This window comes from Poecile atricapillus, chromosome 18 (assembly GCF_030490865.1).
Source record: "Poecile atricapillus isolate bPoeAtr1 chromosome 18, bPoeAtr1.hap1, whole genome shotgun sequence".
Lineage (NCBI taxonomy): Eukaryota > Metazoa > Chordata > Aves > Passeriformes > Paridae > Poecile > Poecile atricapillus.
Genome location: NC_081266.1, coordinates 4,231,924 through 4,520,281, shown reverse-complemented (window position 1 = coordinate 4,520,281; position 288,358 = coordinate 4,231,924). Strand labels below are relative to the sequence as shown.

General features: G+C 41.0%; 2 protein-coding genes across 4 annotated transcripts; one reads left to right on the top strand and one right to left on the bottom strand.

Moving 5' to 3' along the window:
* Positions 1-1,375: 1,375 nt before the first annotated feature.
* On the bottom strand, positions 1,376-98,921 carry RERG (RAS like estrogen regulated growth inhibitor). Its single transcript, XM_058852887.1, has 5 exons — positions 98,696-98,921; positions 96,880-97,054; positions 19,669-19,725; positions 5,859-5,932; positions 1,376-5,263 (listed from the first exon to the last, which is right to left on the bottom strand). The coding sequence occupies exons 2-5, from the start codon at positions 96,938-96,940 to the stop codon at positions 4,856-4,858; spliced, it is 600 nt and encodes a 199-aa protein (XP_058708870.1). The 5' UTR covers positions 96,941-97,054; positions 98,696-98,921; the 3' UTR covers positions 1,376-4,855.
* Positions 98,922-139,102: 40,181 nt separating this feature from the next.
* On the top strand, positions 139,103-285,529 carry PTPRO (protein tyrosine phosphatase receptor type O). 3 transcript variants are annotated; one of them, XM_058852879.1, is made up of 27 exons: positions 139,103-139,340; positions 218,693-218,966; positions 227,443-227,601; positions 229,483-229,635; positions 231,834-232,280; positions 232,683-232,844; positions 235,503-235,702; positions 237,969-238,089; positions 239,995-240,188; positions 242,661-242,772; positions 248,579-248,730; positions 251,165-251,285; positions 254,733-254,872; positions 258,094-258,226; positions 259,974-260,094; positions 262,253-262,321; positions 265,968-266,051; positions 269,058-269,093; positions 270,129-270,210; positions 271,174-271,264; positions 271,769-271,845; positions 274,532-274,666; positions 276,296-276,418; positions 278,279-278,433; positions 280,039-280,174; positions 282,021-282,141; positions 283,353-285,529. In XM_058852879.1, exons 1-26 carry the CDS (start codon positions 139,131-139,133, stop codon positions 282,123-282,125), a joined length of 3,792 nt encoding a protein of 1,263 aa, XP_058708862.1. In that variant the 5' UTR covers positions 139,103-139,130; the 3' UTR covers positions 282,126-282,141; positions 283,353-285,529. The 3 variants fall into 3 exon arrangements, with proteins under 3 accessions (XP_058708862.1, XP_058708860.1, XP_058708861.1); XM_058852877.1 differs by lacking the exon at positions 265,968-266,051; XM_058852878.1 differs by lacking the exons at positions 139,103-139,340; positions 218,693-218,966; positions 227,443-227,601; positions 229,483-229,635; positions 265,968-266,051 and having other exon boundaries at positions 232,109-232,280; positions 232,685-232,844.
* The last annotated feature ends 2,829 nt before the right edge of the window (positions 285,530-288,358 follow it).

The window sequence follows — 288,358 nt, the reverse complement described above, 5'->3', positions numbered from 1 at the left end:
CAGGCTGAGCTGGCCTCCCCATGGTTATCACCTCCTAGAAACCTCCTAGAAACCCAGCCTCTGCCTCATATTTCCATGGCCTGAGGTAATTAGTGCCTGGCATCTGCAGAGGAAATAAAATGTCTAACAGCAGAGTTTCTAAGATGACACTGTTTTCGTTGTGGGTTTGATTTTGTAAAGGGCGTAAAGGCAGATACATCAAAATGCCAAGGAGCCTCTTTTAATTAAAGCCTCTTTTCCTTTTTCTTCTTAAGATTTGCATATGTATTGAGCCATTAAGGAAAAAGATAAAAGGAGCCCCAAACACTGTTTGTACATAGCCTTTATGACTGCAGCTACTTACTTTGCAGGAGACATTATTTTGACTGGAGCAAGTTATAGCGTGGCTTGACAGAACCCGAGGCTGCTTTGTAGTGCTCCAGAGGCAGGCAGTGACTGCAGTTGGGAGGTTTCATGCATCTGCAGCCAGATTTCATGCAGTGCTCTGCCACATGTGGCATTCTTACACCCCCACTCCTGTTCACCTTGCTTTGGGTTACTTGGTTGGCCCATTTTGGGGCCAGAAGAGTGGATTACATCTCCCCACTCCTGTTCACCCTGCTTTGGGTTACTTGGTTGGCCCATTTTGGGGCAAGAAGAGTGGATTACAGCTCCCCACTCCTGTTCACCTTGCTTTGGGTTACTTGGTTAGCCCATTTTGGGGCAAGAAGAGTGGATTACAGCTCCCCACTCCTGTTCACCTTGCTTTGGGTTACTTGGTTAGCCCATTTTGGGGCAAGAAGAGTGGATTACAGCTCCCCTCTTCAGTGCTGGAGCTTCCTCTGCTTAATACCCTTGCTCTGTTTGATTATTTACTATTCACATGATGCACCTTTCATAAGGTACATTTTCTGCACCTCCTCTTCACCTTAGCAGAGCATTATCCTTGGAACACGGGCGTAGCTGGCAGCAGGTGAAAAGTTGCCTCTGTCCAAATCACCAGCATAAATCTCCCAGATTCCTTAGCCCAGGATTTCACCTCAGAGGTCTGGGATGGAGATCTGTGTTGTTGAGTTGGCAGGACATCATTTGGTGGGTTTCACTGAGGTTAGTTAACAAGCCTGTAACTTCCTTCATTGGCCTTGAAATAGTTAGCAAGGACATTTGGAGCTGTGCCTCACTCTGGATTCTGTTTGACTTCTCTGTTCCAGGACTAACAGCTAAATAATTTCAAATAAAATGATCCCAAATTTACAGTGCTTATTCTGGTAAAATTCACTGTTTGCTTTCCTTTGATAAAGATTAAATAAAAACCAAAAAAGGCCTTTTGGAACTGGCCCCTTTAATAGCAGGAAGGAACACCGGAGACATCTAATGGAAGATCAATATGAGAGAGTTCAGTACAGAAAACACTGTATTTTCATTTTCTTTTTTATTTTGTTTTCCTTATATATTATCTACAAGCACAAGCTTTCATATTTTTAATGTAAAAATGCATACAGATCATTATATATATAAAAATCAACTAGCCTTGTAGCAAACTGCCAGATCCAACTATCCCCAGGCTGGGGACAACCTGTCTGGATCCAGGTGCAAACCCAGTGGCTGATCCTCTCTTCCATCTGTAGTTGCACCAAACCCCCAGATAATGAAGATTCTCAAAGTTCTAGGGAAGTTTTGGGTCCTGATCCAGGTCTTGCAGCACGGGCATGACTAACTCTTCATCAATTGAAGATAAATATTTTAAAAAACTTCATAAGTGACAATCAACTTGTTGCAGGTAACAAGTATCCCTTTCACCTTTACTCCCAGTTTTTTGTTTCGCATCCTTCCCATCCTCTCTCCGCAGGAATGGTCGCAGGCAGAGGAGAGAAATTTAATGTTAGTGTCACATACACACATTTAGCAGCAGGAGAAACAGAATTTAATCTGTTGGTGTCTGCTGCAGAAAGGCTACTGAATGTGGTTTCATGCTGCACTCAGCCTTTTCAATGCTTGGGCAATTTTGGGCTCAATTTGCACATTGTGGAAATAGGACAGATTTAAAATATATCCAGTAATTGCAACATTGTGAGCAGCAGGAAATCAAGTTGCATTTCACGCTATGTAATGCATATCAACAGGTTAAAATGCAGCACAGTAGAACTGGCTTTGAGGGAAGAAAATTAATGAGCAATTAAGTGAAGAAGTTTGTGTTTGTTTTAGAGGAAAGGTGACAAAATGGCAGCCTCCTTTTTGACCAAGTGTTTATCTTGTTTGGCAGTTTTCAAATTCAGTCCTTGAAAAGGAATGTTACTATTTTTATTGTAGGTTCTTTATGTAACAAGAGATGTTTGCACAGTGGAACGTTTTATTTTCACCAGCATTTTATAATTTGTCCACACAGACTTTATAAAAGAAGATATAATTTGCTGCAAATCTTTTGGAAAGTATGAGGGTCATAACTCAGCCTCTCTTTCCTTTCAACTCTTCTAGCATGAATATGATTAATTAGTTTGTCTTATCATTCATTTATAACCTTTTTGTATTTTAAATGCAGCTCCAACCTGAGCCCCAAGAAAGGTTTTTCAGATAAAAGAACTGCTGAAGTTTTCTAAGAGGGATGAATGAATTGCTTTGCATACCAGAGTAAAGACTTGGCTACGTTGCCTTGGGATTGCAGGTAAGGATTTTCTTTACTTCAGATACCAGCACTGATTTGAAAGATAACAGAACTTTAATGCTTCAACTTGCAAATGCTCACTCTGGCTCCTAATGTAACTGAATTGTTTGCAAGTTCAGTCCCTAAAGCTAAAGAAATCTGGTTTGTGAACAGGCACTAGCTCGCTCTTTTACACTTGGATTGATTCTACATTTCTAATAGGACTAAAAATGGAAAATCCTCTATTTTTCTTTTTTTCTTTTTTTTTTTTTTTTTTTTTTTGTATTTTTTTTCTTTTTAAAAAAAGTTGATGATAAGATGAGTAGTTTGGGAACAAGTGTGTCACAGAGGCCTGTTGCAAGGACCCCCTGCCCAGAATTACACTGTGAAATTTCCCCTGCAGTGTGTCCAGCTGATGTACAGCATCACATGTGAACATGAGGGACAAAATATAGACACTAATTCCAGGACAGTGAAATGACTTTTTTTACCACCCAGGATACAGAAGCAGAGAAAACAAACAACAGCCCAAATAAAATATACATCTGAATGTGATGTTCTTTGCTGGCTGGGTAAAAGTGAAAGTTTTAAAAACAAGTTACTTTGGTAAAATATCCTTAAGTAAATTATTTTAATAGAAGTCCTAATTTGGAACTTTTTTCTGTTCACAGGGATATACAGATCTGCCTCTTCAGCCTGTTCCACCACCTATATGGCTACCTATAACTCAACAGAGTGATGGCCAGTTAGATTTATTCACTTTACTCACTTTCCTTTTTCTGTGGCAAACATTTGACAGCTTTTGGGAGTTACCTCCTCCCAAATAACCATGTGAAGTACAAAGCAGTGGAGGATAAAGTTGTAAGTAAATGCTGCAAAGGTCCTGTTCCTCAAAGGAGAGCACTGTTAATTTGTCATCCCAGCCCCTGGCTGTGCTTCTGAAGGGATGCAGCACCACTGCTGGGAGACCAGCACAATCTGAATGAAAAGATTCCACTCTTGGTTCTTGCATCTTTTAGCAGTTAACAAACTGGACAGGAGGTAAAACTTGGCAGCTGGTTTATGAGGGAGAAGGAAAAAACTGGACACCTTTTATCCCAGACACCAAAATCTGATAAAATGGGTTTCCAGATAAAAGTCACAAAAACCCTGCACTGCTTTAAGCCCCAGAGTGCTCCAAGCAGCATCTGGAAGTTTAAACAGCTGGAAATTATGGTCTTTTGGTATGGTAGAGGCCATTCATATCTGATTTACATTTGGGCTTAGACTTCAAATACTTGCCTTCCCAAGGATTCAGGTCTTTTGTATAAGATAGACTATGAGGAACTACTTGAATTGAAAAAAAAGACCCTCCCCCTCTCCCAAAAAAAAAAAAAGCTAAAACTACTCATAGCTAAATCAATAGTAATATGATTATTTTTTTGTTCTTTTTCAGTTTGATCTCCCAACACGTCTTCTCCCACTTCCCCAAGCACAGTACTGCACTTTGAGGGAGAAATGCTGAAATGCTGCTGGACTAGCTGATTATTTCTGGAGAATTCTGCAGTTTCAGAGCAGCTGGAACTCCAGCTCTCTTGAAATGTGTGTCTAGCTGACTAAACACTCCAGGAAATCGACCTTTCCTGTATTTTCTGCATACCTTGCTGAGAACACTCATGGATTTGACAAAAATAACAAGGAAGGAGTGAAAGCATACAATGAGCCAACAACTTAGAGCTGGTGAAGGTGTCAGGTGAACTTTCTGATTCAGCACAGCAGCCTCTACACATATTCAGTCCTGGAGAACAGCAGTTGTGATGGTTATTGATGGACTGAGGGCTGAATCTTACTTTCCAATGGCTACTGAGCAGCTGGCTGGCTGGAAATGATGTTTAGGCACTACTGACTTGCAGGGGATTGGAGCTAGCCACGTAGAAGCAGAAGATTCTCTCTTGGTTGCCAATCCCCACAATTGTCTGGTCCTTTGGAGTTCATTTGGTGTTTGGTTCTTTTTTTTTTCCCTTGGTGTTTTTATTTTCCCCCACATTAGTCAGAAGCAGTGTGGCTAAATACATTTCAAAACAGGAAAATAGTATGTGTTACTCAAAAAAAGTGGTGGCCTTTGTCTTTTTGGTGCTTTTTTATTTCCTCATTGCAAAGATTTGACCATTTCTCACTAAACGCGCTCTGCTTGCCCCATCCCTACTCCAAGCTAATACTCTCTAAAATGCTCCTCTGCCTCAGGACAGCTCCTTTTTAGCTGCTGATTTTGGTGAGCATCTTATTAATGGCCTGCTTGACGTGGGTGGTGGAGCTTCTCCTCCGAGTCTTGCCCTGGACCATCTTGCGGCGCCGCACCTCCCGGCAGAGCTCGTAGAAAGCCTCCATGATGTTCCCCTCTCCTGTGCAAGCAGAGCACTCGTAAAAAGCACAAGCAAGTTCTGTGGCCAGCTTTTCACCTTCCTCCGTGCTGACTTGCCTGGAGTGATCCAAGTCTGCTTTGTTCCCCACCAGGATCAGGGTGACGTTTTTGGGCTTTTTAACCTCATCCAGCAAGTTCTTAAGCGGCAGCATTTCCTCGAAGCTGCCTCTGTCCGTGATGTCGTAAACCAGCACGAAGCCCTCGCCCCATCGCACGTGTCCTTCCTTCTGAATGGCATCCTCCTGTTGGGAAAGATGGAAGAATGCCTCAGGAATTTGGTTTTTGAAGAAGACAGCAGACCTTCAGAGAGGTGCTGGTCCTCCAAAGCCTACAAAGCTGTGTGTGTCTGCTTTACTTTGCACACACAAAAAAAGGTTCTGACCTTTTTTGTCGCGTGGCGCGTTCCACCCAGTGCCACGACCTGCCTGTGCAGCTGTGTTTTAAAAGGGACACCTGACTGTGACAAATCTGCTCTTCACTTCAGTGGGAATCACTGACTGAAGTTGTCAAGCCTCATCACTTGACTGTAGAAACAGACTGATTTTTTGTGCATACTTGGGCTGGCCACGATTAAAAAGGCATGACAACAAAATAATTTACCCCAGAGTAAAAAACCCCTTGATCTGATGGTTCTGTCCAAGCAGGATCCCTTGCAGAAGGGTGAGGATCCAGCACGGGGTGAGGAGAGAGGGGGGTTCTGTTCTGCCCAGAAGCAAATGAGTGTCCCCAGAGTAGGGCACACCTGCCACCCACTGCCACCACCACCACCACCACAATTTCCTCCCCTGCTGCCTACCCAAGGCAAGGAGCTGGGTAGCAGCACACGCACCCACGCACCTGGCCAGCTGTGTCTAGTATCTCCATGGAAACCACTTCATCATCAATGGTAGCTTGGTGACGGTATGTCGACTCTAAAATAAGAACACATGTTGTGAAACGTATTAAAAGGACGTAGTTTTATGTTTATTTTTGTTTCTTTGAGTTTTTTTTATGTTGTTTTGTTTTTGTTGTTTTGTTTTTGTTGGTTTTTTTTAAATCTTCCTCACAGACCTCCCAGCACAAGAGAGGAGATGTGACGGGCAGTTTGATTAAATTCTCTTTGCTGGAGCTCTTCCAGCCATCCTGGAGCACGCTCAAGCCCTCTTTCCTAAAACAGCAACACTTTTACCTCTCTCCAAAGGGCACAACCTTTTCTTTCCCACGTGTCAGAGCAGCAGAAGCCTGGTGGATGCTGCAGTCTGCACCCAACAAAGGACATTTTGCTATGGCAGAGAGCTCTGCAGTGCTGGGTCCCATTTTTCGTGTTTGCTCCCAGAAAAGGCCGCTACCTTTGGAAGACAATATCACAACTCTCAAAGTATCCAGCTCAACAGGCTGGCACTGCACAGCTTGTTGATCAAAACCAGTATGGTTGCAGATTAAGGAACCTAACCACTAAGCTCAGGCCTTATACTGTGAAAAAATTACAGACCAGTTAGGTATTTTAGGAATGTGTGTTTTAAACATGCTGAAATCATCACATTCACCTCTTCTAGAAAGGGATCAAGCAGTGATTTCCCTGTTTATGATTTATAAAGGATAACCAGTGGGCATTAAGCATTTGCACTATGGAAAAAAGCCCCAACCAAACAACAACCCTATTTACTGTCCCAGGTTCTGGAAACCAAGCAACTAATCAGAAAGCTAATGAAAAAGGAGCTTGTTTTATCTTAATAAGCTGATAAGCTAAATTTGATAGCATTTGACCTAAATGGTGGAAAACTAACTGTGCTAACATTCAGATTTATTACTGCTGCTGGCTCACAGATGTCCTGTATCAAAAGGCAAATATGTAAGCTGTAAAAGTCTGGCCAGTGACTATGGATGCTTTGCATTGTCAGAAACACAATTCTTTCATTTGGTGCAAATCTCTTCCATAGGAACAAAGGATATCTTTTTAGGGAACTCATTTATTTAACTTGAACTTCTGGAAGTGCTCGTGCTTTGTGAACACCCGTTTTCATTATTCACTTTAGAGTGTCACCTCCTCACAATCAGGAATGTTTGGATGCTGTCAGTGCTGCAGTCTCTTCCCAAACCAAAGATGTCACTCCCTCCCTGTGCCACTTTAATTGCTGTAATATCCCAGCTGTCTCTAACAGGGACAAATGGTCAATTTACTTGGGCAGATGGCAAGCAAGCTTGGTTTCAAGCCATGAACACTGGGTTTTTCTTCAAGGCTGTAAATGCCTCTTCTGGATAGTATTTCCAGGCTGTTGAAGGAGTTGGAGTTTCCCTTTGTGATCCTGAGTGAGGTATATCAAAGTCCCTTGGTGCTGTGTTTTATCTGTGCCTCCCACACCCCCTCTGAGCTGCAGCAATTCCCTCAGGGAATGCAGAAAAAGCAGGAAACTCCAGTTTGGTGTTAGAGCTGCACCTTCAGTGAGTTATTTCTCAGTGCTAGGGATTCCCTGCGTGGCACTCCAAGCTTGAGGTTATTTAGGAACTTCTGCTGTGTTTCTTTGCTTACTCAGATGGCTCTCTGAGGAAGAAATGTGATTTCAGCTCCTTGTTTTGCAGTGCTCATATCAAGCCTTCTACCATCTGGCTTGACAAGTGGCTGCTGAGAATTTTCCACAGAACCTGAGAAAGTTCTCACCCAGCCATGTGCAGGATATCTGTGAAATGTCCTCAGGAAGCAGGATGGGGTAGGCCATACAGATATTCCCTAAGAAATGGGAGAATAAATCTCAAGGAATAGACTTTTGCTCACTGTGAGGTTTAAATGATAACTTGACTTCTCAAAATAGGAGTCTGGTGGTGCTTTGTGTTGCAAGTTTAACTTTGGCTTTGGCTGCTCACCTTGGAAAGGAATTTGATCCTGGATGAGTAGCACTGATTTAAGTCAGATTTGTGTAAATAAATCTTACTAAATGTGTGTCTGTTCCTGTGCTTTGGAATGTGTGGTAGCTGCCTGAATTTTAATGAGGAGTGTAAAACAGCTGGACTTTAAAAGCATTTTTGGTGTAATCACAGACATGGCTTCTCCTTCAAGGGAACAGAAAAATCTGAAGAATCTGGTTGTCTTGTAAATTATGAGCCCTGAAGATGTGAGTTCCAGTCTGCTCACACTGGTTGTACATCACAAAAACATTGCCTTGCTTGGGGATTTATCAGGATCATTTTCCTTGTGGCACTGCTTTCTTTTTCTTTTTCTTTTTCTTTTTCTTTTTCTTTTTCTTTTTCTTTTTCTTTTTCTTTTTCTTTTTCTTTTTCTTTTTCTTTTTCTTTTTCTTTTTCTTTTTCTTTTTCTTTTTCTTTTTCTTTTTCTTTTTCTTTTCCTTTTCCTTTTCCTTTTCCTTTTCCTTTTCCTTTTCCTTTTTCTTTTCCTTTTTCTTTTTCTTTTCCTTTTCCTTTTCCTTTTTCTTTTCCTTTTTCTTTTTCCCTTTTTCCCTTTTTCCCTTTTTCTTTTTCCCTTTTTCTTTTTCCCTTTTTCTTTTCCCTTTTTTTTTGGAGACATGCAAGCAGAGAGCAATTACAGGGCTTGAGATCCTGCTGGACCCCTGACTGAAACAAACCACTGACAGCACAGGTGCACATCTGAGCCCCTTGACTCCGATTAGAGCTCATGAAATAAAATAGGTGCTGGTGGATATGGCTTGTCTGGGCTCTCTGCTGGAATAATCTGCACCTCAAAATCACTTGGAAGTCCAAAATTGATCAGCTGAATGCAGGATCTATTCTTATCCTTCATCATCACGGTTAAGCAAATAAAGCAAGGTGTAACACTCTACCAGTGGCTCCCAAGATGGTTTTATGCAATTTCCTGCACTTCAGACTGTGATTTTCCAGCTGTTGCCCATATATTCTTCCTTCCTTGTGTGTCTGAACCCTCAGAGATGGAACAGGCACCCCAGAGCTGCGCTTTGCTCACCACAAACTTGGAGCAGCCTGAGCCATGGCCTGGCTCCATCTGACAGAGCCGCGGAAATAAATTGATTTATTTGCTCTGCTTCACTATAAATAAGTAAATCTGACCTGTTCTTGCTGGTCTGGGGCTGTGCTGTGCTTCCAGTCGTATTCCCAGTGAGAATCAAAGGTGCTGATGAGTGTGGCTTTGAAGGCTGATGCCAGATTTCAGAGTGGCTCCTGGTCATAAAGATGAAATCCCCCAGCACTCCTGCTGTGCAAAGCACTTTTGGTTCTCATGGTCCCATTGTTTGAAAATTTAAGGTTTATTTCAAATATATTTGGAGCTGTCAAAAGGCCTGAGAAGCACGTTGGAAAGTGGCAGCAGTTGATTGGGTTTTGAGCCACAGTAATTCATTAATTAATGAATTAATCAAAATTATTTTGCTAAAAAAAATAAAAACCCAAAACTTCCCTGGGGTCTCTTGGTGTTGATAAGCATCTTACAAATATCTCTATTCCTCTGAGCAGTATGATTTTAAAAAAAAACAACAACAAAAGGAAAAAAATAATACTTATATAAGGAAAACTTTGAAGCCCATGATCCACAGACTGTCTGTGGATAAAATAATCAGTCACAGCTTCATCCCATCATCACATCCTTGCACTGTGCTCACTGTGACATTTTTAACAGAGTTTTGGCCTATAAGACTTGGCTGCTCATCTCTCAAAACTTTGTTTTATCCTGTTTTTCTGAGTGTATTTCTTCCAGAATGTTGTATTTTGTAGAAAAAAAACTATTATCTGAGAATGAATTTCTAGGTTTTAGGTCATATTTGCAGTGATGTAAAAAGCTGGTTTTTAATACTTGTTTATTTTGGACCAGCAGTATATATTGGGATATGACAGCTCTAGAAGATAATATTTGCAGGGAGGTGTTTCTTGGTTTTAGGAGTAGGTAAATCAGCTGAGCAGGAGCAATAATATTTTACAGGAAAACTTAAGTCAGCCTGGTCTCTTGGTTATTTTTAAATACAGAGAGACAAAATCTCTCTTTCCATACAGGATTTTAGTTGATTTTTTTTTTTTTTTGTCAAGAAAGGTTACTAAAACAAGGACATATAAAAATGCTTTAAGAAACTTTGGTCTAATGATGGTTTTCACCAGGTGGATCCAAGAAATGCAAGAGATCTGGAGAAAGACTTTTTGTGTGCTGATTACAGGTGAGTTTTCAGACCAAGAACCTCAGCTAATAGACATTAAATTTTAAGTCATGGTTAGAATCCCGTTGGATGGCAATGTCTAAAAGACTGAAGCTCCCCATAATTAATTCAGTTAACAGAATAAAAGTTCTTGTTTCTTGTTTGGGGTGGTTTTGTTGGTACCTCACCACTCATTTAGACTCCTGCAACCTTTGACACCATCAGGTGCACCTGCCTGTCACATTTGAGAACAGTGACTTTGACAGCCCAGTGGGGAAACAAAAAATATTTTTATTGTTAATTCTGATGTTCTCCCAACTCTTCCTTGACCCAGCTCTGGTGAGGTCTGGTCCCTTCTGCATTTTTTTGCTGCTTCAGGAACTTTTCACATTTTAGAAAGCCCCTGTAAGCTGAGTGTATCCTCCTGACTCAGAAAGCCTCTCCTGCCTTCTCCATTCCTCAAAGCACAGCAGAATTTATTTTTCTTGCTTGCCTCTGGCTGTTTCGTGTTCCCTCTGTTATTTACCTTACAGAAGGGTTTTTATTTTGCCACCACCAGTGGTTTTACTGTTTTAAGCACAGTACCAAAGTATAACACAGTACTTTGTGTATCTAGAACATATTTCTAATGTTAATGTAGTGTAATCTCATGAGTCACTTTATTCATAAATACCACAGACCCACAAATGAATATAATAATAAATAATATAATAAATAAATATTATATATGAATTATATAATTTTTATCAATAAACTAATATATATTTATATATTTATATATTTATATATAAATATATAAATATTGTGTCATTTATTACATATTACATGATATTAATATCATTAACTATATTATTTATATTATATTAATTATATTATATTAATTATATTATATTATTTATATAATATTAATTATATTATATTATATTATATTATATTATATTATATTATATTATATTATATTATATTATATTATATTATATTATATTATATTATATTAGATCATATTATATTAGATCATATTATATCATATTATATTATATATTTATTATAGAATATTAACTATGAATATATAATAAATATATCTTTACATGTATTATATATTTATATTTATATTTACTTTATATTTATAAATAATCTATTTTATATGTTATATATTTATTAATATATATTATATATAATTATATCTATAATCTATATTATACATATAGATTAAATATATATAATTACTATATATATATATTATAGAATTTCCTCTTTTTAGGTAGAACACGTGGGTAATACAAACCTAGTCTAGAGATAATAAATTTTTCTTGATGTGTTGACATTTTCAAGAAATAATACTTTGGCCTCCAAACAGAAACTGTAGAATAGTTTTCTTGAAGAGGATTCTAAAAACAGTGAAAAATGTCTTTGTTTGTTACCTCCTGCTGCATGCAAGTGTGATTTTTCTGCTGCATGTGAACAATGGGTTTCTTTTGAGAAGTGATGTTGCTTTTCCTTTCCTTTAGGTTCTGTCCTCACTCAGCTTTTACTGGGATAGGCAAAGAAAATGTGGGCAGGTACCTGGGAACTGAATTCATCAAGGCATGCTAAAACCAAACCAACAAAACCAGATCAGGGAGTAAGCTCAAAGGTTTAAACAGCTGTTGGTTGTTTTGGTTTGTTGTTTTTTTGTTTTGCATTTAATTTTCTTGCCAACACTTGGAAGGGATGCTGGTTCTTAGTAGGAATGACACCCCTGATAAATTTAAACCTAAATAAATCATATTTTGCTAGGACTTTTTGTCTGATTGCAGCAAGAAGTCTTTGCTGGTGAAGCTGAGTTTCACCTTCTGACAATACAAATGAAAACCAACCAGTGAGACTTTTCTCACCCCCAAAACAAGTCTCTCCTGAAGGTGCAGAGGCAAGCACTGGAAAATTCTGCTCATCTGGGAAACATTGAAACATCTGGGAAACGATGAGCAGCAAAAGTAGAGGCAAAATATTTTGCAGCTGTAGTTACAGCAAGAACAGCCACTGCCATTCCTGAGTTTTGCTGTCTGTTGAGCTACTGTAAAAATGCAGTATTTTTATTGCTGGCATCAGGAATATCTTCATCTTGAGGCTCACATGAAAGAAAACAAACCACATTTTCAGATAACTGCTTCCCATGTTATTGTAAGCATCTTCTGCTGCTGCTCTCAATTACAATTTCATCGTTTCAAGTCTTTGTTGGGAATTTTAGAAGCCACAGTTGGTGTTTTAAGGTGCTTTAGGCCATATGAGCCCATTTCCTCAGAAACACCTCAGAGAAACTGGGAATATTTTCATGGCTCATTGCTATAATACATTCAGCATAAATTCCTCCTGCTGAAGAGCACAGTAAAAATGATGCAACATATTAAATGTAAATCAAGTTAAATAATGTTTCTACTGTTTTGATGTAGGAAAAGAATGATCACAGGAAGGTGCCTAGGAAGGCACAACCTCCACTGCTGAGGACTGAATCCCTTAAGCACCGAGGCGGAAGAAATGAGTAATTTTGTCAATAAAAATTGAGGATGGGAATAGCTGGAGTCTGGCTGGAGAATAAGGCGGTTTCCTGGTGATTTATGAAGCGCCTACACGTTTGTCATGGCAGTCCCTGAGGCACAGGCTGGCAACCATTCCTCCCAGCCCCAAATTTTTGGTTACCATCACAGCCCACCCTGGCTGAGATCCTGCTCGTGGCCGCGTGTGTCGCTCCCGGGTGATCTGGAGTTGTCAACACGGCGGCTCAGATGAAATATGCAGGAGGCAAAGCTCTGCAAGATGAGGGCAGAAACTCTCTGCTCTTCTGCTCACTATAGAAAATGGTGATTTTCCAGCTCCTTGGAGACTTCAGTGTCCTGTAGTGCAGCTGGAAGAGGAGAGGGCTGGCAGGGGAGGCTGCCTTCCTTCCTTCCTTCCTTCCTTCCAGGGCTGTCTACATTTACACACAAGGGCTGGGGGGCCATCAGTTAATGATTTATAAACACCTATTTGACTGTGGGCTGCTCTGGTCAAAGCTCTGTTTGCTGTCTGGGCAGTTTCTCCCTCAGCTGAGGGATTTTCCTGCTGGAGACAAGGCAGTTAAACCTTCAGGAGTCTTAAGGCAAACTTGCTGAGTAAGCCACAAGTCAAGAAAAGTAAAAACCCACAATGCACAAAGGCAATGTTTCTTTAACTTGGGATCTGCAGCGGGGATGGCAATCCCAGGGATCAGCAGTTTGTGTTCACATGGTATTCCAGCTGTCCAGACAATGTGTTAGCTGAATAAACCAGACAGCAAAGACAATTCTGGAGAGCTGTATTTGGACCTGAGCTCTTTATCTTGGCTTCAGTGGCACAGAGTTATCCCCAAAAGACAGTTCTTGTATCTTCTCTTGCTAGGATGAATTATAATATATAATAAATGATACTAAATGCTTCGACTCTTTACTGAGGTCTTGATTCCCACAGCAAAGCTGTTTCTGGTTCTCAATCATTTTGATGAAAGCCATTTTGGATAGATTCCTGATATATTCCTGATATATTCCTTTGTTGTTTATGTTCTTCATGCAGGCCTGTATTTATCCAGTTCAGAAAACAAATTCAGGCCAGCATTATTGGCCTTATTTATTACTTATTTATTTACTTATTTATTTACTTATTTATTACTTATTTATTACTTATGTTGGTATTTATATCATGTATGGGACCTCCAAACTTTCCTTGTGATTTCTGAATTCTACTGTTTTGCTAACAGAACCCCCCTCCCAGCTATAGATGTAGGCAAAACTGCCCTTCTAATGGAAAAATAATCATCCTTGCAAGAAGTTTTCCAGTGGGAAAAGCTTTCTAGCCAGCGTAAATACCTTCACAAAGTCATTTCTGCTGTTCTTGCCACAGTGGTGTAATTTGCAAGTCTTGAGCTCATCTGTAGGAGATTTAGTTTTCTGCTGTGGGAGAATTCAGGGCTCTAAAAGAGGTTTCTGTCTCCTTCTTTCAAGCAATTTTCACAACTTTGTCTCCTGCCTTTCTTGCTTTCCTGATGCCTACACATTTTACCCATGTTTGAGGGTCTCTTATGGGCTCTCTGTATATTGCATTAGATGGGACCTCACAGGAACACTGCTCAACTTTTTTATTCTGCCAGGAGGAAAAAGAGTGAACAAAAACCTGTAAGGAAATTGTGACCTAATAGGAATAAAGACTCTTAAAAAAATATCACTATTAATCTAGTAGTCCTGGCAAAAATCATGATTTTTCCTAAGACTCCTATTTCTTTTGGTTACCTCTACTCCTTTAAAGTAGTGAAGAGTATTCTTTCTATCCCATTCAAATTAAATAAACTTTTGCTTTCTGTCTTTGCCTTCATGCACAGGGCAGTCTGTCATGTCCTGTTCTACTGATTATCTGCTAAGAGAGAATTTTCAGAGGATTGGCAAAGTCACATGAAATGTGTGAACAGCTAGAGAAAGACATCTAGGGGCAGTGTGAGAAAGCCAAGACACTTTTAGAAAGGTCAACAGAAATATCAAGGTCAACAAAAACATCATCTCCTTGTTTGCTGATATAAGTAGATTTTTGTTTCAAATCCAGCCTTTGCTTGGTGTTCCTGTGGGCCTTTGATGGGTATCTTAAATCTGAGTATCAGTTACTCTAAGTTTTTACAATCTTTCTGTAAAATGAAGGATTTTATAGGTGAGACACAGAGGCAGAGGGGCTGCAGACAAAAAAATCAGTTACAGAAATAAGAAAAGAGCTGAGGAGCCTGTCTGCTGCATTTACCTGGGGTTTCATTTGTTTGGGTTTTTTTCCTATGTAGCAAAAATTGATGTTTAAGTCCTTGAGCCTCGGGAACCCTGTGATTCTCCCAGCTGTATATAAAAATGCTATCCCAAAACAAATAACAAAACACAGTTCATAATTCCTCCCCTTTTTGGTTTTTTAGGGTTTTCTTGTTTGTTTCTGTTGTTTTTTTTAAAAAAAAAAATTCTTGGATACCCCAGCTCTGTTTCTAGTAAAGCAAATTGCTCAAGTTTTAGAACAACAAATGTGTTCCCAGAGAAATGCTGCAAAAATGATTTTTAAAAGCGCTCAGCCATAGCAATGATGAATTTTTCTTCTTTCATCATTTGATCCAGGAGATTCTCCCTGCATGTCTTGGCTTATGGAGGCAGGAAATTTGCTGCTACCCATGAAGTTCTCTGCTGCCCCTCTGTCTGCTGCTGTGACAGCTCTTTGGGCCTTCTCCTCCTTTTTTTGCCTCCCAGGAAAAAAAAATAAAAATAAATTTATCAGTTCCCTTGATTACTCTGATTCAGCATCTCCAGTTTTAAAATCAATTAAATATCAAAGTGAACCACAAAATCTCTCCATCTTTGAGCTCAAACAAAGGCAGCCTAAACTGTGGGCACTGCCAGGAGCTCCTGGGGGGAATTGCTGAGATGCAGACTGTTATTGCAATTTCCTGGGACTGGGGAGAGCAGCTACTCCCTGCTGAATTCCCTGAAAATTGTGGTGTCAAGCCCTGGGGTCACTGAGGAGCTCCACATTCATGATAAGAGTGTGACTTCACTGGTGCCCAACCCAGCCAAGCATTTTGAGGTCTTCTAACATCACACCCAGCTTGCTTACATGTTTTTTTTTTCAGGTTGTGTTCTATTTAAGAGCATGTGGACATTAATGAATATTGGTGAAATCCAACAGTTCAAAATTATTGAATTTTCAACTATTTTCACTATTCAAAAATAGTGAATTTGGTGGGAAGCCAATCCCCTTTCTCAGTGTGTATTTAACTATTTTGAGAAGACTACTTTAATGCTGAATTCTTTATGTATTTAATGTTTTAGAAAACGACTGCATGTATTTTTTAACGTGAGCAGTTCCAGCCCATTTCTACATGGAGCTCTTTCATCTAATTCTGCTGGAAATGTGAGGTAGCTGCAATTTACTGTAAATGAAGATGGATGTGGAAACCCATTCACCTTGAAAATGCCAGGTAGGAATTTACCTGGAGGAATTCAGCACCTTCTGGAAAAGCAAACAACAACCCTGTGCCAAGATGGTGACAATGACTTGCCAGTTAAACAGAAATATTGGACAAGTGCAGGCTGAGGGTTAACACTCCCCAGAAAATGACCTTTGCTGTGGTTTTTGCCCTCTGGCTGAGAAATGTTAAATAAAAAGCAGAGTGAGAAGTACTTTAGTGAAGATGCAGCTGTCCTGCCAGTGTTTGCACAGATCCAACATCTGCAGAAAAGTGGCAGAGCTGCAAAGCCCTGACTTCAGCAGCAGCTCTGTTTTCCAAAGCTTGCAGGGATCAAAAAAAAATCTTATTTTGTGGTTGGTAATTTGGCTCCTGGTGGTACAACATTCTATCCAGGTGCTGCTAAAAATAGGGCCCTTCATTTTCTTCTGGCAGGTTAGAATAGTAAGGAATATTTATAAGGTGTGTTTTTTCCTTCCCAGTTAAAATGTGCCTCCCTTGAATAAAAAGAGGAAGGGGTTTGGGTTGGTTTTTTTTTTTTCATATGATGCTTAGTTTAGATTAATGTTAAATTTCCTTCAGAGCTTGAACAGCTTGGTGAAAGCTTTCCTAAAAATAGGAATTATCTGGGGATTGGTTGCATCAGAGGGCTAATGGGTGGTTGAAAACTTGACATAAGAAATAAACCATACATTTGACATTTTTGTCACAGCCCCAGTGATTTTTGGCAAAACCTCCAGTTGCTTAGTAGCTGGATGGTTTTCATCTGTTTTACTCCTGTCCTTTTAGAATAACTTGACAAAGCTGCTCATTTCTCCCTGTAGAGGAAATGATTCTCGCTGACACAACCTTAATTTTTTATATTGATTGAGCATGTAGATATTCCACAGAACTGCTGGGCAGAAATGAATCTGTTCTGCTAAAACTTCTCAGTGAATTCAGATGTTTACAGGTAACTGGACACCAAATCACTGCAGGATGACGATGCTAAAAGACAGAAATGCATTTTTTTCAGGCACTGGTTTTCAAAGCTTTTCAAGGCACAGTTTCTTCCTGATTGATCTCTGAAGGCCGAAATAATGGCTACAATTTCAAGATAATTTTTCATCTCTAACACTCCAGCACCTTTTTTTGAATCCCATTGTGATCTGTAGCTTGACAAAATAATACTTTACAAAACAATCTCTTGGTGAGCAGCTTCTACCAGAGATTACTGTGATTAAGAAATAACTCCTTGACAATAGTTTATTAGTTTTTGAATTTCTCAAACCTTTTCTTCAGAGCAACTCAGAGCTCTGAGCATCACAATGACTGTAATACATAATTTAAGATATTATTCTCTAAACTGAATGGGGATGTAGAATTCAGTAAATCAAGAGAGACTTAATTTTTAAGTTTATTGAGATAACACTATTGCCTGCACAGAAGCTTTCTGTGCTGCAAAGAGAAGGCAATTAGATTCCTGAGGGGCACGGTAATTTGCAATTGTATTCATTTGTAAAGCAGAAATAAATGTCAAGCCTTGTACAGCAAAAAGAGCATGGGGCCTTCATAATGGGGGGAAAAAAAATAATAAGCTTTGTAGCTTGCTAACAGCTTCATTTGTGTGCTTAAACAAGGCAAAAAAGATGATTTTGCATGCAGTGGCCCTGCAAGAAATTGATGAACTTGGACTAAACTGGTAGAGAAGACTTTATACACCTCTTGTCAGGTTCTAAGAATGCTGTAGTGGTGAGAGAAATGTGAAGTTCTGACACCAGCAGTACTAAAGGAACATTTCATTGAACATTCCACTGTGCAGCATAAGGCAGGTGACACATAGTTAATTCATTGAGGGATATATTGATAGCAGCAGATAAAAGAATGTGTTTGAGTTCAGGTTGTGCTGAGATTTATTTTCCCAAGATGGGAGTTTTGATATCTGTCATGTCTCCATTTTTGCCTATCAAAAATACTTAGTAGGATCCTGTATATTTGCTTTTTACAAAGGGCTGCCTGGGTTCTGGGGTGGAATTTATTAAACTTCATTTCTGCTGTGCAATTTTATGGCATTTTCTATTTCCTTAATGAGACTTAAGGAAAGAACATTAATAAAAAAATTGATATTTAACTGCATGACCTGTGTTGAAGCCTGCAAAGAAATGTTAGGAAGGAGAGAGGAACACATTTTTGGAGAAAAGAGGATTTTCCAGCCCTTTACTTTGCATGTGAATTGCTTAGTCCTGAGGTACTGAAGGCACCTTCTAAGATCTGAATGCCTTGTCTTGGACTTCTTGGTCTGGATTTGCAGAGCATTTATATATGCTAACTGAGAATTTAAATATATGGTAATTTAAGAAATACTGAGAAAATTGACCTTGGCACAGATTTTAAGTGAAGCCTCTAATTCAGGGCAACTGCTCAACAAGATTTTTGAGATATCTGAGCCAGCTTCTTGAAAATGCCAGACTCAACAGGGCTAAAAGGGAGCAGTGGAAGGGACAGGTGGATGACCTTTTGGTGATTGGTTCCCCTCTCTGGTCACTCAAAAATGAGAGGGAATATATGTTTGGAAAATGAGGTAAAAAAATATTACCTCAGTCTAGGTAGGCTGTTGGAGTCAGAGGCACAGAGAGTGTGCCCTTATCTCTGATACCTGGCTCTGACATCCAAGAAAACACTGAATTTCATATAACACTATGGAAACAACTGTTAAAGTTAAATAGAAAAACTGAAAATGTGTGTAAATTAGAGAGTTTTCTTAGGTCACTGGGTGAGAAAGTTGAAGTCTAAGGTTTAGGCTAGTTGAGAAAATAAGAGGCAAGATGGGAGATTTAGGGTGTTGTCTCTTCTTCCTTCTTCATCTTCTTCTTCCAGAGGTTTTTGGGTAGTAATGAGTGATTGGATAGAAAATGCCACAGTGCAGCTCACAGATGTTGGGTTATTGGGTCATTAAGAAAAAATAATTTACTTGGCATTTGTTAATTGGATAAATGGACATATAAAAAACCTTGAAGAAGATCTTTGTTGGCCATTTTGCACCTTTCAAAGTGCATGTAGCTCCTTGTGCCTTGTATATATGTAATATAGATTAGAGAAGAATAAACAACAAGAGAAAACTGCCTCTCTCTCATCAAACTCAGTCCAAGGGGGAAAAGAACCCAGCCACAAGTGTCCCATCAGGACAGAAAGCTGACTGTCAAAACCTGCCTTTTTTTGACCATGAATTTTTAATATGAATTTGTTCCAGAATACAGATCTGAATCCCAGTCTTCTTATTCTCAAGCAGAACACATTTGGGCTATTCAAAAGCAGAAAACTGATCTCACACTAAATGATTTGAAGAGCAAAATACTGAAGCAACTTATTTCAATGGCAGAATTCCCGTGGATTTCTGAGTGGGCAGAAAAGTGCCCCATAGAGTAACTCTGCCTTTGTCTGGGTGTTACTGCTTCTCTATTCTGCCATCATAGGTAACAATTTGTTCCAGCTTCAAATGACCTCAGAGAAGCTTTTTGCAGCAAATTTAGGCTTGGAATTTTAACTCTGTGATTTCTATTGTTTCAGCCATGCCGTTCCATGCCACCCTTCCACCATAACCTACCTAGCGTTGGGTCGTACTCCCAGATGAACCTCTTGGTCAGGAAGCGCACCACGAGAGCTGGAGGGACAAAGAGATTTCGGGTGAGAAGGACAAGACATCAACTCCACAGATTTTTTAAAGCTCTCCCAGCAAGGTTTTCCATGTGAGTTCACAGGCAGCAGCTCCCCTGAACTGGGAGCAGGAGCCAGCGTTGCTGATTGGGGCACTCGAGAACTTGTCACTGTTTGTGGCCCTCTTCACGCTTTTGGATGGGGACAACGAAACAAAAACCCCAAAATATTTTTGCAGCATTAAAGCCACTACTTTGGATGCTTCAGGTATCCTATAACCAGTGGAAAAAGTGTTGGTGGTTTTGGAACCAGCTTTGACACTTTAAAGTGAGGGGTTGATCGAAATGATTTTATTCTTGAAAACTTGCCTTTGGATTGTAAATCTCATAAGGCAGAAATAATTGGCTAAATAGCTTCCCTCTCTATTTTGGCATGCCTTCCTTGTAACAGTTTAACTTCCATGTTTTGCCTGCTTGAAGAAAACAGATTAAATATTTCAAACCAATGGTCAACACATGCTATTAATCAATTTGCAGAAATAGAAAAAAAAGTTTAGATTTTGGAGCACTGTAGAGGTAGCTCTTCATTTCAGCTTACAGGCTAAGATCTTGCTACTTATGTGCTTGTATTTAGTTTTTTCCATCCCTCCATACCCTTTAAAAACAACTGATTCAGACTTTGATTATTCTTGAATTTAAAACTAAGCAGTGCTTTGAATTTCTAGTGATGTAAATGAATCATTTACCGTGGCACACCATCCAAAAGCCTTTCTGCAAACGAAGGCAGAGATCTCACTGCACTACCTGTGAGTGCAGCAATTACAGCTACAGGAAAACTTTCCCTTGCCATCAGACCCATCTGATTTTTCCATTCTTACAGGTGGACAGTAAAACCCAGCTCTGATTCTTTTCAAAACTGAAGCCAGGGGAATGCCCTTCAACCCAGACTTCTATGCCCAACATCAGGATAAGGCAGGAGTCTGCAGAAGAAACCTAATTAATTAAGATTTGCTTAATCAGACAATCAGAATATTAGTTTCAAGGAGATTAGCTATGCCTTATACTCGGAGGGGAAATAAGAAGCTGATCCCAAGGAAATGAGATCACCACACAAGAAGCAATTTGAGGTTGGTGTTATTTTAAGTTTCTATTTTTCCTTAGGAAATTCTGCTTTGATTTTTTTTGCTTGGGTTTTGCTGAAATGCTGTCATTGTTCCTCAGAGCAGATGTGGCAATTCTCAGTCAAAGTAACTTTTTGAGTCATGGTCCTTAACCTGAATGTGATAGCAAAAGAAGATGACCTCTTTATAGCTGATTTCCCATCCATGGTGATGTTGCACCAAGACTTTTTTTCTGCATCTTTTATCATTGCTGGAATAGTTCAAGCACCTTGTTGTTTTGAAAGTTTGGTCATGATTCTTCTCTAATGGCTAGTAATAGATTGTCTCTTACTATCTTTGTCAAGGACATTTAAAAACAGATTAAAACAAAAATTAAACAAATTTTAAATTATTTAAAACAGATTTTTTTTAAAAAATCACACAGATTTTAAAAATTTATTCTTTGACAGCCATACTCTGAAGGAGAAGCTAATGAAGAGAGAGAAAAGGCAGAAGAACCTGTCCAAATATTTAATACTTAAACATGGTCTACCTATTTATGATGTGCTTCTACTTGTAGATGGAAATTGCTGCAGAGGAGAGTAGAAATGATGGAGAGGACTGGAAGTCTGTCAAGCATGAGTAAGACAAGGTCATGGAGAGCAGCAGCTCTGAAGGGAAAGAGGGAGAAGAGCTGATTTTGGATGTGAAATATAAGAAAAGTAAAAGTACAGAAGTATATAAATAGAAGTATAAAAGTATAGAAAGTGACAAGCCATAAGAAGTAGGAGTAGAACTGGACTGGAGTGGCTGAGAAGAGGCTGGGAGGAGAAACCCCCAGTTTTGTACACAGGATGAGATTGTGCAGGTGTGCAGAGCTGAGGAATTCGAGATCACAGGTGTGAGCTCTGCTGAGAACGGGGAAGCCAGGCTGTATTTATCTGCAGCACATGCAGATACAGAAATAATGAGATGTTTAGGAAGGAGCTGAACTAAAGGAAGAAGGGTGGGAGGTGGCTGCCATGCAGAGTCAGATGGCAATTAGACCTCAGTGTGAGCACAGAAAGCACAGTGAGCCACTCTCCAGGCACTGCTGCCAATGAAGGATTTTTTTAAGTACTTTTCTTTTCTCTGGGCCTAGTGAAGGGAAGAAAACCCAACCCCAGTGTGTGGGGAACCATCAGCTGCAGAGCCACGTGCTCTGTGTCAGTTTTGGGGCACACACCTTGGGGCTGGGCAGGACTGCTGCTCCTCCAGGGCTGGCTCTGCTCAGCCTCCCTTCTTCTGACCCAGTCAATTCCTTCAAAACACTTCTGCTCTCTTTCATGGCAGTGGTCACAGCACATCCCATAAAGCTTTTCACTTCCACACGTCTTTGTGAGGCCGAAGATTAGCAGCATTTCAGATGGGGAATGTGAGAAGCTCTTGATCCAGAGTCTGTTCTGTTTATAAGTGCTGCAGACTATGTTGGATGGGAAATGTCCTCACTTTGGCCCCATTAGGGGTGCTTAGCAGATGGGCCTCTGACATCCAGTGGAGTATTAAAACAAATGTATGGGACTTTGCTGCCTGATTTGACTGAAAATAGACGATGAGGGAAGAGCTGGGAAGGGCATCCAAGTGCTTGGGCTGTCAGTCTGGAGACCAATTTGCTGGCTCGTGCCCCAGCAATGATCCTCTGGAGCAGGGGTATCGCTGTGGAGCCACACTGTTTATGTTGAGCTCACCCACTGCCAGATTACATCACTTTTCTGTAAAATAACTCTGCCAGCAGAGGAATCAGGAGTGAGGACATTAGCAATTCACCAGACTTAGAGCTGGAGCAGTCAGATTCCTGCTGCTGGCTTAAACTGATGCTTTGGGTAAAGCAATAAAATCCCCCCATGTCCTCAGCAATGTTGCATAAAAGATGAGATGGGCATTACTTCCCTCTCACCTGAGCAAAACTGTTTGACCAGTCAGTTTTATTTAGGCATGTTTAATGCTAATAATGAGCCCAAAACGAGCCCAACAGGTTGAAGAAAACCAATCCAAATGCTGGGTTTCGATTCAAAATGACACTGAGACTGAGACTGCCCAAAACACATTATTTTCTGATTGAATTGACTAATTCCAATATTCATATTAAAATGGCCATTTCCAGTGCTGTTCCTCAAACTCATTTTGAAGCAGCCAAGCTTCAGCCTGGTGCAGTTGTTAATAGGAGTGCATTTCATGGCCCTCCACTGAGATGAATCCAGGCTCTTCCCTGAACACTTCCAGCTTGTGAAACACAAGAACTTGCAGGCTTGGAAGGAAAGAATCTCCAACAAACGGTTGTGGATTCCCGCTGTGCTTTTAGAGACATGACCATCACCAGAGGGAATTGATGTAACGTCCCAGCAAAGGAAGAACAGACTCATGTCTCTTTCTGCCTTTCCTGACACCCTCACTTCCAAGTCAGCTGTTCTGTGCAGGGCATAAATTAGGGTAGAACTTGGCACAGGATTTCCATTCACTCATGTTTAAAAGTTCTGCCTTAGAAGTTATTCTTGGAGAAGAATCATGACTATCTGTCAAATACATTTGCAGTGCAACTCCACTGAAGACAATGGAGTTATACCAGGATTGAACTTGGCATATAAACCAAGATTATCAACCACATAATTAATCAATTTCTTTCGAACTTGTGTGGCTGAGTCCCTTACTCAGCTTTAAAAATCCCAATACATATATTCTGAAACTTTTATTTTTTGTGTGTGTGTGGGATATTTTGCATCTTGCTTTAGATCTTTGTTTGGATTTAGTACCATATAAAATGCTCTAGCTAAATTTACAATCTGTCTGAATACATATCTTTGTGGATTTGGTATCGTTCCAGCTAATACAAGCTGAGTTTTTTGGGGAAGAAAGGAAGCAGGGTTCTACTTGAAAAACAACCCCCGTCCCAAAAAGTTACAGAGTTCAAAGTTATTCTAAGAAAAATAACAGTTTTCCACAGTGAAATAACTGTATGATGACTCTTTTATGCCATGAGAATTTTCAGCTATAAAAATGGTCTGAAAGTAGTCCCATTATTTAACTTATCAACAAGTCCATTCCTGGTGCCACGATGATGTGTCATCAGTAAACCACACTTGGCAGGAGACACCACCAGAGCGGTTAAAACCAAAGGTTATAATGATCAAAAGCCACTTTCAGAATTGAAGCATTTCACTTTTCCTTAAAATATGTATTTTGTTAGAGAGTTCATCCCCCATTCACCTTCTCAGGGGCTCTTTATGTGCTGGAATTTCAGTGTCCCTGGAAGATGGGGTGAGTTTCATCCTACAGCCCTGTGTCCACCTTTGGGAAATAATGGTTTGTCTTAAAGACAAAACCATGAGAATGGTTTTCCATTCCCTTGGAACCTCTCTTCCTTTGCTCACTGTGGCCACTTCTGATGTTGGGATCTGATGCAGCAAACGAGACTTTTCCTACAGTAAATCTAATGGAGCAAAGCAAGGTCAATAAGAAAGAAAAATAAGGAGAGAAAAATAAGAAAGAAAAATAAGGGGGAACTTGAAGTACAAAAATATTTCGTTTTACACTGCCTTGCTGTTTCAAACTCTGCACGTTTTAGGCATATTTAAGTCACTGTCTTAAGCAGTAAGCTGTTCAGAAAAAAATTCTGTTTATTATATTTTTTCTTTAACAGCACAGGGAGGTCCTCCACTGACTGCCAATATAAGTTAAAAAGTATGTATACTTTAATATATAAAGATCAGTTAAATATAAATACCAAATGTATATATTCTTATATGTACCACATAGCAATTTATATACAATTTATATAGACAATGTGTGTCTATATACAGGTGTACATGTGCAATTGTAAATACAGACCAGGATTGGACAGCTGTGTGATGAAATGTGCTGCTTTTGACTTTCAGGAGGCAAAATGTGTCATGCAAGCCCTTTTCTTCAGTGCTAATGGTAAGGGATTCAAATCTGAGCACCAAGAATGGTTCAAATGTCTTTTTTTTCTGGTGGAATATAAAGGGACTGGAATACCAGTGTCAAATATCTGTCTCAATTCCAACAGCAGGATCATGGCTGAAACCACCATTCTATGTTCAAGTATTTCAAAACCACTAATAAGCTTTCAAATGTACAGTATTACGTGCTGTACATTGGATTTATCTTTACAGTGAATAATATTTTACATGCAGAACATGAACGCAGTAGGACTCCAAAGGCTGTTTCAGATAATAATTCAGTACGTTGTTTTTCAATTACATGTCAACAACTGACCTGCTTTTTCTCAAGTTGTTTGGAAAGAGTATCCTACTGTGGACCAGACAAAGACCACAGTCCTGCTCAGCTCTGGTTTTTAGCAGTCTCCATCAGGTTATTCATATTCCAGCCTGACTAAATGTCAGTGTATTTCATGTCACTTTCCAATTTCTGCTACAAGGCTTTGGGGAATATTTCTTAGTGGAAATTTCTGTCTATATCAGATGTAATTGCATTTTGCTTCGGTGGGAAATATGTGATTTTAGGAACTTCTGAGTGGAAAGAGCCTGGGGAAAAGTAACCTGTTTTAAGGAGCTCATCTGAAATTCAGCTCAGCTGAAATTCTGGAAGTCCATGGCACAGTGTATTTAAATATTCATCTCAACTGCCTTAATAGGAGCCTGGATTTCTTTATATGCTCCTCTGGATAGTCCTCCCTGATTTTTTTTATTGATTGGTGGTCATTCATCTCATCCCTACTGAACAGGAGGATTTTGTAGTAATGTTCTCCCCACCACTTTCAGTACCCAAAGCATTTCTTTACACAGGTTGCTGCTTATGGAACTCAAGCAAGATGCTTAATTTATGTTACATTACCACATTCCATAACATATAATTTCAGTATAAGGTTATTTATTCCACAGGTCGCCTCTCATGTGAAATATAAATGATCAGACTGGTGTGTCTAATGGCTTTGATCATTTTAGGGTAATATCCACACTTCTCTCTCCTGCCTTCATTGTGTAACTTGTTCTGTCACTCCTTTTGGGAAGCCTAAACTTTCTGGTGTGCTATTTCTAACACATCTGCTTTTCCAAAACACAGTTAGTGGTAGCACCTCCAGATGTTTGTGTGTCTGAGACAGAATATATTTGTGATGGTGTTGTAGGGAAAATTTTAGGGATGAAATCATACACAAATAACTTTTTGGCTTTTCTGGATAACTGACAGAGATAAGGGTTTGGATCTCCATGCTCTTTTGAAAGACACTAGGCAAAGGAGAACAGGGTTCTCAATACAAAACTTTGACATTGACCCAACCCTCCATCTCAAGATAAAAGTTTAAAAAGTTAGATTTATCTGAGAGGAAAAAAAAAATAATAATAAAGAAGTGGTGGAAAGCTTTTTTCTTTAAAAACCCAACACTTCAATAAGACAGTGGCAAGAGGTCAAAATTTTCATGGCTGGAACTTTTTTGTGTTTTCTTTTCCTCACATTTCTTCCGGTGTTGAATTTAGAAAACGTCTCATTCTCTTTTTATGGTCAAATTAGTTTGCCATCTTTAAGAAGGAAAAAGAGGGAATTCTATAATGCTTTCAATGGCAGGATGATCTAGTTATTGTCAAAGCATTTTTACATGAATGAATTTTTGTTGGCAAATGTATTTTGAACAGAAAGGCCATTTTTTGCAAGGAAGTTAAGTTTTTGGATTTTCAAAAGGAACTACTCACCACCTCACTGTCTGTCTTCAAAGAACTTGCAACTTATGAATTGCATATTTGAAACAAACAAACCCAGCTTTACCAGCCTCTGATTATTCTTTTATTCACTGCTGTTTTGTATCACACTGGAGAAATCTGGGGGATGAATTGGATCCTTTTATCCAGGTGTCACTCTTACAGGGGGAAGGCAAAGGCACATTCTCTTTGCTGTAGCCTGCACCAGCTCCTTGGCTTCTGCTGATTCCCATGTGCCAAAAGGGTTCAAACTTGATTTACTCTGTCAGAGCTGAGCCTGAAAAGAGGTGTAGGCAATGTGAATGACACTCCTGAAGGAAAAAGTCATTTTGGATATTTTGGAGATGCCTTGAGCTGCTCCTAGGATGGTGTGGAGCTGCAGGTTCAAAGGAACACACATGAGCACCAGAAAGAGTAGCCATAAAATCATGGCCAGTGCTGAAGGGGGGGATTTTTGATTTGTTGTGATTTTTTTGGTATTTGGTGGTGATATGATATTGCTGTTGGGTTTTTTTTTTTGGGTTGTTGTTGTTTTGTGGGAAAGTGGGGTTTTTGGGGTTTTTTTAGGTTCTCCTCCAGATTTTGGTCTGATCCCTGCTCCCTTCCCTCTCCCACGCTTAGGAGGCAAGAGATGAACAACAAGAAGTGGAAGAAAGGAGAGAGAAGTGAAGCTGGATGTCCCCACATCCTTATTAGTCCCCACTTTCCCAGGGAGTATGAAGATGTAGGACGAAGGGAGTAGGAGATGTAGGATGAAGAAACTTTTCCAAGCAAGTTTGAAGAGAGTTGTGTGTCAGCCCTTGGCCAGGGTAGGGACTGATGCTCTGTGAGAACTGCCAGCAGCAACCTGGCCACAAATCCCAGCCCTGCCTGGGGGGGAGGATGTTCCTAAGCAACTCAAGGAACCAATCTGCCTCCTGTTGGACTTGATAGTTCTGAGAGCTGCTGCTTCAACACCTTCCTGACTGCTGCTCTGGCCAGCAGCAAAAGGCTTTTTTTTTTGACATGGTGACAAAGCCATGCTGGAAAGGCACAACTTAAGGCTGAAGGCTTAGAGTAACCCAGAATGCTTAAAAATATGGTTTTATCAGGCTCTAGTGAGTCAGCTTGAATGAGAGGGCAGTCAGCACACTGAGTGAGTAAAGGCATTAATGCTGGAGCACTGCCTGTGCTTGCAACCTTCTCAGCAGAAAAAGTACCTTCGTCAGAGTGCCTTGCTCTGCCCCTGTTTCACTGAGTATGGATCAGCACAAATGGTGACTAGAAATGGCAGAAAGGGAGGCAGGGCCCTGTATTTGATATATTATTTTATATATATATATATATATATGTTGGTAGACAGCACTGGGTGTTTCTGAGTGGTCAGAGCCTGAACAGATTAGCTGTCACTCCCTTCTCCTCAGCCTGACTATAATAATTTTCTTGTCTTGCTTTTAGTGATGTAAACTATATCAAATGAGACTACAGCTTGCATCAAATTAAAAACAAGCTGTTCCCTGGATTTTTTTTCTGTGATAAACTTCATTTTTTTTGCACACACACCTTGGCTTTCTGGGTTTGGCTCCATGGAAACCTCAGACAACCTGGAAAGGTTTTGCACTGCGATTGCAATCTAGCTAGAGTAGGATATTAAGGAAGATCCTGAAAGATCGTGTCTCCTGTGCAATTTCCACCTTTCTTTGGCAAAGGAGCTTAGGTGAACACCAGAAGATTGTACCAGCCCTATTGATGGATGATTGATGATTGAATCTGTTGAAGGATGCATGGAAGGTGCCTGTGTCCCAGGAAGATGAGGAATTAAGGCAAGAAAATGCACTGAAAACTGACTCATGGGTTCTTAATGATCCTCTTTTTTTTTCATCAGCCTGATGACATAAGCCTTGAGAAATGTTACAGCATTTTAACACAGTGCACAATACTTATGTGGACCCACCTTTTTCAAAATAAGCTTTTCTCATATTTTAGCTATGCTTATTTTTCCCCCCCTCTCCTTTTCTCTGTGTTGTGAAGACACCTGCTTCTGTTATTTGTTGCCACCTGGAATCTTGAACTTTTGTTTGTACCAGCAATTTTTATTTTTTTTTTAAGGAAAAACAGCTTTTCCATTACACCTGGAGAATGAAGAGACACAGCAGGAGCAGCAGAGAAGCTCTTTAAGAGGTATTTCCACAGTAGAGTTTGCAATGCTGCAGAATGATAAAAGTGGATGATAGAAATGCTACAAGCAAAAAGTGAAGTGAAATAAGCACTATGGGCCACATCTTTCTCAGGGTAGAAATAATTATGTTTCAAAGTGTAGAAATGATTAGCTGAAGATAAAAGCTCGGTCTGAACAAAGGTTTCCTAACCTGCTGTAGAGATGATCATTCGTGGAGGCAGACAAGTGACCCTACAGGAGATGGAATTGATATCTCAGAGTATCACCCCAGCATCACTTTTCTTTGTGGAGCAGGTTGGAGGAACAGGTGTGGGTGGAGAGCCAAGTCATAAATCACCAGTGACCAAAGGCTGCTCATGTCTGAAGCCCAGCTGGTGATCTGGGCTCACACCACTGCTCATCCCATACAAACCCTGTCAGGAGGAGGATTAATTAATCTCAGATCCTGGAAGCTGTGATTTCCTACAAGACTGTAATGGGCAAAGATAAATACTGCTAAGTGGTCCAGTCAGTAGACCACAGAGTGCTGTGCTTGGTTCCCAGTGCTAGTGACAGGGCTAAATGAATTTAAACTAATTCATTGTTTTGATAAACAACGATCATCTCCTATCTCTGACTGCAACCACAGTTTTATCAGCACCCATTTGGTGCCTATAATAATGTAGGGGTTATTATTAGACTTTCTGCTTGGAATCTGGACACACAATCCTGGGAACTGTTCAGAGTAAACTTTAAAATTATGTGGGTGTGTGACAGGGGGGAAGCATGATCTAAATTTAAATGGTCAATTTCTGCTTTCATTTTCAATGCTGAAGGGCATTCAGCTAATAAACATCTCATGTCTTCAAACAAAATAAAAGAGACAGTAGTAGATAATGGATGCTGTAAAACCTCTGACTTATCTCCAGTCTGAAATTTGGAGGATTAAAATAACTTAGTTTATGATGTTGATCACAGCTGCCAGGAGACCTGGCCCTGCCTCCCCAGAGTGCAAAGAGCTACAGGGAGTGCTGTTCTGCTCTCAGCTGAGTAATTAGCTGTACTTAGTTAAAAGTCTGCATTAAGAGGGAGATTTTCTGCATTTATCCATGCTGAATAATGAGTTATGCCCCAAAAGTCTGAGGTGCTATCTGTGTAAGATTCTCTTGCCCATAGAAATTACACAGATAAGAAATACAACAGGTCACATCTTCAGGGCTCTTCCAGTCATTATCTCGGTCAGTGCTTGGTTTATCCACTTTGAAGTGACCTTAGTGATGGGATTTTCTTCATTCCTTTTACATGAGGCTGAAAACACCAAGTTCCTGTTTGTTCCAGGGGGACTTTAAAGATCCCAGGGCAGTTTTGCAAGGGGATTGTGTCATCTTTCCCTTCCAGGATCCTCCCCTCCATCCTGAAGCTTGGTAGGTACATACCACCACAGTGGATAACAGTGGCAGGGGCTCAAAGATCATTCAGCTCTAAGGAAGTTTGCAATTATGATGATATTAGATCCTATTATTATTATTAATTAGATCCTATTATTTTCTGGGTGTGATAAACCTCTCATGGTTAAGTTTTCCTTCTAAAGCTTTGTTTTAATAACATTTCCTCAGTTTCACCCCATGCTCTTTTCAGAGTGAGCAGAGAGCATGTAAACAATTCCACTTTCTCTGACAGCAGTTGAATGGAGCAGTATACATTTATTTATATAAATATAAATATAATATTACATATTTATGGTACTGACTGCAGTAATCTGCATTTGCTCAACTGCTCACGATGACATCTTAGGAGACATGAAGCAACACAGCCCTGGGACTCTGCAATTTAACAAGTTAAAAACCTTCCAATTGTTCATAATGAAAGCTGATGCAGTGAGGAACCAGTCCAAGAGGTGGTTTACATTCCTTGCTTTACGTTTTGCTTTGCCCAGAGGAATGGGTGATTACTTTTTTTGTGGCTGGCAGAGCAGAGAGGTAGCCAGCATGATGCCCAGTACTATTTAAAGGGTGTTTTAAGGGTGTTTAAAGGGTATTTAAAGGGTATTTAAAGGGTGTTGGATGCCCTTTCCCAGTGTAATCCCATCCATTCCTGCCCACCAAGTCTCTTGTCACTCCCCAGTCTGCAGCTCTCCAAGGGCACCCGCCCAGCCAAAATGATTCACTTGTGTGTGAGGGAGGACTCTATGTGGAATTAATTAAATTCTCCTGATTCAAAAGGTGATCTTTCCCCAAAACTGGTCTGTTGTGGGTTTTTACTTGCTTGGTTCTTGTTTGTTCTCATTGGTTTTGTTGTTATTTGGTTTGTTGTTGCTACACCTGGAGAACTCTCTTACACTAGGGCATTTCTAGAAATTCTTTTGCAGACTGTCTTCCTCCTTCAGTCTCCAAACAACTGTTTAAAATTTTGGTTTTTAGTTTCCCTGGCCAATCCTCAGCTTCATCTGGAACTTGTGTGTCAGGCTATTGCTGATGGGATAGATGTTTTATCACTGCAGATAACATGATAGATGTTTTAACACTGACAGAGCAGGAGAGTTTTGGAAATAAAAATAGCACTTGGATGCAAACAATGTTTTCACAAATGTACCTTTAGAAGCTGTTTACAGACTGCAAGGATAGTCAATAACTCTTGGGTCTCTACTGCTTTTAAAAGAAGAGGCAAATTTAGATGGCATTTTTAACTTTCCTGATGCATCCTATCCTCCCCAGGAGATAAAGATGAGCCTTGTGGTCTCACAAAATATCTCTGCTGTGGGGTGAACTCTTCAGCTCCAGCTGAGCTCAGCCAAAGCTGAAGGCTTGGCTGGCCTTTTTTACAGGAGCAAGGGTTATTTTTCAAAGTAGTCTGAAATACCTTCTTTACTGTTTTGGTTTCATACAGAAGAGATATAGTCTTTAAACTCTACTTGCCCTGGAGGCTTTTTTCTTTGGATAGAAGAGCACCTGGGAGGGCTGAGGCACCTCTTGCTCATCCCCCCAGGGCAGATGTGATGAAGCCTCAGTGACTGGAGCCCTATGGGGGGACAGTAAAACCCAGCAATCCCCTCCTGTGCCCCCCAGCAGCATTCCTCCATCGTGATCCTGGGGAAAGAGCACTCAAGGCAGCAGCTCCTGCTCTCACCATCCTCATCCAGATCACAGCTCAAGCAGGGATTTTGGTATTCCACCCCATTCTCTGAATTCCCTTCCCTCCCAGGTTTAGCCTGAGAAAAGTGGCAAGAGGAGCTGAATAATTCAGTGCTCTAAAGCAACGAGCATGGTCTGGCCAGGAATGGGGCAAACAGCACACTCTCATTTTAACTAGATAAAGTAGAACACACTAAGATATGTCATGCATTGCTAGAGCAGATAAGAGCAGGACTGTGAGTTTGGGAAAGCAGAGAAGCAGCAGGCCCAATGCAAGCTATCATGGGATAAACCACTGAGACAGAGAGCACTGGCTGGAAAATAAGAAAAACATTCCTGGAAATCAAGCTGACGATGAAAGGGAAGAAAACTCACATGCCAGTGAAATTATTTCTAGAGAAACACGCATCAGGAGGCTATTTTGGATTGGGCTGGTAAGCTGTCCAGCAGCTGGGAAGTGCCCTGCCATTGCTCAGTGCAGCTGGGTGTATTTCTGGGATGACTTTTGCGCTGAATTCTTCTTTCCTTTAATGCAGCCTTGAGGCACAACCTACTGGAGTCATCAAAGCTTTTCTTTGGGTAGGTTGAAGCTCCTGCCCTGGGGAGCTGTTTAGGTGCAATAAGAGAAGTGATCTTCTCAAATTGATACGGGCAGCAGACCCAAGCATGCAAGAAAGAAGTTAAGACTGAAATCCCTGTGCCTGCAATAGCTAAAAACAAGGAGGTTTAGCTTAAGCTCCTGAATTGTAGAGTGGTCTCCTAAAGAGAGAGCTTCTCATCTCCCCAGTGTCTCCTGTGTCAGGGATCTTGCAAATATTTCAGGAATATTTCAAGTTCTTCCTATGCCATTCACAGTCTTTCTCTTGAGCAGCCTGGCTAAACTACAACACTTCAAAAATCAGTGGGAAAAGGACTGCTAGGCCAAATTTTTGACTTTTTGGGTGGAGAACTCCTCAAAAACTGTTGGGCTACTTTTCCTCCCTAATCTTTAATTGCTCTCCTGCATGCCTGGCCCTTCCACAGCTGTCTGGGTGGTGCTGGTGGGGAGAATCCCAGTCACCACCAGTAACCCACCAGTACTGCTCACCAGTGACTGCAGGAGGCTCCAGGCACGTGCTGTGGATCGTGCTGGCTGATCCCTTGGAAGCAGACACTTTACAAGTGTCCAGTTTTGGTCCAAGGCATCACTCCAAGTGCTTACCTGCCTCTCTGTGCCATTCTCACTGAGCCAAAGCCCTCATCTATTCATTCCTGAAGATTTTGGAGCTAATTACCAAAAACAGCCTCCAAGAGAGGAGTACAACAACATCCCACAGACATCCACAACCACATGGAAACACGGACAAGGACTGCTGGCCAGGAGTAGATTCAGCTGCTTTTTTGCCTCACCAGACTGAATTTCACTTGCCACAGGCCATGACCAGATTGCCTTAGGAGTGGCAGATGGGCGTGCTGTAAATCACAACAGGCAGTTAATGAATTAATCCACAGTGGTGGCACCCAGGAGTCTGTGCCAAATGACTCATGGTGGAAACACTGGTTTAGTGAAATCACAGGTGGGGGACAAGGGGACAAGGCAAGGTGGTTGAAATTCCATAAGGGAAGTAGAAAAAGTATGCCAAAAAAATGAAGTTTTTTACCATTATTGCATATTTTGCATACATATATTGCCCTTGGCAGTAGGAATTTGATTGGAACATTTTTCATGGAAATGTTGCCATTTTAGGCTATTCCCCTCTCAGTGACCCCTCCCATTTTGTGAAAGAAAACCTGAAATATTTCAAATTTACATAAAATTTCATGGCAAGCTTCCCCTTTATTCTGCTTGATCTATATTTTTTCTGCCCTTCTTTTTCCACTAGGCAAAAAAAAACAAACCAAAAACACATTTCTGCTAACTAAGTTTTGAGCTAGATCTTAGTAATAATGTCCTCACATCCTTTCTTTCCCTTTCCTCATCCAAATAGTCTTGGCCATATTTCCCATAGGTCTTTAGATTTCTGTATCCAAGTCTTGATTCTCCAGCACAGGCAAGGAAGATAGGGCTAAGACTTATGTCAAATTAAATTTACTTTCATTCCATTTGAAAAGATAAGGTAGTAGGTAAACTCTCCTATGTTTCTCTCCAGTAGGACTTGAACTGATGCAATTTTGGTTTGGTTTTACTCAGAGGTAATCATGCAAACAATGCTTTTCTGCAAGTGAAAATTCAGCTGCAAATTCTACTGGCAGTACCCAAAAAAAGACAAATAAGAGAGGCACTCCTTAGGCTTAGATTGGAAATCATTATGAAGTTTCAAATGATTTTGAACCAGGTTTTTCATCCTAAATAAATTGGTGCCCAAGCTTTGCACCCATCTTATTTAACAGGCATGAAACTTGTCTTTGGCCACCTGCACAATCAGCTAAATGCAAGAAAACTGGGAATCCTAGGCTGATATCTAAGATGTGTTAGGGATCTCTTTGCTATTTTGGCCTCATAAAGCTAATTTCTCCAAGATTTTTTGGGCTACTTGATACATTAGATTCCTGCATTGGATTATAATCTGGAGGACCCCCACTCTGTGCCTGGGGTAAAGAATTGCAAGGAGCTCATGTCCACATTTAAGAATATATTCAGCTTTCACAAATGCTAAGGATATTTGAGAAGGCAGGGTAATTTTGGCATGCTGTAGGAAGGTTAGGGACAGCCCAAGGAGTCAATAAAGTTCTTTCACAGGCAATTGTTCAGAAAACTTTGCTTCTCTGAGTAAGAGATGAGAGAAATGAGGGGCCAAAAGAATCAGCAACCACCAGCTTTGACTTGTGCTGCAGAGTGAATAGTTTACCAGCCTAAATAAGAGCCAAATTTAAGCCTTCCCTATTTAATGTAAGTAAAAAGCAGTTCATTTTAAATCTGAGCTTTTTTATTTGTTAACAGAAAATGCCTGTGTGGAACCAGAGGCAATTTACTGTGACCAGGAGACAGAGAAAGAAGCGAGAAAGGTCAGTAGGACCCCAGTGGAAAGGACAGCAAACACTGACACAGACAAACGCAGCCAGCCCACAATCCCAGCCATCTGACACACCAGAAAAAGCAAAAAACTCCAACAGAGGCGCAAGGTTCCCCTTTCTGCAGGGTTCCTATTGTGCTGTTTAAGTCCATATCTAAAGTAGATGGGACAGGGAGAGAGAGGAGCGACCATTTCTCTGTGGCCAGAGGATCTTGACATATGGCAAAGAAGCAGGGGGTCACACTTGAGGAGCTGACTCCTCTGACCTTCAGGGCTATTTCTGACATGCAGGTACAGCAGAGCAGTCTCACACAGAGGGTGAAGGCAATCCCCTCCCCACACCCCCTTTTCTTCCATTCTGCAAGTGTTTTAACGCATTAATTTTGACAAGGTGAGTTAGGACAGAGGCCTTCAGAGCCTGAGCAGTGATGGATCCCCATTTCCCTGGATTTTCCCTTCCTTTTGCCAGCTCTGTGAGAAACTAGTGCCAGCAAACCCCTCAGAAATGGCTGTGACACATAAGTGGGCAAAGCCCAGGGGTTCTGTCATTCTTGCAGGGTCTCTCTGCCTTGCACTCAGTTGTAGCAGCCCTGTGAGCAGATCTGCTGCTGTTTAATTGGGGTGTCTGGGTGCACCTCCTGTCCTCCTGGAATGACATTAGTCAGAAGGGAGCTGTCTGCTTCCTGCCTCTCCCAGGCCAGAGCTGGCCACATTGGTTAATTGCACCGCTGACTTTTAAAGGTCAGCTCTTACAGAATCTAATAACACTCAGAACACTTTCCAGCGTAAGGTAGATTGGAAAGAAGAGCCTGGATTCCTCCCAGGAGAGGAATTCCTTGTTGAGCTGTGGGACAAAGCCAGCATCCCCCAGCAGAGCAGCTGGCCAGCCCCACCAGAGGGGCCATGGCCGCGTGGAAAAGGGGCAGCAGCTCCTGGGGATGTGCACCTCAGGAGAGAGGACACAACAAGGGACACGTGTATCTGATACCCAGAGAGGCTCCCTGGACAGAGATAAAGGAATAAAGTGGATATTTATTTATTAAAAACCCTTCAAAGGATGCACCTTGGGCAGTGCAAGAGCCTGGCTGTGGCTCCACCCAAGATGGACCCTGGGTCAGGAGTTTTCACACTTTTATAAGTTTTGGGCCATTTCCATATTGGGGTTAATTGTCCAATTACAGCTTCAGGTGATGAAATTCCATGTTCCCAGATTGCTCCCCTCAATTCACTGTTTATAATTTTTGGGCCCAAAACTGCAACAGTGTCCTTGGTTCTCAGGCTGGAAAAAGATTGTTTTGTCTGCCTACCCTGTGAGGAGAACTTGCTGACCCTTTATTTGAAGTTCAGAGTTATACACCACTTCAATACAGAATCTGGATAATATGAAAGCTAAAACTTTAAGCATCATATCTGAAAAGAAGTGGTAAAAACAAGTTACTCAGCTGCTTCGTCCTTTTATAAGGTACCACATGGTATCCTAGAAATTCTCCATCCTTGGAGTATCCAAATAGGAAAGCTGAATGGTTTCTTGAGCAATATCTGCTGGGTAGAAACACTTAGAAACCTGAAAACTGGCTAGGGAACAATCCAAATATTTCAGTAAAGGATGGATGTCCTCAGTTTCATGCATGCTCTAACTGTCCCAGAGGGAAAAGCAGATGTGCTGCTGGGGATACCTGACTACAATCTACAGTTCACATGGTTTATTCATCAAAGATAATAACCTCTGTATTTGAAAAGCAGATTCTCTTCTGTTTTACCCTCCTTCACAGGAGTGAGGCCAGCAATGGGTGCTGTAAACCCTCTATTGTATTCTGTATTCTCTATTCTACAGGAGATGAGATGGAAATTGTTGTCCTTTTTCCCTCCCTGAGTTCCCTGGCAGGCGGGGAAGGAGATCCTCGTCTGGGACACTCCTTCTTTCCTCAAATAGATCCTTTCCCCCTTCAAGCAAACACCTGAATGAAACAGCTGCAAGCCCTAAAAACCTCCAGTCCCCTCACTGTTCCAAATTCAGCCTGCCTTGAGCCAGGTGGTCTCCACTGGAAGATCTCAGAAAAGGGGAAGTTTTCAGAGACATCAAAGAGGAGCTTTGGCTCTGCTGCTTCCAGAGGAAGAGTAGTCAGTATATTTAATTACAGCTGGGACTTCCACTTCTCTTCTTGGCAGACAGTCTTGTTTAAAATCTTTCATTATCAATTCACAACTGAATTTATACAAGATGAGTAGCTTTTTTGTGTGTGTGTGTGTCTTTCTCTGGTTGACAGTTTTCTAACATTGTTTAGCGAGAAGAAGTTTGAACAATTGCTTTTCCTTGATTTTCTTCATCTTTTTTCATCCCTTCTTTTTGCTTTTTTGAGGGCTTTTTCCTTTGAATTTTGGCCTGTTTCTGCATGTGCTTATTTTAAACTGATTTGCATGCAGATGATCAACTGGAAATGCAGTTTGGGTAAGATGTTTACAAACTGATATTAAATCACTCTGCTTGTTTGCACAAAACAGTAATTGAATAAACACTGGTTATTAGTTTACTTGCATATTTGCTTTGCATTCTTTCACTTGGTTTCCACAAACAAAACAGGGATGTTTGTTCTATAGTTAATAGCATTTAGAATAGTCTAAAGAAAGTAAATAAATAAATAAAATTCTTGCTGCGTTCCCTTTATAAAAGGAGGGTTTTGTAAGAGTAAAACTTAGAGAGTAGCTTTAGCTTTTCTTAGTATTGCTGTTTTTCTGATTATTCATATTCTTTAATTTCTTTTTTTTGTTACATATTCACTCACTGAGCCTATCTTCTTTTTTGTTTATTGCCATCTTTCTCCCACTATACCCATTTTGCCTACAGCAAACCAAGAGAGTAATGAAAGAAAGCCTGGAATAAATGCATTTACATTTTAAGTACTGAAACAACATTTATGCTTCATATTCACGCTACATTCTTTCTATATCCATGTAAACTTCCATTCATATAAACCCAGGTGCATGCTGCTGTGTTTTACAATCATATAATTTTACAACTTTTCAATTTGATTTTCTGAGTTTCATACCTAGGGTCTGTGTTTCCCTCCTGCTGTCACCTTGATTTTATAGAAGCTAAATTTTGTGTTCCTGAATCCTGCAAGACCTCCCAAAATGTTTTGCCAATTTATTGATGATAAGTGACTGATCTTTCCTGCTTTCCAGTTAATTGCATGTAGCTTTTCTCCATGGGATGTTTCCAGCTATATAAGCAAGCTGATATAAATATTTGATATGAGCTGTTAGATAATTTTGTTTGCACCCACAGTTCTGTAAGATGATTTATTAACCAGAATATATTTTACCATGTATGATGAACATGGGTTGTGTGGACATGGCATAACTTGCTGAAAGCCACCCTGCAGAGGTGACATAAAAATAAATCCCCAGTGCTGGGCTCCATCAGGTAACGTGACATTTTACTGCATAGGCTAAATTTTTTAGTGAAGTTAAGATTTTACTGCCTGCTTTTTTTTTTTTTTTTTTAACAAAATATGAAGTATACTGCATTCACTAATTATAGTTCTATGAGGAAAAAGAGCACTCAGAGTAGTTTTGAATGCCATTCTGATTTCATTCAAACTAATCTATCTTTAACTTGAAGCTTCTCTGTAAGCTGAAATTGCTCAGCACATCTTTTGAAGTCGGAAAGTTCCGCTCGCTTACTTTTCCCTTGACTCTTTCCCATGCTTCTGGTCTGGCTGGTTTTGGGTGGGATGAGGATAAAAACCACTGAATTTCCTCCCAGCAGGTTCTCCTGGGGTTCTGCTGTTACCTGAGCAAGCAGAGATGGGTTGCAGCAAAGCAGCCGGGTGTTTCTGCATGGGCAGCTGCCCTGTGCAAGCACTGCAAGCCCTCCTCACAGCACAGGAGTTCAAAGCAAGAACAGATTCGATTAAATGCTCCTTCAATTTGCCATCAAATCACTCTTTTCCAGCAACAGCATTCACTTAAAGCAACAAGCAGTGCAAGGTGCACGACAGTGAGGGCATGCCAAAAACTCAGAGGGCAGGTGCGGTAAAAGTAGTGGGCTCATGAGATTGTGCCTGCAGTGATCTCTCTAAATGTTGCAAGAATCTTTTCCTATAGTTGTACCTTACCTTAAAATCTACTTATGAATTTCTGATATACTATATATATATATATATATATAATATTTATATACATTTTAGTTATGTTATATTTATATATATATCTTTATATATAATATATACACATTTTTATGATGTGATGTTCTCGGATTGTAACTTTAGAGAAACACGAAGAAGTGACTAGATTTCACCTTTCCCTTCACAATTGCATGTTCCCTTATTTCCCATTCATAATGAATATTTATCCTGCACTCTAGAGTCTGGTGTGAGCTCTGATTTCCTCTAGTGTCCCACTCTGATTTTTTTAAAGCTCAGTTTTGAGTTCAGTAGGAATTATGATGAGAATAAATTATTGTGTCACACTAACACTAGACAGCATTTGCCCTGGAAACAAAACACTGTGGCAAAAGTGCCAATTTCTTTTCCAGTATAGGAAGGTTTGAGGGGGATGAACTCTTTGCCCATCCAGCTTGATGTTGCTTCTCCTGCTTCGGGCTTCAGCTCTCATTAAATTTTATACTCCAGTTAGAAACTGAAGCTTGAAAAGCTGCTGCACTGCAGCAGGGGAGAAGTCTCATCACAGGGACTCTCATCACAGAGAGAAGCTGTGCTGTGCTGCTGCCTGGGGGAGTGGAAGACTGGCAGCTCCAAAATAGAGAACTGTGTTTTCTTGAGCAGCAGAGCTTGAGGTTTTGCTGGAATTTTACACCTCTTGCACCCTCTGGATGCCACCAGGGTTTGCACACAACTAATGGAGTCTTTCAGGCTGAGAGCTTTTGCTTCTGAATACTGATCCTATCCAACGGGGCAAGGGAAGAGCAAACACTGAAAGGAGACATCCCTGTCAAAGCTGTAGCTGCTAGAAAACCAGTGCCACCGATGAAGCTTGACATTTTAATTGTCTTGCTTGCAGAACTAAATTTGGTAATGAAGAATGCTGTTCAGTGGCTGTGATTAAAGGTTTGAAATGCGCCACGTGTGCTCTGATGTGTACCAGAGTGAGAGCGCTCTCAAAGTGCGAGGTTTGAAGTGGATGCTGGCAAAAAGGGGGGTGAGGAAACAAGTGAGCTTGTCAAAACCAAATTAAAATGCTTTTCCTCCTCCAGACTGTCCCCTGAAGAGCTATTGTGTTAGAATTTGGTTTCCAAAGCTACCATTAATCTGTGAACTAGCAGGATTTTTTATGTTGCAGTTGTCAACATACCTGTACTGCTGGAGTCTCTAGTGGTACTCTGTAAAGGTATCTCTAGGCTGTATTTGACTTGCATCACAGCAGTGAGTAGTTTAGGTGGAAATTAAATGAGTGCAAAGAAGCATCCATGTGTTCTTGAGCTCTTTCTAGCTCTGCTAGGGCTAAGATCACTGAATTTCATTTGCTAAGGAAAAAATCTCCAGCATGATGCATCCCTCCACCTGAAAGGTTCCTGGTACTTTTCCCCATTTAAATTCATTTTTCCCTGCCAGGAAAGAGCACGTTACACCCAGGTAATCTTAAGCACAGATAAAAAGACAAATATTCTTACAGTGCAAAAATCTCCCTTTGGTTTTATTGCCTCCTTGGAATACAGTTGCTGTAGAAGTGTATATGGGAAACTGTGCTAAAAATGCCCCTTTAAATGCACTAATTAGACTCTGTCAAGCATATTTTGACTGGAAGCATTTTGTGACAAAATGAACATATTTTTTGCCTTCAAAGGATACCGAGAAATGAACAACAACCAAGTTTTACACTCATTAAATATTTTTGTTATGAAAGCCAGACAGCCTAATTCTCACTGGGGACCACTCTTGGTGGACTACACGATCCACCTTGGAACACAAAACTCTACAGAACAGCAGAGCTTTTAATTCCTTAATATTCCAGGTTGCAAGCTGGGGTTGTTTCAGGCCTGAGCGTTTAGTACCCAGAGATGTCAGCGAACGTAGCCTTCTGTTGAGTGAATAAATGCCTGATATTTATGGTCCCACACTGCTCTAGGATGAATGAGTCACATATTTACTTGCAGGATTAGGCACCAGGGACCTGCTGCACAGCAAACATCCACGCCTGCAGGTTCTGAAGCACTTGGGGGCTGTAAAGCATGAGAATAATGATGCTGCTCCTCCTGAGTAATGTCAAAAATGTCTTTGCTATTCAAATGCAGCCTCCAATGATATCTACGAGAACATCTGAGGAAGATAAAGGGAAGCAAGGACAGGAATTGACAGGCAAGTAGGTTGGCTGGTTGTCACAGTTCAGCATTTCAGGATATCAAATTGTTTTCTAGACCTTGAGCCGGACTTGCTCTCCCCACAGAGAACTTCAAAATTTTCCTGTTTTCCCAGTGTCAGAGAAGGCCTAAAAGTTTAAAAAAACAGGAAAGGAGGAGGGCACAGAGATGCCCTGTTCCCACTCTACTTCAGGTCAATTGCAGGGAGGAAATTACTTTCTGCCAGACAAATTTCTGCCTTGGAAAGCAGAAGAAGTGCCTTAGTGAAGAGAAGCTGTGCTGTTGGCTCAGTTCTTTGGTAGCCAGTGCCATTTGCCTCCTGGGCTGTGCTCACTGCTCTGACTGCACAAGGAGCAGATTTGGACGCTTGGTTCTCTCTCTCTGGTACAAAGTGGCGCTAGAAAGTCCCTGCCCTGCCTTAAGTGGCTCCAGCAGCCACTTGGAGAGCACTGACAGGTCCTGTCCTGTTGGAGTCCGAAATACAGACTGTGTGCCCTTGTTTTTAATGTTTAGTTCTGAGATCCAAGAAAACACTGAATTTCATATAATATGAAATTCATGATCATGTTTTCATAGTGATACATGAAAACAAATGCTAAAGTTAGATAAGAAAGTGTAAGTGTGTAGATTAGAAAGTTTCTTAAATCACTGGGTGAAAAAGTAGTTTAGAGAACAGGAGACAAGATGGAGGATTTAGGGTGTTGCCTCTTGTCCTCCTTCTTTCTTCTTCATGTTCCTCTCCTAGAGGTTTTTGGGTAGTAGTCAGTGATTGGATAGAAAATGCTGCAGTGCATCACAGAGGTGATGGGTCATTGGGTCATTAAGAAAAATAATATACGTGTCTATTGTTAATTGGGTAAAAATAGGTATAAAGATAAAAGAGCTGTGTAGTTCAGGGCCATTTTGTGTCTCAGACATGAAGTGTGCCACAAGGCCTTCTTTGTACCATCAGAAGAAAGAAATGTACCAAATTGCAAATATTAACCTTGTAACCAGCCTAGAGAGACCTGTTAAGTTTTGTAAAGATCCTTCAATAAACACGAGAAACAAGATTCTAACGAGCTCGAGAGTTTACTTCGAATAATAAAGAACTGAGATAAGTGGAACTCCCCACGAGGGAGGATCCCAGAAGAATTCAGCCCAGAGAAGGCTGGGAAACTATAGAAGAGCTGTATCTACAGAAAATTCAGCCCAGAGAAGGCTGGGAGACTAGAGAAAAATTATATTCATAGAGAATTCAGCCCAAAGAAGGCTGAGAGACTAGAGAAAAGTTATATTCATAGAGAATTGAGCCCAAAGGAAGCAAAGAAAAGAGAGACAGAGGTAACACTGTCCCACAGCTGCCAGCCTCCTGTGGGTGTCCCAGGTGGCACCAGGTGACTCTTCCAGCAGCTTCAGAGAGCCCTGCAGGGGGTGGGGACTGTGCAGCCCTCATTCCCTGGACATGCAGGTGTGCTGCACTTTGGGTTTTGAAACCAAACCCTAGGCTTAGTCTCCCTCAATGTCTCCTCCACAGGAGACTTTTTATGGGATTTGACACCTAAATTTGCATTCACAGGGTGTCCCACAGCCTTGGAGTAACTTTGGCTCTATAATAATGCTCAGCTGCTCCTATGAGGATGATGATGTAATCTCGAAATATTGGGATTTCTACTTTTTTTCCTGTTTCTTGCAGATGAATATGAGTTGTTTCCTACTAATACCTTTGATTTGCATCTCTAAGGATTTTCCTCCTTCCAAGAATGCAGATGGCAAGTGAGTCAGAGCCCATTTAGGAGAATACCCACCTGTGACAGTGGCAATGGCACAGATTGACAATCCTGCCGGGTGACCCGAAACGAAACCATTCCTGTGGATATTGCCACGGGAAAGTTCACAGACCACCAGAACAAGGTCAGAACATCAGCTTGGGATGACCTTTGAGAGGCCAATACCCACAGTTTATCTCATCTTAAATTGCTCCCACAGGCAAAACATTTGTCTTGCCTTTTAAACAAGCGGTGGGAAAGCAACGCTGTTGTGAAAAATGAAGATGCACTGTTTTGTCAAAGGCAATTGTTTCCTCTGACTGGGAGAGAAATGACATTTATGTTCAGAACAAGATTACTCTGTCCCAGAATTATCTGAGAATTAAGAAATGAGAAGGTAAAAGTTTATTTCATAAATATTTTACAGGCAGTGGATGGGAAAATTAGATGTCATTGACCTCTGCTTCGGCAAAATACCTTTTTTTCCCCGAAGAAAACATAAAAAGCCAAACTCTAAATAGCTTCTGTCTTACAGGAAATATAGGAATTGCTAAATCTTACTCTGCACATACAACTTCCCCCTTCTCCCTGCCCAGGTACAATCCTGCTTTGTGCAAAACAAATGAATCAAGTGACTGGAAAGGCCCTGATGAAAATAACACACGTGCTCTTACCCTGGCGAGATCAAACAGAAACCTTCACTGCATGAGATCAATATCAGCATTTGTGACACTACATAAACCACGGCACAGAAAGACAAATCCTACCCCTTCCAGCAGACACTGACATAAAGCAGAGCAGGTCAGGCAGGGAACAGGAAAAACTGTACAAATACTTCGGGGTTTTCCCTACCATCAGTTGATTCTAGTGCTACCCATTCATGCTTGCTCATTAACATTAGCTGGGTGGAAGAGGGGGAAAAGTTAAGTTTATGGTGTAAAATCTTCAGTGTTTTGTAATTGATTTACAATTTAATTTCATTTTGGATTGTGTGCTGTGTAAGGATTGGAGACCTTCACCTCTGTTGCTGTCCAAATCAAGGAGTTAGTTTTTGTCACCCCTGAAGTAGGACTTAGAGTGTTGTTACTTACTCTACAGCTCTTTATCTTGGAAAAACAGACTTAAAAGTTTGCACTGATTCAAGACATATTACTTGCTTTTGTTTGGAACAAGAACAAAAAAAAATATTTCTGGATTCTGAGAAATTCCTGCGCACCATGGACAAATAAAGCACTGTGATTTATTTCCACAATTCTCATAAATTTTCCTTCTCACCCTATGGTGTAAGCTTGCTTTCATTGCCTAAGGTAGGAGTGACTGAGGAAGTCAAGTATTCAGTCATTTCATGCTCGCTGCTATGAGACTGCATCTCTTTTGCCTTAATTTTCGTTGGAGCTCTTTTTTCTAAGGATGCTACTGTGCTGTGGATTGGGAAACACGTCATGCTTTTAGTCTCTACACACTCACACTGCTAAGGGTGTGCTACTTCAAAGCATAGCCTGTAATTACCTGAGCAGGTAATTAGCTACTTTATAGAGCACCAGTCTGCTGCTGTACTCAGACCTGTGATTTGCACACACTGGTCTTTGGTCTGAGGCACCTTTCAAAGCCCAGGTTTCCTTCTACCTTGCAACTTTAAGTTTTAAAAATTATTTTAACTTTAGTCCTCGCCTTCCCAGTGTGTACTCAGGCTTAGGGGCTGAAAGGGGAAGCTCTTTTTAACCAGTGTTCCTAAACACAGACCTTAAATTGCAGGAAGACAGACCTTTGAAAAGGTTAGGAAAACATTTCATAGGTACAATTAACAGGATTTCAGAACCATGCTCCAAAATAGTGAAATACTTTATTTGTATCCCTTGCAGTCACTCGTGACCTTTTTATTATGAATGACGTTTTTGCAACCAGTCTAGCAGTGACACTTGTCCTCCTTTCAGAAATATGTTGTGATCCTTATCATGTAGCTGCTGTTTGTGATAGCAAAATGGCCTAGAGCAAATATCCAGCTCGTGTAATTTGGCATAACTCCATGGAAATCACAGAGGCTATGAATGCTTCCCCAGGGACAGGATCAAACTCAGAGTATTTGTGTATCTTTTTTTTTAGGAACATGGGTTCATTTTTGAATATTTCAAGCACACAGTTGTGATTCAAACATTATTTTGACTTTTCTTGTCTCCCCAAGAGCTTGAAAGGCACTTGCCATTCGGTTGGAAAAGAATTCCTGACCAATTTCACTCTCAAAGATTATTTTATTTATAAGCCGTGAAGAACCAGAAATAGTTGTGTAGGTAGAGGAGAATGGCTCTTTTATCCAAGCCCTGCATTTGACAGTTGTGATTTCATGAGCTGTGGTTGAAACCAGGAAATGGGCAGATCAAATTTCCCATGCTGTTAGCGCAGTTATATTACCTCAGGGAAGTAATTATTGCCTCAGAGTTTGTTATAACACGGCGAACACAAACAATTCAAAATCGCCGTGTACTGCATCTTCTTCTGACTCTCACAAACCACCAGGGGACCTTTCCCTGCCTGCAGGTGCTGGTAGAGATGAGATGTGTTCCCAAGGACATGAGGTGCCTGCAGGTGCTGGTAGAGATGAGATGTGTTCCCAAGGACACGAGGTGCCTGCAGGTGCTGGTAGAGATGAGATGTGTTCCCAAGGACATGAGGTGCCTGCAGGTGCTGGTAGAGATGTGTTCCCAAGGACACGAGGTGCCTGCAGGTGCTGGTAGAGATGAGATGTGTTCCCAAGGACATGAGGTACCTGCAGGTGATGGTAGAGATGTGTTCCCAAGGACATGAGGTACCTGCAGGTGCTGGTAGAGATGAGATGTGTTCCCAAGGACATGAGGTGCCTGCAGGTGATGGTAGAGATGAGATGTGTTCCCAAGGACATGAGGTGCCTGCAGGTGCTGGTAGAGATGAGATGTGTTCCCAAGGACATGAGGTGCCTGCAGGTGCTGGTAGAGATGAGATGTGTTCCCAAGGACATGAGGTGCCTGCAGGTGATGGTAGAGATGTGCTCCCAAGGACATGAGGTGCCACACACAGCCCAGCTTCACAACAGGCTGAGCACCAGCAGAGTGGTGGCTTCATCTCCACCCACAGGATCTTTTCAAGAACTCAGGTGAGGTTTCAGGCTGGAAAATAAAGGCTGGGCTGGAGCTGGGACACAGAGACAGCTCTGCTGGACATGGTCTCAGGGACAGTTCCACTGCTGGAGGTGTGTTTGCCTAAACACCCTCAGCAAACTGGAGAGGATGAGCAGCACAAAGCCCAGTTAGATCCAGTCAGGATGTGATGCAGGCAGCCACAAGCTGCAATGACTCTCCAGTATCCTGGCTTATCTCCAGATGCCTTTGGATGGGAAAAGGCTTTTGACCAACAGCCATGTGGGATAGATCTGAACCGAGGAGGAAAAGCAGCATAATCTTTGCTGCTGCTTTCCCACATGCCATTTGTTGGCTCCTAGCATGAAATTTTCAGCTCACTTTTAGCTAAAAGCTAGTCATTGCCACTGGAAATGCTGAGCCCAGGGAGTTGGAAATGCACTTAGTAGCTTTTCTTTATGAGCATCTTCTTGATTTCCCAGCCATCAACAGAATACTCCAAAGATCAATTTCACTCTGTTCTATGCAGACAAAATACATAAGCAGCTCCCAAGGGTATAATGAGATAGACAGTGGAGATGGATTTTTAAGAAAAATTATTTTCCATATTTTCAGGTTTCATGAAGCTACTTTAGGTTACTTCAGTTCTACAATAGTGTATCCCCACTTTGATATTTTTTTTCCTTTTTCTAAGTGATTTTTTTCCTTTTTTTTTTTTTTTTTTTTAATCCTGCAATCCTACAAGGTGAAGATATGTTTCACTTTTATTCTGCATTGTTACCAAGCACTTATTATGCAGAATGAGGATGGAATCTGGCTTATGGGGTTTGCCACTGTTCAGCAAGCTCCCCTCACAATTTTTAATTCACTTCAGCCAAGCCCATTCATTGTTCTGCTCTATTTTGTGTCGGAATATGAAATCATTTGTGCCTGAGGAACGTTTTCCATATGGAGGAATTCCTCCCAGTGTGGAAGGCAGCACTCAGGCAGCATGTACAAGTTAAAACACACTCTATTCTCACTGATCACAGTGTCTTAAATGGTTTCTCCATGCCAGGGTGATCATTACTCCTGAAGATCTTTACAGATTTTAAAGGTTTTGCCATCACTGGTGTGCAGTAAAATACAAATGAAAAACATATTTGAATTTGTGTTACTACAGCCTCCACTATCAGCCATATTTGGAATATGGAATGGATAAATATTTACAAATAGCACAATCTAAAGAGGGAATGAGTGGCCTCTGGCGTGAAGAACGTTTTATCTTCGCCTCGAAACAGAGTGGGAGGGGACCATGGTGTCTCTGTCTGTGTCTTCATTTCCTCATTTGCAAAATGCAAGATGTTACAAGATTCTTATTACATAAATTTATTATATAAATGTGGCAAAGCATTTGCAAAACTTTAGGCCTTGTGAGCTGCATGCAGGGCTCCATATGGTCTTTGAACAGCTCCTGGAAATGTGGCCAGGAGCAGAATTTGGCTCAATGAGGCTTCCCAGATCATCAAGTGGGAGCGGGTTCTTCTGCCCCAGCTAAATGTCATGGAAGGGGTGATATATCTTGAAACTTCTAAAATGTTCAGGGAGAAGATGACTCTCTGCCTTCTGTGGTATTTATTATTATATAATTACTCCTCCTTTCACTCAGTGCCTCATTTGTCTTCCATGGCTTCATTTTTTTAGGAAAACCTTCCAAACTCAGAGAAGATGGAATTTGTCCTTTATTTTTTTTTAAGCCATGACAGACTCTGACCCATAGAATTGGTTTTTCCCCTATCTTTTAATGCCGTATATTATTTACAACCTTTTGTTTAAGAAAAATAATGGACTTGGAAGTTGTGCAGAACCTTTACAAGAATGAGAGCTAGCTCAGAAATAAATGAAACATGCTGCTTTTACTACAAATATAGTGGGATAAAGATGAGTTTCTGAGCCAGTCCAATGCTCTGTTTAAGCTGAGAATAGATTTGTGTGTCAGGATGTGCCCAAGGAAAGGTGACAGAGCTGGTGAAGGGTCTGGAGCACAGATCTCACGAGGAGCAGCTGTTTTTTTGTTTTTTAACCTGTTTTCATTGCTCTCTACAAGGAGGGTGTATCCAGGTGAGGGTTGGGCTCTTCCCCTGAGCAGATAGAAAAAGAGGAAATAAATTACTTCAAGCTTCACCACGGAGTTTTAGCTTGGATATAAATAAAAATGCTTTGCAGAAAGGGCTGCTGAGCACTGCAGCACCTGCCCAGGGCAGTGCTTGTGTCACCATCCCTGGAGGCATTTAAAAGATGTGCATGGCTGTGGCACTTGGGTGATATTTGCTGGTGTTGTTTTTACAAATAACATGGAAATAGGGTTAATCATATGATCTTTCACTTGGGGACCTGGTTTAGTGGTAGCTTTGGCTGTGTTGGGGTAATGGTTGGATTTAACAATCTTAAAGGTCTTTCCCAGCTTAAATGATCTGATGATTTTTGTTTCTGTACCAGCACAGAGGAAACCCACAGGCCTGCTGGTTTTCAGTCACTCTTCTTTCACTGACAATTTTAACTAGATTTCAGAGTACTCTAAACTCTTTCCTGACAGCAGCATAGTCCTTTTCCATTATAAAGTGAAATATTTTCGTTTTCCATTACTAACCACCAAAAAATAATTAAAAAACAGCAAAAATATTAAAAATATGAAGTCCCGTATTTTCTGACATTTTCCCCAAGACCAAATTATTATTTTCTTAAACACCCTCTATTAACAATACCCTCTAAGATCTCTTGAAATCTTCCCAGTTTCAATAGGATAAGCTACTGCTTTTGGCAATATTATTTCCTATTTCTTTCACACAAGCACTCACATAAAGCATATCAGCCTGTTCTAAAATCTCACTGATTTATCCTTTCATGCTCAGCCAAATTAGGATAAAATTGCAGTTAAGAGCCTTGTTTTCCCCTGATGTGTGATCATTGCTCATTTTATTGTTGTTAATAAACACTGATGAATGCATTAATTGTCATTACAAATTAACTGCTTTATTTTTGAGAGCCCTGTGTGCTCTTGGTTCTGTGCACAGCCACAAGGTGCAGCTTGTCTCTTCAACATCTGCACCTCTGATGGAGACAAAAGGTTTCTGAAATGACCCCCAGTGACCTGTAACCACTGAAGCAATGCTTTATTGCTGGATGTGATAAGTGTGCATGCTCACACTTAGTCTCCCAAAAAGTTAAGTTTTATTGTACTTGGCACAGTGATGTGAAGAGAGACCGAAATGAACAGGCAGCAAAATACAGCTTAAAGAAAAACTGCACAAATTCATAGTACAGCCCCAGTTTAATTACTGATCAGGCTGAGAAACAGCTTATTAAAATAGCTAAATGTAATTATCTCATCTCTATTCCAGACAGGTCTGGCTGTCCTTGTACAAAAGCCAGCATGTCAGCTCCTCTTTGGTATCTGTAATCATAAGCTTTATCCAATCTGCCCAGCAAGCCTTTTAGTGTGTAGAAACAGAGTCTGCCTACTTCTTTCAGTTTATCAGTAGAAATAACTGATGCCATAAAATTCTGCTGCAATTTCCTTGCTTGAGCACTCTGATGCTTTCTGGACTCCTCAGCCCATGGTATCAATCAGCCTCATAAGAAGAGTTGTTTATTTTTAACAGCAGTTTTGCACAGCCCAGTTTGGGTGCCTCTGCACGACACGGCATTCCCTAGAGAACTGCCCAGACTTGTGTTTTAGGGTGGGTCAAACCCCCTCAAAACAGCTTTAACCCCTCTCAGAACCAACAAGAGCCCCCAGCCCTTGGTCCTGATGTCCTACAGACCCCAAGGCTGCTTTCTTTCTCCCAGTTTTTCACACAGAGGTGCCTGGGTGCTCCTGTGGGCTGTGACAGCTCAGAAGAGCGGTGGTTCCCTAGCCCAGGAGTGTGGGTGATCACTGCATGCCATGGGAGAGGAATGGGAAGGTGCTGAGGGCTCTTTGAGAGTGCAGGGATGATGGGGAGGTGCTTTGCCCTTCATCCCTCTGCTACAGGAACAGTCCAGAGGAAACTCCCTGAATCCCACTTGGAGGGCAGGGGGAGAATTTGGTTGCTTTAATCCATCCCATGCAGACAGCTAAAGGAGCAGATGTGGGAGCAGAGTGTGCAGATTAAGTGATTTGACAGGGTGGAGAGACTCTGAACAGTTCTTGGGGTGCTTTTGGACCTTATGGATACAAATATGATGGGGATTCCCATCTGCTCGACTCAGTCTTTTTTCCACTTGTGCTAGGCAAGTGCTTCATTTTATTTGTCCAAAATTCAGCAGCTTTGTAGCTTCAGAACCAAACCCAGAAAATTTGAGCTTTTTATTGACTTTTCCCCTTACTTAACCTAAAACTGGCTATTTATTTTACATCTCCTAATTTGCTTCTAATATCCAAATATTCAGTGCTGTCTTCACCACCTCCACCTCTTTAGCTGGAAGGTGACTCAGATATTACATTCTATTATACAGAATGTCATACATTCCTCCCAGGGATATTTAGAGAGATGCTTCAGCTACAAAGATTGTAACCAGATCTCAGTCTGTCTGAAAGGCTGCTCATGTTTGGATCCAATTGTTCTGGTTTATATCCATCCCTAGGAATGTTTAGCTATCCTTTAACTGTAAATGATGCTATTCAAATGTGTATTTGTATTTGTAATTTCTTCTGCTATAAGTGACATTTCAAGTTCTGGTCTCAAGGAATTAGCGTAGAAATCCCCAAAGCACTTAAATTATTTGAGTTGTTTACTCAAATAAAAAAATACTGAAACATTTCAGCTATTGCAGGCTGTGGATGTTAGCCTTTGCCATCGTGCTGATAATGCCACTTACAAAAGCCTTGTGGCAAATCCCTAAACTCACAACAACTTAATAAAAACTCAGGACAGCATCACCTTCCCATTCTCAAAATTTCAGCAAACCACAAACTTTGACTACAGGGGCAGGAAATGTGAGTCCACAAGTTGTAGCTTCCTTGGAAAAGGCTACTCTTAATTGTAATACCTCCTTTTAAGAGAATTTCTGATCTGAATTCTGTTATTAAATGACAGCAAGCTGGCTGTGGAGTATTCTACTGCTTCCATTCAAGGGGAGCCTGGAGCAGCTTCATCCAAGGATTTTCTTCCCAAGGGAGAATCCAGCATGACTTAGGAAATATCTGTTAGCCAGAACTGAAAAACTAAAAGAGACAATCTACACTTAAATATAAGTGCTCTCTAAACTTACATTTATACCTTATCAACTCCAGGTGGAATTGTTGCTTAGGTTTGCTGATACAGCATACATGAAAAAGAAAATTCTTCTGACAACAGCTTCAGGTGCATTGAAAATAATATTTAATTAAAACCATGTAAGTAAATGTCAGCAGTAGCTTCCAAAGCTTTGACATTAAAAAAATACATGCAGTTTAAAAAAAAAAAAAAAATCTCTACAATTGCCTCTTCAGTGAAGGATGGTGAATTAATCTACTACTGTCTGAAAGGTTTAATGTAATAGTTGTATTATTCAGGAAAATGGGCAGGTTTGACCACTCCACGTATTTGGGAGGAGATCAAATGTAGATGAAAGCTCCCACTCCAACCTTATTGATGTTTAATGAGACAATTTTACAGAGCTGCTGTTCCTTCTCTTATCAGCAGCCTCCTAAATCTCCTGGATTGTTAATGGCTTCTGTGAAGCAAATCAGATCAGCATCTGGTGTCTTGTAAAAACCAGTGCAGCAACATGTGCTGATGCCTGAACAAAATCTGATTTTGAGGTCTGAATGACACAGAAATTTCTTATTTGAACAGCTGCAGCTATTTTGTCTCCCTTTTTTACCTTTACTCCCCTCATCCCTTCATCTGGAACCCACAGCTCTCAGAAAACTGAGCTTTCTGCTATCTTGCTCTCACATTTTGCTTAAGGAGCAGCCTGGAGTGAGAATGTCCTGGGATGTGGCTGCTGCCCTGGGAGGATCCCAGCAGTTCCCTCCACCCAGCTCTTCTCATTCAAAGCCCAAAGAGACCGTGATGGATGTGACCCCAGCATAGCCAGGAGGGCCTGGGGACCCACCCTAGCATTCCTCTCCAGCCACCTGCCTCAGAGGAAGATTCCCATCTTCCATCATCGTCCATCCTCATGCTCTGCAGGCTTGCAGATGAAAATTGTTGAGCCCAGGGTGTTTTTCCCGTGGGTCAGGGCACAGGAAGGAGCTGTGTGCATCCTCTGAGCACTGCAGATGTGAGGACAAGCTGCTGAGGGCAGCCTGTGGTGCTGCAATGCCCTGGGAGCATCATGGGGTTGCAGCCTGCAGTGAGGGATGGATTGCTGTGGCCATCCTGGGAACCCAGCAGGGATCAGAAAAACCTCCCTTAATCAACAGGGAAATAAATATTCCTATTTAGGATTTACGGTACAGGTTGGAGGGGGAAGGGCAGGAAGCCTCTTCTCACCTATCCTAACAACTCTGAAGACAGCACTGAATATTTGGATATCAGAGGCACCTTAGGAGCTCTAAAAGAAATAGCCAGTTTTAGGTTAAGTAAGGGAAAAAGTCAATAAAAAGCTCAGATTTTCTGGGTTTGGTTCTGAAGCTACAAAGCTGCTGAATTTTGGACAAATAAAATGAAGCACTTGCCTAGCACAAGTGGAAAAAGAGACTGAGTCAACCAGATGGGAATTCCCATCATATTTGTATCCATAAGGTCCAAAAACACCACAAAAACTGTTCAGAGTCTCTCCACCCTGTCAAATCACTTCATCTGCACGCTCTGATCCCAGGTTTTGTTTGGAATGGACTTTGGGGATTTCATGGAGCTGAGCAACTCCCCACTGCTGGATGGGGATGGACTGGATGAAGCAATTTGCTGCAGTATCAGCCCAGGGACAGGAGAGGAGGTAGAAACTGAAGGAGGTTTGTAAACAAAATAGCAATAAAAGGAAAATTCAGCTTTAGGGAGGCTGAAACCATTTGTCAAGCCAGCAAGCAGTCTGCTCTGAAAGAAAGGAGAAAATTGTTTCTGAAAAGCAAGAGAAAATCCCAGAGGTTCTGGCAGTTGTGAGTCACCCCCAAACTGATGTGTTTTGGATGAAGAGTATTGTAAATAACTATATTATAACTAAAATAGATAATATATATATATATAATATAAAATATAATATATAATATACAATATACAATATATAGTTTATAATATCTAATATCATATAATGTATAATGTATAATGTATATAATATAATATATAATATATGATATATAAAATAGAATATGGAATATAGAATATAGAATTAATATATTAAATATTAAATATTATATATTATTGTATATTATATCTTATATCTTATATCTTATATCTTATATCTTATATCTTATATATTATATATTATATATTATATATTATATATTATATATTATATCTTATATATTATATAATAAAGAATATAGAATATAGAAAATAGAATATAGAATATAGAATAACTACATTATAACTAAATTACCCCACCCAATTCTGGGCTGTGGGGCTGGTTGGGAATATGGATTTGCAGAGCTGACATGAATATGCACATGGAGCAGGGACTTAGGTGCACATCATTCAGCATCTGAATAATTATCCTGGTGGAGAATTAACCTCCAGAACTGTGCTACAGAGCTATTTACTCTGCAGCTGCAAGAACTACTCGACGAAGTGGCAGCCATGAGCAGAACTGTCTGCTTCCTCTGACAGCATTAATTGCAGTTCACATCATCCAGCAACCCCTGTGATACAGCAAGCTCAGGAATTTGCCTCCCAGGTCATCAGAAGAGCACTTGAGTCAATCTAAATATCAGGTGCATTGGTAACATCCCCCTGGTTTGCAGCTGACATTTCTGGAAAGAGAGTAACTTTTTTTGAATTACAAATAGAAGAGCTAATCGGTTAGAGGAAATTGGGGTTAGAATGGGCATTTCAGGCACTCAGGTATGGATGGATGTCACAGCATATTTAGATTATCTGCTTGCCAGCCTCGTGAGGGTGAATGTGCTGTGGCAACTCCTTGAACTCCTCAAAGTTCAGTTCATTGATATTTTTAAAAGAAACCACTAAAACCTAAATATTATTTTTAAAGAATATTTACAATGCGGAGTAAATAATGGTGTAGATCCCATCTGAAGCTGTTGTGAAGTCCTATAGTTAAAGTCAAAACTCTTTATTTACTGCTATTGTCAATTCCTTTTGACAATTCAACTTTGTGAATCCTTGGCATTTACATGATGGCCATATCCTCACATGCTTTCATCCATTCTTTTCCAGGCAGAGCACCCCTGAAAACCCACAAGAACATCACTGTCTATCCAGCAAGGCTGAGACAAAGAGAGAATATTTGTCTGCAAGGTCAGCTTGATTCAGGTGTCCAAGGTATGACAACACTCCTAAAATACCTTGTTCTTTATTTAATATACACTGTTATACCTTAAAAATGCTATGACTCACATGGGAAGAGTTGAAGCAGTCTTTGTTTTTCTTTTTAGCTTAAACCAGGGAATAATTTTTGACTGAAGAAGCAGTTTTGGCACTTCCTGATGTTTTTCATGGTCCTAATCTCTTTTATTTTCACTCTGTCAAAGCAATCTGCTATTGATTTCTGCAGTGCAACGCCTTCTTGAAATATATATTCGTTAATCTAAAATAGGAAACAACTTATGGATGAGGCAATTTTGCTTTTAATATAAATAGAAGGCAATCACCTGCTAGGGCACTAAGGACATGAAATATTAGGCTCTATGCCCAACCAAGATTTCTAACTCTCTGTGCCTATATCTCCACACCTTTTGCATATAAAAGCTTTATTTACATGAGAGATAATGTGAATAATATTATTAATTATTAATAATTGCAATAATTATTATAATTATAATAATTATCAATTATTAATGTGCATACAATTAATGGAACTACCATTTTTTAATATTAGTTGTAATAGACACCCAATTAATTTTCTTTGTTACTGATATGTTACTTGTGTTACTAATATGCTTTCTTTGTTCCTGATTGACTAACTAAAGTTGGTCAGAAAACAAGCTCTAAGTATTTAGCATTCAGGTTGTTCATTATATCTTAATTTAATTACTTTGAGTCTATCATGTAGTCTTTAGGCTCATGACCATGCATTATTTTTCCAAGACCCCAGTGCTTTTCTGTACTGTATGGAGGGTGGAGAGCAGATTCTTGATTATGAATAAGTTTCTGTATATCAGAGATGGGTTTCATTGGTTGCAGAAGGTGGAGACCATGCCATTTAGCTCTGGATCTGATTCTGGGAAGCTCCACCTGAGAAAAATGGCCTTAATACCTTTGATACTATGGCAGTGAATATGTTTAGTAAAAGGAAGGTCTTTACTTCCCACCTGAGAATTCCATTTTGTTATGGGTTACAGCTGGTTATAAATTTGTCATCAAAAGCAGCCTTTACCTATAAATTGACTTTTGATTAGCCATTTGTGTCAAATATTTGTATCAAATATTCCTGTGCATAACCAAGTTTCACATGGTGAGAGAAAATGATAGAGTAAAACAGCCTTTCAGCATCTTCATCTGAGAGAATGAGCTCTCAACTCCCACTGCAGCCATGCCCACAACATTCACAGGTATGAACACACCCAATTTTTAGTTTTGCTCTATTCCACTTCATCTAATGAGCTTCCAAGTGAAACACTTCAATATTCATACCCAATGTTTCATTAAAAAAACCCAACAAAATTAAACGCAGCACCCCCAAAACAGAGTATAATTGCAAAACTCATCCAAATACCACATTATGTGCATGTTTAGTATTACATCATGAAGGTGATTTTGGTGACTTAATTATGCAGCAATTTTGCAGGCCTGATTAACATTGGGATCTTTGCCTTCAAGCTGTACTGGATAAATTGTGCTAATAGATGCTTTAAACTGGGCATTGATTTAAACTCAGGACCAAATTATGATTCCCATCCTTACTGGAATAGCAATTTTTTTTCCAGTTTATCCCTTCAAAGTGGAAAACAAGACATTTTCAGAAGTTTTAGCAAGTCAGATAAAACTCCCAGCTAAGATTCTACTGAGTACCTTTTCTGGCTTGAATAAATAATTCACCAAAATGTTGTGATTTCTCTTTAAAAGATATAAAAGACTAAATTAAGTTTCCAGAAAAAAAGATGAAACCAAAGATATAAGTATTTTCTTCCTAAGCTTTTGAGGGATGGAACTGTGATTTCCTTCATATTTTTATACAGCAAAGAACTGTTCATGAACAGCAAAGAGTTTTGAGCTCTTTATAGCATGAACAAAATAATGGTGACAATGCATAATGATTAGAAAGGGAGAAAGAATCACTCTAGATTTTATAGAATAAAATGCCCAAAGCAAACACAAAAAAGAATTTGCATTAAAAACAGAAAAAAAAAATTATTCCTGCTAAACAGAAGAAAGCATTCCAAAGAAAGAAGAAAGGTTCTATATAGGAAAGGCAATAATAAATAATAAATAGCAGAAGAGATGCTGTTCTCCTCATTGAGAGTGAAATTCCTTTCCATGCCTGTTTGTTTCTTTGCTGTGCTGGGATGCTCCAAGAGGTAAAATTTAATTGGAACTGATGATACATGTACTTGGACTCTGATATTTCCTATTTTAAGTGTGCTCATTTAATACTTAATGGATGAAATTCTGCTTTCAGTTACATAGAAACCTGCCCATGACTTTTATTGATTTCTTTGAAACCACTTTGACCTTGTTTCAACTGGAGGCTGGCCTAACATTTTTGTGCTAACTGGGTGGAAATGTGAAGGGATGATAAAAATGTACAATTTTTCTTTGTGGTGTGTTCCAGTTTTGAGATCTGTGTTTCTGGGATGGAATATATTCATAAGCTAAGCACTAAAATGATTCCTTTATTAAAACCAGCATATTTTTGATACTATTAAAGCAGATTGGAGGTTGTTTGGGGTGTTGTTTTTGTTTGTTCCTCTCGACACAGGCAGGATTGTATCTCTGATTTTTCTGCACAAAAACTGCTGTCTTCCTTCAGGCTGTATAACCACTCTGAGGTCGATTTCCTCCTGGTGGAGCACTCCAGGACAAGGGAAAGGCACCATTTTTGTTGTGCAATACACTGTGCAATTAGTGCCTAGGAAGTAAATGAAAACCTGCCCAGCAGATAAATGTTTGTTATGACAAGGCCTCCAAAAGTGGAGGTCATGCTCAGACCCTCCCTCTGACGTTCATTTTTCAAAGGATGATTTAAATAACCCTATGTGTATCAAAAGGATCTAGATTTTTAGCAAAAGGAATTCAGAGCAGGCAATGGTAATTTATTTTGAGCAATTAGTCACCACCCCGTCAATGCCAGCAGAGTTCAGCAGGAGTTTCATGGGTACAAAATTCACCTTCATCTTATTTAAGCCCAAAGGATTGCTAACAGTAGTGAGAACTACAGTTCCACTCTAATCATTTCATTTCAAGTGTGCTCAGATTTTCTAAACTGAGCCTTACTCTCTGCTCTACTGCGTCAGATTTACAGTGAGATGAGGCAGTAAAACCTTAACTGGCACAAAAATGCTGTGGCAGAGTAGAGAATCTGGTCAGAGACCACCTCTCGTCATCTCACTGCCATTTGCTCCTTCACAGTGACACAAAGAGCCAGCCTCCAGCTCCAAAAGTGATGAAAGTTTGTGCAGTAAGGGCTTTTACCACTTTCAAGGTTTCCCAGCCACATATTTAACCAGGGTACGTCACAAACTCGGGGCTGACTCAAACCCAGCTATTCCCAAAGTTGTCCCATACCATTCCAGATTTTGAAATGTTGTGCTGCAGCTGAGATATAAATCTCTGTGAGCATTCCATAGCATTCATTTTCCATGGAAGTCATTGGGACTGGAAAATAGGAAGGATCAGACTTTCTCACAAGATTTCACATTCTCCTTGGCTCCTGCCAACTCCAAGCTGACATGGGAGCAGTCTCTCCCGAGGAATTCTGCTGCCTCTGGTTCTGGTTGACATCAAGAAGTGTTGAGGTATGTGTAAAAAGTTAACATTTCCCCCCTCTGAATCTCAAATAGCACAGAAAGTTCAAATACAGTCACAACCAGACGTCAGTTGTAAGTTCTCCATGTCCCTGCTACAGATATTTCATTTCTAAAAGCAGCCTGTTAATGTCAAACATTTCCATTCTAGCATTCAGAGATTATGAGTTTATTGCAGAAGCTGTAATCTTCCTGTATTTCAAGGGAAATATATTAGGAGACATTTTAAATGCATTTTACTCTATTAACATAAATCTTGGCATCTTGTGCAATAAAGTCAAATAACAGGGCATAAATTACACCAAAAGTCCTGAAACAATTAAAAAGTCCTCAAGGAAAAATAAAATTAAATTCAGATTTCAGGTTTAAAATTTTGTGTGGGAATGTAATTCCTCATAAGCAGGCAGTCCTTCTGTCACCAGCACACAAAAGCTGAGGTGCTACTAATGGGGCACAAAGCTTTTCACCAGAAGGCTTTAATCCCTGCAGCTCCACAGTGTGTGGAAAACATGAGTCTCTGCTGTCTGGCTGCTTCTTGGTGGCTTCTGCAAGGCAAGTTCCATTAGAAACAGGCTGAAATCTCCATTTCAGGTTTATTTCCCTTATGGATAGCTATGGTCTAGGTTGCTCAGGGAAAATTCAACTTAAACAGCATGTGTTCAAGTACCCTGAACATTGTTCAAACTCTGCAAGGGTGATAGTGCAGCATGAGAAAACAGAGATGGGAACTGATTATTTCATTAATTCAGATAAATTAATGAAATTAATTAGTGATTCCTTCAATTAAAGTCCCTGGATTCACACTCCAGATTTAGCTAGGGACTTATTTATGTTGGGGACTTATTTATGGGAACTTCTTTTCATTGCTGTGAGACTACAAATGATCTATTGCATGCTTGATTGTTTCAGCATTTTGATTCTGGTTTATATGATCCTTCTTCTAGTTTCACATCTAAACTCAGCATAGGCTGAGAAAGTGATATGAACGTTATTTCAAATAGAAATTTCTATGCAGCCTTAATCCCAACCTTCCCCTTTTTAATTTTTTTTTTTTTTTTTCTTTGTTCACCCACTCCTCCTCTTTGATCTCTTTGATTTGACTCCTATTTCTGTTTAGGAGCCTATCTAATGTTTCATTTATTGACTACCTATTTCCAAAGGAAAATAAGAGAGGAGGGGAATCAGAGGAGGGACATCACTTTAGGAAACACTGTGGATGTGCTGAGGTCAGTGTAGTAGAGCTCTTGATATAGTAGCAAAGCCAGTAACATTTCTTCTGCCAAGGAACAAGCCTTTGTGTGCCTGTCAAAACAACTCTCCCACTCTCCCAGAACTTTCTCTCACTCTTGGAAAGCTGAAAACTAAAATGCAGGTAGAGTTTCTGGGGTTGCACACGCCCTGTGCCTGAGAACACTCTATTTTTGACTCTCATTATCTCTTTCTTTTGGCTTGTTCAAGTGTATTTTTAGTGTTCTCTTCCACACATAACATCTGATGAGGAGCCAGGTTAGAATAAGGTCTGTGGTCTGTAAGGACTGCAGCTCCAGGTAACCACGCTGGCTTCTCTAAGGGCTCCAGGACATGGTGGGGCAGGTGGGACACTGGATTCTCTCTCAGATGTTGAACAGGAACCCTGCCAGAAGGCCAAACATGAGCTGCATTCCCTTTACACCATCCAGGGATAAATAAAGGGATGGGGGCTTTCCCCTGGGCCAGGGAGCTGCACCTTCACACGTGCTGTGAAACCCCAAGAGGCTGATCTCTGGATCCTTTTGCTCACATGGCCCAAGCTGCACCAGCAGCAGCTCTGGAAGCAAGTGGTGGGCAGTGATGCCACCCCTGCCTCTCTCCTGAGCAGCCTGTGACGCCGAGAGGCTCGGAAGCCACAGCTCGTCACGCGGGCTGAGTCAACAGCCTCGTCACACTCCTGCACTCGCCCTGGCACTGCCTCTGCTGCCAGCTGCCTTCTGCACCAAACAGCTGCCATCGCCCTCAGAATCACTCAGCACCAAAAGGGAGGCACTTTGCCCAGAGTGTTAAAGAAATTGTGACTTTTTTCCCTCTTTTGTATAGGCTTTACCAGCAAATCATTGGAAATAAGGACCCTCTGTCCTTTACCAGATAGAAGATATTATTGCCTCCTGTGACTCTTCCACCTTCCCACAGCAATCTGTTCCAAGGGTCTGTCATCCTTGCTCTTGGATGTTTGGCCTTCAGGTACAACTGGATTCTCCTCACTGCAGGTTTAAGACCATTGCTTTGCTTTTGTTGTAAGCACAGCTACATTTTAAACACTGGAGAATACCTACTTGCTGCTTTCCCAGTCTTAAAGAGCTCCAAGTGAAGTGGAGTGATTGCTACAGATGATGCTTGGTTTAAACACACTGGTATGATATTTTCCCTATTTGCCACAGGCTGATTTGATTCATGGTCACAGTTTCTGATTCATTGTAACCCTCAAATCCTTGTTGGACAAGGTGATTCTCATCCAGACAGCCCACAGCCCACATGCCATTAATATCCTCTGCCTCACTGCCACAATTTCCACTAGTCAGTGTTGTATCACAACCTGTTTCTAAATAGAAGTGATCTTTTTCTTGAAAGAACAGTCATCTTACACTGCCTCTCCAAACCACCAGGATCATTTTGAATTCCATTCTCTGAACACTTCTTGTCCATCCCAGAAAAATATCATAATTATATTTTCCAACCCATCATGAAAATTATCAATTATTAAGCTACCCTGTGTCTGTCAGAGCTCAGGGACTAACAAAGGGTATTTGCATTTTGAGCCATTCTCTCTGCCCCTGTCTCTCCCCTCTGCTCAGTTCTTCTCCTGAACTGTTTTCCAGGTACAGCCTCTTTTATACTTTCCTGTGTATGCAGTTCTCTCATTTATTCTTTATTTTTCTTTATTATTTACTCAAGGCTGAGTGTTTCAATGCTCAAAAAACAATCCTTGATCTCACTGCAAAACACCAAAATACTAAAACCCGCCTCAGAACAAATAGAAAAAATTGCTGCAAATTTCTTTGGTACTTCAGGTTAAAATCCAGCTGTGATTTGAGGTTTAAAGTTTAGAAACTTCTGCTTTTTCATTCTTCTGATCATCTTGGTACATGATGCACTCAGTTGAGTCCAGCACTCGGCGTAGCTATATCTTATTTTTCTTTATCTGCTTCTTCTGACCACAAAAACAAGCCTGGCCAACAAAAAGGAGGCCAAAATCCCCAGCAAAGGCTGGGTCATGATGACTACAATAAGCAAACCTAACAAAGTTAATGCAAATAAGATTTGCAGGGTCTATTACACTGAGTACCTTAGGGAGTGATTCAAGCTGAGATGAAACTTTCTGGGAATGTGCACTGGGCTGAACCAGAACCAGTTATCCTTGGACCCTCCTTGAGCCTGAAAAGTTAATTTCTAACTTCTGTTATTTTTTCTGTTCTAGTGAAAGCTTTTGCTTTGAAACTCAGAGTCACACTATGGTCCCTGTTTTTATCACTAAGCAAGAAATTTATGACTCTTGGATATGAAGATGAGATGAAAATGTAACCAAACACATTACAAAGACTCAAAAATATAAATATGAACTACAAGTAATGCTTTCTTTCTTTTCTCCCTTTCCTTTCCTTTCCTTTCCTTTCCTTTCCTTCCTTTCCTTTCCTTTCCTTTCCTTTCCTTTCCTTTCCTTTCCTTTCCTTTCCTTTCCTTTCCTTTCCTTTCCTTTCCTTTCCTTTCCTTTCCTTTCCTTTTCCTTTCCTTTCCTTTCCTTTCTTTTTTTCCTTCTCTTTCCTTTCCTTTCCTTTCCTTTCCTTTCCTTTCCTTTCCTTTCCTTTCCTTTCCTTTCCTTTCCTTTTCCTTTCCTTCTTTCTTTCCTCTTCTCTTCTCTTCTCTTCTCTTCTCTTCTCTTCTCTTCTCTTCTCTTCTCTTCTCTTCTCTCTCTCTCTTCTCTTCTCTTCTCTTCTCTTCTCTTCTCTTCTCTTCTCTTCTCTTCTCTTCTCTTCTCTTCTCTTCTCTTCTCTTCTCTTCCTTCTCTTCTCTTCTCTTCTCTTCTCTTCTCTTCTCTTCTCTTCTCTTCTCTCTCTCTCTTCTCTTCTCTTCTCTTCTCTTCTCTATTTAAGTAACAAGCCCAGTTCCATCAGCTTGTGAAGAATCCCTTTATTTGAGGTGAAATGTAGGTCATGATTTCTGTGTCCTTGGGCTTGGCAGCATGATTTTTTGGCCTGTAGCTCAAAATGGAGCTGGCCATCTGCACTTTGGGAATCCATTACCATTGTCAGAATCACACAGGGTATTATAGCAACTGCCCAAAGCAAAACCAAACCAAAATACTTCAAGATACCGTAGTCATTAAATCCATCTGCCTAGCTATTTATAAACTAGTTTTGCAGAGGTACTCTGCACACTCTGGAGGCAATAACTTGCCATTCCTGTTTATTTTTGCAGGTGTCCTTGAACAACGATTAAACAAAGCAAATCAGCACAGGGTTGAGAAGGGGAGATCTTGTTTGCTGCACTGTGTGAAACAGTAGATCCTCTTCTCAGAGCCTGAAAAATGATACATCAACTGCAGTGAAGAATTTCTGGAGTTGGTTCAATTCATTTGACACTTTGGGGAATACTAATTGAGCATTCAATAGTTCAACACTGTGGGAGTGGGGTAAACCAATCCAGGAAAACCATCAGCCGTGGAGAAACCAATTTCCTCTCTCAAACTTATTGTTCCTGTATGTCAAAGGTGGTCCCAAGAGATTCTACTTATTACTGACACATTCCAGAAATCATTTAATTTTCCCACCTCTTTTTTTTTTTTTTTTTAATTTATGTTTTTAATTGGCAGAAACAGGCAAGATACTTAAGCATCCCATGGACAAAAGAGAAATCTAATGAAAGAAATGTTGAGAAGAGAGGCAAGATAGCTAATGAAGGGCAAAAATGCCAAACCTGCTGGTTTCCACTACTGTGCTGTCCATGGATACGTGTGTGAAAAAATAACAGGAGCATCTACAAAAAGATTATTTACTTGGCTGCCCTCTCAGCTGATGGGAAATAGAGTAGCTCTGCTGAACTCATTAGAATTCTGGCTTTTTGGCTGAGATAGAAGGTCCCTGGAACATGAAGGTGTGAGATCAGTGTTGCTAACCTGCTGAAGCTGTGGCTGCCCCATGCACTGGGGATGTGCCAGATGCAGCCCTGCTCTTCAGCTGTGCTTGAGAAGTTAATCAGAAATAAAAGAACTGCAGTCCAAGTAAGACCCTTTCTATTTCTTCTCCAAACCAGAGTTATTATTGGTTAATATTATTATATTAAGTTATTATTGGTCATCTGGCTGTCCCTGAGAGGAACAGTGAAGTCCTTTGAGAGTCACAAACCCTCTTCACAAAGCAGGTGTTGCACCATTGATCATTCAGAACAACAGGCATCTTCTAGGTGCATTTGTTTTCCTTTCATACATTTAGAAAGGAAAACACACAATTATCATATTTGCATAGCTCCTTTACAAAACTGGTCTCTCAGCAGTTTCAAAGACATTGCTTCATGTCCTTCTCATTTCCTGCAGGGATATTACTGTCATCTGGAAAATTAAAGTCCACCTGACAACAAATTTTCTGGTTGAAACTAATAGCAACACAGCAACAGCTTTCAAACATTCTTTGCACTGCTTGGTTAGGGAGCCAGGATTAAAGATATACTGTGTTTCTCCACCTCACTAAAAGCCTGTGCCTTAATGTTTTAAAGCTTCTAAAAGTGTGTGCCAATAGTATGATATCTGTCACTGGCAACAGTATTCATCCTGCCAGCGGCAGAATTCAGCTGTGGGAGAACTTACTGTGGTTTTCCTTATGTTGTGGCACATCCACAGTGAGCCATAATTTCTCACCTACTAGGTATTTTCCCTAAAATTTCAACACATGCAACTCTTCCTCACTTCTTTACAAAGTTTAGCAGGCCTGTCAACACCGTTACCCCAGGATCTCACATTAATTAATCTATCCTCACAGCACTCCTTTGTTAGATGCCAGATTTCTCAGAGAGCTCAGACTCAAATTTTTGAGTGCTCAACACCTAAATTGGAGCCAGACTTTCTGAAAAGCTGAGTTCTCTTTTAAAGAAGGCTCAAATTTTTCAAAGTTTCCAACAACCCTAGCAGCAGAGTCTGCTGCCCAGATTGTGTGAGGAGTTGAGGACTCGGTGTGCCAGAGTTCTTTTCTACCTATGAACATTTTGGTGCCTGGAGCGGAGGTGATTTCCTTGTAAAGTCTGGCTGTCAGAGTGGGAGGCTGAGCTCTTCTGAAAACCTGGGCTTCTATTGTGAGGTTATCACCGCTTTGCAGGAGGCAAACTGACAGCTAGGGCGAGCGCCCAGAGCAAGGGAACATTTGTGTAGCGGGTGGAAACGAGATCAGGGCTGGGGCTGAGCTGTTTCTGTCCGCGCCCGCGCTCAGAGCTGGGCTGCAGCGTGTTCAGCTGTGGGGAGAGCTGCGTGGCACGGGCTGTGACGTGGGCATGGGCTAAAACACGAGCTCAGCAGCACCCTTGTGATGACAGAGCTGCTGCATGAGACACAGGGAAGGAGGCAGAGGCAAGCAAGTTCCTGGAAAGACGCAATATAACGCTTTGCCTTCCTCCTACTCTCTCCTACTGAGAAATACAAATGTACTGTCTGTGCTTACATCTCAGAGTTAAAGCAATCCTACAAAGGAAAAAGGTGGTTTGCCTTTTTTTGTTTGGTTTTTTTTTGTTGTTGTTTTTTGGTTTTTTTTTTTTCCCTGCACTAATTACCATCTTTCACTGTCTCTGGCTGGAATACAATGCTCTGTGATGTAGATTCACCCACTGAGCCCATCAAGTGATTGCAGGTCACCAAGGGCTCCTGCTCAGGACAGCCCCAGAAAGAAAGAAGCCCACAGGTCAGACTGAACTGGTAAGAACAAATATTCACTGCTGAACGACACAGGGGCAGAGATTAGAGTAGCCTCAATCATTCACATTCTTCACTCATCTTCACTTTGGTGCTAAGGAGAAGCCTCAGACAAATTTCACTCATGTGAAACTAGCTCTGAGGAGAACTCAGGGCTAAGAACCAGACTTTATTTTGTGTAGCAGCAGGGGCAGAGCCACAAAGCCTCGCCAACAGAAAAGGTTAACACATCTCAGCTGTCCCACTCCTCTCTCCTGAGGGACCATATCCAGTGCTCGCTTCACAGAATCACAGAATCACAGAACCACAGAATCACAGAATCACAGAATCACAGAATCACAGAATCACAGGATCACAGAATCACAGAATCACAGGATCACAGAACCACAGAATCACAGAATCACAGAATCACAGGATCACAGAACCACAGAATCACAGGATCACAGAATCACAGAACCACAGAATCACAGAATCACAGAATGACTGGGTTGGAAGAGACCTTCAAGATCATTGAGTCCAACCAATGCCCTAACACCACAACTAGACCACGCCACCGAGTGCCACATCCAGTCTTTTTCTAAACACATCCAGGTATGGCAAATCCACCACCTCTCCAGGCAGACCATTCCAGTATTTTATCACTCTTTCCATGAAGAACCTTTTCCTAATGTCCAACCTATATTTCCCTTGGCACAGCTTAAGGCTGTGTCCTCTCGTTCTGTCAATTGCTGCCTGGTGAAAGGGACCAACCCCACCTGCCCACAGCCTCCTTTCAGGGAGCTGTAGAGAGTGATGAGGTCACCCCTGAGTCTCCTTTTCTCCAGGATAAACAGCCCCAGCTCCCTCATTCATTCCTCACAGGGTTTGTGTTCCCAGCCCCTCACCAGCCTCGTTGCCTCCTCTGGATGTGCTCAAGCATCTCAACATTCATCCTAAACTGAGGGGCCAAAACTGGACACAGAACTCCAGGTGTGGCCTCACCAGTGCCAAGCACAGGGGAAGAATGACCTCCCTGCTCCTGCTGGCCACACTATTCCTGATCCAGGCCAGGGTCCATTGGCCTTTTTGGCCACCAGGGCACTGCTGGCTCCTGTTCAGCTGCTGTCACCAGCACCCCCAGGTCCCTTTCTGCCTGGGCACTGTCCAGCCACACCATCCCCAGCCTGTGGTGTTACAGGGGGTTATTGTGGCCAAAATGCAGGACACAGAACTTGGACTTATTGAACTTCATCCCATTGGACTTTGCCCATCCATCCAACCATTCCAGGTCTCTGTGCAGAGCCCTCCTCCCTTCCAACAGATCGACACACACTCCCAGCTTAGTGTCATCAGCAAATTCACTAATGAAAGACTCAATACCCTCACCCATGTCATCAATAAAAATATTGAACAGGACTGGCCCCAGCACAGACCCCTGAGGGTCACCACTGGTCACTGGCCCCCAGCTGGATGCAGCACTGTTCACCATCACTCCCTGGCCATCCAGCCAGTTCCCAACCCAGCACAGAGTGCTCCTGTCCACTTGGTGAGATCTGAACTGACTGCTGCACACACAGCAGCCACACCTAAGGCTGAGAACCCACCACAGCCATGCCCAAAGCAATGGTTTTGGTGGCACAGGAGTTTGGCTCAAAGGAGAGACTGTACAAAAAACTTGCTGTTAAGATGCAGAATCCTCCCTCACTTTGAAAACGTAGGCAGAGCTAATTTTCAAATATTCCTATTTAAGCTCTGGCAATTGTTAGGCACCATATTTTTTTACTTCTAACAAAAGTGTCTCGGTTTTTTAAGGGTCCAGAACAAGATGGCAAAAGCCACAGTCACAGTTATGCTAATCAACAGTGCAGGTAGAGCACAGTGGTTGCTCATCCTGTGTAAAAGCAGCTGAAGCAAGTGTCAAGATGGGCCTGGATTCTCAAACCCAAGGTAGCAGAACTTTACAGTTTCCTATTATCTCTCCTTTTCCCAGTCATGTAGCCAGCTCCTTGTCCACTCCCTCCCTCCATACAATATCTAAATTTTTAAAAATATCTCCAACCAGGCTGTGTTAATGTGACAGATGGGAATTCTCTGTCAGTTCCCTTCTGGTGAAACATTCATAAGGTGTTGTACAGCTTCAGAAGGCAACGCATTAGAAAACTGGGAGGTGGAGGGTGTAGAGGGAGAAGCTTTCCTATTTTAATTTTAAGCAGTAGGAGCACGAGTAGAGTGAGTCACAGCTCTTCAAACACGAATCCCAAAGCAAATAAGGAAATGGGAAGAGGAGCAATACAGATTAGGCAGACAGAGCAAACAATGCTGCTAATCCCTGCAGGCCTGGATGGTGATTTGCTTGCAAAATGGGCTGAGGTGCCACACACGGGTGTTTTAGCCACAGAGGAAGGTGAATCATTGCAGGTGACTTGGGACACGAGTGGAGCTGTACTGATGGGCTGCAGAATGGCCGAGGGGCCACGGTTTGTGTTCTCTGTCCTGCAGGGAGGGAGGGATGGAGGAGGGGGGAGCTGCCTTCTCCACAGCCAGCTGGGATGTTTACCCAGCCTGGAAAGAGGCAACAGCAGTTACCATCACACTGAACACCAAGGGTGGGTGGGGAAGATATTTCTAGTTTTGCCCACACCCCCTCCTGGCAGTATCAGTACCATGAGTACTCCCATAATGGAATGGTATCCCAGCAACTGCACTGGAATAACACCTCATGGATAGAGCGGTACCTTCAACACTCAGAGCACTCCACGACAGCCAGAATTACCCCCAGGGCTAATTTTGTCAATTAGGGAGGCACCAGTGATGTTTTTGGCAGTCAAAAGGAGGGAACAGAAGTGCCTTTTTCCTGAAGTCGTTATTTATTTGTTTTTGCCAACAGCAGGTTCCAGTTTGCTCTCCTGGATGGATTCACAACATCAGCCTCAATTGCCTGCATGGCAAAATAAAGAGGCACTGTCCTTATGTTACATGGTGTTATTTAGAGATCCAGACCTCTCTTGGTTGCTGTGGTCCCACACACCTTTAGTCCAGTCTTTATTTTGCCACTGCCAGATTGCACAGTTAGACAGCAGGGCATGACTTCCTGTTTGCTTAGCTGGAGCCAATGCACTTCCATGTTTACTAGCACAGCTGAGAAAAATATTCCAGGAGGGTTGGGTTTGGTTTGGGGTTTTCTTACTCTTTTTTTATTTTTTTTTTTTTTTTTTTTTTTTTTTTCATTAGCATTTGCTTATTTGTCAAAGTTGAAAAGTTTTGAAGAGATGGTTTGGTTTTGACAGTTTTTCTTCACAACACAGGAAGCTTTGGGATCAGTCAGCACAAAGGCTGGGGTTCTTAGAGCTCTTGGCATTGCACTGCCTGTGGGGAAGAGAGCCAAGATGTCTGCTTCAGAGCCCTGGTCCCATGGCTTTTTCTTTTTATAGCAGATTTTTAAACATGTCTCTTGTCAGAATATTACCAAAATTCAAACCATCTAAATTTTCTCTCAAGCAGAATCATCTTTCAATGCAGAACTGCAATATTTATACATTTAACACCATTGCCAGAGGCCCAAAAGTACAAAGCAGTGCTATTTGGAATATTATCCAGCACCTACTTGTATTACAAACAATAATGCAGTGTCTTGCTAGAGCACATGTGGAATAGAAGTTCTCCTCTCATTGATTCATTGCCACCCAGATGACAAAGCCTAACTGGAAATGAATGCACCTTGTTGGATGTGGGATAGATTCCAGATGCCTCTCACTGGCTTTTCTGATCCAAACGCTCTCCAAATTTTAGCAGCCACGGTATTTTCAGCCCTCTCTAGCATCTTGTGTCTTAGAGCCTTGTAGCAGGCCTGGGAGGTGGAGGAAGCACTGCAAGCCCCCATTCCATAAATGAGAAGGCTGGAAGCAGGAGGCTGCCAAAGATCCCAGTGCAGAGCTGGGAGAGCAGGACAGATGGCCACCCTTGCAGGAGAGAGGAGCTGTGTTATTCCTGGCACCTCCATTCTGCCAGCCTCCACTCTAGAAGCTGGGATGGCCACAGGAGCCCATCATTTTCTGTCCAGAAAAGTCAGAGCTACTTTGTGCTGTGAAGAAGAACCCACGTTCCCCCCTCAGCCAGATCCATCTCAGGAGAAAGGGAAGCAACTTGCTCTGAGTGGCAAAAGTGCCAAATGTTAGGAGCCAGCGCAGAACCACGCTGAGAGCAGAGCTCCACATCCCTTTGTGCTCCTGCCATGCCCCACAGGCATCTAGGGACTAAATATTTCATTTCTCCTGCAGAAAGGACTCTAGTGTTTTCTCAAGGGTTTGATATCGTGCCGTGGCATTCACCTCACAGGGTACAGAGAACTTCAGCATTCTAGGCTGTTGCCACTTCCAGCATTTTGAGAACCAGTGAAACACACTGTCTGTACAGCATCTGTTACCACAGGCTGCAGGCACTCATTTCCAGAAAGAAGAACAGCTGTAGTAAAATAAAAGCTGTAGTAAATACACAGCACATAGCTGCACGCTACATTAGAACTGCCACAGAAAGCAAATCAGCCACGTCCATTTCTTCCACAACCTCCTGCCACCTGCACCCTGAACAGCAGCCCAGTTGTACTGGAGAATAATTCACTTTGTTTCTCTCAAACTGCTGAGGCTGCACCTGCTCACTCAGTGCTGGTGAATTTGACTCACAAGCATAAAATGAGTCTCGCATCTCCAGGTCTGTTCTCCTTGCAGTTCACGGGCCATGAATAATTAACTACAGTTCTGCAACAGAGGAATCTACCTCAGCATAGAAATTCAGGGCTGGAGCTGCAGCTGAACTCAGCACCTGGGAGTCACTTCAAATGAAATCTCTCTTTGGTTCACTTTGGGAATATGACAGGTGATGAAGAGCTGCACCTAGACTCATCCTTTAAGTGAAGAATGCTCCTTGTATTGCAAATGTGAATCAGTGTGGGGCTGGCAAGCAACACCAGCTTGTATGGCTGGATGTATTTTCCTCTAGAGCTATTTCCTAGGCATGATTCTGCCCTGTGAGACCACTCATGATAATCTTTGCTCTTGTGTTTGCACAGCACCTGACAAAACCTGGCCAGGGACTGAAGTACCACAATTATGGAAGAAACTCAGCCTGAGGGGAGAAAAAGAGGTTTGGGTTGTTTTTTTTTTCAAATGTGGCTCCCAAGATTAAGCTCCAATGTCTGAAGAGGAGAGTTTACAATGAACAATTTCCACACCTAGGCCTTTACATGCTCTATCAGGGCACAATATGCTCCAGGTAGCTCTACCTGTTAGTCAAATTTGGATGCAGTTTGGTCAGCAAATAATTAAAATAAAAGACAGATGGCTAAATAGAGCAAGATGGAATGATGTGGGGAAAATGAAGTTTCCTTAGGAAGCCAGGATCACAAAGACAACAGTGAAATGGAATGTTTGGATTCATATATTTTCTCATTCCACCTTTTTTTTTTTTTCTTTTTGGTGACAGTTCACACTTTTCCAGAAGTACCTCCCCTTACTGCCTTTCCCTTACCAGTGAACCTTCTGCTTCTTGTGTAATTAAATCTGAACCTCCCAGTTTCTCAGAGGTAGAACTACAGTGTAAAAAATAGCAGACTACAGTAAGTTAATTTGACATTAGAAGGGGAAACACAAAGCACATTTAAGATAATTTCTCACTCATATATACCATACCACTACAGATGAAACAAAACTATTTTCCCATCTCAAACCAGACCTGTTTCAGTCTTAGCAAACTCTGCTTAAACATTGTTGAGGGTTTTTTTCCCTCTGCACTCCAGTTTAAGCAGAAGCAAAGAGTCCCACAAATCTCATTATAAAATGTGTTCCTGCAAAGTTTCCAAACTATTTTAGGATGTTCCAAAACCTTTGAGAAATACAATCAAAACAGATTTTTTGTGTTCCTTCCTAACCAAATTATGCAAAAGTTAGAGATACCAATCTAACAGCAAAATCTCTTACACAAAAGAATGGTTTTATAATAAGGTAGTTGCGAAACAGTTCCTTTTTATTTCTTTAGTTTTGAAGAAGCCATCTCCTTCCTCAGCATTTCAAAAGGTGAAGTATGCACAAAGGAAAAAAAAATCAGGAATGAAACCATGAAGATTTATGAAAAAACTGAAGCTGAATACTGGCAAGTTTTCAATATATACTTCCCAAACCTGCAGCCCTCTGGGAATATTGCATAATAGGCTGGTAGTGCCCATGTCCTGATATAACTTGTGTAGTATTATAAAGAAAGGATTCCTCTTTACCCTGATGAAGTGCAGAGTTTGGTCAACTCTCCCAACAAACTCTCCTTCAGCTGAAATATTGTGCTTTTGCTGGATAACTCATTACACAAACATAAGCATCACATCATTAGCAAGGCCAGTATCAAATGTAGCTGTAAATCATGAAAATAAAGCTTTTACTTATAGATCATGGCCTGTAATTTTGAAAATTTCTGCTTAGACAAACAATTTTCCTCATCAAGAGTGACTAATTAAACCACAGATTTAAAAACTGTATTTCAGCAGCACAGTAACTTCAGGGCTTGCTGATTTTCTTGGGATGGAGGAATGTACTCTGGGCTCTGGCTGAACACTCAGAATTGTAGCATTCTCAATTTCAGGAGCTGGAAACAGGCTGCTGTATTTGTAGTAGTATTGGTACTGCTAACAGTGTCTCCCAAATTGTCCCACACTCGGTTTTGCTGGTATTTTACTCTTTTAAAGAGCTTGGATGGTGAAGTGTGATGCATCTTTAGAGCATGGTGTCTCCTCTCTCCATCAGCCTCATTCCAGAGCAGCCTGCCCAGCAAAGAGAGCAGCCAAGGAGCTTGCAGAGCCCCTGCTGAGAGCTCTGCCACCCTCCCTGTCCTCTCATTCCCATCAGCTGGCCCCAGGGCAGATGTTTCTCCATCACCCTCTGTGGCTGGGGGGCATCAGGGGCCAGAGGATGGAGATGGGCTGATTGCAGCACCCCCTTTAATCTGCAAGCCCCTGGAGCAGCCTCAGACTGGAAGGGATGCTCTTTGGGGAGTGGGATGCACCATCAGAAAGATGGGAAGGAGCCACAGGATCATCCTTTCGAGCTCTTTTTTTATTACAAGAAATTAATTTTGATGTTAAAATAGATTCAGAGAAAACAAATGTGGAGGCAGCCACAAAGGGCTCTGACAAAGAGTTCTGCACAGAAACCAGAGACTGTTTGTGGATGTTCCTGCAGCAAACACTGATTTCTGGATGCCAAAAAGGAATTTTTACCACCCACCGCTCGCATCAGGTCCATTAATGTAACACACACGTGGATTTGTGATTTGTGACAGAGAGAACTATTTCACATTATGCAGTCTTGCAGGAGGGAATTCAGGGAAGGCTCTGTCCTCTGGCCACAGTCAAAGGAGCAAATCAGAAGCTCTTGGGGAATTCAAACTGGACTGGCTGGGGCAATTTTTCTGCTTTTTCAGAGAGCTACTTGAAGAATTTCCAGCTAACTATTTTCTTTTTTTCCCTTCTGGAAAATGCCAATTCATGAAAATCAACAAGTTTCATGGGAATATGCTGTTTTTTCAAATAAAATATTTTCATTGCGCAGCAGAGAAAAAAGCGAGCAGTGATGACAAGGTCAAGGAATGTTCTGATATTTCATTTCAAGCTTGTCAGCCTCAAGATTTCATCTCACATAAAGTTTTAAACAGAGGCAAAAATGAACCATGACTTCTTTAAGTAAGGAAATTAGTTTATGGTTAACTTTTGTAGCTGTGTGGAGCTGGAAACAGGCTGTGCTGAAAATAACTGGAAAATAACTTTTGTGAAGCTCCAAAATCTCCTGCTGTTGGTCTCACCAGGGAGTTTCATCCCAGGTCAGGGAGCTGGAAATGGGAGAGGGTAGAGCTGTGAACGCCCCTGTTTGATGCCCACTCAAGGAATCAAGATGCTGCTGTTATTATGAGTTTAAAATGATGCTGTTATTATGAGTTTAAAAGAGGATATCAGATCATTGTGTATCCCTAGGCATGGAACTGCAGCTCATTGCTGATGCCTTTCATACAGCTCTGCTATCCAAGCCTTGGGATTAGATGCTTTGTCTGGAAAATCCACTCTCGAGCTTTAATTCACACCTACCCCTTTCAAACTCTGGATTACTTGTGTGTCCCATTTTATCTTGTGACTCTAATAAATCTAATACATCTAATAAATCATATGGCCAGTGAGGCTCCCATCCCATTTCTGTGAACACTCCTGTATTCATCCTTCTGATGTGGTGAGATATAAAATATCACCAATTCTGATTTTAATTAGTGGTCTCTGCTCAAGAACATGACCAAGCAAGTTCAGGTTCTCTAGCTGCTCCTGTGTTTTTCCTTTAATTAGGACAATGATGTTGATTTCTTGGAGGGCTTTGGGTTGTTTTTCTTTTGTTGTGGAGCAGGAGTGAGTGATGTTACAGGGGTTGAATGTTTGGTTTTTACACCTGCAATAAGTTTTAGAAGTTATGCTTCTCATGGAGATCAAAATATATGTGAACATGAGATATTTGCAGAGAATAAAGTGTTTTTTTTAAAAAAAATTTAGATTCCTGGTCATCTTCTGGGCTAGAAGTATTTCTGCATTTAGTCTAAATGGCAGCAGATCTCTGGAGGGCTTCTCCCCACTTCAAAGGCTCCTCCCACCATGTGACTCAGGCACTTTCTATAATTTATCTAGCTCTGCTCCTAACTTGTCTTTTTCACACCCAAGGCTCCAAAGAGCCTTTTATGATTTGTTTCACAATGCCTTTCCTAAATGCTTTGGAGAACAAGCTGAGAATCCAATTTAGGACAAAGTTCTCTCTCACCACCCAATCCCAGAACAAGCTCAGCTGGAAGGGACCCCAAGGATCATTGGTCCCACCCTGGGCACTGCAAAGGATGGGAAATATCTGATGTCATCTAACTTATACTCAGCCTCAACCACACAGTGTAGGTTATAGCAAACAGAAGCTGATCTCTAGATATGGTAGTCAAATAACCCTTGGGATGATCTAAATAGATAATTGAAATTATTATTAATACCTAATTATTCATATTATTATTGTTTAATAATACCCATATTAATATAATATATTAGGTATTATAAATATAGTATGTATATTATTTATTATTAATAATATATTGTTAATTAATAATATAGATTGTGTAAATATAATATGATATTATATTATATGATATATGATATGATATGAATGATATATGATATAATATGATATAATATGATATAATGATATAATATAATATGATATAATATAATATAATATGATATGATATAATATGATATAATATAATATGATATATAATATAATATAATATAATATAATATAATATAATATAATATAATATAATATAATATAATATAATATAATATAATATAATATAATATAATATAATATAATATAATATAATATAATATAATATAATATAATATAATATAATATAATATAATATAATATAATATAATATAATATAGGCATTATAAATAATTAGGTAAATCTAATTCATTATAGTGTGTGTTTATGGGCACGTGGGCCTTCAGCAGCTTTTCTTTTTTTTTTCCAATTGCCTTGATTATTTTTTTTTTACCTCAATTTGGTTCAGCTGATGGAAAAAAGGTCACTTTATCTCCTATACTGGAGATCACGTGTGCATTCACATGCTGTGGATCACCTGCACACTCCAAGTGCTTTGTGAGAATGTTTCCCCCTATAGGGCTCCTTGCTTTGAGAAAGGACTTGTCCAGAAATCATGGGCTGTGTTACAAAACACATTTTTTTTTTAATTAATCAGCTCCACTGACAGGAGAGCTGAGCCAAGTTAAGGAACTCAGCAAGTGAAGGAATGCAAGAAGACTCCCAGGTGAAGAGATGCAGCCCTTACCAGAGATTGGTCCTGGCTTGTCTGACCTTAAAAACATGCAGGTCCTAGAAAAAACTGTGTTTTAAAGGGATGTGAACAGCTTGATGCCACAAAAAGAAAGGTGATGCCTGGCTGCAGTCAATGGAAAAGCACTGAGAAACCTTCCTAGGTAGAAAATGCTCTTCACTGAAGATTTAGCATTTGGGCCTGAATTTCTTTGCTGTTTTCCTAGACTTTTGGCTTGACTCATTTGTGAGTGGCCCTTCTCCAAGAAAAATGTTATGCTGTTTCTATGGGATACACAACAAGTCGAAGTTCTTTCAGGATCTGACAATCCTGCTTTCCTTGTGTATCCTGCTGTGTGATCTAGTAACTATCTGCTAGCTGCTGGAACTGTATTCTGATCCTTGCAATAAACACCACAACATCTGGAAAGTGTGGACAACCCTTAGAGTTTAGCAGCTGATAAATTCCCTGAAGACACAAATCCTGTCCCAATGAGACACTTGGTGTGCTACCTACAGCTTCAATGTGTGTGGTGGAGAACCAGGAGCTGAGGGACAGCACAAGGTGCAAATTGGTGTCAGAGGATCCTTTGCCTTGTTTCTGACACAGAAACCATCTCCCACCACCTTCAGGGAAGGAGCTGAGCTTCTGCTTCTTCTGCTGAGCTCAGCCTCTACACATCTCAGTGTCAGTCATTAAAATCTTGGTGACATTACCTGAACCAGTAATTGAGTGTGTAATTCTATAGTCCTGAGCTCTAGCTACCAAAACACTTTGCCTGGTTATCTTGACTCTGCAAATCTTGTTGCAGAACCTGTAGGGAAAGTTGTGCAAGGCACTGAAGCCCCTTCAGACAGGGAATGTGGTCATGGTGGTTGATAAACCAGGATGTGAAACTTCCATCAGTTCCCAAAGCCTTTTGATTCCACACAGGCAATATTGTAAGCTGGTGTTTGATTTCTGAATCCCTGATGTGGGAAATGAAAGATAGACAGTTTGAACTCTTGGAGCTGCATTTTTGAGCAAGGACAAACACCTGAAAAAGAATTCAACTAAATCATAAATTACTAGGCTTGATATCAAGATAGCTATGCAGAGTATTCTAGTATAGTCATTTTGCTTCAAATTAACACTATCTGTTCCTTATTTCAGAGTAACTTCCTTGTCCTCTGGGAATGTTCTTTGCAGTACAGCTCCTTGCAGGATGAGCTCACCTCAGAGCTGCCTGTCACTGCAATGTGCTGAAGATGAATTAGGTTCAGTTCTAAAACTCTGCTTGTTCATCTTCATCCATTAGCAGGACAAATTCTGCACATTTTTTCTAACACCTATAGCTGCAGTCCCTTTGTATGCAGGTAGAAATACTGCAGAAAGGCCCTTTGGCATGGTTAGAATATTAAAATTTCTCATCTGGCTTAGGTTGTCCTAACTAAACTGTGTGCAGCAGGGTGTCTATTTGTTAACTAAATTTTCACACTTACAGGAAAAGTAGGAAGCTTTTTATTTCTTGCTTTGGATTGACTTCTGACTAGGTGTCTGTCTATAGTCTTGGTTCTTGAGAGGAAGAAGCTTACTGCAGCCTTAATTCGTTCCGCACTGTGATGCTTACAGGCAGGTTTAGTGTCTCAGCCCTCCTGGTTTCCAGGGCATCAGGTACACTTTACAGGGCTAATAAGTACCACTGGGATATTATTGCATGAAGATGTTCTCTGGGACAGAAGTTTCTGCAGGGGAGATCTATTTCAGATGGCTGCTTCAGTGCCAATGGGAAAAAAACATAGGGAGAGAGTTTAAAATGGACTGAGAGGAAAAACATTTTCCTTGAACCAGCTTGCTGAGTCCCCTGCATTCCATTAAGAAACATTTTATAACCTCCAGTCTTTTTAAAGCAAGAGTATGAGCCTGCCCCTCACCACGTAAAGTACAGATTTTTCTTCTACTTCTCTTGGAAGACAATGTGCTTTTTTTGCTTTTCAGAAGGGTCCTGGTGTATTCCTGGGTCAGGTACCAAAAGTTTGGGGAGCTGGGGGTGGTGTTGAAATGCCTCAGCAGTGAGAAGGGAGGAAATGCAGGAGCACAGGGATATGTTCTGTAGGACAGAGTCAAGGCACCCAAGTAGTGGACTCTGGCTGATCCAAGTTGAACCCTGATGTCCCTGAGATTCCACACAGAGGACATGTTCTGCTGGATGTCCCATGAATGGACAAGACACTGGACTTTGAAGATACTGCTGGAGATGTTAGGACAAGGTACAGGGGAAGCTAGAGGTGAAGATACAAACTCCTTAGCTTAAAAATATTCTGATTGATGGCTTTTTATCCCCTGGCAAACGGGCATTTCACATATTCACACCCCCAAATGTGATCCGAGCTTTATGGTCTCTTTCTTTTTACAAGAAATTTATTTTGACATTAAAATAGATTGAGAGAAAACTGATGTGGAGGCCAAGGAGGTAGCCACAAAAGAAATCTCACCTTCTCCCAACCATTTTTACACAATTACAACACACACTGACGTGCTTATGTGTGGAGTCTCCCACTGATGTGATATTCAACTATTTAAAGGTCTAAAAGCATTTATTCCCCACAGGATTTTTTGAAGGAAACTTCTAGTCTAATAACTACATTAGAATTGAAGTGACTGACATAAAGTTGTACAAGAAGCCTCTGATAGATAGAAAATCTGAATTCAAGTCATTGGTTTTCAAAGACATCAGCTCCTTAATGACAACTACATCATAAGACATAGGTACCCCAAACTTAATTCAGGTAGGCAGTACACTTTTATTTTTTATTTTATTACAAATTTACTTTTTTCTAGCTGCTGTTTGAGTAGTCTTTCCCACATGAAGAAAGAAGTTTGCCTCCCATGAGGGCTGCCTTGCACCTTCCACAGTGTTTCTTGCAGATAAAAAAGTGGGAGAACAACACTGTTCTGCTGGGCTATTAAAGATTTTATTTGAAGCCTGAAGATCAGCAAGCCTGTCCCCAAAATCATAACATTAGTACAAGCAAATGGCTTGTACAAATTTCTAATTTGTGCTAATTTCTGCTACTTAGAAAATAGTGGCTGTAGAAGGAAACTCTGCAAGTGGTTTCTAAGAAACGTGACAAAGAAAACTCCTCACAGAAAGGGCATTCAGGGAAAGCTCTTTAAATTTAAGGAGAAACATTTCCCCTGAGTCATAACTACATTTAACTTCCATATGTTAGAGAAGGAAGAAGTTGTGGCGTAGAGGAAATGGGAGGTTCCTCTAGTAAAAACTTCAGATGAGCAGTTGCTTCTCCAGGCATCTGCTTGTAGGATTATGCCAGACATAAAACTTTGCATCCATATGGTGCCCTGCAAACAAGACAAACGTTGCTATACAAACATCAGCTGATTTTTTTGCACATCTTTTGTTTGCCTCCTAGCAAACGGTGCAGAGAGCCCTCTAATCTCTGCTGGGGCACGCTGGCTCCTGCCATAATTAAAGAGGAAGCAGGAAATTGAAAGGTACTGGGATAAATTGAGGTAGAGAACGATTGTGACTTGCCAAGACCACACGAGGAGTGGGAGAACCCTCAAACTTAGATTTCTCACTTTGCAGCCCCCATTGGGAGACGTGGGACATTAAAACTAGGATTGCTCTACACCAAGCACCATGAAACTTGGGAAATGGATTGTTGCACTCAGTCTGGACAATCTCCTGGATGCCCCTTTGGCACACAGGAGACAGCAAAGGATGTTTTACAGCTCAGCTCCTCAGAGTAAACCACCCTGGGCTAGGGCACAAGTGGCTGCTCACCTTCTTCTTCAGAGACTTAATGTCCCTTTCAACTGAGGGGCTCAAAATTATCAATTCTGAGCACTCAGAATTATCAGTTCTAAAGCTCAGGTCACCTTTGGGGTTTGTTCTTCCTTTGAAGAACACTGTGGTCCTGCAGGGGTTTTGATAAGGATGTTTTAAAGCACAATGGTGCAGCTGAAGTATTTGTTTACAGGGAGACAAATCTTTCTGCTGCTTGGATACAGACAGATAAGGTTTTTTACCTAGGAATCTGGCTGACTGTTAGAAATAAAAGAGAAATAAAAGTAAAAAAACCTCCACAATGAATGAAAAACAACCCAAAAACAAACCCAAAGAAACAAAAAATAAAAAACCCCAAAAAACCAAACTAACAACAACAAACCCCATAAACCTGCAACACTTTGAATAGCTCTAGCTTGAAATATTATTAAACTTCTGAATAAACATGTTTATGTGTTATCTTCTTTTATAAGGCCTGAATACCCTTGCTTCCAAAGGAAAAGGACACTTTATGGGTGGCCCAGCACAGAGCCATGCCTTCCAGATAAAGTGTCCTTGCAAAAGGAAGCAGCCAGGCAGAAGCAGAATGAAACATAAGCCAATAACTTAGAAATCACAGTAAAATGAAATTTAGCTGCCCAGATTTTGCTCTCCATTTCACTGGCATTGGCTTGTGTGGCCAAGCTGTTGCAGAAGTTTCTAGATGACAGATTTTAAGAGAGAATTCATCTGTTTAGCTTTAAGAACTACCCACAGTGCTGTGACTGTGGTGAAAGGAGTCCCATATCAGAAAAACAATAATTTTTTGTGACAATGGTTTTTTTTGTTTGTTTTTAATACCTTTGCTGGGACTTCAATTGCCACTTGGCTGGTCTTAGATGGAGACCTTTGAAGCAGGTTAACTCAAGAAGCTTTTTGATTTGTGGAGCTGAGCACATACAAAATCATCTAGGCGGCTGAGAGCCAGATGCAGCCTTCCTTATTCACAAAAGTATTGTCATTTCTCATGACTTAACTGCAATGTTTTTTGGCATTTGCTGCCTTTTCTGCAGCCCTGACTGATGGCAGCACTGGGAGAACCTCAGCTTTGTCTGAAAGCTCGTGGAGATGTGTGTTCAGCCACTGTGATTACGCAGAGAACTCCGAAGATGTTATGCAGGTGAGTTCTGAAACCTCACACACAAATAGAAGAATCCTAATTGCTGAAATAGGAATGCAGCAATTCCTTTCCACCTTCCCCTTCTTTTACTCTATTCCCAGGAGATTTTCTCTGTCATCCACACTTTGCACCTGTATAGCTGCCCCAAGACAATTACTTGAATCATTTCCCTGAGCTTAATAAAACCTTCTCCTTGTGTATCAGCATAAGATGGTAAACAACTCCAAATTGATCAAAGATTTTTCAAGTTTATATAATAAATACAAGCAGAATTAAGAAGAGATGCTGGAAAACTAAGACCAAAGTCTCTTGCTGCCAACAACAGCTCACTGTGGTTCATTTTGAGTCCCAGTTACTGGAGAAAACCGTAATGTTACTTCAGACATTTACACCAGCCTGACTTCAAGGTTAAATATTGAAATTTATGCATTTTTTCTGGCTTCTAATTAAGTGTTTGTGTAGACACACGTGGACTTCAGAACTGTCATTCATTTGCTCTGTGCACATAAACACGATCCTTGTATTCATATTAAAACTGCTCTCTTGAGCAGTTAAAATTCACTGGGAGTAGCTGGGAACATTCAGGAGAATTGGTATGAATGACAACACAAATCAGATTATGATTCCCTAGGAGATTCAAAATGAGAGGGAGGTGTTCTCTGCTTATATCATAGGATTGGAATTACTAAATACTCTGTATCAAAGTAGTAAAGCAGTTAAAACTGTTTTCCTTTCTAAACAGATTTTAAGCCCACTGCTCAAAAAGGCTCAAGCTCTTCTCAAAATCACCTGTGTCTTTTTCACATGCAAAAATATGGAAATACACTGAGGGAAATCTTCCATAAAGGAAGAGAAAAATGATCTGACATTTTAAATCTGTTGACATCTCCCATATGTTTGCTGCAGATCAGACTTCCATCACTCGCTATAGGTGTGAAATGAATATGCCTCAGATTAATAGAAGTTCTGATTTCATGCCCCTGCAAGCCTCAGGGGAGGTGATGAATCAATGCAGCTTTTGCAAAGGTTTGAGCAGGAAAAGTCTGGCACAGAGGCATCCAGCATGGAAGGATGTGTCCCCAGGAATGGCAGCAGAGCTGTAAGAACCCCTTCCCACTGCTCTACAGCAAAGGGATGACTCGAAGGGAACAGGGAATAAAGAGATACTGAGGGGAGGCAGCAGCAATCCATCAAAAACCTCCTTTGTAACAGTGCACAGAGAGCCCAGGAAAGACCCAGGGAATTTCAGACCCTTCAACTCCTGCACACAGGGACAAACACTGAAGGGATGTTTTGTTTCACCCAGAAAATGCAGCAGGCAGAATGATTAACTCAGCACTTGCTCAGGCTGGTGATGCTGCCCGATAAATAGGTTTTAAAAGTTTTCAGTTCTTAGGGTTTAAGCAAACAAGGGACAGTTTAATGGGGATATCACAACATACAGGATCAAGAACTACATGCCAAGCCAGGCCTTTTTTTTCCCCCTCTGCTTTTCTCTTAGTAAAGCACAAACCAAAGTCCAAACGTGGACATACTCCCAGGGTTTTAGGATTCTGCAAAATTGAGATTTGGCCTCATTCTCACTGGGATAACAAATTATTCATCATGGCAATTTTGGACAAGGTGAAAAATTTGCCATTCAAACAGTTTGCTTCAGTATTGCAGCACTGAAGCAGAAAGTGGAAGGAACTGGAGGAAGTTACTTTATAAAGAAAAATTGCATTAAATTCACTTTCTGAGTGAAGATGAGATTGAAGTTGCCCTTAAATGAATTATTTTCCCCACAGCTTGTTTCAGCAGCTGACAAACTCCAGAGCACTTATTCATTCCCTTGTTGCACTGTGGGGAAAACATAGCAGAAGAGACAATTATCAACCTGTCTATAAGGCTCTGACTTTGGGTAATACCAAATAAAAACTCATGTCAGTGCTGTGTCGTTCACTGCATGCACAAAATACTCATTTATGCTGTAGCCCCACAGAGTAAATGCATTTTTTAATATAAATTTCCTAGTTAAGACTGCACTAATGGTGGTAAATGGGGCCTGTGTTGGTGGTAAATACTTTTCACCCCTCAAATCCAGCAAATCCATCAGAGGAGATTTATTAAAAAGGTTCATCACACTGCTGGCCTTGCTGCAATAAAAACAGGCTATAAAGTTCCACCAAAGGCAACCAGCAGTGTCCTGCTGAGCTGCTGTAAATGCCAGCACACAGAGTGCCCCATGCTCATCACTTGGGGCAGCACAAACTGGAGTCTGGCCATGAACAAAAGCTTCCCCACTGCTCTGCAAGTGCTAAACCTCGGGAAGGCATTTGGATTAATCATTTGGATTAATTGTTTTAAAAGCCATTTAGCTAAGACAAACATCTAGGGGTAAGGTGAACACACCCAAAATGAGTTTGATGCACTGACAATGGTTTCTGGGGCTACTGCTGCATGGAATCTACTCAAGGTATTGTAATTGCTTCCCAAGCTGCTCAATGCCCTCACTTGAATGTGATTTGGCACTAAAAAGCCAAAAAAAAAAGAAATAAAAATCAAGGAGCCACAAGCAACTGATCTTCAATTGAAGTGGATGGAAAAAATAACTCTTCTGGAACGGTTTCTGTGCAGGACAGTAGATGAAACAGAAAATTAAATTAAACCCTGATGGTACCCTTCTAGTTGCACTGGATGGAGAAATGATAGAGTGTAAAAAGCTCCAGCAAAGCCCAAGCAGGGAGGGAAGTTTCACAGTGATGTGCAGACTCGAGGTAAAGCAACTAAGACTTTGCCACTAATCTCTGGTGCTGGGAGCTGCATTTTTTCAGCTTCCAGAGCTGCTTCCCAAGACAAATCTGTTTCAGATAAGCTAATGGAAAGACAAACTTAATCCTAAATTGCTATTTGCTCTTCATTTCTTGTAGCTTTTGTCTCCTGTGTACTTCATTATTTCTTCAGAGGATCTGTGCCCAATTTTTTTCCCTACACAGCTTCTTGAAAAGTGTCCTATATCTAGGGCTGGAATGTCTTCCATAAGGATAAACTCGTGAGGAAAATTTAACTTCTACCTCCAGCTTGTGACACACAGCTTGGGACTTCCAGAGGCATTGCTTTGCTGTCAAACACAGGTACACTTTCAGAGGCAAAGAAAAAGAGCACCCCTGCTGACATCCTGACCCCACTCTTGTCATATTTTGTGTTCCTGCTTTGGGGACTGCTATTACTAGAACACCTGGGCAAAGTTGCTAGGAGAATGTTTTTTAACACAGCCACACAGCTATTTTTTGTTTTCCTGGCCTTCTTAGAAATGTCTGTACTGCTTCTGCAGACATCTTCCAGTAACAAAAAAAAAAAAGCAGCCTGGAGCAGACACCCAGCATGGAATTGTCAAGTCTGAGCAGCTAAACCTAAGCAATGTCTTAAGAAACTTAGAAGGGCTCTGGTACTACCCTAACACCATTTAAGGCTACATTAAGAAGTTTTGCTTTCAGTGAAGCCTCAGCTGAAAACTGAGGCTTCTCCTGACAGATGACACTCATCCCTGTCAGAGAAAGAGATGCAGGAGCCCCACTGACCTCACTTAGGCCAGCACAGATAAATGGCTCATGTTATTGGACCTATGATCCTGACATGTCATGTCCTAGTCATTACCACTGTCCCCTCATTATGTTAATTGCCAAAGCTCTTAGAAAACCACCCCATTTTTTGTTGTTTGGTTGTTTTTTTTTCTCCTCTGAGCAGTCCAAGCCAGGCTCATGTAGAGGTACCACATTGCTGCAGAACAGAAAATCTCATGACTGTGGGCATTTTCTTGCTGTCCTGATAAGAAGCCTTCTACTAAGTGTTTGTCTCTCGGAGGTGAAGACAGGAGGTTGTGGTAAGCCTGTATTTATGTTACTGAAAAATACACCACACTGATGGGGGCAGTTTGAATCATTCAGGCAGCAGGAAGAGTCCTTGGTCCAAAGAGTCAGGGTCTAGGCTGAGCTGGAATGGTCTGGGTTAGACTCAAGGGTTAGATCACCCTGGTATCAGTTCCTTTGTGGTTTTATTCAGTGAGTCCTCAGCATGGGAAATCCATGCTGCTGCAAGGGTGTGTTAGTGCTGTGCTATATAAAGTCTAGTGCTGATGCAAGGCAGGGGTGGAAAAAACGTGTGAACTGTAACTTTTTCAGCTGATGTGTTTTTAGAGAATTTGTAGGAAGCGCTGCAAATTCTGAATGAAAAGCGACGCAGCACCCATGACTGAGAAAACAGCACAGCACGCCTTTCCTGGGTCTGTGCTGGTGCCTTTTAAACTCTGTTTTGTCTTTCAGTTCATTACATTTCTTTCTGCTAGCATTGGTTGTGGGGCCACCCCAGACATCCTCTTTCCTCCCTGGGATGAGGCAGCGTGGGCACGGCCTATGGCATGGCTGGTCCTGCTCCTGATGGCCCTGCTCCAAAACCCACAGAAATAAACACAGGCTTTTTCATTTATTTTCATATATCAGCCTCCTTCTATCTGTGAGGGCCACAGCATTTGTTCAGGACACAGCACAAGGTTATTTAGTCTAGCACTCTGAGTAGCCTTGAATTAATCTTTAATTTTCCAGAACTAATGTTCTTTATTAGCTTTGCAAATAATCCCTTGAAATTTTCATCTAGTTTTGAAGAGTTGTAACTAAAGCTCACCTTCTGTGACTTTGCTTTTTCATCTTCCAAGAGTGCTAGCTTAAGGTTTGTCTTTCTAAATCTGACTGCTTCCACATTTCCTCTTTGATATGTGCAGATCTCCTCTGTGAAAGCTCTTTATTTGCCAGTGTGTTTTCAAATCATACACCTTGTTGAGAGGTAAAAAAATTCATGTTGGCACGGGTCACTGGAGAGCTCTGTGTTTTTGTTCTGATCTCCACGTGAAAAAATTGCATCTGTATTCTGCTCTTCTGTGTGCTCCTGTTAATCCCTGTTCTTGCAAATCAGCCACTGCTGCACAAATTGTGCTATTCCTTTTAATGAGTTCAAAAGCATAAAATTTGGATGTTCTCATTAACATCCCTGCAGCACAGTCCAAACATTGACTCAGTGAATGCTTTCAACCTCATGCCATAAAGTACATGTTAAATAAAACCAATACAGAAAGTTATATCATTTTTTTTTCCTTAGATACTTAATATTCACTCTTAAAAAAGATTTCATAACAGGGTTATGAAGATCATCTGCCCCATCAAATGAAGAGTGGGCTTCATGTGGTGAGCATGAATAATAATAATAAGCAGATATAATAATAATAAGCAGATATATATAATAATAAGCAGATATATAGAATACAAACACTACTAAGAGAAAGAAAAGTGGCCCAGAGGAGGGAATCATGACTACAGCAGTGTTTTAGCTAAGGAGGAAATAAAAATCCACTAAGCACCAGGGAAAGATTCCCAATTTAATACACACATCATCAACAAGATCATATTTTTCAAGTCAGGAAGGGTTATTGCAGTCATCTGCTCTGACCCCCTTGCAATGAAGGACATAAAATGTTTGTTGCTGGGGGAATTATTTAATGAGGAATAAAATCCCTGGGTGTTCATGAAGCACCTAGAATTGGACAGGTTCTGCACTGCTGAGAGCAGCAGGGTAGAAAACCCTGCCCTGGCTGCAGGGTACAGTACAGACCCTCCAGACTCCAGGCTTGGTGCCAAGTGCAACACCTGTGTGACAATATTCAGATTTTCTTCCAAATGCCTGGGCTGAGAGAGCTGCTGTGATTTAGCTTCTGGAGATTTAGCTTCTCCAGCAAGGTGGTGAATAGCACTTGTTTTAATGGTACAATTTTAATTTTTTTTTAGGAGCAGTGGCTGTGATGTTGTGCTGAGAGGTACAGGGGTGGACAGAAGGTGGAACAGTCATTAGGCTTTACACAAGAGACAGTCCCCATTCCCATATGACCCAGCACCCCCATGCACTCAGGGACTTTTCTAGGCTATTTTGTGGGTTTCACTGGGACACTCCCTGCTCCTCAGAAAGCCTGCAACCCAACTGGGAACTAAAGGATGCCAGTCTGTGCTCCAAGCTTCAGGAAGATAAGATTTCTACAGGTCAGTACTCATACTGGAAAAAACCCAAACCAAACCCACCACATTCCTCTTGTTCTCCAAATACAAGAGCAAGATCATGAAAAGCATCCTAAAGACTCTTCAGAAACTGTAGAGGTGCAACTGGATTAGCCCTTATGAAGTGACCCAGGTGCAGAATTATTTTCACTGGTTTCACACTCTGGGAGTCACTCTGAGCATTCTCTACTTGTAACTGGCCTGCAAAATTTCCTGGGGACAGTCTGAGATCTGAGAGCACTTTTGCAATCAGCAGGTTCAAAGTGCTCTGAATATACCTTTAGAATGTCACAGAACTGTACAGCCCTGACTTCTTAAGAGTCACCTGCTCAGAGAAGTCCTGGAATTGCACAATGACCTCCTACTTCTAACACATGATCTCAGATTGCTCATCCTTTAAACAAAAGCCTTTTCTTAATCCTCTGCCGTGTTATCCCTAAGAAAAGCATTTTAACCTTCACAAGGAGCAACACTATTAATGGGAATGAATGGAAAATAGCAGTGAACAACCAAGTTCAAGGTACTTTTGTCATGAGCATGTTTCCCTAAGCCTTGTTCCAGCTCCTGATGCTGGTCATTGTATTTTCCCTGCCTTTTTGAACATGTGCAGAAGCCAGAGGTAGGATCTAAGGTGTCAATGTACTGTTTTAACTCAGCTGTGAAGGTCATTCTCTTCTCTTGAGTCCCTTACTTCTATTTGCAGCCAGTCCCTGTCTGTGCTGTGGCACTGGGAGCAGAAAGTAAAACTTCCAGTGCTCTGATGTGCAAACAAAGCTCCTCAGACTGGATGACATTCATATTTTCACAGCTTACTAGAAGGCACCATTTAGTAAATGTTTAGCAATTGAAGAGATGCTACAAAGTGAGCCATGCAAAATTATCTTTGGTGAATGAAAAGTCTTTTAGGTACAGACCTAATGTGAGGTGAGATATATGATACTGAGCATGAGGTTAGTCTTAATAATTCTGAAACTTTGTCCAGCTGTGTGTAAAGACCTGCAGGCAAATCATGATATTTTTCATACCTGTTAAATGTTGGAACTAAAGAAAGTGCTCAAAGGTTCTTCTGCATTGTCCATGGTTTGTCTCTTCATCTTTACCAGGATGCTAAACTATCCTGCTCCAGAGCTGATGCTGATTGTACCATGAACATCTGCAGTTGCATGTGATTTTACAGTTAAATATACATTGTAGCTGCTAGAGCTGCTTAGGAAAAAGGCAACTTTAATGAGGTTTCTTCATGAAAATAAAATAACGAAAATCCTATATATTTTGGTGCTTTATTCAGAAGAGGGAGATTAGGGAAACAGAACAGGCAAAGCTCCTTTCTTAGTTGAGAATCCAGTATATTTGCCTTTTTAAGCAGAAAGAGTAGAAACAGAGTGTGATTTTTTTCTGTGGAGCCCTAGAAGTCTGCAGAACTTTACAAAAGACCTGTCCAAACTATAGAAGTATTTCTTATAGTCCAGGCTCCCAAACTCCTCCCAATCTGCACTGAACACTATGTGAATTTCCAGCACAGTGGCACTGAGTTAAATCTCAGGGGCCTCTTTCATACTGGATCCCAAATAGCAAATTAATGAAGAAAACAGTCATACTGGGTATGTTTAAAATAGAGGTAGCTTGTTTTCGTGAGAGAGGCTTGGTTATTTCACATGCCAGGTCAGAAACTGCAAACAGAACTCGCCGAGAAATTATCAAAGTGATACTGAGGAAACACGGTGGTGGGTGGTGAGAACTAGACTGGTTTAACTGAATACTAACAAAAGAGTATTCTTGCATGAGATGTAATTATTTGAGATTACCATGGGAGACTGAAGATTAGTGTATGAATGTTTGAATATCCAGGACACAGTTTACTGGAATATCTTGAGACCTATCGTGCTTCACACAGCTAAAGGTCAAATTTTCTTTGATTGGAGATACATTTTTTGAAACTTTTGCCTGGAAGTAGATCTAACAGACCCAAGACATATTGTGGATCACTATTCAATTATTTCATGTAGGGAATCAACCTGGAGGAGAAGCAGCTCCAGTGCACATAACCACAGGAATCCAGTTGGGCTAAGCAGCAGTGCTTGGCATCACAGATTCTGCCACTGAGGTTGCTTAACAAGGTGTTTGTTTTGGCTCATACTCCCTTGTCCATGTCCAGTGTGGGGTTTGGTGGGGATTTTTTGTTTGTGTGTTTTCTCTGCCACCCATGGGTCTAATACTGCATTCTTCTGCGGTGACTCTTCAATAATTTTCAATTTATTCTGCAGCAAAAAAATAAATAGCTCTCTCTGATCTTCTCAGCCTTTCCTGCTTTGAATGACACTTTTGAAGTTCTCACTTGTAAAGCTCCTCTGGGTCAATTGCTGGGAAGGTCAGGAAGAGATCATGGCTGACAGCTCTAACTGGCTTCCACTGCTGAGGGAAGGGGGATTTTTGTTTCCCAGGGCAGGCACAGAGATGAGCTGCTGACAAAAGCAGCTCTCCAGAGCAGGGTTGTGCAAATCTCTGATAGACCATATTGCAGTGAGACTGAGACTTGGATGGAAAATACAGCCACATGAAGGGGAGAAAGGAAGTAAAGACAAGCTCCTTTTGTGCTTGTGGTCCTGTGGGTCAAAATGAAATTAAGCCCTACTGGGGAAGTAGTGAAAGACAGGATTGCCAAATATGTTTTTAATGAAAATAAATGTTGTTTCTGTGCTTTATTTTGCTGTCAATAATTAATGTCAGTGGAAGAGCCATAAAGGGTCAGAAGGATCCCACAGGGCCGGCCGGGGTTGGCTCTCAGATGCTGCCAGCCTGGGAGCCGTCCATGAGGCTGGATCTCAGCAGCCCTGGCCCTCCAGAGAAGCCATGGAAAGGAGCTTTGGCAATGCCAAAATGTCTCGGTGACTTGGGGCTGTCAGGCTTCGCTTTCCTTGCCCTCAGCTCCCACACTGGCCACTTGAGGCCATGAGCAGTGGCCACCTCGCAGGAGGGCCCAGCCGGTGGCCACTGCTCCCACAGCCCTTGGGAGCGCCACAGCGCTGCTCGAGCACTGCAGAAATCCCCTCCCTGGGGGAATATATCCTGTGCACTGCAGAAATCCCCTCCCTGGGGGAATATATCCTGTGCACTGCAGAAATCCCCTCCCTGGGGGAATATATCCTGTGCACTGCAGAAATCCCCTCCCTGGGGGAATATATCCTGTGCACTGCAGAAATCCCCTCCCTGGGGGAATATATCCTGTGCACTGCAGAAATCCCCTCCCTGGGGGAATATATCCTGTGCACTGCAGAAATCCCCTCCCTGGGGGAATATATCCTGTGCACTGCAGAAATCCCCTCCCTGGGGGAATATATCCTGTGCACTGCAGAAATCCCCTCCCTGGGGGAATATATCCTGTGCACTGCAGAAATCCCCTCCCTGGGGGAATATATCCTGTGCACTGCAGAAATCCCCTCCCTGGGGGAATATATCCTGTGCACTGCCCAGGGGCATCCTTCCACCCTGAAAACTTCTCAAGCCACTTATCCAAACAGCTTCCCTGTGGGAACACAGCACTGCCCCAGGCCTCTGCTCTTGCCTGTCTGCAGCTTCTCTGCTGCTGACCCCAGCGCAGAGGCAGCACAACAACCCGGGAATTTCAGCAGCTCCCTGTGCTTTCAAACCCAGGCTGGATGTTTTCAACATATTCCCTCATTTTCCTGCGAGCAGACTACTGTCTAACATTTCTGGAAAGGCAGCTGGAGGCTCCAGCCAATTTCTATGACATTTTAAAGCTGCACATATGTTTAATATATCTACTACTTCCTTCCCTAGGGCTTCGTGCTTCTCTTGCCATTCATCTTTTCACGCTGGATGCATAGAATGTGAGTTATCTACAGCGTCACTGCCATAATATATGGCACTTCCCAACACCTACATGGCAAATCCATTAGAAGCTGTAACAGCTGCAGACTGACTCCAGCAGTGTGAATGCTCTACCTGGTGGGAAAGAGCCATAAAAAAAGAACTTTTTCCCATTCAGAATTAAGAAAAGGTGATAGGAACAGATGCACCACCCTCAGTTCCTGTCTCCAGGAAGAGGTAGGAGCTGATGGAAACAGGAGGGGCTGCTTTGATCCGAGGTGAATGGGAGAAATGTGGGCTCAAACAGCTGGCTGAGATCTGTGAGGTGGGAGTTGTGTAACTTTGGAGTGGGGAACACTCCATCAGCACCCCTCAAACTGCCTGTGGAGAGGGAAGGGAACCTCAGGGGTGTCCTTGCCTAAAGCAGTAATTGCCTCTGCAGCAGGGGGTGTATAAAAGGCTGCCAGTAACGCTGAGCAAACACAGACTTGGAATAAAAGCAGCGAATGGATAAGGATGCCACAGTTCCCTTGCTGCCTCAGAGCAATTCCTTGTCTCTCCTTCTCTCCAGAGTGCCTGCCAGGCATGTGGTACAGAGGGTACAAACACCTTCAGTCACCAGCAGATAATCACAGCTCTGTAACCAGGGCTAGAGCCTAAAGCATTTCATTGATCCTCCTACCTTAAAGCAGTGTTAGTTTTTCATACACCTAACATATTTATTTTTGGGTGCTGTAAAAACTTGAGGGTGGCACAAAAGCAAAAAAAAAAAAGAGTTTGTTTGAGAAATACAGACATAACTTGTTTCTCCTGCTGTACCACAAAGCCAAAATCGGTAAATTTACCCACTTCTGTGACCAAGACTAGCTATGTGCAGATATACACTGCTTCCCTTCTTAACCTGTGCAAAGCTGGCTTCAGGCAATGACTGCCTGGAGCAGCCAAGATCCTCCAAGTCCCCGCCAAGGAATGGTTTCCAGGACAGTAGGAACCACTTCAGAGTGCCTGTTCTTTGCTGCATCACACCACTGCTGCCAGGATTAGCTCATCTGGATCTCATGCCCTGAGCATTTGGTGATGCACAACGCACTGACAGTGTGGGCAAAGAAGGAGCTGGGGATGAGAAACAGAGATGGGAGGAAGGCCAGAGTGAGGAGGATGAGAAGGGAACTGTGAATACAAAGTCTTCTGTAAAGTACAAAGCCATTTCACCACGCACAGTCCTTAGGGAATATGTGCAGTTCTAGGGAACTGGCAGGGGGAAATGGGAGGGTGACATCTGAGATGAAACAAGGCAAGAAAAGTAAATACAAGGACTTCAGATATCAGGGAGGTAATGAAGAAGTTTGTGGAATATTTAAAAACTTGCAGTTTCTGAAAGGACCTGCATTTAGTTCCCTGTTGGGGAGCAGTAGACAGAGTGCAAACCTTTACCATAACCAGACAAACCATTCCTGGGACTCCAGCAGGAAACTTTGCAGTTGGTTCTGGCAAAAGTGCAGGAGACAAAGAGGCAGGGTAGCTATCTTATCAAGGCAAGAGCTGCAGGGGGTGGCTAGGCACAGGCCTAGGGAAAAATTTGTGCTGCACACATAAATCTTGAATCCTAGCATTCCTTCCGCAGTAATCAAACAGCAGGCTATATTTAGCCCAACCTAAACAACTAAAAAAAAGAGGAAAGAACAGCAGGACTAGTCTTAGCTCTAACAGCTGCCACCAGCTGTTCAGAGGGGATACAGGTAGAGCTGATGTCAGATGTAGTTAAATGAGATGGAACAGGGCAGGCAGCTATGCTTGAATGAACAACGTTGGCATTTGGTTAGAGAAATTCTGCATTTTTTTATTTTTTATTTCATGGTTAGCCAGAAGGAGGATCAAATGTCATGGTTTCTACTACACCAAGGGCAAGGCTATAGTGAACCATGCATAGGCAAACAAGCAGGGGAAAGGGAGGAGGTAGCAGACACAAGCAGAGCAAGTGTTTGTATGTCTAGCCCAGGTTCCTGGTGCTCCTTCTCTTTAGTGTTAGCATGACAAGATGAACAAATGCAGTCTGGAGAAAGGCTGTTGGCTAAAGGGATTGTATCTCTGTGCTAAAGCCACAATGCAGCTTATTTCACCAATGCATGAACCCTCTAAACAGGCATCAACACCATCCACTGAACAGGAGCTTGGGAAGGTCATTTCAATGCAACTGTTTGCTTGCAATATTACTTGATCCAAGGGGACACATTTGTATTCTTGTTGGGGAAGAAATAATCTTGAAGTCAGTGACCTAATTACTGTTATGACTTATACACATACGTGCACAGTCCCTTCAGAGAAGCTGGAGCTGGCTGAAAAGTGTAAAACCAGAGAATGTATAAAGTGGGAGTGTTTTATGAGTGCTTTACCAGCAAAATAGTACAGGACAATTAATATATTGGGTAATAAACATGATTACTGAATAATCAATTAAGCATCTGGCTGTCATTGCCATTCCTAAAAACAAAGGGAAAAAAAGGCAATTGATTTACTCCACTAGTGTGAGTTAAAAAAAACAAAAACAAAAATAAAACCCACAACAAAAAATCCAGTCTCTTTCCACCCACATTTCTGGATTTCAGAGGCACCTTATTACAGTAATTCATACATCAGTTGGTAGAGCACAGACTTTGAAGATCTCATGGCAGCTTTCCCTGCCTTACTAGCAGAGTTGTGAGCTTGATAACTAATCACTCCTTAATAACTCATGTTTCCTCTGCAAAAGCCCCTGAAATGCCACTAGTGGGGGGAAATATATGAGTGGGGATTTGTGAAGTAGAAAAATCACTTTGGGCTTCTTTCCCAGTAACCCACAGGGTTTTTTGAATGGGGGGTGGGGTGACAATGAATGCAGTTCTACTTCCCACATGCCCAGACCTTGCAATTGGGAAGTGATCCCTGATAGTGTGTTTCAGACATATCCCCAAATAATGAAAACAAAACACAGATTTGTTGAAGGACTCTCTGGTTTGGCTGCTGCTTGAATTTTTCTGTAGGAACTTTCAAAACCAGGTATCTTTCTCCCAGCTATGTTCCCCCATCCTGTTTAGACATAATACAAATACGTCTGCTCAGGACTTTCCCAGCTGTGACCCTAAAATGACTCGAGTCACTGAGATCTTCATCTCTGTGATGGCACAGGCTCTTTGCCAGGTGACAATTACTGAAACCACTTTTCTGGTCACTCTTTTGCCCAAATGGAAGCATCTGAGGTGTTCTTGGATCAAAAGGTGACAGCAGCCCTCTGCCCCACGTACCTGATTGTGCAAGCAGCGATTTGCTTAGAAACCAACACATTTATTGGGGGAATCCTGTAGGAGCTTCAGTATCTTCCCCACTGCTTAACCCACACACAATTCCCATTTCTGGCTGCAGCTGCACAGCCCATCCACACAGATCTGCCAGGGGCTGGGCAAAGCAGCCCCTGCTAACATGGAAACTCGGAGTGTTCAGCCTGCAAAAAGACACTTTGGATAGCACAAGCTGCAGCTGGACATTGTCTCTTTTTTTTTTTTGGCCAAAATAGAAAGGCTCCTAAGCAGAGGTATTTTGAGCATTCATAGTCAACTGAGTTATGAGTTGGAAAAGCATCACCATGCAGGGTTATCCAGTATATGCCCTGTTTTTCTCCTCCTGGTTCATGTGTTTTCACTCCTGTTTAGATTTTTGGGCACACACTGTGACTTGTGATGACATGGAAGAACAAGGCCTTTAAGTCATTATTAATTGCTACTACTGTAGTTTTAAAAGGAGTTTTTAGGAAAAGCTCAGTTTTGTTACCATAGGAATGAAGCTGTAGGATGCAGTGAAGGAACAATTTAAACAGCACCGTTTAAGTAATTCACTTCAACTTTAATCCTCTGCTCCATCCAAGCTCGTCTTGGCTGTCAAGAAAAAGACTTTTAAAAGCTCTCTCCCCTCCTCGGTGCTGCTTGACTCCAGCCCAAATTAGGAGGTACAGCCCTGTTATCTGTAGCAGGTCTTAGCAATGTCCCTTCCCACCCACAGAGTACTTCCTTCTTGAAGCAGCTGCAAAGTGCTCCTTGGCTCAGACAGAGCTCCTCATCTGGTTTTTCTCAGCTCTTTTAAAACACTGTTTATGCAGCTTTTATACAGTAAGAACAGGGTGAAGGAAGGAGCATCTAGTCCACTGTAGGAGAGCAGGTTGGGATGCTTGGACCTGGTGAGTTTGCCCATTACTCAGCGTAACCCTGACCTGGGGGAACTCCTGTGTGCCTCTTTCTGAGCTGTTTGCTCCTCTTTTTCTATTGGAAAAGTTTAGGTCTGCATTAAGTAAAAAGGCAAAGTGAGTTGGTTAGCCACTCTGCTGGACTTCTCCAGCAGGCAGGAGAGAAGGCAAGGAAGGAGAACAGTGAAAAGCTGTGCCATTAGCTATGCCTGCTGTTTGTTTTTTAAACCTTTGAACCCTAGAAACTTGATGATCAGCAATAAAGTCGAGTAACACTTTGTTTTCCCTGGATTTAACTCTTTTGAGATGCCATCACTATTCAGATTTGTGAACAATGTTCTGGTTTCCCACCTCATGCTTGGGAGAGTCTTGGGAGGGACTGCTTTGTAGAGCAGGGAGTCTTTCACCCTAAAAACAAATGCCTGGCATTAAAAATGAGCCTGGGATGTTCCTCAGCTCTGGGTCTAATGAATTCCATAGTGCAAGAGGGGCAGCTTTAGCTCCCCACATGTCCTGAAGCACAACACTTCTTTCTCCATAGCTGCTTTGACTCACTGATCCAAAGTCTGGGCCAGGCAGTGGGAGAGGAGCCTCTCCAGGACGCTCCAAAGCGCGGCTGTAACTCCACAGACGCTGTCAGGTGCTCCAACCACTTACAGATTAAAAACCTAATGCCTGGCTCCTCCTCAGCAAATGAAGATGAGCCAGGAAAGCGAGCCAGTGACTTTTGGCATGACTTTCTGGCAGTTACAGTGGCCCTATTTATCACCCAACGTCTCCTTTTCATTGCATGTGTGCTCCAGCATTCTGCCTTGTGCTCTTTGCCTCTAGAGCCTGCCTTATCTTCCAGCTGTCTGGCCAAGTCTGCTCCAGTAAGCCTTGACCACAGCATCCTGCCTCCAAACTGCTCCCAGGCGTGGGGAATGGCATGGTTACTCCAGAAAACATGTTATTCCAGCAGGGCACTGCCCACCAGAGCCAGCTAGAGCTTTGTGTCCAGCCCTGCTTTTAGCAAAGGTGGAACAGCACTCCCACTGTTGTTACTGCTGGCTGCAGACAAATAGGTATTTTCAGACACCACCCCCCTCTCTCACACACACACACACACACACACTCTTATTTCTCTACACTTGGCCAAGCTGTCAAAACTGGGTCCTTTTATGGGAATGTACAAGAGGGGTTTCCATAAGCAAGCTGGAGATTCTGGAAGGCACGGTTGCTGCTCTCTTGAGGTAGCTGATAGCACTTTATGACCCTTCTACCCCATTAAATTCACTTATTTGTGCCTTCATTTTCACACAGATTCACAAATATGGTTACAGTCAAAAGAGGGAACCTCATTCATATTTTATGTAATATTTCCTTGCATCTCAAAGGGAAAAAAAGGAGAGAAGAGGAAGACCTCGAAGGACTAGGATGTTTTTATTGGCTCTCCATTTCTTTTGTCTCCCACCCAGTTCCAGGACTCCAGGAAAACACTTTTACTATTTATACTACCCTAGTATATACTGAAGTCTACAAAAAGGATACAACAGGTAAAAAAGGCTCTTGTTGATCCTGTGCTGGTGCAGCATTTTAATGGAGCACTTAAAAGGTAGCTTTGTATTTTTTAAATATAAGCTCTCCAGCTATTAAGAATACTAGGGAGAGGGAACTCTTATTGCTTCAGTTTTCCTGCAAATATTTCAGTGTTCTCTCACATTATGTTGAATCCAGCCAAAAGACTGGACAACCACAGAAACCACCAACTGAATGTAAGATAAACCAAAAGGGGAACCACTGAAGTTGCAAAACTTAGGTAGGACAGTGAAATATGAATACAAAAGAGGGGATGGGGCAAGGGCAGCAGGGAAGAAGGAGGAGTTTAAACTTATCCCAGTATATTATCAGCATTCCCTCGGGCATTCTATTCAAAAAGGTGGAATTTAATCTGCATTGCCTTTGAATAAGCAGTATAATCTCTAAGAACTTGTGCCTCACAAACGCCTTTTTTCCTGAGAGCTGACAGAACTACTTCACTGATAGTGTTCTGGTAAAATACCTCCAGGGTAAACGTGCTTTTATAAACAACCCATTCCCAAGTTACTGAAACTGTAATACATTTATAGGACAGAACCTTGGCATGTGTAATATAAAAGTCACTTTGGGGAACTGGAGCTGGTTGATGGCAGCTGAGTCTGGCTTAATGCTCTTACCAGCACATCCTATGTCCTGCCTTCTCTTGTGCAGATCTTTAATAAAATAAACAAAACCTTACAGTTCCCAAACTGCCACGGGAGCATGGTTAGGCTCAGTCTCCTCATTTCCTCATCCCTGTGGTGCAAGGACTTGTTAAGAGTGGTCCTGGAGCTGTCAAGGTAATGCAACACCCCTGAACTACCCAAGAGAGAGGCTGCAACCCTCACACTCTGCTCCTCGTCTCACCAGAGGAAAGGCTGTCTGTAGAAATGGATTTTTAACATTTATGCCTCCCCCTTGTGTCTCTACCATATCAACTCGCCAGACTGTGTTTATTTCTCAAATGCAAGCTTTACACATGGTGTTGCCTTAGATTGCTGGTAAACATGTAAATCCAGGAGAGCATTGAGAACAAAACTTCTTTGAGTTGCTGAGTCTAAAATCTCCTGTGGAAACCAGCCAGAACTATAACTGTTACAAAAGTCATCTAATATATTTAAGAGAGGATAGGGAGCATAATATTCCATGCCTTCATTGAGCACGAGCTATGAAGAGACAAACTGAATATTACTAATTCTGTTCCACTGGAAAAGGATAATGTTGCCACTCACTTCATGAGAACTGGGTTTGATTTGGGTTGGGAAGTTTGTTTCGTTGTTGTTTATTCTTAAAAAGTGGCAAAAGTACTTTTATTTGGTAGAACCTAGAGAAAATAGCATGAAAAGCCAAGGAAAAGAGAATTCCTGGCCTGATCCCAGATGCCCTTTCTTATGAAGAGTTTGTCTGCACAGAGGGAGAAAGAAGTTACCCAAAGACAAGCAGAATTAAAAATCAGAAGTCAAACATACCTGACTTGCCCACGCCAGCTCGACCGAAGATCGCCAACTTCACCTCTGCACTCTTGGCCATGCTGGAAGGAACACAGCGCTGGCAAACTCACTCAGTCACCAAAAGTGAAGCAGAAGAACTGTTCCCAGCTCCTGCCTTCAGCTTCACCGTGTCATTGTGACGTCAATGCAGAGCCTGGGGAAGAGCACCACGAGGATGGAACTGCGAGGAGCCAGGCTCTCCCTTTCCCCTGCCCGCCCCCCTCCTTTTTTCTCTTCTTTTTAAATAATCATGACAATTGATGCTATGTTCCTGCTTTAAAGATTGCAGTAGCACCACTGACACGTTTGGCACTGTTTGTGTAGAGCCTACCTTCAGCTTTCTGGCTGCTGCTCTTGGCTTCACACTGGCACTGTAAGATTGCAAAAGGTCCTTAACAACCCCAGGCACCTGCCTTGCAAGGCTCCTAATTACAAATTTCTTCTTTTCTCTCTCAGCTGAAATGGCATATATTTACTGTATTTGAATCATATGCAGGGATTTTTTTTTGTAGAATATATTGAATAGCTGTGAGCACTCATTAGTGGTGCCTGCAGACAGCTACTCTTTCCTCCAGCTCCAAAAAGGTTTCAATTACTCAGCAGCAGTTGCCTAAAATCCTCTGAGCACTTGTACCTTGCTCACTGCCCTAAACAAATCCATACCCAGAAAGTTTTCTAGCACTCCTTTTTAAGCTGTCTTAGCTCACACATAAACATTCAGCAAAGCATGGGGTTAGCAGAAAGATGCCAGAGTTTCTGATGCTGCACTTTGAGCATGGGATCTGTCTGTGCTCACAGTTCTGCTGCATGACCTTGATTTCACTATCCTGGAGAGTAAAATCTACAAGCATACCTGTCATGGTAGAGTGCTTCAAGATCTACAGTGAAAACACGGCAATCGTGACGATGATGATCCTCTGCCCTGACTAAAACGTTAAATACTCGGTCTCCCCTTAAAGCCGGGTGGAACTTTATGTGTGAATGCAAGCAGTTGGAGCTTTGCTGCTGAGCTGAAGTACCCACTTCAGCCGTGAATTCTAACAGTGGCGTAGGATGCTTCCCATGCCAGCACTCCTCGCTCTACAGCAAAATGCATTTCTAAGGTATTTTTTGGGGAAAAAAAAAAAAAAAAAGAAAAAGAAAGAAGAAAAAAGAAGCCTAAGGCTTTTACCTATACAAAAACGCTTGTAAAAACAAAGAGTAAAGACACATCGAGAACGGTCTCGATTCATCTCTGATGTCTAAATGCTCCTGACTCCTTTTGCCTGAGAGGAAGTATCAGACCGCTCTCAGCCTGCACGGACAGTCAGAGGTACAGACTGCTCCGGGACGTGGTGGAATGGGATACCCAGGGAGTGAATATCCGCGGGAGCTCCCGGCACCGCCCGCAGCACAGCCTCTGCCTTTCTCCACAGCTCTATTCCACATTTCCGAGCCGCTGCTCATTCCTCACCGCCGGCTCCGTCCCTCCGGGCGGGCTTTGCTCCCCATCGCTCCGGGCAGGTGCCGCGGCCACCGCCGCTGCCCGGCCCCGCACCGCATCCTCCCGGTGCCCGCACCCGCGGAGAAATCCGCACCGCATCCTCCCGGTGCCCGCACCCGCGGAGAAATCCGCACCGCATCCTCCCGGTGCCCGCACCCGCGGAGAAATCCGCACCGCATCCTCCCGGTGCCCGCACCCGCGGAGAAATCCGCACCGCATCCTCCCGGTGCCCGCACCCGCGGAGAAATCCGCACCGCATCCTCCCGGTGCCCGCACCCGCGGAGAGTTCCGCACCGCCCGCCCGGCTCTCACCTCGCTGAGCGCTGCTCGGCGCCGCGGCCCCGGAGGGACCGCGCAGTGCAGAGGGACCGCAGAGTTCGGAGAGACCGCGGAGTTCGGAGAGACCGCAGAGTGCGGAGAGACTGCAGAGCGCAGGGGACCCAGGGACCGCGGAGTGTGGAGAGACCGCGGAGGGGCCGCGCAGTGCGGAGGGGCCGCCCGCCCCTCCGCTCCTCCGCCTCTCCGCTCCGCCGCTCCTCCGCCCGGCCGCGGCTCCGCAGCGCCCGCGGACCTGCCGCGCCCCCTGCGGGCCTCCGGGAGCAGCGAGCACCGAGCGGCAGGGATGCCGGAGGGATGCCGGAGGGATCCGGGAGGGATGCGGGAGGGATGCAGGACCCAGCGGGAGGGATGCGGGAGGATGCGGGACCGAGCGGGAGGGATGCGGGAGGATGCGGGGCCGAGCGGGAGGGATGCGGGATGAATGCGGGACCGAGCGGGAGGGATGCGGAACCCAGCGGGAGGGATCCTGGATGGATGCGGGACGGATGCGGGCTGGATGCGGGAGGGATGCGGGATGGATGCGGGATGGATGCGGAGAGGCAGGAAGGGACGCAGAGAGCGGCCGAGCTGGCTCCGTGCCCTCGTCCCGGGAGCGCAAGCCGTGCCCTCGCCGAGCCCTGTAATTCGGTACCGCAGCCTCTGATTGTGTGGGACAGCTGCTGCTGACTTGCGTGGATTGTGAGTAAGCGCTTGCTAGGCTGTTCCGCAGTTTATTTAAACATCTCAAGAGCTCTCCGTGCCTCCCCCAGCGCCGTTCAGCTCCGGCCTGTGCCGCCCTGTGCAGAGCCAGCCCCTCGCTGTCCTGACACTTGTGACAGCCAAGTGACAGCAGGGCTGCTGCCCCATCACACTGCTGCCCCATCACACCAACCTTTTACTCTGCTTTTCCTCCCGACTCCCCCGCTCTGGCTCGTGGCAAAGGAAAAGTGTTGTTATTTCAATTAGCAAACGGGCAGAACGAAAATCATGTAAATATATCAGCCTCTGCAAGAGGTTCGTGTCAGAGCCGGGGATGGAGCTCTGAAATGATGGGACCTGATTCGCCGGACAGCTCTTACTTCCTTGTTTATTAAACTATCCAGTAATATAAAGATACATTAGTAACAGATGTGAACCAGAGCTGGAAAGCACTTAGAGTTCAGTGGATGTTCCTCCTCTGTTTCTGTTCCAACTCGGATTTGAATGAGATACCAGATGAGGAAAAGAAAAAGCTCTCCCCTCACTGTCTTCCTTCATGCAAAATTAAACAGAAGTTGGATTGGAAAAGATCTTCCATGGCCCAAATCTTCCTACAGGAGCAAGATGAGCGTTTAGGGGGCAGGATGGCAGTCCTGAAGAGAAATGAGAACCTAATTCCCTCTAAGAAATGCCAATTGCAGGAACTCAGGAGCAGATCTCAAAATAGTTGCAGTGCATATCATGGAAAGGCAAAAAAAGAAAAAAATTAGAAAGGCAGATATGAAAGCAGTAGTGTGGTTTACGGTTTACTTCTTAACAGCAAAGTCTTTAAGCTTTCTCTCACTGCTTGGTTTGCATAATTTAGAAGGATTCGCTTTTTCCATCCTCCTAAGAGAGCAACTGATGTGTATTTTGCATCTGGGGAAATGTGTGTTAGTCTCGAGGCCTGACATTTGTTTTGTGTCTATGGAATTCACCCTGCATGGGGCTGTCAAATTAAATACCATAACTGGCTTTTCCAAAACAGCAGATAATTTATTGGTCATTAAAATCCCAGTGGCTGTGCAGTCAGCTTGTGCTGAAGTCTCTTATTGGTGAAGAATCCAGTAAACACTAATCTTGCACACAGGCAAAGGTTTCAGAGGGTTGAGACCCAAGAGTGGTCCAGGAATGCTCCAGTTGCTGTTTGTTTTCTGTGTACTCACTGCATTTCATAATGCTGATGAGGTTTTGGGTGGTTTTTTTTCCTACCCAAAATGAATTTTGAAAGCCTGAGTCTTTAATCCCGTAGTTCAAGGGCCACCTTGCTTTGTCATAAGCAATAGTTTTTTGGTTGTTGACACGGTGGATTTCCTCAATGGTTTTGCCATTTGTGCTGATCAAAAAGTGTGTTTATGGGTGTTACCCTGGCACTGGTAATGAGACCAGTGAGTGAAGTCCATCCTGTGGCTGACTGCCTGAAGGAGGGGGGAGGTTCCTTTTCTGCTCTTCCACTTCATGAAAATCTGAGAGAAGGGGAGCAATGCTGGGCTCTGATCCCTTGATGATCTGTGTGCTGCCAGTCTGAATTCATCCTCATCCAGCAGAGAATCTGGAGAACCCTCTTTCCCATCCATCAGTGTCTTAGATTTCTCCCTTTTGTGTGTATGAAACACACAGTGTTTCACAGCTTAATTAATTTTTGGAAATAGCACTTTGGTATATGTAAAAATATTATTCTTGTTTCCCCAGGAGTAAGAGCAATCCCAGCAAGAGAAGATAGCTGTCTTATGGGAATTACTGGCTGAAATGAAGCTGAGGGAAACTCACTCCTCTTTCTGCAGCTGTGTAGGATATATCTGGCTTAGCTCCCTGTTATCCCGACCTGGCAGCATCCCTTTTTACTTAGGAAGATGCCACCAGTGGTCCACAACAAGGATTTTTGGTTCATTTATGGTCTGGCCTGTAGTCAGAGCTTTGGACTGCAGTCTGAGCTTTGGACTACCCCTCTTCACCAGAAACCTTGATGGCTGAGGAGCAGATAATGAAATAGGAGCTGTTCACAACAAATAGGAGAGTGAAATGCCAATGAAGCCATACATTCTTAAGTCAAAACTGAATGCTGTTTCAGGATTGATTCACAGAGGTCCATCCAAGCAGTTACAGCTGACAGAAGCATTTTAGAAAGACTCACAATTTCAAGTACCACTAAACAATGCTTGACAGGCTTAAAAAGATGTATCCAGGCGCTGCCAAAGTCCAGGGAGATCTTTCTGCCTGGTCTAGAGGTGCTACTTTTTTAATGCCAAGCACTTCCACTGGCTTATTTTTTTCATCCTGGATGCTTCTGGTGTGTTTTCTGAAGGTGGTTTTTTTGTGAAAGCAAATGGCATTTGATTCCTAAAAGGTGGGAGAGAGGACTGGTGTGACACTGCAGGCCTGACAGCCACACGTGAAGAGGACATACAAGCAGGAAAGGAAGTTGTGGGTTGTTGGTTTTTTGGTTTTTTGTTTGTTTGTCTTATGGTTTGTTTTGTTGGTTTTTTTTCCTTTTGAAGCTGGAAATCCCATTATAGATGGCAATTTTGTAGGTTTCAGCATCTCCCAAAAGGAGATTTGGGCATGGGGTCTGTTGAGACTCACGAGAGACAAAAATGAGACACAGATTTCAGAAGGTCATTAGGGAGAATCCTGTGGAAGGGAGTGGCATTTCATCTTCTGAGCACCTGTGGACACAAACTGTAGAGCAGATCATACATGGATGAGAGAACAGACTCCTCTGGTACAATTCCTGCAGGAAGGAAGGGGCTGTTGAACTCAGGGCTGTGATCTTGGCTGCTGTTGTAGAGAAGAGCCCAGATCTGCCACGAGGATTGGTCTAGAACAGAGCACATCTGGTCAGAACTTGTGTTAAAAATCAAATCAGTGACTTGGTTTATTTTTTTCACCCTTTCTTCCAGCCCTTCTGCTGGTAGCTGATATTTGATAACTAGTAGAAAAACTACCAAATAAATAGCATGTTAACACAATGTTTGCAGCTATTACTAAAGGTTTGCAGGGAAAGATTCAGATTGTTTTCTTAATTTTCTGGGAATATCTTCCAAATGTTTTTGTGTTGGCTCTCAGCAACGTACATAAATCTGCTCAGTTACTCTAATCTAGCACAGTGAAAAATATTGCAACTTTGTCATTAAATTATGGATGAACTTTGCTGTTAGTTTGGCTTGCAGTCAATGTAAAATATTGCTGTTTTAAATTAATATTTCATTTTCTCATATTTTCCCTGGTAGCTTCTGAAACGCTGAGTTTACAGTGATGGGCTTTCTTCAGTGTAAGCTAAGCATTCATAATTTCTTTTCTGCTCCACATTTCCTCAATATGTAGAAGAAAAATCAAATACATAAGACAGGCTTTATTTTTTAGAAGTGTTCATTTCTAATGGAATAAATAAGACCACAGTCCTGCTTTGTTGGTGTTTAACCTCACATGGACAGGTTTAATGGAGTGGCCAGAGGAGGTTCAGCTTCCCTATCGGTACCATTTGAAGGTGCTCTGTGGAAGCTGCTGGTTCTGTAGAACCCAGGCTTCAATTTTTGTCCCATTTGGCTCCGTGAGGTGCCAGAACAGGGCACAGGAGATGAACCATGGGATGCTTTCACAGCACAGCGTGGATCTCACACGTGCAAATGCCTCTGTCCTAATGCAGACCTTCTGTCTCAGTAGGCATTTGGCACATTTGTGCAGAGGTAGAAATACACAGCCTGGGGTTCTTGCAGCAGCAAGGTTTTTATCAGGTGTATTTAACAGTGATGCATGAGCAAAGCTGAGGGGCACAGCTCAGGAGCAGCCAGAGCCAAGCAGAGGAGTGAGATATCAGCTCGTGTTTTATGCCAGCATGGCCAACAGATACATTTCATATTGCCCAAGTTAAAACTCTGCTAACCTTTGTTTCTTCTCTCCACTGAGCAGGTTGTGTCCTGAGAGTCTTTCCTTAAAAATGGGCAAGCTGAGAGTCCACACTCATGGCCCTACAGCTCTGATCCCCTCACAGCTCGGGATCTTGCTATTTGGTTTGCCTTTTATTTAGGGTTTGATCTTCTGGTATTGGTATTTCTCCTTCCACACTTAGATCACAAAGAGGTTTGTTTAATAGGTTTTTGTTAATGTAAATTTAATTGCTGTTTTGTCGAAAAGAAAGCAGGGTGACTGTAACTGTCTTCCACATATTTTGTAATCCAAATTACAAATTTAAATTTGTAATTTAAATATCTACTGAGATTTAATTAGACATTACAATAAATTACATAAATTAAATAAATTACATAAATTAAATAAATAATTACAATAAATTGTAATTAAATATCTACTGACTGTAAACCTGAACAAGTTCAGTTTCTGCGCTTAAAGTCAATTTAAGCTAAAAATTAAATATCCTACAGAATAGTCTGCAAATGGGCTAGAACTCATCTGCTAGAGAGATTTGTGTTATGGCTTTAATAAAGTACACTTACAAAATTAAAACCCACTGGTAACAAACGCAACAAATTTTGCACCAAATGTGCAATCCCAGACTTTATTAATGAATGAGTTACACTGGTGTGTCATCTTAATTTCTTACAGATGTATTCATGTTCTTTGAAAGGACCAGTGGAAATTGTCATAAATTCATTTGCTGTTCACATTAATGAATGCTAGCCCTTATTCCTCCTCAGTGGTATTACGATTGCAATCTGGATTGCCATAGGGACCCCACTGCAATTCATCATTGCTTCAGCCCTCACATTCTCTGGTGGAACCAGATATTGGTGTCGACAACATCTGGAGTTTTATGCCTCTCATCTTTTTTTTCTACCTCCTTCCTTCTGTTTAATCAAGAGAATGGGAAAGGGAAATTGCTGCCGTTGTTAATCTCTTCGAGACACTGAGTGATGGCTGGGGGTTTGGAGCGTGGTTACACCTAGCAGGGAGGGGACACAGGTCTGTCCAGGGAGGTGAGACTGAGGAGCAGCTGCTTTCAGCTCAGCTTTCAGTGATGGCAGGCCTGGAGAGGCAGGAGGGCACTTTTCCATCTTCTGTTCTGAATCCAAGCAGTGGCTTTGACAGGGGATGCCCTTTCACAGGAGAGGGTCTTGGCAAGCATATTCCCTGTTTCCTTCACTGGGGCCATTTCATGTTCTATTAAACAGTTCTGTACTTGTAGACAAGGGGAGACATAGGCTGACTTTGATTTTAAATAGGAATCTTTATTTATGCCTGATCAGATCCTGACTTCTTTCCTACCCAAACCCTTCAGATGCAGGTCCATTCTCAGGGATGGGGTTTAAATGAGCTCGGGAATGCACTGCAAGGTAAATCTTGTGTTCCTCAGCTTAGAGTGTGTCTGCCTGTCCTTACAGTGTGTGACAATTCACTGCTCTGTGGGAGTGTGACCTTAGCCCAAGAGACACACTGATGTTTATAAATTCTCCAGAGATCTGCTTTCCCCTGTCCTGTCTGCCGTGCTTGGGAGGGGCTCACATAAAGATAATTCACCATCCTCTTCCGAGTCTAGCCCTTAAAATTCCTCCTTGCCATAATACCTAACATCAATTCCATACATGCTTGTCTGCAGATATATTATGACCACTGCCTATTGTGCTAAGGAGTATTTTGGAATCTTTGTCCTTCTCCACCTATCCAAATCCACCAGTTGTGTGTTGTGATGGGGAACCAAACTTTGTGCACACAAGCACTCGGCAGCTGGGACGGGCTCTGTGCAATCCACGTCACTGGGATGGTGACACTTGTAAACATCCTGAAAGAAAAGCAGAAAGTGCACTTTTCAGTCAAGGACTGGATGATCTGCTGTCCTTGAGTCTTGAAAACTCAAATCTGATTCACCTACCCAGGGCTGTTGGGGGATAAATTATTTCTTGTCTCCTCCCGGGTGTGCTTGGACGATGTAATTTTGTCTTCAAGTGTATTCCTTCTCTTTGGTGCTGTTTTAGAGAATGACACACTGGGGTTTACACTGCCACTTTTCTCCACAATATTTGGCTGGAGAAAAAGGATTTTGGTTAGAACTTTGGTGGAAGTTCTAAAAGAAAACAACCCAACCAACTATCAAAATATTTGACGCGTTAGTGCCATCTAAATACTTTTCTGGAACTATCTCTGAATTCATTATGTATAAGGTGATCAAGGAATTTAGGAGCTTCAGACTCCTCTCTGTTCAGGGCACAGCTGGTGAGGGTAACCAGCTCTTCCAGCATTAGGAAAGAGTTGTAGCTGGTAAGAGATGCTGAACATTTCTCTGCTGCTCTGGGACCGTGGGACACAGGGTGATGGTGCTGGTGGATTGACCATCCTCATCTGGGAATCATTATTGCTAATTAATCTAGCTTTTGGGTACTAATTGCTGTCATCATATTCCCTGTCAAAGTTTCTGGGAACTGGGTTCTGAGACTTTGTGTGTCCCCTGGAAATTTCAGGCATCAACAAAGACCTTTAGGCACTGTTTGTAAATGAGGGATTGATAAACCAACATAAAAGTTTGATAAGACAGAATGAGAGAAGCAGTCAGAGATACCCTCCAATGAAAGGGAAACAAATGTTAAAAAGTTGATGTTACAAGCCCAAATTTCCCAGCATGCTATCCTGTGAGGTGGAGAAACTCTGAAAGGACCTATTTTAAAATGCAAATAGTAATGCCAGATTTTCAGAATCTTTTAAGCACATGTTCAATTCCTATGGACTCCCTGCTCAATGGATGGCACAGCTTGAAGGATTCAATAAAAAGCAGTAATTAAAACAGCAGGAAAAAACCCCAAGACCCTAAGATTAAGTCTCTAGTTCTTTACCCAGGGTTCTCATCTTCATATAAACACAAATCCCATGGAAAACAGTGTAACATTTTTATGGAGATTAACTAAATAAGCAGTCACTAGTTTATTTAAACTGTTCATTATTTCAGTATCCACTGATGGTAAAATTGCAGGAACACAATGAAGTGCACCCCTTAAGAAACACTATTCTCTAATGCCTGTGCTATACCCTTAATTAGTATGGTATCATCCATAATAAAATGTATTTTAAAAAATCATTAAGTGTTTTGGGATATAGTCGGAAAAAAAGATTAAAAGAATAAATGTTTCATTTTGAAATTCTTAGAGGTAATACTTAAAATTCGTTGAATTTATTTTTTGTTTTGGCTTCAGTTAGGGAAAAAAATTCTACAGGAAACTTGTAATTTAGAAACAATGAATATAGCTGCAATATTCTTGCACTGTTAATGAACATGCTTTCAGACAGTACATTGGTTTTTTCATTTGTTATTTGAATGTTCTGTCTCAGAAATGAAATAGCACTTTTTCTCCAGTCAGACAAGATTGCAGTTCAGCCTCCTAATGCATACAGGTGCAGAGCAAATGGGCACTGGGAAAGAATATATCAAATGAAATAGCTTAGTTATAAGAATTTTATAACATTTTGGCTGGTGTAGATGAAATTTATTCTAAACTGTGAAATCTTAAACAAAAAAAGACCAGTACCTTTTCCACAGTCAAGATAATTTCTGTTTATATATTCTATTTCTATCTGGTAAAGGACAGAGTTTATCTGAAGAATATCCTTGTAGAAAAGGATGAAAGATTAAGATTTTTCTGTCGTTTTCCAGACAGAAACTCCAAAACAACAGCTCACTGCTGACGTTGGGACAAACAGAGGAGACGCACAAGGCACAGCTCTTCTTGGTGAACTAAAACATAAATAGAGCAGAAATGGTTTTAGGTATTGCTGCTAACAAAAGTTCATCAGTTGCTAACACAAAAAATCTTGGTAAAAAAGTGCTGAGAGGTGTTTGCATTCCAAATTTTTTGATGCATGTTTAGGAAGTCTCTAAGAGGTCGTGATATTAACGGAGAATTCTTAAGCGCATTTCCTGAGTTCTCAGTTGCTTTTGAGAATGCCTAAAATGACTGTTAATTGGATCAGTATTCATCTTGTGAGTGGTTTAATTAATGGATGTGGGATCTGACGTCTCTCATAGCAGGCTGATGTTCAGAGAGAGGCGAGTCAGTGTTTTGTAAATACTGGTTCCGTGCTAGAGGAACCAAGCAGGCAGCCAAAGTGGGGGCCCCATCCCATCCCATCCACCCTGCCTGTGGGGGGATGTGTGTCTGGGTCCAGGCTGCTTTGTGCTGTTTCCTCTCCTGATTCAGTCAGAAAACAGGCTGAGAGTCCAGCCCAAGTACAACAAGATGTGTAGATTGTACAACAACGTGGAGAGTGTTTGTAACTGGTGTCCCCATCCTGGGTGTGAGTGCTCACGGTGTTCAAAGCAGCCAGAGGTGGCTGGGTTATTTCATTTACCTTCAGCCATTTAATTCACATCCACTCCCAGCTACTGATCTAATTTTCTCCAGTCTATGGAGTTACCTCTAACTTCATCTTCTCTGTCTCTGAAGGCATCTTGGAGGCTCCAGGGTTTCAGCTAAACCAAACAATTTGCTGCTGGTATAATCTGCTTCCAACAGCCCTTCTCACCCAGCTGGAGACTGGTCAAGGCATGCTACCCCTGCTTAGAGTCAAAGTCACCTGTTTTGGTGAAATGCACTGAGTTTAGCACACTCCTCCTTTTTTTCTTTTTCTTCCATTGGCCACAAAGTGATTTTAGTTAAGTAGCTTAGATGGACCCATTTATTATTGGTCAAGTCCTATTTCCAATGAAGTGTTGAAGGTTTTGTTCTCATGGTCCATCCCTATTTCCCAAGAAATTACTGTCCTATAGCTTGAGGTGTGGGACCCCCCCTCCATGAGTTCAAAATTTGGCATTCCTGTTCTCTGTGATGTAACCCGGTGGGAAAACTTGTGGCTTTCATTCTTGTTTTTACAGAAGGTGAGAAATCTATTAAAATTACATATTTTATAGTACAATCTTGTATGCAAGATTTTTTTGCTGCATGGATAATTTTTTGCTCTCCAGACCATGACAGAAGCATTCTGAAATGCTTCATATGTGTCACTCCTAAGAGTTTTTCACTCAACAAACTTTGTCTCAACTCCTGGTTTTGTCTTCCTCCCACTTTTACAATCAAGACCTTTTACAGCCGTTTTAATTGTGAACTATGGTCTGTCTGGCTTTATTATAAGATCTGAGGCAATCAGCATCATCACCTGCAGCTAAATAAAGGGCACTTTCTGTTGAGCCTGAATGGGGTAGACAGCTTGGTTTTAAGGAGATCCACTCTTGTCCTCAGTGCTAAACTCCACTTTTATCCCCCTGACAACCACAAAATGACCAGCCCCAGAGGCACACAGCTATAGAACACGGGGCTCAGGGTGACACCTCTTAAAAAGCTGTTTTTAGAAATTTGAATTGCCAGGCTGACTTTTGAGTAAAACAAAGATAAAAACTCTTTTGGGTTTTCTGGGGATGGTGAGAGGAACGTGTTTTATGTCTTTTTTAAGGCAGGCAGCGTGTGCATTCCATGGCCCTGTGCCATCTGCATCACAAGCCACCTTCTTCCATGATTTATATAAATCTTACAAGCACCAAACTCTACTAGCTATCCAGCCAAACTAAAAATAACCCCTGAAAATAATCCAGTGTAAAAATGTTTGTCTTCAAGAGAGAAAGCAATTTATTCTTTACAACCCTTCTACTGTGTTAAGACTCTGATTAAGTTACTGGCTACCGATGGTACCAAGAAATTTAAAGCTACTAATTACTTGCAAGCTTCTTCTGAATGATAATTAGAGAAACCTGGTGTAGGTGCTGCTTTGAGCTATTAAAATGCTGTTAGATTGATGTAATGGAAGAAACATAGTGAGCTCCTAAGATTAGACTGTTTAGGCATTGAAATTTCCCTAATGGGGTGCAAATTTCTCTTTCATTTGTACCAAGTGTTGAACACTCATCCTATATTTTGAAGTATTTTCCTGATTTTGTTCATTTTTCCCATGACTAATTGGAAGGTTGTGTTAAGTGATCAAAAATCTGCAGAGCTAAGGTACCACTTAGCAGCAGGACTGTTCATTAAATCCTGCTTTCCGTGCATTCCAGCTTGAAAAGACACATTTTAACTACCCTGTAAACAACCCAGAACTGGGGATGTGGTTTCATAATTTTGGAGGGCTTTTATTTAAGGAAAGGACACTCATCTGAGTTCTGCTCTGTTGTCAGTGGAGAAAAGGAAGGAGTCCTGCAGGTGACTCAGGACACCTGCAGAGCCTGATTTCTGGTTTAACAGCAGCAAATCCTCATCTCTGCTTACAAAGGCAGCAAAGATGTTTAGCCTCCCTATGTAATTCCTTGGAATTAATGCTTAATTAATGCCTGTTAAGACTTATAACTCCCTTAGGTGTCTTCTCACTCCTGTGCCAGGTAGGGAGGTGGTATGTAGGGATGCTGACTTGTAGAAACATTAATTAATAGCTACATCAACCACAAATTGCTGTTACACACGAGCTCCAAATTTATTGGGAAAGGTTCACTGCGTGCTCTGTGTGGTGTAAGGCTTTGGAATGTGATAACCAGCCAAATGTTTCTGGCACAGGGAGGAAACTTCTAGAAAGGGACCTTACCAAAACTTTTGGAATATTTCTGTTTAATACATAGGAGGAATAGAACAAGAACAACAAAAAACCCACCTAAAAATAGACCATTAATGGCTTCTTTGTAATGTGTTGGGTTTCAAACTGCTGGGACAGGAGAATAGCTTTGGAGCTCTGCAGCCAAATCACAATAAGAAATGTTTTATCTCTGTTATTTGGGACACTGTCTAAGTGAGCATTTCCAAAAAGAAGCAGGTGGTGAATCTTCAGATCCTGTGTCTTCCCAGTTTAATACTTGAATCCTGAAAAGCTCTATCAATTAATTGGGAATATCTGGAAAAAGTGTAGGAAACACTTGTTTACAATAGGGTTTCAGCAGTTGGGTTTGAATTATACTTACCAAAGACATCTCTCTGTCTGATGCTCTTGTTCTCACACAGCAGCATTTACATTTAAGCACCACCTTTAAAACCAAGATCCTGTGCAAGGATGACAACCTAATTGATGAGTTATTCCACATCAAGTTGTGTCCTCATGCCCTGAACTTGCCTGGCCCTGGGGCTCAGCAGGGTTGGACCCCTAAAGTCAGCCCTGGGTGATGCAGGCTTGACATAAAGGGGAAAAATATCACCCTGAGGACAATCAGACCTTGGAAAGGGCACCCCAGAGAGGCTCTGCACTCTCTTCTTGCAAATTTTTTAGCAGCCAGCTGAAGAAGCTGAGGGTAGGCAGGTCTGCATCCAGTGCTGAGCCTGCTTCTGGCAGGAGACTGAGCTGGAGCATCTGCTGAGGTCACATCCAACCTGAATTATTCTTGGAGTCCCTGGTCTGAGCTTGAATTTTGTGCATTTCGTTGCCTTTATGTAATTCCTTTCTTTATAAAGAAATATAAATTAAATTTATAATTTTATATATATATATATATATTATATATAATTATAAATTATATTATCTATTTATAAAATAGAAATTTTTTTATAAAGCTACATGCTTACATGAGTTGGCTGTAATGATAATATTCAATAATTATGATAATTGTATCATTAAAAAGAGGTCATGTTTCTGGCAGGAATAGACAAAAATGTTTTTTATAGATTCCTAAAGAAAACACTTATTGCCATAAGGGCCTACTTTGTTGTTTATGCATAAGAAAATTTTCCTCTAATTGCTAATGACAAAGATAATTGCCTATAAATGGAGCAAAAAACCAAAAATCATAAAAAATAATTAAAATAATTGCAGCAGAGTTACTTAGAATAAAAGCCTTTTTAAAAAATATTCCTCTTTAAGAACAATAAATTGGTCTAAAACCAGGGGTGTATTTGTTACAGAAGAAGATTAGGCTGGAGTAGAAAAAGACACAATTCAGATATCACATAAAAGCTTTGCTTTCCAAGATTCACCCACTTGTTGAGTCATGTTGAGCTTAAAGCTTCTTGTTTATGTAACAATATTCTTATTTTTCTTTCAGATGGAAGAACAATTACCAATATTTTAAAAGGACATCTTCTCAGTTTTGGCCACTGAGCCTTCAAAACAGGTAATTACTCAAATGTACCCAAAGCTGTCCACTTCTCCATTGTTAAAAAATAACTAATTCATTGTTCTGAAGACCTGAATGGCAGAGCTGAAGGCTTTGAAAATGTGGTGAGTCCAATGTTTCTCAGAGATTAGAAAAATATAATTTTTTACATTGCAGAAAGGAATAACTGTTGCAGTTTTGAAATTCTTCAGCAATGTCAGTAATGGGGAGACTCTTTCAGTGACTGCATATAAGTGAATATTTTTTATGTTTTTGTAACACTACTGAAAAAATAGATTTTAGGCATGTTAAAGATTGAGATAATAAATTCATTGAGATGACAGCTAAATCATGGCAAAGTAGAAAATATGGAAGGCAGTTTTATTTAGTGATAGAATTTTTCTCTCCAATATTTGGTTTTTACTATGTGGAATCAACATCAGTTACAAAAATGAATGTAAAAAATGAATGTAAAAATGAGTGTAAAAAATGAATGTACTGGGGTTTTTTTCCTCTGAGAAAAATCTCAACTTTTTAGGGAAAATTTTTAAGTTAAGGTTAAAGCTTGACCAATGAAGAGCTGTGAGGAATTCTGTGTTTTAAAGAGCCAGCAGTGTGTGAGTGCAGGTTCCACATTTTTGTAGCAGGCTGTAGCTGGTGTCCCTTCTTTGTTGTTAACTCTTCTACCTTCAATGAAACAGCACAAAACTCTTTTCCTTGTTCAACCAGGCTCAGACAGACTGCAGAAACGTGCTGGGAATGGCTTCTCTGAAGACAAGTGTCAGAAGCCTGTAGGATTTTTAGTTCTACGACTTCATAACCCACGGGATTTCTGGCTTTACTTCATCCTGGTGAGCACCAGCAAGAGCCCGTGGTTTTTTCTCTCTGTGGGATTCTGGTGTGGGCCTGGGAGTTGTTTTTGCATGGAGATTTTTCCCAGGTCTTGTGCCAAGCAGCTCGCTGGGGAAGGCGATTGTGGCTCCACCAAATCCTGCGCAGCTCGGAAAAGCGGCAGGAAAATGGGAGAAGCTCCTGGGAAAAGGAGGGGGTGTGAGCACACACACACAGGCTGGGATGGGAGTCAGGTGTGGTGAATTTTGAACTGGATTTGGGAAAGGGAAAGAGTGTGGGAACACACACACAGAGGCTGGGTTTGAAGGCAAACTGAATTTTGACCTGGATTCAGGTATTTTATGGCTGTGCTGCTCCTTAGAGCTCGCTTTGGCAAGGAAAATGAAATACAGTCCTGGAGCTGTGGTCTTTGCCAATAGGCAAATTTTTCTGGCTACTTTTAGCCTTAATTAGTCCTAAAGGCTTCAGGAGCCACTTGTTGGGAGGAAGGTGCTCCTTAGGTGGGTTATCTGCAACATCGTCCTTCAGGGTGAGGCCTAGTGGTAAGGGCTGAGTTCCAGGGGGAAAATAATCGTTTGCATCATATAATTAAGAAATTAAATCATGTAATTAAGAAATGTATCACTGACTATACACCTAGTGAAGGTGAATTATGGAGGCTTTTGGATAGATTAAATCTGGAATTTTGCATTGTGTGTGTTCTTGTGTTTTTTTTCTTTTTTTCTAATGTAATGTGCTTAAACAGCTCACAAGATGAATATTTGAGCTGAAACTGTAGAGAAGAGACTAATATTGCAATACCTTACAAACAGAGAGATAATTCAAGTAGGTTTGGGAACTGCAGCTGCTGTGAAAGGCAGTAGCTTTCCTGTCCTTGGAGGAATTGCATGTGGTAAAGGTGCCACAACAATGTTCTGTAACATTCACCTATAGGAAGGGACATAAAGACAAAGAGATTTTCAATCACGATACTTAAAAATACATGAATAAAATTTCAGATTTCTAAATTTTTTATATTTTTTTATAATCCATTCTTTACTTTTTACTTAAATTAGGCTACACCCAGACTCCAGAACCTGGGAACAGCCTTTAGGTCCAGATGTGTTTTGACACAAGGTGAGAGCCCAGCGTGCACCAGCAGTCAAAGTCTGCCTTGCTTCCCACCAAAAGACATTTGGGAGCCATCTGGCAGCAGCACCGAGGGTATCTTCTATCTCCCCCCAGGAATATAAACGTAGGCAGCTTATCTGGCTCTAGCAGGGACTTGTGGAACTGATCAGATTATTCAGGATACCACTGAGATGCTCTCGAGATACTCCTATTCCAGCCCAGCTTTTCTTGCTGAAGGCTGCCTCGCTGCATGTCTTAGTTAAAACATACCCCAAAGGAACAGCTCCCACGAGATTATTGCATTAATATTGACAATAAAGAATTTACATGCATCCTATCATTGATTTCTACCTAAGCAGATTTTGTTTGAGGGATCATGTGTAACAGCCCTTAATTATGTTAGATTTAGCCAGAAGCATTCTTTCCTTATGTGCCTAGATTCACTTCCTCAATAGCCACCTGGGCTTTTGCTGGGATGGTCAAATAATAATTCTTTGAAAAAGAGCAAGAGCACAAAATATTGAAGAAAGTAAGGATTCATTAATTGTTTACCACGTTAGAAGCAGTTTGTAGCTTTAATAAAAATACCAAATATTGAAAATTCTACCACTTTTATTGAGATGAAAGTAGGAACAATCTGCTTAGGAAGATTTGCCTTAAAGTTAACTTGAGCTGGTATTGCTGCTTACTAGATTACACAAAATGCATTTCAGTTGATAAATAAAGAAAGGAGCTTTTGCCAGATGATTTATTTTCCCTAAATCACAATTGGCTTGGCTTCTTTTGTAGTTTTTCTGTTACACAGGCTGTCTGAGATGAGCTTTGACCAGCTTTGCCACGGGGTGTGAATACTTTCTACTGCTCTATTTAACTGCAGAAATTGCTGTGAGGTGAAAATCCACTCAGGTGCTGAAGTTTAGACTGAGCTTTTGTCAGAGCTATGGAGAAAAACTCCATGGAAGTGGAGAGATTGCATCACTCATTCTGCATCCTTTTGACGAGGCAGGAACAGGGCAGATTCTGCCCATCCACATGCAATAAGATGGTGTCAGGTGTAGCTCCCTGTGGAAATGATATTACTTTATATATGAAAAATTTGTCAAATAATTCTAAACTGAAAAAAACACGGTGAAATTGCTTGGGAGTTGAAGTCTAGAGTGATGTGAAGGGCTCACTTGATGTGTTTTGAAATCAATTAGGACAAAGGAAACAAAACTTTCCAATACCTCACCCACAAAAATGAGGATTTATTCCTTATCATGCCACAGATTTCTGCCTCGGCGATTTTTGCCAGAAATGTTGTTAATTTGATTTTTCAAACTTGCTACAGCTAAAAAATTAATCATCACCCTTAAACATGCAGGGTCTAAACCTTATTGGAACAATGGATTTTAATTCCCTTGTTCTCTTCCTTGTTTAGGCCCTCTTGGTTTATGCTTATTATCAGGAAGAGCTTATGATTATCTCATTGCTAAAGACCCTGTGCTTATTTTTTTCTTATCACAAGGAGGAGAAAAATAATACTTTGGTAGAGTTTTCTGCAGCTGTACAGTGGGGAAGAGTTTTTTCCTGGTGACCAGCTGTCTGAAACCAGCAGTGCATAAACACATCCATTCACCCAGATAATAATTTCCCCAGATTTGATTTAAGACACTTCATTGAAGTTATTATGCTCACGTAAAAGAGCAACAATGTACAAGTGAGCCAGGCCTTAGGCCTTGATTTTCCTCCAAAAGATGAAAGCAAATGGAGAAACTCAGAGAACAAAACAATGGTTGAAAAACTGGAACCGAACCATTTCTGCAGGGAGATTTAGGACTTAATCCTGCAAAGAAAAACCTGCTCTGGCCCTGATCCAAAACAGTACTCAAGCCTTAACTCTAACTCCATCAGCAGCTTCACTGAAGACTAAATTGTGCCCAAATGCTTTCTAGGCTGGGGGCAGAATATCAGTAATTTGCAAGACAAAGCCCTCAAAGAAATGATCTCTGGTAGTGAGCTGGATTTGTAAGAGGTGGAAGGAGATGGCTGAGGGCATAGTGGTGGGTTGTAAAGTTGAGTGAGGATTAGTATTTTACTATTAGTGAAACATTTTAATCATTTTTTCCCCAGTAAAATGATTTCTAAAGAGGTTTTGAAATAGCATGATGTGTTTGAGAGATGATTTCTTTGTTGTGGCAAAATTATCTACTTTTTTTTTGGCCTCCAACATGCTATCCAAAGCTGTTAGGTCAGAATTGAGAATCAGAATTCAGGCACGTTAGAATGCCTCCACCTTTGCTCTCTAGATGTAGAGGTTGTTGCTTGGATTTCTTCTCCAATAAATACCTCTGCTGTTCATCTGTATGTGTGTAAATGGTATATGTAATATATTCCTATTATTTGCAATCAGCACACTGATGCAGCCTATACCACCACCCATTTTTTGCAGATTGCTGCTCCTTAAACCAAAGTCTTTATTGAACCATTTAAAATACTATTTATTCCATGGTTCCCACTCTTTTCAGGAAGACAAAAGAGTAGTATTTTGGCTGTGGGGGCAAAAAGGCAGCCTCTGAATGGTGAATTTCTTTTCATGAGGGAAGTATGCCTGTGGCAATGTCAGTGGAGATGGAAATAGATTGTAAATAACTGCTTGGCACTGATGTGGGCTAGGTGAGAGCTCTGAATGCCAAGTGAGGTGGGAGAGCAGCCCAGAGCTGGCCAGCCTGCCTCCAGGGGTGACACTGAGGACACCTGGCTGTGCAGGTGGGTGGCCAGATGTGGCTGTGGTGTCCCCTCTCCCAGGCCAGGCTGTGTTCCAGCAAAGGGAGCTCAGTGTCCCCCCAGCCAAGGACAGAGGTGCTGGCAGAGGCTCCTGGGCTGGAGAGGGACCCTGAGCTGGGCTCTCAGTGGTGTCTGGAACTCACTGCAGGGCTGCTGTGTTTTGGGTTCTGCGTGTTCCTCTTCAAACTAAATGTGAAAAAGATTTACTTTATAAGGAGTGATTTGTGCAAATAACCCAGGAATCCATAGCTCATATGTGGGTCAGAGTTCAGCTTCAATTTTAAGCTCACGCTTGCTGGCTTAGAACTCCTCATGCTTCCCAAGGTTTATCAGCTTCCAATGTTTGCTTGTTGTTTTTTTTTCCTTCGATGTTTGGGTCTGGGACTGTGGTTTGTACCATTTGAGAGTGGATATTCACATCCAGACATAGAGTTTAAATGTAGATTTAATCTGAGCTGTCTGTAGGTATGAACACAAGTAGAGGAAGAGAAATGTGGAGTAAAGAAAGTGACCAAACTTCTCAGTGTTCATGTTCAGTTTCACTCGTATTTGAATAGAGGTTTGAAATAATTTTCAAATTATTTAAACACACCATCTCCTTATGTCTTAATTTAAACTGGACCTGTTTCAAAACAGTTTTTTTTCAAAAGTGCTGCTATAAACCAATATTAAATTACTGATGTGATGCAGGAATTCCTGATTCAGAATCCATGGCCTGTGGTACTTTGCCATTTCCACGGGATAATTTACTGGCTAATCATTTAGATGGTTAAGAGGAAGACAGGCATGAAAGTGACTGCAGATGGTCCCCAAGCTGCTGGGGTGCCACATCCACATTTCCCAGAGGCCTCCAGCTGGTTAAATTCTCATTATGCAAAGCAAGGGTTGCCCCAGAATTAACTTTTACTGCAAGCCCCCCACCAAGGCTTTGACCACCCAAATGCCTACGAAGAGAATTTCTACAGCATCCTGCCTCGTTTTCCTTTGTGCCACACTTCATTATATGTGGTAAAAAAGCCCTGGAGAGCAAAACCCCAACAAGAGTCCTTTTGCCTAGCACCCACATGGGAATTATCTAACTTTAATGTGAAAGATGTGCTTTTGGAGTTCAACCAAGCTGGTAGTGGTCCTTCTACATTTGCTTGTCCTTAAGAAAATGCAGTTCATGCCCTTTCCCACTGAGTAAATGGTTCTAATAATCTGAAACGTTTCTCTTTATTTTTTTATCCCCAGCATTTAATCACTGGCTTCCAAAAAGCCTGGAACAGAGTCTTGAAACTCTGCATGACCACAAGAGTTTAGCTCTTATCTGACTTAATCTTGCCCACCTCAGGGATAATTTACAGCTATTTGATCTGTTAAATAAAATACATCCAAGGTTATTGACCTCTAGTCCCACTTGCTCACACAGGATGTTCCAGGGTTGGTTTAGCTCAATTGAGCAATAATATTTTCTAAAAGTAGCCCCAGTGAAACTTGTAGGGCTGGCTACTTGTTTAGGAAAGCCATGTTTACTGTGTGAAAGTACCAAAGTTGAACTTCTGGTAATGCTGCTTCCTTGATAAAGACACTTGCCAGGGAAATACTACAGCTGGTAAAAAATAAAATAATAAGAAAACCCCCACTAGAGCCAGTATCATTAACAGCATTCCTTAAAAAGGAAATCTACACTTATCTGAAAACATGAGGGTTTTCATAGGGCTTAAAAAGACTGAAGGATTCACATAGATCACCCTACAGCTGTTCAGGATGGGGGAGCATCCTCGAGCAAACCCTTGGGTGCAGTGCTTGCTGTGCTCCAGAGGTGGCTTCAGGCAAAGTGGGGTTAATCACAGTCAAAAACAGAATTCAACAATTGAATGTGTTGCTAATCACAGTCTGCAGTAAGTGGGAAAAGGGGTATCTAGGTTTGAAATTGCTACTCACTCTGTGCAGGTCACAAAAAAGAAAGGTGTTATCTCAGGGAGCAATCAGGTTTGATGGTTGGTTGGGCTCAGGGTTTTTTTTTTTTTTTGTTTCTTTTTGCTGCTAACTGGACGACTTAATATTTAGAGCAAGTTAACTGGGATGGACTTGTGAAGATGAAAGTGCAATTAGGGGTTTAATCCATCCCCACATCTGTGTAAAAGCAGTGGGAAGGAGCTGCACAGCCACGGTCACATGTGCTCCTTAAGTCTGGTGCTGATAGTGGCTCCTTGGCTGGGAGCGTGTGACCTTTCTAAGGCTTGCAATGGAAAGAGGAAGAAATGTCTCCTGACTGTAAAAGCCTAGTTTACCCTTTCAGCCCATGATAAATGAACTGCTTTGTTAAAGTGACAGTTTACCCTGTTTGAATGCCAACAAAGGCAAAAATTGTGAGCATGCCTGCCTGGCATAAAGCGTGGAAGTAAACCACATGCCTCCCTTCACCCCTGGCTCCCTAAATCCACAGAAACTCAGGATTTGGAATATATGTAGGAATGTATTGGATGCAGCATCAAAGCATTGTCTTGATCACCATCATCCATTCACAATCTTGCAGAGTGCAGTAATGCATATTTTCTTGCTTATTCTCAGATTTGTAGCTTGACCCATGAGAATTATTTTAACTCTTGCTGGGACTGGGGGAGCAGACAGGCTGCACTCCAGCTTTGATATATGAGCTGATTACAGCTTCTGGCAGCTTCCAGGACAGGCTTTCTCAGCAGCAAGTTCTCCAGAGGGTTTCTGAGGGTGGGATTACTGTTAAGGATTTTTTTTTTTTTTCCCCTTGATCACAGTCCTGCTGCAAATAGAGTGTGTGAAACAAAAGTTCAAATGTTGGCATATTCTCCCGTGAGATAGCAGCACTCACAGTAGATAATTTCCATATCTGAAATAAGCTACACAATGATATTTTTTTCAGCTGCTGCATAATCAGTGATTCCTAGTCTAGTTATTAATGCTTCTGTGCTACTTTTCCCATGCTCATGCAAATTAATGTAAAAAGAAAAAAAATATAATGGAAGCTATGTGATTTTTTATTTTTTTTTCCTATAAAAGCAGATTATCAAGAATTGAGAAATCAGGAATTCCTGCTCCCTCAGATGCCTGAATTTGAAGCATACTCATTTTTCAATCTTTGTAGAAAGGTTAACAGCTGAAATTTCCTCAAAAAATGCTGATTATCTCCAGTGACAAAAGAATCCTCCTGTGCCTAGGTTCTTAATTTCAATACTTAAGTTTGGATGGGTTTAGTTATTCCTCTCACAACTGCAGGCACCTTTTGGGGCCTGCTTCTGTTCCTCAAGACCTTTGAAATCTGTGACAGAAATGTAACTAGTTTCTTTTTCATTCTCACCCTGTTTGGAGCTGGATATGGACCTTACTGTGGTAAGGTCCACAAACCTGGTAAACTGGGGGGAGACTATCAAGAAAGGGCATGTTTCAGGCATTCTATTTAAAATAAATTAAAAATAATCATAAAACAGGAGTTGCAGCCCCACAACACGTGCAGGATAATTGAGCAATATAAACTGACAATCTTCACTATATATGTCATGTTAGATATAAGGGAATTTTAAAAGGGATTAAGAGATTTTAAAATAACCTTTTACTCCCTGCAGTAGTTAATCACCTGGTTTCTCTCTAGTGCTTCTGCTGAAGAAGGTGAGAATTTCTTGCTCTTGTCTAGCTGAGATCTGGGATCTGAGATGTGCATGATCCTTGTGGCTTCCAGAGGAGATGCTACAGCTGAGCAAAAGCTCCTTTCCACCTCCTGGCTGTATATTCCTCCTTACAAGGCACTGCCAAAATTCATTCTGCAATTCCCACTGTTGTTATCTTTCCCTGCTGCTGTCCTCAGAGTCCTTGATAATGAGGTCTAGGGGGACTTAGCATCTGCCAGCTCCGTGTCTGTGGAGAAAAATGAGAAGGAAGAGACATTACACCCTCTCTTCCTTTTAGCAGTACTTAAAAGTATTGAGGCTCCTGGAAAAAATCCTTGGCCCAAAGGAGTTTTAAATGTTTGGAGCATGGAGTGCTGATTTACACCTCCTTTGAGCCTGTCAAAGTTGGCCAAGTATCAGCTACAGAAAGCACCAAGTAAAGAATTCAATGAAATTGAATACTCCCAAAACTTTATTGCTCCACAAAACCCACCCAGGAAACCTGCAAGTGATGGAAGATTAAGCACAGGTATCAACAAACTAGAAGTGAATTCAACACTGGAATGCATCTCATGGCGAGTTTTCATATTTTCATGGGGTGAAAACGAACAAGAAGCGATGCCTGAAATGGAAAATGCGAGCAAGGAGAAGAGAGCTGTGCTACATCCTGGGCCACTCTGCCTAACACAATCCTCAAAACCAGATCCAACATTGCCACCTGCGGGTGGCTTTGGCGAGGAGCTGGAGTGGCCACGGGCACAGAGCCGGGGGAAGGTGGCAGGGCCAGCCTTTGGGAAAGGCACTGGCCAGCCCAGCAGAGTGATCCTGCCCTTCAAACCCCAAATGCTGTCAGACACTGCTTATTGAAACACTCTTCCCCTTGTAAAACACCACTTTGCACTGACTTCAGAGATGGGAATCATCAATCACAGAGGCGTGGAATCACTGAACCAGTCAGGCTGGAAACCACCTTTAAGATCATTGATACCAACCGTGGCATTTTAAATCCCTCTTCACTGGACAGCCTCTTCCAGGGCTTGACAGCCTTTTCCATGAAGGAATTTTTCCTCATAGCCAATCTAAATCTCCCCTGGCACAGCTTGAGGCTGTTTCCTCTTTTCCCCCAGACAAGGGGCTTGCTACCTGGGAGAGGAGATTGACCCCCAGCCAGCTACAACGTCCTTTAGGACATTGGGAGACCAATTAGGTCTTCCCTGAATCTCTTTTTATCCTCATTTCCCTCTTTAGGTCAGATAACAGCATTGGCAAACCAGATAAATTTTCCTTTTTTGTTTTTCCCTGGGTATCTGGAGTCACACACCACTCTCTTTTGCAATGGAGGTTTCTCAGTGGCTCCATCAGCTTCCCAGGGTTGTATAATTTTGGCTGAGTTACACCAGAAAACAATTTATCAATTACTGGCAGGTCTCTGGTTGAGTGCAGTCACTGACCATTGTTAAAAATTATATTCAAGGGGAACTTCTATTTCAGCAAAGGGTGAATTTAGCTGATATATATTTATTCAGTAGTGTATTTAAATGCAGACTTTAAATAAATTATTAATTTATTATTATATTTAAATAAATTCAGTTTCTTCATAGTTTCATTCACTAATCATACATTCTGATTGTAGTACATACATTGTACTGAGATTGATTGAAAAATGAAAGCAGAACCTTTTTTGTTTCCATGTGGATTTCTCCACCTTCAGAAGCTTGAATGTTGGGATTTGTTGCTCACAGAACACAGTTTGTAGGTTATGCTAAATGAAATTATTATTATTTAAACTATCCGCTGCAATGTTGTGGAAAACATGTACTTCAATAATTGCTCTAGAATATACCTGTGTGGGACAAAATAAGAATGAACTGAAAATAATGGAGACCCTCATAATTATTACTGAATTATTTTATTATATTACTATATAATATTTAACTATATTACTGATTATTACTGAAATAATCCTTCTAAAATAATCGAGACCCTCAGAATAATTTGATATTTCTATTCTCTCTGGCTTGTTTTACAATCATAACATTTGTATTCTCTCTGGGACTTGATCTATTTCTTGTCTAATTTCAGGGCAAAGACATCAAATCGATTTAGGCTGTATCATTTGAAGGTGAATGTTCTTATTGGATTTTAAGTTTTTTTGGATTGGGCTGAAACATCTTATCTCTCTCGACCTCTTTCTCTGCCTGGTTACCCCACCCCAGGCCAAGGAGAAGCAAATGGGGTCAGGCTGTTGCTTCAGCCTCTGCTTTTGAGTTTTGCTGCTTCTGCATCCTGTGAATCGTGATATGTAAACCTCTGTTGGCCAGAAATCCCCAGTCTTGTCGGAATGAATGCAGATCATAAAAGGGAAAGGAAGAGTAGGGTGCATTTTAATGCTTTTAAGCTCTGTTGAGGACATCTGGCCTGTGGTGATTTGCTTAGAAGAGGATTAATTGTAGCACAAACTCAGGAAGAATGGGGATCCTTTAATGACAAGTGTCAAGTATACAGGAAATGTATTGTGTATAAGAGCCAGTGGAACCACAACAGAATTATAAAACCTTCCTAGGATCTCCCTGATGCTTCAAAATGCTTCAGAGAAATTCATTATATTTGGGCAATTTCCCCAGCAGGAATTCTTTGTGTCCTCAACGTCTTCCATGTTAATGAAGAAGTTCTTTGAAATCCAAAGTCACAGAAAATGAGGTGGAGCCTGCACTGGGCTTTCCTTGTGCACAGAAATGCTTTGCACAAATGCAAAATGCAGCAAATGGACTGGTTTTAGTCAAATCAGAGTGTTTGTGTCATGCAATTAAACTCTGCTTTGTTGCAGACAGACATGAATGCAGACCCACAGCCTGGTTCCTGTGGCTCATCATTTGCAGCTCTGAAGGTTTCCAGCCTGAGGAAGGACCCAGAAAGCCCAGCCGTGTCCTGCTGAGCTGGAGGCTGCTACAGAGAGAGCCAAATCAGCAGAGCTCCCAACCAGAGGAAATTCCCAAAACAGGAATCAGGTTTTCCAACATGGCTCTGAATGCATCCCAACCCTTTTTTTTGTGAGCTGTGGTGCTCAGGGTAATAAACCTGCCCCAGGAGAGTCTTTGGTTGTGGTCCTACAGATGCACATGGGGACAGATTAAAAAATAAACCAGATCTGTAATAGGTTTTCTGAAGGGTGACACTGGACCAATTGAATTTCCTAATAACAACAACACTCTACTTTTGAAAATGAGATACTGTGAATGGAAAATTGCTACTTTCAGAATAACATGGAGGCCAGCTATTACAATCTTTGTATGAAATAAATATTGGATACCCATAAATAATTCATGTTAGACACAGAAATATTAGAAGACTTTGGCTTTTTCTTCTTGGAATGTCCTTTTGTAGAGCATCACATAGGAAAGCTGTGGTATATGTTTTAAAATATATTTTCCCATAAATGTTTTTTTCCATTCCCTCTAGAAACTTTTTGACAACCTGAGTTTAAATGCCAAGGCTGTCAGAAAAGTAGCTGTGTGGTCAGGAGTGCCAGGGAGAGAGCCCTGCCTGGCAACAGGAACTTGATTTTCTAAAAGTCTGTGTATGAAGGAGGTTCAAAACAGCTGAGTTCCTTTTTTCCCCCTCATTTCTGTAACTAACTGCTTGTGAGACCCAGAACCACAAGCAAATAAAACTGTCAATTTCCTAAGACAAAACCCCTCAAAAGTCAGGAGAGGGATAAAAATGCTTTTACTTGGTAGTAGTATTTGTTGCATTCCTTGCTGCTTCAGACTGAGTCTTGCTTCCAAACAAAACACAAATTTAACATGACAAATGAAAAAAAAATTGAAATCATAAAAATTTTTCAACAACTTGAGGGTTTTTTTTTCCGGTAATTGCATGAATTTACTAGAAATTCATGGATCACATCAGCTGATAAAAGTATTTACCTTTGCCAAAATGTTTTAAGTGACTGCTGTGGCATTTCCAAGTCTCCTCTTGTGTGCTCCCAAAAAGCACAACCAGATGTTCCAGGTGAAAAGAGGCACAAATGCAGAGTTAATGTGTAGTAAAGGTATTTCATGCTTTGCCTGCTCTCCTGACCACCTTTCACTCAACCCAGCTTTTGTGAAAGTTTCTCTAGAGAAGGACACTCATCCCATCAGATAATAATCACTGCATGCACAACAAACCCATCCCGCTCACCCTCCATTATGACTGTACTTTAAACTTGGTTCAGGGACAAGATTTAAATCTCTCCTTGAAGGCACATTTTTCACCTTGCCCCTTTAAAGCTTCCCTTCCACTTCCCTGTAATAAATGGAATTGATTTGTGCTAACTGAATTGTAACTGTTATTAAAGTTATTATTAGAAACGATCAAGAATCGGTGTTACAAAGCAGATGCACCCCTTTACAGATGTTCCATGTCAAAATGAAGGTACAGGATGTAGTTTAGAAGATAAATGGTGTCTCAAGACCAAAACAGCCTTGAGATGGACCAAAATTAGAATGAATCTAGGCATTGGGCCTAAAGATTAATAAATATAAGGCTAATTAGTAGACTAACATAACACAGTGCTTAGTACACACACACAAACCTGCAAGGTTATCCAAAGGACAATGAGGAAGAGGAGAAGCCTTCACAAAAAGACCCCCAAAAAGAAGACTGAAGACCCCCTAACAACAAGTGAGGCGTGCACTGTGAAGAAAAGTGACGTAAAGTCAGAAAAATCAGAAAGAGGAGGAAACTTATGGAAAACATGAATGAATATGTATAAGCATACAGTATATAAGTTTATCTTAAAGTGCTTTGTTTCATACATGATGTGAGGTGAGAAGCCCCCACCGTGCCCAGGTTGGTTTTGCTTATGCCTTAAACATTTGTAACCACTGGCCAATTATACTCACATATATATATAGAAATATATATCTGAATATATCTACTAAATTGTATCTTTTTTACTAAATTGGATTCTTTTATTATTTTGTATCTAATTTATTAAAGTATATTATCAATTAATTAGATTTGATTGTTTGGAAATTTGAAAGTCATTTATAACATCCCCAATCAGCTAATTGCAATTAAAAGTCACGGGGAGGGTCACTCTCAGCGCTTGCTAACTGCAGCTAATCCATTACAGCAGGGGAGGCAAAGAAATATCTCATCCAACTGATGCAGGAAAGAGCTTTGGAAGAGTTAGATCATATTGTCCAGACAAGAACTTGGCTCTGATGGTGCATTTAGCACCTGTAATCCAAATGGATGAGCTGTAGAATCCTAAAATCACAGGAGTAGTTAGGAAATTTATGTCTCATCCAAAAGAAGTTAAAAAGATAGACAGAGGAAGGAAGCTGTGAGTACCTGCCTGTGCATGAGTAAATCACCTCTGTCCACTGCAAATTTCTTCACTCTCTTAGGAGCACCTAAAGGTCCTTCTTGTGGTCACAATTTTTCTGCTGACCAGGTGTCAGAATTGTTATCAGCACGCTCGCAGATGCTTCCTTGGAGGTGGTTGATAAATTCCAGGCAGGGTTTTAGCTGGACACCTGGAGAGCAGAGCTTTTCTGTAATTTGTTATCTTGGTTACAGCTGTTTTGAGACACCACTTCCAAACGGGAATCTTTTGCTGGGTGCAGTGGGGATTTCTGGGTGCTGCTGGATTTTTGGGGGGCAGAGAAGCAGAAAGAAGCAATAAGGGCTTGTCCTGCTGGGGGCAGCCCCTGCATTAACTGTGATGAACCTTAAGCTTCCACAGTTGAATTTCCAAAATCAAACTGCCTCTGGCTTCCTGCATGTGCTGCTCATTATGGGTACCAGGGGTTTTCCACTTTCCCCTGGGTTGTTTAATATTAAACTACATTTAGGTTTGTTTCTTTTTTGAAGCATGAAAAAGCATAGCTGTTTTCTGGGAAGGGCTGAGGGAGGAACTCATCATCCTCACTGCTTGAAATCTCATGAGGTCCCTTTCTATGGCTGTGGTTTCTGTTTTCTCTCCTATAGAAAGCACTACATTATGATAATATTAAAACTGAGTGCTGATGCAGGCTGAATTCAGGAATCACTGAAGTTAAAGCTGTGTACAGTGATGTAATGATGCTTCCCTGTTTTTTTTTTTTGTTTGCTTTTTTTGTTTTTTTTGTCACCTATATCATAACTGGAGCTACCTCTTTGCCAAAAATCTTTCTCTTTTTTAACATTATCTTGCAGAACTTTTGAAAACAGATTTTACAGCAATAGAAAACTGCTTACCTGTTCAATAGAGAATTGAAAATCTTATACCTTGAGCTGCCACAGAGTGGCAATGTTTCAGAGAATTTTGTTCAAGTCTGCTGACAGCATTGGGCTGATGGTGGAGCATTTCCCTGAAACCCTCTCTGCACTCTGCATAATTCAGTGTGGCAGTGACAAAAGTGTAAAAGAAGGAGGAAGAATGCACTGAAATGCTGTGGTAGAGAATTGCAGTGATTGGGGTGAGGATAGGGCACAAGGATTTAATGATTTTTTTTTATTTTTTTTTTTTAATTCTCATCACATTTTTAATTAGGGTGGGAGAGACCAACACTGCTGGTCTCTGAGCTCTTCATGTTGTCCTCCCGATATTTTCCCCCACTATGTCCTACCCAATTAATTTATTTTTCTGTAGGGAAAATCAAAACTGTGATTTCTTGGAAACTAAACAATGGGAAGAGTGGCATACTTGCCTGTTTCTTACATATTTGTACTCAAATACTCTGTAATGTGAAAATAATGTATCATTAAGGTTCTGAATTGCAATAAGGTTGTTTACCATCTTCCACATCGTTGTTTTTTTCATAAAGTGTATAACTTTATGAAGTACCCATGTTCACAGAGATATTGTTTTAACCTCTCAATGCACTGACACTTGTGCCTGCTTGGAAGCTTTACTCCAATAAATGCCTGTGAAGGAGTAAACTTGAATCTAATTTCTCAAATTAGCAATATTTTACAAGGACCAGAGATAGGACACTGCCCAAAGCCTGGATCCAGCTAGCTTCAAGCTTAGCCAGAGTCTTGTAGCTGAGGCAGCTATCTCTGTGTTTTCTCAGTGTCTGTACTTTTGTACAGAATTATTTGCATTTAAATATTTGGATGGGAAAAAACTAATTTGTGGGGTTTTGGTTAATCGCTGGAATTATGTCTTGAGATGATGCCCTGTAATGGTGTAAAATCAAAGATAGCTTTTCTCTTTTCCTTCTTCTTTTGCCTAATCTTGAGGTGGAGCCCCAGGGCTCTGCAAATGCAAGTGCTCTGTCCAGACTCCATCAGGTAAAAGCATTCAAACTTGTTTTGTGTGCTGTGGAAGATTATGCTCAATGTTTAGCTTTATTTTCACCCACAAACAAGGTCCAGGGGGACATTTGGGCTGCTGCTGCTGCTGCTGTGAGGAGAATTTTACTGTCACTGTCAATTTATGTGGCAATTGGTGAAGTGTTGCACATCAATACCCTGGGGTGTGTGTGTGTGTGTGTGTGTGTGCTCCTTCTCTATCAAGTACCTGTAATGAATCTCCTGGCTCCATCCCTCTCATTTCAGAGGAGCATCTCTGAATTCCCTCTCAGCACATGGGAATTAATAATATTTATGTATTATAATATATAATATTAAATTAATTAAATAAATAAATAAATAAAATTAATAAAATAAGTTATAAATAAATATATAATATAATATATATAATATAATATAATATTATATAATATATAATATAATGTAATGTAATGTAATGTAATGTAATGTAATATAATATAATATAATATAATATAATATAATATAATATAATATAATATAATATAATATAATATAATATAATATAATATAATATAATATAATATAATATAATATAATATAATATAATATAATAATAAAATGAATTAATGAATGAAGTTAATAAAATAAATTATAAATAAATGGTAATTAAATATATAATATAATTATATAATATAATATATATAATATATAAGATATATAACATAACATAACATAACATAACATAACGTAATATAAATGAAATAAATTAATAAATAGAAATTAATAACCTGAGCACTGGGAATTAATAGCCGTGTCCCACCGACCGAGTGAAGCTCTTTTTAAATCTCACCGAGTTTTGCACAGGCCTGCTTTAGCAGCTATTAGTTCCCAATGACATTCCTGTTCCTGAGGGGATCTTAAACTCATTGAAGGGTTTTTCCTTACTCACTGCAAGATATGAAGCAATAGAGTTATCTTTGATACCAATTTAATTAATTCTGCTGCGAGACACTGATGTATTCAGGAGGCTACCACGGATATTACACGCGCCCTGTGTTGTTCATAGCCGGTCTAATTTAGTGTGCTGCACTTGTATTGGTTTTTTACCGTGGCAAAATCGAGTCAGACAATAATGCACGGATTTGGAAAAGCTTTATAGCTCATAAACATTGGCACATTCACATTTGACTTTGTCAGCAGAGGAAAATTAGTTCAAACAAGGTGCAATGATGCATTCACTGCTCTGGGAGCCTCTAGTTCGGAACTTGACACTGATAAACTGTTATAATTAATTCTTTCCATTTAATGAGATGGCTTATACTGTCAGCAAATGCGAGCTGTGATGTCAACATATTATATTGACCATCTTCCTGTATTAATTAGAACACGACTTGATGGAGTCTTTTCTTATGGAAGACCAAAAGACAAATGCAGTGAACTTTGTTTAACTAACTACACATATTGAGGCAGCTTGTGTGTGCTTACCCAGAGTCAGGGAATGGTTTTCAGTGATAAAGCAGGAGAAATTGGGAAAATAAACTTCTTGGCTCTATTCCTGCATTTGTCATTGAGTCAGGCAAGTCATTAGACACAGTTTGAGTCCAGCTTACCTCTCTGTTTAATGGAGATAATAAGACTTTCCTGTTAGGGAGAGGGATTTTAAGGCTTAATTAATTAATATTGTGGAGCTCTTTGCCACACTAAAATGAAAGTCAAAATATTGCTTGCTGTAGGTTAAATTGTATGGAAGCAAAGTGTAATCTGATAGTGCTTTAATTTTATGCATATTTACTGAAAATTATACTAACTTGATTATATTGATGCTAACATCACATACTTCAGAGTTATTGAAGAGCTTGCACTAAAAATGGGTGCAACAATAGTTCACAGATTTTCATGTAGAGGGCCAAGAATAGCTGGTTACTGATCCTCTTCTCATTTGATGATTTTGTTTTGCTTTATAAGCGCAGAGAACGTGCCAGAAAAATTTAAAAAAAAATTGCAGTATGTTTTGACATTAACAGACACTAATAAGTGGTACTCAGTGGAGCCAAAAAATGAAGTGATTAAGTAGGTCAGCTTACTTAAAGTATAGGGAATAAAAATAAGGTTAAAACAGAAGTGTAAATGGGTAGAAAGCATTAAATCCATCGAACACAGCAATATTTGTCCAGGTGTGCCCAGGTAATGCATTGGTAGTGACAAAAGAGGTGTTTTTAATGCAAAACAGTCTGGCAAAAGAGGGTATTTGAGATCCATGTGCTGGATTCCTACAGCATTGTGCATGGGAATGAGGGGAAAAGCGAGTGCTTGAACAGCTGAGGGTGATTGATGTCAACCTCAAATGATCTGTGCCACGTCAGGCTGCTGCAGCACCTGTCTCCTTTGGATTCTGGGGGTTAACCTCGCTGCTGGACACGGGCTCTGCTCCTCACGCCCTCTGCCAGACTCATGCTTGATCAGGTTTTTTGGGTAAGGGCTTGCCCAGAGTAAACATCACCTTAAATATCTGCCTGTGTGTTCTGCATGGAAGATGATCTTAGCAGGAAGGTTCCAACTGACTTCTGTTACTATCTCCTTAAAAATATATTTTCCAACATTATTATTAGTTCCATCTCAGTGATAAGAACATGGCTGTCTTGTGTCTCTTTGATGTCTACTCTGCTCGTGAGACTTTTGGGAGGAAACAGATGTTTTCAGCCTTCATCCAGCAATGTTTATTCCTGTAATTGCAACAATGGACTTGTTCCTAGCAGAGTAACCAGCTTCACCTTTCTGATTACTGTCATGGTGACTACCTGAATCAATATTGCACCTAAAAATGATAAAATACCTTGATTCAGGTCAGATGGATCAGTGCTTTGAGGATGATTGACAGAACTCTTGCAGATAAGTCTCTGAGACTTAGAATGCCCTGAAAATTATCCTGAAAATCTGTGTTTTCATCTGGGTGTTGTCTGTCATTTTAGTTTCATCCTCCTTTCCACAGTAATTTCAGTTGACCTCAATATGTTGTGTTGGTTTTTTCCCTAGCACAGTCTGATTTTTGTAATAAAGCATGTTGCCATATATAACAGGATCCCATTTCTCATCTCTGTCACGTGGAATTGCTTTGATGGCAACGCATTCAAATCCACCTTGATACTACCATCGTAGTTGTTTCACTCAGTGATGGGACAGAAACTGAAGGCTTGCTTCCTTTTTTAACAAGGGCTTTCATGGCCAGACATTTGCAACAATGCTACTTAAATTTGTGTCCTGGTGATCTGAAGCTGTGCCTTTCTGCTAATTATCTGTGTGCACTACTGGAGTAGTGGAGCCATCTTCATTTTGAGCTGTCCAAGTTCAGAAAGCTCCTCCAGGTAGAAGCAGAGCTGAGTGAAATTCCTGGGGGCAGGTGTCTTAAGGAGGCTGGGACAGTGGGGGTGGTTTGTGCTGGCTGCATCAGGATGGGTTGACAATGGGTGTGAATCCCAAAGCTGAAGTATTCTTGAGATGGATGTGAATTATTTTTAGTGTCCGAGTGGAATTCACCAGGAGTGGACCGAGTTCTGATGACTTTTATGCTGAATAAGGGGTGTTTTCTCCTATAAACTTATCCACAGGCTTGAGGAGACATTTGTTACAGGAATGTGGTGCTCTGACAGAGTAAGCCAGTGTCTGGGAGCAGCCACAGCACTTCCCAAATTTCTAACGGTGAGCTCCATTTCCACTTCCTTCGCCAGACCGAGATTCAAGAAATTCAACATCAAATCTCATGGACACTGCCCTTCACCAGCTGCTTCTGGTTACACCCAAAGTTTGGGAGCTGATGGAGCTGGGTGCCTTTGGTTTTGCTGGTTTTTAGCCCTCTGCATGTATTTGGGCCACGTCAGCCAGCAGCCTGCTTCTGAGCAACGCTGCACGTCTAATTATTGCAGCTGAAGCTATTATGCGTGGGAACACATTACCTCTCTCAAAGTCCCCATAATGTCATTTTGATGTTTTCTGTGCTATTGATCTGCCTCCAGCTTTGTGCAGCTTTCCTGAGCTGACAGAGAATGTCAGAGCTGTCTTGTCCGGGCCGCTCCAGCCGTTTACGAGGTGCTGGGCACGCGTTTGAACAGCTCTGTGGATGCCTGTTTGATGTGTGATGTGCAGCCTCCCAGGCCTCCAGAGTTTCACCCCGAGCTAATGCCAAGGTTCTACTCTATGATATGGAAATGCCAAGGTAATTTCATGCTTTGTAAAGCTCTATGAATATTTTTAATTATGACCAAAACGCCATGGAAATGAAGATTGTTCTGGGTTTCATTGTTGCATGTAGTTTTGCATGACTCTAATTTCATAGCAATTTAGTTCATTTGGCACTTTGAGATTTGTGGGTTGTCTGGAAGCATAAGAAAGTGAACCCCATATTTGTCATGGGTTTGATAACCTTGGCTAAGCTAATGTGGGCACTCTTTTGCAGTCTGTTAGCAGTGATGGATTTTATTTATTTTTTTTTCCACCCCCACCTTGGAGACTGAAAGCCTCTGAAGTACAATATTTCTATTTCAGTAGAATTCAATGCCACACTGTAAGGACCACGTGGGTCAGGGCAGATGACAACACGTTGGCCTTTATCAGCTCAAACTTTGTGTTCTCCTCAGAATCAGTGGGAGTTGAAACTTGTGAAAATCCTTTCTGCCTTGTAGTAAACTTGGGGCAGTAGATGCTTTCCTTTAGGACACAGGAACTGGGGACAGCAGCTTAGGGCTCAGCTTTTGCCAGCTCCCCCTGACAGCACAGCCACCTGGCTGCCTTGCTCAGCTCTGCTGGGACGGTGTGGCTGGACAGTGCCCAGGCAGAAAGGGACCTGGGGGTGCTGGTGACAGCAGCTGAACAGGAGCCAGCCCTGTGCCCTGGTGGCCAAGAAGGCCAATGGACCCTGGCCTGGATCAGGAATAGTGTGGCCAGCAGGAGCAGGGAGGTCATTCTTCCCCTGTGCTCGGCACTGGTGAGGCCACACCTGGAATTCTGTGTCCAGTTCTGGTCCCTCAGTTTGGGATGGATGTGGAGATGCTCAAGAGCGTTCAGAGGAGGCAACGAGGCTGGTGAGGGGCTGGGAACACAAACCCTGTGAGGAATGAAAGAGGGAGCTGAGGCTGTTTATCCTGGAGAAAAGGAGACTCAGGGGTGACCTCATCACTCTCTACAGCTCCCTGAAAGGAGGCTGTGGGCAGGTGGGGTTGGTCCCTTTCACCAGGCAGCAATTGACAGAACGAGAGGACACAGCCTTAAGCTGTGCCAAGGGAAATATAGGTTGGACATTAGGAAAAAGTTCTTCATGGAAAGAGTGATAAAGTACTGGAATGGTCTGCCTGGAGAGGTGGTGGAGTCACCATCCCTGGATGTGTATAAAAAAAGACTGGATGTGGCACTCGGTGCCATGGTTTAGTTGAGGTTTTAGGTATTGGGGTGTTAGGGTATGAGTTGGACTCAATGATCTTGAAGGTCTCTTCCAACCCAGTCATTCTGTGATTCTGTGATTCTCATTGAAGAGTTTGTCCTAGGTATCAGGGCAGGCAGAGCAAACCATGGTCTTGGCATGTTTTCACACCCAGCTCTTCCTCTCTGGGCTGTGAAGGATCATTCCTGGAGGTGGAAGTTGTGTTAGAAGACACAGTTGGCTGCCTGATGATATTAGATTGCTTTCCAAAAAATAAGGCATCCTATGTCTGCTGGAGTAAAAAATGCAAATCCTATTAGTGAGAGAGTGTGTTAGCTCATAATTGATGTATTTGACATATTAGTGTGCTAATTTATGTAAACTGGGCAGACTGTGAAAGATGATCATGAAAAAGGAAAGCAGGCTATTTTTAATTAACATCTTGCAAATAGGTGTGTAAAAACAGAGGGGGAATTTTATAGAGATGTTCCAACACTTACATTTCAAAAAGATTTTTTTCCCTTCCTACTCTTGGCTATCTTTCAAGTCCTCTGGAATGAGCCCACATATAATGTACAGGAAAGGAGAAATGAAAAAAAAAAATATCATGCATCATTCTGTTCTTTGTGTTTAGCAGTCTTTTTGACCCCTGAGATTTTGAAATGCTAAAGATTGAAGTTCAATAACAAACATTTTTGCCTTAGCTGGTAAATCTACAGATTTTCTTGCTATTTCCATATAATAGGTAAAATTCTCTTAAGCCCTGCCAACCTGCTTTCCATGGTGATTAGAATACCTGACTGTGCCAATAATATATTTGCTGAATCTTCTCTTTTCTCTCTCTCCTTTGAATGAAATTCACCCCCTAGGAAGTAAATTGTTAGTGAATGAAATGTGATTTTTTTTTTTAAAAATGAATACATTTATGATTTCAAGCGATTTTTTCCCCATTCTCACGTAGCTGCAGGCCCACTTTCCACACAGAGATGCTTTTGAAATTGTTTACTCTGAGTGGCCAGTAATTGGCACAATTAATCAAACGGTGTGAATGATTGCTATAGTCAGGTCTTGTTGCCTGATTGATCAGCTGGGGTTTTCTGAGACTACAAAAATATATCTAAAATAAAAATGGTGTTTTAGTGATGCCATTTGGGAGCTGGGAGTGAAAAGGCACTGGTTTATTTCTATTGGGACATGGTACCCCCAAACCATGGAGAGAGAGAAAAGAAATTCAGCACAGATGTTAAGGAAGAAAAGGCTGTTATCTGTGCAGAAGTTCAGCTCCTCCTGTAAATTTCTGGGGAGAGAAATGTTTCCTGTAACCATGACTCAGATTTCTGTGAATCAATAAAGCCTCTGAGGGTCAGAGGAAGTCAGTATATTTCAGAGGTGAAAGGTGCTAAAAGTCTGTGGCTGACTGGAGCCCAATTTTTCTTCTGGATTTTTTTTTTATTATTTTATTTTTATCTTTTGGGATTTTTTTTTAATAAAAAGCCTGGATGGTTCTGCAATATAAAGTACAGTTGAATTGCTGAGAATTACCCACCAGAAAGATCTACCCATCTTAAGCAGAAAAAAAAAGAACTTTTTTTTTCTTTAGAGTTTTTCCAACTTACATGGCTGTAGAAGTTGCTAAAGACAATCAGAAATTCCCAAACTTCCTCTGGGGATGCAATACAAAATAAGAACAGTGATTTATTTTTATTTTTTATATTTATTATTATTATTAATTTTTTTTATATATATATATATTTAATTTTTTTTTATCAACCACTTATATCCACTGAGACTGGAGAGGGAACTATGAGTGAAAGAGACATTTTGATGACAGGCAGGGCTGGTCAAATACTTAATAGCTGACTAGAAAGGTAAATATATGAATATTTTTAATATAGAACTATGTTCACAGAACTCAATCTGTTTCTCAGGCATCCTGTAGCATCCAGATACCCTGGGACAGATAAAGGAAAGTTTAAATGTTAAATAATCTCATTGGCCTTGTGGGTATGTTTATTCCTTCCCTTCAGAATCTAAAAAAACAACCCACAAAAAACCAACCCAGTGCCTCTCCACACCCCATTGCAGTGCTAAAGGAAAGAAACATCAGACAAAAATCTTTCATATGGTTATTTATGAGGAAAAGATTCAATGTCAAAGACAGATTTCTGTCTGCTTTAAAAAAGGAAATGACCTTTTGCAGAATAGTTCACAGCTTCTCCTGCACTGAAAGACTAAAAAGCGGCTGGAAGTTGATCAGGTTGCACATCTGAAGTGTGTCAATCATTCTTGTTATGAAAAGATAGATTTAAACACAAAAAACCTGACAACTTGTTTGTTAGAGGGGCACACTTTTAGAAGTCACAGGGCCAGTCCTCAAACTGAAATCCAAGATAAATCTGCACTTGAACACGTACGTGCCAACCCACGTACGTTATTCTAGCCACCCTTTGCACTTGTTTTTGTTATTGTTTTATCCACTGCTGTCATTGAAATGGAAGGACTTTAGGTGAGAATACATTTAAGAAGGATCCACATTTTATTTTCATAAGTGCATTTGTCACTGAAAAATAACTTTGCTTCAAAAACTTCATGGACCAGGATGAGTTCTACTTAGAATGGAGTTTTTTATAAACCTCTTTTCATGCCATGCTTATCCAGACTTGCTGAAGCCTGTAAATCTTCATATAAATCTGGGTTTATAGTGCAACTAGGAATAAATGCTAATTTACAGCTTTTTTCCCCAGGCCAGGCAAAGTTGGTAGATCTGACAGAATGTTGCTTTGAGGTTTTCAGGAAAAAGGGAAGAATTTACCATAAACCTTAAATCAAGTCCACATAAGCTACCAGCAGGAACACTTATACAAACATTTGAAACCATGAAACATCTTGATTTCTATTTATCTCTGCTAATCTAGGGTGGTATATGGTAATTAATACTGGTTTAGTTAGGATGAAACATTCATGAAATTGTTGATTAAAACAAACACCAGTATTTTAATTCATCAGGTCAGTAAATAAAGGTAAAAATCTGGCACTGTAACTAACATAATCCTCAAGGGGTTGATGAACTACCTGAGAAGTTCTTGCAACCGTGCTTTTGTTTGATGGGGAGTCCTTGTAGGTGGTGCCCTCAAAATGCAAGAGGATTTTCTTTAAACCATTTTTGTCTGCTCAGGCTGTGTCCTTGAAATACTTTATCGTGCTCCTGCATGCTGCACATCAGAAAATAATTCCTGCCCAGCTTTTATAGTAAATCTGGTGACTAGAGACAGGACCCTGTATCAAAACATGATATGCACCTCTCTGCTCTAAGTTCTCTGCTTCACTGGGGTCCTGCCAGCTGCATTCAGAGAGAAACAAAGTCTTTAAGGCTGCTTTAAGCCCAGAGTTTGTCATAGACCAAGAAAAAAATTAGGATGTCTCCCAAGCAGAGCAAACCTCAAAGGAACAACGAGAGATGCTTATAATGCAACGTGATCTTGTCATGAATCCATGCTGTAAGGGAGGAGTTGGGCTTTGATGATCCTTGTGGGTCCCTTCCAGCTCAGGATAGTCTGTAATGCCCTTTGATGAGTTCTGGGAGAAGGTGGCAGAGATCCACAAGTGCCAGTTTTATGTGGAGAGAAGCACTCTGTGGTCAGTGAGCTGCTCTGTATTGCAGGAGCTCCAGAAATGCAAAGGTCAGGCCTTTCACCGAGTCCTTGTACAGGGCTGTCTTAGTAAATGGGAACATGATTCAGCTTCTATTGTGCCAAGAAGGGTTTTTTCAGGTATCTGGAATGTAAAGAAGAGAGGGTAAAAAAAAAAAAAAAAATTTGTTCAAATCGCCAAAATCCCAATATCTGATTCAGCAAAAGCTGTGTTTCACTCCAGAAGAAATGTTCCCCATTTGAGCCCTTTTTTTCTGATTTTTGTTTTTTAAATTCTTCTCAAATGCTTCTGTGTTTTTCATCCAAATCAATGAAATTCCAATTTGTGAGGTGTTCTGCTGAACACTTCCTTTCCCCCTGAGCTCATGGAGAGGGTTATAGAGCATCAGTATCTTTCTCTAATTGACCACTTACAAATTACCCTATTTCTTTTTCCATGAAGATATAAAAGTTATCTCATGGTCTCTATTTTTAAAACTTTGCTGGTTTATTAGTAGACTGGCTGCTTTTATTGTTTAGATTCTAGAAATAAATAAAGGTGATTCTGTTTTTATAGATCCTCTTCTTTTTTTTCCCCTGCTCTGTATTTTTTTTTCTTAAGGATTAGTTTCTATTTACAAATTAGAATCTTCCAAAGCTCTGACCCCTTTTTGAAAAAGCTGAGTAATGCTAGACCCCCATAACTTAAAGAGGATGCAATCCCTGAATTCTCCTGGCTGCATTTTCCTCAGCTTCAACAGCCAGATCAGAAAACTTTATTGTCTTGATACTTTATTGAAGGTTTCATTGCAGGAATGTTTCTCACTTCTTTCAGCTATTGTTCTCTCTCTTTGATTCCGATAGTGTTGTCCTGAGGCTAAAATGCTACTAGAATTTTATACTTTATTTTTTTTTCCTTTTAGATCTCTTTAATCTTTAGCCTTGCTTATGCCATCATTTTAATGTCTAAATGTTTGTAAATAAGTGGAATACTGGAGAAGAAAGAAGCAAAAAAATACAGTCCTAAGGACAAAAATTACCGACTATTTAAGTTCAATTTACTTAATAAACAAGAGGTTCTCAGCCTAAAGTTCCATCTACAGCTCTCAAATACTGGTGAAATTTTAGTTTCCTAAAGAAATTCACATCTTTATCTTTCAGATAACCTCTCTTCCTCCTAAACCTGAATACTGAAGGAAATTTAGCAATGGTTAACCCCTTGCATACCAATTTCAGAGAATGCTTCAAATGCTACCAGAGTGGTGAGCACCCAAGAGAAGTCTGTGTCCTTCACTGGTAGCATTGAATGCGTCTCTAAGGTCCCCAGCTTCTTATAAATGAACATATGAATAGCATTTGCCTTTTTGATTTCTAAATTTTGGCTTTGTGCCAGTATCTACACAGGGCCTGAATTTCTTCTTGGCTTTCTGGATTAATCCCCATCAAGTGTGGCAAATCTTTGCTCAAGGGCCCATTTCAGTTGAAAATAAGCACATCCCTCTCTGGCTTTGGCCACTTTGAAATCAAGCTTTTGTTGACTGAGTGTCCAAATTATAAGGAAATCAAAAATATGCCGTGTATAAACCGGGCAGGGCTCTGAAACACAGATTCCTTGTTGTCCAATTTAGCAGTGCTGTTAGGAAACAGCTTTGTAATTGCTGGATATAAAGGACATTCCCACAAGACTGTGATAGAATTGATCTTGCCCATACGACTTAGAAAATCTGAAAACCATCCCAGAATCTACTTTCAGCCACTATTTATTTTTTTTAAGGAAGAGCGAGATGGTGGCCCATTACTCTAAGTGATGGCGCTACACCTAGATCCAAAGTTGCTCTGAAGTTTAACATAACTATTTATTAACTGGACATAACTGTTTATTACACTCGCAACCCTATTTTGTTTGAATTGATTTTTGTTATAGCTCTGATAGCGTCACCAAGGATGCACCCTAATTTATACCGGTGTGAGTGAGAGCGTGGTCTGTGACAAACCAGATTCAGAAGTCTTCTGATTCTGAAGTATTCTGAAGCCTGGACAGACTTTCCATTGTGGTGGTCAAATGGGGAAGGTGTTTAAGTACTTTGGGATGTTGTTTTGGTTCCTCAAAGTGTTTGGTTCTGTTGTTGTTTGTTTTTTTTCTCTGGGGACATCATCTTGAGCCAGACTCGCTGGGGTGTTTGGAGACGGTCCTGATTAACCTGCAGGTTGGGATGCGGGGGGAAGACCCAAGGGAGGAGGTGACCTCGGTTTTCTCAGTGTACCCCTCGCATCCCTGCGGGACAGAACGAGCTCTCCATCCCTTGCAGGTTCAGCCGTGTCCCTCGAACACTTGAAGAGCTGTCCACACGCCTAACGTGATTGCCGAGCACAGCCACGGGGATGTTCTGCAGGGAAATTAAGCCCTAGAGGAGGGCTCGGAGGGGAGGATGCCCTTCTGCCCGCGGGGAGCCATCGCTGAGGGCACAGAGGGGCCGGGGGCAGGGCGGTGAGGGGGCCAGGGCGGCTCCCATCTCCCGGCTCCCTTCTCCCGGCTCCCATCTCCCATCTCCTGACCCCCATCTCCCATCTCCCATCTCCCATCTCCCGGCCCCCATCTCCCGGCTCCCATCTCCCGGCTCCCATCTCCCATCTCCCATCTCCCGACCCCCATCTCCCATCTCCCGGCTCCCATCTCCCGGCTCCCATCTCCCGGCCCCCATCTCCCGGCCCCCATCTCCCATCTCCCATCTCCCGGCTCCCATCTCCCGGCTCCCATCTCCCGGCCCCCATCTCCCGGCCCCCATCTCCCATCTCCCATCTCCCGGCTCCCATCTCCCACCTCCAGCCCTCGCCTTCCGCCGGGGGCCGCCCCCAGGAGCCGGCGCTGCCGGAGCCGGCGAGCGGCGCGATCGCCCAAACTCCTGGGAGGGGAGACACCACCCGCCGCCGCCTCCTCTTCCTTCTCCACCTCCTCCTCCTCCTCCCCTCCCCGCCGCAAACCCCAAATAAAAGGGGCGGGGGGCGGCAGGATGCGCCGCTCGGAGGGGAGGTCGGCGCCGCCGCCGGCCGCCTGATGCCGCCGCAGTTCGCCATTGCCGGGCACGGCTCGGAGCCGAGCGGAGGGAGGCGGGGGGCAGAGCCGGGGGTCCCGGGGGCAGAGGAGCAGCGGCCCCCCCTGCCCGGCCGCCCCCGCAGGCCGCCGTCCTCCCCGATGCCCGCCCGCCGCCGGCGGGGGGCCCCGGGGGCCCGCTCCTGTCTGCTCTGGCTCTTTGTGTTGCTGAAGGTAAGTGCCGGGGAACGGGAGGGCTGCGGGCCCCCTCCCGAGCGTGCTCCGCGCCGCCTTTGTGTGCCCGCCCGGCGGGCCCGGCCCCGCCGCCGCCGGCCCCGCTTTGTGCTGAGGGGAGCGGCCCCTCGCACATCGCCCCGAAAGTGGCGGCGGAACCCCGGGAGCGCTGCCCCCCGGCCCTGCCCCCGCTGTGAGCGGCGGCGGGGCCGGCAGAGGGGCGAGGAGCGCTTCGGGGAGCGCTGCGCTGTCCTTCAGCACCGCCGCCTTCGCACTCCTCGCACCTTCACCCCTGGCGGCGGCCGCCGGGGAGGATGCCGCTAACAAAGGGACTGGATCGCCTTGGGTTTTCCGTGGCACAGATGAACAGTTCTTTCCTGATCGGCGCCGTGCTGTGTTCCAACCTCAGCCTGTCTGCTCGGCAGATTGATTTTTTTCAAAGTTCTGCCTCGTACCGCAAGCTTGGTTTCACATGACATTCTTTAATTATTTTTTTTTATCTCTACACTTCAGCTCATGTAATGGTTTCTTAACTGAATTTAATATGCTTCGTGTAACTTCTAAAAGAAAATGTATGTACTGCCCAGGTGAATACAGCTGGCTGCAAATGTCATTGCCCTAAAGAACAGAGCTCAGCACTACTAAAAACTTTGTTGTATATTTGTCAGTCACTCTTAAGCAGAGCTCTGCAGCTAAGGACCTGACCTTTCAGAGCCTTATAAATGTAAATGTTCTATGGAAATCATCAGGACTCCCTGTGTGAATAAGAGTTTGCAGGATCATGTCCTGGAACAGCAGTGGTGTCGCTTCTAAAATTGACATTGCATTGACAGAACTATTTAAAGGGAAGCTTTCACAGCATCTGTTCACATGTAGTAGTCAACTGTCAGCTGTCTCATTTTCATAACTGCTGAAACATACATTTATGCAAGATAAAATGTTAATATACAGACAAATTTGTTTTCTGTGGAATGTGGTAGTTAAAAAAAAAAATTAAGACAGTAAGTCTGTGGATTACTGATTATGGCCCAGTAGAAAGATGTAGTTTCTATTTTTTTCACAAACATAGAAGTGCACACAGTTTTAAGTAGCTGTTTCATCCCACAACCAGAGAATGTGCTGGCTCTGTGTCCTGCCTTAAAAAAAAAAAAAAAAGTTAAGGTGTTTATGTGCTGTATTTTGTTTTTTTACTAGCATTGCACTGGTAAAGCAAGACAGAAAATAGGTAGTTTAAATCTGTATTAAATGAAAAATTAATCTCAAGTAATCAGGTAAAGGTTTGAAGGTAGCCAAGGGCCCAGGTTTTCATTCTGTTGGAAAATAACCATCACTTCTCAGCTGAATAAACCCAGGTCTGGGAGGACAAAGAAAGCTGATGAGCATTAGCAGAATTTTGTCGTGTATGAGAAGGTAAAGCTGCAGCTTCAGATGGAGGTGCATCAGTATCTCCCTGGGTGACTGGATTACGACTTTGGTTGGACAGCAAACCCACTGCAATTAATTATCTCTTCATTGTTATTGGACACTACAAGAAAAGAAATGAGACTTCAGGAGACAGTCTGCTTACAGGAGAGAAGTTGGGGAAGCAAGAACAATGCTTGTTTCACATCATTGCTGTAGGACCATTTTCCTGAGCCTGAAATTCACTGAATATTCTTCCAGATCTGTGCAATTTTTTCCAGTGACAAATCATTGAGAAGAACTCATTTCAAAACAAGGCATTTCCCCAGTTTAGCCCTGTTGAGTTCTACCAACTTGTTGCAGCAATACTAAGATTAACCAGACTTGATTTATTAAATTGGTGCTTCACCTGCAAGTTAATCTCGTTGAGAAAGCAGTGGCATTGAACTGATGAATCTGAAGACAGGCAAAACTGATGTCTGTGTGCTTTCTGTTTCAGTGTTAGCAGCCCAAATGTCACTTTGCTAAGCTGAATCTGCTTGATGTGGCCTCGATGCCCATCTGGCGATTTGTAAAATCATCAGCAGACTTTGCAAAGTGATGAAGCTGCTCAAAGCACATTTTCTCTTCTCTTGTCTTCCAATTGTCATTATTTCATGGTGCCAAGTAATAGTGCCAACTTATTCCAAGTCCTGACGCTCTCTGAGGCTGCTGGAAGGGTCAGTGACAAGAGGACATCAAGCAGGGGTATTGCCCACTGCATCTCATGCCTGACACGGTTGCCCATGGGCTAGTAAGGTTTAGTTCCTTCTCTCACAGGGTGATGTGAATGCTTTCTGTGCTCCAGGGTAGGAGCATAGTACTGCTTTTGGAAATCCAGCAATGTGATCTTGAATCTTTACCATTCTCCTTCTTCAGCAGGCTTTTAGTTTGTTTTGTTTTTTTTTTTAATGTGATGGCTAATTTAGAAATCAGCAGAAGCGAGGCATTGTGTGCGAGCTCAGACCCCAGGGTGGATTTACAGTACTTGTGAGAGGAGCAGGGCCGTGTGTTTTGCTTCAGAGAAGACTCCAACCATGCTGAATCTCTTTAAATATTGCCATTTTGCAGTGGGTCTGCATTCTCTGTTAGCTTGTTTCAGTCAGAATGGCTGGAAGGCAGAGTCTTCACAGCACCTTGCTCTGTAATCATCTCATTTTGGCGTGGCAAAGGCAGGGCTGAGCACAGCCCAAAGGAAAAGCTGTACTTCAGCTAAATAAATAAGAATGAAAAGTAGACACATTCCCTCATTCCTGTGACTGATGTTATGTTTCCCATCTTTTCTCACTGCAAGCCAGCAACCTTCCCTTAGTCATGACTCCACTGAGCTTTGGCCAGCTGAAATTCTGCTCTGGATGATGTCCCTGATGTGTCAGATGTCCCATGCTGTTGGTAGCTTGCACCTGGGAGGTTTAAGGTTGCTTTGCAGTGTTGTTTCTGGGGAAGAAGGTAAAGATTAATTAGAAGACAAAAGCATCTTAAACAAGACAAACCTCATGCTGGGACATTGTTTGCAGTCTGTTATACCTCTAAGATGGTCTGAGCAAGGCTCTCAGTAGGAAAATAATGAGAAAACTGGTTGTCACAGTGCTTCCATGTCTGGGCTAAATAGGAGCGATGACACTCTTCTGGAAAAATTTCTATGAGTAAAATAATGCATCTCTTATTTCCAGGTCATTGTTAATCAGTCTTATATATGCTCTTCATTTAAATCAGCTGCACCCTCTTACTTTCCCTTAGCCAGGACAACTTTTTTGTGCCTAGCAGGATATAATCTTGTCCAATACCACATCAGTTTTTATAGTTTGGCATCATAGTGAAATCTCAATTCAGGTTTACATGGACCAAGACATTCAAAGAGACTGAGGTTCTGTAAGGCTTTACTCAACCTTACCCAACAAAAGAAATATGTTTCTACTGGTGTAATTTTCAAGAATATCTATGTCTTCAGTTAATAATCTGAAGCAAAAGCCTTACCATTAGGGCACTGCCTTTTTCTGTGGGAAAAACCCTTTTAAGAGAGAGGCTGATTTCACAGCTGAGAGCCCCAATGTGTCACTGCTCTTTCCTCCTGCTGGGAAAATCAATGAATGCATAATTTGAATTTTGTTGTGGAGTCCTTTTGGCATCTCTTCTCTCTCTAGGAGATGGTGGCTGAAGCTCTTATTGAGACAAATTTTATTTTCTTTCCTCATGGTCATGTTCTGCTAGTGTCAAAATAAAGAAAGACCCAAACCTACCTTGCCAGCTCGTTTTTGTGTGCAAAACAAATGTAAGGGTTCTTCATGATGGGACAGGCCCAGAGGTAAAAGTATTTTCTTCCTACCACTGCTCTGGGACTGTCCAGCCTGTGTGGGAGAGAAAAGCATCCTCCAAGGAAAAGCAAAGACTTTTCTTTTTAAAAAACCTAATTACAAATAGTCATCCTTGGCTCAAAACTTCCACAAGTCAGGCTCTCTCGCTCTCATTTCTTCGTTTTCATGGTTAATATCTAGATCAGGGTGATCCTGGAGGGCAAAGCCAAAGAAGAGGATGCTCGTGCCAAGGCATGTTTACAGAACTGCAGTAGGCACTTGCAAACCCCTCTCTGCCAGTGAAATAAGAGTCTCCCATTACCCTTTGGCAGATTTCCTTGTGATGAAATGACAGTGGACCATTGAGAAAAGATCCTTCATGCCTGCAGGAGTTCCGAGCCCCAGACTCAAATTGTGTAGGGTCAGTAAGGCAATTTCTAGGTGGTATCACCTCGGGCAGAGGCTGCACTCAGGGGTGATCCCTCATCCAGGCTGAGATGGGCTGTGCTGAGTACTCCTACCTGTGGTGATCCCTGGCAATTCATTACAGGGCTCTTGGGCAGGGCTGGCTGAACTCGAGAATCCCTCTAATCTCTGCATTTCTGCTGTCACCACACAGAGCAATCCAGGCAGATCATGGAATGACCTTACAGAGCTTCAGAATGAATGCCAAACTGAACAGAGTCTTGTGTAAATCCTTCTTGAGACTTATTTTACCAGACAGTCTCAGCTCCGGGGAAAGGAGCTTTTTTTTTGCTTAGGCATATGAGTCAAGACAATAAATGTCAAAAAATAAACCTTTGAAGACAGGTCTATTTGCTGAAGAACTTAAAAGACTCATAGCTAACTTTGATTCTAAGTGTTCTTTAAATTTATTAGCCTTTTTCGTTGGAGAAGTATGCATTGTCATCCTGAGCACTCATCTTCTACTAAATTAGTGATTCCATGTTTGTTACTCGGGGTTTTAAAGATTCTGTTCTTGAGACAAAACTGAATTAGTTGCAATGTGAAGAAAAAAAAGAAAACTTTGATAAATATTAAGAATATTTTGAAATTAAAATCTTTACACAGACTTGAGTACCTACAAGTGCACTAATAAAAATTAAGAGACTGGTTTATTAAATGTTTGCCACATGAAAGTCGTAACTTCTTTTTTTTTTTTTTCTTATTAAATTTCTATTGATGTAGAGTTGAAAAGGGGAAAATCTTTGAGACAAATGTGGCAACATATGCTAGCTGCCACATATGGAGTATAACAGATGAATAGAGAATGGGAAATACTCGAAACAGAAAGGTTACCTTGCTTTTCATAGCACTCTGCAATCTCAAATGAATGGCAGCCAGTGAAGGGAGCAGCTCCTAAGGAAGGAGTTTGCCATCTTCACAGCCAGCCAAACGTGATGCATTCCATTTCTGGAACCCCCTCGTTGTTCTTGTGCTGGGAATTTATGGTGGCTGCTGGAGGGAGTTCCAGAAATAAAATGATATGCATCAGATCTGGCTTGCCATAAAGATAGCACATTGTATCAGGGCTGTGCTGGAATGAGTGTGGCAAGCTCTGCAGTTTCCCTTCTTGTTGAATGCAGGTATTTAGAAGTAAAGAAATGCTTTACAGTAAGTGTGAGTGATGAGAAATTTGATGACACAGCTGACAGTAACAGGGAAGAGAGCTGAAATTTTAAGCTTTAAGTGTGTTGGCCTTGAGGTGGTAGCAATGGAGATGAGAAGAGAGTAAGTGGGATATTTGAACAGAAAACATAATATTGGGGATGGCAAAATGTGAGCATGGTATTTAAGCACAAGCTCTGAGCACACTCAAAGGAGCTGAATGGAGATAACTGAAGTAAACAACTCTGAGCTATTATTCAATGTCAGCCCAGAGATTTAACATGAGGTAGCTGTTTGGTAGATAAGAACCTCTTGGGGGATAAAAATCCTAAATTCCTTTCTAAGTTCTCTGTAAAAACAGATGAGGTTGCCTGTCAGTCTACACAGTTATGATTTGGAAATGATTTGGCCTCAGCACTTTGCTCGGTTGTTGAGACAGGGCCTTTCTTGTCTCTTCAAAAGGGTTTGAACAGCTGTAGCTCCTTTGTGTGCCACAAACCTGCAGGTTAGTTGTGTTGATTTCCAGCTATATCACATGAAAGCCAAGTCTTTGGGGTAAGAGAGAGTAGGTCCCAGTCAGTAATTTGTCAATCTGATCAGCAGCTCCTTCAAGTTTCAGGGCTTTCAATAATTTCCTTGTCACATCCCCTAGAATCAACCATGGAGGGGCTGTTGTTCAGTGCTGAGAGAAGCCCCCAGAGCATGCAGAAAGTCCCAATTGTCTCGTTCCCTTTGTGTAATTTGCTTTATTTGTCTTTTATCTGCACCGCAGCTATTCTGGATCATTTCCTATTTGTTCATATGGAAGTCATTTGATCGTGGGAAATCTTCACTCCTCATTGATCTATTAAATGAGAAGGAATGGTTTCGTTCCACTTACAAACAGCAAAGAAATGCTAAATTTGAGCAAGGGAAACAAAGCACTGGAAAAACCCACACACACCCAAACCCCCAACATCTATTAAATGTGGTGAAGAACAGTAGAGAGAATTGGGGGGGAAACTAAACACATGGAAAGAATGCTAATTAGTGTTTTCCTAAAGTACTCCAAGGCAGATTTAAGGAAAAAAAATGAACATTTTCCAAGAGCAATGGAATGAATTTATTTATTATTTGCTTAGCACTGCTGTGCTTAGCTTTGTTCTGTATGCAAAATACCTGCAGACTCTGCCTGCAGTCTGGAAGATAGACACATCAAAATAAAGATGCTCTAGATAACTTAGAAAATATTATCATATATGCCAGTTGCTGGTATTCTCCAAGGGCTGGTATACCTCCCAAAGAGAAGTCACAATTGTTTCCCCCAGGAGCTGAGCAGAGGGGTTTTTGTTGTTATTGTTGTTTGTTACTTTTTGATTGTTTTAAATTCGGTATTGATTTCTACAGGATGTTGTTCTTCAGAGCTTCTGGACTTTTACATCAGTTTAAAACATCAAAAATAATTAATAATCAATGTAACTTTAATCCCTTCAAAGAGACCCTATTGACCTACAAAAAAGTGCTCCAGCTAACAATAGTTTCATGGAAGTGACTGTAAGCAGGGCAAGAGATGAAAGAGAGAAACATCACTCAGTTTCCTTTGTCAAAGAGAACTTGTATTTGAAACAGAGAACATAGCTAATATTTTATTGTAGTCATCTTATTGTAAATTAGGTGGTTTGGGGTTTTATTTAATAATTTTCTTTCTCTAACTTACCTGCCTAATCTTGTACTGGTATTTTCTTGAGTCATCAGTGTCTGCTTCTGGGGAAAAGATGATGATGTCACAAAATCAATATCAGAGGATCCTATACTGTAATCCCTTTTCAGGGAAGTCCATTAAATCAATGCCTCTCCTTCTGTGAGTAATGACTGTAGAATGAAGCCCTCTAATATCGCTGTGGGAAGGAATAAGCAGACGGGATGGGATTTTACATAATTAACTAGCAGTTATTAAATACAAGAAAAATTATGATGTTTGCTGAAAGAGAAATGAATACATCATGAATATCTAAGTGTATTTCAAAATGATGTCTGATATAAAATTACTTCTCAGATGCATTGCAAAATATTAAAGTGTTAAACCAAAAAGCCTTTTTTATTTTCAAACCTTTTGGAAACTTACTCAGGACTGCATGGTCTTTGAAACCCCATCAGGTTTCCTTTAACAGCATTAGGGGAAATTGTGAAAGCCACAGAATGGCAGCACCATATGATGTCACCAGCATTTCACTGAAATTGAGGCACTCTGGGAATAGGGGACAGTAACTTTGCTGTCTCACCTGTTGTTTATGTGCAGCATCAATGTCTGTTAGCTGGAACCAGAACTGACGGGTTTCCTCTAATTCTTGGGAGCTATCAGAGAGTCTTCTGTGCTTCTGGGAACGGCTCCAAAGTCCAAGTGAAGTCAAAGGATGTTTTTATGTTGCTTTAAATGGGCTTTGGAGCAAGCTGCAGTGGGCAGAGCTGCAGCCTGAGCCGGGGGATGCTGTGGGGTCTGACATGCAGCACTGAGCCAGCTGTGACGGGGTGGTGGCCTTGGGCTTGCTGCAGTGCCAGCAGCACAAGCTGGAGGTTGAATCATTAAAAACTGATATGATCACGGACAAAAACCCTCTAATTAATTAAAGCTGAAATTATTCACCGGTGGGCAGCACCGAAGTTGGCTCCAAAAGGTGTGACCGCCTCGAACAAGGTTCTCTTCCCTCTATTTGTTTCCCAAAATCTCACATACAACACATATGCTTAACCCCAGCCCCTCCCATCCCCAATCAGTATTAAAATGAAGCCTCATTAGTCCTTCATGTGCATGCAATCCTCTAGATTCGGGTTGGTGGTCTCAAAGGATGAAATCAGGGAAGTCTTCATCAGGTCTCTGTGCCCTCTGGCATGATCCCCTGCTTGGTGATGGATTGGTGCAGAGCCCAGGTGCTGGCCATTGTTCTCACTGGTTTAAATCTGCTCTTAAAATGGTTCACTCCACTTTCCTTTATAAACAAGCTCATAATAGCAAACAATAGAACAATTAGCTCTGGCTGAAGCATCTAAAAATCATTAACCTACTATTTGCTTATCTGATTTACATCTTGATCATTATAAATTGCCTCTAGCTCTTAGCTAAAATCTTAACTCTTCAAAAATCACGATTCAGGATGGGTTTGATTTTTAGAATCTGATAGTTTAAAAAAGCTCCCCATCAGATAGATCTGGAGCAGCCTTCTTGTTTAGGGGGTAGCTGTATTGGCAAGAGTTGGGGTGCTGAAATCCACACCTGAGGCCAGTGTAGGAACTAACTGGAGTGCTTCTGCTCTGGAGGTTTTTCTCCAGACTGAGCCATCAGTCTCTTCTTTCTCTTCCTCTGTTTGTTTCAGAGCCACTCAAAGAAAAGTTCAGAGTTAAGCACATTTCAGCCTACAGCTCCTGTTGCTGGCATTGCAGCATTAACACAGATACATGGATAGATGGAAACCAAATTCTTCATCAGTATCAGAGCCTTGTATCTGGATCTGAAAAATCTGTCTGGTCCCTGCTTCTTTAATCATGATACCAAAACCCCGTGACCATCTGAGGCCTTTGAATTTCAGAACATAAACTCTCATCCTGCTCAGCTCAGGTGCAATGGGAGCACAGCTATTATTTCCTAGACCCTTCCACTTACACCTTTGCAGCTAACTAGATAGCAGCAGACTGCCATAGGTGTGATAATACAGATGGAAATAACAGTTCAAAATATACTTATTTGAAATGCAGAAATGAACCAAAATTTGAGAGTTGATTTAAGATGAGTATCTGGAATAATTCTTCTCTAATAGACAAATGCACAGCCAGTGATTCCAAGTTATATATTCAGTGGGAGAGCTGCTCCTGCTTGGAGGAACTCACGGTGAAGTCAAACCCTTTGAATGCTTTCCATGAAGAAAAGTGGATGTGTTCTTAGATGTATGTGCAGAGTAGAGATCAACTAAGCACTGTCTGTTTCTGCATGGACATATTTCTGTTTAAAACTTAGGAATTAGAGGGCTGCATTGTCAAAAGGAATTGACAATAGCAGTAAATAAAGAGTTTTAACTTTAACTGTAGTACTTCACAACAGCTTCAGATGGGATCTGTACCATTATTTACTCCATATTGTAAATATTCTTTAAAAATAATATTTAGGTTTTGGTGGATTTTTAAAAAAATATCAATGAACTGAACTTTCCAGGATCGTTTTTGCAAAGTGTGGCAACCAAATTCTGCGCAGCCACTGCCACCCTGATGGTGGAATGGGGAGGAGAATCAGAAAAAAGAAATATGGGTTGGGATGAGAAAAGTTGATGTGTGGGCACCGAACTCTGTGCATTGAGTCACAGCCAAACTATCAGCCAGCAGCTTTTCCTGGTAGGCATTTCTGCACAGGGTGATGCACAGCCCATGTCAGGAGAACATTGAGTGTCCAGGTGGAGGAAACAAATTCTGGAATGTCTGTTGTAGGTGTGTTCAGCTTGGAGCAGAGCCACAATGCCTTCCCCTGGACCGCTGTGACCAGAATGGTTGCAGGTGACATTATTTCAAGCACAAATAAAACAGGTTTGTGAACATTATGAGGCTAGGAGATAAAATGGAAAAGAGACAGGAGCATTTTGGAATGTGCCAGTGCGTATCTAGCCAGCTTTGTCTGTTCCAGTTATGTACAAGGTTATTTTTGCATCCCTTCTGCATTTGGTAGCTAATCTTTAATAAAGACGTGACCTGTTTGGAGATTGGCTTTTAGTAATGATATCTTGTAATGATTGTATGGGATCAGCTGCTTGTTGTCAATATATATTGTGAGTAAAAATCATCTACTGATCAGAGCTTTTCCATTTTTATCTGAAACATTTTTCTTCCTTTCTCCCCTCCCTGGAGGGAGGGATTTATTTCCACTATGAGTGCTGGTTATGTGATTAAATGAGAGCTGCTGGACTATCACAGGTATCTAGTTGTTTATCCTCCCAGCTGGCTTTAAGCTGACAGCAAGGCTGGTATTTCTCACCCCATTGCACAGCTGGAAGGGTGCAGAGGGCAGCTGCAGCACCAGGGGAGAGGGGGAAGCCAGAGGTTGCAGTGGGGGTGTTGAGGGAGCAGGAGCTGCAGGATTGTCATCAGAAGGGTAAAGAATGTGGTGTGGAGGAGAGGCTGTGTGCACCTCACAGGGTCAGGGACACGTGGAACGCTTCAGGGCTGCAGAGGAATTCAGGATGGAGGGGAAGTCTGGAGAGCATCTGGTCTGAGCCTCTGCTCAGAGGGAGGCCAAGTAGGTCAGGGGCTCAGGGCTGTGTCCAGATGAGTTCTGAGCATTTGTGAGGATGAAGATTCCACAGCTTCATAGGAGCCTGCAGGAGAGGAATGGCAGCCAATTAAGTCCTTTTAAAGATCATGAATTGGGACACAAGAAAGTATGAAATTTTTATGAACCTGACTGTTCTGTTGTTTCGCAAATTCATTTTAAAATAATTTGGGCTATCTTTCTTTGTAGAATTTCAAACTCTGGGTTCACCTTTATGCTGAACTCTGCTTGTTTTCTTGCATTTATCAGTGCCTTGAAGCCTGAGCTTTAAATATTATATCAAGGATAAAATTCTTAGAGCTGCCAGTGTTAGCATGTACCTTAATTATCACTTAAGCTTTCTGCAGAGTCAGGCAGGTATCTGCCATCCCTTCACATTCACTTCTCAGATTCAGAATTCTCAAGGAGGTTTTTTTATTTCTTTTTTTCCCCTTTTTTCTCTCTCTTCTTTTTTATTTTTTTTTCCCCTTTCCATTTTTCCCCTCCTCTTCTGAGTTACACTTCTGGGAGGAGAACTATGACTTCATGTATTTAACAAGCTTAGTTCTTAGGCATGCAGGAAACCATTAAAACCTCACCAAGGGGATACTTGGGAGCAAGATGAATTAAATTGGGTAGGACTGGCCTCTGTCCTGGCAGGCTTAGTGCTGGTGCAGAGGAACCTGTCATCACTGCACCTAGCTACCAAAATCTGGATAAATCAAGGTGGTGAAATACATGCCTCAAGGGAATATTTGGAATCTTTTCTGAAAATTTCTCTTTTACTTTTTGTATCAATAACTGAAGCACTGCTCCTAAAATCAATAGAGGATTACAGGGACTCAATACACTTAATGAGCTCCAAAGGAACAGTTTGGGCTGTGATTACAGCTTCTGTTGCCTCACTCTACATTGCATACCAGGATTTTATTCCTAATGATTTATAATGTTGGAGGGGAGGATGAGTTCAGGAATTTATTTTTTTTTTCCACACAGATTTTTGCCTTGAAGTTATGTTAGCTCATACTTTTAAATGTTTGCTTGTCTATGCTAGAATACAGATGTCTAGTTTTTAACTACAAGATACAGATAAAAAAACAAATTTCACTCTTCTCCCTTTCCCACCCCAGAAAAAACCTGAATAAAAACCCCCTAAATCCCCAAAAAAACCTGAATAAAAAACTTCTCCAAGTTTAAAAAATCCCTAAGATGGTGGTTGTCCCATGGCCCTTTTATCTTCCAATCGTCTTCCCTGAATCCTGATTTGGAAACAATATCCAAAAAATCTAAAAAATACTTATTCTTGTATTTTATAAAGTCAGATCTTCCAGTGAAAAACACAAAAGCCTATCTTACAGTTCAAAAAAAAACATGAAAGAAAAAATCTCATAATTTCATCTGTTAGAGCAACAAAGTGATGCTTTCTCCCTGGAGACCCTACAAGGCCAATTTTAATTTATTTTGGAAAGAGTATTCTGCAGAATGTGTTTACCATTTGTGAACTAAAAGGTGTCAGCAGAGAGTGTGAGGATATCTTGGGGAGCAGAGTTTACACAGAAGCAGGTGAGTTTACAGAGATAAAGGAAAAAAACCTCTGGACTACTTGATATTTAACAGGAAAGAAATGGATAGATGTGATTTTGGGATGTCATGCAAGGCCTAGGGCACATCAGTTGTGCTCAGACTGTGGTTTCAAAAAGTTTGGTCCTCTAATCCCAGCTCTTTTTCCAAGCCAGGCTTAGCTGTGCTGAGCCTCCCCTGTACAGGGAGGGTGTGAAGGGGGAGATTGTGCCCAGCAGAGCTCAGGGCACCTGGGAAAGGGCTCCAGGCTGGAAAAGCTCTGCTGCAGCACCATTGAAATGCATGATTTCAGTTGGTATTAATAATTTGGAAGGCTTATAGATTATCAACACAGGAATTTCCTGACCGTTGTGTGTCATGGGGATATTGGAGCTTCATGCACGCTTCTGCTTTTCCACAGCGTGCTGGGCTTTTTTTCCTGGTCTTTTGCAAGTTTAAAGAACAAAATTTAGAGGTGCCAGAGGATGCCTGGGGTTGATCCTTTCTTGTTTTGGCCAGAACTACACCCTTGAGTACTGTGGGAGGGATGGCTGGGAATTGCTGGGTGCCCAGTGTGAATTTTTTGCAGTGATAATGGAATGTCTTTTTGCACGAGGAGATGAGCCCCAGCCCATGTGGGGAGAGGAGGCAGATGGACTGCAGAGATGTGCCTGCATCCTGCACCCAGGGCTGCACGTGCTGTGTTAAGAAGGCTAATAGAGGGGAAGAGGAGTGTCCCCTCCTGCCCCCTGATAAATCCATCTCTGTGCTGTCAGAAGTGGCTGTGAAATGGGATTTTTTTTCACTGTGGCTGTGATTTTTCCCTGCAGAAATGGTCTAGTCACGTTTGTCTCTTTTCCTCTCTGCACATTGGCGTATTCTTTCCGTGTGTGTGTTTATCCAAAGCCTTTACTTGGAGTGTTGGACTAAAGGTCATAGCATTTTTTTTCTCTCTTTCTCTCCTTTTTTTTTTTTTTCTCCCTTGTCCCTCTGTTTCTAAAGATGTCAAGCTAAATAACTGATGATTTCTTCTGATGCCAGAAGGCCTTCATAATATGCATATTAGGTTTTAGTGTATTTTTCTGTTTCTGCATCTCAGTGCTCTCAATTTGTATGCAGAGCCATCCTCTTACCATGAGCTCCCATGCCCAGAGCTGAGGATTATGTTCTTATCCAACATATGTACACAGCCTGAAATGCTAAATCTCAGCTACTAGAGGAACAGAACGATGTTATGGTTAAAGGAACTGTGTCAAAGCAACCAGTCAGATCAATCTATAAATCATTTTCTTTGAGAGGCAAGATAAAGACACACTTTGAATGTCTGTGTCCCCTGACCGGTACTAATTCATAAATTTAAATGTTGCTACTCTGACTGTGAGGGATTAAGCAAATACGAGTTTTTATTTAAAATAATAAAACCCAGTTTTGTGACAGTGGTGGAGGAGTCTCTGTGAATGCTGTTTTATGCAGAAAGGGCCAGATTTTGGTAACCTAGAGCATGGGGACTATGGAAACAGCATGGCACTGGCATAGAGGGTTGTTTGTTCCTTTGCCCCTTCAGCCAGCCTTGTTGAGAGACCAGAAGCAGTTTCTGCAGGACTTGACTTGCTGATTTCCCTGTTCCATCCTGTCCCTGCTGCAGCAGCTCTTGGAGGAGGAAAGGAGAGGGTGGAATAACTCACTTGGCTTTGTAGCTGCACCCATTTGTACATCCATGGATAAACTGTAGGCTAATCTGGTGTCCAGTTTGTGAAACTGCACTTGAGGGAGAGAGGAGGAACACCTCTGAGGCAGCATCTTGTTGGAGGGTTGAAACAAATTTCTAGGAAAGTAGAAACATTAATCTTTTCTTTTCCCTCAGGACTTAAATATTAGATGATTTTTTTAATGGGAAGCACGTGAATGTTTTATTTATTAATCCTGCTCAAAAACTACTGTAGAGTTTGGGTATTCAGAAGATCTTAAAAGCAAAATAATAATTTGCATTGGTTGACAAACATTATTCTTATGGTTTTTGCTATGATAGAGAAGCCTAAGAAGCTTCCCAGCAAATACTTCTATTCTCCAGAAAGAGCACTTCAGTCCTAAGCTTTCAACCCTCTCTAAAGAAAGGGAAGAAAGGAAAGAAAAAAGAGGCAGGGGCAGTCAGTCAAGGAAAATTCAACAACCAACAACCATTTGAAATCACCAGCAAATAGTTGCAATTGTCTGAGATCTGTATTTTTCCAAGAATAAAAGGCCATCCCATTTTTGGCATTTGTCCTCTCCAATGTTTGTCCCCTTGCTATTGTTTCATTGCCCTCTTTCCTCTCCAGCCCACTTCTTCCCTTTCTGCTTCGCTTGCCATCCCTGCATCTCCTCCATCTGCACTTAACCCTGCTCGAGTCCCTTTGGCTCACACCCAGCCTCTCACACACCCTCCTCACCTACCCTGTGGAACCTCATTTCTCCAGTATTTTGCTTTTAGCTGTCGTGTGAAGCCCCGTGTTTCTCCAGTAAACATTTTGGGATTGCGTTTTGTAACAATCAAAGAAAAGGCTGCTCTGCACACACAGTTTGCAGTCATTTAGCTCCACAGTTAACTTCCAGAGGAATGCTAAATAGTCACAAAAAAGACTGTGATTACATGAAAAGACTATTTTAGTGAAGATAGCTGTTATTCAAATAGAGATCATATTTCTCAGGGAAAAAGGGGCCAATTACTGAGCTTTGTCACCTACACTGCGAATTCAAATGAGCTTCATCTAAAGCAGCGTTGTAACTCTGATTTTTACCAAATGTAACTAAAGCCAGCACCAGTCCCTGTGACTGCCAGCTCAGCTGGCTGGAGCTATGCCGGGTTCCAGAACCTTGTCCTTCTTCCAGCTCACAGAAATTCACAGAATTCACAGAATTCTCAGGTTGGAAAGGACCTTTGGAGGTCCAACAGCCTGGCTCAGGCAGGGTCACCAGAGCTGGATGCCCAGGACTGTGTGCAGACAGCTTTTGAGTGTCCCTGAGCCTATTTGGAGTTATCCCCATAACCTCTTTGTGCACCAGCTGGCTCTGGGATACCAGCTCAGAATCAACACACAGCTTGATATGCACTACTGTAAAATAGATCTATTAATGAACTCCCCCCCCCCCAAATTAAAAAATTATTACTTCCTTAGTGGTTGATTGTCTTAGAAATACTGTGCTATAATCTTAGAAGACTGAGAGCTCCAAGCCTTTGTGAAGACCTTAAAATTAATTTTTATTCTCCCCCCACTACCTTCACCTTTTCATGTGAAACATTTTAATGCAATTTTGTTTGGGTACTTCTGTCTGTCTGAATTATATATGTTTCTTTCATTTATCATACTCTAAGCTTTCTGGTAGATAAATTGGTCCTACTCTACACCAGGACAGGTTGATGGCCCATAAAATAGATTTTCTAGGACTATTGCCGTGGTTATGTGATTTACACCCAGGCCCTCCCTAAATTCTAAACCCACCCCTACTAACAATAGTGGTGCACGACACAACACAGGAATTTAATTGATCCCATCATTAGCTAGCTGGGATGCTTTCCCTGGAAGGTAAATGAATGACCTTGCATGTGAATATCAGTATTTTAAGTTCTAACAGCTTTTGTTAGAAAACCAGTCTCTCTGTCAGTTTGTGAAAGCAAATAAATAGTGGACTAAAACCACAGAAGCACATTTTGTCAAGGTCATCTCCAGAGTTCCATCCACAGATGGAAAGCTGGTGGCTGGGTGCAGGTTGAGGTAACCTCAAGCGAGAAATTGAGTGGCATATGTGAGCTGCAGCTGGGGATGGTGTGAGACCTTCAGGAGAGGTGTTCTGTGGCTTCTGGTGTGTTCCTTGAGCAGGAGGTGCAGCTGGACAGGTGGCTCTGGAAGCGAGGTGGGCAGAGGATCACGGAGCAGCAGAGAGGGGCCCAGCTGTGGAGGTGAAGCAAGGGCAAATAAACAAGCCTCAGGTGGCTCTGCAGACGTTTCCTCTTCTTCCTTGCAGAAATTCAGGGCACATTTAGGTGACTTCAGAAGTCTTCCTGAAATTCTGGGTGTCTGATAGGGAGAGCAGGTTGGAGGCTGCTCCTAGGAGCTTCTAAGCCGTAGGGATCAGCCTGCTGAGAGTGCTGGAATTGCTGTGCACGTGCACAACAACTTGGAGCTAAGAGAAAAGTGTTGCCTTTATGCTTCTGAACGTGTTAGGAAGAGCTGCAAGTGCCTTCAGAGACATCTGCCTGTGTGTTTCTCCACAAAGCCAGCACTTTGGTTTCCTTAATGGCACACTAACATAATCAGAGGTGGAGCAGCAAGGCAGGAGCTTAGAAATTTGTGAGGAAAGGATGCTGGGGCTGCTGCCTTTCATGTCCTGTGACATTTCCTGGATCATCTCTGGTAATGGGGGACAAGGACAGACAGTAAAGAATGGCCAAAATTTTGATGAAGACCAGATCACTTTTAACCATGGGAGTTCAGTTGCCTTCTGGCCACCTCTGGAAATGAATTGTTATTAAGTAAGTCTGTACATTTCAGCTGTCACTTGTAACAGGGTCTGGAATTGAAGTAAACTCCAAGCATTTCCCATTTTTAAGCAGATGAAGTGACCTGAAATGGAAGCGTTCACTTGGTCAGCAAACCAATTACTAATGTAAAACTGTGCTTGACTTTGTTTTGGTAAACTGCAGTTCTGCACTGAAGGTGGTTATTTTTAGGTCTTTACCTCAATAAAGGAGTTTCTGCTAAAGTGGAAGCATCTCTGCAGATTAGCATGGGACAAAGGATAATTAAATCCTGGCACCTAAAGAAGCTGAGGGGTAGAGAGTATTCACACTGGTGTTCACATGCTTGCTCGTGTCTATCTCATTTCCAAAGGAAAATGAAAATTAACGATGCAGTATTTTATATTTTAATGAGCCTGTATCTGTATTTAATTGCAGTTTGTAAACCTGCAGGTTGTAAACCTGTCATGATTATGCAATGAATATTTTGAGTTAATTCTCTATTTTGTTGTGGTTTTTTAATTACAGATTAAGGTGTCCTTTACCTACAGTTTGCAGCTGGGTATCCTGCTGCCTATGACACACCTAATGCACTTGCAGGAAAGGGAATAAGATCCAGGAGAGCAAATTGCTGCCTGTCCTGATCACAGGAATGAGCAATTTACCGAATACAGACTAAATTTCACTCATAAGTAATGCATTAACATTGGTATTACACCATCAGCATTGCCCTTCTGCCCTTAGTAAAACTAAAGAAAGTTCACCTTTTAAATGGTATTCAGATTTATAATTGAGCACTTTGAGTGATGGGTTCATCTAATGCAGGCAAAAGGAAGTGATTTACAATGTCTGTCAGTAGAACATTGTTATGTGAGGAGAGATTAACAATCATAATTTCAGACTCAACAGTATTTAGAATTCTGAATTGTCTATTTTAATGCAAATGCTCTGTCTTTAAATACTGTGCTCTGTCTTAATTAGGTGAAATAACCCTTCCTTGCTTGGGTAGTCCCCTAAATTAGTGACCAGCCTAACACCCTCAGGATCATGCTTTTGCACTATTTAATCTATTCTGATCACACAAAGTGAAAGAAAAAAAGAATGAACTGGTTTCTTGCATATGGAGCCCAAGAGGCATGCCTTCAGATCTAAACTCCTCTGGATTCTTTCCCAGATTTATTTATTTTAGGAGGAAACTGATAGGCATCAGCGGGCTCAGATCAGCTCCCTCACCATGCTCTTTGGGAATTTGTGCCCTGCAGAAGTGATGTCAGGGGGGAGGTGAGCAAAGCAGCTCAGCATGACCCAGGGCACTGCTGGCACAATGGACACAGGACACAGGACTGATGCTTCAGTGGGGATTCCAGGGGTTTTCCAGGTCTCTAGGAGATGTGAGCAGCTGATGGTTGCTAGAAAGGTATTTATTGTATAAAAGCATCAGTCTCAAAGGCAAAGAGTTCAGAGAGTTAAAGCTTTTGGCATGAAGTCCTGAATTCTGAGCAGCAGCTTCTCACAGTAGCGTTCTGTTGTCCTGGGCCTCAAGAGCAGCTGGTGATGATGTTCTTCCTGTTTGGGTGTCTGTATGTGATCCCCAATACAGGGGATAAAATTCATGTTAGAGTCTGAGACACAGAGTGTGTGCCCTTGTCTCTGATACCTGACTGTGAGATCCAGGAGAACACTGAATTTCATATAACATGAAATTTATGGGCATATTTTCATGGTGTTACATGGAAACAACTGTTAAAGTTAGACAAAAAAGCTAAAAATGTGAGTGTGTAGATTAGAGTTTTCTTAAGTCACTGAGTAAAAAAGTTAGCCTAGAGTTTAAACGAGTTTAAAAAATAGAAGAGAAGATGGAGGATTTTGGGTGTTGTTTCTTTTCCTTCTTTCTTCTTCATGTTCTTCTTCTAGAGGTTTTTGGGTAGTAGTAGATGATTGCATAGAAAATGTTGCAGTGCAGCACACAGGTGATGGGTCATTGGGTCATTAAGAAAAATAATTTACTTGTCTATTGTTAATCAGGTAAAAATAGATATAGAGATGAAACAGCCGCTGGTTTGGGGCCATTTTCTGCCTTCAGAGCCAAAGTGAGCCAAAAGGGCAGGATGAATTGAACTTGTGCAGAAAGTCTGGAAGGACCTAGTTTTATCACCAAGTTTTGTGATAGCATCCTAATAAACAAGAGAAACAAGATCCTGACGAGCTTTGGAGTTTTCTTCCTGACTCAGAGAGCTGAAATAAACAGAACTCCCTGTAAAGGAGTATTCCAAAAGAGCTCAACTCAAAAGAAACTGAGAAATCCAGGTGCAAAAAGTGCAGCAGAACCAAAAAGAGAAAAAGTTCTGTTCATAAATCATCCAATCAGCTAAAAACACGCTTCTAAAACAATACTTTCTACACCAGTCTGAATTAATGCTAACATGCAAAAACAATGTTCTTATTACCTAAATCTTACCTATAGGGTATTATATGTTTATGTGAATAATCCTATCCGTTCTATCTAAGAATGCAGACTATATTTTCACTATGTCTAGAGCTAAGTTGAATCTGTGAAGGGTGTTATCACTGAACTTTAAACTGGGTAATAAGGCTTTTCACTAGCCAACACACTCTTGGAACATTTGAGCTATATTTTTACCTACTTAAAACCAAAACCTACACTTTTCCTCTCTATCTGTGGTTTAATGTATTTTAATTCTTTTCTCTCTCTGAGGAGCTCAGAGAGGCTTTTATTTTGGATTCCAGCAGCAAGGGAGTGAGCTCTGGGGCTGGTCCCCTGTGCTGGCAGCAGTAACTCAGCAGCCCTTTGGCTGGCTGGGCCTGCAGTGCAGTTGGGATACGTGGTTCCATCTCAGGTGCTTGTGCATAAAGTGTTTTTAATCTAAGCAGGCCAGCTACCATCAGCAGCAGAGCTGTGGGGTTCCAGCTGCTGAAGTGGGGCCCCATGGAAAGGGTTTGGTGCTGGAGTGCAGCTGCAATTGCAGCAGCAGTGCCTGGGAGCGATGCATAACCAGCCCACCCTGGCACCCCATGATCCTCTCACAGAAGGAAAATCTGCTTTTGGGGCTTGGCCATTGCAGCTGAGGGCTGTGTCTGGGATGTTTTCCTCACATTATCCATTATCCAGCAGCTGTTTTGCTGTATACTCAGTGGAGTGGATTATACATCCCAAATTTCACAGCTAGGGTTACCCTCCACACTCGGTCATTGTCACACCGCGTTAGGAATGGTGAAAGCACGACACAGACTCTCTTAGCATTGATTGCAAAAGAGAGCAAGTTTTATTCTTCCAGATCTTCTTTTATGGACAGTTCAGGGAAGGTGTAAAAACATAAACCTCTCATTGATCATGGAACCAACACATCACCATCATTGGACAGTTGGAACAACACCCATCAGTCTTTTCTTACAATTAAACAACAAGGAACAAACAACACCTGCAGAGGTTGTTTGGGTTCCTTCTTATGATTTCTCAGGCCAGAGTGAGAAAGTTGTGTGACTGAGTTTCACACAGGCTCAAGCTGATGCCTGAACACTAAAAATCTCTTATTTGACCACTATCAGTTCCCATAGGTTGTCTCCAGCCAGACAACACGATTCCAACTCACTCAGAGCAGGTGCCCCAATTTTGAAGAGTTTCAGCTGAAGATGAAAGAAATCCAGTGAGGAAACTCCAGGTTTTCTGGCAGCAGCCCAGGAGTCTCTTCCTTCATGGCTTGGGTTGTCCTGTGATGGTTTTTCTTGTCTGGCATAGGGATTTGGAGACAACAGAGACCAAACAAAATGTAGCATTGAAAGTTACCTGGCAGCCTTGAATACTAATATTCAAATGAAATTTCATTTAAAAGTTGTTTCTAAATTATATGGAAAAGTGAGTGGTACAGTCTTTCCAGCAGTGCAGAGCAAGATCATTTGTGAGAGTTTTATGCTTCAAAAAAACCACGATTTTTTCAGTTTTGAGAACTGACAGCTTTAACTTTCACAGATAGTGCAAGTGGTCTTTCCAATAATTATTAGACATCACAGTGAAACCTTCTTGGCCTCTGGTTCCACTATAATTTTGAAACTCCCATCAGGCTCTTTGGATGCTATAGCTGATGTTCATATCTCTTAAATGCACCTTTCGGGCTGCATATGATTTTCTGGTGCAAAAATCAGAGGAATCTCAGTATCTCTTGTTCATGAAAGCTTCTGGGTAATTTCAGCAGTTTTGACTGAAGTAATTTGGACTATGGTTTTCAAAGCTCTGAGAGAGATTTAGAAGACCCTTAATGGGAGGTGAATATTAAAGCATCAATTCAGAATTGATTTCAGCTGCCATCACAGAGTTAGGATTTCACACTGAAGTCTTAGTGATGAAACTAGCCTGAAAACCTAGCTGGTCCTCTTTTCCTTTGCCATGGCTAAGCCAAGAAAACATGGATGAAATAAAGCATTATTTATGAAAGACCTTCCACTGGTTGTTTTGGAGATAGAGTTTGGCTTTTAGGGCGCATACAAAGCCATGTGATTATTCAGCTCTGACTACAGGAAATATCACCTGTGTTGGATCACAAATTCATAAGGGTTGGAGTACAATCCATAATTACTTCACCTAATGAGTTAATTTATTCCATCAGCCTTTGGGTCTCCTGAGACTACAGAGGTTTTCCAAATTGTTTGTGTTGGGTATTGTATTTCTGTCTGTAGACTCTTTGTGTTAACCTCCATCGAGGTAGCTAAGAAAATTTCACTGATTTTGGCAAGCACTTGGTTATATTTCTTGGAAATCTTCTAATTTGTGTTACCCAATCCATAAAAAGTGCTGTGGGAAGTGGCACAGAGATCTCCTGATAAGCTGAAGGAGAAACAGTAGCATTGTTTCCTGTTACACTTAATTGCTTTTTATAAATGATTTGAACTCATACGAGATTCATTAGCAAAAACCAGCTGAAATATTAACACCAGAAATAAAATCAGCCTTAAAGTGCTTTCTTTTTCATTGATGTATCTACCTAGATGCTAGTGCACAGTGAACCCACATTGTTTCACTTTGTGTACTTTGCTGGGTCCCATTTAGTAATTTGTCTACTTTTAGTTGATTCTGATGGTCTAATACGGTGTTGTGGTTGTTCTTTTGAACAGAAGAAGAAGGTGGAGCTTTTGAGATTTCTTTGGTGATTTAAATATATTTTTTTTATTATTTTATTTTAGGTTTTTTTCACTTTTTTGTCATGTTTCTTGTGCGTTCTTTAAATGTAATATTCCTAAAATATTTGTGTTCACATCAGGCTCCATACTATTTTTCCTATTCTCTTTGTTATTGTTACTAATGTTTTACAAAAAACCCAAATTGGTATTCACCTTTTGAAATTTGTCTTTGAAGTGCAGTGTGATGTGGATTTGACAGCTCTTTGAAACAAGCAAGGCTGGAGATGTGGTTTGCAGAAATCCTCCTGGATACAACCCATTTCTGGTGCCTGAATTTCAGAGAAGTGGGTCAGCAGATTGTGCTAGTGGATGAAATATGTGGTTTAGGATTGTTTGCTTGCTTTGGTTTTTGAGGGTGGCTCAGATTTGTGTTTCTTCTCTCTTCTGCTTTTTGTCACAGGCAATTTTAAAATCTAGATTTTTGGTTCAGGTGTCCTATTCCTTTATCAGATCAGCATAATACATTGCTTTTATTTCAAGTTGTTCTTACTGTATGTATTTCAATTATTCATAACGTTGTGTAAGACTTATACATAAAATAGTATGAGTAGGGAACAAAACCTCACACACTGATAGGCATACATCAAAACCCATAAACTGTGGAATTTCTTGAAGTAACAGCTGAATCTTATGGTAATATGATTTTAAACAAATATTTCTCAAATAAACTTGGTGCCTAGGAGTGTTTTTTCTCATTGCAAAACTGAATAATGCCGGCAATACGTGATAATAGTTAATACCCATGCGAATATTTCCATCTCAGCTGCCAATCTCCTCCTGCTTTACACAAAAGTGTAAGTAGCTTTTCTGGCTGGGTTTATGGGAGGGAGTTTGCTGCACCACACACACCTCACAGATGGTTATGATTTCTAGAGCCGTCACTCAGTTGAGTTTGAGCGTAATTTAGCCCATGGGAATCCTTCTCACTTATGCTGCTCTTCCCTTTGTTAACATAAAAAAAAAAAATATCAAAAATCAAGAAATGGGTAACCAACACCAAAGTCTCTTTTCTGTTGTAAAGCAGAATTTCCCTCCAGCATTATGCCCTGGACCATCATCACACCTCTGTGGAGACACAGCTTTATTTGGTTTATTTGGACAAGTGAAACCTGGACTTTACCTTAGGTGTGGGTGAAACACTTCTCTGACTTTCTCTGCTGGGGCTGCTGCTCCTCCAACCCCCTTGATTTTTAGGGATGAGCCTCACAGCCAGGCTTATCTCCTGCCACAAGAAGGCAGCAACATTTGCTCCCTAATGCCCTTGGAGCTGGATTAAGTAGGAACCTATAAAAGAGGCTGTATATCCCTTTCCACTACCTTCCAGCCATTTATTCCTATTAGCATAACTTTTTTGGCATCAATTTATTTTCACTCGCTAAGATCATTATCAAAAAGCGGCGAAATTAATTCAGAAAAGAATATGCAAAGGAAATAAAAATATGCTAATCCTGGGGAATTACTTTTTCATGGCTGAAATAAAAGCAGCTTCTTTCTCTTTCTCTGCCTTTCTGCTTTTTATTTCACTTTTATGACTGCAATTTGGAATCTTGGGCCCTCAGTTTTGCTGAGCGTGAGAACAGCTTACACGTTTCACTGGCACATGCAGAGGTCTTAATGTGACTATATCTTCACCTTGTCAGAGGGGTATTAAGAGGCTTGTGACAGATGTTCTGGTTCTACCAGAATGAAATTTTAAGCAGGGTGCAAGTGAACATGACATGGATATTTTAACTGGTTTATGCCTGGTTTATACCCCTTATTTTTTATTTTTTTTTATTTTTTTTTTCCTTCTTCCCCTTAAAGTTCTTTCTTCTCTTTAGTCAGAAAAGGTTTGTAATCAGCTGGGTAAGTTAATGTTTAATCTCCTGATTTCCACCAGTTGTATATGCTGGGGTTTGTAAATACAAGCAGAGCTTTGGACCAGTAACACTTTCTGAATTGAAAAAAATTAAGAAAAATGAAGGACATACCTCAGATTGTAATCTGAATAATGCATGGGAGTCCTGTAAGACCTCAGAGTACATAATTGGAGTTTCATGACTTTTAAGACTGCTGATGTATTTAGAACACTTCATTGCTTTGTGGAGCACCAACAGAATTTGATTTCAGCTTCAGGAGAGAGGCATCAGTGATTCCTGCTTTGCAAAACCCAAGCCCCATTACTGTGAGGGATCATACTGTAAGTCAGTGCCAAATTAATTCCATTCCCTTTGTATTTATGTGTTGAGTGGGTGAGAGCAAACATTTCAGCACCTTGGAATTCTTCTAGTTACTTGCCATTTAATGCTCTTATCAGACAAACTGTAAATAAGAGTGTAATTAATTATTCTCTACTTACATGACAAGTTGGATATAAGTTCCATCCCCGTGGGAGTCTATAATTTACCTGATAGTGAGGGGAAATTACTGCAGGGTTATCTGGAGACTGCCTGGAAGGTGCACATGAGTTTTGTGTTCAGTTATTTCTACATCCTTCCCAACCTGAGAGCCAGATTTCACTTAGGACCCCCACAAAGAGGCAAGAATTTAGGAGACACCAGCTCCTATAATAGCAGCTGGCTCATTTTCACTTGCCTGGAAGATTCAACATATGGCAAATTCTTTATTCCCAACTAAATTTTCTGCGTAAGGAAGCTGCCAAATTGTTCATTCTGGAGGCAAAATCTCAGTGCTTATCCACACTAAAGATGCCACTGAAAGCTGTGCCAGCTCCACGTGTTGCAGTTCTTTCCCAGAGGCACTTTTTTGGGATGAATCTGTATTTTGTGTCCATGGTAAGATCCTCTGCTTCCTCCTGCTGTAACCACTGGATATGGAGCGCTCTTAGGGTCAGAAGCTGCGTTATGTCGTTGCATGGGTCATTGTAAGGAAAATCAGTAAATCTGTTTTTCTTTTCCAACAGTACAACTGCAGGCCTGTGTTTTCAGTTCCCTGATTTTGGCCTCTCTCTTCTTTCTGATGGCTTTTAAAAAGAAAAAAAAAAAAAAAATTAAGCAGAAAATTTAAGTATTGCTAAGTGTGAAAAGTCCTCCAAAATGTGAGACAGGAGAGGCGAGAAGAGATTTGCAGAAGAGGAAAGGAGGGAAGGGTCTAATTAACCTTTGGCTTTGTCATTTTCATGCTTTTGCCTTGAAATTTTTATGCACCTTCCAAATTTCAAAGCAAAGATCTAATGCATGAACAGATACAAAAATACCTCTCCCCTTCCTGCCCTGTCAGTTGTGGGGAGGGAAATCATAATTTTAAGTGAATTTCTCCTGCACGACTGAAAATTAGAAAGGATTATATAGAAACCCTAGAAACCTTAATTAGAAACCTCATGAATAACTACTCTAAAGTTTAAAAATTATTTAGGATGACCCAAGTGTCAAAAAAGTAAACCTTTGTTCAAAACTTTTCCCAAGTGCAGTCGATGGCAGCATTAGCATTGACCTCACAAGAGGTAAGACTGAACGCTGCAGCTTTTCTCTATGCAATCAATGTAATTCAAGGTTGTGTGACATAATGATTTTTCTTATCTTCCTCCAGCTATTCTGTCTGTTTTGTAATTACCTACCACTTCTCCAGGCACGGGAAACAAGATCGTACTTCTAATAGATATTGAGAGATTTGGGGCTTTTCTTCACGGAATACAGAAAGACACTTAACATGTTAATAGTACACCGTGATCTGAAAACACTCTTCTTTTAGAAATTGAGTTGACAGTTAAATCTCTTAAAGGGTTTTCATTTTGTTCAATTTGGCTTCATTTAAAGAGAGAAATCCTGCAAAGAGTAAGACCGGCTCCTGAGTGGAATTATCAGTTTGGGTTTCATCTGTAAAGGAAGGAGATTCATCCACCACCTTACCGATATCAAATGTGCCCTCTTGGAGATGGTCCCTGAGACTGAAAGATGGAATTGTGCATTCCTCCAACTACTTCCATGCACTTCTGCTCTTCCTCATTGTCCATAATTTACAGTACAAGTATGGCTTGGTGGATCAGGCTCTCTCAGGACCCACAGGTGTGCTAAAGGCACCTTCTCCACATCAACATTATCATTTTTTTAGCTCTTTGTCTTCACATAAACTGGATATTCACAAAAGTGTACAGGACCAATTTTCTGTGGTCTTCTGTCTGGAGACATTTTTCCTGGCTGATTGTGTCAGTACTATTGCAAATATCAGCCATTCCAAAGGGGAAAAAAAAAAAGGACAAAAAAAGGCAAATGTATAAATCTGAATGCTGCTTGAAAGGGAAGAGGTAAATGAATTAGAAGAAAGGCTTTACAGATTAGAAATAGGCTAAAGAAAAGCAGCTTAATTCGGTAACCAATTGCCCAAAGCTAATTTTGACCATGAAGAGGCTTGTCATTTCAGCTTAGAATAAAATTGGGAGAAAAAAACCAAAACAAAACCCCAAAACAAAGCCAAAAATTAAATGGTTTAGCCTTTCAAGGTGAGAAGAGAGCTGTGAGGCAGCAGAAAACCAACACATTTGCACACCACTGGGCAGCAGGAAACAGCCAGAACAGCATTTCTCATTTACCTGCATGCCAGGGCATGATCCTGACTCCAGCTTTCCAGGTTTATGGGAAATTGGTCCTCAAATCTCATTGCAATTCGATTGGAGACAGCTGTCTAATTTCCTCCTCTGCAAATCTCATTTTCTATGAAGGACACAGCCAGAGAGGGCCAAAAGCAACATCCCTCAGGTAACAGCCCCGTGTTCAGCGTGCTGAGATCTCTGCTCAGGAGTTTACCCTTAGAGAAGCTATGGTTTAAACCAACAGCACCAGCAGGGATGTAACAACAGCCTTTATTATTGTTAAAGGATGTGATTTTAATAGTAATTCCACAAAAATGAAATTTTGGAAGGGAGAAAATAATGTTTTACACGGGAAAGGGGAAGCTGCTGAGTGGAAATGCTAAACTCCCATCAGCCCTTTGGCTGTGAAAGGACATCTCAGAAGCTTCAAAGTTCTCTGTTATTGTGTATGAATTTGCATAACTCTCTCATCCCAGAAATGAAAATACCAAATGCCTCAAGCCACAAACCACTGCATGTATTTCTGATTTCACTGTGACAAAGAAGCATTGGAAATCTCAAGGAGATGAGCCCTCTCCAGGGATTCCACTCTGATTTCCTTTAGAAGTTGGCAAGGCAAAGGTGTAAAATGGCTTCAGATGAAATGATTCGTGAAGTAATTAAAATAAAAACCAGAACAGCCTGGTGAATGAGGCATCATCAAACCATAGTCCTATGATGTAGAGGAAAATTTCATCAATATTCAGGAGAGAATTTTAGGTCTTGCATTTTTCTGGGGTTAGCTCATGGACTCCTTGACCTTCGCTCTCATACTTCAGGGACTGAGTACTCCCTTTCTCTTTACACTGCAGTTGGTTCTTTGAGTTACACCAATTTGTCCTTTCCCAGTCCACTAAGCAGCCTTCAGCTTCTTGTGAAGGTCAGGAATATGAAGAGTATTGCAATAAAACAGCATTGTTCCAAAATGTGCTTTTTTTTATTAGTATTAAATCTGGCAGCAGCTGCCAAGGGGAAAGAATCATAAACATTATTGGGCATATTTAATTACAGTAAAAGACAGTTCCAGGTTATGCTATCCCTTCTCCTTTGTATTCAGTTTGAAGCTTTCTAGGGTATTAATCTTTCTATGGTATTAAGTTCTGTCAATATAGTATTCCTGAAACCTATGGAAGCCAGATCCTGTTTGCTTTCAAAGCCAGATATCAACAGAAATCAACAGAAATATCAAGTAAGTTAAGTGAAAGGAAAGGGACACCAGCTTTTTTTGGCATGAAGTGAACAATGTCAATGACTATAATTTACAGCCTATAAATATTCATGAGGAAAAGCGTAGTTTCTGTGACACATGCTGGAACTGGGTTGTCCTGTTGAATTTTTGCATCAAACTCTGGGGAAATTCATCTAAGGTAAGACTAAAAAAAAAAACCAAAATGAGTAAATGAACTGAGCGAGAATGGGTTTGTCTGTGATTTCTCTCAGTATGGCATCTGTTCACATTCCTTGAGTCAGAGCCTGGGGTTTAAACACTAACTTGACTTGTGTTTAAATTGCTGAAGTGACAAGCCTGGACTCCAGTTCTACTGACCCAGTTCTCTCTCCAGATCTCCTTTCCCTGCAGAGCGAGTGACGTGTTTGTGACAGGGCAAGCCTGTGCTCCACTCCTTACGTGATCAGAATTAGCTAGTATGTTTTATATATTTTCATTTTCAAGCCACTTGCAAAGTGTTGTGGTGGGTTTTTTGGGTGTGAGTTTGCTTTTCTGTTGTTTGTTTTTTGTTCTCTGCTATGTACATTTGTCTTTGACTCATTTCTCAGCATTGCCAGTACTTACCTGCCACTGCACAGACCGAATTCTCATGCACAAAACAAACAAACAAACAAACAAAACCCAACTTGGTGGAAGTGAAGTGAGGCAGATGAAAATCAGCAATTGTGAGATTTTGGGATAGATAAAGAGAATGGACTCCTGAGTTATTCCTAAGAAGGAATGCTCCAAAACTGTGTTGGTTGCTCTGCTCCCTTGAGCTCCAAAATCTGCCCAAAGGGTCACTCCCTTCTCACAGCAATCACCAACCTGAGCAGCAGCAGACCTAGGTCTGTGTGAGTTATTTTTACCCCATTCAGGGGTTCTTCTGCAGGGTTTTATTTTCTCTTTTGGGGGCAGACGGCCTCAGACCCAGATGTAACAACCTGCACACAAATGATCTCATTGCCTGCTTCACACGTGGGGTGGGATCAGAAGGTACCAAAGTGCAAATCCTGGTCCCCAGCTGTTGTTGTGGGATTTTTGGTTTTTTCAGGGTTGAGCTCCTCTGGGATACTTCCTCAAAAGGGAGTTTCCTTTATCTCAGTTTCTTTTCAGGAAAGATTCTCTAAAGGCTCATTTGCTTCTTGTTTCTAGTGTTTATTAATTTATATTAGCAAAAGACTTGGCAGGTCTTCCCCAGACTTTCTGCACAAGTTCAACTCACCACAGCTTTGGCTTAAGTTGGCTTGAATAGCACAAAATGGCCCTGAAATACACAGCTCTTTTATCTTTACACTTATTCTGACTCAATTAACAATAGACACGGAAATTATTTTTCTTAATGACTTATCACTTGTGTGCTGCATTGCGGCATTCTCTATTCAATCACTCATTACTACCTAAAAACCTTGAGAAAAAGAAGATGGAGAAGAAAGAAGAAGGAAAAGAGACAACACCCTAAACTCTCCAGCTTGTCTTCTGTTTTCTAAACTAGCTTATACTCTTAAACTTTTTCACTCAGTGACTTAAGAAAACTCTGGAATCTACACACTTACACTTTTAGCTTTTCTATTTAACTTTAACAGTTGTTTTCATGGTGTTATATGAAATTGAGTGTTTTCTTGGGTATCAGAGACAAGGTCACACACTCTGTGTCTCAGACTCTAACACTCAGCTTGGCTTCCCCTGATCAATCTTACATTAACATGTTCATGACTTTTTCCAAAAGGGAAGTGCGATGGTTTTACTGAAGGATGATCATGGCAAAACTGGAGCAGAATTGGTGACTTTGACCGTGTTGAGTGTAATTCTGCTTTCCCTGTAGTTAGTACCTTCCAAAGAGGTGATGGAAAGGGGCCTTAGCAGTGTTGAATGACTTGCAAATTCTTTTCTTTAAAGGCACATTTTGGAAAAGATCTGGTTGCAACTTATCAAAGCTTTTTCTATATCTTGATTAAAAGCACTTTCAAGGGCAGCTACGGGAAAAGGAAAAGCACTGGTTGCCTGGCACTAATTAGAATTTATGAGAAAAAAGAGGAAGAGTCAAGTAATTAGGAAGAGAAGCTCTTGTCTAATCATGCCCAAGTCTACAGAGCATTGGCACTGCCACTTACAAGAGATCCTCTTCTGACAACCCCATGCTGCCAAGCCTGGCTGCAAGCTTTTGGATCTTTTTTATCCAGATCCTGGATCACTTCAGGTGTGCTCAGTCCAGTCCCCAGCTGCCTGGTTATTCTGCAGCCCTGCATAGCCAGGCCACATCCCTGCTGCTTTGGTGAGGTGGGAACACTGCATTTTTATCATTTCATTGTGGAATGAACCTCATTGTGGAGTGAACCTCTCTCATATAAATCACCCGTAAAGTAACCACTGGTGTGGTGCAGTTAGCATTTCAAGATTTATTCTCAGAGTTTGTTGGGTGGTTTGTCAAAATCACTTACTCTTTGTTGGATTCTGGCTTTCAGAAGGAATTTGTACCGAGTCCTGCAGCAGGGACAGCTGCAGGAACTGGTGATGTGGTTGGCATTCGTAACAAAATGATCTACAGATGATCCACACTTTTTATTTCTTGGGAGAGATTACATCTTGATGAAACCAGGAGAAGAGGGAGTGACTGAGAGAAAATTACTCTTGGATACACCAGAAAATAGACCAACTTCAGCATTATTTTTTGGTTTAGTTCCTTTTTACTTTCCACTTTACTTTTTACCTCACTTGTTGAGCACAGGATCATTTTTGTTTTAAAGTCCAGTCATCAGAGCATGGCAGGATCTGGCTGACAGTTCTACTACATCAAACATGGGCATTTTAGGATGTTAAATTTAAATATTACAAGCACTCCCAAGTGAGTGTTACAAATTTAAAGACAATCTTTTAGCTCTCGCGCCTCTTGGCAAAAATTAGCTGGGGAATTTCCTAAGGGGAGTGACATGGGGAAGGTGACCCAGGAGGGAAACTGGATCTTGATGCTAATCCTAAGGTAAAACCTGCTGAAGTAAATAAAAGCTCTCTATGGACTTTAAAGTGTTCAGTCAGGAAGTGCATTTGTACATGCAGAAGCAAAAAAGAGGCAAACAATCTGCTTGTGTCAGCTTTGCTCATCCTGAAGATGCATGCCTGGCTTTGGCTTCTTCTTTTTTTATTTTGTTTTTTATTCCTTCTAACGAGAATGTATGTTCTGAGAGTGCTACAAATGAAAGATTATTGTTTTATCTGGAAATTTTTGTTCTGGGTTTGTTTTCCTGCTCCTTAAAAAGCCTGTTGAAATGTAAAAAATGCATCAATCTCATTTCATTTGTTTATCAGCATCCAGACTCCAGGCTGAGGTCAGTGGTATCTCAGGTGTATTACCTCACCACAGTCTGTTGCTATGGAAATAGCTCCAAGAATTTGCAGTGTCTGGGCTGTCCATGCATCTCAGCAAGACAAGCTGCATGCAGGGGAGCAAAGAGTAGTAGTTTTACAACATACCGAGCAAAATTTAAACTATTTTAAAATATTAAAATTTTAAAATTTAAATATTTCCAGGTATTTCAAAATCTTTACCTGCCTGTAAATCTGCCCATGCTTGGTGGTGATTTTATGCAGATGTATTTCCTTCTTACCTGCCTGCTTTTTACCCCTTACTTTTTTGTGAAAGTGATTTCTGAAGAAAAGGAATGGCCTCTACAGAAAGTAATAATAAGCATAAAAAGTTTTTTCCCTCCCATCTGTCATTCAGTTTTGTAGGTGTTCCTATGCACAGCTTCAAGCTATATAGCTATAATTATGTATATATATATATGTATACAACAATACAAGCACTGCATCTAAAGTACCACAGTATTTAATAATAGAAAAATATTATATATTTATATTTATATTTATATATTTATATTTGTATTTATATATTTATATTTATATTTACATTTATATTTTTTATATTTATCTCTAATTTATCTCTAATTTATCTTTAATTTGTATTATATTAATATTTGTATTTATGTGTTATTTATATTTATATTTATATTTATTTATTTTTATTCAAGCAGTAGATAGTGCCACGTTCTCCCCAAACCTTAATGGTTTGACTTCTTCTCTCCATCCTATGCTGGTAATTATTGTCTGGCTTAGACACAGCTACAGAGGCTGTTTTGCACCTTTCATTTAAGGATCTTCATGGGCTTTACACAAGTTGGGACAGGATTGAGCTGCTCTTATCTCTCCAAGGGAACATGGAAGAATTCTGGTGATATTTTCTCTGTTGCAGCCTCAGGCTGTGGCTGCTGGCTCTGTGCTTTACAGCAGCAACCCCTGGCTTTAAGGAGAGGTTTATTTTTTGTGTGTGGAGCATGGGAGCGATGCTGTGCCCCAGTGACAGCGAGGAAAGGCGACAGATCTTTCTGTCCAACGGTCCCTGGTGCTGCCAGGATTCCCCTGGACAACTATTTGCTGCTGCAGTTAAATTAAAAGCACTTATGAAAGCTAATCTTAAATTTCTTGAAGACTGGAGTGGTCTCCTATCCTGCACAACCTTCAGGGCTGGGAAAGCCTAAAGGTGAAGTAAAGCAGAAAGATTTTTCTTTTTTTTTTTCTCTTTTTGTTTGTTTGTTTTATTTTCCCACCCGAGCTCCTTTCTATAACTATGAGGTGGCACATTTCTGATGAGCCCAGTGGAGGAAGTTTGAGATACTTCCAGTAGAGAAAATCAGCCTAGGGAGGAAGCTGAGGCAGGAGCAGGAGCACCTCCTCTGTGGGAGATGCACAGTAAATGTCTCTTGCCTGTGTGCTGTCTTTGCCTTTCTACTTCTCTGCTGTTCCCTGCTGCCACTAAAACTTTGAAGCCCTTTTTTTAAATTCTTTTTCTTGTTGTCCCTCTCTAGAATGCCTTTCAGAAAACCCCAGACAATGCAATGAGCAAGACTTATGTTTTTAATCTACCTGATTTGAGATGCACCGTGAGCAGTCCTGCTGTCATTCCTGCTCATTTGATTGTGCTGTAAGCTTATAAACTTCTGTTTGCTACAGTGCTCTGGAGATTCTGCTGGTAGCTAATCATTTCTATAATCCTATCTCCCAGACCCAGGAGGAGTGGGCTGTATTCTGTTTCCACCTTTTTTCTCAGAGCATAATCACTTCCACTGGTGTCAGACAGATGCAACGGGGAGAAAATTTAATTTACACGGTTTTGGAGGCCTTGTGAGGTGTTTCAGTAGGAAACCTGTTTATCAGTGATTATCAGTGGGTTGAATTAGTATTACAGATGGTTTCCTAGTAGTCTTTCCTGGCTGCTGGTGTAGGTAATTGGCCCATTTAGATCAGCAGGCTGGCTCAAGCAGCAGCCATGAAGCCTGAGATGATGCAAAACCCCATAAAACCCCCTAGAGCACAGGTTTGTTTGAACCAGAGCAGGCAGAGTAGAAATGTCTGCAGGATTTCTTGCTAACCCTCGTTAGGCTTTGAAGCTGTGAGATTTGATTACCTTGTTTCCCCCCTCTTCACCTGACACACACACACAAATTTTCCTCAGCTTCTCTCCAGCATAACAGGCTTGGAGAGGGGCAGGAGGGGTGAAGGGGCAGAAGTAGCACACAATACTTTTCCTTCTGAACATGTAATTCCCAATCTTGCTGTTATCCAAGCATGTATTTTATGCTTTCACTTGAAAGAGAAGACTTTTTCAAGCTCTAAAATTCCTTAGAGAAGAAAATGCTGGGGTTTTTATTGCCTGTTCTTTCATCTGTCATTTTTAAGATGCGCAGAAATTAAGAGATCCTTGCCTGATAGTGGCTGGTAGTACTCTCAACTATGAGAAATCTCTGCCAAGTTACACCCAATATGACCAGGATCATTCTGGAAGGAACTGTGCAAACAAATACTCATGGAGTGAGAGGTTGGAGTTTGTGATGGAGTTTGTGATGATACAGAATGTTGCACTTAATATTTAGCAGTGGAATTTGGCTTGATTTGCAGCATTCTTGCTGAGCATGGCCTCTGGTATGATGGAAACTTATGGTCATTTTATAATGTCTAAGGAAAGTATCATCAAATTAATTCTGATGGCTGCTACCTTCAGTTCCTGGTTGGGTTGGTGGGATGCAAGGTTTGTGCTGGAATTATAAATACAAGGCATTGCTGTCATGCTTTTTGCAGTTGATGAGCTGTCCGTGGCCCCAAGGGTCAGTTAACCTGTATAACCTCCCAAAAAGGAGTGGAGAGCTGGGAAGAGAGCACTGTTTGCTCCCAAAATGTTGACTGTAAAGCATTACCTGCAAGCATTTGTTACAGACCAGAACTATACAATAATAGGAATTCCTTCTCTGAAGAAAGATATCCATCCTGGGATAAGTATTTTCTCTTATTTCTTAATTTTTTTTTTATTTTTTTTTTTTTTAATTTTTGTTGAGGATTTGGAGATTTTGAAATGCTGGATATCACTAGTGCTGATTATTGGCAGTAATAGACAGGTGGAGCCCAAACAAGAAAAAACAAAACCTTCCAGAATCTTCCTAATTATTTCATAAAACTTTAGCTAATTGTATCAGGTTCCTGCAGGAGATTGTCATGCCCAGCTCCTGCTGATGCTGTTGTCAGTGGAGCTATAAATTGGAGGAAATAATGGGCAGTCTTTTCCAAAAGAAAGCTCTTGTGTAGATATATGCTATTTGCAGGCATCATTAAAAAAAATCATTTAGAATAGACTAGAATGAGAAAGATGCAATTTGCTGGTAGGAATTCACAAAGTCTGTGTATTTGTTGACAAATACATTAGGAAGTGACAGCTGATTTCAGGCAAAATAATTTTGGATCCTCAAACAGAGATGAATTAAAAGCTAGTGACATGGAAGTATTAGGCACTGAACACCTTATAATGGTTTGGGCATATATATTTTTCTGCTTATATTTATAGATATAATTATCTACTATCTATTATATATTTGATATATTAATATTTATATATTTATATTCTGTTTATAGCTTACTTGCCACTTTCCAGTCATTCAGGTCTATGCCATGCAAACTCATATCTGAGAAAAACTATGTGCAAGAGAAAAAATAGCAGACTGACTGTGCTGTCTCTAATGTCAAATGCCTTGGAAAAGGATCCCACCTGATTCTATTTTCATTTCTATGTCTGAAATCAGATGCATTTATTTACAGAACTATGCTGTCTTTTCCTTTTGTTTTTTTTTTGACAGAAGAAAATCCAAAATCTAAACAAGAATTTAAAGGAGGGGAAAAAAACCCACAAAAGCCATTTCCTTTCTCTACCAACACTGTAAATTTCAATTACAGAAATGTAGTTAGATCAAGTGCAGGGCCATTTATTTCCTTCAGCTGTCAGTTCTGTAGCTTTTTGTTTATTCTTGCTGGAGATGAAGAATACATCCATTTTTAAAGAACTGTATATACACCACTAGTCTATCAGTCCTGATCCTGTGGGATTGTTTTTTACATTAATATTTGTATTAAAGATATGAGGACAAAGAAGATCCCCGAATCAGGTCCTTAGCCAGAAATATGTGAAAACTTAAAAGCCAAGCAGAATAATTGGATCTTCGCTAACAAACTGACAGAAACTGCCATAGATAATCAGATTAACATGGCAGGAAGCCCTGAAAACAGTGACAGAGTAATGTTCATTTCTTACCCACAGGAAACTTGGAGTTGAACAAGCCAAAGAACAGGCTAGCTGTGCATAATGTCATTATCAAAGGCAGAGTGATGCTTGCTGTCACATTTATAACTCTCTCTCCAGCCTCTGGAAGAAAGGCAACACCTGCAAGAGCTTCCCAGAGGATCCTTCCCAGGGATTATTTCCCTGCCTCTCCCAGTGCCACCCTTCACAGCCACAGCTGCCTCCTCATCCTCCTCTGGCCACAGCCAGAGTTGGACCTCCACGAGTGGCAGTGGCCATCTGAACCTTCTCTTGGTTCAGATATTCCTGAAATAACAGCAAAAATGGGGAAGTATTCTTAGCTGAGCAGGTTGGAAAAGCTTTCTCCCAGAGCTGTTGTCTGCTGGTAAAATGTGAATGCAAAAGATTTGCGTGACTTACTTGATTGGGCCTTTCAGAGGCAAAATTAAGATAGGCTAGGGAGGAAGAAAAGGGTATAAAAAGCAGCAAAAAGACAAAAATAAGCCTATTTCCAAATCCTTCCCCTTTAGATACCCAATATGGCGATAGCAAAATCCTAATTCTGCAGAAGTGTATTTGGGGGCACTTAATGTGTGAAGAGACTTCTCTTCCTTAAGCCTGGGCTTTGTGGAAACCTGCATTCAATTCCTTCAAACTGTGTCTGTTGTCTTAGGCAAATCACTTTAATCTTCCCCTGCCTCAAATCTCTGTAGTGTAGCACAGATAGATTAAGTTTACTGCAGATATCCAAATTATCAATGGCAAAAACCCTCCAGGAAAAGACTCCTTTGATCTCGCAGCAAGCAGAGCCCTGGTGAAGCTAATGAGACTGAGCATGCAGGATAAGTGCTGCTGTAGGTATAATAAAGCTGCTGGTGAGCTGGGATGGATGTTAGTGTTCAGGAGCACATAATCACAGAATGATTATATAAAAGTGCTTTATTAAAGAGCTCTGGGTGTCAGGGGTACACAAACACAAATCTGACCCAACCTGGTTTTGAGCTGAACATATTTTTATATTCTTACCATTGTATAACTTACATATTAATTATTAAACTTACATTGTTCTATTGTATACATTGATTTTACCCAAGCATGGATTTCTTGTGATCCCCCTCAAACCCCTAACATAGTTTCTCATGATTCTTTAAACAATAATTATATCTAATCCCATCTAACAATTACATCATTTATCATATACTGACCACACAGGTTCAGTTTCACAAGGCCTAACATTTCCCAGGGTCTACTTTTAACACTTTTCCCAGGGCTTGGCAAGCCTAACTTTCTAACAAGCCTTCTTTCTAACTCCCCAAATTTTCTATGATTTTAAAATCTTTTACTATCAAGGAGAGCAATTTTTCCTCTGTATCAAGATTGCATTTTGTTGGTGTAGGGGCGGTGGAAATCCAAGTTTGTGTCTATGAAGTGTCAGAACATTCTTGCCAGGCTGCTTCCATCCTGCTGTCCCTGCATTCCTTGTGAGTTTGTAATCCATCCTCCTCCATCCTCCTAATCCATCCTCACTGATGAATTGCCTCTCCTCCACGTCCTTTCATCACGCTGGCATTTCACATGGCACAGCTGTGTCTGCTGGAATGGAATGTTCTCCTGCTGCCTTTCCCCTCCCAGGGGGCTGACCCTGCCCTGCTCCCCGAGAGATGCTCTGGGTGACACCTCCCAGCTCAAGTGCAGGTTGCCATCCCTTACTTAGTGGGCTATAGATTAATTAAAACAGGAAAGGATCTCTGATACAACCCCCCTGTTTAAAGGTGTGAATCTATTTTGTAAAAAAACCGAACTTTTTGGTTAAAAAACAGAGAGTTTTGAAGATGTGCACTGACTTTTCTTCTCATCCTTAGGTCGCTTTCAACAATCTCTGTATTATTATTTCTAGTAAAAATCCTGCAGATATTTTTTTGTTATCTAGGTCTTTTTGAACTGTTCTTGCTGCTTTGCTCAACTAATGCTTCCTTTTCCTGCACTTTGTCTATTTTTTGGAACTATTCATAGTCCTTTAGGGAAAGGACTGTTTGTTACTAGTACATATGAATTTTGATTGTGCTTAGATTATAGTAACAAGACTCTTTAAAGAAAGATGACACCACCACCTGCAGACAGGCATTTTGTAGGGATGCTAGATACTAATTTTCTGTGACAGGACTGTAGTACAGGATGTCCAGCATCCATCATAAAATGTTCTTTCTTGGAGCAATGAACACTGGTGATAAATAGTCACCACTGTGTCTTGTAGATTAAAAAAAAAAAATGAATGTTCATCATGGTAGTGAGTAATGACCCCAGGATGCATCTCATGGAAACAAATTTGGTTTGTTTGCTTCGAAAATGGTGGTGCTTGCTTCAATAACAAAATACAAAATGCTACAAAATAACTCCAGCATGGTCCAAAGGTGGCAGAAATTGAGATGTTGGGGCTCTGTGGGGTCACCCTCACATCCTGAAGTTCAGCTGGGCTCTTTCCTGGGTTGGTCTTTCCTGTCCATTAAAGGTTTACAGAATAAATTGACGATGCCAAGGGGGTTGCAAATGACCTTTTAAGCAATCCTAACTATCAGAGCTAAGTCTAAAGGCTTAGGCTCAAGGGCTGTGAACTGTTTTGGTTGGTTTTGACTAGCATGGATCACTAATGCTGTATGTGAGGTCTTGTTTTGGTGCAGTTTTATTTCTGTTCTCTGAAATTACTTCTGCTCTGGACAACTGTGTAGCACACAGGTTAATATGTGAACTAGCAAGGCTAAGATCTTCTAAGGCTCTGCCTACAGCAGGAAAAATAGATTTAATTAATCTAATTAATATTTCTAATAATATTAACTAATATATACTTTATTAATTATACATTCATTAAGATATTAATAGTGTAATTAAGTAATAAATTTATTATAATAATATTTGGTACGGTGTAATATTATTAAAATCTATAAATATTTATAGATTTATAGATTATTTCTACTATTATATATATTTTTATATATTTCATATATTTATATATATTTATATATATTTATATATATTTATATATTATATATATTTATAAATGCTTAATCTATAATATATATAATACTCTAATAATGTAATTTAACTAATTAATATAAATAATTAATATATTATTATACATTATGTATAATAATAGTACATATTATCTAATATAATAAAATATATTATAATATATAATAAATATAGAATTATAATAATATAATATAATATTATGTATGACACAGATACATATTATATAATTTTACTAATAATTTAATAGTAACTTCCTAATTTAGAAAAAAAATAAATAATTAGGAATCTCTTTCAGTGTTTCATATTTTCAGACTTCGAGAAATTTTTCCATGCATGCAGTTTGGGTGCTGCTCAGAGACAAATAGACAAGTTCCACAGCAGACATCTACCTGGGAAAGACAAATGCAGGCAGCTTGATCAGCAACCTTGCAGCTGCAGGTGGCTGAAGATGGAGTGATGCTGTGATAGGAGCTGACAGGACTGAGCAGATGTGCAGTGTGCCTTAATTATTGGGGGAGAGCAGTACCTGCCACCGACACAAACATCACTTTCAGAAAAACTGACTGGCAGCAAAAAAGGCTAGCAAAAAAATAAACCACAGCAGCCAGAAATACAGAGGCATGGCTGTGTGTGAGAGTGGGATTTGTTGGGTTTGTTTTTTGGTTCAGATTCAGAGACATAGCACAATTCTTCATCTTCCCACGCAAACAGCTGTGTGTATATGTGCCTCAAATCCAGCTTTATTTTAAGAATAAATCTCTTGGGCTAGCTTTTTGCTGATCAATCAGAACTTTACTTAGACATATATCAATTTCAAGCAGAGTTTCACTGGAAAAAAGTTACTGGATGCAAAATGACCCAAAAGGATCTTACTTTTGAAGAAACACTGATTCAGGAAGAGGCGGTATTTTAAGGACCTGAGTGTCCATCTGAGGTGTTCAGCCCTCAGGATCCTGTTTCAGCAGGCTGCCCCTTGACCAGCAAATGCCCCAAATTAAGGATGGTTTCATCATGGATGTTGTTGCTGTGGCTTTTCTTCAGGGCTGAGCTCCTTGGGATAGTCCCTCACAAGGAGCTTCCCTTATACAAAATCTTTCCTGAAACAGAATCTCAGTTCTGTTTCAGGAAAGATTTTCCAAAGGTTTGTTTGCTTCTTGTTTCTCGTGTTTCTCATTCTCAATATATAATTAAAAGACTTGGAAATCTTCCTGGGATTTTTTGCACAAGTTTAACTCACCATTGCATGGCTCAAGTTGGCTTTAATAGCACAAATTCGAAATATGCAGTTCTTTTATCTTTATGCTTTTACTTAATTAACAATAGACACGTAAATTATCTTTCTTAATGACTCAATGACTTATCACTTGTGTGCTGCATTGCAGTATTGTCTATTCAATCACTTATTACTACCCAAAAACTTCTAGAAGAAGATGAAAGAAGAAGGAAAAGAGCACTCTAAATCTTCCATCTTGTCTTTTGTTTTCTAAACTAGTTTAAACTCTAAACCTTAACTTTTTCACTCAGTGACTTAAGAAAACTCTCTAATCTACACACTCACACTCCTAGTTTCTCTATTTAACAGTTGTTTCCATGGTGTTATATGAAATTCAGTGTTTTCTTGGATGTCAGAGCCAGGTATCAGAGGTAAGGGCACACACACTGTGCCTCTGACTCCAACAGATTTGATCCATCAGCCTTTCTGTTTCTGCCACAACCTGTGTTTATAATGTGCTCCAACATAAGAGTGACTGATGGAAATCAACTCCTTTGTGTGGGGTGCAGTGAGCAGAGGGGTCTGAACTCTTAATTTTCCACCACTCATCCTTATTCTTTTGCCTGTAAGCTCAGTTTCTTGTTGGCCCTGTTAATGTGTACACACAGAAAGCGATGACTGCAGGAGATGAAACACGTGAAACCTAGACCTAAACAAGTTTGAAGGCAAGAAAACTTTTCAAAAGGGCATATCTTACTTTTCCATCTTTTTCCCTTTCTTTTACCCTGGCTTTTCTTACTTTTCCTGCTGCTCTCTTCCTTTCTTGTGTTTCCTGTCTTCTATGGAAAATTTCACAAGCTCTTGTTGAAGAATAGGGAAAAAACAAATCTTGCTTTCTGCAAGGTGAAAGAAGAGTGTCCCACCATTTCAGCTGATGTTCTAGTCAGGCAAAAACTAAAGAACCTGCATATTCAGAAAGCAAAGCAGATTGTAATTAGTCCTCCCACTAAAGACAATAATTTTTGACTGCTGCCAAGCAGATCTTAGAAAGATTATTTATTAACCCTTGTGAATGAAAAATGCAAGGAAATAAAACATTTCTTGGCTTGGTCCAGCAATTTTGATAAGAGGGGAGAGAAAACAGAGGATGAGAGAAGAAAAAGAGAACAGAAGAAAATACTCTGTTAGGAAGGAAGATAGGATTATTTAGGATTATGCTTTTTAGCACTGTCAGTGCTGACATTATTAAGCTGGTGTAGAGCCTGGTTTGTGAGCAGTTGCTACAGAAGCAGCAATGTTTTCTTTGTACCAAGTTTTATTCCTTACCAATGACTTAGTACTGCTTCCACTTGCTTTGCAGAGGTGGAAGCAGCTGCACAAAGCCTCCACAGAAGAGCTGGGTGAGAAGCATGGAGAGGTACTGGGGAGCAGTGAATGGAGTTGCAGAAAGCGTCCATTTTTAAGTCAGCAAATTTTTAACACCTTGCAGGATTTGGATGTTTAGGGATGATTAATCTAGCAGACTGCAAAAGCAGGGGTTTTGGCAGCTGTGCAGCTTTTGGGTTCCCCCCTCTCCTCCTTTTTTCTCATCCCAGTGTCGCAGTGAGGCTTGGCCCTGCTGCCAGCCAGTCGTGCCTTTGGACAGCATCATGGTTTGCCTTTCCTCTTGAAGCTTCTCCTTTTTCTGGGTGTTTATTTTTCCTTTAGCCCAGCTCAGTTTAGTGGTTGGGTCCAAAAGCAGGGCCTCAGAGTGGTGTTCCTTGGGATGGAGAGCTGGGAGATGCCGGCAGGGAAGGCAGAGAGGAGCAGGAACACTTCAGTCCCAGCCCCACGGCCTTGGCACTTCTCCACTGCCTGCTTTGTACAAGGTGGACATTTCACAGCTTTTCCTTTGGTGCTGGTGAGAACCTTGTAGAAAAGGAGCCCCTTTTTCACCTGCTGTACCCTTCACCTGCTCCTTCCTGCCTCTGCCATCCTGTTCCTGTGCCTTCATTTGTGTGGCTACGCAGAGAAGGAGACTGGAGGAGAGTTTTGGCTTGAAAAAAAGCCCCTCTGAGTGAAGCAATGCAGTGTGTGAATATTGTGCCTCCAAGCAATGGCACAGGCTCCTTATTGATCATTATTCCTGTAATTTGTGCCACAAGAGAGAGTCTCATTGTTATCCAACCTCTGTCCTTATCCAAGTGGCTGAGTAACACATCCCTAGAGCCACCACCTGGCTCAGCCTTCAAAGGGCTCCATAACAAGGTTTCTAACTGAACATTTCCTCAGAGAAGAATATTATATTTGTTTCCAGGAGTGTCTGGCTTTACCTTACCCTGAAACCTCAGATACATCCAGGAACTGACTATTCAGAGATTAAATTCATCATCTTTCCCACTCTCAGGCAGCTGAAAGTTTCTCCTCTCCAAGGACATGCCTCAGTGCAGAAGGGAAGCCACATGGGAAGGGGGAAGACTGAATTCTCCTCTTGGTCTGAGGATGGTGAAAGCAGTGAGAGGGTTGGCAGAGGGGCAGCAGGAGGTTCCATCTGGTGCAGATCAATACAAATTAATAACAAAGAGGGTCCCTGAAACATTAAGAGACAGAAGGACTGTCTCCTCTCTCTCCCCAAGCCAAAATTCCTCCTTGCCTCAGCAGCAGCTTTAGGAACCCCCTCTCCTTCCAGCCCATGAGTGGCTGATGTTCCACCAGCCCAGAATGCAGACAATCAGGGCCGGTGCAGAAATGCCAAAATTAGTTTGCAAATGTGTCAGTTCATGCATTTTTAAACAGGTGTCAGGAAGGGTGGTTGTTGTTTCAAGAGACATTTAATTGGCATTCCAGTTGGCCTTGTTTTAATTGCACGAAAATGCAGTGAGAAGAAAGCCTGTGAGTGGGAGATTAAATAGGACAGTCTGTCTGCAATAAAATGGAGTTTCCTTAATCAAATCTGCTCAGAAGTTGCTAAAATTTTGTCACTTGTTTTATTTCACCATTTATTTTCTGGAAAGAGGGGAGGAAGCGGGTACATTCATATAAAAATAATTTATTATTATCATCTTTTGTAGATGTCTAACAGGCTGATGTTGCAGGGTAGAGTTCCTGGCAGAGAAATGGTTGAGTCACAAAGGCTTTAAGTTTTTTTTAGAACTTCTGCACTGTAAATCCAGGAATTCTTTGAATTCTCAGCATCTGTGTCATATCTGAATCCGTGTACAGACTTTGGAAATGCACTTGCTGTTCAACAGTATAAAGCAAGACTGTAAAAACTAAGGAGCATGACCCTAATCCCTGGCTGTTACAGTGATCTATTCCCCACTGCTTGCAAGGGAATGCCATGAATCTGCCAAGTCCACCACTAAACCATGTCCAAAAGTGCTGCATCTACATATCCTTTTAAATTCTTCCAGGGATGGCTTAACCACTTCCTTGGGCAGCCTGTTCCAATGCTTGACAAGACTCTCTGGGAAGAAGCTTTTCAAAATAATCCAAATTTCAAACTCTCCCCTGGTGCAAATTGAGGTCATTACCTCTTGTCCTGTCGCTTGTTGTTTTGCAGCTTTCTCCTGGGTCTGCCTGTTGATTTTTTCCCTTGGGGAGTTGGGTGGGTTTGTTTTTTCCCCGGTGTTTTATCCAGGATGTGGTGTTTATGCTTCCATAGAAGGAAACCAATAAGTGCAGGTGAAATTTCCACAGGCCTCACCTGACGAGCAGCACATAATGAGCTGGGTTAATGACACCACTTCCTCAGCAGCAAACTGGGGACTTTGGCTGCTGCAGTTGGTAATTAGGGATTTCAGCTGCTCTGCACAGAATGAGGTTGAGCTGACAAAAAGGTAATTACACTGCAGTGCATTAAAAGAACAGGTACTGCACGTACAATTACTCAGGAATTTGTGTGTGTGTGTTTTCTGAGCTTCACAGTCATCCCCTAACAACAGAACCGGGGACGGCTGGTGCAGGGTGCTTGCCAAGAAAAGCAAATTAGGAGGTTATTACAAACCAATGTTTCCCCGTGTTCAAAGCCAAACTTAACAAATGCTCACTCCCTCTTGAGAGGGGGAGGAAGAAATGGAAAGAGAAGCAGAGAGTTGAATTTCTGAAAGAAATTAAAGTACTTTGTTTATGTCTGTATGGTTATGTTCTGCCTTTGCTTTAGCACTACTGATACAATAACACAGCAGAATGGCAGTACACGGAGGAGTCTCGGAAAGCCTTCAGAATTTATTTCCATGTGAGGCTTTCTGACGTGCAGTGGCCATCTCTGTGGAGCTGGGTGCCAGCACCAGCCTCTGCCTTAGTGTTTCCAGCTAAGCCAAGCTGTGCAGGGCTGGGTGTCCCTTGCCTGGGGACTCTGCTGCAGGGCTAATTCCTGTGAGGGAGACTGGGAAACACCAGCATTTCAGTGATGGATGTTGGTAGTTACCAGAAGCACTCTTGTGTCTCTTGTGGCCTTTTGGCTTTGGCATTTCATCTGTTTTAAGTTTGACCTGGATCTTACATTCTCATTTGGTATATGCCATGCGATGCTTTCATCTGTTACATCCCCAGCCCTTCTCCCTTTGCTTTATGGGGACAGCTCTGCTCCCACTGCCAGGAGGGGGTGATTCCCTTTTTCTCCTCCCCTCCTTTCCACCCCCATCCCTTGGAAGGGTCAGGGACATGCCAGCAGCTCTGTTCACTCCCGAGATCATTCGTACGCAGAGCATCTTTGCCCATGCGGAGCTGCTGGCACAGCTGAGAGGAGAGGCCATCTGTGTCAGCAATGACAGGCACTGTCTGTGAGGATTATTTTGGAAGTTCCCATTGTCAGAACCTCTCAGCTGTCATCCTGTGTGTCCACTGGCATCAGGGTGCTCTGGTGGTGGTCTGGCAGGTCACCTCCAGGCCAGGGCACTGGGACACTGTGCCACACCATCACCCCGCTCCCCCAGCGTGGCACTTTGGGCACAGCCTATCCCTCAGGTGTGTAAATTACTGGGATAGTCAAGGCAGAGATTAGTTGGATGGAGAAATTAGTGGGGCTTGTGAGCATATGCAGTGAATATTCCTTTTCCTGCAAAGCAAGGCAGTGCAGCCTCTCAGATCGTGTGGAAAGGTGAGGAGCTCTGGGCTGGGTTTTCTCACCAACTTTGATCACTGACCTGAGGGTACCTTTGTGATGTTTTGCATGAGAAATGCACAAATTCAGCAGATTAAATGCTGCTAAAGGAGACCAACTGCTTGTGGAAGGGTCCTCAGCAAGACACCAGGCAGTCTCTCCAGCCCAGAGAACAAATGCTGCTTTCCTGAGCAGGAAGGGATGATGCAGAAACATCCCCTGGAGTTCCACAGGTTTTTCAGTCTGCAAACAGAGGTGATCAGGAGTGACTGCATCTAAATTCCAAAGGAAAGTGATAATAATGTGCTGGTACCCTGACAGGTGCTTCATTTGTACTTGGGTAGATCAAATTCACTTGCAAGGCATCACACAGCAAAACACTTCTGGGTAAAAAACATAGGAAATGAATTTGTACTTGTCTTCTGTAGATAAAGTTGAGGGCTTTAGACCCTGGAGATCACAACTTGTACATTGTTCATCCTCTTTTATCACATAGAGGTGTAAAGGAAAAGGAGGGTTAGTCTTCAAAGACACCACATCTGAGTGGGGACAAATTCCTAGAGGAATTATACTTCTCCAGAATGTGCTTGAGGTATGACCAAAGAATGGAGATGGTGACATTCTACTTCTATATCTGAAAAGCTGCTAAAGATCTTTCCACCAGGAATGCAGAAAGAGCAGCAAATGTTTGATGCCTTAGAAGGATATTTATTTTCCACATGCAGAACACACATACACGTAGAGAAAATAATAGACTAGTGAAATGCTTGCTTGGTGGTATCTGTCAAACCTCCCCCAAGACCTAAAAACCAACACTAAAATTTTATAGGCTCAGGGAAAAGAATGCTGACTTGCATGCTGCAACAAAAAAAAATATGCAAAACTTTTTCATGATATAGATACAAGTGTAAAATAAAATTCTTTTCTCTGTAGCCAAATAAATCACAAAGAATGAAACACAATAATTTATTCTTGCTACATGAACTTTTCACAGAGATTAATTTCCACCTAAGGGAAAGTGCTGCTATATCATGACCAAAACAAAAGAACGAATGCAAAGAAGTTCATCTTTTTCCTGATGGTCCAAATTGTGAGTCTGCTGCTCTAGACATGGCAGTGATGAGCATCCTGCATGAGCCAGGAGCCCCAGCTGCATTCTGAGAAAGTGGCACTGAGGATAAGGGAAATCTTCATGTCCTAAATTATTAATCTAGCTCTGCCTGCCATGTGAAAATTGTAACATTATTTCTGAGGTCTTCAGGCAGGCAGATTTGCTCTGCCAGATGAAAAAGCCTTAGTTTATCTCATGTTCTTCCACCCCTAAATCCCCTTTAGAAAAAACAGACAAAAAGTAAAACCACCAAAAAACCCCACAACAACAAACGAAACAAAATCAAAAAGCCACCCCACCCCTCAAAAAAACCTCAGAAACAAAACAAAACACAAAACAAAAAACCAAACCAACAAACAAAACCAACCCAAACCCCAAACCTACAGCTCAAAACCAGGGAGGATTTTATAACCAGCTCTATTAAGCTACTCCCAGCTGTGTTTTCTTGGTCACAAAGCATTTACCTGGTATTCCCCTGGCTTTTTTTTTTGACATAGAAAGTCTTTTTCTCTACAAGTCTGCATGGTTCCCAGTGTTGAATCTACCTGATGTGTGCTCAGATACAAAACTGCTGGAAATTGGATGCTTAAGAGAGCAAAACACTTGCAGCAGAATATCTGAGATAACATCTGCAGTTATCACAACAGCTTTTACATCTTCATAATGGAGGAATCTTTGCTGATAAAATAAAAATGCAGTTGTGCATTACACCATGAAAGGCTCATGCTGTTCACTTGAGTCTGGTGTAGCTATCTGAAAATTATCTAAAGTTTTTAGTGCAGTACAACCTGATGTTTCCTGTGGCATCCTGACAGTCCTGTTGTCATCCAGTGAGGACAGCAGTGGTGTGGGATAGGAAATGCTTTGATTAGACAGGAGGGAACAAGATGATGCTGATGAAATTCCTCCAGATCAATAGGTCCTGGGTTAAATATTGCCATGGGATTTGTCATTTCAGTGTCTCTGCAGACTCAGCTTGTACTGCACAAATATTTGTTTGGTTTTTTTCTGGACACATTCTCAACTATTTCCTGATCTGGAGAATTCATAGATTTTTTTTTTCTTTCTTTCTTTTTAGCGAAGGTTTAACTTTTAGTGCACTTATATTATAGTAGGCAACATCCTGATGTGTCGGGCCATAACAGCTTGCCATAGTCCATCAGCAGGTTTAGTTTAGAGGGTATAGAGAGGGAAAAGGGTTTTAAACAATTGCTTTAATAAAAAAAAACCTGAAATGTTCCATTAGACAGATTCTTTCTTTCTTTCTTTCTTTCTTTCTTTCTTTCTTTCTTTCTTTCTTTCTTTCTTTCTTTCTTTCTTTCTTTCTTTCTTTCTTTCTTTCTTTCTTTCTTTCTTTCTTTCTTTCTTTCTTTCTTTCTTTCTTTCTTTCTTTCTTTCTTTCTTTCTTTCTTTCTTTCTTTCTTTCTTTCTTTCTTTCTTTCTTTCTTTCTTTCTTTCTTTCTTTCTTTCTTTCTTTCTTTCTTTCTTTCTTTCTTTCTTTCTTTCTCTCTTTCTTTCTCTCTCTCTCTCTCTCTCTTTCTCTCCCTCTCTCTTTCTCTCTTTCTCTCTTTCTCTCTTTCTCTCTCTCTTTCTTTCTTTCTCTCTTTCTCTCTTTCTCTCTTTCTCTCTTTCTTTCTTTCTCTCTCTCTCTCCCTCTCTCTCCCTCTCTCTCTTTCTCTCTCCCTCTCTTTCTCTCTTTTTCTCTCTCTTTCTCTCTCTTTCTCTCTGTTTTCCTCCTCTCTTATCAAATTGTGTTTTCCTGCTCCTCATACATCCAGCCAACCAGCTTTGAATCATTGATGTGAGCAAAACACATTTACATTTAACAGTTGTATGAAAGAATGAGGGTTCCTCACCAAAGGCAGTAGAGGAAGAGGCAATTTTCCTTCCTCAGCAAGAGCTGGTAGGTGGTTTAAACAAACTGGCTCTTGTTAATTCTGAATTTCTCTAGAGATGGATTTTCATCCTTCAGCAAAATGTGGAAAAAATATAACATTATACAAAATAAACTTTCTTTTCTTAATATCTCTACTTCTTCCTAGATCTCTTTTAGCTGGGTAGGTTAGGTTCATTTTAATCACACAACTCCATTACAGGTTATATGGTTTCATTAGCACAAACATGCAATTTCACCAATAATTTTTTTTCTGGACTAATAAGAACCAGCTTCTGCTGGATCTTATAATGACATCCAAGTCTTATGACCCTGCAGGCTGCTTCTAAGCTGTGTTTTTAATGTAACTTAAAACAGAATGTCTAAAATTTGAAAAAAAGGTTTGGGAAACATGACTTAGAGTGGGAGATTAAAGAAGCTTGGTCTAGTTAGTTTATCTGTGGGAAGGGGAAGGAGTCACTTTGGTTATGGTCTAGAAGAACCAACATTTATAAGAGACTTCTGATACTCAATAGTGTTTTGATCTCCATATTTCTTATTCTGTTAGATCTAAGGATTTGATGCCGAGTTTAACATGCAAAAAAAAAAAATACATTATGCATAATTAATCTGTGTAGATACTTAGGGAAGTAGTGGATTCTTCCTCACATGTAAGTCTTGAATTCAGCAGTACCTACCTCTTTCATACATGTTTTTCTTTTATAAGTCAAAGGAAACTTGGTACAGATGATGCCAGGAATCTGTGTAAAACTGGTATTAACTGGTATTAAAACTATATAAAACTTGTTAACTCAAGCAGAGGTTTAGGTTTTAAGCTTAAGGGAAATTGTTCAATGTCCTCTGGCCTGGGTTGTGTAACAGGTAATAACAGAGGGCAGAATGCTGCCTTCTTTGCTTACAAAAATAAATCTGAGAATACGATCAATAATTAAAGTGAGCTGTTACAAATCAAGGTAACACTAACCAAAGCAATATTCACTCACCACATACAGCAGGAGAGAAATGACCAGATACAGATTTTCCTGCCTCGTTTCCTCCTGTCTTAGCAAACCTCATCAATTGGCATGGCTGCTATTATTGAAGCAGCAATATGTGCTTTATTTGTCTCTATTAACATCCAAGAGTTGTGCAGGGGTAAAACTCCCAGGCTGGTGCTGCTTGCCCTGCCAGGGAAAGGCCAGTTAGCCCAATGACTCTGCAGGGATTGATTAAACAACGCATCTTTGACAAGGCTTGCTACATCACTGCGAAATAATCAGGCCTCTGGGAACTTTTAAGATTACCACCACAAGGCCTGGATCCCCCTGGGTGTATTTATCACATGGGAGCCTCACCACAGAGTGGTTCTTTAAGTAGACAGCTGTTTGTGTTAGAAATATTTTGCTGCTACTGCTGTGGTCCCTCAGAATGTTCATCTGGTCTGTTTGACTTGCAATCAAAGGAGGCAGTAAAGCCACACTGCTGGCTTTAAATCTCTGCTTCTTAAGCTTAATATTGCTTTCCATCAACACCCAGGCACAAGCAGAGGCCCCCATGTTACCTATCTCATCAAATTTACTCTGCAAGTCAAAAGCACTGGCTCCAGCAGCAGGGCTGTCAGGGATCAGTGGCCTAGCACTGACAACCCATCTCTCCCTATAAAGCAGTCAGCAGGTGAGGAGCTCTCCTATAAATCACCTAAATAAACTGAGATGCCCTGTCAGTGACAGCTTGTTTCCCATGCTCTGCCAGAGCCAAGAGTTTTACGTGGTGCAAATCTCTTTCACAATTTCTGGTGTGGCAGAGAAGAAAGTGAAGAGCCTGTGCTGGTGGCAGGAGGTTTTCCAGCAGCATGTGTGCCAGAGGGGGACAAAAAGGACTGCTCTGACATCCCTGCAGCAAAGATGCCTCTTGTGCTTTCTTTTCATACTTCATGTGGTCCTGTCTCTGCTCTTGTCTGATGGAAGGTGAAGATCAAGTCAGCTACTGAAACGTTCATGTGCTGGAATGCCATTTTCTCTGCTTGCTTTCACACCTTTTTAGAGCAGAAGGAAATAGCAGAAGTGAAGCCATCAGTCTTCATGTGGGCTGGTAGGATGTCACATGAGGAAAGCTCTTGGCAGAGCTTGATTAGCTGAAGCGTGGGGTCGTGTCACTTGTGCCTCTGTGGCTCCTGGATGAAGCTGCACAGGCAGCCCAAACCCTGGGCAAACCATTTTCCCATCTGTCTGAAAAAAAACTCTGTGGACAACCCCTGAGTAACTCAAGCTTTTTCAATTTAAAGAAAAAAAAAAAAAAAAAAAAAAAAAATATATATATATATATATATATATATATATAATTGGGTTAGCAATTAGCCCTCTGTTTCAGTGAGCTTTGGCTGGGGTTGAAGGCAGGTCTGTGTGCAGCACCTGGGAGAGAGCCATAAATAGGTATAAAATACCTGAAATAGCTATAAATGAGCTGCTGCTCAGCAGTTTCCAGAAGTTTCCTTCTGGAAAGGCTGCTCTGGCATGGTTGCTGTGCTTCCTAAGCGTCCTCCTTCCTCCTGGCTTGTGTGGGTGCTTCTTGGAGCACAGTGCAGGAAATAAAACCCTGTGCAAGCAGTCCCCATTGATGCTGATCATGCTGCTGTCTTCACTGAAATGGTTTCTGTGGTGTAAGGCTTGAAGTTGGATCAGTCTTTGCTCCTACTAATGTAGGATTTCTGTTTAGCTCTTCTAGAAGAATTTCTAGATTATGCATAAGGAGGAAAGGACAGAACAAAAGACATCAAAATCTTCTGAAAGCTGGAATTAATATCCTAGCTTAATAACTGATTAGTTTTGTATGCCAGGCTGTATGAAATCTCCCTGGTTGGGTCAGGAAATTCCTGTAAACTCAAATTACAAAATTTTGGCTTGTGTAGATACAGGATTTTGTGCACTAAAGGGAAAAATCTGGAGAGTCAAATTCAAGACTGACTCTTCCTCACTTCATATACAGGATTTTTGGGGTGGGGGTGGGTGGGGTTTGGTTGGTTGGTTGGTTATTTGGAAGTTCTACAGTAAAGAAACTGGGAGGAGAACTAAGAAAACATTGTAGAATACAGATATTATTGAGGCCAGCTTTATCAGATTTAAATAATAGTATTTAAAAATAGCATTTTTCTCACTATTGCATGGACTGGTTTTAAGACTGTTTTACTGGAAGGGAGGGAATGTCAGAAGTGGATGATGTAATCTTAAACTGTAATAAAATATTAGTTCAGTAGCACCCTGTAAATGAGAATGGCCTTTGCAAAGCCAAGTTAAATTATTATCTATTGAATAATGATGCAGTGAGCAACTATTGCCTTCTTGCTCTTAGCATCCGTCAGGTTAAATAACTTCTGCATCAGTCATGCTGCATCGTGCAAAATGTCATTTTAATAGGGCAGTGACATGGGATCAATAGTACCTTCTCTGAAAATTAATTGTATTTGTCTTGTGCTGCTTGCTGGACCTTCAAGAGATCACAAAACCAGCAGAAAGTATCCAGGGTAATAAAATAAGTGAATAAAGTTGATATTGAAATATCTTACATTAGGGGGTTTGCTGTCCTGAGACAATGTCCTAATCTTCTGAGACAGGCTTAAGTGTACCTAAATGAATTATTTACATATCTGCTGGGTATGTATGCATGGAGAAAACAGGAAAAGTTGCAGGCAGCCAACAGAACCAGTGTTATTCTGGAACAGGAACACATGGTCTGTTACCGCTGAAGATGAATAGATCACACAGACACAGGTCGAGGTGTGGTGAAGAGAAGAGAGAAGTTTATTTTTCCCTCCAGGATTTATAGGTTTCTGACCATGGCCAGAGATTGGATGGTCAGGATAACACTTTCTCACAGCACTGGCCATGAGAGATGTCCATCACAAGACGTGTAACAGAAAGAATGTACACATATCTATGTTTACAGTTACTGTCCTGGGAAAGTCTTTAGAAAACTATGTTAGCAAGCTCAGAAGCTGAGTTTTCAGGGCGACATCTCACCCTTTTCGGTTTAATAAAAAGAAAAATGAACAAAGAAACTAGCAACATTATAAACAATCAAAAGATAAATAACAGGAAAAATACAATACTCCATACAATCAGAAGGCTGTAATTTCAGGGTGATAATGGTCAATCTTAAATCAGTGGGAACACACATCATATGGGGGAATCTGGTCCAGTGAATCCATAAATCAGTGGTTGTTGCACAGAAAAATGTCCTCAGCCCTCCACCCCATTGGCACCATCACTGCCAAGTGACTTCTTACATCTTCTGTCTTCTCCTAATTGTACTGCACAGCTCAGGGCCTCACTGAAGGCAAAACTGCCAATAAAGTTAATTTCTGGGTGGGATGACTTAAAGAAAAAAATGCGGGGAAGGATTATTTAGGCTATGCAGTGGATACAGAAATGTGGTTGTTAAAAAAACTTACACTTTCCCTAAATTGCTCCAAAGCAAGCTGTAGGGAACTGGAAGCAGACAAGAAGATTGGTGAAAGGGAGCAGAGGAATAGCACAGGCATGAAGAAAAGAACCTGCAGGAGAAAGAGCTGAATTACTGTTATTAAAACATAATATATCCTATTTTCCATTAATTTTTTACTGATTTTCACAGTGTATAAAACTTGGTTTATTTTTATTCATCCAATGGTGTAGCCTTAAATCCTTAAGTATGTTCTTATATCCTTGCATTTCAAGAGTAATTAATCTTTTTATCTTTTTCTTACTGGCAATGAGCATTGATCAAATTCAGATAGGACAATGTATTTTGACCCCTGATAAGATCTGTGAATGCTCCTTCATGTCATCTTCATCATCAGATCCCACAAACAGAGTAAATTGATCCATTTGTTTGAATTTTAAATAATAATAATAATAATAATAATAATAATAATAATAATAATAATAATAATAATAATAATAATGGCATTGATGGTTTATGGTTTTAAAAAATGGACATGAAGTCTACAGTTCTGGAAAATTAATAAATGTTCCTGGCTGTAATAACAGAGAAATTCAGGTGCAGAATTTCAGGAAGCCAATCCAGGAACATTCAAGCATCTGAAAAATGACTCTTAATTACTGAAAAATCGAGGGGTAACTTGTACTCAGGTTTGCTCAGTGTAAAACACCTTTACCAGCCTGAAACTGTACTGTGTGTGTCAGGTGTATATCTGTATGTACTGACAGCTGGCCAAGGGGTGGAAAACGTGGGCATTCCTCTGAAAGCAATGGAGATTAGGGGACCCTAAGGTGTTATATGTGAGTGAAAGCACTTTTTGATGTTGTTTTGTTTGTTTAAAAATAAGTATTCTGGTGTTGTCTTTATCTAGGTGTTGCATTCAAAGCAGAAATGAGCTCCAGTGGATCACGCTACCAGAGCTCTTTACAACTTGGTGTTTGTTCTGAGAACCAGAATGGGAGGTTTTAGTTGTTGGGGTCACTTCTGTGTGGAATTTCTGGAATTCAGGACTGGAGGTAGAATTAATGTCTGAAAGCTCCCTGAATGAGCAGAGCGAGGGTGTGTGCTCAGCTTTCAGATTCAGGCTTTCTCTCCTCAGAAACTCAGTTCTAAATTGAGAAGAGGATGCCTGAAAAGGCTTCTTATGTTATTTCTGGGCTCATCACTGCTCTCAACATGTCAGTGTGATGAAAGCCACTATAGAAATGTAAGAGCATTATGATCATTCTTGTTTTTCTCAGTATGGAGTGAAAAAGAGGTCATGGAGAATAATGCTAACAAAATGACAGGAGAAAGGCGAATGAAGTGCAGTTATTTGACTTCTAATGAATATTTTTATGGATTAGATGGGGAACAGGATATTTCCTTGCTCTGTCTGGAATCACTGCTGCCCAGAACAGCAGAAATAGTAAGAGAGAAATGTCAGTGTGTGGTCCACGTGCAGCATTGCTTTCCCTCATCGTTTCTGGGAACATGATAACAAAACATGTTTAAAACAAAAATCAGGAGTAGAGCTGTCAGTGGGGAGCTGCAGAAGGGGTTTGGGTTCCATCCCCACCTCGGACCCTGGCTTGAGCCTTGACCTTGGAATCCTTCTCCTTTCCTGCTGTGAAAAACCTGCAGTGGAGTAATTCTGAATTACCTTGCAAGGCTGTAGGGGGGGTGGGTCTTAATGAATATTTGCAGAGCACTTTGAGACCCTTGAATGAAAGAAGCTATAAAAATGCAAGATGTTATTATTTATTTATGAAGGTCCTTTGGGTTTTGGCCAACAGCATGAATTGTTGACATTTAATTATTGAAACAGTATGCCTATCAGACCCCTTATGGTAGGAAGAGATAAATAATGTAGAAGACTTCAGAAAACCTGGTCAATACCCTCTTGAGATCTGAAGCAAATATAGCAGACACATAGCTCTAGCCTAAAAAGAACTGAATAATTAAACCAAGGAATGAGATCAGTTGTTTGGAATGCTTTTTATAATTTGTGCACAATGTTCTACAAATTATTTATTATTAGTCCATTACTTCCAAGCAGCCTTTTCTAAACAAATACCATCCAGGTTTGCCCATGTGAGTGTCTTCATTGGGTGGTTGTAGCAAGGATCACTGAAAACCTCTGAGCATTTTAAATTATTTGAGCAATTACAATGTTTCTTCTTGGTATCTTGGAAGTGTTAAGGGTTTCTTTTTTTAAAGAAAAGAACCTTATCATAGAACCAATTAATACTTTTAAATATGCAATCAGTCATTTTCATATGAAAAGAAAAAAGGGTTTAGATGCTTCAAATGCTTTTGAAGAAGTTGCTTAAAAAGAAGGAAGAGTCTATGCAGTCACATTAATTATACAGTATACTTTAGATGATGTTTTTCATCCAAGCGTAGCAAAGTTTTTACAACTGTGGAGGCTTAATGTCACTGCAAGGCAAAGTACATAATTTACAGTACTGATGGATAAAGTGAGACACTGCTGTTTTGTATAACTGCTCAAATAACTTAAAATGTTCAAATATTTTCACTGGTCCTTGATACATTCACCCAGTAAAGAGACCCTTACAGAATCTCAAGTGCACAGCAAGGAAACAACAAGAAAATTCTGATCTTCCTCTCCAGGGAATACTTCCTTCTCTCCAAACTGTAGAAATGCAGCATTTACAGGAGGGAGAGAGAGACTTCAGGAAACCAGCAAACCAACACCTTTTTTCCCACCTTCTCATTTTCTTGCTCATTTCAACGCCTGGATTTTGGAGGCACACAAAGGTTTATAAACAGTTGACTGGCTCCAGGAAGTTCTGGTTTATCTGATGCTGCAGGCTGAGTAAATTTGAGATTAGAGCTCCTCCATTCCATGGCAAGGCAGTGATGCGTGGGCACAGTGTTAAGTGAAGCCTCTGGCTGAGCAATGGGATTTTTGCTGTGGTTTGAATGGAGGGACTTCTCTGCCAACTTTCTTGCAGGACATTAATTCAGGAATTTATCCACTGCAATAGATCATAGCGATTTTGACTAATGTAGAGCTGTTCATTAAGTGATTATATTCTGACTGTCATTTCAAGTAGAAGCAGTACTTTGTTTCCAGCTGTGTCAGTTGTACCACAGCTGGCTGTACTGAGGGGATGATGCTCTGTGCAGAATCATGCAAAGTGTCATTTGCTGTCCATCGATTATCCAGCATCGTCTCCATAGCATCTCTCCTCTCTCTGGCTGCCTCTCGTTAAAGTTCTGACTGTGGCTGGCCCTGCCTCAGCTATCAGATATGACAAGCTCACAGCCCTAGGTAGTGTGACTCAGAAATAGCTGGGGAAAGGGAGAACAGCCAATTTCTGTGACAGCTGTAGAAGAGGATTAGTAAATTCCACAGATGTGAATGATTCCTTCCAGCAATGCAACTACTGAGCTAGAGAATACTGAAGGAAACTAATAATTCAGGCTGAAAATCCTCTGGCTGGGGCAAGTGGTGCTGCTGGATGTTGCTCCTTATCTGAGTGGGGGCTGAAAGGATAAAAAATATCACATTCACCTTCACTTTTATCTTTTTCTTTCTGTTTTCTCGATCCTTGGATACTGTAGTTCAAGGTAACCATTTTATATTTATAGATTTGATATTTCCAATATATTTGTAAAGTTGTGGAAACAGAACTGAGGGTTAATATTTCATCTGACACCAAGGAGAAAAAAAAAAAAGCAGAGGTTTCCTTTGCTTTATGTCATACAAAAGGCTACAATGAACAAGAGATTTTTAAATGATGATGTTTTGTTCAGCTCCATTTTTTGATACTTAAACAATAGGCATTTCACATGCTGGAAGTATATGTCATTTTGGAAGAGTGGAGTTTAATGGCACTACTTAGAGGGTGCCTGCCATTTGACTTTGTCACCAGTAAACCCTGTGCTTAGTATGAAGTCCAGAAATTAAATTGTCCATGCCAGGATAGTGGAATATTGGAAAGAGAAACCAAAATACATCCCCTGATTAAAAATCCGGTGTGTTCTGGGGTCACTGACAGAATGCAAAATGTTCCCATGATCACCTTTCTCTAATGATTTTGCTTAATTGTCTTAAAGATTAAAGACAGTCTGAGGTGGGGAAAAACTGGGGGAAGGGACAAGCTTAAAACATGAATGAGAAAATCTGGAATCAATCTGTGGCATTGACTTAGCTTAGTGATGCTAAGTAAATCAGATCCTCTTCCTGCCCTTGCTGTATTCATTGAGAGGGAGGAATGAGAACATCTTTATTTGCCAGAGTGGAAGTTATTCCTGGGCAGGGAGAAGGGTGCTCAGTACAGTGTTTCCCCCAGCTTGAATAATGCTGTGAATTTTACACAAACTTTAGGATTGTTGTTGCAAGGGGTATGGCAGGGGAGGCACAAAGGGAATGTGGATTCTCAAAGCTACTGCAGCTTTTGGGGGAAGCAAGGTCTCATATTAATTTCTTCCTGCTGTTAACTTTGTCCATCTCACCAATATTTTCTGTAGGATGTGAAGTCATATCTGATATTGATTTGCTGTGTATTCCAAAGCCCAGATCAGTGTCAGCTTGCATTAAGCTGTAGTTAGACCTCTCCCCTCCTCCCCAGCCCTCCCCCTTCCCCTCAGTGCTTTAATGCTGTAAGTAGGTCATTGCAGAACTGGAAGCTGTGTTTTTTCCTTCTCCCCCATGTGGTTGCTGGAATACATTTAATTGCAAAGCAGAGCATCAAAGCTGGAGTAGCCCAGCTCACCTCCAAAGGATAATTAGTGAATCTCTGTTAGTGCAGGGTGCTGCAGGGTGAGCTGCAGCTGGAGATGGATAAATAAGCTAGAATTCAGCATCCTCATGTTTTCAAAAACAATTCCTCTTTGAGACTTCAATGGATGTGTGTTTTCCTGGGCCAGAGCAGTGCTTGGATTCCCTGCTCAAATGCTCTGATGAGCACACAGGGAAGAAATGGGGACATGGGCATGTCTTCAGTGCTGTATTTTGGAGGCCTGGCTAAAACATAGAACAGAAGTAGCAAACTGAGGCTGAGGAGAAGGAGAGAAAGGAGGTTTTCCTCAGGACTGTGTCAGGTGGAGTGCAGAGGGCCAGTTTCCAGCAGACATGTGGTGAGGCTGAAATGCAGCCAGCGATGCCTGGCACGCTTCTGGCACCTGCGCCATCCCTGGGAGTGTATGAGGACAGCTGTTTGAAAACACTCCACTTCTGGGTGTCTTCAACATAAGGACTGGTTGGGCTTTTGGAAGGTTGAGATGGAGAATTGATCACAGTAGGGTTTGGCTGTAAAAGTTTAGGCAAACTGCTAGCTTTAAGTATAGAACAAGAAATTAGAATATTGAGAGTGTCTTCACAACTCTGCTAGGAACTTCCTAAATTAACTCCCTGTGTGAACTTATACAGTATTGTAGTTCCCCAAATAAGTGTTATTTCAAAGACTTCAGTAAATCTTTCCACTTTAGTGATTATGAGACAAACCAATAAGCATTGTCACAAAAATCTTCATTTACTCCTCAAATATAGGCTCTCATTTTGCCATTTTAAGCATCATACCAACATATTTTATGAGGTTTGGTTGAATTTGGGTTTGGCTTGTGTTTTTTATGTGGGATAAACTTCCCCATCTTGGTCACAGAGATTGTCTTAATAATTGGACAGCTAAATGATGGAAGTTTTACCCGGAATTCTCCCGCGGCCATTAATGCACATGTTGTCATTCGTCACTGGGAAGGGCTGTATCTGCAGGGACAACCTGTCACACATTAATACTCTTAATTAAGCTTCATTGGCAGCTACAGCCAGAAGATTTTAATCTAGATGGCTTCCTTCCAGGTCAGGAAAAAAAATAAAATACACATAGTCCTAAAATTCAAAAAGTTAACTTTTACCTATGCACAGGAAGTTCCTATTAAATTCCCATTAAATGGGAGATTTGGAGCAGAGTAGGGAGTTTGGCAATGCCCAGCAGAACTGAGAGGGTGGGTCAAGTTCAGAGCTGAGGTGACTCTCCCTTGAACTTGTGCCAAGCTGGAAGTGACCCTGTGTGCTGTCACTCCTTGGAGCAATTATATTAAAGGTCTTTATATGGATCTTTATCAAGCTTTGGGAAAATGTACCTGCTGGCTCTTGGCTGCTGCAGTTTACCCATTTTCTGAAATAGGGTCATAATTTCACGTGGTGGCTTTTTTCTTGTCGTGGTTCACCTTGTGGAAAGCAAGGCTGGTTTATTCACTTGCAGCTGAATACAGATTGAGAAAGGCAGGGAAGATTTTAGCCCAGAGTCAAAGGCACCCCTGCTCCACTGGAAAATGTTTAAAAATGTGTAGACTGTTCTCTCGTTTCACCATCAGACCAGCTTTGCTTTATTTGGACATAAAGCTTCTCATTCCTGAGTTTTTTGAGTCGTTTTCCTGCAGGTTTCCAATCTACCCTAAATCCTTATGGATGTCTTTTTTTCTTGGCTTTTGAGAGCCTATCCCTGGATTTTCTACCAGCTCTGCTGGCTACATGTTCCTTTTTGTGCCTTAATTTGTGGAACAGGGTAATGCTGCTTTCTTCCTTTGTAAACCCACTGAAGAGGTACAGCTGAAGAGCGAGCTTCCTATCATTATTTTTTCTTGCTGTGTGGAGAGCTCCTTTTCTGTGGCAGAAATAATAGCAGTCGTTCTTCATTAATTTAAATTACAGCTGGAACATGGGCAGCTTCTGTGCAGAGAATGCAGCGTGCAGAGTCAGGCCCTGGGTTGGTACAGCTCAGCATATTCCACTGGAGGGGATGAAGCTGTGATTTACAGCAGATAAGCATTTACAATATCTCTGAAAGCCCTCTCCACAATCTGTCACCTGCTATTGCGGGCTCAGCAGCAGGATGAGATAATAGGAAAGATAAGGAATGATGGAAAGGCTTGTTTTCTCCTGAAAGAGGAAAAAAGAGCTTGGTCAGAAGAGCAAGGCATAGGTTAGTCCATCTGTGCTCCAAGGAGCAGTGGCTGTCCAGTTCCAGTCATTTTGAACCTCCTGTGGCTTTCCCAAATTTTAGGGTCAGATTTCCAGGCTGACCTTCTAGGCACTGGTTAATGGGAGGAGAGTGTGTGATAAAGTGCACTAAAATGAGCTCCCTGAGTCTGTGCAGTGTACCCACCCTTCCCTGGAGGCCAGGAGAGCTCCTGGAGAGCTCCAGGGTTTCCTAGGACAGCTCCTTCCTGCTCCACCCACAGCATTCAAAGCCAGGGGACAGCATTGCCATGTCCCAGTGATGCCTTGAGAGGCTCCCTGGAACAGAGGCTGGACAGAGATAAAGGAATAAAGTGGATATTTATTTATTAAAAGGCCTTCAAAGGATGCACCTTGGGCAGTGCAAGAGCCTGGCTGTGGCTCCACACAAGATGGACCCTGGGTCAGGAGTTTTCACACTTTTATAAGTTTTGATCCATTTCCATATTGGGGTTAATTGTCCAATTACAGCTTCAGGTGATGAAATCCCATCCTCTCAGTTTTCTCTCTTCAATTTGGTTTTGTTTACACTTTTTGGGCCTGAAGCTGCAGTGGTGTCCTTGGTTCTGGGGCTGGAAAAGGATTATTTTGTCTGCCTGAACTGTGAGGAGAACTTGCTGACACTTTATGTGAAGCTCAGTTACACACAAATGCAGTGCAGAATCTGGAAATTATGAAAACTAAAATAAGGCATCACCAGTCTCTGGCTCTGTCCCTGGTCATGGTGGCAGCTGCAGGATGGGCAGAGGAAGCTGCCTGTGTTGGCTCTGAGCTAGCCAGAAAATCCTGCAATTTCCCTTGCCCTTTGCCTGCTTTTGGAGCAGCTCAAAAACAGCAGATGGCTTTAAGTAATTTGGTCAATGCTGGATTTATTTTTCATTCCTCTTTTGAGCTCTCACATGAAATCCATGGTTTGGCCATTAAAGATCTGTAAAGAGATTTTGAGGGGAATTATTTGCAAAAACAAACTATTGAAGAAGCAGGTTTTTTTTGTATCGTGTCACCTGCCGTACTTTTAGCTGAAACTTTCAAGCTACTTTTTGGTATAAATTTTTACATTTTTTTTCCTACAGATATTTTTGAGGAAGAAAGTTCAACTATCAATAATTTTTTGGTTCTCAACAATCACCTTTAGTTCATTGCTTTAGAAAAATACAACTTTTGTTTATTTAAAGACAGGATTTTTTTAAAAAAATATTATTTATTAATTCTAATTTAAAAAAAAATAATATGTGTTTTACCTTTAAAAGCAAAACTTTTTCCTGTAAGGTGTGACAACCTGCTCTTGACTTGTCTTCAAAGACAAAAAATGTTGAATGACATTATTCAGCAATGAATAATGGACAAAATTTGCTGCAACCTGGTTGTATCTTGTTCTCCACAAGAGTTACAGAAATTTGGTAGCTACAAGAAGAGGTGAAATCGGTAGGGAGGTGCTGTTTTTAATGCTGTGGGGAGTATGACAGGAATTCAGCAGTCCTTGGAAGCAGTGATTTATTCTAACCTCAATACAGACAGTTAATTTAGATCTTCCTGTTTACTCCCAGCACAGAGTACAAAATGCTGTAGGCTCTGCAAAATGCACACTTGTTCAGGTTGCTTCATATTCTGAATTATTGTTGGGTGCCCTCATGATCATGAAGGGTTTGACTGTATTCTGGGGATTTATGTTCCCTTCTGAATACAGACTCCATTGCAGGTTATTTTCCTCTATAAAATATCTAAGGAAGAATAGAATATCCTAAATAGAATATCTAAAAATAGAATATCCTAATATATTTCCTTGATGGGAAAAGCCCTTTATTTAGCTAACCAAAAGGTTTGGGATCTGGAGACACACTGTTCTTTGGTTATTGGTTTGGGTTGGTTTTTTTTAAGTTGTAACATGAGGATGCGTAAGGATCAGCAACAAAAAGGTTCAGAAAGGCTGAGAGCAGCCACCAATGGATCACAAAACCTGACCTAGATTGTCAGTTTAACCTTTTTAGTTTTCAAACTTACATTTTTAGCTGCTGAGACCTTCTTCTGTCAGATTTTTTTGGAGCTTGGGGATTTGCATTTATTTTGAGCTAGTCATCTGAATACTCTTTGTGGTTTTATGGGGATAGGCACACACACACACACACACACACACACACACACGTAAGATGTTCTTGACAGATTTGCTGGGTTGTATCACACACACCGCTCGTGCTTTTCTTTTCCTTCTGTGGTACACGTTGTTTTGTGCTGTCTCACAAAGGATAAATTGGAGGTGACAGTAAACAACGAGCCTGACTTAGTATCTTGTACGTGATCTGAGGGCAATGTCGATTCCATCTTTCACGGATTTCCCTCAAGATCTGTACCTCAGCCTCACGTGTGCCAGGGCTAAAAAATGCTTCCTTGTCAGAAGCGAATCCCTTTGCACAGTAAAACTTACAGGTTGCAGCAAACTACATTAGGAATTAGTCAGGTTTCCAGTGAAAGCAGAATAAATTCAATCAGTTTAGTGCAAAATGCAAAATTTGTTTCCAGTTGCAGAAATGCCTCTTCCCACCCTGCCTGCAGAGGGAATCTTTCCCTTCAGAGCAGAATGTGACCAGCCTGATTTACCATTACCTTTCACCCTGGAATTATGATATGTGTGTAAAAGTTGTATCTATTCTGATATGCCAGCATACCCCACACCACGTACCACTCATTCAATTGTTTGTAGTTTGGTTGTAAAAACCTCATCGTTGTAGCTTTTGAAGAAAAGGTGCTCACCTTACTATGAATTGAATCCAGTTTCAACCCAGCCCTATGTATGCAACAGTGTGATTGAATATTAACTGAGACTGATGCATAATTATTATGGGGAGTTGACAGATAATTTCCATGGAGGAGCAGGACTGTGTGCAATTAAATTTCTGAAGGAATTACATGGACAATTATCATATATTTTGGGTAATGAAGAAATGCCAGCTCACTAAATGGATGTCTTCTGAGTAAACAGTTCTGTTCATTGCAAACCTCATTTATATAATGAATGATATGCAAACTGCATTTGGACTGTAATAGATACAGCTCAGGTCACCAGCTTATTTAAAATACGTATAAATAATACAACTCTCTTGCAGATATAATTAGTGGAAAGGACCAAATTTGGAGCTCTTGGTCTTGAAAACGGGAGCCTTAACTTCAAAAACTGGTAGACTCATTTGGCAAATTGCTGCACAGCTTCACCCAACCTTCTGCTGGTCAAAGGAATAAGTTACTCTTCCCACCGCATGAGGTTTTTCATCTCCTTTCTTGACCTCCTTAACCCTCAACTGTCTTTTTCTTTCCTCCCCTGAAATACAGCAGGCTCCTAAGGTGATTCTTCCCCCTCCCCAGAGTTATTAACTCTTGTGAATAGGGGCCACTTCAATTTGAACTCCATCAGGTGTTTCACAAGAACACTGACTTTTCCAAGCTGTGCCCTGGCAGAAGTGGTGATAAATCCTTTCTGGAGCCTTTTCAGCTGGGGAAGCAGCTGTCCCCCAGGCAGTCCAGGACTGACTGATCCCAGTGCACAGCAGTTTCTCTCAGGTTCTCTCTTGGTGATTGCACGTGTTCTGTCACCAATTCTTTTCTTAGATTTTCATGGATTGATCGTCCTTGGGAATTCAAGGGCCATTAGGGTCACCAGATTAGGGTGAGGGCTGTGCTGTGTTGCTGAAACCTGCAAGCAGATACCCTTGAATTTTCTCATGTTTCTCCCATTGTTTCAGATGAAATTCTTGGAATGTCTGAGCATTTTTGTACTGACATACAGAACACATCCATGTACACTACTTGCAGTACAGCAAACCAGGCTGAGATAGAAACCTTTTAAATGGCAAAGTTCTTAATTCAATCTTTAATTACCAGAGGAAATGCTTAAGTGCATCACTTAAATAGGTTTAAGCTTCATCGTGTTTTTTGAATTGACAAAGGCAGAGAATTGACATTTTTCCATTTAAATCAAAACTTGCAGACTTGAATTCTAAACAAATGTAGCAATTACAGAATGAAACTTGTAGTGGATATGGATGGCTTAGAGTTCAGAGGTACACTAGCTACAGAAGCTGCTCTTGGATTTGAATACAGGGAAATTTTGGAGTTATTTGGCTTCAGGATGGAGAGGAACTACTAACAAAGACAAGAAATGAGTATGGGTTTCAGTGTGGGAAGAGCTGCTGGGTTTAACTGACACCTAGAGCTGCTCTCTCTGTCCTTCCTCCCATTTGCAGGACAGGAGGAAGCATCTTCCTCTCCACTTTCTCTTCCTTTTATTGGTCTGAGAGAGCAGTGCTGTGCCTGGGGGTTTCTCCTTTCCCCCCACCCTGTCTCAGTTCTCTCATCTCTGTGAAGGCTGCTGGGGAAATTTGCCTGCCTTGTTTGAGTTGGATTCCACCACCTCAATCATCCTGTGTGCAGGAGAGAAAGAGATCACTGTGAAATGGGTGGTTTGATCCACCTTTCTTGAGTCCACTGAGACTGGGCTAAAGAAATCCGGTTATTATGGTTTCAGCTCTATTATTTACCCTCTGTGGGGCCTTTAGCCATTTGTTTAACTTGTGGTAGTTCAGAGCCAGGCAATATTTTACCTTCCCATCCTCTAAGCTAACAGGAAGCTACACTGGCTAGTGCTAGCCCCATGCTGATATACTTGACCTCTCATCAACCTGTAGGAGCACAGAGTCACTTTATCTCAATTAAAAAGCATTTGTCTGGCTCACAGCTCCTGTAAAGCACCCAGAAAACAAATCCTTCACGTGTCTTCATCATTGCGCTGCCTGTGGAACCTCTCAACGGGGTGATTGCCACAGGAGTAGAGTGAACACTTTGAAATTACAAAGGGCTTTTCTGTAATTCAGGGTTAATAGTTAATTAAGCAAAGTAAAAATGCCATTCAGTTGAGGGCATAGGTAAGTTTAAAGAGATTAAATACTGCTTTTTCCTCCTGCTTTTTTTAATTAAGATCAAGTCCCATTGAGGATCTGGGCCTTTTGGATTCATATCCATCCCCCAGCAAAGTTCCTGCTCTTCCTTGCACCCATCCATAGACTGCTGGCATAGTATGGCAGGTTTAACCCAGGAGATATTACACATTACTTTAGACTTTATTTTCTTATTAGAAGAATGCTCTACATTTCTGTCAAGAGCAGTGTACTGGGAGGGCTGTGGTAAGCAGGGAACATTTCTCTCTGCCTGAATCTTGCTAACTAGAATCAGCCTTGAGGCAGATTGACCCCTGAAGACACAGGTACTGCTATTTTGGCTAAGTTCTCACAAAGGAATTTGCCTGAATGCTGCTCTGTCACTCTTGTTCAAGCAGCAGGGTAGGTGATGTAAAATTAATAATCCACATGAGTCATATACACATGATACTGTATTTATAGCAATCTTGTGAGGGCTCATTAACATGTATTAGAAAAGTACTTTGATATTCTTCAGTGAAAGATGCCATATCACAGAAATACAGAGCATTTTCCAATCTTGATACCAGTTTCTGCAAGTTACTCAGTTTAAGACTGAAGTGCTCCCAAACTTCCTGGGAAACTGAATGATGGTCCAACAAGTCTATGGAGTGAGCACTTCCCACATTACATTTGTGCCATAAACCACACAGATTTTCTCATCTTCCCCAGTCAGCTGCAATAGCAACAGCAGAGCCACATAATTAACCAAAAATATTCTTTCACTGCTATTTGTTAACACAGTAGCTGGGAATGTAGGCTCAGCTAGTGAACCAAAACATACTCCTTTGCTACTGAATTTGGAGTGGGAGGAAGCGTGGTGGGGGAGATAAACCAAGTACAAATTACCTTTTTTCCTCCACACTCATTTGTTTTCAGGACTGAGCTGCCTTCTGAATAGGGAGAGAGAGGCAGAGTTAAGGGAGCAAGTTGGGATTAGTCACTGCAGCGGCCATGCGTAGAGGAATATGTGATTATTTCAGGCTGACTTTTCTTGGTCTCTTGTCAAAAAGCACAGTTTCTGTGCACAAAATAAGGGGAAACTTAGCAGAAGGATTTTCCCAGCTGCCATGACTGACATTAGAAAATACTTCACAACTGAAGGCTTTTCAAACAAAATTATTGGTGGGGTTGTCACGTTGCTCTCGTGTGTTAAGGATGATGATGTCCTTTGCACAGAAACAGAGGAGATGCAAAACCCTTACCCTTTTGGGGAGCAAAAAATGAAAATTAAAATAGATTTCTGATCCCACAGCTGTGCTGGATGGCTGCAATGCAGGCTGAAGGAGCAGTGAGAGCTCCTGGTAGGGCTGGAAACCTTTTGGGCTGGCTGCTGGGTGAGGTAACCAGCTTAGTCTCCACATCAGTCAGGAGCAAGAAAAAAAATACAACCAATACAGGAGAGAGAGACTGAGGAATGTGACACAGATAAATTAGTTGGAGATAAAAAACACTTGAAAATAACCTTCATTTTTAAAAGTGAGGAACATAAGAGCAAACCATATGCAAGTTTTACATGAAATATGCTTCCTATTTATATAATTTTTAAATATATACATGAAGCAAATTGACAGAAGCTGTTGAGATTTTTTTACAAACCTCTACATAAAGGAGGCATTCTTGATTATTGATGGCAAGGCAGTATCACTTACAGGGAGCAGGAGGGGAAGAAGCAGAAATAAATACAAGTATTTGTGTTCCCTGTTCCTGGCAGAGCGGGAGGCAGGTGATGGGGAAGAGTGGCACCAAATAATGGTAGCAAAAATACTGAGTGGAAAAGGGTAAAACCTGAGTCTGTGCAGGATAACCAGTGAAGGGATTCAATATGAAAGCTGACATCACCAAAACATACAGGAAACGTGTTTTAAATATTAAGTGTTCACTTCAACTCTTAATTATCCAGGTGTGGTAGTTTGGCATTTAGGGAAAAAAAGTGGGAGCACTGGGGTAACAGGAGCTGGGCTGAACCAATGTCAGGAGAAATGAAACATTTATAAACAGGGCTCTAAGAACATCTAAGAACAATCTAAGAACAAAAATAAAATCTGAGGGATATTTAATTAAATCCCTCTTAAAAAAATAAATCTGTCTTACCAGAACAAAATCCTTCTTATCATTTTTTGTGTACATAGAATCAAATCAATTAGTTCTCACAGTTGTAGCTTCTTCTGCCCTTTGAGGAGTTTTGTTTGAATTATAATCATTATTCTATCTGTGCCTTTCTCCCTAGCTCCTCATTCTTGAGCTGATTTTGCTAAAGTGTTCTGAAATTTCTAGGAAAGACTCACATGAAACACCATGAAACAAACCAAAACCAACCACATAGATGTGGCCATCAAATACATTCATAATAACTTTTCAAAATTGAAGGGTGAATAAAACTACATGCAATGTTTTAAGCTTCAGGTAAAATACTTGAGGTCTTTTAACAAACATAAATCAACATTAACATCAGCAGTATTTAGGCCAGATTGGGCAACTGTGTTTTTCTGACCTGCATCTGAATGAGAGCTGGCTTTTCAAGGACAGCTTAATAAACCAAGCATGGTCTTCATCTTCCAGCTTCTGTTTTACCACATGTAGATGCAGACTGCTTTCTTCCTGGCAGAGCCATCGTTTCGTGTGCTTGGAATTGATTATTTGTGATGTGATTGTAGCAGATTTCAACCGAGAATGGTGCCTCAAAGCTTATTTATTTATTTCTATTTTTTAAAAATATTTTTTTTAATTTTTAAATTTTTTTTATAAAACCTTCTTTTATTACTCTGTTTGATGTGGAAGATGGAATTGCTCTGTAAGCCCTTGAAATTTAGAGGCAGCACACTGGCTTGCAGGCTGAAGAGGCTCCAGTGCTCTGGGCACACTACTGGGCATGTTTTTTGTGTTTTTTTTTTTTCTTCCTTAGCACTGCAAGAGGAAAAAACCATCTTAGATATGATATCATATATCATACCTGTGTCACTTCATAATCATTCTTTAGATGTCAAAAATCTTCTGTTCCTCCACAAGCTTGTCAGGTCAGGGAATTAGTAATGAGCAGCGTCTGAGATAAGAGCACCTTGTATCTCGTAGCGGTGTGAAAAGGAAAATTTTGAGAAGTTCAAATACATCAGTCTGAGCCTCATCTGATTGAATGGAACTGTTGTGTGCTCAGAAAGATCCCTCTGAATTGCAGAGCCATCCAGAGCTATGAAGATGTAGCTGTTTCATTCTATTTCTGCTCTGCGCGCCTCGCGAACAATCGGCGTGGTGTGACTTTTTGATTTCACACTTGTTAATTGCTGTAGCTTCCAGGAGCATGTGCCAGTTTTGTTTCACAGCAAGAGCCCTCATCATGAATGACTCCTCGGTGCTGCTGTGCACTTTCAGATCTATTCTAGGTTAGTTGAAAAAGTCACACTTTATGACAGAGTGAGGCACTTGGAAAGAGGCTTTTTCACGACAGAGGTTACACCAAGACAGTGTATTGAGAGAATAACAGATTTCCCAAATCTGTATTCATCTGCACGTGTTGTTTTGTACATAATGGGACTTTCATCTGGCTCAAGGAATACAGGACAAATTATTTTACAAGGATGATATGTCCTTGTACTGTTTCTCCAGTGAATTGGACACAAATAGGTTTTCCATTACCATCAGTCATGCATGTCTCCTTTTTCCCCTCTTTCAAGTAGAGACAAATGGCGAAAAAAAATCCAATATTTCCCCAGCTTCTCTTTTTATTGTGGCCAATACTAAGATATTGCTGCTCTTTGGAGCGTGGTCTCTAGTCTTTGGGTCTAATTTTCTTATTTATGTAGCCATTCTGTGCTTGTGTGCAACTTTAAAAGGATGTTTTTCTCTGTCTGCCTTTTTGGTATGCAAAGTGTGAGGACTGAATGAAGAGCTAACAAGGCGAGGAAGAAGAATATTGTCAAACTGATTACAAACATGCAAACACTTCGTGCAAGCATGAATGTTCACTTTCACATGCATGTTCTCTAAGTGTTTGCAGCAGCAGAGAGAAGGACAGCATGGCTCATTTTGTCACCAGAGGTAAATGCGTTTTTTGTTTATAGACTGAGCTATGCCAGCTGATTGTGTTTATGGTCCTAATCTTTGTGGTAATTTAAGTCAGTTTTGCCTGGTGCTTGAACTCAGAGAGTGCAGAGTGTATTACTGCTGGTGTTTCATTAAGCTGTGGAGAAACTTGCTTGCAAATGACTTTTGCTGCTGTGAATTGCAGGGAGCTCAGGGTGCTGTTGGGCAATGAGTTTCTCCTCTGAAGTCTGGAGGGGGTGACTCGCTAAGCCTTAGGTTTCTTCTGTGTGCTCTGCCCACTTCTTTCATCACTTGAGAAATCATCACAGAAACATGCAAGAGTTACTACAGAGGTAACCTATTGTCAGCCACAGAAACAGAACCCAAAGAAACATCAGCCTTCTTCCTTCTTTGCTGCTTTAAATTTCTAAAGGCTGGTGGGAAACAGCTTGGTCAGGAGCTTCTGTCCATTGGCTCTCCTGGCACCTGAGTTAGGTGGCAAAAATTGCATCCAGAGCAAACCTGAGCTGAGAAACAACATTGTAGACTGATAATAAAGAGCTTTCACTGCTGTAAGAGCACGCTGGAGTGGAAGAGGAGAGAAAACTGAATGCTGTCAGTAGGGACCTGGCAGAGAAGAAGTAAATAAAGTAATTAAAATTTAAGAGGGCTATAAATAACTAAGAGAAACCGCTCATTTGGCTTGGAGATGAAGCTGCTTCTGTTAGCACAGGGGCTCAGGGCTGCCAGTGTGCCTTTTCTTACATCTATGTGAAGGTCTGTGCTGTGAAGATGGAGAGTTTAAGAGTGCACATTTAACTTGACATGAAAAATACCTTAGTGCCCAGTTCTGGTGTTTTGAAGGATATTGTAGGTATTTATCTGCATTATATGACACCAGATATATTTACGAAACTTTCCTGGTGACTTTTTATGGTCACATTTAAGGAAAAAGAGCCGCGTCAGTTTTGTAATTGTAAAGTACAGGCAGGTGTGCTCCCAGGAGGATGATGAAAAATATTTTGGTTCCATCAAAGAGTTGGGTAAGACCTCAGGGAATGCATGTACTGCATGAATTTGAAGTGCAGGAGTTGATGAGATAAGGGAGATTTGTATATTTACACTGCAGTTATTGAGAAATTACCTCACTAAGACCTGCAAATGGCAGTCAGACCAGGCTAAATGTATTTTTGCCTGGATTAGTATAATTCAAAATGACCAGTGCATATGTATGAAAGCACCACTTTCATACTGTGAGTTAAATAGAAGACAAAAGAAAAATAAAAATCCATGCCATCATCCTTCATCCTTATCCTTCTCTTTCACTGGCAACAAAAATACTTCATAAAATGGAAGAAGAAAATTACAGCATAAACAAATATATGGTGAACCCATATCTAGAAGCTAACTAGGAAAGAAAGTCATTATCACTTTTGAACTGTGCATATTTTTAAATGTCAGAATGGTAGGATTACACAGCACATTGTCTAGCAGCCTGAAAGCTTTTTTATATTAGCAATGAGTTAATGCCTATGAAATAAAGCTCAGTAAATATTTACTGTGGTGTATGTCTGGGAAAGGCCATGTTGACTCATTTAAGGTTATGCTGTTTATAAATTCATCCTTTTCAGAAGACACTACAGAGGTTTAGCATCCTGAGTTAAAATGAGGAAACAGCATTCTGAGAATTTATATTTTTGTTTTACTGCCAGTTCTACTTCAGGGAACAGACTTCTCATCGCCGATTTCCGCACAGCTTTTTCTCAGCTGATTTCATCTCTCAGTTTATTAAGCCTTCTCTTGCCTGGCTAGCCATTGTCATGCCTGGGGAAAAGCTCTGTCAGGTATTAACAGAGAAATATATAAAAGAAAGCTAATGGCAAAAGTTTAATTCTTTCAATTCTGCACTCACAGGGTACGTAGCTGCCAAACCAGAGAGAAATGTGATGTGTGTGCTCCCCATGCCATTACTGCTGAGCTACCTCAGCCTGAGATATTAGGCTGATGAATGTATTTGTAGTGGTTTGACTGCCTCCCTGTTGGCCACTGAATAGCTGCCAAGTGGAAAAACCACATGAGCACATCATAATTTCTGTGAGGAGAACACTAAACCTGCAGAACAGGAGGCTCAGCATCACCTGAGACCAAGACTTTTATTATTCTTTGAATGACTTTTCAACAGCCTCACTTCATAAAAGACTCAAAACAAATTAGAAGGGAGTTTCAGGGGGTTATGACTCTTTGGCAGCTCCAGAAAAGAGACCTTGATCTCCTGATTGATTCTTTGTTCTCAGGGCCTTCCTTTGTCACAGAGGCAAAGGATTTATGGACATGCTTATATCTTTTGCTGAGTAGGACCTTCTGTGTGCTTAAAGTTATTTGCCTTGCTCAGTCATGGCCATCATGCACTTTTATACTGCTGAGAAAGAGAATAGCTAAACAAAACTTAAACCTCATCATATCAATTTGGACAAAAAAAAAAAAAAAAAATAAAAAAAAAAAGACCAGGAGCCATAATACATAAAAATGGCTTTACAAATCTGAGTTGCAGCTGCCATCATACCACACACAGCTGTTTCTGGTCTCATCTGGCTCTTGATGTTTTCATGGAAGGTGCAGAGAGGGACAAGCATCTGCAGAAGGGAGCTCGTGTAAGGTTAAGTGGGTAAATCAAATTCTTCAGATCCATCTCTCCCTACAGAGTACAGAGGGAACCTAGATGATAAGATTTGACTCCACACCCAATTTTTATTATGATAAAATGAAGGCAGATTAATTCCACACTAAGTGCAGAAGTCCCATCACAAAAGCTCTGGCCAGCAGGTCTTTGAGGTGTCCTCATTTAGGCAACAGCAGACATTGTCCCCTGGCCAGTCTCCTCCTCTGGGTGGGTGGGGTGGAACTTTTACATCTGGAAGGACTTCCCAGCAGCTGAGGGTCCTGGCTCCATTTCCTGAGCTCTTTGTATTCACTCCTCTCCTTCTCCTCCTTCAAGTCAGCCCCTGGCAGTTGTGCTAAAAACGAAATGCTTGATCCACCACAAGCAAATAAATCCTGCTGGAGCCATCCCTGCGGGGCAAGGTGGCAGTGACAAGCTCTGAGCTTGAGTTTGGGAGTGTTTGTGACTTCTGAGCAGCACCTTGCCAGTGTGACAGAGCTTTCTTCTGTGGCTGTGAACTTATCAGATCACCACAAATGGCTGAACTGAGCCTAAAGGCACGGTAGAAATGAATTGAAAATCGGGCTGTAGCTACAATTGGAATGTTCTGTGTGGATTTGCAATTGACCCTGTGCTGTACAAAGAGTTACAGAGCCCATCTCTTGCTAGTAATCAGGGAAATGGCACTGTCAGCTTGCTTCCCTTTGAGCACAGGTTAGAAAAAAGCAAAAAAACCCCATAACCAAGCAAAACAATCAATCACACACACACACACTCTTTACCACAGCAAATACTTCAGCAAGAAAAAATACCATTCATCTGCAGAAACGATATATAAATAACAAGAGGAAAGTCTCAGCAGCTTGTCTGTTCATCTCTTGCCAGTTTAGAGAGCTCAGGGACACCACAAAGCAATCAAAGTGCAGAACATCAGGTTCCTTTTGGATCTGGAAACAAAATAAACCTGTACTTGAACCTGAGTAAACAATCTTTCAGGGATAGCCATAGCCACATTCCAGTTATGGCTCAGGGAAGAAGGGGACTAAGCATAGTTAGGTTTTCCAGACCATGCCATGACTCCTGTGACCATTGAAGAGAGGGTGGTGGGTGTTTGTGGCTTTTTTTCTGGGGAGCTGAGGGGCAGGAGGGGATAGAAAAATAACCAGCAATAAGGCAGAGCACTTTTTTAAGGCGAGCTCCAGACCAAAGTGAAGTCAGAAGACTTAAATGGGGGCAAAGTGGACCCCACATTTGCCTCTGAATTCTTCATGTCACAAAACCAGGTTTGTAACAGGAATTATTTGGGGTTTTTTTGTTGTTGTTTGGTTGTTTGGTTTGGGGGGGTGGGGTTTGTTTTTTTGTTGGTTTTTTTTTTTGTGAATGCATCCCAATTTCAATACTTCTCTAGCAGTCTTAGAATTTTGAAAATACTTATGGGCACTTTGGTTCCTAATCCCCTTTAAAAACATTTGCAGGTATGGAATGAAGGATTAGGATTCTGGAATAGCCCCTATCTACAAGTAAATCCATCGTGTCTATTTTGTTCTGTTATTGTAGATCAACATGGGGGGAAGAGAAAGTCTTGTTCTCTTCCCCCATTTTCCCTTACATTGCTTTGTGATTACAAATTAATTTGATAACCACTTTGGTCTCCAATTTCTCTGACAAGTGAGAACTCTTAACTTCCCCCCAGCTGTGCTCTTTATAGATAATGCAAGTGGCAAAGCACTGCATTCTGCCTTTAAGAACTAGTTCACTTTTGCACATATAGAGGGTGTATATACACCATAAAAATTCAAAATTGAGGCATTTTCCACTCTTGTAGCACCCACCAGGTCAGTCTTTACCCCTCTGTCATATTCTCTGCCAAAGCATGTAGTATAAAATTCATCTGACTCCAGCCCAGTTCATCTCAGCTGCACAACACTGCTGGAATAGTTTTTCTCATGATGCAACATCAGTCCTCCTGTTCTGTTGAACATCAGGAATTTTCTCTGTAACTTCCTGGTGTCACCTTTCAGCACCAGCAGCTGCTCAGAAGCTGTTTCAGCATCCGAAGCTTCTATTACAGACTTCCATTATTGGCAGGAGTGAATCCACAGTTTTGGAGCTGAACAGCATGAATGAATTTGTCCTTCACCACCAAAACCCCCATCTCCAGTGTTCTTTCTCATCTTCCAGCAGGGCACTTTGCAATGTATAATGTATATGTAAACCTCAGAGATTGTTTCTCACCATAGAAGGCGAGGCTTCTTTCTAATAATCAAATTCTTCAGAATCTACCTTAATTCATCGCTCATTTGTTCACTCTGCCCTTCCTTGAGCCTTGTCATGAGTTGTTCTGCTCCTCCTTCCTCCTGGGATGGTCAGTGAGCTGTAGCTGCAGCTGTTTTACCCTGTGGATGCTGTGCTGTGAGAGCCCTTACTCTTAATTTTTGGAGGGTGTGTGTGTTCTTAGGGTAATGTGTACATGGAGTTTCTCTTCCTTTCCCCCTTCTCACTCTTTTTTGGAATTTAGCAGGGGATCCAACCAGCACATCCCACCTGGCACATGTTCAGCTCTGATTATTCTTCCATTGGTTCAGGCAGAAATTTGCTCTCATTTTTGTCCCAGAGAACAAGGATTGAATGGAGAAGGGACATTTAGGTAAAATTAAAGGATTTGAGGCAATGTTATATGTTTCCTGTGCCCTTTTTCCATTTTCTGTTATTCATATACAGGCTCAAGAGGGAGGATACATTTTAATTAAAGTACAAGGTTCATCTGGCATGTGTTTGGCTACATCCACAAGGGATGGCTAAACTTTAATTGCAGAGGCTCCATAAAGACCTGAGCTGGGGAAGGGGATCAAAATCATATTTTCTTTCATAAGAATTATGCTTTTTGACATAATTTTAGTACTAGTGAAAAGCTAAAAATCTAGAGTGGAGAGAAACCAAACTGTGCCTGCCTGGGTGTGAATTCCTCATGTAGTTTTAAACTTTGTTAACATCAAGGCTTCTGGAACACCGTGCTTGGGTTTTGCACTCTGTGCTAGAAAGATGGGCTAGAAATATATATTTAGCAAAAATTTATTAAGTATTGGATGTATTAACAGTGGGATACATATTAGCCTTACTGAAATTAGCATTCTGGAATCTACTTAATGCTGTTGTAGTAGCAATTGATTGTGTGAAGAAATATTTTCCTTCCAGGTTATTAACTTCAGAATGGCAGCAAAATGTGGTGGGCTGTACATACCAGAATGATGTTTGCTTAAAAAAAAACCCACCCCTGTGCTCTGCATTTGTGGGCAGAGATGGGAAAAAGTACTTGTCCCTTTAGAGCTGTCTCCCAGAGCAAAGAAATGTGGGAGCTCATTTATAAAATATGACCAGAGGATTGTTATTACTGGCTTTTTGAGACTCAGAATAGCAACAGAGCTGAGGACACTATTCATAGAGCAGAATGCCAGAAATGATGTGTTAACCTGAATCACAAGCCATAAATTATTGAGAACTGCAGATTTTGCTAGCCTTTTACATGTTAAAATATTCCTTTTTGTATGGAAAATCTTAACTATAGAGATTTGCATTTTTTTTTTTCCCATGGAGTATTTCTTCTGAAGAGTGTTTACTAAGGGATGATCTTTACACAACCTGTGGGAAAGTACAGATGAAAACAAAAGCTTCAGAAATAAATATTCTTATTCTCCAAATGTCTTTACATTTTTGTCAGAAAGCTGTGACATTTTTGTTCACACTTTTGAAGATCATGTCAAAAAATCCTTTCCTCTAGCAGTCAGCACTCAATTCTGAGCCTGCTCCAGGAACATGTGGAAAGCTTAGGATACACTTCCCTATGTTCTTTAAGGATGTCTTTATCTATTTTGTTGAAACTCTAGGAACTAATAATGATAGCTAGCAATTCCAAGGAAGCCATATTTTGCAATGTTATTTATCTCTTACGTGCTTTCTGTGGTTGTACCACTGCAAGACTGTAGCAGAGTCCAAGATCCTAAAATCTGGATCCCAGTGCTGTGTTTTTTTTGTAAGGCTTGGACTCCCTGAACCCAGTGACAGAGGATTGCAGCAATCTTGCTAAGCTGGGGCCATCAGCCCTTTGGCTGTTCAGTGCATTTCCAAAAGTAATTCCAGTCTTAGATGAATCCACAGGTATTCTGTCTGAAAAGGTCATCCTGGCTTAGTCATTCCATTTAAGTACCCAATATTAAGTAAGATGAATCGTGGTGAGAATGAGTCACCATGTGATTTAGAGTGAAATTAGCATTATTGGCCACCAGGACAAAATATATCTGAGTGTAGTAGAATCACTCACAAAACAGCCAGTATTTCATCTTAGAGGTGTGGATATAGCGTTCAATATTTTCTTCTACTTGTTATTTTTGTCCAGCATCATCCAGTAGGTGATCAGTTCCTAAGAAATAGATCCTCAGAGCTTTAAAATTTGCTCCTGCTTTGGGATTTCAGATGCCCACTTTGAAAATTCTGTGATGGTACAGGATTTACTCTGTAGAAGCTGACAAAAGTCAGATTTGTTTGGGATTTTAGTTGCACTTGCCTGGCATTAGGTAATGAGATGCAGTTACCACTACTTTAATTTTACAGAGCTGATGAGTGTCCACAGCTCCTCTTAAAGTCAGCAGAACTTATAACTGCTTGCACTTCTGGTAATTGGGTTCTGGCACAATGTGTTTCAGAATGAGACATTCAAAAGCTAGAGTACTTAAAATTAGTAGTTGCTTTGCAACTTCGATCTCTTCCTCATGTGTAAAACTCATTATGTTATATGGAAATAAACCGAGGATATAAACTTCTGAAAAAGGGACTCTGAGCTCTGCTGCACACCATTTATTTTCCTATTACTCTTTGGATATTGTTTATTTGATGTGTTGTATATCTCCTTGCCTCCCCTTCGTTTTTATTTTAATTGGGACCTGGTTATTGGCTGGAAATTCCGCTAGCATGACTCATCCCTGTGCTGGAAATGACTGGGAACAGGCATCACATTGTGGGATTTACTTCCCCCCTCCTTTCTTTTTTTTTCTTCTAAGTGCTTTATCGTGGCACGAGCTTGTAATAATAAACTAGGAAGGAAGTTGGAGCTAATCATTTGGTTCTGAATGCACAAGCCCTGCCAAATTTCCCCACAGGCATGAAACAGCCGCTCAAGCTGTGACACCAGCAAATTAAATCCTGGAGGTAGCTGACCAGAAGTAATGAAATGTGTATTTACCATACTGATGCTGTCAGTCTTAAGACACACTGGCTTTACAATCTAGTTAAGTGGGGCATGTTTGTCACTTCCAGTGGTGCTTAGAGGAAATGTTCAGGTTTTTGCTCAGCCTTCTTTTCAAAATCACAAGCCCAGCGCTGGCTGGCAACCCTGACCTCGTATAACTTGAAGAAATGGTGACCAGAATGGTCTGTTCTTTTAAAACACTGCCCAAGTGGAATCCATAGTCCAAAGGAGATAAATGATTTTGTCTCATGGCATGTTAATTGCCAGTTCTTTTGATTGATCTCTTATCTGCCGCTCCAGTCTTAGAAGATGAAATTAAAGGCTAAAAGTTATTTCAAGAGCCAGCAGATAATAAAGAGCAGATGTCTCCCACAAACCATGTGGCCCATGCATGCAGCTGCTGGAAAGCCTGTGAGCACACAGAGAGAGGTGTGGAAGAGGGACACATGGTCACTGGAAAGGGACCACTCAGGAGAGGGATGCATCCTGCAGATGGGCACAGTGCTGGGTTGGATGGCTGCTGAAGAGATGGCCCTCTAAAAATGCATCGTGGCATCAATTGCAATTGCAATTGCATCATTCCAAAGCATCTGGACACAGGCACGTGGATGAGGGAAGCTATCACTTCATAATCCCCACGTGCTTAAGGTGATAGAGGACTCAAAAAAAAGCTATTTACTCCAGACAGGTGTCATAGGTAACAGCAGCAATGAGAGTTTATTTGGCTTGAAGAGGCATTCTATGCTAAATGTGTGAGAACTGTTGAAGAAGGCTCGTGAATCATTTGCTGAACGGTGCTTGCTGTGGATTCACCAAAACATTGAGGGGAAAAAATAAAAGTATGGTTTTCATTATGGTTAATACAATACCCATGGAAGAATCAAAGAGTAAAATCACAAACCCATATGAGCATTCTCTGAAAGCATTTAATTATATCCTAGGAATGTCCATGACTCTGCAATTACATGCTTAATTTCCAGCTGTCCTTGATTAGCATAGCAAATGATTTGTAGTACAAGCAGCTATAAGGAACTTGCTTTGAACTGTTTGCTGGCACGTGTAAATTCATTTGGCACTTTTGGCTGGTTCTTCATAGCGAGGTAGGCAGGTGGAGTCCACACTGTGGGATTCAGTGCCAAGGTCAAGGAAAAGGCCAGAATAATTTTATAGACAACACCATTCTTTTTTCTCTAGTCTGTGGAGGGTCAGAACCCACAGACTTCTGTTGGATTAAACCTGAATGTAGGAATAACCTTGCTAAATCATTGCTGGGTGTTGGAAGACAACTGTGGCCTCTGTGATACAATAGTGCATGTGCTTTTGGAAAGGCAGCTCACCTGTGCCTTCCTTCTCCTGTCTTCCCACACCAGAAGGGCTGAAGAAGGATTGAATCCAGATTTTCTTAGTGAAAAGAAAACAGGGAGGAAGAAGGCTAAGAGAACCTCTACTTGGTTTTGACCAGATCTAAGCGTAATCCCCAGTTGAATGTTTGAGTCTGTGTGAATCCAAATGCTAGACTGGGATTTAAGGCAAAATAAAACCACTTGAAATGTAGAATTTTGATCTGCTCAAGGGTAAGCCTGTTGAATTCGGCTGAGGCTGAGGAAAACACATGGAAGCTTTTATGTAGTTGTACTCTTACATTATAAACCTTTTGGAACAATCGCTTTGCCATCTGTGAAAAATTACCCAGGCTTCTGCACCAAAATATCCTCCCATCGATAACATTGGCAGATACCATTTTAACAACTTAAAAGTAATTTTTTAAAAGACCAACTAAAGCAAACCTCAAATCAGCAGCTGAATTTGCATTGCCTTTATTTTTAATCTCAGGCTTGGAGCTGTCTAGACAGGTTATCCTATTTGGGTTGGACTGATGATGTGCTTTGTGCCTTGCTCTCCTGATCAGATGAGTGGCTTTGCTTAGGGGCTTGGTCTCAAGCCTATGGGGTGGTATAACCTTAGGTACACTGTAAATGTCAAAGCCCAATGATAATGCCATGAATACATGTGGCTGTTGCTTTAAATCTTACACTCCTAGAACCAATTCTTTATTCCCACCGGGTTTATTGTTCTTCTTCTTCTTCTTGTGGGGTTTTTTCGCTGGTTTTGTTGGTTTTTGTTTGGTTTTTTTTTTGGTGGTTGTTGGTTTTGTTTTTTTTGTTTGGTTTGGTTCTTTTTTTCAGGGGTTCTTTTGAGGTATTTTTTTGGATGCCAGGAGTCGGCAACACCATCTGTGTGAATTTCAAATAGGGATCCTGGTTCTTGCAGCATAAATCCCAGAAATATTGTTCTCATGGAAGGACTCCCACTACACAAAACCACAAGAAAATAGGAGGTTGTCAGGCTGCTAGAATTAATCTCTGAAGGAGGTCTCTAGCTCTCCCTGGTACAGGAGCAACTTGATTGAAGAAGTTGCAAACTAACCTTGCTTTTCCACCTTTCCCTGAGAGCTCCCAGCTGGTGAAATATGAAAAAAAAAAAAAAAAAAATACTGTGGAGTTGGGAACTGAAAATACCAGATATTCTAACTTTCATGGGGGGTAAAAAAATTATAAGCTGTGGTGTGGTCTAATAAACAAAAAAGGCAACTCTTGAAGTAAGCTTGAACTTTTCTTTCTCATTAATTAGCATGAATCTGTTTTGAAATTCCTGTAGAGAACAAGTGCTTCTCCTGACAGCTGGTTTGAAATTAATAAAATGGAAAGTGTTTTCAGCTGGCAGTGTTTTAACACGGTCGTGATACATGAAAACAAGGTTAAATTGCTACTTTCTCTCTACTAATAAAAGAATATGTTATTCTATCTATATGATAAAAGAAATGTTGAAAATTAAATGCTGTCACTTAGGAAATGAAAAGTGCCAGCCAAAACTATGGACATAGTGGTGAGAGCTGCTTATCACCTGGTTCTTGCTGAAATGGGCAAGTGTGGTTAATCCAATACCCATTTGGAAAAGCTTAGGCAGTACCAAAAATTATTCTTCAGTTGTAAGCTTTCAGAATGTATTGCATTGAGGAATATATGATCCTATTTCTGCAAGATAAAAGAGTCTTGATTTAATCACCTCTGGTTTTGGGGATTTAAATGACATCGAGGCTTTATTGGAAATCCTCTTGCCCCTGATACCCTTTACAGTCTCATCCTTCTTCTGCTGTACTTCACCTTTCCTCATGAAAGGGTGACAGAGGCTTTGTTCCTCAGGATGTAAGGAATGGAATATCTGGAGTACCAAAACACACAGCAGGATCCAGAGAGACTGGCCTCTGATAATCAGATACCTGTGGGCTTTGGCTGACTGTGACTTGTAGCTTGAATTGCTCCTGTTGGATGTTAACTCTCCTGTAGAATATGAGATGTAACTGTGTTGCAAATATAACATGAGTATCTTATGAATAACAAGGGAAATAGGTGAAAGTAAAATAGTAGGATTTACTTCAACAAACTCTTTAATTCTTGTCTTGTAGAATGCAGAGCCTTTCCAAGTTGCTGTCCGAGAAGACAATTGTATCATTGTCTCCCTGGAGGCATCAGATGTGGTGAGCTCATCCTCTGTGTATGTTGTGAAGATAGCTGGAGAATCCAAGAACTACTTCTTCCAGTTCGACGAATTCAATAGCACTTTACCTGCCCCTGTGGTTTTTAATGCCAAATACCATGGCCTGTATTACATAGTCACTCTCTTGGTAGTGAACTCAAATATGGTTTCCAAGTCAGCGAGATCAATCACTGTGTTAACCAGTAAGTATCATCTTACTCTTCTTTTCTTCTTTCTGTTGTCTCTGTGTGTGGCTTTTTTTCCCCAGAAGTTCTTGTGAAGAAGGTTGGGTGGTTGTTGGGTTTTTCCAATGGGTCCTGCCTGTGTGTGGGATGCATCCCTGGGTGAGAACAGTAGGGAAGGAGTCTTGGCAAGGTGTGAGTGAAAATTCACGAGGTGTGGGTAAAAGCAAAGGAAAGGCTGCAGATTTCCCCTGGCTGACCCTTCCTGAACACTGAGGTGTAGCATACTAAAAACAGTGTGATAAATGAACCCCCCTTTTCAGATGCTCATCCTAAACCCTTTGAACCAGAGTTCCAAAAATCTAGTAAAGGACATGACAAGTGTTGACTGAATTTTCAGTGTAAGCAGACCCCTTATATAATGAGTTTTATTCTCTTTTAAATGCTATAACATTGTTCTTTGATTGTTAATATATGGAAGCAATACTAAACTTGGAAAGCAGACACCAGTCACCAAAACCATGTTTTTCTGTCAGTACAGCTGAAGGTATTGGTGATGGAGAACATATTTGTAGTAGCCTGTCTCTTACTTTCCCCAGGTGCATTAATCCAGGGGGAGGTGTGTGATTTTGTTTGCTCTGTCACCATACAAAGTACCACAGATTTCCAGCGGTGCTTCTGGCTCTGAGGTTGATCCAGAACTGGTTCCATGTGCCAACCTGGAAATTGAAAACAATTTATAGAATATAAAATTATTTCTTCATCTGGAAGATGACAAAAGTCTGTTTGGATGGAGCCAGACTAATCTTCAGGTTTTGTTTTATTTTCCTAAATGGCACCTTGGATTGTATGGGTAGTTTTAATTGTATTACATCTGAGGAATAGTTAGGAATTTTTGTATCTGTATTATTATGTCAGTGAGGAAACACCATCCATGGTAATAGCATTCAAGTTAAAGTAGGTTCATGTCTTATTGAGTAAGGTGCCTAAAATTTAGAAGTAACAAGATTTTACATCATCTATGCATTCTTCAGCCTTCCCTTGTGTGCTCAAGTTGCGCCCTGATGAGGAAAAGCATGAAGGTTTCCATGGGAAAAGTATCATGTTGTCGGGTAATGCAAGTACTGAACAATTTCAGGGTTCACAGGCAGCCTGAATTTCCTTTCCTTTGACTGCTTTAACCTTGTAAGCAAAGAAGTAATTTTAATCCAATCTTCTCTTTGTTTTCCTCAAAGAAAATAATTAAAGCATCTGTTGTCACATACAACTGGGAAAAAAAGCCTCACTATTTATTTTTAGCAGTTTTTGGGTGCTGCATTTGCAGTTGTGCAGCAGGGCTCGTTGCTCTTTGATTTTCAGAGCCCACGAGGGTCTCTGGTACAGGAAAGGTGCGATCCAAGCTGGCAGATGGTGCACACAAATGTCTGAAGGAAGAAGGAAGCCAGAGTCACTCAGCCCACCAAAGCCAGCCCCAGGCTTCCCATTTCTACCTCAGGGGAGGTTCCACAAGGTGTTCCTGGAAAAGTGTGAGGCTGATGGCTCCAAGGGCATGTCCTGTGTCACTCCCACTCCTGCAAGGCTTGATGGTTCCACCACCTGTCTGATGGGGGTGTGCTGGCAGCATCTTGGGGTTTCCTGCTGCTCCCCCAGACCTCAGAAGCACCAGTGATTCTGGCTCTCAGCCCGTGCTGCCAGTGGGAAACAAAGAGAGAACAGTGGATTTCTCTGGTTCTGCCTCAACAGAGAGACAACCACGTTCCTGGAAAAGGAAGGGCAGTCCTGCAGGCAGCACTGAAGGATGATGCACTGAACTCTGAAAGGAGGCTGTAAATTGGGAGCTTTGGAAGGGAAAGGATCCACTCTCCTCCCTGATATTTTCTGTCAGGCACTGATGGGTGCTGGCTCTCTTGTAGCAGCCTTTGCTCCTAAGTTCATCTTTTGGAGCTCAAGGCTACAGAGCTGAAATGAAATTTGGAATGAAAAGACAGCATGATAGGGTGGCTTTTTTAAGGTGTTTCAGCACCCTTCAGGTCTTGAGAAGAGATCTTAAAATTCCTGTAGTGACCACTGGTTTCTCCTACAGAAATGAGGTGGTACTTGGTTTGTTGTTGGGTTTTTTTCCCCCTCTTATTGGTATTGTTCACTGCCTGTTTTACATAATTTTATGGCTATCAACTTGATTTTTTTGGCAGACAATGATTAGGATAGATTTACATTTTTCTTTTTGCCTTATGCTCTCTGATTGTTTAATATTCTTGGTTTATTTAGTCATACAAAGACATGTAACTATCTAAATTACTCCATCTATATCTTAGACATGAAAGAATGGCACACTGCAATTAACTTCCAGTACCAAATTAATTCCTGTTCTAACTCCATTGGTGTCAGGAGAGCTTTACCAGTGGCAGATTGACCCCATTCATCAGTCTGCCACAAAATAAATCAAGCAGTATAGGCAGTGATGCCAGTGTGGTTATTCCCAAGGCAGTGCTCACAAGAGTTTTTTTGGGGTCTCCTGGAGTCTGCAAAGGAGATCCAGCCTTTCTGAGGTCTGAGTTTCACACAGAGCTGAATTTACCCAAAAAGTGCTCATCAAAATGAGACCAAGGTCCCTCAAAGACATTGCCTACTTAGAAATTCAGTGAGAGTCGTGAAAGACCTCTGCTTTCTGGTGGTGTATCCTGATGACATTTTCCTGTTCACATCTCCCATCAATATGATACATCTAAGGGAATTGGCAAGCAAAAGCAAGAGAAGAACCCATTTAAGAGAAGCCTTTTGTTTTACCCCTTAAAGGTTTCTGGCCAGAAAAGCATTGAAAAGCTAATGAAATTTATATTTTATACATTAGATATAGGCATATATATGTGTAACTTCATATAAATATATGGCCATAAATATGTACATATAAAAATACAAAATCTTGTCCCATAAATATACCTATAACATAGAATCATAATATCATTTAGGCTGAAAAAGACCTCTAAGATAATCAAGTTCAAGCATTAACCCAACACTGTCAAGTTCACCACCAGACCATGTCCCCAGGTGCCACCTCCATGTATTTTTTGAACACTTCCAGGGATGACAACTCAACCAGTTCCTTGGACATCCTATTCCAATGCCTGACCACCTTTTCAGTGAAGCTTTTCCTCACATTCAATGTAAACCTCCAGATTTGTCAGGCCTTAATTTGCCCTTAATGCAGCCGTCCTGGCTGGCTTGGATCGCCTCATTGTCTCACACATGAGCACGTCATCCATGCACATATTCATGTGTATAGGTTCTTTTTGAGGTTTCCATTGTTAATTTGGTCCTTTCCTACAAGAATGCACAGTTCTGCTTGTCTCTGACTGGAATAATTTCAGGGTTTTCTCAAAACGCCACAAACTACAGAATTTCCTCGTTTAGGCTCTGTGGTCCATGTTGTTGTAATGAAAAGGATGAGCTGTTTGAAAACTCTTAGATAAGAAACCTGTAACATGGAATTTTAGCACAAAATAGCACCTTTTGCCTCTGATTCTGTAGCAAAGTTGTGTTCAGCAAATTGAGCTCAGTACTTCACTGAAGGAGAAAAAAGGAAGCCCTGAGTGCTTTTCAAAGATCCTTGCAATGGTTTTGACAAGAATAGTTGTGAGAATCTCGCCCTTCTGGCTGGATTCCTGGGAGTGCAATTGTGCTGTGCCTGTCAAAGTGACCTTCCTGCCAGCCCTCAGTCTGGACAATGTTGAAGTAGTTCTGGTATCTAACACAACTGTTTCAAGCCTGCTTTTCTCTGCTCTTGGAGCAGCTTTTCGATGGGGATGAAGTAACTCTGAAATTTGTACAATTTATTTAGTGTTTTAAAATATTTGACTGAAAATTCCACCTTATTACTAATTGATTTTAAAGCAGTTTATGAAATAAAGAGCATATCTGTAAAACTGGTGACTGATAGTCTCACTCATCCTACGTTTTCCCACCTTGAAGCCTTATTTTATTCTTCCCAGGGTTAGTCATATATATTAATATGAGCCCATATAGCATCTTCTTCTTTTTTATTTTTGTTCCATATTCACTGCCAACTTTATATTGTGAAGGAAAAACTGTTTATACATTTGAAGGAATGGGGAAAGCAGTATATTGCAAAGCTATTGTGTGCTGCAGGAAAAAATGTGTCTCTGCTGGGAATTGGAGAAATCCGGATCTGAGGCTCTCTGATGGTAATTAAGAGCAGCTCTGCCTGGCTTCTATTTTAGCTGATGATTAGGAGTTTTGAGCGGTAAAACGTCTCATTGTTTCAAAAGCTGATGGTCCCTTACATGCATGACTGTGAAATATATTCCCTTTAGGGAGGGTTCTGCCTCTGTGTCTCCTACAAAAATATTCTCCTCGAGAGGCCAACAGGACTCTGATCTCCAGCCTCAGAAAGTAATTGGCATTAGAACCACTTAATGCTCCGTTGTCATTGTGCCAGATGCTGCAGGAAGTGATTCAGCAGGTCCAATCCTTTCCTCTGGCTTGTTAATGGATCAGAGTTCTTTAACTCAGAGCTTCAGAGGGGTTTTTGTCCCTAATGAAATGTGAAACTTTAGCCCTTCATGTTTTTCTTTCTTAAAGGATGATGTTAAATGCCTTTAAAAAAAGGCTGGTTAGCAGTGGCAGCCCTAATTTTGAAATGGAACTCAGAGCAGCATCTGGGTCCATCAGTGCTCATCTTTTCCCAGCAAATAAACCATGTTATCCTCTTTTAAGGGTGAAAAAACTTCTCCATCAGAATCAAAAAGCCAGGAAGAATTGCAACTATATGATTTCCTGCTGTAATTTGCATTGTAAGGAGGATCTAAACAATTGGCCTAAATCTGTTCAAGAACAATAGCTATGCCTTTGTTCTTGTGACAACATTTTTTTTTTGGATTGTGTCATCTTTTTATTTATCACCCTGTGTGGCCATGTAGGAATTACACTGTGTGTCATCATTGCTCAGGTACTATTTTCACTTATATTATTGCTCCCTTCATAAGCAATAGCACAATATCACCTATATTACAATATCACAATATTACCTGTCATAAACTCGAAGGTTATGTTCCCAAGTATTGAACTTTAATCTCGAAGATGGTTTCTTTTTAACAAGAGATAAAACCTCCTAAAGTTTACAGCGTAATGGAATCTTTACCTTGGCTGTGCCTTATTCCCAGTAATCATACAGATACATTAATAGTGTCATCCTGGTAAGAAAATGACATAATTCACAACTTCTTTCTGTGAATAAAGGGAATTACCCATGGGGTTTGGTCACTCCATTAACAGAGCATCTTTTTTATAAAAGTCACAATATGCAGGTAAATAATGATTCATCTGGGTTCCAGTGTGAGAAGCAAGAGATCTCAGTCCCACATGTAATGCTCTATTTTAAACTACAGCAATAATCAATCATTAATTCCATTTGTAGAGTGACCCAATCTACACATATTACAAACAAAATGATTTGGATTGAAATATGGTACTTACTTTCACAGCACTTTTTTCTTTTTTTCCCCCCTGAATTGCAAATATTAATGCATCTGACACAAACTGAATACGCTAATGGAGGATTTAGTATTCAGAATTTTCCAGGGCATTGGAGGAAGATGTTAGGCACATTTATTATGCTATCTTGATGCTTGTGTAATGCAAGTTATATGCTAAATGCAAAATGCTGGAAAGTCCAGGATAAACAGAGAAGTTGAGTTTCCTGTAAACAGATAAAATGGGAAAGCAGCTGCTACAGAAAAAGTAGATTCTGAGACACTAAGAAAAATGGCATTTTCAGGTCTTGATCCTGCAGTCTTGTCTATGTGTTTGTAATATAATCTCCAAGTCTAAAAATAAAGAGATTGTAAGTGAAGAGGTACTTTAAACTATTAGAGGCACATTGAAATGCTCTAAGTCCCTTCTGTAATATGACTTCAGCATAGTAAAGAGCTTTTATAAAGCTCTAAGTATTATATTTCTGTGGTTCCACTTTATTTAGGCTATTTCTTGACAGCCACTGAAATCTGTGACAAGCTGGATCCTACTCACTGAAAATAGTAAAATTAAAAAGACCAGACTGTTTAGGCTCTGAATTATAAATATAGATAGTAAAGAGTGGCATTTTACATATTCTTTAATTTTAATAACCCTAGGAGCAGTTAGTAAGTGAAAGACAGAACATGATGGTTATCTGCTGAGCGTTCTTTTAATTTCACAGTGTGCAAATAGCTTTTGATGTGAAGATTTGGTGCTGAAGGAAGTAAGATAATGGAAGAATCTTTAAATTGCATTATGTCACTCATGCAGCTCTGCTAGCATCAGCCATGAGCAAGGAGAGGATGGTGAGCGGAAGATAGCGACACGAAAGGGAGTCTGTGGTGATTACCGCTTAATTCAATTGTTGGTTAATTAAATCAAAGCATCAGGAGGAAAAATCATTTGGATTAAAAATGAATATAGCTTCCATCCTTTATTTGATTTGTTGTAGGAAGGAATAAATGGGGTAATTGAATCACTGGCATGAGAAAGTTTCAGTAGCTCTTTCAGAAATGAGGAGACCTCAGATGTGAATGAGATAGCGGGAGGAAGCCCAGGGCACACCCGCTACCGTGAGAGATGACTGCACACAAGCACTGTGCTATTTAGAGATTGTTATTGACATTTAAACTACTCTCATGTGCTGTGTGAGCTGTGATATGAACCCTCTGGTCATGTGGGTAGTCATTTCCACTATTTATTTCAGAATAAGCAAGGGGAAGAGCTTTGGCAGCAAGAAGGGAGTAGGCTTTGTTTCCTGTGCTCTGCTTTACTCCTGGTCTTTTCCAGGCTACCATGAAATAGCAGAATTTTCACAGGTCCCATCACTGGAGTTAATATCTGTGAGATGGGGAGTTCTCTTTGTAAGTGGTTAATGTACAAATGTACTGATATATATCTGAAGATAACAAAGTGCCTTTGTCATGAGAAATAGTTTAATGATCCCACACTATTGCATTTCCATGCTCTGGCAAAGTTAGAAATGACAACACACTGGTGAGAGATTCTGTTTGCATCTATGGTTTTATTCCCATTTTTTTCTTCTCTGTTTCTCATCACCAACTTAAAGCTGTAGTGAAAATGCTCTTCGGGTCATTGGGATTTAATTTTCTCTTTCACTACAGTCTTGCTTTTCCATCTTTGATTAACCTACTCCACCTCCTGTGGGACATTTCTACATTTGATTCTGATTTTCCCATTTCACCTACTCTTTCTCTTGCCCGTTGTGATGGTGTGCTCTTTGGGGAAAAATTTTTTATTAGTTTTTCTCCGGGGCCTACAGCAGCAGAATTTTGATCTGAAATGGGTCCTGTAAGGCTGTACTAATCAACAGCCTGAATTTTGCAATCTGATCCCTATAGTGTGCAAGAACTAAATCAATATGCTAATTTTTATAAAGATGTAGGCATAATTGCATTAACTATCTCTATTAAAATATGTTACTATGACAGATTTTAGCTAACAGTATAACCTTGCTTGGACCTCTTAACCACAGGATAATTGGGCTGCTGTCAAGTTTTTCTTGATGAGGAGAGCATTGAACAAAAGGTGTTTTTTTCTTTTAGTTTGTCTTGGGGTTTTTTATGAACAGAGAAGGCAGAATAAAGATGTGGCTCTCATTGTCAGCAGCAATCCAGACTCCCAGCAGCAGTGAACTGACATGGCTGATGGAGCTATGCTGCTCTGGATTCCAGATCACAGGATATTTTTCTTACTTTTTCTGGCCTGACTCTGAGTTCAGAGCACTAGATCAGCAGTTCCTGACTTACCTCCTTCCTATGCACAAGCTTTCCCTGTGCCCTCCAATAAACCACTTTACTTCACTGTACCTCAGTTCTTCATCTGTAAAATCATGGTAGTGGCACAGTAGATTTTGTACAAGTTTGATGTGGATAAGCAGGTAAGGCTGGTGGCCCTCTCACATGGTAGGAATGGGGACTGTATAACTACCCATGAAATAAAGAAATCTACAGATATCAAAACAGAGAAGTCTTTATTCACATAGCTTCCTTTGGCCATTACACTGATAATTTTCTCAGCTCATCTTAAAGGCTCTACATTTATGCTGAAGTCACAAACAGTTCCAAGTGTTGTGTTAATTTTGTCTGGGCACTCTTACATGATTGACAAGTATTAAAGATGAAAATGTTTCTGAGGTGATGACTGCAAGTGCTTAAATAATAATGTCAAATATGGAAATTTTTCTGTTAAAGCATAAGTGTTAAGAAGTGTCATTCTTGGAAGGGAGGGGGAATATAGAAATACTGGCTTTGACAATGTCCCAGGTAGCTTTGCCCCACACCTCAGTGAAGAAATATCTCCTGGTAGATTTAAGAGTGCCTGTGCCATACTTACAAAACCATCTCTTTTCATTGGTATTGTCTATGTGCAAATAATTCAGTTTACCTATTAATCTGCTGCCCCTTTCTTCCTTTTTCTTCCCTTTTGTTTTTATACCCTTTAGAACCACTTCCTGTGAGCAATGTTTCTATCTACGATTACAAACCATCTCCAGAAACAGGAGTGTTGTTTGAAATTCAGTACCCAGAGAAATACAATGTTTTTACCAGGGTAAATATAAGCTACTGGGAAGGAAAAGATTACCGAACAATGTTGTACAAAGGTAGGAGGAAACTATCTCACCAAAATTTAATACTAACTCTGCTGGAAACATTTTAAACAGTGGCCTTTTGACATGTATTTATATAATGATGTGTGTTTCTGGTAATGTGCTTAGATAATAGCTTTTATATCGTGAAGTAAGGGATGGGTCTTGGAATTGAGCTGGTGGTTCACTTGGGATTTTTAAATTGCTAGAATTCTAGTTCTAGTGATGTTCCCTCTCTTTTGGATTTTAGAGGAAGACTTGGTGGTCTGGATTTTTGTATTCAGTCTGAAATCAGCCTGGGAAGGCATCCCCAGTCACTGGTGCTTCCGTGACAGATCAAAGCAACACAAAAGCTCCCAGGCTTTTCCCTCTGGCCAAGGCTTCCTCTTTGGTCCGTGGCTGGCAGAAAAGCTCTGGGATGTCCCAGAGGAGGGAAACCCATTCAATAAACCTGATTGTTGGCACAGGATCAAACCTGCTGGCTCTGTATCCCCATGCAGTGACCCAGTGCTGTGCTGTGTAGCACATTAGTGCAGCATTCAGTGTTGTCCCTAAGCTAATAAACCCTGCTGCACAACAGAAATTTCAATGTTCTTAAAACAATCCAATCGAGGGTAATCAATCTAACAGTCTAGACAGTCAGCCTGAGCAAACAACCAACCTAACCACCTGAATGATCTAAACAAGAGCAAATACTGCTTTCTTTTTCATTTCTTCATAACTTCCTTTTTTTTACTTCTTCATGTATTTGTTTACAACTTTTGCCCTGCAGTACAGCTTAAGCACAGTATCTGTCTCAGTGATATAAATGGGACTATAAATGTCCTGTGGGAAGCACCCTAAAAGGTGAGGAGGGCACCCACATGCCCTGTGGACCCTGAAACCCCAATGGTTTAACATCCCACAGTGGCAGTAAAATGCCTTTCTGCAACCCAGGAGGTGCTGAATTGAATTTTAGGCACTGAATTACATTCCTAAAATAGAAGAATGGAAGAAAGAAGAACAGAATAGAAGACTGGTCACTGCAAACGCACTTTAAAGTCAGCAGAGGGAGATACACGCCTCCGGAAGGAGATCAGAGAATTTGGGACTTTCTTTGCTTCAGTACAAAGTGGGGCTAGAAATCCCATTTTCAGTTCTGTAAAGTGCCAGAAGTTAGGAAGGATAAAGTCTGGATCACAGCAGAAAATATATAGGTGACCTCTTTGCAGAGAACAAAAGGGATACCAGCAGTAATTTTTCTCTTCTACAGCTAATAGACGGTTCTGGGGGCTGTAACGCTAAAGCTGCTGATAAATAAAAGAGTCACCCTAAATTAAGAGACTCACTAATCAGCTTGCACACTCCTTCCCACAGCCAGATAGCCCTAAGCAAGTTCTCTTCAGCCCCCAGGTGTGAGCTGAGCCCTGGGCAGCGCTGGATGGCAGGAGGATGTTCCTTTGAGCATCTCCCACAAACGCGGTGCCTCAGTCAGCAAAAGACCAAAGAGGCTTTTGCGTGCAGCAGTTAAAGGTCTGCAGGAACTGTCAGATGCTCTTTGAGATATTCAGTGTCATGGGGAGCAGGTTGCCAGATTCAGTTCCCTCACCAGTGAAAAGCAGCTCGTGTTTCTTGTGCTGGGGCCTTTTTTATTGCTTTTCTCTTTTTTTTTTTTTTTTTTTTTTGGTCTTTCTTTTTTCTGGTAGCAAAGTGGCTTTGACAGCCAGGAAAAGTGTTGGCAAACTGAATTATTACAATTTCATGTCTCAGAGCAGGCTGAAAAATGTTTAAACCTCTAAAACATTGCCCATTCACCATGTGCAGTCGCATTATCAGAAAGTGAACATTTGATGCATTATCCTCTTTTTTTCTTTTTTTTTTTTTTTCTTTTTTCTTTTCTGTTTAAACCTTCTGCAGATTTCTTTAAAGGTAAAACAGTTTTCAATCACTGGCTGCCAGGCATATGCTACAGTAACATCACCTTTCAGTTGGTATCAGAAGCAACCTTCAACAAGAGCACGCTGGTGGAATACAGTGGGGTCCAGCATGAGCCCAAACAGCACAGAACAGGTGAAGAAAATTCTTCCACATCATTTCTTCTTCCAAGTCTGTATTGCTGCTTTCCTTGCTGCTGTGGGGAGGGGATCGACCCCACAGAGAGCAGGGGAGCAGTCCTGGGATGATGTTGTGGTTATTCCATAGGCTTGTGTATGCAAACAGTGCAGGAGGAAATTTGTGTGAGTGTTTCTGTTACAAAGCTTGCTTCTCAGAAAATAACTTCTGCTTTACATGAGATATCCCAGGCCTTGCGCTAGGAATTAATTTTTAAGGCACAGGAATAGCTGCAGTGAGCAGATTATTGATCTGTCTCTGCTGGTCTGTCTCCTTGTGCAGTGAATCATAGCTGAACTGCTGGAGAAGACCTTCCTCGTTGTGCACTTTTCCATCACGGAGAAGAATGTCGGAGCTGCCTGACTTGGCGGCCAGTTTGTGCCCTGAAGCATGAACTTTTAATTTCCAAGACAGCAATGTTGCAAAGGCTGAAAATTGCATTTGTTCAGGGTCCAGAACTAATTTAATTTGGTCCTGGGACGGTGCCCAAAACTTTTTTGTTAATCTCTTGGACCACAGACATTTATCAGGGTCCAAAGTGAAATGAACCAGTCGTAAAATCAAAAGGCCAAATTTTCAGATGAATACACTGATGTTGGTCCACTGCCTTGGACACAACTAAGCCAACTGATGCCAGCTGAGTTCTGTCCTGAAGATCCTAAATATTGTTGTTGAGATATTGAGCCACAACCAACAGGATAACTTTTTTTCTTTTTCCTGCTGCTCGCCCATCTCTCATTTTTCTCATGAAATGAGAATGTAGAGTCTGGTTTTCTATTAGTGGCTGTGGCTGGGAGTTGAACAAATTAGTGTGCTGTAAAGTGCCACCTTTAAAAGGTGCCAGGCAAAATTATTTGCAGAGGCTACTCACACTTAGAGTGTGTAAGCAGAGGCAGACAAGCAATTACAGTGAGACAGACAAAATTCTGTGTGTTCACCTCCTGGCAGCAGCTGAAGTAACTTCCTTGCGTGCCAGAATCTTGTCTTGTGGAGACCCAAATCTTAAGATCGAGCTTTCACAAATATTAAAATTTAAACTGATGTTTAATGCTTGTGAAAAGGTGGCTGCTAAAAGCATATGTAAAGCCCTACAGCAATGTGAAGGTTATTTTTTTAAAATATGAGGTATGCCATATATTAGTTTTGAGGTGGGGTTTTTTCCCATGATTGAGATCTTCCTGGAAGACACAATAAAATAAATGTAAATTTGCTGTTAAAAATTCACACTAGAGTAGCCTTGCTGTTACAATAGCACTGAAGTTTGATTTACTGTGACTTCACATCTACTTTACTTCCTGGCATTCTTTAATAGTGATGTTGCTGTGAATTTATACTCATCTTGATCCCACTACCATCACTTCTGGTATATGAATATACCAGAATATATATTAATATATACCAGAAGTAGAGTAAGTATATAGAATATAAAAGTATTAAGTATATATATTATACATTTTATATATAAAATATATACATTAAAAATATGAATTAATAAAATATATAAAATATATAAAATATATAAAATTGTAAAATATATAATTTACATTATATTATTTACATTAATATACTTAATTTAGTAAGAATATATTTACATTATATTATTATATTACATATGAATATGTATGTATCATCATATATTATAAATTAGGCATATTATAGATAATAGATATATTTTATATCTGTTGTTTATATATGATATATTTTATATCTATTATGTATTTATGTGCATATAATAGTATACATTTTATATTATATCATATTATATTATATTATGTTATGCTATATTATATTATATTATATTATATTATATTATATTATATTATATTATATTATATTATATTATATTATATTATATTATATTATATTATATTATATTATATTATGTTATGTTATATTATATTATGTTATGTTATGTTATGTTATATTATAGTATAGTATAGTATAGTATAGTATTATTTATTTTATAAGTAATACAGAAGTAATATAACACTATATAGAAATATATAAGAATATATACCAGAAGAGAAGGGAGGATCTTAGTAAGAACAAGTTATTTCAAGCAATCCCTAGAAGAATGGTATTTGTCTGTGGAATTCATACATTTAAAGGTGCCCAGAACAAACCTAATAAAAGACTTCCCCTTGCTTCTCTTTCAGTTCCTTACCCACCTCGAAACATCTCTGTTCAGATCGTGCCAATCAACAGAAACGACTGGGAAGAGCACAGCGGGAATTTCGCCGAAGAATCCTTCATGGGACCGCCAGAACTCCTCAGGCAAGAGCAGGTCAGCCATCCTTCTGAGAGCCCAGCCGAAATTCCAGCAGCAAACACATCTGCAGCCTGGCTGGATGAGCGCTCCAACAGCTCCGAGGATGAGAGCACCTCGCAGCCAGCCTGGTGGTCCAGCGAGGCCGAGTCATCTGAGGGGGAAGAGGAGTTTGTCCGTGTGCTTTCCAGTGATTATGCAGCCAGTGATGCCAACACCTCTGGCAGACCCACAGCAGAGCCCCCTCCCTTCCTTCCTGTGCAGATGGTGCTGACCTGGCTGCCCCCAAAGCCCCCCACGGCGTTTGATGGTTTCCACATCAATATTGAAAGGGAAGGTAAAGCAGAGCTTTGTTCCCTTCTCATCCTTCTTTTCTGTAATTCCATTGGTGGCTGTCTCCTCTTCAGATCATTAATTATCTAGTATTGTGCTTCAGAGGGCTTTGTTAGATCCCATGTATTTCTCGAGGAGTTTTTGCATTGGGTGGTATCTACTTCTGGCTGGGCAACATAAAAGTAAGAGAGGGGGAGTAAACTGCAGTTTGCAGTTCTCTTTTGTTAAACAAGATTTATACTGTTGTACATATTTCTTCACTGTTTGAATGTAGTCCCTTAAAAGGGATTCCTTTTAACCCCACAGTTGAAACAAGATTAGCATTTCTGATATAAGTAATTTTCTTGGTGGCTGGAATCTTTTAAATTTCAAATAATCCACACTCTTTTTTTCCCCCTCGATTTAGAGAACTCCACAGAATTTTTGACAGTGAGTGAGGACACTCACAAATTTGTGGCTGAACTGAAAGAACCAGGAAAATATAAATTGTCTGTAACAACATTTAGCTCCTCTGGCTCTTGTGAAGTTCGGGGAAGTCAATCAGCAAAAACACTTAGTTTTTACATCAGTAAGTATCCCACCAAAATCCTCTTTTTCTCTGTACATCTGTAATGTATTTTGACCACTGTGGCATTTCTGGCATATGCTGATGGATCACAAGGCTCTGGTCTCTGGAATTCCCTGTGCCAGAGAAGGAAATATAGTGCAAATATGTTAAAACATTGCAACCTGCTTGGATAGGCTTTTGTTGTGCCACCTTGGCAGTCTTAAGAACTGAGTGGAAGTGATGTGACAGATTCATTGTCAGTGTTCAGAAGTGAAACAGTTCAGAGTTTCCCTTTTGCATCTCTCACAGTGAGGATTTAATTCCAAGAATTAACTTGGTGGTTATAGAGAGCCTTGGAAATATTTAACTTCCTTACTGCTGGTGTATGTGCTGTGTTAGGGACGAAGGGCAGTGCAGGCTGAGAGTGTGGGAATTGCACAATTAAACACTGAACTCTGAAATTGCATGGTCTCTGAGAGAACACAGGGCAAATTACAGTAGATGAAGTGGTTCAGCCTGCTAAATTCAAAGGAGGAAAAGTAATTTATTATTTCCCTGTAGAATCCCAGAGTTTCTTAACTGGAGATTGAGTAAAAGACAAAGTAATAATACACTACTGTGTAAACTAATACCATGACTGACAATTAGATCAGCAAGTGAGACAGGTGTTGGTGAATTCAGATCATTATCCTTCTAATGGCTGTGGTCACCTTTGTGCCTTTTTCAGCAAAAGGAAATAGATATACACTACAGAATGCCTATAGAATGAGACAGGGGAATACTTGCAGCACTGCACAATTTTGCATGTGGAAAAACAATGCCTTCCCAAACCATGAATGCTGCAATAAGACATGGTAGCCAAAGCTGGCAGAAAAAAAATCATATTAATAGAAAATGTAGTGAAGTATTTCAGTATCTTATGAATAAAAATTGTGCCTTTAGTAGCTCATAACATTTACAAACACTAAGTATTTAGGCTTGAATTCATCATAATGCTGGACTGCATGTAGCAATTCCACTGCTGCTCCCATTTTTAACAACTTCATAGTTGAAAGAAACAATAATTGGAAAACATCCAGAAAACAGCACATGAGGGAGAGAGTCTCTGCTGCTGTAATTTCACTGTCTTCTGTTTTTTCTTTAGGAATAGTTAGACAGCTTCATTATATGAAAAGCATTAAAGCAGAAAAAGATACATGTAGCATTGCTATTAGTACCAAATATTGTTCCATTTTGCAAGGTGTGATGGATTTTATTTTCATTAAGCAGTGTTTAATGCAGTGTCCTCCATGAAGTGTGGACCTGAGAGAAATGAGGATTTGTTAATCCAAAGAACAGGGGTGTGGATGGCCAGATTAAGGATGAACCTTAATCTCATTGTGGATAAAGTATTAAGGTGTTACAGGAAGGCAACAATATTTTAATTTTACATGTAACACATAAAGAACCTTTGTTTATTTTGTTGGTTTTTTTCAGTTAGTTTTGCAGGCTTTTACAACAAAATGAGGGATCTTAGCAGTTTTCTTATTTATTGTGTTAAAGGCAAGGCCCTTAGTATTTTAGATAGATTTTATCTTTTATTTTGGTAGAATGACAAATTGGAGATATTAACAAATAATACCCTTAGGTTGAAATTGCTTTTCCATTCCTGTTTCTGAGTCTGATCAGGTAGGCTTTTTGTGTGGGGACTACAGCTCTGCATCTTGACATGAGGTATCTCTGCTCCCTTAAATGCCAATTTGAAAGAGTTTCTGAATAGTGAGAGCTACTTGTACATCCTCTGCTTCCAGAGAATAATCTAATGATAAAATTTCTCTTTTTTACCTGCATGGGTGTGGGTCTGAGGCTGTGAATAAATTTTGCCCACTGTGTCAGTCTTATCTTTTCCTTGTATTGCTTGGTTGGTGAATCATCCTGTCAAATTACTGGCTTGTGTTACATATTTTTGTTCCACACAGATAGCTGTCAAATCTTACAGGCTGATCTTAAACCACATTTTTGCTCTGACATTTGTCTCATTTTATCAATAAATGTAAATTACCATTAGAGTTGCACGGAGGAAGAATGTCAAGGAGAGAACAGTCACAAGTATTGTTTAAAAGTGACAAGAAAAACGGGCTATTTTCAGGAAATATGAAATTTTGACCAGGTCTAGCTGAAGTTCTCTTCCAAACTGTTCTTTTATCTATATTTAAAGCTGTGTTCTCAACCAAGTGCTTCAAAAAGTCTGATGAAGAGTGAGATTCTTCACTGTGGTGACCTCTGTGAACTTGATTTTCATGCTTTGAGGCTGTGGTGCGCTTGCAGGGTCTGCTAGCATGTGGAGAGGCAAAAAAATCTGTGTGCTTATCCTTTAATTTTGGTCAATGATCTGTGCATTATTGGCTGTGGGCGCTTTTAAGCATTCCCTTGGAGCAAATCTGCTCCTGCTGGGTGGTTTCTGGTAAGCAGCAGAGAATAGTGCAATCTGAATTTTCAGACAGTCATGTCTCTCTTGTCATGGGCTGTGCTCAGGCTGTGTGCCAGGGGTGCCACCTCTGCTGGCTCCAGGGGTGGACAGCTGCCCATCCAGCCTCCCTCACCAGCCCTAAATAACTCCCTGGAAGAAAGCTCTTGGAACTTGTGTGCCTCCAGTGGGTGGAGTGCCTTGCTCACCTGTGCTTTTGGGCCATGGCCCAGGCCCCACAGGTGAGTGGATAGAGGAGCTCACTGAGAAGCCCCAGCATGTGACAGTGACGGTGCTGAGCTCCACGACTGCCCTGACCTCCTGGACGGCGTCACACGAGAGCAGTGGCAACAGCACCATCGTGTCCGTGCTCTCCCTCACCTGCCAGAAGCAAAAGGAGAGTCAAAGGCTTGAAAAGCACTACTGCACTGAGGTAAGGAGCAGGAGATGGAGCATTTTCCAGTCTGGTAAAAAATCACTCTGCTGTTCAGGATCCTTGTGCCCCAGGGCTTGCTCAGGCTGCAGAGGGCAGTGGCAGCTGCTCCCTTCTGCTGTCCAAAGACTGGCTGGTGCAGAGTGGAGAGGAGAGCACAGCAGTCAGGAGTGAGAATGTGCAATACACCACAGGATGGTTAAAATGGTATTTCTGCTGGTCTGGCTGTGACTTCACCCAGGGGTGTGCTGCGGTGCATCTGTAATAAGAGGAGTGCTCACATGCATCATTACCATCAAAGTAGCACAAATTGTTTCTTAGCCATCCCATGTTTGAATACAGAACCTGAGTGTAAATTTTCTGGAAGTTTTGAGATGATCAGAAGCCAGCTTTTCTTTTCATCCATAGAAAAATGTGTCAGCACTGGGGAACAAACAGCACTTCAGACCAGCCCAGATTTGTATGGACAAGTCCTTCAGTTTATCTTCAGTTTTGTTTTGTGTTTATAATCATCAGGAGTCCTGAACTCCAAAATTTGAGAGTTTTCTGTTACTTGAAACCCTTAGTGAGTGCAACCCCCCATCAGACTGCGCCTATGAGAGCTCAGTGGCACGTGGCTCCAATTAGAAAGAATTGAGCCCCCATCTCAATAACCCCACCAAGATGCTGATACTGCCTTTTTCTGAGCAGGGCTGTGACTTCTGTCTGGCTCCCTAAATGTGTGTGATGGAGGAGTCTGCAAAGGACTGCAGTGCTGCCCTGCTGCACCTTTAACCCACCCATGGGAATGGAGGGGGCTGCTGGCACTCCCTGTAAATCATCTTCAACTTCCTGACCAGCCCTGCAGGCTAATTAACACAGAGAATTTGTGACCCTTAAAATGCCTTTTAAAATTGATCTCTGTAGAAATTCTGAGTTTTAGTTCAAGAAGGGCTGTGAACTTAAATGATTGGAAGTGTCTTGTCGTGGCAATTGGAGAATTGTTTTTCAGAATCAGCTTGTTATCTTATTGTTACTTATATTTCTTAGAAGTGCAGTCATTTAAATGGGAAGCCAAGTATACTCAGTGGTTTTAAACAGAGATCTCAAACATAGGCATTAGTGATTTTCTATAAATACTACAGGAGTCATCTACAAACTCAAAACCAGGTACCTAAAGTTAATCTGTGAATAAACAATATATCTGTAAAAGTAAATGTGTATTTACTGCAAGTAGGTCAAAAGATCTAAATACAGTTCTTTGTTTCTTTCTGTCATTACATACATTTGTATCAAATTTTATCAACTTACAATACCTGGAATTGTTAATAGCTGTTGGATTGACTTCTTCATGATGAGTTGAAAAGAGCAAAATTCAGTGCAGAGTTCTATCCATTTCTAACATGGTGCATGATTTAAAAGTGATTTAGCTTTTCAGAGCAGCTGGTAAAGACAAATTCTGTTCCTCACTAAATCTGTGCTTGGCAATAAACCACCAGTGCAGAGGTGGCTGTGATACAGACTTTGGGAAGGTTGTGAAGAAAATATTAGTAGGAAATACCAGCCTGCAGCTCTAGAAGGCTTTTCCTCAAAGCTGCTCTGTGCATTTGCTGTTTGTGGAGTCTTCAGGAGATGGGCCTCTTCATGTTGTATCCGACCAGGAATGGCTTGGGCAGGAATTCTGCCTCCAGCTCTGACTGAAACCTGGTGTGGTAGAGCAGAAATTTTAACTGTGATGTTTGCAAACTGAAAAGAAAAATCCCAGTGCTGCTTAGGTACAGTTTGTAGTGCTGTGGAGGGGAGGTGACAGAGAATATTTCCCCTCTGATTTCACTGGGGAGTCACTCAGCACATGGAGTCAGAAGACAGCTTCCCCAAAACGCTGCCTTCATCTCACAGGGCTGCAGCAATGACGGATGGAAAGCCTCAGGCTCTCACTGATAACACCTGGTCTAAACTCTGCAGCCTGAATGACACCACCTGCAAGTGAATAATGGAGCCTGAATATTTAAATAACCTTTGGCAGTAGGAGAGAGTGGGTCTGTGGTGAGGTAGCTGACCTTGTGCAGCCAGGCAAGTGCAATTCTCTGAGTCAGATCATTTGTGAAGTCAGTCCTGACCACTTCCACCGTTCTGCCACGTGGGGCTTAATGAATGAAGTTCTTGCTGTCGGTGCCAAAGCGTTTGGATTCATGCCTTTTGTAACTGGAGTCATTCAAGTACAGTCTCATTATTATTTTATTCATCAAGTAAATGCTTCATATCTGATGAGTTCCTCTCCTCCTAGGTGAATTCGAGCAGCAGCCTCATTGAAAACCTTGTTCCTGGTGCCCAGTACCAAGTTGTGGTTTATTTACGGAAGGGACCATTGGTTGGACCTCCTTCTGATCCTGTCACATTTTCCATTGGTAACCCCTGAACCTACTGATTGAAATGCATTTATTTGTTTTTAGAGTTTGTTTTTGGTTCTTTTTTTAAATATGTGTAGTATGTTCATTAAGTCCTGTAGACCATGACTTGATTTTTTCGAGTTTAAGAGATCTCAATGTTCTCTGCTTTGGGACTTGAAAATGAGAAGAACCCTCTGAGACTGACACTAATATTTTCAAGAAAGTGGTTTTATGTCCAACAGGCAGAGCCACTGCCCCCAGAGCTGTAATTTAGGATTCCACCAGGCTCCTATAAAGGATCATTTAGGACAGAATTCAGTAACTTTTCATTTCAGTGTGATTTATTTTGTTAAGACTACCACTTAAGCAAAATGTATGAAGGAGAGAAAGGGAAAAGAGATTCAGTGGACAGTTACATATGCACAGAAATATTCAACCTGTGTCATCCAGCTTCTCCTTTTGACAAAAAGTCTGCTCAGTGGGACAACAGGTGGCTGAAAGTTAGAGATCTTCAGTATTTTTAATGCTGTTTCCTCTCTGTGATGTAGGGAAGAAAGCGAAACAGAAAGATATGCAATCCTGTTAAGATTTTAATTCTTAAATAAAAGTCAGTATGTGGCCTACTGGTTATGGTTCATTCTAGTCAATCTTCTTACATATTTTCATAAATTTGGTCTGAATAAAAATTTGTAAAGTATGCTATATTTCAGGAAAGGAAAAACTAGTAAGTAAATATTTATATGTACTTTAATGTTAGAATTTATATCATTGGGCAGTTTTTACAAATGCTTTTGATCTTCTTTCTCACTGTAATTCAAAAATCTGAAAAATTCCACTTTTACTTGGGAAAGGAAAATAACGTATACCCAAAGTAGGTAAGTTCCTTCATTTTCTCCCCTTTAGTATGGCCTTACAAACATAAAAGTTTCTTACCAAACTGAAAATGGCAGTTTCTAAATAAAACATCTCATAACTTTCTTATTATGAAGGGGCTGGTTTTATGCAGTAAAACAACAGTTGTATGAGTTTTTCATTTCATAACAAATTCTTGATTATGATACTAAAATAACAGAACTGAAAACCAAATTGTTCTGTGAACTTGACAGTGGTGGCTAATGAAGAATGAAGCTCAAATAAAATAAAATGCACATTAAAAAGTATTCTATTCTATCCACATTTTTCCTAAGGCTCATTTTCACTGTGTGAGTGTTAGCAGGTTAGAGAAAGCGAAGCAAAAATGTGATAAATGATTTATAAAGGTAAATGCAATCATGGGCTGATCTGGGTGCTGGCCTGGGTTCTGACCCAGTGTGCAGTAGCTGGGGCTCTGCAACCCTGGCAAATGTTAGCTCTGTGTCCTTATTTAAGTAGCCTCAGTGAAGTCATGAAGAATAATTGCTTTGCAGACCATACAGGTTGCAGAAGTTGACCCTTATGTGACATTCTTCAAATCACTTGACTCTTTCTCAGTGTCACCGTCTGTGAGGCAAGAATAGCAATACATGACAGAACCTTTGGGTTCCCCAGGGAAGGAGGGCTGGAGATGAAAACTTTCCTTTCTTGCAGTGCTCTGGCTTTTTGATGCTTTTGTTTTTGAGCATCTTGAAATATCTCCTAAGCACCCTGATTTTCAAAGTAGAATAGAACCCTCCATTTATGAGAAAGGAAACCGTGTAATTTATCTCAAGCCAAGCGGCCAACACCAAGTGGTCTGTAGCCACTTCTGAAAAAGTAGTTTTAAACTGGAGAACCAATGCTTTAAAAATGTTATTCAACTGCTTGTGACCAGGAAGCTTTGGGGATTAAAGTCATGAAAAAAAAAAAAAAGAAATAGGTAGAACTTGATTAAGAAAAGGTATAATTTTAAAATAAAGTGCAGCTGATAGCACATGCATGTTACTAACCTTAATTTTTGGTTTCTAGTGCCCACTGGAATAAAGGATCTGACACTTTACCCTTTGGGACCTACTGCTGTGGTTCTGAGCTGGAACAGGCCTTTCCTTGGGGTGTTCAGGAAATATGTGGTAGAAATGTTTTACTTCAACCCATCAACGATGACCTCGGAGTGGACGACCTACTATGAAATAGCAGCAACCGTCTCCTTGACTGCCTCTGTGGTAAAGTGACCATTCCTGCCTTGCTTTCCCATGCCTGTGTGGCCCTGGCACCTTGTGGCACTTCTTTTCCCAGCCTTTTCCCCATGAATATGTGAATATATGTATATATATGTATATATACACACACACACACACATATATATATATGTATTTATGCCTTTAAGTCCTGGGCATTTTTTCCCCAGCAAAGCAGAGAAAATGGCCAAGGATGCTGGAGGCATTTTCTGTTCTAAAGTAAAGCACTGCCAGCTGAACCATGCTAAATTTTAAGCAGAGCAATGAGACAGGAGATTAGCCTCTTTTTTTTTTGGTTTTTTTTTGTTATTGTTGCTGTTCAGCAAGTCCAGAGGCAGCTTCAGTTTGTGGGTCAGTCAGTCAAGGCTTTAAAAGTTCCATCATCTCCTCGGGGGGTGCAGTCCAAAGGCTTATCTACATAATTAATATTGATGGTATGGATTTGGGGCTTGCAGGCTGGTCTTGCAGTGTGCCATGTGGAAAGCTTAGCTGTGGTTTTTCTCAAAAAAAACTTCCATGGTTCTGAAGCTGCAAAATCTTAGGCCTGGGTTTTAACCAGGTGAAAGCTGGGCCCTACCAGAACACATTGACACATGTATTTATTTATTCACAGGTGTCTTTGCAGATATAAAGTGAAATTTTCCTCCTCTTTTCCATTATTTCCTGGAGAAGGTGAAAAGATTTTATTCAGACTTTGCTGTAGGGCGAGACAGAAAGCGATTCCAGCGGAAATTAGTTGTTCAGAAAGTTATGAGTATGCAAAAAAGATAGCAATAACTTCTGCTGCTGGTGAGAGCCACAGTGATTTACTGTAATTGATTTGCATAATACCATTTGTGGAGTCATTTTGGCTCCAGCAGCTTTCCTGTAATTGGGTATATGACTATAAATCTAGCACATAAATCTCCAGGGAAATTAAAAACAAAAATAACTTCCCAAACTGGTAATTAATATCTTGTAATCATGACTCAGCACAAATAGATTAATAGCTGAGTGATCTAAGTCATCCAAGAAATAAAGCTATCATGCAGAGTTAATGTGGTTCATTAGGAAAGGAGATGATGTTGTCCCTTACTGTTACAAATCCTGCTCAGGGAAGTCAAGGTGGAATTCCTTTGTCTGGATTTCAATCTGAAGTTCAACAGTGCTGTATCACAGCTGAAGTGAGCTTTCTTCAAGGATGATTGTAAAGACTAATCCTGAATTAGGAAAGGAATGTTTCCCTGTTCTTCTGTTGTGGCATTTAGTGTTCAGGTAGGGACTGGTGAATTTTTGTTTGGGTTCTCTAGTGGTGCTCCAGAATCCCACTGATCCCTATGAGCTGCTAACACCTCTGAGTAGTTTGTTCTGAAGCATCAATGAGAAGAATCAAAAATCAATGTAATCAAAAATCAAGTATTATTTCCTGGAGGGTTAACATTTTATAAGAATCTGTGGAATTGGATTTGTCTTTTCTCTCTGTTTAGTTGCTTCATTCATTTTGTGCTCTGCAACTCACTTGAAAATTGTCAAAGCGATGTTGGTATTTTCAGTATGACACCAGGGGCATGGCAGAAAAAGTCCAAGCATCTTCAAGATTTTGGTGTCAATGTGGATACAACTTCCAAAAATCATGAAAAGAACAGATTGCACTACCTACACTTGAATTGCCTTGTAGTATCTGGAGAAAAAAGGCCACTGCAAACAACAGAGATCTGTGAAAACAGCAATTTCTACATTGTTGAAATTGTTCATTGTTTTCAATTTGCTTTTATTTTGAATTTCAAAAATATCAAGAGGTTTTTCATTTAAACATCAATATCTTAAATGTTCTGTGCTGTCAGTGGAAGAATCAGAATTTTAACTTAAATATTACACACAATACTATAATATAAAACATAATGCTTTTTACACTTCATTTATATCTCATTTATATTTACATATATAATTTATGTCTCATAAGTAATTTATGTTTCATTCTTATTCCATTTATAATAAATGATACTAGAAAGTGAAATACACTTGAAAAATTGGAAAAAAAAATACATCTTTGAAATATCTGAGACAAAAACGTCGCTTCTAATTTATCCTCCAACCCCTTTTAATCAAACTAGAAACACCTGCATTTTCCAGTTAAATATTTTGCCATCATCACACTGGAATTGTGATAGAAGGTTGCTTTGTGTGAAGGATTGTTACCACCCTGGAAATCCTCTGAGGTTCCCGTGGTGGACAGAGCCTGTGACCAGGTGGATGTGGATGAGCAGCAGAGCCATCACAACTCTCTTTGCTCCCCCTACACAGATTTTTTAATAAATTGAAAGGCCAAATTTCAGAGATTTCCACTGAAGGAAGTCATGGGAGCTGAGAAGAATGAGCATGGGCACTAGGTTTATAAATCCTGTTGTGTTTCAGAAGTCCTGCCTCGTGCTGGTGAGTTGTCTCCTGAGCTGCTCTTTGTGTTTTGTCCCTTTACAGAGAATTGCCAACCTGCTGCCTGCTTGGTATTACAATTTCCGGGTCACCATGGTGACCTGGGGGGACCCAGAGCTGAGCTGCTGTGACAGCTCCACCATCAGCTTCATAACAGGTAACCAGCCAGCTGAGAACACTGTGGGAGTGCTCCTGGGGGCAGAAGCACTGAGAAAATCTGTCCTGGGTGCTGTGTTTCACCTACAGATATTTTAAGCTAGGATATTTATAGGCTAAGTGATTTTTTTGGGGTTGTTTTTTTGTTGGTTGGTTGGGTTTTGTGTTTGGGTTTTTTATTATTTTGTTTTTGAGTCTCTGAGGACTGCTTTAAATGAACATATAAATAAAATTTTCCTATGGCAAGCACAGTGCTTGATTGCTCTGTTGCAGTCCTCCATCAGCTGAGTGCATGGCTCCAGTGGTCCTGCTCAACTTTTACCACACCATACATTTGACACATGGAGAAGCTGACATATAAACAAGTAAACCTGAATTCTTGGGTTTCTCAATATTATGAAACACTTTTTCATTTATCTGCAACATTCCCAGGTGTTTTTTTTCCTCCTTTATCACCCTCCTGGTAATCCCCAGGCCAGAGCACGACTTGTGCAGCACCAAGATGAGTGAGCTGATAAACCCACATGGATTTCCCTCTTCCCCCTGGGACCAGCCATGGATTTAACACACTCTGGCATCTCTTGGCAGATTCTTTGGATTTGAATCTTCAACATGTCCAACAGATCAGCCATAGAGGGAGCAGCACAAAAGAGGCCCTGTTAGCACCATGCCATGTGTTCCGAGCATCCAGGATGGTTAGGCCAAAGTCAGAGCTTTCCACTGAATCATTTTGCTTCCAAGTGTCACTGTTTAATTCACCTTGCTGAAGTTTAGGTGCTGGAAAGCAGTAAAAATTCAGTTTTACTGTGAGACACAGTGAAGTATGACTCACTTTTCTTTTCCATCTGTAGGAATCAAATTAGAAGGAAAATCAGGGTATAATGTCCCAGCCACTCACTCCAAAGCAGGCACCAGCCTAGTTCCAGATTTTCTCTTTGGAGAGCTGGACAATGTACCTGAAAAAGTTGCTGAATATGACCCTTTTGTAATGATGATTTTATACAGAGCCTGTGGCCCAGAGAGCCAGGAGAGAAAAGCCATCAGCAGTTAAAGTTGTAGCTCCAGTGAAGTCAACAGAAACCCTCCCATGCTCAGATACCTGATCCCACATCTGCTGACAGATTCTGGCACTTTCCCAGCGTTTCAGAACCTTGTGAAGGGTCTCCAGGGATATTCATTGTCCTTTGGCATCAATCAGCTTTTCTGTAGCACTGTGAAGAAGCAATTTTCCAGCTGGTTGGTTGCTGTATGAGGGGAAAAAATGTCTTTTCCAACTGATTTGGGTACCAGGTTCAGCGTTTTAGAGTGGAAACGTTCCAGTGGGATGCTTCAGTTTTGTATCTCCAGAAACTTGCAGCAGGAATGAGGGAGATTAAGGGTCTCATGAAATATAATCTGTCATCAATACCAGTCTGGATCTCTAAGTGATGACAGGAAAGACTGCTACTGCTCTTAACTGAAAAATGAATCAACTTTTTAACTAGCAGATGCAGACAAAATCACAAATGGATGAACCTCTAAATATCATCCATTTGTGACTGGCAAAACCTCTCTTAGAGAAGGTCATCTGGTCTTTAGTGAAAATATCCAACTGGAATGTTGCATCAGTAGTTAATTTCTCTTATTATCAAGGGTTTATACCCTGTGTTTCTGACCTGAATTTTTCTGGTTTTAATATCGAGTCCAAAATATTTTTTGCACTTTTACTGATTGAAGGGACTGTTCAGGCACTCTCACTTTTAGGTGTTTTTCTGTTAGTTTTTTCCCCCACTTCTGGCTCCCTAGTTTTTACTGTCTTTACTAAAGTACCTAGAAACTGAAAGTGTAATACCAGCCTGCTGAATATTCCTATAGAGGCACAATCAGCTCTCTATTCAAAGCTCTCCTGTTTGTGCATCTAGATGATTGCATTTCCTGCATCATCACACTGGAGGTCTGTGTTGATTTCTATTTTATGGCTCCTAACAGAATTTATCATTTGTTGGCTACATGCTATTTTCCAACAGACCCAACTTCACCCCTGGCACTTTGAAATTCACTTTGTTTGAGCAGGCCCAGCTTAGAGGGCAATATTTCAAAGCTCAGCCCTGTCCAAATCCTGCCCTCCTCTGCCAGTTGCCATTTTAATTGCATGGTTCATCAATGCTGCTTTTACTTTCAGGGTATTGATGAAATTGCTGAATAGCAATGAGGTATTAAAATCACACTGTGATTTTAAGCGAAGAGTCCTCACAAAGAAAGCTGATTTGGTCAAATTGCAAGCACTTACCAATAGATGGTCAGCACTGAATGTGAGCATTAAATGCACTCCTGTCCTCTGATTGCCTTTTTACTTGCAATCTCTTCAGCTTTGCCCAGGAGCTGCAGCCAGGCTAACTTTTGAGGCTTGCCAGCTTGTCATGTTTGCAGGTTTGAAATGTTTGTCCCCAGTAGGTGCTGCCTTTTCATGGCTTTAAGTTACCAAGGGACTGAGAGTTCTTCCTCAACCTCAGCCTCTTGCAGAAGGTTTTATGGAGCACTTGGTCCCTTTCTGCGTCATTTTGCACAACGCCACCTCCCCTGCACAGATTGACAGGAATTAAAACAAACCAACAAAAAAGCCCACCAAAAAGCCCTAAATTTTAAAAATCCTGGAGTGGAGGTTTTGTAGGCTTGACAGTAGCCCATCTGCCAGTTCTGTGTGTAACTGGAGAGCCAGCCTCCACACCTGGAGCATAAACTTGAGCTTCAGAAGCAGAGTAGAAGGCTCAGCTGGGAGTTTGAGGATGCAGCTTGCAGAAGGCTCAGAGCAGACATTTCCTCATGATCCCTCTGTAGCCAGGCTGGGGCTGCACTGAACGGCAGCACTTGGGGTGATGAGATGTAGCTCTCTCCCACAGCAACTGGAGAGGTGTCCCCAGGAGCGTGGGGGAGTTTTGGGGGATCCAAGAGCCTTATGAGGAGCAGCGTTTGTTCTCTCAGCTCCTGCAGCAGCAGTTGCACGCCGTTGTTCTACGCAGGGAGAGATCGTGGTGCTGCCAGCGTTGCTGTGGTGACTAATGGGTTTTTAATGCCACCTGCTGTAAACAGCTGGATTTAAAACAACCATGAGCTCTTTAGACCACCAGCATCTGCTTTTTACAATGAGGATGCTTTTATCTTTGGAGAAGCAAAAGGAATGAGCAAGGCTCCTGGTGCTGATGACAAGCACCACGTGTGCTGCCTGTTGGTCCCATGGGTGGCTTCTGAGCAGGTCAGCAGCAGGGTGTGACTTCCCACAGCCTCTCTGTGCTCCCCAGAACCTTGTGGTGGTCACACCAGCCCTGGCCCCAGTCTCATTTGACATATCCTGGACATTCACTGTTGCGAAAGCATACCATGAATAATAATGAGGTGCAGGGGGAAATCATTATTTGTGTATCAGATTCGTGTCAGTCACGGCCTTAAGCTGTAAGGAATACACAATCCATGCACAGGGATGGACAAGGAACTTTAATTTCTTTTAATTTAAATTACTTTTATTTAATTTATATTTCTTTTAATTTAAAAATTAAACACTGCTTTAAGGATTTTATACTAAATCAGGTTGCTTCTCCTCAACAGCACAAAATGATATTTTCAAGATTAATTTGGGAGAATAGTCTTACTAAACATTTCTAAATGTCCCTAAATTGTCTGTGCATTGCATTTGCTGCCTGCCTTTACTTCAGTAAACCTGTTGTCTAACACTCCTCTCAATGCCAAAGAGGAAGGAGCCTTTGTGAAAGCAGCAGTGACATCTTGTGGCCCCTTCCAAGAGACCCGAGCTCCGAGGCCATCCTGCATTCCCTGTCCCCCCAGCTGTGCTGGCATCCAGGGCTCTGCTCATCTGCCTTGCCACGAGCGCTCTGGACACAGCAGGGCTTTTGAGAGGAAGACCAGGCAGTTCACAGCATTTCCCCAACTCTGCTCCTCAAGAGTTGGCCAAGCACAGAGATTCACACCTTTCCCTGTTGTATCCAGGTTTTCCTACTCATATCTCCAGGGGAAGGCATTGAGATCTTCACTGACCACTGATTGTCACTTCTGGGTCTCTATTCACTATTAATTTAATTTAACTTAATTTAAATTAATTCATTTAACTCTCCTCTGGGGTCCTGCACCTTTGAATTTGGCAGTCAAGGTCAGCTGGCCAGCTGTGCTCCCTCTACAGTTCATGGCACCTCCCAGAGGGAATCCTCATCTTAAACACCCATTTTAGGAGGAGAGGAGTTCCTCTGGAGGTTGCTGTCCTTCTGCAGGTGTCAGCTGATGAGAGATCCAGCCAGGGAAGGTGGCTGAGTCCCAGTCCTTGCCTGGGAGCCCTGTGGATGTGGTGCTGAGGGTCGTGGTTTGGTGGTGGATGTGGTGCTGAGGGTCGTGGTTTGGTGGTGGATGTGGTGCTGAGGGACGTGGTTTGGTGGTGGATGTGGTGCTGAGGATCATGGTTTGGTGGTGGATGTGGTGCTGAGGGACGTGTTTTGGTGGTGGATGTGGTGCTGAGTGTCGTGGTTTGGTGGTGGATGTGGTTTGGTGGTGGATGTGGTGCTGAGGGATGTGGTTTGGTGGTGGATGTGGTGCTGAGGGTCGTGGTTTGGTGGTGGATGTGGTGCTGAGGGATGTGGTTTGGTGGTGGATGTGGTGCTGAGGGTCGTGGTTTGGTGGTGGATGTGGTGCTGAGGGACGTGGTTTGGTGGTGGATGTGGTTTGGTGGTGGATGTGGTGCTGAGGGACGTGGTTTGGTGGTGGATGTGGTTTGGTGGTGGATGTGGTGCTGAGGGTCATGGTTTGGTGGTGGATGTGGTGCTGAGGGACGTGGTTTGGTGGTGGATGTGGTGCTGAGGGATGTGGTTTGGTGGTGGATGTGGTGCTGAGGGTCGTGGTTTGGTGGTGGATGTGGTTTGTTGGTGGATGTGGTGCTGAGGGACGTGGTTTGGTGGTGGATGTGGTTTGGTGGTGGATGTGGTGCTGAGGGTCGTGGTTTGGTGGTGGATGTGGTTTGTTGGTGGATGTGGTGCTGAGGGACGTGGTTTGGTGGTGGATGTGGTTTGGTGGTGGATGTGGTGCTGAGGGACGTGGTTTGGTGGTGGATGTGGTTTGGTGGTGGATGTGGTGCTGAGGGTCGTGGTTTGGTGGTGGATGTGGCACTGCTGGGTTATGGTTGGCCTCACTCCTGAAGGTCCTTTCCAGCCTGAGTGACTCTGTGACACAGTTACTCTGTGTCTGCCAAGGCCCTGCTGGCAGCCCCAGAACATAAAAACCCCTCCTAAGAAACCAACTGGGTCCTAATGGGGCCCTTTTTTCCTCCCTTCCACCCTGGGAACAAAGGTGGTCAGAACTTCTCATGCAAAAATTGCTCTTTGGAAATCTGCAGGGGTTGGACTTTTCCTCCTAGAAATATGCAAGCTCAGTGAAAAGATATTTCTTTTCCTATAGAAAACCTATAAATATAACAATTCATTATTTCTTTTCAGTTCACTAACACAGTGAAGCAACATGTGAGGCTTTTAACTTAAATTTGAATTCAACTAGCAAATGTGACAAAAAGTTATTTCTATCTGCCGTGATTTTTTTTTTTTTTTAACTAAAAGATGGCAAAAAGAAGTGTATTTTTGTTCTGATTATCTCCCAGGTTAAATGATGGTTTTCATATCCTTCAGCTAGTGCTCAAATGCAGTAGCTTTTAATGTTCCTTTCCTGATAGCTTTGTGATATTCTCATGACAGCATCCTTTGGCAAAAGTTTATCACTGGATTTGCTAACCAGCCGTGTTAGACCCTGTCTGTAACACACTTGCCTTCTTCCCTCAGCACCAGTGGCACCCAAAATTACCTCTGTAGAATATTACAACCACCTTTTGTACGTCACCTGGACCTACGGAGGAGATGGGCCCGACCTTTCTCATTCCAGGATGCTGCACTGGATGGTTGTTGCAGAAGGAAAGAAAAAAATCAAGAAGAGTGTAAGTATCAGTGTGGAAAGTGGGTGGTGTCCATTTCTTCAGGTTTTTTGTGAGGTTTTAGGTGGGTTTGTTTTGTTTTTTCTGGGTTTTTGTTCAGTTGGTTTGTTGTCCTGAGTTGATAAGTCAGAAAAATTTTGAAAACTCTGATAACTTTGTATTATTAAGTTCCAGCAAGTTTGGTAGAAATCAGTAAAAGTTATTTCCCAGTGCTAGCATGCACCTCCAAAAACTGGAGCCCTCAAAACAACCAGTGGACAAAGTGTTTCTGTCGTGATCTAGTGAAGGTGTTGATAATTTATGTAATTTTAACGGAGTTTAAAAACTTCTCAGCTTCAGACAGTTTTTAAACTCCTTTAAAATTACATAAATTATCAACATCTTCAATTATTAAGTTCCAGCAAGTTTGGTAGAAGCCACAGAGTATTCTTTTATACAGGTATGGTATTTTCTGTTTATATTTATTAATAAACAGAGCAAACTACTGGCTGAGTTTTTTTCGTTTGTTCAAGTACTGTCACTTCCCATTTTCTGACTTTATCCTCATAAATTCCCTGTTCTTCATTTTATGTTTGAATACGAGCTCCACTAATTGATGGGATGAAGATTTCACCCAGAATGTACTGAGAAAACTTGCTAGATGCTCAAGTGTGCTCTTGATACATTCTCTCGAGCATTTGGAAAACTGGAAGTGTATTTTCAGCAGAAGTGGAAGTTTGCCACCAATTTTCATTTGGGTTTGTGTGGAACATCCTGTCTTTTATTAGATTCCTTGTGGCTGCAAGAGTGCACCATGGAGCTTGTTGCAGCATGAATCTAATTATATGATTAGGAGAACTGGTAACCTTTCTGAGCAGCAGGAACTTTCAGGATTTGGATCCTTACTTCAAACAGGGAAGAAAACTAGATTTTCATTTTTGTCCTACAAATAAAATATTCTGTCAATTGAACTCCAAAAAAAGCAAAATTTCACAATGCTATCCCTCTTGTCTCTTCCTTCAAAAAGTCATGTTTTCTGTAAGCTTATTATTCTTTCAGGAAAAAATCTGATTTCACTACCATCCAACAATATGAAAATGGTAGATTAAATAAATATAAAATAAACATTTAATATGAAAATTGAAATAAATTAAAAGAAAAATTGAATATGTAATTTCAGATTAAACAAAATATTCGAATTAGAGAGTATCTACAATATAGTATATCTATAAATAAAACTTTAAAGCATTAGGGATGTTTTTACAAATGTTTCTATTTATATTTCCTTATATATATATATAGTCTTTATATTGCCTTGTAGGACAAGGGAACCCAGAGGGTATTCTTTAGGAAAATCCAGCAAAAACCTACCTATTTCTAGCTAACTTTTATGGTTCTGTTCATATGGATGAGTGTGGGTACACATCTGGAGGCTTCAGGGTGTGCCTGTTCTCCCAAGCTCTGTTAGTCACTCTCAGAAGCTGCTCCCTTTAAAACTCATGCTATATTGTAATACCATAATGTGATTTTACTATGATTGTTAGTATAGTTATTTTTCCTGTGGCATTATTGAAATAAATAGGTAACACTGTCAGAAAATGGTGATTTTTCTTCTTGCTCCCTTTGCATTTCCCAAGACTCCACAGAATCTGGTCAGTTTTTAGAGAAGTGATGAAAATTATGTACAAATCCCTATGGGCCTTTATTCAGAGTGCTTCAGTTTTTCTTGCATTTGAAAGCTTCAGCCTGAGAATTAAGTTAAAAACCAGCATGAGATTCTTGAATGGGCCCTTTATAGATAGTCCAGAAGTGCTCTGAAAAACAGCGTGTTCCAAGTTCTGCATCCTTCTCCACGACTGGAGAAGTGGGAAGATTACCCTAAAATAAAAAGAAGTTACTCTCAGTCTTTTGAGATTCAGCTCAGTTTTGGATCTGGTTTCAACTTGCAGATGATTGAAGCCAGACCCTGAGATCCATTGTCAAGTCAACAGGTCTCCAAGAGGTGTTAGACTTGCCCAGATGGATTTAATTTTCAGGTCTGTAGGATATATAAAGGCTTGCCTACACATGGCTTGTGTGCTCTTCTTTGAGGTGTCTGACCTGATTTAAATTCCTCTAAAACTGCAATAGACTCAAGTCCACAGCTTGTTTAGCATTTTGCACAGCTTGAGGAACCTAGATGCTCTCAGTGGTGTGAGGGAGAATTTATTTTTTCTTTTAATTTTCACTGGTCACATAGAAAGTGCAGCCAAAAATTGTCTTCTTTTTGCATTGTGCTCTTCTGGTTTTGTGGGTGATATCAGTGGGAGCTGGTTGATGCCACAAGCTCGGAGCATGCAGAAGACATCTGCTGTGATGCACAGGACTTTCTCTGCAGTATTTTGAGTGCCCAGGTTCGTTCTGTGGGGCAGTTGTATGGTTTGTGCCATGTTTAAGCTGGTGTCTCTTGATTGTTCAGGTAACACGCAATGTGATGACTGCAGTGCTGAGCTTGCCTCCAGGGGACATTTACAACCTTTCAGTGACTGCTTGTACTGAAAGAGGCAGCAATACTTCCATGCCCCAACTTGTGAAATTGGGTAAGAAGTGCTTGTTCATAAATGATTAACTCACCCCACTCATTTGACTGTAAAGTAACTCTGTCAGCAGATGCAGCACCTTCCTTATTTCAGTTATGTACCTGTGAGCCCATTTCTCTTGCCAAGCTGCAATTTTCACCTCACCTTGCTGTGAAGATTGTCTCATGCCTGTGTGTGAAGCTACTCTCCTAAAACAGTTTTGCTCAAGAGTGGCAAAATTTGACTGTAAATGGAAATAGGAGGGTGGAAATCACTTAGTGGCTTGCTGAGAGAACAAGTCAACTTCATAGTTGCTTGTCTAAGGTCTTGAACACATGTAGGTTTTGAAAAGGGGCAACTCAGGATTCACAGATGAACTTTTCACTAAAAAGCAGAGCCTTCCTTTCTACTTTTCTGTTTCTGGCAAGATTATTTCTACATCTCTCTGCCACTTGGTCTCCTTTCCTGTCTCCCCTCCTGGACATCTGCAAAGTCTTTCTACACCAAAATCTTATCCTTAAATACAAATTAATGACAGCATTCTTTATAAAAATAGTCAGATTTGTGAATGGGGAAGCCAGCTTCATTTTTAGAGAAATACATGTAATATACTCATAAAAACAAAAGAAAACTCGAGAGCATGATCCTTAATGTAAAAGTTTCGAATTTTCAAATTTTTCAGAAGTTTCAAATTAGTTTCTACCTAATATCTTTCTTTACTTGGGAGGAAGACTGGACACTGCACCATTAAGAAATGTTAATTCTCTTTTGAGTGTATGTGGAGTTGTTGAGCCCTAGGTACCTGAAACACTGTAATTTCCAGGTGTGCCAAACTGCTTTTACAGGCTTTAGCTCCACTGAGAAGGTGAGTAAGGAAGAGTTTGTAATTTCAGAGTGGATTATCCTCTCTACATGAATAATAATCCTTTTGTGAGTCACTGTGAAGAGAAGTGAATTTAAAGGACTCTATAATTTCTAATTGGATTAGATGCCTTGAAAACAAGCACTGTCCATTGATGTTTCTCAGCATTCTTAACTCATGATGCTGAGGCAAACTACAGACAAAACAACCTGAAGTTCTTGCAGGTCTTCTTACCAAAGGCAATATTTGAAAGACCCAGACAAATTCCATGAGTTTTCTTTTCCCTGTGCAAACCATATCCAGAGTTTTCCCCAAGCCTTGTGGCTGTGCATTTGTTCCTGCTGACCGAGTGGGTGAATGTTTAGGGGGTGATATTACTCCTGCTAGCATTGTCCAAATATTTTAGGGTGGTAATTCAAAATACCAGCTAACTTTATCTTTCAGACAGATCCACAAGCTTTATCCATGTTGTACACCCTGCAGCAGAGTTGTTCTTTCCTTATGGATGGACACTCTTATTGGGCTTGGATGGGTATTTTGCCCTTCAGTAACAACAAAGAGAAGGTGGAATCAATTCCATTCCAATTCCATTCCAATTCAAATTCCTTCTAAACTTTTGGGTGTGGGTTTTTCTGTTGGGTTGAGTTTGATTTTTTTTATTATTATTATTTTTTATTTTCCTTTATGATGTTTGAACTTTGAACAGACAAAATTGGGGATGTTTTGCCAGAGGTTTTCCCTCTCTCTGTTTCTGGGGGGAGCAATGGGAGTTGTAATTAGCAGTAGTGGAAGCTGACTCTAAGTGATAGACGACTCAGCACTTGGCAGTCACTTAAGCATTCCTGCCAAATGTTCTTCCCTCCACGATGTTTGCTTCATCCTGGCAACACTCCACCTGCAGAAAAATCAAGCCATTTGCTGGAAGCAAAAGGAGGATTTGCTTGGGGTGCTGCCCAAATGCAAAACTCGTGTTTTAATTGAGGCCATTTTTTTTTTACCTGGAGTGAGGGATAGAATGTGTTTCTGAGTCCAAGAGCAGATATATGTGTGTAATTATGGGAGAGGGACACTTTCCTATGTAGCACAGGGACAATATGTGCACTCCAAGCTCCCTGACACACGGGAATGTGCCTCAGTCCCTGCCCAGCTCTTTCCATAATGCCAATATGGCTTGGGCAGACTCCAACCCCAGAACACAGATCTGATTGTTTCAGGATCAGATATGTCTCCAAAATGTCTATAACTACTTGAGCAAGTCCCTTGTGCCAAGGTTCCTGTGACAGCATCTCACAAAATGTGGATAATCAATTATTTGTGAAAGGAAAAAAAATCAACCCAGAATGTTCTTGTGCATCACCCATTGTATGTAGTGTGTCAGAACCCAAAATAGGGTAACTGTTTGAGAATTACAGCTTTAATTAAACATCCACAGAACAGGAGATCTGTGCAGAACAACTCAGAAATGTACAACCCAAATGTTACAGTCTCTGAAGGCAAAGCAGAGCAGCCCAGGAGGCCTGAGGTGTGGAAAGCTGGGGACTGCCAGTACCTGTCGTGTGAAGTCATCAGGATGAAAATCAGGATTAAGCATTGGTGTTTAAATGATACTGAGGAGGAAAAGTAACTCTCATGTTAGCACTGTGCTTAGGCTGTTTGTTCCTCTCCTGCTCCTCAAGATTCTCTCTACTGTTCCGTGCTTTCCATTCCCCAGGCTGGCTCAGGTGTGGGGACAGCAAGGGGTGACCTCCAGAGGGGTCCATGTGCAGGGAGGTGGCCCTGGAGGCAGCAGCCAAGGCCACTGGACATGGGTACAGGAGTGCAGATCCCCCTCCATGTTTCACAGCATTTCTGATGATCCCAGGAGACCCTCCATCTATCACTCTTGTCACAGGGCTGTCCCCTGCTCCACAGACTTATATTTGTTTGCCTGTTGTCACTTCCACCAGCACAAAAGCAATGAAAATCAAAGTAATGAATTGAGGACCTCTGGAGACCTGGTCTCTGAATTTCTACAACTCATGGAAGTCAACACAGATCCAGGAGCCCTTAAATGTTAGCCAGAGAAGGGGGAAAAAAAAAAAAAGACAACAGTTGTTGTTTTTTTTTTTAACTGGTAATTGGCTAAATATTTCCTCTTCTGCAATTAAAGGAACCTAGGCAGCCTTTCCTTGTGGGAAGCTGCTTCTTTATAGGCTCCTGTGAAGAAAAGCCTTCTCAGGCCAAATGTGTTGCTAACAGGTGGACAGTGATCTTTTCTGGAGGGGTTCCTGCTAACATTGCTCTATTAATAGAATCCACTGATCATCCTCAAACAAGGGCTCTGCTGAAAAGGGAAGTGAAGTAATTATCCATCTGTCCAAATAGAGAACGGTTTAAATAGAGAAGAAAAACCAACACACTTCATCATCTTCCCATTTTACAGTGGTAGTTTGTCATCATGAGAGGATTTACTTTGGTAGACTTTATCTGAAGGAAATGAAAGATAGAAGGGAATCAGGCCTTGCTTTCAATTTTTTCATTTTTCTCAGTTGTCTTGAAACTTAAAGATAAGCTTAATGAAAGGTTTTTCTCTTAAATCTTAATTAAAGATTTTTCTCTTACACCAGAACCAGCCCCTCCAAAATCACTGTTTGCTGTCAATAAGACTCAGACCTCTGTGACTCTGCTGTGGGTGGAAGAAGGAGTAGCTGATTTCTTTGAAGTCTACTGCCAGCAGGCTGGATCTGGCCAGGAAACAAAAGTCCAGGTATGTGTGTGTGTCTTCTTTGGTGTCCACTCTTCATCCCAGAATTAAACTTGTAAAGGCCAAATTACTAAAGCTACATTTCAAATAGTAAAATATTTTCCTTGTTTTGCAATATTAAGGTTGTCCTCTGTTTTATGGATGAGATTATATTGGTTGGAGAGAAATTGTGTGCATCCAGCAGTGTCAGTGGAATTGGCTGCACATGGAAATGTAAAACCTAACAGGCCACAAAACAAAGGGAATGCCAATGAGCAAGAAAGGAAAAATGGTCAGGTAGCTCCATAAGGAATAGGGAAAATAGATGTCATGAGATGTCATGGGATGTCTGATACAGTATCTAATTATTTAAATTTAAATTTATTTAAATTATTGATTAGTAAAATATAAAATATTTAATAATTTATTAAGTAATTTTATTTAAATATTTAAATATTTACTTTATTCCTGGTTTTGAGATCTGTTAACTGAAGTTCAGTAGGAGCTTCATTGCTATTCCAAGAGTACCTTTATGCAAATGTGGCTGCTCCTCATGCATTTTATCTCAGGGTATTTTCTTCAAGACCCACTTCCTGAACCTCACATATGAACCTCCCTTTCTCTCTGTCCAGTCAGGTACCTGTGCTCAGCACTTAATTTAAATATAGAGCATTTAAATGGAGAAAAATAGCAGTAGTAGTCTTAATTCCTTGACATTCAATGCTGTGCAACATGTGAGGTTTACTTTGTGCTTTAGCTGATGGTATAATGAATCACTCTGATTACATGCCACAGAACATTATTCTCCCATGTGGACTGTGACACTTCATGGGGAATCATTCAGAAAGAAGTGAAAAATTACCTACTTAAACCACTGATTACCACAAAAGATTTGCACACTCTTTAATCCTATGGAAGATCAGTCTGAATTATTTAACATTCTTTTTAAATTGAGACAGACAATGGCTAAAGGAAAAAAAAATGCTTACATGCTCTTTAATCTTTTGGATAGTTTAGATTCCACATCTACATTCCTGCTTTTTCACACTGAATAGCAAAGGTCATTGTCATCACTTGCCAAAGATTCAAAATAGTGATGAGATCAGGCAAGGGAAGTACCAGAGGATCTGCAGCTCCAGCTCAGAGCAGATCTGTTTTAAGAACATCAGGAAAAGACTGCTTCATTTGGCAGATGCTTCAGTGGGGTGTCCCAATTGTTGACAGGAACATCTGGCACTGGATAATGCACAGAGATTGTCCTCTCACTCCTCGTTAGATTCATCACTCTCTTTTCTGTCTCCATGAAAATCTGGGAAGGGCTCATTTCTGAGCTATAAAAAGGGATGCTTTCCAAGTAGACTGGTGATAAGTCTTCGTGATTTTCCATGCTAATTACATGAACACTTTTGTCCTTTGCCTACATCTTTAAATCAATGAAATGAAAAGCAACAGCTTTCTGATTTTGAACATCTTGGATTTCAGTTGACTAATTTAAATTTCCCAGAGGGGAAAATGGAAACACCCAACCAAGTCCAAATGCCAAAGTGTGGCTCCTCCTTTCAGCTCAGGCAATAAAAGTCTCCTCCTTTACACTCATGTGCATGTGGTTTCATCTGCATAATGTACCTCAGAATTGCTCTGCAGCAGGAGCTTAGAATGAGGCCATGACTGACAACAGGCTCTTGCAAATATCCAGTGCTTGGGACTTGTTACAGCATCTTGCATTCCCCATCTGGAACAGGTTCATTCATAAACCTCCTTCTTTCCCTTCTCCTTCTTTCTTCTGGCTCAGTGTTCCTGTTTTTACAAGTGTAACCCTGGTTCTGCTGGACAGTCCAGAAAAACGAGGGCCTTTAGGATCTGTCTCTTTATCTCAGTGCATATGTTTATCTTGCTTTGTTTGTTTTCTCTTGCTCTATCAACATTTTAAATCCACAAAAGCATTTACATAGTAATTAACACATTGTATAAATATGTTATGAAGAGTTTCTGCTGGCTAGAAAAACTAAGGTGTAGGGTGTTTGATCATAATTATTACCAAAAGACTTTGCTCTGGCTTTGTTTTTCACCTCTGCCACTCAAAAGGGCTCACAGGTCTCCACACCCAGAGGAGCTGCCTCACAGGCAGAGATGACATGCATTCAAATCAGAATTGTGATTTCATTTGTGGCAGAGGTTGGGACTGCCTTGGCTGTTCTTTGAATGAAAATAACTTGTTTTTCTCCTACCTGTGTGGCTCAGAAACCAGAGCTCATGAGCCATGCCCACCTCTGGGATGTCCTGGAGGTCACAGTGCTTTCCCCTACCAAGCATGTGCCTCTGGGGCACCCTACCAACCCACTCTGGGGCACAAGTCCTTTCCTCCCCAAAAGGCTCTGGGGTCCCTGGAGTGATCTTGGGATGTCAAGACAAAAAACAAGGCACGGGACCACCTTGCTTTGAGATGATTTATTGCTCAAGTAGCCAGATAAGATGTCAGTCTGAAGGTGTGAGATTTAGAGAGGAGCAACAAGTCAGCCATAGCTCAAGGTAGTCACGGGTTTCTTCTTCACACAGCAATATAGAACATTTTGGTCCAATAAACAGTTGAAATGAAACTTGTTTTTATTTAATAATCTATCACCTTTGCTTAATTTTGCTGCACTGTGTCTGTTTCTTAGCCAATAAGCTGACAGGTCACGTACTCATACACACACCTCTATTTACAGCTTCTAAATCCCTAACCTGCTCTATAAATCACATTATTACAGCTCAAACCTCCAACTATTTTACTTAATATAATTTCTTACTTAATTTCTTACTAGGAACATAAGTTTATAATTTCTCTACCCAATGTTTTATGTATCTTCATCATTGCATTAACCCAAACTCTTTCCAAGGCTGCAGATTGAACCCTTCAGCATCTGTGGAATTATCTGTTTTTCTATTTCCCACACTGATGAGCTGTGCCCACCTCTGGGATGTCCTGGAGGTCACAGTGCTTTCCCCTACCACGCATGTGCCTGACCAGCCCACTCTGGAGCACAAGTCCTTTCCTCCCCAAAAAGGCTCTGGGGTCCCTGGAGCGCTCTGGGATGTTCTTACAGCCACATTCACCCCTGTTCCTCTTTCCTGGTTTGCCTTTCCTGTGTTTCAAAGTGCTGATTTCTTTCACCAGATCTCCTGTCAGGTATCCAGAGCACTGATCTGTGCTCTCACAATAAGGGGAGAGACAAACCCCTGTGTGTTTTTCCCCATGTTTGCAGGAACCTGTGACGGTCTCTTCACACGTCGTGACCATTTCCAGCCTGACCCCTGCCACCTCCTACAACTGCAGCGTGACCACCTTCAGCCACAACAGCCCCAGCATCCCCACCTTCATCGCAGTTTCCACCATGGGTGAGCAGCACTTCCCTGCTTTCTTCTTCTTCCTCATCCAGATACATCTGTTCCCCCTTGCTTTCTAAAGCTGCACTTGGTAATGCTGGCCCCGGGGGCTGTTTGCATCATGAAAAGGCTGCGGGATGGGGATGGGATCCATGGGATGGGATCCATGGGATGGGATGGGATCCATGGGATGGGATGGGATCCATGGGATGGGATCCATGGGATGGGATCCATGGGATGGGATGGGATGGGATCCATGGGATGGGATCCATGGGATGGGATGGGATCCATGGGATAGGATGGGATCCATGGGATGGGATGGGATGGGATCCATGGGATGGGATGGGATGGGATGGGATGGGATGGGATGGGATGGGATGGGATGGGATGGGATGGGATGGGATGGGATGGGATCCATGGGATGGGATGGGATGGGATGGGATGGGATGGGATGGGATGGGATGGGATGGGATGGGATGGGATGGGATGGGATGGGATGGGATGGGATCCATGGGATGGGATGGGATCCATGGGATGGGATGGGATGGGATCCATGGGATGGGATGGGATCCATGGGATGGGATGGGATGGGATGGGATGGGATGGGATGGGATGGGATGGGATGGGATGGGATGGGATGGGATGGGATGGGATGGGATGGGATGGGATGGGATGGGATGGGATGGGATGGGATGGGATGGGATGGGATAGCAGCTTTGCAAAGCCCTTAGAAAAGGCCCCACTTGACTTGGAGAAATGTAACCTGGGGGCTCCATTGTGTACTGGGTTTTAGAAATCAGGGGTGTAGTTTGTGGTGTCAATGCTAAACATCTGTACTGCTGCTGTTGGACATGAAATGATTCACATGGTTCAATGTACGACAGGGAAAAAGAAGGATTTTATTTCTGTGACTCCAGTATTTATAGTTTCTCAATAATGACCAGGGATTGCATAGTTAGGTTACCACCTTCCCAATCACACTGGTGATGAGAAAAGTCCATCAAAAGACGTTTCTTTAAAAAAAATGTCTAAACGTCTATGTTTATAATTACTTTCCTGGGAAAGTAGCTAGAAACTATGAAAACAAGATCAAAAGGTTTAATTTTCAGAGCAACAGGGTATTGCTTGATGATATTTATGGAGGAAAATGTTTCCTCAGCCAAGCCCAAACAAGAAGAAAATCATAAGCTGTTAAGGCTTTCTGCATTCAGCAGAGAGAATAAAGGCATCCTCTGCAGGATCTTCAGCAGTCAAAGCCAAAAGGCTCCCGAGGGAGGATCCCTGGGCATGTCATTTTCCAGAATAATTAAGCAATTGCAACCCATTTACAAAGCCCCAGCTTATTATTTTGCTTCTGGGTCAGAAAAAGCATTGATTATTGTTGAAGAACAACTTCAGAGTGGAAAAGTGCTTTGGAGACATTGATGATGATGAATATCTGTATTTTGTATTACCTTCAAAATTTTCCCTTGTGTTGTAAATGTCAGCTGGAAAGGAAAAAAAAAATAATAAATCAGAACATGTGAAAGTTTAACAAAAATGCCAGAGTGAAGTCATTTCCCCAAAGAAATTTTTCTGAGAGCAATAGTTACACAAACTCTCCCTTTATCTCCTGTGGTAGATTTTTCTCCCTCTAACACTCCAGGCTCTTTGAGATAAATTTTAAAAAAAATAGCATTATCAAAACTCAGTGAAAAACAGAACAGAAATGTCAGTGCTTCTGAACTGAATAACTGAGAGTCATTTTCTGCATGTACAGTCACTGAGATGAACCCCAATGTCGTGGTAATCTCCGTGTTGGCCATCCTCAGTATCCTCCTGATTGGACTCCTGCTGGTCACTCTTGTTGTACTCAGGAGAAAACACCTACAGATGGCCAGGTAAGTCCAGATTGATGCTAATTACAAAAAAATAATAATAAATAGATTTAAAAAATCAAATATATATATATATAAATTAATAAAAGTATCAATAAAATATAATTAAAATAATAATATAATAAATTATAATGGTACATATATAATAATATATATAATATTATATATAATATATATTGTATATATAATATATTATATATAATTATATATATAATATATATAATATATATTTTTATATATAATATAAAATATATAATTATATCTATTATATATTATATTATTATATTATAGTACATATAATTTAATATATATAATATATAATATATAAAACATCTATAAAAACATATAATACTGTATATATAATATATTATATATAATTATATATTATATTATATATATTATTATATTAAATATAATTTAATATATAATATACAATATATATTATATAATTATAATTATATATTGATATATAATTATTAGTAATATGATAATATGTAATATATGAAATATATAAAATACATTGTTATTTAATAAGTATTTTATTTATATATATGTAAATAGTGATTAAATAATAATATATATATTAGATTTCTATAAATATTAATAGTAAATAATAATGACATTTATAATATATAATTTATAGTAATAAATATATAATAATAAATAAAAACAATTGTTTCAGCTGAGAATGCTTTTGTGTGTGGGTGCTCCTTAAGATGCTTGTGAACAGGGTGTCTTCAAAAGAGTTGTTTTGCTGCTGCTGAACACGTTTTCTCCTCTACTTTCACTCTTGACCTGACTGACGAGCCTCAAACTTTGTTTCATTTTGAGCTTTGCAGGACTGAGTCCATGAGTGCAGTCACACAGGACAAAAGGCTTGTGGCAGGAACATTAATGATAATTAGGATCTGAGGCAAATGGGCACAAGCAGGACATCAAGGCTCTCTGCAAGTCTTTGATATGATTTGGAACAGAAGATATTTCCATACCAACAGATAACATTTTCTAGAATCTTTCTCTCACCATTTGCCAGTCTGCACCAATCATTTCTAGCTGAATATTGAAATTCAATTTCCTTTTCTAGGTGATCTTACCTGCTGCAGTTCACTTTAATGTGGGTTGTTATGTGAGCTGTGGAAGTTTCCCCAAACCCTTGATAATTGCTTTACCTACTGCTTTTGAAGGTGTCACAGAGTCTTTGTCCTTTTATAATCTATGTAATACATTTTATATTCATTTACTATGTCAAGAAAGGAAATTATTTCATGTAAAAACAAACTTATGTAAAAAAATCTATTTAACAGCCAAGGAGATGCTGCATTCTGTGTGTTGTGTCTTGCCCATGTATTCCATACAACAGATGACCACATCACACACACGTTTCAGGTTATCTTTTTGAGAGAACATGGTTTGTTCCTTTTGCATGTAACTGGCTCACTGAAAATCCCAGCTAAATTAATTCTCTTTCCTATTTAATTGCTGTGCAGCCAGCCCAAAGCTTTTTCTCTTCATCACTGCTTCTAGCCACAGAAGATAAACACCCCAGAAGGAAATTTAAAAAATAAAATCCAGTAAGAAGCTGAGAGCAATTGTTTGCTTAAATCAAGAAAACAGTCAAGTTAGTTTATAATTTGTAGCTGAAAATAATGTGATAAAGACACTACTGAATGTTATTCAGGATTTTTTTTTCTTTTCCCTACAGTTATTTTTGTAACTCAAAATTACCTATAATTATCCTGTAAAAAGGACACAATTAGAAAACTTCTTAGAGTGGGAACAGTGAATATTTACTATAGAAAAATAAATATTTAACATGTGTACATATTATAAATATTATAAATATATAACATGTGTACCATTGCTGTTCCAGGCTGTGGAAAGCACAAATCTGGACAGAAGATAAGTTCCTCTTTGAGAATTTAATTATTTTGAAGCATTTTTAGGCAGTTTGAGCTCAGGTGGTGTTGAAAGTTTACTGGTTTTGGACAACTGCATTAAGGGGTTTTAGTTTTGTTCATTACAGATTATCCCAGACCTAGTCACAGATGTGGGTGTCCAGCACTTCCCTGCAACTCCAAAAGTTCTCTGATAAATCAAATTCTTTGCAAGTGCTGTGAATCCAAAAATAGTAATTTTTTACCTAATGGTTTTTCTGGAACAGGGAGTGTGGGGCTGGGACCTTTGTGAATTTTGCATCTTTAGAGAGAGATGGAAAGCTCCCCTATAACTGGTGAGTGTTTGAAGCAAAGTTTATGTTCCTTCCCCGTCTCTGCCTTTTTGGCAAATGTTATCTGTAATCTTAAAGTGCTTATTTTTTGTGTCATTGCTGTCCCTCTTTAGGATAAAACTGCTAGGCTTGTTAATGTTGTATTTTATTCCTTGAATGTGTTTTATTTCTTGAATGATGACTGAAGACATGCATTCTGTCACCTGCTGTTTTTAGTAGGCAGTGATGTATTTGCATGTCAGCCAAGTTGCATAGATGTGTTTTGGGAGGATTTTTTTTTTTCCCCTTTTCTCTTACAGACATATTTCCTAAAATAACACAACCGTAGGAACTTGATTTATAAATTCATTAGCACTTCCATAAATTTACATCCAGGAGCAAGCTTATTTGTAGATGACTAATTACTGATTGTCAGTGCCTTTAATTAATATTTACTTTCGTTACAAAACAAGGATAAGGCAACTCAAATATATACTGTAACTTAATGTTCAATGCTGTTGGGAAAAAATAACAACAAAAAAACCCCCAAAAACCTAAATATATCTTTCTAATCTAGAAAATCACCTGCAAGAGTTGCAGGCACTGATATGGACTCTTAAATCATCACTGTCACCATTAGCTGAAGAGAATTATTTGAACAAAGAAAATCTATAGGATTAACTTTATATTATATATTTTTATATATATTTTAGAATAGATTTTATTAGATTTTCTATAATTTATGCAGTGTATATTTATATATTATATATTTATATTAAATATTCACTTTATAGAAGTAAAAGTCTGTGAGAACTGCCTGACTGGCACCACTGTGGTCATTTCCATGCCTATTTTAATAATCAAATGAGTGGTAATGACAAGACCCAAGGTTTACTGCTCTGCTGTTAGCAATCTCTGCAAAAACTTCAAGGCAAGTCCAAACACAGATATTTCACAGCATGACATCAGCCCCATTCCAGTAGGTCAGAAGCAAATCCATGCCTTTACACCCATGGTCAGCTTTGCTGCCAGCTGAGAGGTCGGAAAGAAAAGTTGGTGCACAGGGAACCTCTTCCATGACCTCACAGGACACAACCTGCCAGCAAAACTGGGATTAAATGCATTTACACTGCACCACCACGAGCCTTTTGCTAATAAACCTGCACACTAAACTAACAAAGCCAGCAAATCTTGTCAATATCTCACTGTGCTGCTAATTAACTGGGTATTAAACAAGCTTTACGTGCTTGCTTCAGCTTTAATAGCAGCCAGCTGTAAGCAGTACAAATGAAACCATGCCTCAGCTTCTCTTGCTTGGACTGTATTAATGGCAAAAAAGTCAGAAGATCAAACACTCCTGTTAATTAAATAGCCAAGCTTGAATGAAATTATTTAACTAGCAACAGACATTATTAAAATCATAAAAGGCTTCTTTTTTTGCTTTTTTTTTTTTATGGGAAGGGAATTAATAGGTTTGGATATGAAAGCGAAGGTTCTTGTTGCTTAATTTAGTTTTTATATGTATGTGTGGGGGGGTGCAGATATACATGCATACATAAATTAAGTTATAAAAATATAAACTGAGGAAAGAATTCCTGCTTAATATCTCCACAAATTTTTTGTAACTGAAGGCAGTGTGTCCTTATGGTCCTTATTTCTCTGAGAGTTATTTTGTGTGCCTCTGTTGTCCAATGTCAAGAGCAGATTCACAATCCATCAAGGCAGCCAGGTGGGAAATCTGACCCTAAAAACAGAGAAAAGGATTGGCTCATTCCAGGGATCTAGTCAGGGAGCTGTGTGCATATTCACTAATTCCAAAGGGAAGCTCAGCAGAGTTTTCAGGATTTGAGCAATCTCTTCACCTCTTTCTTTTAATTAAGTTGTTCCCTATGCCTGAGCAGGATGTGAAACACTACATTATTGCAGAAAAAAACAGGATTGTATTTCTTAGGCAATTACATGTTCATCATATATTGAATTAAAAACCTAGTCTGTGAATATAAACCAGTTTGCAAGTTATGTTAGCCAGTGATTTGATAAAGTGTGGAAAATTCTTGTCAGGATTTGACAGTGAAAGAAGCCCAGGCTTGAATAATTCCTTCAGCCTCTGCAGGCAAGAGGAAGCAAAAGCCTCACGTGGAGTTTCTCAAAGGAAAGAGAAGTATTCCAGCAACATCAGCACTTCCCTCTCCTGAGCCTAATGGAAACCTCTGTGGCACCAGAGATCTGTTTATGGAAAGCCAAATTTCATCCTCAGTCCAGCCCCAAAGAAACTCAAAGAACAAATGAGGTTTAAAGCTGTGACTCTGCAGTTTTTGTGGTGTATGATTAACCAGAAAGGGCTTTTGCCTCTGGCTGAGCCACACAATTCCTACCAAAAACTGCTCTGCCCCTTCCCTCTACAGCAGCAAAACTCATTCAAGCATTGGAGTTTTCACTGCATGGGCAGAAGATTTCCTCACTGGTTTGAAGGTTGAGATTAGAGATGATTACATTTGACTTGACTTATTTGCCAGGGAAAACACAGTATCTACCAACTTCATAAGGGTACTGAACAAGGAAATTTGTGTTTCCTCTTTAGAACAGCTGCAGAAGGATGGTATCACTTTTAAGGCAGCAGATTTTCCTAATGGGGAAAAAAACCACTGAGGGTGTGTTTGACTAAAAAAAAATAACAAAACAAAAAACCCTTATACTGGAGAAAATTTGTTTTATTTTCATGATTTTGTTATATTTGCAAAGTACCTGGAGCCCATTTCACCAACAGGTAGAACAGGCCTGAGTGGGTTTCCTGAATTAATGCACAGCAGAACCACAATTATCTCCAGCTGTTAAAAGTCCATTAAATTACTTAAGGTTTAAGCTTGAGCCCCGCTGAGGTCAGTAGGATATTTGCCATTGTCTTCATTTATCATCATAAGCAGGTTATGAGACAGGCCCTTTCTTTTTTCCTTCACCTTTTCTTGCATTTGCAATAAAAAAATAAAAAAAAAGCTTGCAAATACAGAAGTTTAGAATTATTTTGTATTTGTATTTCCTTTAGCCACAGTAAAATCTGTAAATTCACAGTTAGAAGAACTTTTGAAGCAGTGCTTAGATGAAAACCTAGGAAAGAATTTAAAGCACTCTGCAAAATGTTATATGGATGCCTTGAGAAATCTGACTCAGTGGAGGGTATTAGGAGATATTGGAAGCATCTGAATTTATCTCCAATATAGATCTTCTGATATCTGCAGGATCACTTGCAGGAACAAATGTGGGAGATTATCACAGCTGCAGTTTTATGTGATGAAAACAAACCCCATCAGTACTCAATATCTCAAAAAAGTGAAAATAGCCTTAATGCCACCTATGCAATGGCTGGAAATCTGTCAGTGATATCTTCCTACATGCTTTACTCTCTGAAAATTAGGAATAGCAGACCTGAATCAATATGATAAAACATACTTATTTTGTTCATATAGAATTTTGTGCTGGATAGCTGAAAATCCTGTAGGTTGAGGAGTAAAAATCCTAGGGATGCTAATATTCTTAGTAAGTAAGTAAGAAGTAGGATTGATGGGTTTAGCTGATTTTAAAAATAGAATTTGCTGATCTCCTGATTTCTGTTTGTCTTACTAACTCTCCTCACTTTTTCATCTTTATGTATGTTATTTATTAATGCTCACAGGCGTAGAAGTGTATTTGCTTTCCTAACTCTGCTACCCTCATGCCTTTGGACTGATTATCTTTTGGCATTTTATGTTAATCCTTGGTAAGTGATTTACTTGTTTTTCCATATGCAATGTGTAAACAATGTGAATTTCTATGACATGAAAGATGTGTGGTACCTCTGTTCTCAAATGGGTCAAAGCTTATTAAGATATAATTTTCTTTTACTGGAACATGGACTGGCGAGGATGTGGGTACCAAAGTATTTGCTACCCTGCTTATTCATCTAATTTGTCTGTTTATGCTCCAACCCATTTTGATATTAAAAGCTAATCTTACAGTGGTCATTGTATCCATCTCATTCCTGTCTCTGCAATTTTTGCTGCTTCATTCTAAGTCCTGGCTTCTTCTGTCCTGCTTATTTACATGTTCATTGCCTGGCACTGATTTCTGCTGCTGCTGTTCTGCTACTAAAATTGCCTGATTGTGCCCCAGCTCTTTGGTGTGTGATGTCAAATACATTTGTTTTTCAAAGGTGCTCTTATCCTCTCCTGACATCAAAGGTTTGCTTTTGAAAAGAACAGTTCACTGAGAATGGATACAACTAGGAGTCCCAAAGAGTGAAAATAGGGTCCCTGTGTGCACATCTCATTGTGTATGTGTGTATATTTAATTCTTTAGTCTGTAAATCATTTATAAGGATTTAGAAAACACCTGATTGTTTTCTTGAAAATACCTAACAAAGCCACTCGTCTACTTAGAACCAGAATCGTTTTACAAACCATTTAACAAATAATTATAATTGACTATGACCCAAAAAATGCCTAATTCATATCAAGAAACTTAAGTTGCTGATGGTCTTGGGTTCAAGTTGTAGGGTTTTACCAAAAAGGTGGTACTGAGGTTAAGATTTTATTTCCCAAGCATTTTCCCTGGTCTTACCACGAGGCACCAAAGCCCTGGCAGGCAGACATCAACATCTTCAGCACAGGGATTTTTCAGACTGATTCTCCTTGAAGGTACAGTGGGTCTGTAGAAAAACCCATCCCAATTTCTAGTAGGCTTAGAAATGAGTGTTTATGTAAGGAAAGGTCCATTTCTCCTGCCAGGAAAACAAAAGTGTGTTCTCCACACACACCCCACCGAGGAGCACGTGGGGATCCTGTCCAAGGCTGATGTTTTATTGACTTGGAACCTGTCTGGTTAAACTCAGCCAGCTCTCCAGCTGCACAGAGGCCGAGGCTCAGGCAAGCAGGTGATTATTTTGGAGGTCACACTGAGCTCTCTTAGCTGGTCAAGAAGCCCAAAGTGGCCACTGCCAATGGCACTGCTGCAAAAATGCCGTCATCTTTCGTCCCTCTGCCTTTTTTCTTTTACTGTGCATTAATTCACCTTTCCAGATGCATATCTTTCTTCAGATCAATCAATTTTTGTTTTAGTCTAGATGATTAAGGCCACAGGAGCTGAGATGGGATGAGATTAATCCCTCTCTTTGTATTTCAATCTGTAGAGTAAATGGAATAACAGATGAAACACCAGTTAATGTTTCAATTGTTTTTGTTTTGCACACAAGTTGGTTTAAAATATTTATGAACATTCAGGAAACAATTGCAATGCTAAGAAACAAAGACCTCTTGAGACTATCAAAGCACACAAAATTCTTGCTGAGAAATGTATGTCAATCATTTGTTTTATTGCCTCTTGAAGTGTTCCTTGGAGAAGCATTCTTATCATAAAGAGCATTTAGGTATTTTTTCTTTTCATTTTGAATTAATTCTTATGTGCCTGACATTAAAAGGTTTACCATAGTCACAGGGGATAGAGGTGTGTTGAATAATTTATTGGAATTAACTTTAAGATTTCAATGGGAAAAAATCTTTGAAGATGGAAAATAAACTACTTTAAAAAAACCCCAAACTACTACTAGTTTAGGTGTACAGTACATATGAATGTAGAGATAACATGATAGGCTAAAGAGGTTTATCATATTTAATCTCCACATTAATATAAAGCTGGTATTGCCATAGCTCTTGTAAATTTGCAGGCAAAGCTCCTCATCTAAATGGAAATGTACTTTGACAAAATAAAATTACTATGGGTAACTACTACTCCAGAAACTGAATATTTTGTAAAATTTAATTTTGGAAAGTAGACCTTTATTTGTTTTTAGTGTAACTTCTAAACTTAACAAGGTAGAAAAATAAAAATACTCTGCTTTTTAATATTTCTTCCTACATATTTTCATTATTTAGAATTTGAAAGTCTTCTCCTTTCATTTACTAATTGAAGCTGTGAACCAAATGACCTAGACATAATTTTCATATCACCATGAAATTAAAAATAGCATCATTATAATGTGAAAAATGAACAGATACCATCTAATGCCCAGGAATTAAAAATTTACACTGCTAAAATTCCTTCTGAGTAAGCAAGAATCTATTTGATTTCTGTGGCTGATTGAACATAGGAGATCAGTATTTTTAGACCTCTGGCCAAGTTATTGCAGGGTGCTTGTTTTATGTATTTTATCTTATTGTTGCTTACTATTATTTATTTAATCTTATTTATTGCTTTGCAGCAACAAAATGAACACATCCCAATGAACCCTCAAAAAAACCACGTGGTGGTAGTTGGTGTAGGGCACTTCTTAAATCCAATCCTTTGGGTTTTACTGCTTAACACACTCAGAGATCTGCTCACAACTGCTGCTAGTGAATTATATCACTCATAAATCATTGTTTTACATGACTGGCACAATTATCTCCAGCTGTTAAAAGTCAATTAAATTACCTAATTTAAGGTTTAAGATTGAGCCTCACTGAGGTCAGTAGGATATTTGCCATTGTTTTTCAGGGTTTATAGGGGACCTCTGGCTTTTTCTGGGCACAGATTTTCATTCTCAGAGCCACAGAATGTGATATGCACCCCACTAGAGTGGGATGGCAACATTTCTGTTGTCTATCAGCTTAAAACTGTCCAAGTTACTACCACCAATCTCTTCCTGAGTATGATGAAAAAAATATACATTCTTAAATCAGTATTGTCTTTGAATAAAGGTTGTACAACTCTTTAATGAGTGAAAAACAATTCCTTTTTTTTTTTTTTACAGGAGTAAAAATGGATTAAAGAAGAGAAAGCTGACCAAGTATGTAACTTCTTTGATATTTAAAGGAATAAGTCTTACACTAAATAAGCATTATGGAGTACAGGCCATAGTGGTATTTCAGTTACAAATATAAATAAAATAACCTCTTGATAGACGTATCCCAAGAGAGATATCTGAAAGCAGAAAACAAACAATAATTGGACAAAAGCAATTCTGCTCAACAGATTGCAGTAAAACATACAAAATTAGTCATCAGGGAAAAGATTAATTATCCAACTTAGTGATTTCAACAGAGCTTATCCTTAGTTAAAAACTACAAATGGTGAAAAAAACTGGGATGCATTTGTTAGTAGTGATATTTCCCTATTGACATGGGGCTCTCGTTACAGTTGTTGCTAGAACATTAGATCATTAATGCTAGTGAGTAAACAGGACTAATTAAGTGGTGATAAGGCACGTTCCTTTGGGCATATTGCCTCAAAGTAAATGAGAAGATTACTGTGTACATGCTTCAGTAGCTTGTAAATTAGAGTATGATAATTAGGTGAGGGAAGCTGTTTACCTGTGTTTCCTTACTCAGAGCTCAGCCTAATTATTTCTGTGTTGTGTTCAGGGGTTGTGCCTGACTAACAGATAGATCTCACCTGGCAAAAAAAGTGTGGGAAGATGGGAGTCATTAAATCAAGGCTGATTCACACCTACTGCAGCTCTCTGTGGTTTTATATTGTTATATATTACACTATTATAGTTATATACTACATTTTTATAGTTCTATACCACCTTTCTTTAGCCACCACCTTTCTTTAGCCACCATCTCTCTGGGAAGAGAGTTGGACTTAAAATTACAAATGTGTTTAGTTCTCAAAGCCATCAGAGAAAGCAGTCAGGGCAGTGGCATCCAAAATGTAAGTGGCCCTGAACCACAAGGTTTGCCCTCATTTCTTTCTAGCACTAACAGCTGCAAATAGATATTTATGACTTGAGAATATTCTGGGGGAAAGAAATGCAAGGCACTACAAAAATCAGATATTTTTTTTTTTTTTTACATAATTTCTCTGTATTTTTCTTTTAAAGCCCTGTCCAGTTGGATGATTTTGATGGCTACATCAAAGATATGGCCAAAGACTCGGATTATAAATTTTCTCTGCAATTTGAGGTAAGTCTCTGAGGATTTTTCCCTCTGTTACCTGCCCAGATCAGCATTTTCAAGATGTTCAGGCTGCATGGCATGCTCCTGTGTTCTCTGTGGTGTTGCTGGGCGGGCCAGCTTCACTTCCTCTTCTGCAAAATTTAGAAGTGGAGCTTGGTGTTGTTTAATCCTGCATTTAGTAAACTGATTGGAGTGGCTTGTCACATTTAACTGTCAGAAAAACAAACTTGCTTTAAGTTTAGGGCATGCTGGCAATCTGAATTAAATTTGGGGTTTTAATGGCTTTATTTTATATATTTAATGTCCTTAATTTGAGAGGAAGCACTGAAATCAGGAAGTAGCATCAGACATCTCCATAAGAGCAAGGGGATTTCTCTAAGAGAAGTTCAGGTGCATTCTGTTGATTACCCAAATATTAAAGTCAGTTTTTCTAGAATAAAACTAAACCCCACCCCTATCCTGGGGCTGTTTCCCAAAGTTTTAAGCATGGAAAGGCAGTGGGGAAGGCTCTCAGGGTGTTACCATGATCCCTTCCCAGCAAATTCCCCTGATGCACCATATATCCATGTAACTACTGAAGATGATGACTGGAAAGATCTTCCAAGCCTTTCCCCAAGACTGAAAGCCATGTGAGGATTTCAAGAAGCCCCTTTAAGGAGGGCAGGTGACCACCACAGAAATAACTTAACCCTGTTTTGACAATGTTTTGGCTGAGTTTGGGTAGAGAGGAGGAATTCTGAGCCACAGATGGGATGGCAGCAGCAGGAGGAGAAACCCCAGCACTGCTCTCCAGCTGCTCGGAGTACAACTCACAGGCATCAAATAAGGAAAATCACTGTCATCCTGCTGTCAATTTATAAAGTGATTTATGAGCATTTTCTGTCTGCTGCCTGCCACAAGCAATCACAAGGAATTATTCTCTGAGTGTTTTTGAGGCTGACCTTGGTGTTATCCTTTCTGTTATCTCAGGAGCTAAAACTGATTGGGCTTGACATACCCCACTTTGCTGCTGATCTGCCCATGAATCGCTGTAAAAATCGCTACACAAATATCCTGCCATGTGAGTACATGCACTAAATCCTGCTAAAATCCCTAGAGAGAGGAAGAAGAGTTTTAATAAAAAAATTGAAGGATCAGGAGATTTTCTAAGCCTTGTTCTACAATCCTGCTCTTACAGAGAACCAGGCGAGGGATGTTTTTTTGTTAGCTTTGAATAGATGTCGCTTCCTGGAAATGTTTATGGTGGCAAGAGTTTGGAGGTGAGAAACACAAGGTCTTTCATGCTGCTGAGCAGTGTTACTGTGTTTCTCTTAGGATTTTAATGAAAGCTGAGGGAGCCCAAAGGGACAGCGCTTGGAGGGGGTGTTGGCAGAGCACTAATGATGCTGTGTCCATGCAGTGCTTGCTGAAGCAAACATTGCTCTCTCAGTCAAGTTTTCTATTTTTTAAGAGATCATTTTTGGCCATTCCTATAGGACTAATTTAAATTTTGCCTGGTTGGGGATGAGTGGCACATTTGAGAGGTGATTTTTTTTTTTTCCCTAATTTCTTTTTCCTCTTACAGATGATTTCAGTCGTGTCCGGTTAGTCTCGATGAATGAAGAAGAGGGATCTGACTACATTAATGCCAACTACATCCCTGTGAGTACAGAGGTCTGGTCAGTGTGGAGTTCAGTGTCCTGCACACCAGGCAGAGCTGGGCCCTTGAAAACAGCACAATATTTCCTGGAAGCTCAGTCATGTTCTCAGCATCTCCTTCAGCTTCCAAATATTTTGCCTACAGGGAACAGCCACCAAAAAAAAAAGAAAGAAAAAAATAAAAAGGAGTGGAGGGGGAAGGTTTTTGGCAAATATTGCTAGAGTAGCTGTGAATCTTTGTGCCACTTTGATTGGACTGGTAGGGAAATGAGCAGGAAATGTTAAAATGATTCAGCGGCTTTTTAAGATAGCGAGGTAAAACATAAATGCTCAAATGAGAAATTTTTCTAGATTTCTACCGCACGTGGCAAAAAAGGGCTAAGCCAGACACTCCAAATGCACAAAAAGCACACAGCCCAGATGGTGTGTGGAGAGAACTTCTGCTTTCTGCCTCCTTCCCCTGCGTCTCCCTCCACCTGGCAGAGAGCAGCCGCTTACCGGGGGTAGCACCCACGGCTGCAGCATAATTGAAGTGTACACACAGAGCTGTGGGCAAATATTTTGACACTGGGGGCTGGCTGAAAGCTCATCAGAGCTCTCTCCACACTTCCCTGAGCTCGTGCAGTTACATAGGCTTATCCCTGTGATGCCCAGAGAGGCTCCCTGGAACAGAGGCTGGACGGAGATAAAGGAATAAAGTGGATATTTATTTATTAAAAGGCCTTCAAAAGATACACCTTGGGCAGTGCAAGAGCCTGGCTGTGGCTCCACCCAAGATGGACCCTGGGTCAGGAGTTTTTACACTTTTATAAGTTTTGGGCCATTTCCATATTGGGGTTAATTGTCCAATTACAGCTTCAGGTGATGAAATCCCATCCTCTCAGTTTGCTCTCTTCAGTTTGGTGTTGTTTACACTTTTTGGGCCTGAAGCTGCAGCGGTGTCATTGGTTCTGGGGCTGGAAAAGGATTGTTTTGTCTGCCTGAGCTATGAGGACAACTTGCTGACCCTTGATATGAAGTTCAGAGTTATATATTAATGCCGTGCAGAATCTGGAAATTATGAAAGCTAAAATTTAAAGCATCACCTGCCACTGCCACAGGGGTTTGCCCCTCTGTAGCCTCTGTGCTGTGGCTCCCTGGGGGCTGGAGAGCAATATCCCCTGGGCTGTTCTGCGTGGGGAGGAGGCACCACTGCACCCTTTAGGGGGAGGCCTTTCACTTGGGGACCACAGACAAAGGAGCATTTTTGCAATCTTGCTGTAAATAGAGCTGCCCTGGCTTTGCTGGAGAGAGTCAGTGTTCTGGAGAAAGGAGGAGCCCTTGGATGAGTCAGTGGAGCCACTTCCCTGTCACTTTGGCACTGCCCAAGTGTGCAGTGTTGAGCCAAGTCTGTGCTTGGCTTGGCTGTGGCCAGAGCATGAACCTGAGCACTCACCCTGAAAGGGCCTGAGCTTGCAGAGAATCAGGAAAGAAAACATGCCAGGATTCCCAACCCAGGGAACTTCTGTCACACAGCATTGTGGATAACAGGATCTTAAGCAGCAGTCTCTTGCTCAGTTCTGCTTTGCATCTCTTTAGTTCTGCTTCTAGCACAGTGCTGACCATGGAGACTGGGATAAACACGTGATGTTAATGCCAGCTTTTTTCTGATAATCAGTTCTCTGCTGAGTCCCTGCCTCCAAACACAGAAACCAGGGCTGATCCATCCCTGTGCCAACAGGGATTTGTCACTTGGGTCAGACACAGCCCACACAGAACAGGCAGCAAATTCCGTGTAGTGCAAAAACTGGGATTGAGCTGATTTGCAGAGGTGTCTGGAGAAAGCCACTTGTGGAAAGTGCTCCCAAATCACAAATAATTTTATGATCCACCTCCAGTGGTGGCACAGAAATTGCCCAATTTGCACAGCACCATACTGCGTGCTGGATGTATTTTTTGCTCTTGCTAGGAATACAAAATAACTTACCAAATGCAATTTTGATGATACAATCTCAGCAAATATGGTTATAGCAGATGGCAAAAGGGTCATTCTATGGTCTTTTATTATAGTCTTGATAACAGTCTTGTTTCTGGAGAGGAAAAAGGAGTCTTTCCAGCTAAAATCATGTTGACAGGCATAGGAAAGAGTATACATGCACATAAGGCATTTTAGCATCTGTTAAGAGCATTGACTCAGCATCTTCTCTATTATTTTAAGCAGAATTCTAATTAATATTTTATTAATTTAAGGCCTTATGACATAAACACGTGCATGTAATCCTGTTCCATTGGCACCAGTGACTGAAAATCACCACAGGCACTGCTTGGGATGAGCAGACTGGGGATCTGTAACTGGTTTTATGCCTTTAACTGAACAAACCCTAAAATTACATAATCTGGAAGGAGCTGTAACTTTCTTTTCATGTTCTTATTACTTCCTTTTTTAATGTTGCCTTTTTTGCTCTCTGGACTAATGATTTGTGAGGTAACAGCTTTATCTTCCTCATTTCAGATTGCTTATACTTAGGGAGCATCAAAATCTAGCAAAAGTTGTCATCACAAAATAAATACCAAAAAAAATAATTTCTTTGTATTAGAAATCACTTTTAAAAGTAAAAATTGAACTTGAGAAAGCTAAAAAAGTATTAAAAATACCTGTTCTGAAGCAGTAAGCATGTTGGTAAGCAGGACCTATCTCTTTGTCTTTTAGGGTTATAATTCACCCCAGGAATACATTGCAACCCAAGGACCGCTGCCAGAAACTAGGAACGATTTTTGGAAGATGGTTCTCCAGCAAAAATCACAAATCATTGTTATGCTCACTCAGTGCAATGAGAAAAGACGGGTATGTGACAGAATCTTGTGTGTGGTGTAAAAGAAAGCACTCTGAAAAAGAGCTCCTTTATGCTGAGTGAATGTCTGCATTGTGTCTGAGCACAAGGCAGCGTCACAACCAGCCCTGCAATGGCACAGCCTTCCTGTTTCAGGACCTTCTCCGACATTCCTTGATGTTCCTTGACCTCCTTTGACTTTTCTTCACCTTCCCTGACCTTCCTTGACCTTCACTGACCTTCTTTGACCCCTTACCTTGTTTGACTTTTGACCTACTTTGAATTTTCCTGACCTTCTCTGACCTTCTCTGACCTTCTCTGACCTTCTCTGACCTTCTCTGACCTTCTCTGACCTTCTCTGACCTTCTCTGACCCCTTACCTTTTTTGACCTTCTTTGACCTGCTTTGAATTTTCCTGAACTTCTTCAACATTCTTTGACTTTTCCTTACCTTCAACTTTCTCTGACCTTCTCTGACCTTTTATGACCTTCCCTGACCTTCTTTGACCCCTTACCTTTTCTGATTTTCTCTGATCTTCTTTGACCTGCTTTGAATTTTCCTGAACTTCTTTGACATTCTTTGACTTTTCCCAACCTTTTCTGACTTTCTTTGACCTTTTATGACCTTCCTTGACTTTCTTTGATCCCTTCTTACCTTTTGTGACCTGCTTTGACCTTCCCTGACCTTTTCTGACCTGCTTTGATGTTGTCTTGCCCTGATTTTCTTTAACCTTCCTCAACCTTCTTTGATGCTCCCTGACCTTCTTTGGCCTTTTCTGCCCTTTTACCTCCCCTGACCTTTTTATGAAGCCTCTCTTCTTACATGAGGAGAGACTGAGGACTGGGACTCTTCATCCTGGAAAAGAGAAGGCTCCAGGGATCTTGTCACTGTGTACAAATACCTGATGGGAGGGAATGGAGACGAGGGACTCCTTTAGTGGTGACTTGCCCAGTGACAGGTTGAGAGGTGAGGTGCACAAATTAAAAAAAAAAACCACACTGAATTCCTTCTGAAGTCAGGAAATATTTATTTACTGTGAGGGGGACTGAGCACTGGGGCAGGTTGCCCAGAGTTTGTGAAGTCTTCTATCCTTGGAGATATTCCAAAATCACCTGGACATGGTCTAGAGCTGGTTCTAGGTGACCGTGCTTGAGAGGGGAGGGGCTTGAACAGGGGTGCCTTTCAACCTCAGGCCTTCTGTGATTCTGCACTTTTAATTTTAAATAATTTAATTTTAAATAATTTAATTCTAAATAACTATAAACCACAAATTTTAACTTTACATTTTCTCTTGATGTTGTAACAGAAATATTTGGAATATAATTTGAGGGATTTATATGGACATTCTCTTTCCCATTTAGACCACTGCTGCATTTAGACCTATTGTATTAGGAAGAATAACAAAAGGCACTCTTTTTCTATTCTTCACTGTTTTAAAGCTGCCCTTCTGAAAGCTGATGGCCACAATTAAATGGGAATGGTCAGACTGGAATTCATTTTAGGATAAATTACCTCTTATTGCAGCAGCAAGTGAACAGTGGTGTAGGCACTGCTAAACCTGGGCTTCTGTGTCCTTTAGCACGTGCTTCTTTCTCTGTGTGTATCTTCAAATACAAACATGCCTGGATTTCCCTCCATTTCAGGTGAAATGTGACCATTACTGGCCTTTTACGGAGGATCCTGTTGCATATGGGGATATCACAGTGGAGATGCTGAGCGAGGAGGAGCACACGGACTGGGTGTACCGCAGCTTCCGAATCAGCTACGTGAGTGAAACCTTCCCAAAGGAAGAAGAGGGGGTGATTTCAGTCCAGCTTTTTAACTTTTGTCCCTTTCTGGCATTCAGCAGGAAACACCAAAGGGAGATCAATGTCCTCACCTTCAGTTCACGCAGGCAAATGAGGAAATCACAAAACTTTCCCTTAAAATTATCTCTTGAGTTTCTCAGTAAACTGCAAGGCTGAAACAAAAGTAGTACCAGAGCTCTGGACGCTTCTGTGACACCAATAATTACTGACAACAAATGTGTGAATTTCTGCTTTTTTACATATCAGGCACACCCTCTTGCTATAAATTATTCAAAACTTGAAAATACCACTAGAAGAATTGAAAAGATTTTTCAAAAGGGCAGTTGTGCAATAATCATGTCCACCTACAAAGTATTGGAACAAATGTGAAACAAAGAGTTTGTGGTGTCCAAATGAAAGCTCCCCAGACTTTCAGGAATTTCCTTCCACCTTTGTTTCCTGCATCAGCTCACTGCCAGCAACATCTCACGAAAGAAAATTTAGGGATGTGGAGGGGTTGTGGAAAAAGCTGTGCACTGGCAATTCACCAGTGACCCAGGACTTTGTGTTGTGTTGAGGATCTTACTTCATCTGAAGCCAGTAGAATTTTTAGCATTGTAAATGTTTTGGTTTTTTAAATGAGCTTTTTCTCTAAATGTTTCCTCTGGTAATGGTTTTTTCTTCCCTTTGTTTTTTTTTGGGTTTTTTTTCTTTTAAACTTGAAAAAAAAAATCTCAGAAGTCCAGGCTTGACACTGTTTGTCAACAGTGTTCTTTACCTGTGTCAGAATGAAAAAAAAGGAGAGGAAATGGAATAAAAAGAGGAAAAAAGCCCAGAGTTGAAAAATACAATAGTTCTTGATTTAAAAGCAAAGTAAGATGGAGCTACCACAGGGACAAAAGCAAAAAGCAAATCCCAAACCCAGAAAGACGGAGTTCACACCATTTTGATAATGATGACCTGATATTTCCCCCACTTTGTAATTAAATAGCATTTTTGTTCTTTGCCATTTTTTTGGCTGGTTTCACTCTTTTTCGGCTGTGTGTGGGAGAATGACACAGCTCTGCACTGGAGCTCTGGGTGGTTCTATGGTGTTCTTTTTTCTTTTTTCACTCTGGAGCAGGCGAGCACCAAGAGTGAGGAGTTGGCTTTTCCTTCAGTGAAACCTCCAGAGTCCTGGGCCACCCCAAGTTCTGCGGTGCACGGTGTCAGGGGTGGAGGCAAGAAAGCAGAGGAGTCTCCCTTGGACTGAAGTCCCCAGTAACAGTTTATTGGGATGGGGAAACGAGGGATGCACATTGGAAAGGGTCAGGTCCAAGAGAGCTCCGAGCACTCCTGTGCAGGGGGTTAAATACAGCCCCAGCTCCAGGGGAGGGTACAAACCACGGGCCAATAGGGAAGGAGGAAGGGGAGGGGATCACAAATTCAGAGCCAATAGGGATACACAGAGGGAGGGAGCAAGAGACAGTAACCAATGGGGCCTCGAGGGACAAATGATTGACAGGGAAGGATCTGGAAGGCAGGGTGGGGTTTACAATGATGGACAAGGGAGTAGGGGCAGGGCTGGGGTGACAAACAAGGGACTTTCAAGAAGGAAGGGAGGAGTTTGCTTTGATGGGTAGGATGTGGGAGGGATGACAAGAGGGAGAAACCATTACACTTAACCCTGGAAAGGAACAAACCAACAAACAATGTGAACTTTGACAAAACTCATTAAACAGACTGCAACAGGAGAAAGATGAAAAGCAGAAAATGACAAAGAAGCCCTCAGGGTGAGTGAGTGAGTGTGGTGACACTGTTGAGACTGTGAACACGCTGCTGTTGTGCTTCTCCCGCCAGGCTGACGAGGTGCAGGACGTGATGCATTTTAACTACACGGCCTGGCCTGACCACGGCGTCCCCACCACCAACGCTGCCGAGAGCATCCTCCAGTTTGTACAGATGGTCAGGCAGAAATCAGCAAAGACTAAAGGCCCCATGGTCATACACTGCAGGTAAAAAAGGGAAAGCAGATGAGCAAGCTGTAACATTAAATAGGTTGGGAAACCGTGAGGAGAGATTTCGGGGTTCTGCTCACCTGTTGGCTGAAGATGGTTCTCTCTGGTGTTAAGGTGTTATGCAGCTCTCATGGAGAAATTCATAGAGAGTATTGTTCCATGAGTATCAAAAAAAGGGCTCAGTAAGCCAGGGGAGAGATTTATATACAATATTATGAAATCAAACCCTGTATTTACTGCTTAATTGTTCTGGGAAGGAACAGAAGCAAGTATCAAAGAGCTGGGCAGCAGCTGTAGTATTTTCTTTTTTTAGTGAGGATTCTTCTAGCAGCAAAGAGGGATATTTTCAGAGAGTATTTTTAGATACCATCTATAAATATTTATTTATTTATTTTATATATTTATATATTTTAAATATATTTATATTTACATATACGTATATATTTACATATATATCTGTATATGAACTCTAGATATTTATATATTTAAAATATTTATATTTTTATATATATTTATATATTTTAAATATACCTTCTATTTTTTTAATATATATGACTATGTATGTAAACTATATATATACTATATCTACCTGTACTGTACATCTTAGACCACATAGATTAAAAGTAACAATGGTACAAAATTAGTGGGGAGGGCAAAGAATGTATCGGTCAACTCCTGCAGCAATTGTTCTCCGAGGTTTAAGAAGGCATAGAATGAATTTATCACTTAATCTGTCCAATTAACATGTCAGAAGTTCCATTGTATTCATGGTATTTGGGAAATTAGCACAACAAAAGCCAAAATAGAGACTGGTTTGTGATAGTTATCTTGAACTGTGTTGAGGTGAACTGTTAAATACTGTAAATACTTTCAAGGCTTTTCAGGAGAAGTATGGCAAAACAGAAGGAAGAACTTTTGGTAAAATACACACCCTTAGTAGTAGGTGAGGTGTTGGGATGTTGTGTGAAACTCTGTAAAACCTCTAACTTCTCACTCAGTGAGATCTGACTTAAACATCACATGTGAAATTGCAACCAAGAATCGTTGGAACATGAGAATCTAAACGAAATTCTAATTCTAAACGAAAGCAGTGTATATTTTTTCCTGTTGCTAAGCATCCCTTTGGGGAAAATGAAGATTTTCAGCTGAGTGGCAGCTATTTCTGTCTCGTGCTCCTAAGGCAGAAGTCCTGGGGTGCAGACTCTCCTGTCCTTTGAGGACAAACTGCAGCAGTGCCTTTGCAGGGTGAGAGCTTTGCAGTGTGGAGAGCTGTGGGGCTGAGTCCTGCTGTCTCTGGGCACCCATGGCTCCTGAGCAGGTCTCTGCAGTTCTGTAGCCCCTGGAGCTCCAGGGGTGTCCTGGAGTGTGTGAGAGGAGCAGTGGCAGCAGGAGGAGCAGAGAGCTAAGGGTGGGTGAGGGTGTGAGTTCAATGGATGATGGATGATTTCCATGCCAGGAAATCCCACAGATCAGCCAGGCCTGGCCTCAGATTAGTTATATCTGATTGTTACAGCTGCAGGAGTGCTGCCTTTTGCAGTGCCACAGCTCTGCTGTGTGTCCAGAAGAGCCTGAAATGAGGTGCATGTGTGTCTGTGTTTGCAGCGCTGGCGTGGGACGGACAGGAACGTTCATAGCCCTGGACCGGCTCTTGCAGCACATCCGTGACCACGAGTTCGTGGATATTTTGGGCCTGGTGTCGGACATGAGGTCCTACAGAATGTCCATGGTGCAGACAGAGGTAAGATCTGTCCACTTCAGCACTGTGACAGTATTGTGCCCATTTCATACCCCTCTTCAGCACGTTCGTGTCTGAAGCCGTTTCCCCTGAACACTTGACAAAATCCCTATCAGTCAATATGATCAGGTTTCCATCTTCGTTGTGATATTGTCACCTTATTAATCTGCTGCATAGGTGGGTTTGATGATAAATCTGCAATCTCACTGTCTGCCAGAGGAAATGAGTTATTCTCACCTTCTGTGAAATGAATATGCAAACAATGCATTAGAAGAGATTAGCATATGAAATTTTCAAACCACACTATAAAGAGCTGGGCTTGCTGAGGGGATTAATGGCTCATGAAATGATATCAGTACCGGGCAGCCTTGTTCAAGTGTCATGTTGGAATCATCCAGCCGAGGGTAGGAGCTCATTACACAGTGGAATTTCAAACAAGCAAAACAGACAAAAGGATTGTGAGTCTACCAGACACCCTTCTTGCCCCTCTCCCTACCCAAACATCTACTGGGCAGTTCTGTTTCTAAGATAAAAATACACAGACAATAAATACCAGGGTAAAAAATACAAAACAAAGCATGAACTCTTTCTTCAAAGCAGAAGATTTAATGCATCTTAACCTTCTTTAATGCATCTTAAACCTTCTCAGTTCCTCTAATGAAGGAAAGATTTCATATTTCATGCCTGTTGTACTCCTCTCTTGGTTAGACACAGTAGAAGCAGGCAGCCTCCGTGTGGGAAGTGCCACCATCACTGTTTTCAGGCTGGATTGTTTGTTGCCAAAGTTTGTTGACTCGAGAGCAAAACAAAAAACTTGTAGCAGGGTGAGGAGAGGAGGAGGAAAACCTGCAGTGACAACAACTAGCATCTGGAAATGAAAAAAAAAAAAGTCATTTTCAGTCCATTCTGGATCATTCCTAGCAAACTGCCACTTTTCATCACAATTCACTGTATTAATCCAAAGGCAGATCATACGTAAACGCCAGAGGAAAAAAAATCCAGGTGGTTGATTGATTTCAGCTGCAACTGTTACCACTCCAGAGCTGATGTGGGTTTTTGTAGAGTGGGGTTTTTTTAAAATATTTATTTTTTTTTATGTAGAACCTCATTGCCTGCCAGGGGCTGATGTTTAAGTGCAGTTACTGAGCTCCTGCTGCTACAGGCAGTGACCAAGCCTGGCCTCAGAGGTCACCAAGTGACACTGACTCAGTCACAGGGGCCACCAAACATTTTTTCCTTACAAAATCTGAAACCACTGGCAGCTCACCTGAGTTCACATTGTCTTGTATGCTGGAAACTTGGCAGCACCTCAATGAGCACTTCAAAAAAACAAATGTCACGGGCCCAAAAAGGGGTTTAGAATGGGGAATATCCTGAATTGAAACCAGTCTCTCCAAATTAATTACTGTGTGAACAAAGTCAGGGTTTTCTTTTTATTGATAATGAAGTCAAACACTAAGGAATGTGGACCTCATTAAAATATTTCAGGTGCATATGTGGCATGGGTGCAATTTGTTGCACATAAAGCATTCAGATACCTTTCTTGGAATTTATTTATTTTTAGGCGATGTAAAGCAGACCAGCTTTAACTCAGATTCAACTCTTCTGTCATCATTCAGGTTATTAATAAGTGATTATGGTGCCAGGTGGATTTCATGCTTCCCCTTCTGCTGTCTGGAACATTTGTGGACTATTATTTTGGGATCTGATAACTCATTGTGAGGGGCTGAGGTGGGTGATGTGGAGCTGTGCAGGCTGCAAACTATCAAACTGTTTCACTGCTTGGGTTTTTGTTCTGCTTCCTGAGGTGCAAAAAACACCCATTTATTTGGGTTTTTTTTTCTTCTAGGAGCAGTACATTTTTATTCACCAGTGTGTGCAGCTGATGTGGCAAAAGAAGAAGCAGCAGTTCTGCATCAGCGATGTCATATATGAGAACGTCAGCAAGTCCTAGTCCAGAGCCACAGGTGGTAAGTCAGGCAAGCCTGGCCCTGTGCCATGCCCACAGCCTCACATCCCTGTTCCAGAAGCTTTGCTGGCAGTTTGGGGCTTTTCTTATTCCTTTTCCATGTTCAGTGGAGAGTGAGGGAAGAATCCATCTAGCCTCTGGCAGTAAATAATGGCACTGTGATGATAATATATGGGCTCACCCATGTTTGAAGAAAAAGAGAATCCAAACTGCTGATGAGCCATCTAACCATTCCCTGCCACTTATCCTAACATGCCTTGCAAGGCTTAAAGGGATGGAGAACTTCAGTATCTTCAGTCATTCTCAAAAAGGAATTTTGTCTGGGTACCAAGGCCAGCAGAGGCTTGGGGATGCTCTGCTGGAGGGCGAGTTGGCTACCGAAAATCTCTGGCATGAAACAATGGGGAATATTTTCATGAATCTAAAATCATAGAAGCAGAGAACCAGCAGGCTCCAAACTGGTACCACCAGCAGCATCAGTGAAGGTTTGGTCTGACTTTCCCACTGACTCTGGTGCCTGAGCAAAACAAATGCAAAACAAATGGCTGTGACCACGAGGTTTGCTGGTGGGGACGAGCTGTGGGGATTTGTGTCGCTGCTCTTTAAGCTACTAAGCTTTGCTTCATTAGGTGGCAGCAATAACCCAGCCATAACCTTGATACTGGCTTTTGGGAGGAGCAGGAAGCTGCAGACTTTGACACAGACTGCTTTTCAAGCAGCTGGTGGAGGGCTGGGCTGTTTGCTGTGTGTCTGTGGAGTTGCACATTTGCTTTTATTAACCCCTGTGTGCATCATCCCCCTGCTGAAAAGGAACCCCTGCAGTTTGCCTCGCTGTCCCTCAGGATTAGGGAGGTTACTGTAATATAGGTTGGATATTAGGGAAAAGTTTTTTACAGAAAGGGTGATAAAGTACTGGAATTGCCTGCCCAGGGAGGTGGTGAAGTCACAATCCCTGGATGTGGTTAAAAAGACTGGATGTGGCACTCAGTGGGTTTAGTTGAGGTGTTAGGGCTGGGTTAAACTCGATGGTCTTGGAGGTCTCTTCCAACCTCCAAGATTGGTTCTGTGGTTCTGTGACCTGAGTCCCAGCACCAGCTGCCTGCACTGCTGACCTGCAGTCCCAGCCTGTGTGGAGGGTCAGTCAAACAAATGCTAAAAATTGTATTTATTGCCTTTCCTTCTCTCTAAAGCATTCTGTTTGTTTGCTTGCAGGTGAGACCATGAAGCACATCCATCTTCCCTTGCTTCTGATTTTTTTTCTGTTGATGGTTTGAACGGGCAGGTGCTGTGCCACGAGAGACTACTGCTTTGCAGTGCACAGACAACGAGGAAAAGAAACTTTTACCTTTCTGAAGCACTGGGGAGACAAAGCCTTAACGAGCCTGCGGTGTCTTTTGAACTGTTTCATTTCTGGACATTTTTTTTAAATACTGGACCAAATTCAGCTAAACAACATGAAGGAAAAGACACTATATGTGCATAAGATAGATTGCTCCAGAGTGTTGGGGTTTTGTTTGGTACTGTTGGTTAATTTCTTTCATAATTTTTTATTTTTGTTTTTTTTCTGTGCAGGTTGGGCTTAAGGTTAAAGTAAGTGCAATATTTTTTTAATGGTTGACTGAAGAGCTTTCTTCATGTGTCACTGGTCTGTCCCTAGGAGAGCAGGCATTGTTAGTATCTAATAATACCTCATTAGTGAATAGCGAGGCATGAACATACATGAAGAAACCTGGAGATTGTGAGGAGGGGCTGGGAGGGAGGGGAGGGTTGCTGGGTCCGTGGATTTGACTGTTTCCTTACAGCACTGATGTTGGTGGGGCCTGGGGGAGCACAAGACCCGAGGAACGGACTGACGAGCAGAAATCCGAGCTGTGCATTTCTCCCAGAGCTGGGAGAATTGCTGGGTTTGGCTCTTGACTGGGCTGCCACTAATTAAGCAGAGGGATTGCTCTTTTTGCCAACCTTTTTTTGGTAATGCCACTGATCAGGCTCTTGTTTCAGATGGATCTAATCACAGGGAAACTGAGTTTCAAGCTGGGATATCTGAGCATTATATACTATAGCATTTAACTGAGCAGTCTATGGTGCCTATACCCCTCATTCATTTCTTATTTTTAGCAATTATTAACCCTGTGTAAAAAACATGAAGCTGGTTCAGGTTGGAGGGGTGAAAAGGAAAAAAAAAAAACAAAAAACCCTACAAAAAGTGCTTTATGTAACTATTTTTCCTGAACCAGGAGTTTACAAATGTTACAAATACAAGGTTTTGGCATGTGAAGGGCTGGTTATCAATTCAGGCTGCCAAAGTGTCAGTATGGATTCCTGCAGGGCCTTTGGGGGCAGGGTGGGGGGCTCTTTTCTTTTTCGCTGTCGGTTTCAGTTCTAGTCAAAATAATTAGCTATATATATATATATATATATATTTTATTTTTTTTTTTTTGGTCTTTGTATAATTCGGGTACATCATTGTGTATTGTGACATGGATGCTGTCAGAATGGATGTTTGATGGCATTTTTGTAACCTGTTGCTTTGTGTCACCTCATTGGAAGTTAGCAGCAATGGTACTCAATGTAAACAAAGCAGACTTGAACTGGAAGTAAACACACTGGATTGCTTACCTGTGGAGAAGTCACTGTCAGCAAAACAGCAAACACACCTTTTATTTAATTTTATTTATTTTGCACACGCTTTTTATTTCATTCACCCAGGGCTGCTACTGCCTGCCAGGGCACCAGGGTGTAGGGCAGGAGCTCAGCTGCTCTCAGGAGCCTGATAATCTTCAGCTGATATTCCTTTTTCTTTTGTCTTCCAAAATTATTCCACTGGCAGGTGCATACTTATTTGATAGCTACTTCATCATGGTATTGGTTGCATTGGAAAACTTCCTTCAGACTATCCCATGGATTTAACATAATTCCCAGATAAAACAGGTCCTTGTGAGGGGTACTAAACAAACAGGATTTTGATTCTACAAACCTTTGATTATTAAATAGGTGTGAGATGCATTTCCCCTCCCTTCTCTTTCCAGGCATCTAAATACTACTTCCAATTTCCACTAATGCCAGTCCTAGAGCAGGGATGCTGTTTCTGCAAGCACAGGATGGATGCAGAAGGGAAGAACTCCTTGTTTCAGGGAGGCAGTTGGTAACAAGAAAGGCTTCAATGGTACATTCATTTCTCCCTCATTTCTCCCTCATTTCACTGCTGTGCCTCAGCTGGGGGCCCTGCCATTCCAGTAGGAACAGCAAAGTCTTGTCTGGCCTAAACTGAACACAAAGCAGAATTATAAATGAGCACTTGACCATTTAGACCTTGCCCCCATGCTTTTCTTTTTAAGAAAAAATGCATTTCAGGATTTTATTACATGTTTATTCAGAAAATGTGTTCATATCCCTCTAGAGAACTGTCTGTGGGGTGAAAAAAAACCAAACCTAACAACCCACAAATGTTATTTCTCATCTACTGTCTCCTCCCTCCTGCTGGCCATTGCCCATTGAGTCTACACTTGCTCTGTATCAAAGTAAGCAGGTTAATTCTAAATCATTCACTGTGCCCACAAAATGTCACAGTGTGAGCTGGCTGAAACAGGAGCTTGGCTGAACGTGACAGGGCCCAAAATTGCTGCAAAGATGCCAAAATCACATTGTTGCAAAGGACACTGCCTGAGCAGCCTGAATTCACTAGCCAGTTTTTGAATGTGTGTCAAGAATTATTCCATTTGTGCAGTTAGCAGGTGTGCATTTTTCCTTTAATAGCTTTAATCACAAAGTCAATTACAACACAGACATCATCAGAATAATACCTTTTCCTGCCCCACACAGTATGCAGAACTAAGTGGACATGGAGCATGGCAGTGGAAACCACCTCTCCCAGCATTCAAGACATGAGTACAGCAATAAATGAGTCTGGAAGATGCTGTGGTTCACGAGACTCCTGCAGAGCCTTTTAGCCTGAATTTGCACAACATGATTTTGGCTTTACAACTCCAGTGTCCAAAAGAACAATGTTCTGGACTCATGCTTCATGTTAATATTGTTTCCAGCATCTGTCAGAGTAAAACTCTCAAGGCATCACAGCTGGAACACTGTCTGATGCTTCAGGTTTGGCAGTAGATGTTTTGAATTATGGGTTTCACATCCCCAGCTCTGCTGACACTATTGATGCTCTTTATTGATCTGTTCTTCCAGTGCCACTGACCCAATGTCTGTAAAAGCAGCTCTGTGCAGTGAGTGACCATTAACTGCAAGCAGGGCAGGTTTTCTCCTTGTCCCATGCTGTGTGCATGCTGCCATGGAAGCAAAAAATAAGTAAATTTAAGAAGCTTTGAAAGGTGTGTGTGAAAGCATGGCCTCTCTGAGCATATCCTGTGCAGTGAGCCCTGACATCCTTGGGTCATCAGAACTGTTTCCTTCAAACCTCACCAAAAGATTAAATGCAGGTCAGGAAGCCTTACTTGTGCTTTATTTCAGTTTAATATTTTGAGTTTTTTTCCCTATATCTAAACAGGATGAATTTCCCCTGTCAAATAATCAAGATCATCATCTTATGCTCTAAAATGGCCCTTCCCTCCCTCCATCAACCACAGTCACACCACCTGCCTCTCACTTGTAACTTTTTAAGGGCTTGTGTCCAAGCTGTAATTTCACTGGGGCAGGCAGAAGCTGTTATTTCAGCCATTTCTTGTGAGAGAATAACCTTTAGTGCTCTTGACATGGATGGGAGCAGGGTGGGTTGGGCTTTGCTGCTGCTGTGAGGGACACCAGTGAGGGCTAGGAATTTCCTAGGAAGGCTCCTTGTTTTTGCTCATCTCCTCTTTTAATTTGCAAATATTACCAAGGAGTAGAAGCACAGACTCATGTCCTGATGCTCATTTTGGTCTGGAAACTGAGGAAGTAGTTAGAGGCCAAAGTTGCAACCTAAGCAACTCAGAAACTGAAAAAAAAAAAAAATAAAGGCAAGCCACAGGCACTTATTAGCAAAAAAGCTGACATAACTGCAGTAGAAATGTAAAGTTTGTGAAATATTTAAACACAGAACCAACACAGATTCCCTCTCCTTTGCACTTCTCATATATAATGTTGGTGCTTTTATGTAGAGGTGGGAGATTGATATCAAAAGTATTCCCTTAAATACTTTTGATACATCAGAACCAATCCTTAAACAGGGCTGGTTTGGACACCAGACTCAACACAGTAAAAAACTGGGCTCCTATGAAAGGGTAATTTGGCCAGAAAGTTGAGTTCCCATTCATAATCAGATTTCCTTTATTCTTGAAATGCAGCCCAGGAAAATCAGTGGTGATCCCTGCTTGGACAGGGTCTGGTATTCAAGATATGAATGATCTGACAACTCCAAATGCCTTCACTCCCACATTAAAATAAAAACTCAGTGACTTACAGGTTTCCTAATTAGAAAGAATTTGCATCTTACAGTTATTAATGGATTCTTTTGTTTGTTCTCTTAAGTGATCAGAATTCTGATGTTACAAGAGAAGTTCACAAATGCTGATAATCATTCTGAGAGCTCTGCACATTTCAGAATTCTGATGTTAAAAGAGAAGTTCACAAATGCTGATGAACACTGAGAGCTCTGCACATTTCAGACTATCATCATTTGGGATATGACATCTCTGCACCTCTACATCAACAGCTTCATAAACCATTTATTTCTGCACACATCATGGATATGTGCACTTATTTCCCAGCCCCACTCAAAACAAAAAAGAAAAAAAAAGAAAAAAAAACCCAACCAAACAACAAGCCACCAATTTTTATACAGTTCAATGCTTTGGAGCAATTAAAGTTTGTATAAAACTGATGGCAGCAAAATAGTAAATTACCTCCTCTTATCAAGTGTCTAATAAGGCACTGATTCTGGCATTTTAAAAACTGCTTTGTTTCCTACTCAAAGACATATCACATCCTCCTGAAATATTAGTATTGAAAAAATAAAGTCTCACTGCTCAAATCCTGGAGCAAACATTTTGAACAAAACACTGCATTTTACTACTGTTTTTGTTTAAACCATGGAATATTTTGAAGAAAACATTTTATTTTCATTTGAGGAACCCCAAATGAGATCTCCTTTTGATTCCTTAGATGATTGAACAAAATGAAAATTCAGAAACTGCACAGCAGCATAAGGGTAAAGCTCCCTGCAGTGCTTTAAACCAAGGAAACTCCAGGAAAAAGGGGAAATATTTGCCTCAACACCATTC

Bases quoted from the DNA above. Each gene is read 5' to 3' on its own strand.
- RERG (XM_058852887.1), bottom strand. From the start codon at position 96,940: ATGGCCAAGAGTGCAGAGGTGAAGTTGGCGATCTTCGGTCGAGCTGGC. The intron at 19,726-96,879 runs GTATGTTTGACT...TTGTCCCTCCAG, and splicing joins AGCTGGCGTGGGCAAGTCAG to CTCTCGTGGTGCGCTTCCTG. The intron at 5,933-19,668 runs GTAGGTTATGGT...TTCTTATTTTAG, and splicing joins GGAGTACGACCCAACGCTAG to AGTCGACATACCGTCACCAA.
- PTPRO (XM_058852879.1), top strand. From the start codon at position 139,131: ATGCCGCCGCAGTTCGCCATTGCCGGGCACGGCTCGGAGCCGAGCGGA. The intron at 248,731-251,164 runs GTAAGTATCAGT...TTGATTGTTCAG, and splicing joins AGAAAAAAATCAAGAAGAGT to GTAACACGCAATGTGATGAC. The intron at 266,052-269,057 runs GTAAGTGATTTA...TTTTTTTTACAG, and splicing joins GCATTTTATGTTAATCCTTG to GAGTAAAAATGGATTAAAGA.